The 257,980-nt window shown below is 38.2% G+C and overlaps 3 protein-coding genes and 1 long non-coding RNA gene across 6 annotated transcripts; all 4 read right to left on the bottom strand.

Moving 5' to 3' along the window:
• Window positions 1-47,952: 47,952 nt before the first annotated feature.
• Window positions 47,953-50,607, bottom strand: LOC126819096 (uncharacterized). Its single transcript, XM_050546948.2, has 2 exons — window positions 48,559-50,607; window positions 47,953-48,268 (listed from the first exon to the last, which is right to left on the bottom strand). Exon 1 carries the CDS (start codon window positions 50,596-50,598, stop codon window positions 49,051-49,053), a length of 1,548 nt encoding a protein of 515 aa, XP_050402905.1. The 5' UTR covers window positions 50,599-50,607; the 3' UTR covers window positions 47,953-48,268; window positions 48,559-49,050.
• Window position 50,608: 1 nt separating this feature from the next.
• On the bottom strand, window positions 50,609-54,559 carry LOC126817782 (uncharacterized). Its single transcript, XM_050544927.2, has 3 exons — window positions 54,224-54,559; window positions 50,690-53,933; window positions 50,609-50,621 (listed from the first exon to the last, which is right to left on the bottom strand). Exons 2-3 carry the CDS (start codon window positions 53,380-53,382, stop codon window positions 50,609-50,611), a joined length of 2,706 nt encoding a protein of 901 aa, XP_050400884.1. The 5' UTR covers window positions 53,383-53,933; window positions 54,224-54,559.
• Window positions 54,560-59,115: 4,556 nt separating this feature from the next.
• LOC126819156 (uncharacterized) lies at window positions 59,116-81,684 on the bottom strand. Its single transcript, XR_007679530.2, has 3 exons — window positions 81,586-81,684; window positions 60,516-60,707; window positions 59,116-59,283 (listed from the first exon to the last, which is right to left on the bottom strand). It is a non-coding gene; the product is annotated as an uncharacterized LOC126819156 (long non-coding RNA).
• Window positions 81,685-114,105: 32,421 nt separating this feature from the next.
• LOC126819105 (orexin receptor type 2) lies at window positions 114,106-231,791 on the bottom strand. Of its 3 annotated transcripts, none has more exons than XM_050546975.2 (8): window positions 231,486-231,791; window positions 152,255-152,704; window positions 144,062-144,440; window positions 141,645-141,777; window positions 140,269-140,393; window positions 137,655-137,735; window positions 129,223-129,274; window positions 114,106-119,657 (listed from the first exon to the last, which is right to left on the bottom strand). In XM_050546975.2, the coding sequence occupies exons 2-7, from the start codon at window positions 152,654-152,656 to the stop codon at window positions 129,243-129,245; spliced, it is 1,152 nt and encodes a 383-aa protein (XP_050402932.1). In that variant the 5' UTR covers window positions 152,657-152,704; window positions 231,486-231,791; the 3' UTR covers window positions 114,106-119,657; window positions 129,223-129,242. The 3 variants fall into 3 exon arrangements, with proteins under 3 accessions (XP_050402932.1, XP_050402927.1, XP_050402928.1); XM_050546970.2 differs by having other exon boundaries at window positions 129,247-129,274; XM_050546971.1 differs by lacking the exon at window positions 231,486-231,791 and adding an exon at window positions 182,706-182,810 and having other exon boundaries at window positions 129,247-129,274.
• Window positions 231,792-257,980: the final 26,189 nt, after the last annotated feature.

The following is a 257,980-nucleotide window of genomic DNA, read 5'->3' as shown; positions in this document are numbered from 1 at the left end:
AGGTAATAAAAATATTACCCGTAACAAATGCCCGATTACCTTTATTGAAAGGTAATAACAGCATTACCATGTAACACATGCCCGATTACCTTTATTGAAAGGTAATAACACATTACCATGTAACACATGCTCAATTACCTTTATTGAAAGGTAATAACAGCATTACCATGTAACACATGCCCGATTACCTTTATTGAAAGGTAATAATACATTACCATGTAACACATGCCCAATTACCTTTATTGAAAGGTAATAACAACATTGCCATGTAACACATGCCCGATTACTTCTATTGAAAGGTAATAACAACATTACCATGTAACACATGCCCGATTATTTCTATTGAAAGGTAATAACAACATTACCATGTAACACATGCCCGATTATTTCTATTGAAAGGTAATAACAACATTACCATGTAACACATGCCCGATTATTTCTATTGAAAGGTAATAACAACATTACCATGTAACACATGCCCGATTATTTATTAGGTGTTTTCATTATAGATACATTATGGGAGATTAGATAAAGAGCTGACAGTTCTCACTATTATTGTTGAAAACTAGATAATGTAAAGGGAATTTGCTGAAAATTTCAGTCAAATTGATCCACTCTGAACCGAGAATTTAGCGATTGAATTTTCGGCCTAGCCTCGATCATCATTACTAACGTCGGTACGATAAAAACATAGTCTCGATTATCCATTTCATGATTCAATCCTGAATGGAAGTCGAACAGCAAATCGGAACCTAATCCAATAAACATCGTAAGCTAGCGATGCCATCGCGAGTTGATTATGGTCTGGATAAGTTAATTAATGTCTAATTAATAGTTTAGATAACATTTCAGGCCTAAAGAAAGACATGCAATAAGCAGATTTAGCTCTTGCATAATGTATGTTTAAGTAATTTTATTAAAACTAATCCTTGTCAAAATATTATTCTATTTGGTCGTTTTATTGAAGTTATGGCCATTTAAAGTTTTCATTCATTCACACCCCCATTTCAATATCTTTAAGCAAATAAAGTAATAATAATTCTGCTTCCGTGCATGAAAGGTCAATGGTGATTAATTACCTAATATGAACAGTCTTGAAATAAAATTAGTATTTTGGTTCAACACGGCTAGATCTATTTGTTAAGGTCAACTCAATTTTCGTCAAGGTCGCTGAGATGTAAATAAGGTTAGGACACGTGATTGTTGGCGAGATTGTAGGTTAGGTTTAGGGTAAGCGTTAGGGCTAGGTTCAGTGTTAGGGTTAGGGTTGGGATTAGCGTTAGCTCTGCTTACATCTCCTGACCTTTGACCAAACTTGAAGTTGGGCTTATCAAATAGATCTAACCGTTTAATATGTAAAGGGTTGGGGGTGGGGTGGGATGATCTAACGCGCAAGTCTTAGATCATAAGGTCTACCATAGAGCTGGCTTGGTTTCGATTTCTCGCTTGTACGTAACAAGGAGTAGGGGTCGCCTGTTTTACCCCGAGGGTTATCGGCGGCTGCTACGAGTTTCCTACCACTCTATGTGATTATAAACTGCTGTTAAAACCCACTGGAATACAACTACAGAATTTAATAGAAGGAACTTTTCAGCAAAGATTCTCTTGTTGGATGGCCGAATGGTCTGTCATTGAGTCAACTTGCAGGTTTCGATTCCCCAACTGTACGTGACAAGTAGGGTTGCCTGGTCAACCTCGTGAGTATTCACCGGGTCCTCCAGTTTCCTCCCACTGCTAAAGACCCCTGCGTGCAAACGACTATTGAAATAAAAAATTTAACGATATGTGAATCCCGAAATAACCTTAGTTTGAGTGGAGTGGAAGTTAAACCTCATTTCCCTCTCTCTATAAGCTGCGGCTTTAAGTATGCTGTTTTGTTTTTGTTTTTGTTTTTGTATTTTGATTGAACAGTGCAGATATTTGTTTACTGTAATGTTTAAAGGGCCATATCATTTTTCCTGTTGTGAAATATTGGGAAATGGTTAAGGTTACAGAGTGGGTCGTAACAACAAACCATTATGGTGTGATGACGTAACTGCGAGTTCATGTTTAACTTATTGAACCAGTGACACCAGTACGGCATTCTCAATTCTTCGGGAAATACTGCTTAGATTTTTTTTTAAAAGGTTTAGGTGTTTGCTCTAGATGATAAGGCCTGTCTCTGGCGTGGTTTCGATCTCCCGCTTGTAGGTACATAAGGTTGTCTTCGTTGGTTGTCCCCGGGTAATAGCTGTGGACCTCTACGATCAAGCGAATTAATGGAATAATATTAAACTATATGTTATTCCCGAAACGACCTAGTTTGAATCGAGTGAACGTTCCCCCACCCCCCCTCTCTCCCTCGATTTTGTTCAGGAGAACTAGGAATTATGAAAATCATAGAAGTTATGACCCTTCTTCCAGTGAATATAATGATATGCTTAATCCAGACTAGAACGTTCTCTTCATTCATTTGGTAATTCAAGCACATTCATTTGGTAATTGAAGCACGGAGAGCCTGACAAGGAACAGCCTCGCATAATCCTTCGGATGGAACAAAAAATAGAAGGTCCCACGTACACTTGGCTTACTTATTTGAATTCGACAAAGAGAAGGCCGAAAAGCCGCTGTCCTTTATTAAGATAGTGTTGTTAGGTATTTGGCAGATAGTAACACGTCCCTGTCACCATATAGGGGATGCCAGCCAACACCAATGTAATGGAACAAACAGATTTATCAGTTATTGTGTACAGATACAGGTAAATAAAGTTCATTAGATTATGAGATAAGTAATAAAGATGTCAGAGAGATAACATTATCGGTGTTATCTACTAGTTAAATAGCTTTTTATCACGCAGATTAATATACAGTATATTTAGAATTAGAAAACACGACAGGGATACATGATTGGAAGGTCTGTTAACTTATCTAATATTACAATGAAATTACGCAAATGTTCAAGTGATATTCATAAACATCCTTTAGACTGTACAATTGTATGAACACATGTAATTATATTGAATAATATATTGTTTAAACCAAATGTTCAAATAAAGAAGGTGTGTACATGATTGGCTTTTTGACTTTATCAAAGAAAACCTTGAATATAATCATCTTCTATTATAGTCCTTGTATCCAACCTGGCATGGCAATTTTTGTTGATTCCAAGGAAAATCATTGAGAATATACGTTTTCTGTCCGGTTTATGCTTTTGAGGCGGAAGGATTAAAGAGTCCGGAGGTTGATTGCATTGAATTGGGCGGACAGATATATGTTTACTAGTAGGCTTCCATGATGAACTTTAAGACATGCGTTTTACCCATACTGCGCCATCTGTGGTAGAAAGCGATCAACCCAAACAAGCGACAGCCGTTTACAGACATGTGATTTAACATTAAAGCAAATGAAATGAAACGGGATTTAACGTCCTACTGTTCTGCTCCGACACGGCTAATAAAGACGGGCATACGCCGTACTATGAGGGAAATTTCGCCCGGACAGCGGTGCTACGGCCTACTCTTTACGTGCACGCCAATGTATAAACGGTACCTTGGATTTTCGTCCTATCCTATACGTTGCACTACACCACTGATAAGGGGGAACTACGTTGGAAAATCCCGATGAGCTTCCTCGGCCAATTGCCCAATGCAGGGATCGATCACGGGACCTCCAGGTTAGCGAGTCAACGTCTTACTGACTTAGCCGCCGTGACTCCGCTTAGAGTAAATGAAGAACTAGCTCAGGAGTGTGGACGGAGAATGAGCCTTTGAATACATAGGCGTCGGGATCTCTAAAGAATGTAACGGTTTTATCCAGTTTGGGAGAACGTTTTTAGTTCTTAATATTGGTAACATGAAATATCAGGATATACTCCATACAGCAGCATTTACAGTCGTTGTTTTCTTTCCGATATTCCCAGACCCGCGGGGGAGACCCCCACCCCCTCCAGGCCACACGAAAGAAGAGTACTAATATCGGGTTTCAACGGTCGTCACGTTTCATTTTGTGCGATGAATTTAAACTAGGATCTATCTTCTATTTCACTAGTTTCATGTGACCCTCGCGCTTTACAGAGAGAGAGAGAGAGAGAGAGAGAGAGAGAGAGAGAAATGGGGTTTAACGTCCACTCGACACAAACTGGGTCATTTCGGGACTAACACATGGTTCAATTTTATTTCAATAATTTGCTTGCGCGTTGGGGTCTTTAGCAGTGGGAGGAAACCGGCGAATCGAAACCCCGCTAGTTGACTGAGTGACAGACCTTATGATATAGCGTGCATGCACGCTAACCATTCGCCCCCCCCCCTCGTACTTTACAACATGACTCATATGAACGTCATAAACATATCCATATTTTTGTAGATTACACGCTAACCATTCAGCCATCCAACCCCCAAAACGGAGTAGAGAGAGAGAGAGAAATGGGGTTTAACGTCCACTCGACACAAACTAGGTCAAGGGTGTGTCAAGGGGGAAGGGTGGCCGAATGGTTAGCACGTGCGTACTGTATCATAAAGTCTGTCATTGAGTCGACTGGCGTGGTTTCGAATCCCCGGTTGTACGTGGCAAGGAGTAGGGTCGCCTGTCCAACCTCGTGGGTTTTCTCCGGGTCCTCCGGTTTTCTCCCACTGCTAAAGACCCCTACGCGCAAGCGAATTAATGAAATAAAATTAAACCATATGTTAGTCCCGAAATGACCTAGTTTGTGTCGAGTGGACGTTTAAACCCCATCTCTCTCTCTCTCTCTCTATCTCAATGTGCTCTGGCCCGTTTAGAACAAAACTGGTGGTTTGACGGCGATTGTTTTCCTTTGATTTAAAGTAGCTAAGTCTCTAACTCAATATCATCCAAAACCTTCGACATTGAAAACTCAAATTATTTGTCAATTGTAATCAACATTAATGTTGTAATCTTACCGGGAAAAGATGGGCTTCTGATATCCAATATTTAAGACAAAATAAACATTTTACGATTGGTACACGAATCGTGTACCATAATGCGTTTCAGCGCAATTTATAGCAAGCGACACGAAGAACGAGGTTAGACATATTCCACAAGTCATGTCAAACGGTGACCCTATATTATTATCTGGAGAACATGCGCAATAAATACTATCGGTGTAAACTGGAATAACCAGACGCAGAGATTGCCATTCGATTGAGACTTCTGGCGTATTTCGCCGAACATAACTGATTTGAAATTAGAGTAAAAACGGAAACGATTGAATGTAAATCAGTTTATTTACATTCATATTATTATATACGTTGCTACCCCTTTGTGTCAATTTCTAGGTCCCAAATATTAGCGATTTAGCTCCTTTAAACAATAAGATCAAATAATAAGATATAATACTGTGGTTCCTTCCTTCACATTTTAATTTTCATATAGATTAGTAAGTGCTGGAGAACCGCACTACACGCAAAACCGACATGCCAAACCCACGGACAAGACACGGGTATATGGACATTGCATGAATAAACGATAAACCCGCGGACAAGAGAAACCCAGCTATATAAACACAGCTATATATACATTGCAAGAATAAACGACAAACCCGCGGACACGACAAACCCACGGAAAAGACACAGCTATATAGACGTTGCAAGAATAAACGACAAACCCGCGGACACGGCTATGACATTTACAAGAATGAACGACAAACCCGCGGACAAGACACACACAGAGATATAACCCTTTATAAAACTTTTAGTGTTTTAATGTATCAATTTGAGTAAAGTCTGAGAATGTTTTGTGAAACCAGGGTCAGGTTATCGAACCAGTGCCTTACTCAATGAGCCACCGTGGCTCCATACTAATTGGGATTTTAGTAAGGGTAATGTTTGAGGTCAGAATAGGGCGAAGGGTGATCGAATGGTTCAAGGACTGCGCGTTAGATCAGAAGGTCTGTCATTGAGTCAAGTGGCGCTTGTTTCAATTCACCGCTTGTACGTGACAAGGAGTAGAGTCGCCCGTCCTACGGTTTCCTCACACTGCTAAAGACCCCTACACGCAAGCGAATTATTGAAATAAAATATATTAGCCCAGCCCAGAATTGACCTAGGTTGTGTCGAGTGGCCGTTAACAACCCCCTACCCAACCCCCCCTCTCTCTCTCTCTCTCTCTCTCTCTCCATCTCTCCCCCCCCCACCCTTGAGGTCAGGATGAGCTTCAGGTCAAAGACACCCCATCCTATATTGATCGAATTCAGATGTCAAATTCCTAGGTGTGAAAATGGTTATAACCTATTTGTATAATCAATCTTGTTTCTGTTAAATATGTTTGACCTATATGATTATATTCAAACTGATAATAATACTTAATATTATCCACCAATCAAAGTAGGACAATTAGTCATTTAAAGTATTTGATTTAATACTTCATCTCATCTGAACAAGTTCTAAATGACCCACAAGAACCCTTGAAACTAATACATGGTAGTATCAGAGATACACGTGTAAAAATATATATACGTATATATAAAAGTACAGGTGTCCTTCAAATAATCATAACACCCGTCAATAATAATAAAAAATCCATCAATCAATCAATCAATCAAGCATCGAAGAGTCAAAATAATTTAACCCAATTTGGTTAAAATAAAGAAATAAAACAGCCCGAACCGTTGGAGATCAAGCGTTTATTTAATAAATAAAATAAAAATAAAATAAATAAATAAAAACAAGTAGAATAAAATTTAAAAAATATAAAATAAAATAAATAAATAAATAAATAACGGGGTGTAAATAAAGCAGATCAATGAAGCGTTTATTACAATAAATAAAATGTTTATTTATTGTTAAATCTAGTTTATTTCAAATATAATTATTTTGAGAAGATCATGGAATCTTCAGAGGTGAGATAATAATTAGTCACGTGTCAGTGTCACTCATTAATAAACAGTAATTGTATTTCATAGAATTACATATGTACTTCTAATTCAAATATGGTTTCCCCTTGTCAGTGGTGTAGAACGGAGGGCAAGGACAGCTGTCTAGTCCTTCGGATGAGACGAAAAACCGAGGTCCCGTGTATACATTAGAATGCACGTAAAAGATCCCTTGGCAGTTGGAATTCGATATAAGAGTAGGCGATAGTGCCGCTGCCCGAGCAAAATTTCCCTCATAGCACACTGTATGGCGTATGCCCGTCTTCATTAGCCCAGTATAGGAGCAGAACAGTAGTACGTTAAACCCCATTTCCTTTCATTTCATTTCTAATTCAAATAAAATGAAAAAAAAAAGTGAAGTCAATTTCAAGGGAAGTAACCCCATTTAAAGAAAATGAATAACGACTAAATTAATTCGTCTAATTTTAGAAACCAGAAGGTGTCGTGTATGTGTTGGCCGAGAGAGTGGGTATTCGATTGAAGGAACAGAAGGCCCTAGTACCGTTGTTCGGACAAAAATCCCCTCATATGCTCGTCTTCATAAGCCCAATCGATGCACAACAGTAAAACATTATACCTCATTTAATTTCATTTGTCTTAACGGATGGCTGGATTAGCCATAAAGTAAAAAAATAAAACAAAAAAAAAAAAACCCAAAAAACCCCCACGTGCTCAGGGCATCATGGGGAATTCGGGCACAACAGAATGTCTGTTTTGTTATATGCTAAATTAAAAATATTAAATTAAAAAATTAATGAAGAACTTTTAATTAGTTTTTCATTTTCTTTTTTGTTTTGTCTTTTCTTACTTTTTACCAGTTTTGTCGCAATTAATGAATGTCGAGTATTATACTCCAGAAAACCTTTAACCACGTGCTTGGAGTTTATTATGCTTTAATATTGTGTATGTTTTAAATTATATAAATATGGGGGCAACAAATTCGTTTAAGTGCCCTGACCTAATGACAGTGTCGGATCTACCCAATGTACTTATACGCCCACTCAACACAAAACTAAGTCATCTTGGGACTAAAATATGGTTTAATTTTTATTACAATAATTCGCTTACGCGTAGGTGTCTTTAGTTGTTGTCTGTCTCTTTCTTCAAAAGTCATTTCCTCTTGTCAGTGGTGCAGGACGTAGAGCCTGACAAGGACAGCTGTCTAGTCATTCGGATGGGACGAAATACCGAGATCCCGTGTATACATTCGCGTGCACGTAAAAGATCTCTTGGCAGTTGGAATTCGATATAAGAGTAGGCCATAGTGCAGCTTCCCGGGCAAAGAAAAACATTCCCTCATAGCACACTGTATGGCGTATGCCCGTCTTGATTAGCCCGGTAAAGGAGCAGAACAGTAGGACGTTAAACCCCATTTCATATCTTCTCTCTCTCTGGGGTGAGGGGAGGGGGCTAGGTTGGATGGCTGAATGGTTAGCGTGCGCGCGCTGTATCATAATGCCTGTCATTGAGTCGACTGGCGTGGTTTCGAATCCCCGGTTGTACGTGACAACCAGTAGGGTCGCCTGTCCAACCTCGTAGGTTTTCTCCGGGTCCTCCGGTTTCCTCCCACTGCTAAAGACCCCTGCGCGCAAGCGAATTATGTAAATAAAATTAAACCATATGTTAGTCCCGAAATGACCTAGTTTGTGTCGAGTGGACGTTAAACCCCATTTCTCTCACTCTCTCTCTCTCAAACCGGATATCCCGGGAAACCGGTATTCTTCTAGAACATCTGTTATCATATGGGAAAAAAGATGATGCATTGATTTGAAATATGTAATGAAGGTTAATGAGAATGGGTTATCATCTCGTATCAGATTAGTTCAATCTTTAATAATCACGTGTTAACCAGAGCACTAACAGGCACGTACAAACCTACCTTGATTTATAATTAAACATAATTCAATATATATACATTGCCTAATCACATCGGGAATGTGACCTTTTGACCTTACAGGCGCCAGGTTTTCCAAGTAGCTTATCTGTATAATCTTAGGTTGATCCATTATCTAACAGCTGATTTGAACTGGGTTAATTTTAAAGGCCTGAATATTTTTAAAACTATAACAGTTTAGAATTTGGGCAACCAAAATACACAATCCTTCACGGTGGCTAAGTGGGTAAGACGCTGGTTCGCTAGCCTGGGGGTCGGGTGTTCGATCCCTGCATTGGCCGAGAAAGTTCATCCAGGTTCCCCCTTGTCAGTGATGCAGGAACGAGGGCCTGTGAAGGAAAGTTGTCTAGTCGTTCGGAAGGGACGAAAAGTCTCGCTAGACTGGAGGTCGGGTGTTCGATCCCTGCATTGGCCGAGAAAGTTCATTCAAATATTCAGGCGTGGTTTCCCCTTGTCAGTGATGCAGGATGGAGGACCTGACAAGGACAATGTCTAGTCGTTCGGATGGTACGAAAAACCGAGGTCCCGTGAACACATTGGCATGCACGTAAAAGATCCCTTGACAGTTGAAATTCGATATAAGAGTAGGCCGTAGTGCCGCTGTCCGGGCAAAATTTTCCTCAAAGCACACTGTATGGCGTTTGCCCGTCTTCATTAGCCCAGTCCCGAGCAGAACAGTAGGACGTTAAACCCCATTTCGTTTCATTTCCATTTAATACAATAAACAATCTCCCATTTACTATTCAAAACGCTGCGATTTTACTGAACGGATTTGAAGACACTGAAACTGTTGTAAACATTTTCGATCTGTCCATTCATATTTCGACACCTCGCCACAACGTTCCAGGAACAACTATAAAACTACAGTTCATAATTGGTGCAAATGAAGTACCAGGGTCGTAACTAGCTCAGAGCAACGAGGGGGAGCGGGAAGTGTTCTCAGGCGTACTGTAATATTGACGAACAATGTATATGTAGTATGTAGGGGGGGGGGTCTTGAGAAAAGTTTTCAAAATTGGACTACCGGAAACGCTAATTCCTGCACTCTGAGCAGCCTCATCTCAAAAGACCCCTCATTTGAAGAAACTTTTACCAGAAAATCTCAAAATACCCCTCATTTGAAGATCTGAAAAAGGTAAAAAATCCAGAAATCTGGATAAAATCAGTACAAGTGGAAACACTTCGAATCTGATATCAACTACCGATGATTTATTTTTCGCAGGGTCGTATTGTTTTCATGGTCGACAGTTTTTTCACAGTGAGGGGGGGGGGGGAGGTTGGGGTGGGGGGTACACACTCGTTGTACCCGAAGGCTAACTATCATAGTATATTACATAATTGATGCAAATGAAGTACACACTCGCTGTAATTATATTTACACTTGTACATTGTTTATTTATAAATGTAAATACATGTATCTATATCTGATAGGGAGAGGAGTTTAATGTGAGAGGGAGCGAAATAGGGTTTAACGCCCACTCGACACAAACTAGGTCATTTCGGGACTAACATACGGTTCAGTAGAAGTCGTTAGCAATGGAAGGTAACTGGAGAAAACCCACGAGATTGGACACTCGACCCTAGTCCTTGTCACGTACAACCGGGGAATCGAAAACCACGCCAATGACAGATCTTATGATACAATGCGCACGCCCTAACCATTCGGCCATACAGCCACCACAAAAAAATGGAGCATATTGACATTTCAGTTACAGTTTTTTAGCTTCCCAATATTATAGACATGTAATAGGGATTAACGTACAACTGGGTGCATGAAGACGAACATGCACCATACAATATGCAATAACGGCATTTTGCCCCAGCAGCGGGACTACGGCCTACTCAGATATATAAGTCCAACTATCCAGTGTTCTCTTACGTTCACGTTTTGAAGATTTCCGAAGATAAGCCTAACCAGCCTAGATTATTTCTATTTCTTAAAAAAGGAATATGGTAAATGTAAATGATTGTTCCCGAGTGGGTGGTTTGATTATTTGCATTGATTATACTAGGACGAAGTGGGTGATCAGTTTTTCGTCACACGCGATTCTTGGCAGAACGATGAAAATAGCGGATAATCGATTGAACATTCCGGAATTGAATTCTCTCAATCCCAAAAATAGTGACAATCCCGTGGATTTCGGGCTACAACGCATGCGTCGACTGAATAAGTAAATATCTCAACCAACCATGACAGCTGAAACATATTCGTTGTGTTTAAATACGTCACGTTTCTACTCACGCCACCTCCGTTGTTGGGTCTGGCAGAACTGTGACATGACATGTCTTAAATTCAGTGGTATTAGTGAGAGGGCTGGTGAAAATACTATTAATCTCATACTTGATATTATAAATAACCATGTTTTAAATGATCGAGATGCCCGTCTAACAATTAATCAAATAGGTCGTACTCATAGAGTTGGATCTCGCAATAAAGATTACCACAGAGATATAATTGTTAGATTTATCAGCTACAGGGATCGTGCTGCAGTATATGGCAATAAAAAGAGACTAAAACAATTCAACATAGCAAATAAAACAAAAATCTTTATTAATGAAGCCTTGACACATAGAAAATCTCAGCTGTATAAAAAGACACGCGAACTCTTCAAACTGAATAAAATCAAAAACTGCTGGACATATGACGGTCGAATATTTGTCAGAAATCTAAATGATGACAAAAATATATTAAACAATTGTGAAGATGACATCAATCAGTTTTATGATACGCCAAATGTTGAACAGCAAATGAACACTGATCAGCCCGATCACCTGACATTGAATAGTGCATCAGCCATGTTAAACCAACAAACAGCTAGATCAACTTCATCTGTATCCACAGCTCAACCCGTTAATATAGCTGAATTAAATCAAACAAGCCCCTTGTTACGACAACAGTCCTTGTTAGATTTAGGTTTATTTACTTCTACACCCAATCCAAAACTGAATGAAAATGTTAAATAAGGTTGATTATAAAGGATCATACAAGTAAATACTAACACTAACATGTTAACATGCTATGTGCGCCACCGAACTTCCAAATGTATTTCAAATAACAAAAATGCATGCTGCTTACATTATACCCCTAACTTTAGTCGTTTCTAACTTGATTACTATATATAAAAATATTGATTGATTTACCAAAATGACATAGCATTATACAAAGAGTTAATAATTACCCAGCACTAACAAAATGAAAGTAGCGTTGAATGAAAGATGATATATCAAATAATACTATATCCTGATGAAAGTTCACTAACTTAAATTATTGAAGTTAAACACAAAAAAAAACCCAACAACCTTATTTGTACTAATACAAAGATAATATTGTAGTTATTGACACAACCTATTATAGGTATATTGAATATCTTTTTACGAACTAGAATCAATTAAATTATACAGAAATCTTGTACTCAACAGTATTCTACATAGAAAAGTACTCTGACATTGAAAATATTTTGAGATATTGATCGAATAGCACACTTTCATCCAAATGTCCTTGTTACTGTAGATGTAATATTAAAGATCATTTAGATCACTATCAACGAACTTTACCTACTTGCATCTTGCATATATGATTAGCCCCCCCCCCCCCCATACACTAATATTACTCGACTCCAAAACTTGAAATACAATTTAAGTACAATGTAAGTAATTTAACTGTTGGAGATGTAAACTCATACCTCGATATAAGTATGAATTTGTTTGTAATTGTGATTGTAAATACTGTTCTGATGTTTTCATTATTGTCATGTAGTATATTGTATATTTGTTTGTCTCATTTTCGTTATTCCATGTATCTAACTTCTAGGAGTGTAAAATGTATTAACTACATATTTAAAGAAATCTCTAATATGAAGCCATATCTCATTATGCATACGTACCTAAATATATATAAATATATTTCTGATTGTTCCGATCTTACATGTGAACGTAAAATATTACTTAATGACAGCCACGATTAAAACTAATACTATTTGGCCTCTCAAACGGAACGATCAACATGCCTTATATGTGATCTTACATCCTATCTCGTGTTATGGTATAAATATGCATCTATTGCTGGTAATTAAAACTTTGTTAATTGTCGGTTGCATAGAACAAAACCCTGGTCCGTTTAATACATTAAATACAGGGAACATTTCCATTGTCCACAATAATGTATGTAGTTTTTTGCCAAAACTAGATATAATTGAAGCTGAATTCTCCAACTGTGATATAATATGTGTTACTGAATCTCATTTAGACAACACTATTAATGATTCAATGATTTTACTGCCCGGTTATAGAAGTCCAGTTAGATTAGATAGAAACAGGCATGGGGGTGGGGTTGTTGTTTATATAAAAAATAATCTACACTTTCAGATTAGGCATGATCTCATAAACTCTGATATTGAATTAATTTTTATAGACATATTTACTGATTACACCAAATTCCTACTCGGGGTAATATATAGACACCCAAATAAAAAGGTTGCCTTTTGGGACACATTTTACGATACGTTATCTAATGCATTAGATAGTGGTTCCTCTTTTATCCTAAAGGGGGATTTTAATATCAACATTTTAAGTAATTCAAGTAATTGTGCTAAATTTAAAAAACTATTACAAAGATTAAATCTTGAAAATCTGATAAAAGAACCGACTAATTTCACAACGCTCCCAGGTTCATGCATTGATCTTTTTATTACCAATAGGAAATCCCTTATATCAGATACTAATGTTAATGCTCCTATATGCAGTACACATTCACCAATAACCTTATCTTTAAATATAAAAACATACAAACAATTACATACAAAAGAACTATTAGAAATTATAAACTTGCAGATTATGAAGGTTTAAATAACGAATTATTAACTGTCGATTGGTCAAAAAATGTTTTTAAAAATGAGGATATTAATAAAATTTATCAAAGCTTTTTAGATGTTTTAAATACAGCATTAGTACAATATATCCCAACAAAAGTAGTAACTATAAGACCAAATGATAAGCCATTTATGAATAACGCCATACGTATAAAAATTCGAAAACGAAATAGAGCACACAGACGCGCCAAAAAAACAAATAGTCCTAATCATTGGCTATTATTTAGAAAAATAAGAAATGAAGTAATAACATTAATTAGGGAAGCTAAAAATAGTTTTAAAGAGGAATTAGAACAACAAATAAATAATAAAAACTTGCAACCAAATAAATGGTGGAAAATAGCTAAATCTATTACAAATTATGATAATGTAAAGGTACAAACCTCCCCATTATTATTTGAAAACTGTGTTTACACACACCCACTTGATAAGGCAAACATCCTAAACTCTTATTTTGCTTCGATTTCAAAATTAAATGATGTACCTGACCTTCCATACTTTGCTTCTCGCAGTAACAACGAACTACAAAATTTTATTGTAAGTGAGCAAGAAGTGAAAGACCAGTTACTAATTCTTAACTGTTCAAAACCTTCTGGTCCCGATAATATCAGTCCAGCTGTATGGAAAAAGATAACTCCATCAATCACAAGCCCTCTCACTAAACTTTTTAATCTTTCATTAGAACTCCAATTATTACCTGATATCTGGAGGACTTCACATGTCATTGCAGCGTATAAAGGAAAGGGTGATCCGCAGTTCCCTGAAAACTATAGACCAATTTCATTAACATGTTCATTGTGTAAAATACTAGAGAAAATCTTATTCAAAAATCTTTATAATTTTATAAAAGAAAATAACCTGTTATATAAGTATCAGTCTGGTTTTCAACCTAACGATTCTACAATAAACCAACTTTTAGAAATTTATGATGTTATAATTAGTAATCTTGATAAAGGAAAGCAAATTCGATTTATATTTTGTGATGTATCAAAAGCGTTTGACAAAGTTTGGCATATAGGCTTATTGTCTAAATTAAAACAATATGGAGTTAATGAAATATTATGTAAATGGATTGAACACTATTTAAGTAATAGACAACAATGCGTAGTTTTAGAAGGTTTCAAATCAAACTATTTGTATACTGATTCTGGGGTCCCCCAGGGAAGTGTGCTGGGTCCTTTCCTATTTTTAATTTATTTAAATGATATCTCCGATAATATTACTAACAACATAAGGCTATTCGCCGATGATACTTCACTTTTTACCATTATTCATAATGATCCTCTAAGTAGCGCGAACTCTATGACTGAAGATCTGAATATTATCTCATCGTGGGCTAAACAATGGTGTGTAATTTTAACCCTAATAAAACTAAAGATATTATTTTTACTAGGAAAAATACAATCCATCCACACGTTATTTTTGAAAATACAAAAGTTGAAAACGTAACTACTCATTGTCATTTGGGAATAACATTTCAGTCTCATGCATTATGGTCAAAACACATTTCAAATATATATCAGAAAGCTTGTGGTCGACTAAATATTTTGCGTATACTGAAATACAAAATTAACAGAATTTCACTTGCTTTTATTCGTCCGATTTTAGAATATGCCGATATTGTATGGGATAACTGTTCAAAGAAGGATTCTGATCTATTAGAAAGTGTTCAAACTGAAGCAGGTAGAATAATAACTGGCCTTAGAAGAAATTCATCTAAAAACAATTTATACAAAGAGCTTGGTTGGGAATCATTGTCTAATCGCAGAATAAAACACAAATTAATTTACTTATACAAAATAAAGAATAACCTAAGTCCCACTTATCTATCTGAAGCCTTTAAAAAATTTGAACCGTCTGTATCAAATTATAACCTTCGAAATGAAAATCTGAACCTCAATCTACCATTTTGTAAAACGAGTTCATATTCTAATAGTTTCTTTCCCTGCACAATTAAACTTTGGAACAACTTACCTGAAAATATTAAAACTTCACAAACGTTAAGTACATTCAAATTGGGCCTTTCACGCGTGTATCCTTTAATTAGACCACTACTATATTGTAATACTGGAAATAGGAAAGAGAATATTATCCATTGCCAATTACGAAATAAAGCTAGTAACTTAAATAATCACTTATTCTACCATTTTATTAGTGACACAAAGGTGTGCCCTAGGTGTAATTCTGCAGACGAAGATAATTACCATTATTTTTTCATATGTCCAGCCTACTCTGCCCCAAGAAAAATTCTAAAAAATAATCTACACCACCTTAATCAAAATGTTACAATTGACCTGATCCTATATGGCAACCCCTCTCTTTCAGATAATACCAATTCCAACATATTTGAAATAGTGCAAAAATACATAAAAGACAGCAAGAGATTTTAAAACTTTAACATTTAAAACTTAAAATTACACTTCAAAATGTATATATGTTTGTTACTCACTGTCTGTACATATGTCACCACTGTATTGTAAACATAAGATTTAACTATTTTATATGTTTGGAGAGAACTTATATAGGCCTTGTCTGTTGTTCAATCCAATTCAGTTTATTGAATAAAATATTGTTTAAACTAACTGTGACAGGACTGAATTCCGCGTTACTCGATTGCAATTCTGTCAATTCGGGGCGTTCCCGGCTGTGAATCGAGCATCCCCACAGTTTCTCTACCAGCCAAGAATAATTAAAAGGAGTTTATACTTTACGGGTTTTCTTACTGGAAAGGGGCATTATGGGAAGACTAGAATTATGAAAGGAATTCGGTAGCAGTAGCGGCGGGTTGGATGGCTTAATGGTTAGCAGGTGCGCGCTGTATCATTGAGTCGACTGGCGTAGTTTCGATTCCCCGGTTGTACGTGACAAGGAGTAGGGTCGCCTGTCCAATCTCGTTGGTTTTCTCCGGGTCCTCCGGTTTCCCCCCACCGCTAAAGACCCCTACGCCCAAGCGAATTATGGAAATAAAATTGAACCATATTGTAGTCCCGAAATGACCAAGTTTGTGTCGAGTAGACGTTAAACCCCATTTCTCTCTGGTAGCAGTAGATAGAGTACACTGGCCTAGACTAAAGAAAAGGAGTGTTACCGATTTTTGAACAGGACAAGGGCATTCAGGGAACACCAGAATTTTCAAGCAATTTGGCAGCAGTGGACATAGAACGTACTGCCAAATCTTCATCAGAAATAAATAAAAAGGGCACTGATACCCAAAACGATATGGTCAGTAAATAATCTCTACTCTAACCTAAGTCTGTTGTGCGGGGATTCTTAAATTTATAAATAAATAAAAACGAAATGGCAAATAAAGCGACAAATGCGCATGGAAATTTCGGAAAATATCCAATTTTATTCAAGCAAGGAGTTACTTTTACGAAACAACACAGATGAAATGTTAGATTGGTTAAAGATAAAATCTGATAAATATATATCTCACGATATTAAAAATGAGCTAATTAATATTTTAAAAATTGAAAAAAAAAAAAAAAATCAAATAAGAATAATGAATTATTCTCATGAAAACTATAAGCAGTGTTAATTAAGTGTAAACTTGACACCACAGCTAGCGTTTTTTTTTAATGTAATACCTTTCCAGGGGTAACTAACTAAAAGAACTACACCTAACAAGTGCAACTGATATTCATGACTACAGAACACCTGAATAGGTTTATGGATACACTATACCACTACCAATGTTATACTGCATTTACACCAAAGGGAGTAACTATTATTGGGGAATAATTCATAGAACAGCGTTAATTTTACAGCGTTTATTGGATTGCAAAAGTGTAATCGATATTCACGAGTACTGAACACCAGGATGGGTGTAATTGTAGCCGCTATAGGGTGCTTGTAGACCAGAGGCTCGGTGCGTTGGGGGTCCATCAAATTGGGCACAAAACCCGACCAAGCTTTTCTAAAGTAAAATTTTGCGTAAAATACGATGCCGAGTGGTACTCAGTCCGCCGTTGGGGTGTCTTCGAGATATTTGCGGTCAAATGAGGTCATTTGCACTGAAAGTGAATGCGCAGCCATTCTTGTATCATGAAAACATACTGAAAATGATCGAAAGTAATCAACCTTTCAATAAAAATGTTAACTTTCTAAATTCACCTTAGTTCTTTGTGACTCCGGAGGCCAAAAGGTCAAATTTTCCGTTTTTGCACAAAGAAGATTTAAAGCAATAAAATGTCAGCGTAAAATATAAAAAAATTAAAGCTAAACCTGTTCTAATTAATAAAAGGAACATTTAAAACTTATCTTTAGGTGGTTTTAGCACCGTACATTTACTTAGGAACGTCGAAAAAGATCTTGCACGTATTAGTTTTATATTATAATGAAAATGCAAATGACACATCGAGCCTTTTAAGTTCACCAAGGAACAATTTCAACCTGATATAAATGAAGAAAATTAGTTGGTTGATTAATAAAAACATATCGTGCATCAAACTGTGTGTTTGGTTCAGAGCAGTTGTTGATTGTGTAGATATTCAGTTCTGTACTACTTGTATCTTTGTAACACAGTGTTGATGCCGTGAAACCTGCCTCAGTACAGCCACCGCTTGCTGCTAGCCATATCTGAAATCCCCCAATTCTACCTGCCTTGGCTGGACCTACAAGAAAATAAAAATAACCAGCAGCTGCTAGGCAGGGTACGGCCACATTTTCGAGAGATGGATAGAGAACACAAACACTTGGGCATTACCCTTTCAAATGACGCCAAATGGACCATCCATATAGAAACTATTATCTCGTCCACCTCAAAATTATTAAACATTTTGCGTAAATTAAAATTCACCTTTAATAGACAAACTCTAAATAATGTATATTTGATATTCATAAGGCCAAAATTGGAATACGCATGTGAAGTGTGTAACGTTTCCAATACCGAAAAACTTGAAAAGGTACAGCTAGAAGCTGCCAGGATTGTCACTGGACTAACTAAAATTTGTTCTCGTGAAGCGCTTTATTTTGAAACCGGATGAAATAAATTGTCAGACAGACGTACACAAAAGCGACTAACTACATTTTTTCAAATTAAAAATCAGAGAAACCCAGCATATGTATACGACATTCTAGAATATTATCAACAAACACCACAACAATACAATTTAAGAAACATTAGGGAATATAGAAATCCTTATTGTAGAACAACATTACACCAAACTGCGTACTTCCCCACAACTATTCGAGATTGGGAATTATTAGAGGACCCCATAAAGCAATCAACCAACTTTAAATCCTTCAAATATCTATACAAACAAAAATTACGATCCTTAATACATAAAGCGCCAATCTACTACAGTAAAGGTAATAGACATGAAAATATTATTCACACTAGAATACGGCATGGGTGTAGTTCGTTGCAAAATGATTTGTATGAAATAAACGTTGTGAATGATCCCACATGTTCTTGTGGCAAATTTATAGAAAATGCTGAACACTATTTTCTGCAATGTTACTTATATGATGTAATTCGTGCCGAGCTATTAAATACATTGTCAAATTATTCTGTGATAAATATAGATATCCTATTGTGCGGCAATTCAGAATTGTCAACTGAGATGAATACAAACCTTTTCCTTGAAGTTCACAAATATATCAAAGTTTCAAAACGATTTAAATAAAAGTTAATGATATTAGTTACATCTTAGTATATATTATTAGCAATCGCTTTTTTGGTGGATAAGATCTTGTTTGTATTAAATTTTGTCTATTATTTGTATGTATGGAAAGGGCTTTTCTAAGTTTTTGAAAATTGTGCTCAATCCTTTTGATATTTGTCAATAAAATATGTTTAAACTAAACTAGAACAAGCTAAAAAGAAAGTGATTTTTCCTACAATCAAGGGCCATAATTCAGGAAATTATAATTCGATATGCGCAAATATCGAAAGGAATTACATTTCAAGATTCAACAAAATCGGATAAAAATTATGACCTCTATAGGGTCCACAACCTTGATATACCATATTTTTACGCTATTTGAGAACGAAGGGCGGACATTTTAAAATCGGATAAAAATTATGATCTCTATAGGGTCCACAAGCTAAAAACGCGATTTTTCGTACAATCAGGGGCCATAATTCAGGAAGTTACGGACCGATATGCACGAATATCGAAAGGAACAGAGATCTTTGGGTTATAAACTTACATTTCAAGTTTCAACAAAATTGTGACCTCTATAGGGTCCACAACCTTGATATACCATATTTTTACGCTATTTGAGAACGAAGGGCGGCCATTTTGTCTGTCAGTTTTGTGCCGATTTTCACGAAATTCGAACTCAGTCGTCCTTAGGGTGTAACGGTGATATAATAATACGTTTTTTTTTAAATCGGATAAAAATTGTGACCTCTATAGGGTCCACAAGCTAAAAACGCGATTTTTCGTACAATCAGGGGCCATAATTCAGGAAGTTTAATTCCGATAGGCGTGAATATCGAAAGGAACCGAGATCGTTGGGTTATAAACTTACATTTCAAGTTTCAACAAAATCGGATAAAAATTGTGACCTCTATAGGTTCCACAACCTTGATATACCATATTTTTACGCTATTTGAGAACGAAGGGTGGCCATCTTGTCTGTCAGTTTTGGGCCGATTTTCACGAAATTCGAACTCAGCCGTCCTTAGGGTGTAACGGTGATATAATAATACGTTTTGTTAAATCGGATAAAAATGATGACATTTATAGGGCCCACAAGCTAAAAACGTGATTTTTCGTACAATCAAGGGCCATAATTCAGGAGTTACGGTCCGATATGCCCGAATATCGAAGGGAACCGAGATCTTTGGGTTATAAACTTATATTTCAAGTTTCAACAAAATTGGATAAAAATTGTGACCTCTTTAGGGTCCACAAGCTGAAAACGTGATTTTTCGTACAAACAGGGGCCATAATCCATGAAGTTTCGATCCGATACATGCCAATATCGAAAACAGCCGAGATCTTTTGGGGATAAACCTATATTTAAAGTTTCGTCAAAATCGGATAAGAATTGTGACCTGTAGAGACGTACGTCCAGACAGGGGCGACAATATACGTCCACATGAAAATGTGGGCGTATAACAATACAAATACGTCAAGTTGGAAAAATCAACCACCCTTACTTCTTTATTCTGGTATTTAGAAATCCGTAAAAAGTCACGTTTGAAGTATGCTGGAATTATGCCCCCCCCCCCCAAGTTGTATAAGAGTTAAACAGGATTTCATATAGAATGGTGTAGAAGATTTACGGAGCTATCTAAAATTCAAAAGAAACAGAATGATGAAGTACAAGAAAATGACAATCCAAATTCCAATCCAAAATTGATGAGATCATGTTTAACATTGACTTCTGCATCCAGTTCCGGTGTGTTCGAGAAGGTCTGCCGGTTTTGCAGAAAATAAACAGAAAACATCAAGGTCACAAACAGACATTAATAACCTGTGTCACAAAGACAATCGAAATAAAATATTCAAGAATATGCAACAATTCTTCAAGATGAAAATATGCTTAAGATCACCCAAGATATAGATTTCATTGGCAAAGACATCCATTATCATGCAATGTGCAGAATAGAATATCAACACAGAGCTGAAAAGATGCGAGAAGTAAGCGGGTTATATGATAAAAGTGAATGACATGATGCTAGAAATATACATACCAAAGCATTTGATGCTTTATGTAGTATTGTGACTGACATTATTCGGGAAAAACAAGAGGTCTACCTGTTAAATAACTTACTGCAATACTATCAGTCATGTTTATTATAATTTGGTGGCGGAAACTATACCGAGTTAGGTATTTTGCCCAGCGATTTGCAGAACAAGCTGGTTAAATTCTTTGGTGAGAATATTTCAATTGACAGTGGGAATAAAAGATGTGGTAATATTGTCGTCAGTAAAGGTTTAAATTTTGATGACGTTGTTCGCAAGGCATCTGACAACGCCAGAGAAACTGAACATACAGTTCAGAACTTCAGGGTGTCACTTTCTTACTCCGATGAGAAATGTTCAGTACGAAGAAAATGAAACTGCCGGAAAATTTAACCATACAACATATCATAAATGGTGAAATAGCAGTACCAGGCATGGTCTCCGCTTTCTTTAAACATCTACTAGTTGGCCCATACTCTAATTCTGGATAAAACAAAGTCAAGAGAATTAATTCCATTAGTCAGCATGTCATTTATTCTTTAACCAGGGATAGGACTAAGCCATCAAAACACCTACAACTGGGTCTTGCAATGAAAGCCTTACAGGCAGTAAAAACGTTATTGAGATTCTTAATCGTTCGGGACATACATTATAAAGTTACAATAGCATTGAGGAATTCAAAACTGGTGACATTTACATCCAGTGAGCGCAACTAAGAAACACCCATTGGCGTGATGGTGTCACCACACCTATCAACTGGGGTTGCTTTTAAAAACTACGATAGATTTGTTGAAATTCTTTCTGGTAAAGACACTCTTCATGATACAGTAGGCATTCGGGATTTCGTTGAGACGGACAACCAATCACCAATAATTGCCTTGTTTTCTCTCGGTAAAAGTGAATCCATTCCTTCTGGAGCAAATAGTTATTGAAGGATTTGTTTGTAGTATCTACGGGATGCCTAAAAATGGATGTCTTTCTGGTATTAAAGGCATAGACGCAAGCCCTTTGCAGCCGTGCTCACGGGTATTAACTTTGAAAATCAAGAGAGCGAATTATATTTGTAGTGTCTGGATAAATGCGTCAAAGAATAATCTCCCCAATTTCCATCAAAAGAATAGAGGGTGGGTTTGAAATGATGATGGGGTGTATGAATTAAAGTGCGTTGATGGTGATGTTACTTCCGTGTCAGTTGAGGGTATTTGCATAGATGAAGATAGTGACCAAGAAGGCAAGGACTCCGATAACGAATCAAACAATTCTTGTAGTGACGATGAAAGTGTGACATATTAACTATTGGCATCACCCAGCCACACTTACTCACTTATTTTAATTCATTAAAATGTTGTGCGGAACAAATATTTACCAATGATGAGGAAGGATAACAAAAGTTATTATATGTATTAGAACTATAAATAGATTTCATAATTTCAGTAATTCATCACTAACATTTTTTAAAATCCATTAGGTTGTTATTTATTATCGAAGATCGGGAAAAGCAAAAACTATCGAATTCAAACCAAAGCAACTTATTAAAGGACAATATTGGTGTCAGTCATTATCACATATGTGATATAACTAATTAAACACGTTCCAAATATAATTTTAACACAGAGATCATTGCTACGATAGCTGAGTAATACAGGTTTCCTGAATCGGAAGTGACGAACGCCAAAGGGAAACACGAATCATACCTCTATATAACTGATTGATGTGACGAGTGATAACAGATACACGGCTGAATTTCTGCTCACTAATAATTCCTTCCAAGACCAAAAGTTGTTGTGTGAGACTGTGAGAGAATATCTGACAATTCATAAAAAGAATTGACTGCCACTAGATAAGAGAACACGAAAGAAAAACAGAAAAAGTCCGTGCATTACCATGTTTTTATAAGGTATAGAATGAATATAAACAAGGGAATGTACGGACTATTTCTATTTTTCTCGTGTTCTCTTATCTCATGACATTCAATTACTTTATTGAATTGTCAGGTATCCTCTTACAGTCCCATATAACAACTTTTGGTCTTGGAAGGAATTATTAGTGAGCAGAAATTCGGCCGTGTATCTGTTATCACTCGTCACATGACTGGCACCAATACTGTCCTTTAATCCAATAAATACTTTCGAAATATTTGTTTAAATTTTCCACTTTGTTGAATAACATTCTGAATCATTGTTGAATGGGTTGTTGTGATGGAATACAAAACTTTTGAAGACATAAATTTAACATCAGTCCTAACTATCTATTCATAACAGATGTCGTGAATGGGGTATGACATGCTTACTCTTCCTGCAACACTTGATACCATTGCTCATTTTAGGATTTCAAATAGCTAATAAACATTTGTTTTATTTTTGTGCTATAATTTTGAATCTTGATGCGGTTCAACAATGTATTATTGATATTACATTATTATAAGCTTTATATAGAGGGGGTGAGTGGGGCTGCAATTCTGACTTGGGGAAAGCCCCCACATTTATGGTTAGATTTTCGAAAAATACTTAGATTTTCGAAAAGTACATTTTTCATGCATGGAACAATATTTCTGGTAAGTTTCAGCCATGTAACTAATGACCATATAAAAAGTCCCACTTTTAGGGCGTGGCCAGGTGGGCTTTAGGACGATCTGATTTGAGGAAAGCCCAAACATTTTGGTTAGATTTTTGAAAAATGTTTTCCAAGTATGGATCTTTGTTTCCAGTAAGTTTCAGCCATGTAACTTATGACCATATAAAAAGCCCTATTTTTAGGGTGTGGTCGGACATACTTTAGAGCGATCTGACTTGGGGAAAGCCCCCAAAGTTTTGGTTAGATTTTTGAACATTGTGTTTACCAAGTATGGATCTTTGTTTCTGGTAAGTTTCAGCCATGTAACTTATGACCATATAAAAAGCCTCATTTTTAGGGTATGGTCGGACATACTTTAGAGCGATCTGATTTGGGGAAAGCCCCCATATTTTTGGTTAGATTTTTGGAAATTGTATTTACCAAGTGTGGATCTTGTTTCTGGTAAGTTTCAGCCATGTAACTGATGACCATATTATTAGCCCCGTGAGGCGATATTGGGCGTGGTCTGACTTGGGGAAAGCCCCGGAAATTTTGGTTAAATTTGTGAAATATTTACTCCGACTATGGATACCATTGTCCTTACAAAGTTTCAGCCATGTAACTTATGACCTAATTTCAAGTCCCCTGGGGGCTACTTTAAGGTGCTGCTGCGGCTATACGCCCCAGCAGTGCCCGATCTGACCAATTGATTTTTACTCCTACCGACACCTGCTACAAATTTGGGGGATCAAACCGTTTGTAACTGATGACCATATTATTTTGTCATTAGCTCCTGGACTTTATAAGATTATTAAACTACAACAAGCGTACAGCCAGATACTTACTATTGAAAACGTTATACATGACCAGCCACTCAATGTCATGCACGGCCAAAAGATCCACACACCACCAGGAGTTGACTCTGGTATGGAACATACTGGAGTATTTAAGTCCATCCACACCGTTGGATGACTGATGAATATCCCATGTTGAACGTTGTGCAGTAGGCTTATGGAAGGCGATATTCTGTTTACCTGTAATGCAAATTTGTTCTATATAAACATAATTTACTCATTCCATGGACACAGGGGATCTTGCCCCGATTATTACTTTAGCCTTCACTACATACGTAATCGTGCCGACAAAACCCTTTTGCGCAAAATTGAGTAGAATTGGAATCGGGTAGCTTTTTGCGGTACACTCAGGATTCTGCCAAACGCAAATTGAGGCATTTTGTATGTATTACATTTTTGTGAGTATAGTAGGCACTGATGCAGTGGATTGTTGTTCACAACAACAAAGGGAGAGACCATTTGGGATTCAGGGGCCAGAGCCACAGCATCAAATTTCATATGCAAATTAAGGATACCACGTGACTTATTGAAATATACGCAAACCTGGCACACTATAAGCCAGAACAAGAATATTCACGACACTATAACAGGAATTCAGCTTAGCACACAATAAGAAATTTACTTTACCATGATTACGGGCGGGGTGGGGTCCAAATACGAAATTCCAGGTATCATGTTACATATTAGTGAAAAGCACGTTCACCGTCTAATACAACCATTTCGATGCTTTTACCAGTCACAAGTCTGTTTGAACGTTATTACTGACCAAAGTCATACATACATCATGTTAGTTATGATATCGTTTTTGAAAGGTAAGAGTCCACTGGCAAATCCAGCTGTTTTGTCTATACAATTCCTCCCCTAACTGTTTTCGCACCAAAGAGCGAGTTGCTTTAGGTTTTGGCGAGGTCATTACAGTATTACTTTAGTTTGCACACACAATAAGCACAAATGTGAGAATATATACAAACATAGGTGAGTGTATAGACAAATATAGATAAGTATACATAAAAAGTTTTATAGACAAGAAAATGCAACAGTAAAATTTTAAACAGGTCATTACACACTGGGGAAATAGCAACACGTATGGAATTTGTGGAAATATTACCGCCATTTTGGATTTTCAAATCTTAAATTTAACGTCACCAATGAATTCAGTGACCCCAAAAACCCTATTATAGATTCAAGATGAAGTTTATACAGGGAAAAATAATAAAGATTTTTAATAAAATGTAAATTATCCCTCCCAGTTCAATCCCTAACGATCTGTTCGGGGGGGGGGGGGGGGTAGAAAAAAATAACCATAACTTTTGGAGGGGGCCCCGAAAAAATTCATATTGTTGGTTGCAGAATGGTTTGATCACATTGAGCCAAGTGGCTTGGTTTTGCCTGTCCAACCTCCGACTGCTAAAGACCCCAACACGCTAGCGAATTAGTGATATAAAAAATTATCGTAAACCAGGCATTAGTCCTGAAATGATCGAGTTTGTGTCGAGTGTATGTTACACCCCATTTCTCTCTCTCTCTGTGTGCCTAGATCTACTAGTATTAGATAATGATTTATCATCTTCGTCTTTCCATTTTTTATTTACCTAAGGTAACTTATTGTAGCAGTCTTTTGTAATGAATGCCTTACATTTACTTTTTTATATTTGAAGGCTCACAGCTGAAGATGGAAATAGTGATAATGCTATTGTTGAGGAAGTTTTGGTGCAGTGCAATAATGTCAGGTCAAGGCGTCAATCAGCATTCAAACGTTCTTATGCAGAAGATTCTGTGGAAGAAAATTCACCACTGAAGAACAGAAAGCCCTCTGCATTCCAGCCTTGTATTCGTCAGCATTTTTGTTGATAACTTCTACACAAGTGCTAAATTATTTTAACATATTTTTGTTAATAAAACATTAGCATGTGGAACAGTTCGGGAAAGTAGGAAAGGTTTTCCAAAGACAAACCTCAATGGATCTCTAAAAGGGATGCCACGAGGATCAATTAGATGGTTACGAGACACCGATCTACTCTTTGTCAGATTGAAGGATACTCGTGATGTGACGATGTGTTCATCTTTTCACAAAGCCATTGGTAATGACATTGTTTTGAGAAAATCAAAAGAATCAACAAACTGGTACTTTGGAGCATGTTGAAATCCCCCCCCCCCCCCCTGCAGTAAAAGAGTACAATAAGTTTATGGGTGGTATTGATTTGTCCGGCGAGTTTATTCAGTATTATCAAGTTATACGCAAACAACAAAATGGTACGAGACTTTATTTTTTTCATTTTATAGATATTCCTATTGTAAATAGTTTTATTTTTATTCTTTTATAGATATTCCTATTGTAAATAGTTTTATTCTTTAAGAGGAAATATGTAAAATTTCAATTCAACCAACTTTACCACAGCGTGAGTTTAGACAGTCCATAGTATTGGAAATGAAATGAAATGGAGTTTAACGTCCTACTGTTCTGCTCCTAACCTGGGCTAATGAAGACGGGCATGCGCCATACAGTGTGCTGTGAGGGAAATTTTGCCCGGACAGCGGCCTACTCTTATATCGAATTCCAACTGCCAAGGGATCTTTTACGTGCACGCCAATGTGTACACGGGACCTCGGTTTTTCGTCCTATCCGAACGACTAGACAGCTTTCCTTGTCAGCCCCTCCGTCCTGCATCACTGACAAGGGAGAACCACGCCGGACCATAGTATTGGAACTTGTTGGTGATAATGAACTTATTGGTGATAATATCTCACAACCTGTTGTTCCTCGCCCATTGCACTCTGTCCCCAATGGTCACTTCCCTACAGAAATTGCAGAAAATAATGACGAGATTTCAGGGTAGAAAAAACTGTAAAATGTGCTGGGAATATCTAAAGAAAGAGTCTAAAACCCCATGCAAAAGTTCATCCTGTGGTGTTCCTCTGTGTATAATTACCGGGAGAAATTGGCACAATGAAGCTATATCAAATCTAATTAAAACACAGATCCTATTACGTTCCGATTATTATAGTTCAAAATTTTGTTTTACTTGTCTTTATTACATTAGGGTCTGGAAGAATTGTTATATAACCCTCGTTTTGTCTGTTTGAAAAGTGAAAACTGGATATCAGATTTTTCTCAATGCTGTAACAGGGTGAGTAATCATCACCATCCCGCGCCCTTGAACTTGTTTGGAAGGCATAAGGAAAAACAACTTCTTGGAATATCAATGGGACTAGTCAGAAGATTCATACTCTGATCATAGTTGCTTGGCAAGGCACAGTCGTTACTCCCTGTAAGGTTTGCACAACAACCTTTGCCTACCTCATTCAGATGTTAAACATTAAACTTATACATCAGAAAATAAAATACTTTAATGGTTTGAGAATATTAAGAATATATATATTCTGAGCACAGCAGTTCAGCATGTCGGGGTTGCACAATCAGTTGTGCCTAGAGTAAATCTTTAGACAAATCTCATATTCCGACATATGGAATATCAATTCACAGAATTTCATACTCGGATCACAGTAGCTCGGCAAGGCAGGGTCGCTACTCCCTGTAAGGTTTGCACAACAACCTTTGCCTACCTCAATCAGCTGCTGTTTGTTAAACAATAAACTTATACATCAAAAAATAAAATACTATAATAGGTTAATGTTTGTACAAAGTTTCAAAAAGATTTCTTGAACAGATAATAAAATATGCTCCAGAAACAAAATCAGGACGGAAGGCTGGATTTCAGAAAATAAAATAATGGGTTGATGAATGTAAAATTGTTTTAAAGGTATCTTGAACAGTCAAATGTGTTTCCATGGAAACACAAAATTATCAAATCTGAGAAATTCAAAATAAGTGCCAAGAAGATATCTTGAACGATTTATGAGATATGCTCCGGAAACAAAATTGTACACCAAATTTGTTTCCATGGAAACTCAAAAAATATCAATCCCAGAAATTCCTAAATAGCAAAAGGCACAACTACTGTATTGGGTAGATGTCTGAACGGTTTATGAGATATGCTCCGGAAACAAAATAATACACCAAAAACTAAGTCAAATTTGTTTCCATGGAAACACAAAAATATATAAATCCCAGAAATTCCTAAATAGCAAAAGGCACAACTACTGTAATAGGTTGATGTGTGTGCAAAGTTTCAGAAAGATATCTTGAACGGTTTATGAGATATGCTCCGGAAACAAAATTGTACACCACCAAAAACTAAGTCAAATTTGTTTCCATGGAAACACAAAAAATATAAATCCCAGAAATTCCTAAATAGCAAAAGGCACAACTACTGTAATGGGTAGATGTTTGTTCAAAGTTTCACAAAGATATCTCGAACGGTTTATGAGATATGCTCCGGAAACAAAATTATACACCAAAAACTAAGTCAAATTTGTTTCCATGGAAACACAAAAAATATAAATCCCAGAAATTCCTAAATAGCAAAAGGCACAACTACTGTAATGGGTAGATGTCTGTACAAAGTTTCAAAAAGATATCTTAAACGGTTTATGAGATATGCTCCGGAAACAAAATTATACACCAAAAACTGTCAAATTTGTTTCCATGGAAACACAAAAAATATAAATTCCAGAAATTCCTAAATAGCAAAAGGAACAACTACTGTAATAGGTTGATATGTGTGCAAAGTTTCAGAAAGATATCTTGAACGGTTTATGAGATATGCTCCGGAAACGAAATCAGACGGACCCCATTTCAATATCCCTGCCTAACTTCGTTCGGCGCGGGATAATAATTATTGATTGTTACTTGATTGTTGTGACACGGTGATTTATACCTTTCTTCAAATTGAACGATCATTTAGGTGCTTAGAACTTCATGACCTCTGCTGGTTTTGATAATGTATGATATTGACGTTTCAACTCTGTATGTACTGTTCTTTAAGTCACGATTGTCTGTGTTGTAGTTAAACATGTATGGCTGATGTCCCCCCGCCGAAATCCCAAACTAAATAATTACACATTAATTAATCGCATAATTATTTTTTTTTCAAAAGTATCAATCAAACAACTACCAATGAAATTGATTAGCTCAAAGGAGCTAAATCGCTAATATACTGAGCGCCATGGAAAACGCATCACTTTTTTCCCCAAATATTTTATTACTAGGTGGTTTTGTATGTATAATATTATGCAATACTATGAACTATTGTTTCACACAATGCTCCCAAACGCAAAAAAAAATCGGCCCGTGTGCAAAAAAAAAAAAAAAAAATAAAATTGCACGAGATGCACATGAAAAACCCAATATTCACGTGCATGTTTTCAACTTAATGTGCAGTACATGAACTGTGAAACGTCAATCTGTCGTAATTTGTTGTTGGACGTGTGAAGGAATCGAGCTAGAGATGCCGAGACTTACTGAAAATCAACGGAATGAAGCCATAAGAATGTCCTGGGCTGGCATGTCTACACGTGCTATTGCCAGACACTTCAATTGTCATCAGTCCACTATTGTAAGGTTGGTGGAACGTGTTCGAGTTACTGGATCAACACGTGACCGTCAACGTCCTGGTCCACAACGCGTTACAACCCAGACTCAAGACCGCTACATCCGGGTCACTCATCTGCGTGACAGAATCCGCCCAGCGACTCGAACAGGTGCAGCAGTCGTCGGAAGACAAGGACCAGTAAGTGCCAACACCGTAAGACGTCGTCTAAGAGAAGTAGGACTCCGTGCACGACGACCTTATGTTGGAGCTATCCTCAGGGATTATCACCGTCAGCGGCGTTTGATATGGGCTCAAGGACACAAGACATGGAGAAGAGTAGACTGACAAAGTGTGCTCTTCAGTGATGAGAGTCGCTTTCATCTTTATCACGCTGATGGCCGTCAACGTCTTGCAGACTGCTGCGTCTTCGAAACGAATCGATGGGGTGGGGGAAGTGTAATGGTGTGGGGAGGCTTCACTTGTCATCACCGGACCGCCCTACACATTTGCAGGGGTCGCGTTAATGCTGTAGCCTACCGTGATGATGTCTTGCAACCAATTGATGTTCCGATGTTTCGAGCGCACCCACAACTTCAGCACTTCCAACAGGATAATGCACGTCCGCATACCGCCCGTTTTAGTATGGACTACCTGGCTGCTAACAACATCAATGTCTTGGACTGGTCAGTCATGTCTCCGGACATGGCACCGATAGAACATGTCTGGTATGAGATTGGACGCCGTCTGTATCGGAGACCACAGATGCACACCATTGCTGCTTTAGAAGCTGCTCTTGTCCAAGAATGGAACAATTTACCCCAGGCCTTCTTTCAAACATTGGTAAATTCCATGCGACGTCGCTGCACAGCGTGCGTAAGAGCCCGTGGAGGACACATGCGCTACTGACATCTGTGTCGTACTTTTGGTTTTGACCCCTCTGACTTTGTACCGTTGATTACAGATTAAACATCCATAAGTGTACAAATGTGTTGTTATTGTTGTGTTCCCATTTGAATAAGAAGCAAAATAAATAAGTTATGTTTACAGGATCATTTTGTTATACGAAAAACTAAGTGATGCGTTTTCAGTGGCGCTCAGTATATTTGGGACCTAGAAATTGACACAAATGGGTCGCAATGCATATAATAATGTAATATGAATGTATATAAACTGATTTACATTCAATCGTTTCTGTTTTACTGTAATTTCTAATCAATTATGTTCTGCGAAATGCGCCAAAGTCGCAATGAAATGACAATCTTTAGATATTGGATATCTGAAGCCCATCTTTTCCCTGTAAGATCACAAGACCAATGTTGATTTGAATTGACAAATAATTCGTGTTTTCAATGTCGAAGATTTTTGATGATATTGAGTTAGAGACTTTAAGCTCACAATGTCATTGAAGTCAGTCAAGACATTTACCTGATGAACATTCTACATCAAGTTTAAACATTCTACCTCAATTAAAAGGAGAGTTGTTACGTTCCGACGTCTTGAACAATCAAATTGCTTATCGATCCTTAGCCTAAGCAGAAAATTCTCATCATCGAACTTAGTCAAGGTAATGATATAATGAATCTATACTCCAGCGTTTTATCACCCTCGCATAATTAAAACCATAACATCGACCTAATGAATGCCTACACCAAGTCTGGACATTCTACCTCAATTAAAAAGAGAGTTATTGTGTTCCAAAGTCACGACCAATAAAACGGCTTATCGCTCTACTTCCCCTGAACAGAAAATGTTCAAGGTATTGATGTGATTAAACTATACACCAAGTGTCCTAACTCCCACTTAATTAGAACTAAAGTTATCGTGCCCCAAAGCATAAACTAATCGAATTATTTATCTCTGCTTACCTTAAGCAGAAAAAATTCCCACCTACTCACTTAATTAGAACTAAAGTTATCGTGTCCCAGAGCATCAACCAATCAAATTGCTTATCTCTGCTTACCCTAAACAGAAAATGCTCATCTTCGAACTGCATCAGGGCATTGGCCTAATAAACACCTATACCAAGTTTGAACATTCTAGCTCAACTGTTGGCTTGTATTATCTTTAAATCCATTCATTAAATCATTCATTAAATCACAATTGCTACTATGTGCATACTTCAACTTTCGTTGCTGTAATTTCTCGCATTGTTTATCATCTTTGATATCTCATAACTTTTTTGAATTTAAAGCCACAATTATGAATAATACACAGATTTGTGGCCAAATAGTTGTTTTCTTTGAATCTACCTAAAAACCCCTACCAGCTTATAATCCCCGTGACCTGTTGGAGGTCAAATGGAAAAGTTAACCTTATCTTGGTGTCAACGGAATGATCCCATTTAGAAAGCCCTGCCAATGCCCTAATCAGAAACATAACATGGGTTTCTTCTAAGATTTATGTTCTTTACCATTTGCGTAAATCTCTGAAAATCCAGCTTGCAATTGTGGTCACCATTTCGAGGATAGCGAACACTATCTTTTACACTGTCCAAACATCTATACTTTTCGACGACAAACCATTTCTACATTACCTGATGAGTATAAGAACGCCTTTCCGGGCCCGTCCGAAGACCGGCCCAGTCTAACGGCCTCGCTTAGCCACTCTACTCTACGGCTTGCATGACTCCACAAACGAAATTAATAACCTTATCTTTACAACAGTTCAATCATATTTCAATTTAACTAAACGATTTTAAACTATTATTTTTGTTGTTATTATTATTACATACTATAACACTTCAGGTGTATTCAACTAAGTAAGGGTTGTGTATATATTGCTTTTCATTATTAGTATATCATTTGTATTGTGGATAGGGGTCTGATACAGGCATTTTACCCATTCCCCATTCATTTATAGTGAAAAAATTATGTTTAAAAACAAAAAAACAAAAAGTTTGCATTTGAAAGTTGAGGCTGTGCGAAAGATGCTATGTAGAAAGCGTGAAGGGCAAATGAGATGTCACTGATGTGCAAATGTGAAATGTAATGTAAGAGATGTAAAATGTAGACACGTAAATAAAAGCATTTTCTAACAAAACATTTGTCATTAGACACTTAACATTAGAGGTTTTACATTTAACTCTTACCTTAGAGGTATCTTGACATTATCAGTATTAGGACTTTATGAGGATGTATCTGGGTACTAACCCATCCCACAGAAAAAATTTGGTCCAAATCCCTGACCCAAGGTCTGTCACCCCCTGCATGGTGCACTCGCGGACATGCTCTTAATATTGGCGGCGATACCCTTCCATATCGTATAGCACGTACGGCGGGTTTTGATGTAGGCTTTATGTAGCCTATTTGCGTACAAGGAGCGACCATTTTGTCGTTCAGTTTCGGTCCGATTTTCAAGAAAGTCGAACTCAACCTTTACGTGCACACAGGACCTCGATTGTTCGTACCATCCGAACGACCAGACAGCTGGCCTTATCAGGCCATCCCTCCTGCACGACTGACAAGGGAAATCCACGCCGGAAAATCTCGATGAAATATCTCGGCCAGGCTAGCGAGGCAGCATCTTACAAAACTTAGCCACGGTCCGATACAAGCCAAAAACGAATGGAGCCGAGATAGTGATAACAAAACTTTAACACAAAAGACAATTCCTGAATAAACCTACAAATACGGGTCAGCAAGTTGTAGGGGTGTGTAGAACTTACCAAAATCAAAAGTATATGTCTGGATGCCTTCATCAACATTTGTGGTGTCTGCCGGATGAATAACTCGATCGTAAAGGTAGCAGTGAGCTCTTCCTGGGTGGTAGGCGTACGAAACACAGGGGTGGTTTTTTCGACATACTAGAGCACACTCTATTGAGCTCCTTGACTCTGACGTGGTAGTTGCAGCAAATTTAACAATCTTATCTGTATAAAGCTGTACGTAGTTTGTTGAAACTATCCGGAAAATACACACTACAAAAATCAAAATCACTACAAGTTTATTCATATTTAACTTTTGTTTTGTTCTATGATAGTCCAAGAAACACATGTAATTGTACACTTTATACCTTCATGGTTTAGTCAATGCCTAAGTATGTCTCGCCATGAAACTAGACGCATATCAGATGATTGTCTCCGCAAACGTTCTAATAAACAGTGGTGTGCAAACTAAATTTCATGTTATTGTGACACCATGTAACAAGAAGTTACCAACAATGATATGTAAACCCAGTGGCCGTGTACACAAACCAATGCTACCATGTACAAAACGTCAATATTCATTGAACAACAACTGGCAATCTAGTCCCAAAGATCATTGTTTATGCATTATGCGGTCTTTATGCCTAACCACCTTAGCGTGAAGCAGATAGGTATATTATAATCATCCGGTCTTAAAAGAAATCATTATAGTGTTTTGGAATATTCGTTGTTGTTTCTATGAACACTCTTCGAGTTCATGTCTATCAAACGATGCAATAACGAGCCCATCACATTGTTTGAATTCCTTAATAATTGTTTGTAATAAAAACTAGAAATGCGATGCAGTAATGACAGGTTTCACTCGTGCCACGTTCCCCCTGAACTTACGTCACTTCCGGAACCACGTTACCAAACTTACGTCACTTCCGGAACCACGTTACCAATGAACTTATGTCACTTCCGGTACGAATGAAACTCCTAAACAGATTTCCCCATAACATTGCGTGTTTTAAAATGGACGCAGAGCCAACGTGATCTAGCAATACCAATTCCATTATACATTACCATGTGTTACGTCAATAAAGAGATACTAATAATAATAATGATATTTGTATCGCGCAACTATTCAATCCACTACGGAATGCACTAGGCGCTAGAAAATGTTCTCACTTTGGAGTGTCAATGATGGTTAATAAACAACCAAGTTTTCACTTTGGATTTAAAAACCGACACAGATTCACACTGTCGGATATTTTCTGGAATTGTATTCCAAGCAATTGATGCGCTGTATCGAAAAGTTCTGGATCCAAAAGATTTCAAATTATAGTCAGGTACATCCAATAACAGTTTCCCTTCTGATCTTAATGATCGTTTAGATTGATGAAGTGATGCTAGATTTTAAAGGTAACGTGGCGCGGATTTGTTTATCGATTGATAGGTTAACGATAAGATTTTAAAGTTGATCCTTTCTCGAACACGGAGCCAATGTAATTTGTTCAAGATTGGGGTATGTGTGATCTTGATTTAGTTTTTGTGACAATGTAAGCAGCGCGGTTTTGTAATCTTTGGAGTTTTGAAATCTGTTCGTTCGTAATACAAGTTAGTACTGAATTACAATAGTCTGTTCTGGACAGGACGAAGGATCGAGCTAAGGTTGCAGCAGAGATCCTGACAAAATTTGGTTATTTCTCGACAAGGGAAGATGCTAAAAACAATTTTTAGACATCTATATGATCGTATTGATCCAATCTATATACCATTGGAATCAAATATAATAAACGAATAATAAATACAACTATAGTTTATACCAAAATGACATTACTTCCGCTGATAATGAAAATGTTAGGTGAGTTCTATGAAATCATAAATGACATCAGGCATGGTGAAAATGTTATGAAAATCGAATATTAATTGACACTTTTATAGACCAAAAACCTTGAAACGTGACTTGTAGAAAATCGTATATTTCGCTGCAACCGTACAAGTTAGAAACCATTTTATGTATCTGTATGATCATATGGGGTAATTCAATTTGTTAATTGGAATAAAATAAAACCAAGTACGAACAATCCAAACCATTAGACAAAATTCGAAGTCCTAAAAAAACGGTATAGGCAAAATAGTGTAATAAGGCAAAATAGTGTAATCAGCATATGGACTAATTTTAAAAACATTACATATCAGACTCATTTGAATAAAATATATGTTTTGAAGGTTAAAAATACAATTTTTGCCCAAATGACGTCATTTCCGGTGACAGCGAAAATGTTGAATTGGTTTGACCTAGGCAAAATTGGCATTAGGCATCAATTTAAAAAAATATATTGAAAATCGAATGACAATTGACTCTCTTACAGGTAAAATGACGTGGAAAGTGACACATGCAAACTTTTTATTTCTCGGCAACTGCGCATATTACAAATTTTCACATATATTCTCTTCGCATGGATTATTGCAACGAGTGTATGAAAGTTACGAAGAAATATTTTAAAATATAAAGACGCTGAATGGGTTGTAAATAGCTTAATTTTACACCTTTATTTCACCTTTTAATCCAAATAGCCCGAAAACGAAATTTAAAAAAAAACTGAGCCCGATGTTTTGTGAGCCTTTAAAGTGCGCGCCCTGTCAGTTGTACAAGATTTGAAAAAAAAAACAATATCAAAAAGTGGCACCGAACTGTCAAAATTGTAGTTTTTGGTAAAATGTCACTTCCGGTGCCGACAGGAATCTCTATCCGAAACAAAAAAAATGACATGAACATTCTTTTATACAAATTAGGCAATAGACAATCAACAAGAACCCATAAACTGGAATTAAAATGCGAAAAATCTTAAAAAGTGATCCTTACAAAATCGGTTATTTCTCAACAAGGGAAGATGTTAGAAACAATTTTCTGATATCTACATGATCGTTGTGGAACCACCAATGAAGCGCGTTAAAAGAAAATAATCTTTTTAAAAATATGCATGTAGATCGGAGCCGTCCGGTGGATTAAAGAGTTGATTATATGCTTATGTTAATGAATAATTAAATATAGTTTATGCATTATTGTCCTTCGCCTTTCGATCTGTCCGTCACACTTTTTGGGACACAATAACTCTCCTTCTAATTGAGCTAGAATGTTCAAACTTGGTGCAAGTGTCCAATGGGTGAATTCCTTGACCGAGTTCGATCATGCGCATTTTCCACTTATGCTAAGCAGAGATAAGCAATTTGATTGGTTGAGACCATTGGACAAGTATAGATTAATCAATACGTTGACTAAGTTCGATGATGAGAATTAAACTATACAGGAACTGGGCTACGACAGGAACACATGTAACTGTATTAAATCCACCATTCTGCCCCTCTGCCAAGGAAGCGGCTGAACTTGGATGAATCTCTGCCTCCGCTCGTCTCTAGTCGTCTGCCTAATTGTCCGTAAACTCCTGATTGTATAGCGCCGGGGAATAGATAAGACTCCGGATCATACATGCAATTGTCTCTTATCACGTCATGGTACGCTTACTGGCCAGTGCATATTCCTTTGAAGTCATGTGGATCTTGTACACAGAGCATAATAATTTGTAGTTTGTAAATGACATGGGATTAATTACACGATTAATTAGATCATAGCCAGTTCGTGCCTTAACAGAAGTTTATACAGAGTTGAAATAATATATTATTAAAAAACAGCTGAGGTCATAAAGTTCTAAACACCTAAATGATCGTTTAATTTGATGAAAGTTATAGAGTACTTTGTTACACTGATCGAACATGTCTCGCCTGGCAGTTAGAGCAATACGCTTTCTCCGATGACAATACATTTTTCTACCTTGATTTGTAAAATTGTAAAATTTAATTCTGCTTGTTGGTTTGGGGAATAAACGACCCCAGGACTGCAAGGACGTTGTTTGGGGGAATTAATCACTTTTTGAAGGGTAAATTGTCATGTCGATAACTTCCAAAGCCATAGGTGGATTCGGTGGGTTTTCAGTATGATGTACAGGGAAAGGTTATCTAACCGTCTAATGGAATTTGTTGTGGGTATCTCAGTATTTTGACTAGTTCCTTTAGGAACGGTCTCGGATCGGACGATGTCAGCTGACAGTTCACATCCGTCCCTATATAGTTGCAATATGAAAAATACCGCTCTTCCCCACCTCTGTTCTCGTGCTATTTTGGAACCCTTACCTTCTATTTTTCACCGTGATTCTTTATTTTTCGCTAAAAGAATCATTTTTTACAATATCGACACAAATTTATAATACTTCAACACTAGTTTCAAGTAGAATTTCAAGTAATATTTAGCGATTAAATAAACATCTGGTCTGCGCATGTTTTTAATCGAAAATTCTACTTGAAAATAGTGTTGAATTATTATAAATGTGTGTCAGCTGTGGCAAGAAATGATTCCTTTGGCGTACACAAAAGAATCGCGGTGAAAAATAGTCGGTAAGGATTCCAAAATAGCCTTAGAACAGAGGTGGGAAGAGCGGCATTTTAACATTGCAACTATATAGGGACGGATAGCAACTGTCAGCGGACATCGTCCGATCAGAGACAGTTCCTAAAGGAACTATATTTTGAATAGACTATTATGGTCTTACTCTTCAGTGGTATGATATTAGACTGTCTATTTCGGAATCTATAACCGAATGGACACTGCACATGTCCCAAAAAAGCATTTGGGCAAATTTACACACGAGTAAATATTTTGGATGCGAACAGGGCTTAAGTGACTCGTATGGTTTATTGTTATATACACCGGTGTTAACCTCTTACGCCATTATATAGGGAATATATTACCTTTTTCAATACCCTGAGGCAGTATGCTTAACATATTTAATATAGATAAAAAATATAACAATGCTGGCATATAGTTACTTTACGTTTCGACATAGCAACAACAGAAAATCAAACTATTAAATATTCACACAAGCTTGATTTGTGAAATGAAATGAAATGAAATGGGGTTTAACGTCCTACTGTTCTGCTCCTAACCTGGGCTAATGAAGACGGAGCTTGATTTGTATCCGTATTGTAGCAACAATATAAATTAAGTCATAAAATATTCATATCAGCGCGTTTTGTATTGTGAACCACATGAAATCAACCTTATCTTGCATTTAAAAAAAAACGAAAACAATTTCTATTGTAGCTGTAAAAATACCTTTCTTTAATTCAAACAAAATTTATCTTTCTTTAATTCAAACAAAATATATAAATTATTATTTTGTGCGACTGAACGGTTTGAAAGAATTTCTATTGTAGCTGTAAAAATACATTTCTTTTAAACAAAATGTATAAATTATTATTTTGTGCTACTGTTCCGTTTGAAAGAATTTCTAGTGAAACGTATTGGGGTTTTATCGCTAAAGTTTAAACATACATTATGCAAGAGCTAAATCTGCCTATTGCAGGTCTTTCTTCTCCCGTCAAAAGTCAACACCTAGTAACTCACATTCTCGTGTGGGCGTATATTGTCGTCGCCCCTGTCCGTCCGTCCTTCCTCAATTGTTTGTGAACACTCTACAGGTCACAATTTTTATCCGATTTCAATGAAACTTGAAATATAGGTTTATCACCATAATATCTCGGTTCCTTTCGATATTGGCATGTATCGGACTGTAACGTCATGGATTATGGCCCTTGATTGTACGACAAATCACGTCTTTAGCTTTTGAACACTGCAGAGGTCTCAATTTTTATCAAATTCATTTTAAACTTGAAATATATGTTTATAACCCACAGACCTCGGTTCCTTTAGATATCGTTCCATCACTTCCTGAATTATGGCCCCTGATTGTACGAAAAATCGCGTTTTTAGCTTGTGAACCCTACAGAGGTCACAATTTTTATCCGATTTAAAAAACCGTGTGAATATATTACCGTTACGCCCTAAGGATGGTTGAGTCCGAATTTCGTAAAAATCGGACCGAAACTTATGGAAGGGTATCGCTGCCAATATTAAATGTTCTGCTACAATGTCTTTTCTATTGATTATATGTAAAAAATACAATATACAAAGTCATAATACCGGTAATGATAAAGTCAAAATACCTTTAAGGCAAGAGTTAAATGTAAAACGTCAAATGTTAAGTGTTAAATGACAAATGTTTTGTGGGAAAATGCTTTTTTTGACGTGTCTACATTTCTCTCATTACATTTTACATTTGCTCTCTGCCACATCCCATTTGTCCTTCACACATTCTACATAGCATGTTTCGCACAGCATAAACTTGCATATGCAAATGTAGGATATCACGTGACTTATTAACAAATTCGGAAACCTGGCACACTATAAGCCAGAGCAAGGATATTCACGACACTATAACAGGAAATCAGCCTAGCACACAATAAAAATTTACTCACCTTGACACTTTGGATGGCACTTTATAATGATTACGGGCGGGCGGGGGCGGGGGGGGGGGGCTGTGCAATGTCCAAATACGAAATTTCAGGTATCAGTTACATATTGAATTAGTGAAAATCACATTCATTTCTGTTTGTAAATATGTAACTAGTTTTCTGGTACAATCGTTATTTCATAATTTAAATCCAATGAATATCACACTATTAAAGGGGTATTCAAGTAAAAATACTGGTCTAAATACGAAATTCCAGATACTGTGTTAAGTATCACTGATTGCTCTTTTCAAATATGCAAATAATTTTCTGGCACATTCATATTTGCTTAACTTTACAAAATAAGATTAAAGTTGAAGTGAAGGAAGGGGGGGGGGGGACTAAACTAAAATAAAGGTACAGGGCTTAATCAAAAATTCTCTGTGTCCATACTAAAAGATGTATAGTCATTCCTCTCTTTAAATATATTATTTATTTGTTCGGCACAATGCTTATACATTGTTGTTTTTTTTAATGGATCAAAGTTGGCTACTCAACTCTGTTTATAGAGACCGGAAAGAGTGGGGGTGTTTAAAATATAAAAATACAGGTGTTAATACGAAATTCCAGTTATTGTGTTATAAATTACTGGAAAGTATGTTTCTTTGGCTGCTTGGGTCTATCAATTATTTCCTGGCACATTCAAAATTACGCAGGATCGTCTAGATAGTTCCTTATGGTGTGCCGGCTTGATTTCTTATGTCGCGCGGTGAATATCCTTATACAATGTAGTGTGCTTGTGCCGGGTTTCCATATATGATAATAAGTCACGTGCTATTCTACATTTGCATATGCAAGTTGATGCTGTGCGAAAGTTGCTATGTAGAAACCGTGAAGGCCAAATGGGATGTGGCAGAGCGCAAATGTAAAATGTAATGAGTAAAATGTAGACACGTCAAAAAAAGCATTTTCCCACAAAACATTTGTCATTTAACACTTAACATTTGACGTTTTACATTTAACTCCTGCCTTAGAGGTATTTTGACTTTATCAATATCGGTATTAGGACTTTGTACATTGTACTTTTTACATATAATCAATGGAAACGACATTGTCGCAGAGCATTTAATATTGGCAGCGATACCCTTCCATAGAAACTGACGGACAAAATGGCCGTCCCTCGTTCGCAAATAGTGTCAAAATAATGTGTATCCGGGTTGTCGACCCTCTGGGGGTCACAATTTTCTTCTGATTTTGATGAAACTTGAAATGCATGTTGATAACCCAAATATCTTGGTTCCTTTTCATTTTCGTACATATTGAATCGTAACTTCCTGAATTATGGCCCCTCTAGAGGTCACAATTATTATCCGATTTAAAAAAAAACATTTCAATATATCACCGTTACACCGTAATGTTGTCTGAAATTAAATAGAGAACAAGCTAAAAACAAACGCGATTTTTGTACAATCAGGGGCAAAAATCCAGAAAGTTATGGCCCGAAATGTGCCAATATCAAAAGGGACAGATCTTTGGGATATGACATTTTGTCGGGCAGTTTCATTTCGATTTGGGGATCACGGTGGCTAAGTGGGTTAGACGCTTGCTCGCTAGCCTGGAGGTCGGGTGTTCGATCCCTGCATTGGCCGAGAAAGTTCATCCAGATTTTCCGGCGTGGTTTCCCCTTGTCAGTGATGCAGGACGGAGGGCCTGACAAGGAAAGCTGTCTAGTCCTTCGGATGAGACGAAAAACCGAGGTCCCGTGTATACATTGGAATGCACGTAAAAGATCCCTTGGCAGTTGGAATTCGATACAAGAGTAGGCGATAGTGCCGCTGCCCGGGCAAAATTTCCCTCATAGCACACTGTATGGCGTATGCCCGTCTTCATTAGACCAGGATAGGAGCAGAACAGTAGGACGTTAAACCCCATTTCATTTCATTTTCATTTTTCCGAAATACGACTTAATCTTTATTATGGTGGAATGGTGGTGTACTTAAACGATTTTTAAAATCGGAAAAAAAATTGTGACCTCCGCAAGCTAAAAATGCGATTTTTCGAACAATCAGGGGCCATAATCTAGGAAGTTAAGTTCGGTATCCGCGATTATCAAAAGAAACAAAGATCTTAGTGTGTAATGGTGATATATTCACACGGTTTTTTTTTAAATCGGATAAAAATTGTGACCTCTACAGGGGACCACAAGATAAAAACGTGATTTTTTGTTCAATCAAGGACTATAATTCAGGAGGTTACGAATATCGACAGGAACCAATATCTTTGGGTTATAAACATGTATTTTAAGATTCATCGAAATCAGATCAAAATTGTGACCTCTAGAGGGTCCACAACCTTGACTTACTAGCTGTTTACTCTATTTGCGTACGAGGGCGGCCATTTTGTCCAGCAGTTTAAGGCCTTTAGAGGGTCCACAACTTTGATATATCAAATTACACTATTTGCGTACGAGGGGCGGCCATTTTGGTCCGATTTTCATGAAATTCAACCTCAGACAAAATTACGGTGTAACGGTGATATATTCGAACGGTTTTTTTTTAAATCGGATAATAATTGTGACCTCTAGAGGAACGACAAGCTAAAAACGCGATTTTTCGTAAAATCGGGGGCCATAATTCGAGAAGTTACAATTCGATATGCACGAAAATAGAAAGAAACCAAGATATTTGGGTTATAAACATGCATTTCAAATATCGATAGGAACCGAAATCTGTGGGTTATTAACATGCATTTCAGGTTTCATTAAAATCAGGTGAAAATTGTGACCTCCAGAGGGTCCACAAGCCTGATACACAATATTTTGACACTATTTGCGAACTCAACCATCCTTGGGGTGTAACGGTGATATATTCACACGGCTTTTTTAAATCGGCTTTAACTTTTACTGATTGCTCACCATGTCGTGCTATATAAATAACACCATCATATGTTATGCATCTGTAGTGGGACAGGGTTCGAGTAGTGAATGCAGCGGAAGCTAATGTCATGAAACAAACAATAAACAAGATATCATTTGATACTTTTTATTATAAACTAAACAACAATGGAATCTGGAAATGTGAATTGTGCCCTTAATTTCTCAAATGATTGATTTGCCCAAAATACTAAATAGAAATCATGAAATTTATACACCAATGTCTATTTCGCAAACAACGGAATGAATTAAAACACTGGTGAATCGATTCATCGATCCTGTACAGTACGTTGACCTACAATTAAAAACGAAATCACCGAATTCTTCCTCACCAATCAAGTGACCAAATTCAGCGCTCCCCACAGCTAAGCGACAAGTAGATATTGATTATACTAATTTCCCCCCGAATCCAAATCGGAACTTTACTAAACAACATTCTAGAAAACGACTTAAACATGCATTATGCAAGAGCTAAATCTGATTATTGCAAGTCTTAATTTAGGCTTCAGATGTTATAGAAATTATAAATTAGATCTTTATTTAAATGAAATGAAATGAAATGTTGTTTAATGGCACGTCAGCTCCAACCGGGGTATATTGCGCCAAACATATGGTGAATCTAACAAGACAAATTAAAACAATATCACATAATTGAATTTATATATGTAAATAAAAACAAATATCACAGAAAATATATAATTAAAAATAAATATAACAAATCTTTTACATATATAAATATTTAAAACAATATACATGATTAAATAGATCTTTATTTAAACAACAAGACCAAAATCAACTCTGTAGACCCACGGATGGCTCGGCTACAGCTCGGATTTAAATAGGATTTCACTAATTGATTAAATCAGATAAGGGGTAACCTGATGAAAATACGTCAGTTAGATCGAGGCTAAATGATAGAGTGTACTTAGCGAGGCCGCTGTAAAGCGTTTCCGTATGCCATTGAAAACTTGACTTAATAATCGAGATATGTAGGTGGAGTTAACGCCTGTCAATCAAACGTTCGTCGAAGGTGAAGACACATTTCGCTACCATTCTAGGCAAATATTACAACGATGATAACTATGTTCAGAATAAAGTAATTTGACTGAATTTTTCAATATATTCTTCTTTCATCATCTACTTTTGAACTGTTATAGCAAGAATGGCCAACTCTCTATAAATATCTCCCATAATGTATCTTTAATGAATGGATCAAAACAATTTTTTGTGAACATTTATAATGTGGAGGTACATTGCCGTCGCCCGTGTGTGTGTATGTCGGTATTTGTGTGTCTGTGGGTCGCCTACAGGGCACAATTCTTAATGGATTGACTTGAAACTTTGCATACTTGCGAGGGGTGATTGATAAGTAGTGAATCTAACACAGAAAGAAACAAGAAATTCAAATCAAATGCATTTATTTTTCAACATAGTCCACCTTCAATGTAATACACTTCTGCCATCGGTGTTGCAGAGCCTTTATTCCAGTTCTGTGGAAGTCTTTGTCTTGGGTGTGTAACAAAATTATCCATAGCGCCAATGACGTCAGTGTCAGACGGGAAATGCCTACTGGAAGGAAAGACATTTCTTCAGAACAGGAAACAGATAGAAGTCCGAGGGAGCTAAATCAGGAGAGTAGGGTGGATGCTGAAGAAGTTGAAAACCACAGTCATAGATTGCTGACTTGGAAACAGCTGATTTGTGCACTGGCGGATTGTCCTGCTGGAAAATCACACCTTTGTTTAGCTTTAATCGTTTTTTGGTCTTAATTTCTTGCCTCAACTGCCTTATAAGTGTTGCATAGTATCTACCGTTAATTGTTTGACCCTTTTGGAGGTAATCCACCATGAAAACACCATCAGAATCCCAGAATACTGAGTCCGTCATCTTTCCTGCCGATGAAACGCTCTTTGCCTTCTTTGGGGTAGGCGACGTCACATGTTTCCACTGTTTTGGCTGCTCTTTTGTTTCTGCCTGAAAGTGGTGGACCTAAGTTTCATCCATAGTAACAATTTGTTTTAGGAAGCGGTCAGGATCGGTTTCAAATAAGGCTAGATTCTCTTCTGACATGATGTGTCTTGAACGCTTTTGATCAGGCGTCAAAAGCTTTGGCACCCATCGTGCTGAAACCTTTGTCATTTCCAAAGTTTCAGTGATAATAGAATGAACTCTCTCCTTGCTAATACCAATTACTCCAGCTATGAATCGTTCAGTAACTCGCCGGTCATTCATTATCAGATCATGGATTTTTCGTACCATTTCAGGTGTTGACACAAATTTGGTTGACCAGGGCGTGGTTCGTCTTCAATGCTGTCTCGGCCACGCTTGGATTCAACTGACGACCTTTGAAGTGTGGCATATGAAGGAGCATCATCTCCTAATGTCTCAACCATATCATCATGTATGGCTTTCGATGTTAGACCCTTTTTTATGCAGATACTTAATCACAGTTCTCGCCTCGATATGGTCCATTTTCTGATAACAACAGACCCTACCTGATTGTTATGACCTGTCACAACCAAACAGTTTAACCGAATGTGATGAAAGTTTGTGACAGAGCCCGAGGAACATAATAGTGCACGTGCAAAACGTGGTATCATTGTGTTGCACGGTTTTCTAATCGAGGTTCACTACTTATCAATCACCCCTCGTATTCCTTATACCACAAGGATGGCCCCTATTGTTTATGGTGCATACCACGCTCAGGCAATTATGGATTTTGGCTCTAAAAAGCATAATGTAAGATCCACAGCCTTCCGTTCCTGGGTTATCCTTTTTTGCCGGAAACTGTGTGAACACAATAGGGGGGGGGGGGAGATTTTAACAGATTAGCTTTCTTCAGGGAGCCTACATCCTTATCAAATTTGCTCTCTTCAGGGAGCCTACATCCTTATCAAATTTGCTCAACATCCAAGTTGTCCTTTCGGATAGGTTGCAGCTGCTGTGTGGGCGTATTCCACGTTTTACGTGGCTATCATTTAAAGGCTCAATACCACTCTTGTTGTAACTGAATAATATGTCCCAATCTTTATTCTGGTCAACAAATTGTACTATTTTACAATATTCCAATTAATTGATGATACAAATTTCATCATAAAACACCTAATTCAAAAAATTGGAAAAATTCAACTATATGATTTAGAAAAAGCCTGACGTAAAGCTTTTCAAATGTGACTTGGATTTAAAAATATTTTCGAACCCTCTGGACAAGTAAAATAGGATGTAATGGATAATTTACACAACAGGTAGAACACTAACACATCTAGTACTTAGAATAAGGGTATTTTTTTATTTTCTGGAGCTGTCAAGCTAGCAAGAGTGTTATTAGCTCTTTAATTACATTATTAAATGGCGGTCGTGTAGACGTATAAAAATGTAATCCTTTAGTGGCATTTAGCAATTGGAAACATAACAAAACTATACAGTTATATGGGACAACAATCACTGGTTTATTATACACAAGCACGACGTTTCGATAAGTATTCTCTTATCGTTATCAAGCACAATGACATTTAGTAAACTTGAGGGTCTATGAGGCAGTTAAGTGTGTACGCCAGCTTAGTAAACTAGAAGGGAAATATATTCGTACATATATATAGACCCTCAAGTTTACTAAATGTCATTGTGCTTGATAACGATAAGAGAATACTTATCGAAACGTCGTGCTTGTGTATAATAAACCAGTGATTGTTGTCCCATATAACTGTATAGTTTTGGTATAAAAATGTGATTCTCAGATGCAACAAAATTGAAATCCAGGTATGTTTTAATCCTCTGGTAGCCCTGATTTAACAATATGGCCTTTTACTTACTTTGTTGAGTTGATAGTGCAAAGGGTCGCCAGTTTGGTCATTGAATCACCTATAATATGTTGACTGAAATAGACAAGGACTGTGCAATCTCTTACCATTTGCTGCCCCGTGGAATGGAAATCGTCTAAATGTGAAAAACAATATAAAAAGAATGAAATGGGGTTTAACGTCCTACTCCTATACTGGGCTAATGAAGACGGGCATACGCCATACAGTGTGCTATGAGGGAAATTTTGCCCGGGCAGCGGCACTATCGCCTACTCTTATATCGAATTCCAACTGCCAAGGGATTTTTTACGTGCATTCCAATATATACACGGGACCTCGGTTTTTCGTCTCATCCGAAGGACTAGACAGCTGTCCTTGTCAGGCCCTCCGTTCTGCACAAACAAAGGCTCTAGCTGAAACGTGAATGATTTGATTTGATCCCATTATTAGATAGACTCCGTCTGCTCTTGAGAAAAATAACGAATGAGAAAGTATTAATGTCTGGTTCATACGCTGGATTTGTGAAAATTCATTCGGACAAATCGCACTTGGTTTCCACGGTGAAAATTGTGTGGCGTCATATAAGCCTGTGACGCATCCTGGCGAAAGTTTTGGTGGTAATTTATTGCATTTCGAATGGTATCGCGTAACGTCGATAACTTTCAAACCCCTAGGTCAGCGATTCTCAACTAGTGTGCCGTGGAATTTTAAACGGCACACTTGGAAAATGCCTAAAACCATGTGATTCAATTGAGTCTACTGGGAAGTTCATAGCTATGTTTTTCTTTATTTAGTTTTAGTCATTCTGTGTGTCTATGGTTGTATGCCATCTATGACTTGCCAAGTTTTTATTTCGCAAAATTCAAATATTTTTCATATATTTTTAGCCAGGTGTGCCGCTAATGTGTTTCATGTGAACCATTGTCCTAGGTAGATTTGGAATATGATCCACAGGGGCAGTTCCTTTACAGTTTGGTACCAAAACACTTCTAAATGAATAAGTGGTGTGTGTAACAGCATGCCTCTATCGCTGAAGCAGCCAAATAATATTGACAGAGGAATGATGCTCTGCGGACGAATACTCTGAAGTCAATGCTTTCTACACTGAAACATTTAGCGAAATATAAACAATGACGTGTAGTTCTTCAATGTAATAAACTTTATATATTAAATAACAGCTACAAATATAAACAGTTCACACATCAGCTTACACAAATCAGGTCGCATACGCATGGGCCTACATAGCCTAATGAGAGAATTCGAATACGGATGAATTCCTCTTTTAATTCTGATTATAATCAACGTGCTACATATTATACTGAAGACACCATGGCTGAATATTACTCATTACTGACGATGCTGAATAATACTTGATTACATGCTGAATATTATATTCTGAAGCTTTCACTGAATATTACATGTACATTCTGAAGATTTCACTAAACATTACGTGAAAACTGAAATAAGAAAAATACATCGGATTACCATGCAGTACTGATTGACTAACTTTAATGACAACAATGAACACAACGTAAACAATACGTAGCCCTGTTCAAAGGCCAAGGACGATGACACTGACAGACGACAGCGGACGACAGCGCTGTCTCCACGAATTATAAACCTGACTTAATATGACTAAAACATTGCCTGGCAAAGCACACAATAATACTGACATGTACTTAAACATACAATAAACATATTAGCATACTATAAATATATAAATTATGTGTTTATAAAACGTAATAACCTTTTTGACTTCACCCCTTTCCCGATTTCATGCATTTGGCTGCCATGATGATCTACGAAAGACCACGTATTTTGAGGGAAGCTTATTAGGTAAACATAATAAACTTAACTAAATGCCTATAATCATAATTTGATTCCCTGAATAAATATCTACATATTTAATACTCAAACTAATAATATATAAACTATGATATTATACAAGCTTAAGACGTAAAGGCAAAATTAAAGAGAAACAACAAACAACATCAATTAATTCTCCCTTTAATAGGAAATTAGCCGACAAACAGCCAGTAGACAAAGTTAGCAATCGGAACACTTCGTCTATCGCACGACTACCGTTACATGGCTCCCCAAAATTAGGAACTAATTTTCAATTAATCTACGAACAAAGAAAAAGCAGAGATATAAAAGTAAACCAAATAACTAAACGGTTAAGCATAACAGTTTGATAGTTCTACTGAAAGTCTGTGGCTCCTCGATGGGGAATCCCGGTTTACTCATGTTCCAAAATTAATATCAGTTTCTGAATAGGACGTTCAAGAACACTTCTCGGATAGACACGTTTCCCTTTCGCATTAAGCTTCTTATCACCAACTAAAAGTTTGACAGTTCGCACATGATTATCTTTATCTTTACTGAGCAATATTGCTTTAAATCTTAAACATAAGGCTATCACTCGTTTGGCTTTAAACCAGTCTGAAATGTGATTCAAACGAGAAAGTTCAAAACATGGTTTTGCATTTGTAGCTAAACTCTGTACCTTCTTAAGTTCAGGATCATCAGAAGATATATTTACATGCATTTCTTCAGGATTGTCAGATGTACTAGGTAATTGTGATTTCCATAAAAAGTCTGGTCCGATGAACCATTTAGTCGCATTGAGCTCTTCTGCAGTAACGCCCCTTGATGCTAGATCTGCTAAATTATCTTTCGATTTAATGTACCTCCACTGAGTAGGATTACTTGACTCTCGTATCTGCTGTATACGATTCGCAACGAACATTTGAAATCTTCTTGCATCATTGTTAATATAACCTAACACTACTTTACTATCTGACCAAAATACTTCAGTTAAATTACTATAGTTCAATTCACGTCTTAACTGCAAACTAACTCTTACCGACACTAAAGCTGCAGCTAATTCTAAACGGGGAATTGTTATTGGTTTAAGAGGTGTCACTCGAGATTTACTCATTACTAATGAACAAGATACATTGCTATTATTGTCAATCAATCTCAAATACGAACATTGTCCGTAACCGAACGTTGACGCGTCTGAAAAATGATGTAATTCATTTACCACAATATCACCAAAGTCTTTGGGTTTATAACAACGTTCTATTTTCACGTCTGCAAGTTGAGATAAGCTAGATCTCCATTTTTCCCATTGGAATCTCAATATATCCGGAATGTCACTGTCCCAATCGTTATGAGCTCTACAGAGTTCCTGCAAGATTTGTTTACCAACTAAAATAACTGGCGAAATAAGTCCTAACGGATCATAGATCGAGGAAACAGTTGACAAAATTCCACGTCTGGTGAGTGGCTGATCTTTGAGACATATACGAAACTGAAAAGTGTCGGATTCAATGCACCACTGTAAACCAAGACATCTCTCAACAGGTGAATCTTCGAAGAAAAGGTCATGATTCTGAAGAACCTTTGCACGATCCACAACCGGAACTGATTCGATCACTGTGTTAGAATTTGACAAAAATTTATGAAGTCTCAATCCGCACTTGGCTAACAGTTTTTTGGTATTTTCAATCAGCGAAATTGCTTCTTCGTCAGTTTTGACTGACAACAAACCATCATCAACATAGAAATTATTTCGCACGAAATTAGCAGCTTCTGATCCAAATTCCATTTCAAAATCATTTGCAGCTTGCTTTAGCCCAAAGTTCGCACAACCTGGTGACGAGGTAGCACCAAATAAATGCACAGTCATTCTGAAATCGGCAGGCTTATCATCTCCCTTATTCCACCATAAAAATCTGAGAAAATCACGATCTTGTTTTTCCACATTAAACTGGTAGAACATTTGCTCAATATCACAGATAATGGCTACATTCTCCATTCTAAATCGACATAATACACCGAACAAACTATTGGTTAGATCGGACCCATTTAACAAATGATCATTAAGCGAAACATCCTTAAATTTCGAATTACAGTCGAAAACGACTCGAATTTTACCAGGCTTTTTTGCATGATAAACTGCATGATGTGGTATATACCAAATCTGTCCAATATTACAAAGTTCATGCGCAGAAATCGGTTCGGCGTAATTCTTTTCGATAATCTCATTCATGAATTTACTGTAATCTTGCTTAAAATTTATGTCTTTTGTAAAACGATTTACCAAAGGTGTCAAACGATTTTCTGCCACAATGCGATTATTCGGAAGCGTTGGTTTAGATCCACGGAAAGGTAAAGGCATTTCATAATGACTGTTTTCATTTAAGCGAATTGATGAGTTCATCTTAAGTACAAATTGATTATCTTCATGAGAACAACCAGAGTCATTATTATTACGATCACTGAAGTCTATCTCCATCATTTTCAGTATGTCAACAGGATTAATAATTTCTCGGATGTGTGTTTTAAAGGAAACAACAATATCACTTGAAGTTAGTGATTGTTCTGATTTATTATTACATGATGTTCGAACTTGAAATGTCTGACTACTACAGCCTATTGAATCCAAATTTTCTGACGCACATTGATCTATAATGCCAACTACACCCCATCCTAAGTCAGTTCTCTGGGCGTAAGGACCATTTCCCGAATGAGGTATTACTTCTCTAGGTGTAAGAGCTTTAGGACAATTATAACCTATTAAAAGGGCAATCTCGCAATTCAGAATAGGAGGAAGTTGATCTGCTATACAGTGTAAGTGAGGCCAACGTCTAGCCATGTCGGAATTAGGAATATGACTTCTATTCGCCGGCATTATTCTTCTGGAATAAACTGGAGGTAGATTGATGATTATATTACTGTCATATCCTCGAACACACAAACCCGGAACTTTACGACTATTTATTATCTGATTTTCAGCAGTCATTGTTGAAAGTGAAAGCTGGATTTGTTGTCCATCAACACCAAGAGAATCTAACAAAGTGTCTAAAACAAAAGTATTGTCCGACTGAGTATCAAGCAATGCATAAACTAAACGTTCTCTGTCTTCAAAGGATATCCACACAGGTACAATCATTGCGCTTTTATTACCAACGTCGTACCAGTCAACTTTAATACTATGCGCAACGGAAGACCTTGCAACTGGATCGTTTCTTTCCGGAACATCACCATGAAGAGAAGTTGGGTGCCTTTTATGACAGATATTACACCACAATCTGCTTCGACAAAATACTGACATGTGACCCGAGCTTAAACAGCCAAAACACAGGCGATTATTTGCAATGTACTCCTTTCTATCTTTCAAATTCTTCTTTAAAAATTCAGAACATGTGTCCAAGTGATGCTGACCTTTACAAACGGTACACGGTTTTCGTTCGGAGCGATTAAACTGACGATTTTCACGAGTTTCCAAAGCATGAGCCGTTGCAGCTCTCCTAGGTTCATATGGATTACTTCGATTTGAGTTTGACTTATAACTACAGGACGTAACTGGATCGCAAGCGATATCTGCCTCTCTTGATAAATATTTTACAAATTCCCTAAAGGGAGGAAACTGCTGATATTTCTGCTTATAGTCGTGCACGATACGAGCCCAACAATTGACTAAATAATCTGGTAACTTAATCAAAAGTTTCTTATTTTCTCGTGGATCATCGAGAACTTTAAGACTATCAATAGAGTTCATACCAGATTCACACTGTCTGAGAAAGTCTGCAAATTTTCGAAGTGCCAAACCATCGCGAGGATATATCTTCGGCCAACTTTCTAGCTTGTCGCGAAAAGCTTGCGAAATAATAAAGGGATTACCGAATCTTTCTTCTAATAAGGACTTTGCATCTTCAAAGGCGTTATCAGTTTGTAATAAAAAGTAACTCTCAACGGATTCACGTGCAACACCACTTAAATATTTTTTAAGATAAAACATTTTTTCGACCGGTTGAATATTCTTGTGTTCTATCAAAGAACGAAACCCAGATTTCCATGTTGGATACTTCAATGGATCGCCAGAAAATATTATAGGTTCAGGAGCTGGCAATTTACTTAAATTAACTTGTTCTGCAAACATTTTAGCAATTGATGATAAAGTTTCATTGTTACTAATGTTACCACCACAATTTTCCACTGAAACTTCAGTTGGCGAATATCTTGAGTCAGGAATGTTATTAATGTAACTTTGAACATATTGATTTACATCTTGATTAGCAGTAGGTAGAGGTACATGTACAAAATTACGTTGACGATCTTGACGCGCATTAATTTCAGGAGCATTGTGACTACATGTATTATGACGGCTTTTATCAGATTCACTACTGTCAGTCAAGACACAACTGTCTTCTCTTTCAACTTGATCTAAGGCTTGAAGTTTAGCTTCCGCCATATCCAAATCTCGTATCATCTGAATACGTGTAAGTTCTGACTGTTTCCTGGTTTCTTCCTCTAGATATTTGAGTTTTACTTTAAGTGCAGCAGCTTCAATAGCTATGTCAGCTTTTACAGAGTGCGACCGCGATGCAGCACTTCGTGTTTGAAGAGATCTCTTTGATGAAGAATGATGAGATGATTTTATCTTGTAGGTATCATTACCACCGGATGCCATTGTACTTGTATATAATTTATCCGAAATCGAAATCACCGATAATATACTGCTTATTAGAAATATTGTCAATGGTAAAGTTGCTGAATACATAACACCAGTCTCTTCTCAGTATGCGATATGAAGTGTCTACTCATATAACGCAAATGAATTAAAAGTTCGCCTACTTATAAACGAATGTGAATAAAGTTTTCACTGTAACAGCATGCCTCTATCGCTGAAGCAGCCAAATAATATTGACAGAGGAATGATGCTCTGCGGACGAATACTCTGAAGTCAATGCTTTCTACACTGAAACATTTAGCGAAATATAAACAACGACGTGTAGTTCTTCAATGTAATAAACTTTATATATTAAATAACAGCTACAAATATAAACAGTTCACACATCAGCTTACACAAATCAGGTCGCATACGCATGGGCCTACATAGCCTAATGAGAGAATTCGAATACGGATGAATTCCTCTTTTAATTCTGATTATAATCAACGTGCTACATATTATACTGAAGACACCATGGCTGAATATTACTCATTACTGACGATGCTGAATAATACTTGATTACATGCTGAATATTATATTCTGAAGCTTTCACTGAATATTACATGTACATTCTGAAGATTTCACTAAACATTACGTGAAAACTGAAATAAGAAAAATACATCGGATTACCATGCAGTACTGATTGACTAACTTTAATGACAACAATGAACACAACGTAAACAATACGTAGCCCTGTTCAAAGGCCAAGGACGATGACACTGACAGACGACAGCGGACGACAGCGCTGTCTCCACGAATTATAAACCTGACTTAATATGACTAAAACATTGCCTGGCAAAGCACACAATAATACTGACATGTACTTAAACATACAATAAACATATTAGCATACTATAAATATATAAATTATGTGTTTATAAAACGTAATAACCTTTTTGACTTCACCCCTTTCCCGATTTCATGCATTTGGCTGCCATGATGATCTACGAAAGACCACGTATTTTGAGGGAAGCTTATTAGGTAAACATAATAAACTTAACTAAATGCCTATAATCATAATTTGATTCCCTGAATAAATATCTACATATTTAATACTCAAACTAATAATATATAAACTATGATATTATACAAGCTTAAGACGTAAAGGCAAAATTAAAGAGAAACAACAAACAACATCAATTAATTCTCCCTTTAATAGGAAATTAGCCGACAAACAGCCAGTAGACAAAGTTAGCAATCGGAACACTTCGTCTATCGCACGACTACCGTTACAGTGTGAGTATTTTGCCTAGACTACAACGAATTAATTAAGTTGAAGTTCATTATCGTGCATAGGCAGAAAGGAATTGCTTTAGCCGAACTACTTCTGGCTAGTGGAGAATAAAATCTCACAAACTCAACGTTTCGAAATTTGATGGCAATAACAATATAAAAGTGACGCCTAAATTCCTTTAGGGTTTCTCTATGTGGCTCGCCACTTGAATAAATCCAATGATTATTACAGCATTAATGTTAAAGGGGCAATAACTCAGCATAGAATTGGTGTGCTACTGGAAGCAGACCACATAAATTTATCCATTGACTTAAATGTTAATTCTTGCCTCTTTGGCCACCTTCAAGTTTTCCCAAAATATTCGTTTGGCTGAATGCTTTTCACTACAGACAGAGGAACAAATGGTCATATCTTTGCACTAAAATTTGTATGAGACTGACCACCAAAATATTGAGATACACAAACTTGAAGAAGCATACTAAAAACATGTAACTAGTTGCCGTACATATCACGTAACCAACCTCTGTTATCCTTCCGCCTCAAAATCATGAATATTTACCAAAACCTGGCAGAAAATTTTAATTCTAGACCAAAAAATCAACAAAAATGGGCATGCAAAAAGGGAAAAAGAAGATAGAGAGAGAATTGCTATAAATAGACGAACTACACCGAGATGGTGAAATTTAATGGTGGTCTGCCTCCAATTGGTGTAATGAAATGAAATGAAATGGGGTTTAACGTCCTACTCCTATGCTGGGCTAATGAAGACGGGCATACGCCATACAGTGTGCTATGAGGGAAATTTTGCCCGGGCAGCGGCACTATCGCCTACTCTTATATCGAATTCCAACTGCCAAGGGATCTTTTATGTGCATTGCAATGTATACACGGGACCTCGGTTTTTTGTCTCATTCGAAGGACTAGACAGCTGTCCTTGTCAGGTTATCATCTCCTATCAGATTAGTTCAATCTTTAATAATCACGTGTTAACCAGAGCACTAACAGGCACGTACAAACCTACCTTGATTTATAATTAAACATAATTCAATATATATAATATTATATACATTGCCTAATCACATCGGGAATGTGACCTTTTGACCTTACAGGCGCCAGGTTTTCCAAGTACGACATCGTACGGTATCGTTACAATATGTCGGATTACACAGAGTGTCGGAATACTTAGTTTTCTCAAAACCGGAAATATTGTAACTTCGAAAACCGGAAGTATTATTAAAATGTAGCTTCTTACATAGAACTTCGAATCACCAGAATGTTATTCCCTTTAAAAATGATAAACCTTTCTGTACATTCAAAATTTTATTACATTAATTTTTATTTCATTTAACATGCGTAGGCATTTTGAATAGGTCAAGTATGTCGTTAATTTATCTTCTTCGCCGTCTTCAGTTGATCGTACTCTTGTCTTTGCTATCACGTGTTCATTGATAATGGGCGTTCTCGATTGAACGTTCCGGAACTGAATTCTCTCAATCCCAAAAATAGTTACAATCGAAACCTGTTCGTCGTGTTTTATTACGTCACAATTCTACTCACGCCACCTCCGTCGTCGAGACTGACAGAAATGTTACAGGACTGAATTCCGGGTCACTCGATTGCAATTCTGTTAATGCGGGACGTTCCGGACTGTGACTCGAGCATCCCCAGGTCGTCGTCACACGGTTTGAAGAGATCCGTAGGGTGACCAAACGTAGAAGTCTTTAGCAATAGGAGGAAACCGGAGAAAACCCACAAGATTGGACAGGCGACCCTACTTCTTGTCACGTAAACTGGGGAATCGAAAACCACGCCAGTTGACTCAATGACAGATCTTATGATACAATGCGCACGCCCTAACCATTGGCCCATGCAGCCACCACAAAAAAGGGAGCATATTGACATTTCAGTTACAGTTTCTTAGTTTTCCAATATTATAGACATGTAATAGGGATTAACGTACAACTGGGTGCATGAAGACGAACATACGCCATACAAGGTACAATAACGGCAATTTTGCCCCAGCAGCGGGACCACGACTTACTCAAATATAGAAGTCCAACTATCAAGGGTTCTCTTACGTTCACATTTTGAAGATTTCCAAAGATAAGCCTAACCAGCCTAGATTATTTCTATTTCTTAAGAAGGAATATGGTAAATTTAAAAGATTGTTCCCAAGTGGGTGGTTTGATTATTTCCATTGACTATACTAGGACGAAGTAGGTGATCAGTTTTCCTTCACACGCGTGTCTTGGCAGAACGATGAAAATAGCGGGTAATCGATTGAACGTTCCGGAATTGAATCCTAAAAATAGTGACAATCGAGTGAAAAGGTGGATTTCGGGCTACAACGCATGCGTCGACTGAATAAGTAAATATCTCAACCAACCATGCCAGCTGAAACATATGCGTTGTGTTTAATTACGTCACGGTTCTACTCACGCCACCTCCGTTGTTGGGTCTGGCAGAACTGTGACAGGACTGAATTCCGCGTTACTCGATTGCAATTCTGTCAATTCGGGACGTTCTGGGCTGTGAATCGAGCATCCCCATAGTTCCTCTACCAGCCAAGAATAAAATAAATACTTTACGGGTTTTCTTACTGGAAAGGGGCATTATGGGAAGACTAGAATTGTGAAAGGAATTCGGTAGCAGTAGAGGCGGGTTGGGTGGCTTAATGGTTAGCACGTGCGCGCTGTTTCATAAAGTCTGTCATTGAGTTGACTGGCGTAGTTTCGATTCCCAGGTTGTACGTGACAAAAAGTAGGGTCGCCTGTCTAATCTCGTTGGTTTTCTCCGGGTCCTCCGGTTTCCTCCCACCGCTAAAGACCCCTACGCCCAAGCGAATTATGGAAATAAAATTGAACCATATGTTAGTCCCGAAATGACCAAGTTTGTGTCGAGTAGACGTTAAACCCCATTTCTCTCTGGTAGCAGTAGATAGAGTACACTGGCCTAGACTAAAGAAAAGGAGTGTTACCGATTTTTGAACAGGACAAGGGCATTCAGGGAACACCAGAATTTTCAAGCAATTTGGCAGCAGTGGACATAGAACGTACTGCCAAATCTTTATCAGAAATAAATAAAAAGGGTACTGATACCCGAAACGATATGGTCATTAAATAATCTCTACTCTCACCTAAGTCTGTTGTACTTTTGTTGTGCGGGGATTCTTAAAGATACATTATGGGAGATAAGATAAAGAGATGGCAGTTCTCGCTATAATTGTTAAAAACTAGATAGTGTAAAGGTAATTTGCTGAAAATTTCAGTCAAATTGATCCACTATGAGCCGAGAAAGAAGACGGTGAAATGTTTGCATAGTCTCGGTTATCATTACTAAAATCATTAATATAAACAGCATAGTCTCGATTATCCACTTTTTCTGATTTAATTATCTTTGGCCGTTAGCGGCATATAGGAATCTATCCAGCCTACATCGAAGGCTAGCCTTGACATCGAGAGTTTATTATGGTCTGGATAAGTTAATTAATGTCTAATTGATAATTTAGATAACATTTCAGGCCTAAAGAAAGACTTGTAATAAGCAGATTTTGCTCTTGCATAATGCATGTTTAAATTTATGAATAAAAAAACCGAAATGGCAAATAAAGCTACAAATGCGTATGGAAATTTCGAAAAATATCAAATTTTATTCAAGCAAGGAGTTTCTTTTACGAAGCAACAAAGATGTACGTTTTTTTAATGTAATACCTTTCCATGGGTAACTAACTAAAAGAACTACACCTAACAAGTGTAACTGATATTCATGACTACAGAACACCTGAATAGATTTATGGATACACTATACCACTACCAGTGTTATACTGCATTTACACCAAAGGGAGTAACTATTATTGGGGAATAATTCATAGAACAGCGTTTATTGGATTGCAAAAGTGTAATCGATATCCATGAGTACTGAACACCAGGATGGGTGTAATTGTAGCCGCTAAAGGGTGCTTGTAGGCCAGAAGCTCGGTGCGTTGGGGGGGTCCATCAAATGGGGCACAAAACCCGACCAAGCTTTTCTAGAGTAAGATTTTGCGTAAAATACGATGCCGAGTGGTACTCAGTCCGCCGTTGGGGTGTCTTCGAGATGTTCGCGGTCAAAGGTTATCATTTGCACTGAAAGTGAATGCGCAGCCATTCTTGTATCATGAAAACATACTGAAAATGATCGAATGTAATCAACATTTTAATAAAAATGTTAACTTTCTAAATTCACCTTAGTTCTTTGTGACTCTGGAGGCCAAAAGGTCAAATTTTCCGTTTTTGCACTAAGAAGATTTAAAGCAATAAAATGTTAGCGTAAAATATAAAAAAACTAAAGCTAAACCTGTTCTAATTAATAAAAGGAACATTTAAAACTTATCTTTAGGTGGTTTTAGCACCGTACATTTACTTTGGAACGTCGAAAAAGATCTTGCACGTATTAGTTTTATATTATAATGCAAATGACAGATCGAGCCTTTTAAGTACACCAAGGAACAATTTCAACCTGATATAAATGAAGAAAATTAGTTGGTTGATTAATAAAAACATATCGTGCATCAAACTGTGTGTTTGGTTCAGAGCAGCTGTTGATTGTGTAGATATTTAGTTCTGTACTACTTGTATCTTTGTAACACAGCGTTGATGCCGTGAAACCTGCCTGAGTACAGCCACCGCTTGCCGCTAGCATAATCTCAAATCCCCCAATTCTACCAGCCTTGTCTGGACCTAGAAGAAAAAAAAATATAAAAATATGGCTAACACATCTTGGGTCCTACTGATCCCAGGACGTGTCTATTGCACAATAACACCCATCCAAATGCGAAACAGAAGTGTTTATCTCCTAAGTGAACACTTTTTAAACTATTACCGGCATGTACCTAATGCACTCGAAATGAAATGGGGATTAACGTCCTACTGTTCTGCTTTAACTGGGCTAATGAAGACGGACATACGCCATACATTGTACCATGAGGGAAATTTCTTTTATCGAATTCCAACTGCCAAGGAATCTTTTACGTGCAAGCCAGTGCATACACGGGACCTCAGTTTTTCGCAAAACCCGAACGACTAGACAGCTAACCTTCTAAGGCCCTCCGCCACTAACAAGGGGAAATCACGCCGGAATATCCCGATGAACCCAATGCACTCGAGCGTTACATATAATGCGGCGTCTTCGTGCACACGGACAGCTAAACGTCAATGAATGCCAAACCGTACCTCCGATGTAGAAGGGACTGACATTGAATATGCACCGCTCACGTATTTCAACGAACAAAGCTGATTAGAAATAACAATAAATTTAATAATTAAAAAAATGAATGTAAATCAGTTCACATGCATTCATATTACAGGTGCTGTTTGATCCATTTTAGGCTACAAGATTATAGATTTAGCTCATCTAAATCCAATATTCTACTGTCCAAGTCCCCGATCAATAGTTTCGATTGTGCCAAAGACGTTGGCATTTCGCAAAACGAACCCACCTACTTAAATTTCAAATATTATTGTGTGTTTCCGCTCTATGTAAGCCGCGATCATCATTATGATTAGATCCTTTGACTTTATTACATTATGCAAGAGCTTAATCTGCCTATTGCAGGTCTTTCGTTAGGCCTGAAATGTTATCTAAACTATTAATTAGACATTAATTAATTTATCCAGACCATAATCAACTCTTGATGGCATCGCTAGCTTCCGATGTTTATTGGATTAGGTTCCGATTTGCTGTTCGACTTCCATTCAGGATTGAATCATGAAATGGATAATCCAGACTATGGGTTTTTTTTATCTTACCAGAGTGGAGCAATTTGACCGAAATTTTCAGGAAATCCCCTTGACATTATAGAGAGAACCGTCAGCTCTTTATCTAATCTCGCATGATGTATCTTTAATACATTATGAGTTATTAAATGGCGTAAGATTATTAAACTACAACAAACGTCCAGCCAGCTACTTACTATCGAAAACAACGTTATACATAACCAGCCACTCAATGTCATGCACGGCCAGAAGATCCACGCACCACCAGGCGCTGGTATTAGTATGGAACATACTGGAGTATTTAAGTCCATCCACACCGTTGGATGACTGATGAATATCCCATGTTGAACGTTGTGCAGTAGGCTTATGGAAGGCGATATTCTGTTCACCTGTAATGCAAAATTGTTCTATATAAACATAAAATTTACTCATTCCATGGACACAGGGGATCTTACCCCGATTATTACTTTAGCCTTCACTACATACGTAATCGTGCCGACGAAATCCTTTTGCGCAAAATTGAGTAGAATTGGAATCGGGTAGCTTTTTGGGGTACACTCAGGATTCTGCCAAACGCAAAATGAGGCAATTTGTATGTATTACATTTTTGTGAGTCTAGTAGGCACTGATGCAGTGGATTGATGTTCACAAAAACAAAGTTACAGACCATTTGGGACTCAGGGGCCAGAGCAAAGAAAATATAATAAATACATAAGTGAATTTCTGCGAGGGAAATGTTTGCCCGGATAGCCGCACCATGGCCTACACTTATATCCAATTCCAATTGCCAAGGGATCTTCTGCGTGCACACAGGACCTTGGGTTTTCGTCCCATCCAATCGACTAGACAGCTGTACTTAAAATCCCCTCTGTCCTGCACCACTGAAAGGAAAAGCACGCCGGAAAATACCGATGAACTTATTCGGCCAACACCGGGGGAGAACCCGCGACCTCCAGACTAGCGAACCAGTGCCTTAGTCAGTTAGTCACCCTGTGTCCTGAAAGGCGAAAATCTGGCGTGCTGGGTACGTGTAACGTAAAAGTAACCAATTTCGTGCAAGCGATTCACGACCCGCACTTGATGTGCACATGACAAATACACCTGACGAACGTGAAACGCAAGCCAGTAATGCGTATTAATGTTTTGATTCGGGATATCTATTCAAAGGTATTAAACAGTTTTATTTAGTTAAAAAATGGGACCAAAGAAGGGCTCAAGGAGTTAAGTCGACTGCTGCTTCAGAGAGGGAACAGGCAGTGTCGTCAGTAGGTATCCCCAAAGGTGTGCGAGAATGTCAAAGGCATTCACAACAGCACCTGATGTTATCCCACGAAAGCTGTAGGGCTTCCATCAACTAAGTTCGCAAGGGAAAGCGTCATCTGCCAGGGTATGTCCCTGTCATCTCCGGACAATGGTTCTCTGGGGGAACAAGGTGTGTTGAAGTTCCCACATTGGCATCAACACTTGCCCATACGAACTGGCATTGGGCACATACAAGACGCAAGAGTATTATGGAAACGAATCCTTTGTAATTGTCGTACTTTGACCCACTCTTCTTAATACGGATGTGTTTTCCGTCAATTGCTGATACACAATGGTGATAATTCCAGCGAGTAGCAAACTTAGCTGAGACCACGAGCCATATGTCTGCAGTGCAAGGAACGGTAAATAGCTTATCTCTTAAATAGCACGACACACCTCAGGCGTACAACATGAGTACAATTGCAGGATAAAAAGTCTCTATGCTCAGCCGGCGACCGTCCTCGGTGCCGAACATACAAAAGTCTCACGCAAGGGTTTTACTATCCCCCCCCCCCTCCGTAATATGGAAGGTTATCGCTGCCAATATTAAATGCTCTGCTACAACGTCTTTTCTATTGATTGTATGTAAAAAGTACAATGTATAAAGTCCTAATACCGCTAATGATGAAGTCAAAATACCTCTAAGACAAGAGTTAAATGTAAAACGTCAAATGTTAAAGATACATTATGGGAGATTTTTATAGAGAGTTGGACATTCTTGCTATAATAGTTCAAAAGTAGATGATGAAAGAAGAATATATTGAAAAATTCAGTCAAATTGCTTTATTCTGAACATAGTTATCATCGTTGTAATATTTGCCTAGAAATGGTAGCGAATTGTGTCGTCACCTTCGCTGATCGTTTGATTGACAGGCGTTAACTCCACCTACATATCTCGATTATCATGTAAAGTTTTCAATGGCATACGGAAACGCTTTACAGCGGCCCCGCTAAGTACACTCTATCATTTAGCCGCGATCTAACTGACGTATTTTCATCAGGTTACCGCTTATTTGATTTAATGAATTAGTGAAATCCTATTTAAATCCGAGCTGTAGCCGAGCCATCCGTGGGTCTACAGAGTTGATTTTGGTCTTGTTGTTTAAATAAAGATCTAATTTATAATTTCTATAACATCTGAAACCTAAATTAAGACTTGCAATAATCAGATTTAGCTCTTGCATAATGCATGTTTAAGTGTCAAATGACAACTGTTTTGTCGGAAAATGCTTTTTTTTACGTGTCCGCATTGTACATTTCTCTCATTACATTTTACATTCTGCCACATCCCATTTCTCCTTCATGCTTTCTACATAGCATCTTTCGCACAGCATCAAATTTAATATGCAAATTAAGGATATCACGTGACTTATTAAAATATACGCAAACCTGGCACACTATAAGCCAGAACAAGAATATTCAAGACACTCACTATAACAGGAATTCAGCTTAGCACACAATAAGAAATTTACTTACCTTGATACTTTGGATGGTACTTTACCATGATTACGGGCGGGGCGGGGGGACAAATACGAAATTCCAGGTATCATGTTACATATTAGTGAAAAGCACGTTCACTTCTATTTGTAAATATGTAAATCGTCTAATACAACCATTTCGATGCTTTTACCAGTCACAAGTCTGTTTGAACGTTATTACTGACCAAACTCATCAGATACATCATGTTAGTTATGATATCGTTTTTGAAAGGAAAGAGTCCACTGGCAAATCCAGCTGTTTTGTCTATACAATTCCTCCCCTAACTGTCTTGTGGCACCAAAGGGCGAGGTCATTACAGTATTACTTTAGTTTGCACACACAATAAGCACAAATGTGAGAATATATACAAACATAGGTGAGTGTATAGACAAATATAGATAAGTATACATAAAAAGTTTTATAGACAAGAAAATGCAACAGTAAAATTTTAGACAGGTCATTACACACTGAGAAAATAGCAACACGTATGGAATTTGTGGAAATATTACCGCCATATTGGATTTTTAAGTCTTAAATTTAACGTCACCAATGAACTTAGTGACCCCCAAAACAGATTCAAGATGAAGTTTATACAGTAAAAAATAATGATGATTTTTAATGAAATCTAATGGTTTGTTCACATTGAGCCAAGTGGCGTGGTTTTGCTTGTCCAACCTCGGAGGTCCCTCCCACTGCTAAAGACCCCAACACGCTAGCGAATTATTGAGATAAAAAATTGAACCAGGCATTAGTCCTGAAATGACCGAGTTTGTGTCGAGTGTATGTTACACCCCATTTCTCTCTCTCTTTCTCTGTGTGCCTAGATCTACTAGTATTAGATAATGATTTATCATCTTCCTCTTTCCATTTTTTATTTACCTAAGGTAACTTATTGTAGAAGTCTTTTAAAATGAATGCCTTACATTTACTTTTTTATATTTGAACGCTCACAGCTGAAGATGGAAATAGTGATAATGCTATTGTTGAGGAAGTTTTGGTGCAGTGCAATAATGTCAGGTCAAGGCGTCAATCAGCATTCAAACGTTCTTATGCAAAAGATTCTGTGGAAGAAAATTCACCACTGAAGAACAGAGAGCCATCTGCATTCCAGCCTTGTCTTCGTCAGCCTTTTTGTTTATAACTTCTACACAAGTTCTACATTATTTCAACATCTTTTTGTTGATAAGACATTAGCATGTGGAACAATTCGGGAAAGTAGGAAAGGTTTTCCAAAGACAAACCTCAATGGATCTCTAAAAGGGCTGCCATGAGGTTCAATTAGATGGTTACGAGACACTGATCTACTTTGTCAGATGGAAGGATACTCGTGATGTGACGATGTGTTCATCTTTTCACAAAGCCATTGGTATTGATACTGTTTTGAGAAAATCAAACAAAAACTGGTACTTTGGAGCATGTTGAAATTCCTATTCCCCCTGCAGTAAAGGAGTACAATATGTTTATGGGTGGGGTTGATTTGTCCGACCAGTTTATTCAGTATTATCAAGTTTTACGCAAACAACAAAATGGTACAAAATTTTATTTTTTCATTTTATAGATATTGCTATTGCAAATAGTTTTATTCTTTATAAGGAAATGTGTAAAATTTCAAATCAACCAACTTTATCACAGCGTGCGTTTAGACAGTTCCTAGTGTTGGAACTTGTTGGTGATAATATCTCAGAAGCTGTTGTTCCTCGTCCATTGCACTCTGTCCCCAATGGTCACCTCCCTACAGAAATTGCAGAAAATAATGACGAGATTTCAGGGTAGACAAAACTGTTAAATGTGCTGGGAATATCTAAAGAAAGGGTCTAAAACTACATGGAAAAGTTCTTCCTGTGGTGTGTCTGTGTGTACAATTCCCGGGAGAAATAGGCACAATGAAGCTATATCAAATCTAATTTTAAAAAACACAGATCCTATTACGTTTCGTTTTTTTTATAGTTCAAAATAATCATCGACCCACAATTGTAAATATCCTGTATATAATATATATTTTCATAAACTATATTAAATCCCTGCATGTCAATTATTATAGGCAACTTTGTGGCTAACATTTACAAATAAACACACATTATTTCATAATTTTAATTGATCATATTTCATAACTGGGTCTAATCCCAATGCCCTGTGGTTATTAGTCCATTTACAAAATTTTATGATTACCCGGTAAAACAAAAAACAAAAAAAAAAGGATCACCGCTTGTTAATGATTTCCATATTTAATTCACGTTCCGAATGTTCATGTCAATAATATTCCTGATTAAATTACTCTTTTTTGTTTATTCGACAAATACTGAAATCGAAACATTCTTGAAAAGAACAGTTCCGGGTGTCTAAATATCGTTTGTCGTCTTTATAAAAATGTATTTAAAACAAAAAAAAAATCACTCGTCAAAAGAGGCATCGCAGATTGCGTGTATTATTGTGTGTAAATTGTGCAGACCGTGGGAAAAAGTCGTGAAAGTTTCGCGCCAAATTTAACCGTTTTCACTGCATCTGTGTAGCATACAATAACTCATATGGCATGGTATCTTTTACGGTAATAGAATTCAAAGCGTTGATTGGCTGAGGCATGATCGCGAACTACAAAATGACATCAGGAAATAGTAAAGATATTTAAGGGTGAGATTCAAGACCCGTAAAACGAATGCCATTCCTTTTTTTACTGCACCTGTGTTCAAAAGAAATAATCCCACCCAACTCTCTAACCAAATAATTAATACATGTCGAAAACAAAATAACGGACTACGGGCGTATTTATTGTTGTAAACGCCCAAACTCATGGGTCCGAGAGCAATTGTGTATTCATACACAAATTTGAATTGGCGGAAGAGAGCCAATAATATAAAAAAGTCTTGCTGCGACCCCCTTGATTTATCCCGATAAGTGACGTAATTAGCTTCCATGTTTGTATTTCTCGATGTCCAAGTGTGGGTTTACAAGAGAGAACTTTTTTATTCGCTGGGATATTTAGTTGTGCAATGGAATTTATTTAACGGGAGTTGATTTCAAACACACAGGTAAGTTTATAGTAACCAAAGTTAAGTAGTTTGTTCATAATCGAAGAAATCCGTTTATAAAATAGGAAGGTTCATACAGTAGTATTAATTTACAAACTATGAATAATTCTAATAGTATTCCTACTATTGTATTAAGTAATATCAAAGTTTTAGGTATGATATGTCAGATTCTATTGTTATTAAGAATTGTTACACTGTTGATCAAATTCCTGTGACAAAGAGTGATGTCCCTTTAGTTAGTGACATCTCAAAGTATCCACATCTTAAAGATATTGACATCCCAGATTTAAACTGTGGTGTAGGTTTGTTAATAGGTAATAATGTTGTCGAAGCTTATACTCCTCAAGAGTACAGGATACCCGTACCGAAATGAAGATAGTCTTTATACAACTACATGCCATTAACACTTCTGGGAGATAGTGAAAATAGATGATCATTTCATCATATAGATGATCATTTCATCGTCACTTCTGAAAGATAGTCTATATACAACTGCATGTCATTAACACTTCTGGGAGATGGTGAAAATAGATGATCATTTCATCGTCACTTCTAAAAGACTATTAAAAAACGATCATTTCATTCACACTTTCAAAAATTGATGAAATAAAATGTCGCGCAGCAGTGTTAACCCCCGCCCGCTCGCCGCCCGGCTCATTTACAAAAAAGGAATAATGTATATATACCGCCTGAACTGTTTTAAAATCCATATTCATTAGCCTACTCGATTTAAACAAATAAGTGAATGTATTGAAATATGGCGTCTGTCTAAAAATAGGTCATTAGCGGGGTTCGTTCTTCACAGAGTCCAAGTACTAGATACGCAGCTTATTATATATCCCCCCTTTCTGTGTCGGGGAAATGTAATCCTGTATTCATTATTTACACATAATAATTAATCAAATTGGTGGTTATTCACTGTTTCGCTTCGTCTAAAGTCCAGTGGTACGGAACTCGTATTATTTGACGGGGATATGGCCGGGTATTTAAATTAAAAATGTGTGACTTAATACAAAATTCCAGATGTCATATTACGTATCACTGAAAAGCACGTTCTTTGCTCTTTTCAAATATGTAAATTATTTTCTGGCGCATTTTTATTTATTTACTTTGAAAAACAATCAATGTTGGATGGTCTAAAATCTATTACCATGTTTACGGAGAGGTGGTGTGTTGTTGTCCACCAACATGGCGGCGTCCTGTATCTAGGTCATGTATCGGATACCGGTACGCTCTAATAGGCATAGACCATAATCAAAATGGCCGACGAGAATTGAATGTTATGATAGTTGAATTTCATTAGGACCTAATGTGGCTTTGAACACACGGCATGCAAGCATGCCTGCCTTATTTGACATTATACTGCCACCATGGGTCGTAGGCGTTATATAGCGATTAGCGACGATTCCCGAATGATCGAGATTTTCGGTCGGCATTTCTTTTATCAGGCTACCGCTTCAAAATGTACACAAGTGAATGACGAGTCTTATGTAAAACTCATCTTACAAATAAACTTGCTGTTTCTATCAATGATTCAGGTACCTAAATATAATAACAGACCATCATACATGTGTAGGCTACACGGTAAAAGTAAAAGTAAATTTGCTGGAAATTTGGTAATCCTTTAAGATTTGATGTGTTGTGTAGGCTGCACGGTGCCCGTACATATTTAAAATATTTCATTCAAATCGGTATTTTAAAAGACCAAAGCCACCAATAACACTCAATAGGCAAACATGTTTGATATATTCGCCCGAATTATAATTAATCACCAATCCGATCATATCGAGAAGTAACGTAATTGTTTGAAGACATGGTCGCTGCCATGTTTAATTATGCGAGGTCAAAGGTGATGCAATCAACTAGTGAATCGGGTGGGAGTATGCCCACTTATTTGACCGAAGCCGAATGATTCGGCTAGTGTGTCCACAACAGACCTTATGATTTCACGCGCACACATTAAGCACAAGACCATTCAACCCCCACATTGAAAAGAAAAGACGCAAGCAAAGAACTAAATGTTAGCCACCTTGACAGCTGCCATATGACCTATTCTTATATCAAATTACAACTTTTTTTACATGTTGGTTTTGATTTCCTGGTTGTACGTGACAAGGAGTAGGGTCGCCTGTCCAACCTCATGGGTTTCCTCCGGCTCCTCCATTTTCCTCCCACTGCGAAAAACCCCAACGCGAAAGCGAATTATTGAAATAAAATTGAACCATATGTTAGTCCTGACATGACCTAGTTTGTGTCGAGTGGAGGTTAAACCCCATTTCTCTCTCTCTCTCTCTTTTACATGCACACACACACAAGACCTCGGGCTCTTTTACGTGCACACCAATGTCCTAACTACTCCAAACAACTATGGATACTTTCTTGACCGGCCCTACACCACTGACAATGAGAAACCTTTGGTCAGAAAATCCTAATGAACTGTCTAGGCCAACAGCGGGATCCTGGATAGTGGACCTGTTTTAAGCAACTGATATGAAATGAAATGGAGTTTAACGTCCTGCTGTTCTTCTCTGACTGAGCAAATGAAAACAGTAATACGCCATTCAGAGTGCTATAAGGGAAATTTTGCCCTGACACATTGAATTCCAACTACCAAGTGTTCTTTTATGTGCACTCCATTACTTTGTCTCTTACCAGACCTTCCGTCCTGCACTGCTAACAATGGGGAACCACACCAGACAATCCTGATAAACTTGGGATTTCTAAGTTAGCGAGCCAATGTCTTACTCACAGAGCCACTATAGTTAGTAAAACAAATGTCTTACCCACCGAGCCACTGTGGCTCCCCTATATTAGCAAGTGACAAATTGAATGATTGGTTATAATGCCCTGTTTTTCTGCTCCATCTGATGAAACAATTTTGGAGAATGCACAGACAGCGGTGCTATATAAACAGTATGAACGACTAGATGCTGTTTCTTGCCAGGACCTCCGTCTGACACCACGGTCAATGGTCAATTAATCCGAAAATACTGAGTAATTATGTTGACATGCCGGGATCCAACCTGGGATAATTGAAGCATTTATTCTTAACAAAAAAGAATTACTCATGCTCTTATTATCAAAAAACGTTCAAAAAAGACACCCATTACATACGCCATACAGTGTGCAATGAGGCACTAAGGCCTTATCTTATTTCAAAATCCAACTGTCCAACTTTTACATACACGACAATGTGCATGTGTGATCTAGTTTTTTTTGTTGTTGTGCCATCCGCACGACTGTACAACTGTTTCCTCCTGGTCCCCATGGTTTTCTCCCACTGCAAAAGACCCCAACAGCCAAATAATTGAAATAAAATTGATCCATGTGTTAGTCCTGCTATGGCGTAGTTTGTGTAGAGTGAACATTAAACTTCATTTCTCTCTCTTCTTGCCAGGCCCTATGTCCTGCACCACTGGAAGGGGGAACCAAGGCGTAAAATCTAGAAGAGCTTTCCTGGGCAATGACAGGATCGAACACGGGACGACTCGGCTAGTGTGCCAACGTCTCACTCACTGAGGGGGGTCGGATGGCCGAATGGTTAGCACGTGCGCGCTGTATCATAAAGTCTGTCATTTAGTCAACTGGCGTGGTTTCGATTCCCCAGTTGTACGTGACAAGGAGTAGGGTCACCTGTTCAACCACGTGGGTTTTCTCCGGGTCTCCGATTTCCCCCACTGCTTAAGAGCCCTACGTGCATGCACAAATTATTGAAATAAAATTGAACAATATGTTAGTCTCAAAAAGACATTAAGTAGGTCTATATTAAATTTAATTTAATCCAATCGTAGCCTTCGTCTCATGTTATGGCCGCCATCTTTTTCTTTTCGCTAATTTGATTGATACTGATGAAAACAATTTAAGGAAAGTTATTGTAATATTTCTCTAAGTTTTAATTGTTGTAAAGACCAGGGTTTTGTTATAGCTAGCCAATTTAATGATTAGTTACAATTTATCACTAACAAAATGTCTAAGTTGCTGAAAATCGCGTAAAAATAAGTTTAGTGTGATTATGACTCGCACACAATTTGGATTTGGTGTCATGCATTATGCATGGCGTCGAAATGCCAATTTCATTGATTGATGAAGTACACCTAGGGTGACCACCCTTCCTGCATTTTGCAGGACAGTCCCGCAAAATGTTTCCAAGTCCCGCGTCCCGAAACCAGACAAAATTTACCGCAACTGTTCACATGGAAGATTTCTATTACAGTAATATGCGTGAATCTAGTCTCGCGAAAGTCTATTTGAGTATTAGGCTAGTCACAATACTGAAAGATCCACCACAAAATCCTTTAGAAGGCCTTTTGGTAACAACATGTAATTGACCTTTCCCTGTACATCATTTTGAAAATCCACCGAAATCCACCAGCGTGGTTCCCCCTTGTCACTGGTGCAGGACAGAGGGTCTTGGTCAATGTATACTCATTCGGATGAGACGCAAAAGAATCCATGGCCGTTGGAATTCTATATAAGAGTAGGCCGTAACACCGGTCCAGGGCACAATTTCCCTCATAGGACACTATTGCGTATGGCCGTCTTCATTAGCCCAGTCGGGCGTTAAATCCCATTTCAATTACGTTTAACTCAAAGAAATATATATTTTAATGTAATAAACATATAAATTGGAAAATATTGACAAAAATTATCGAATATAATTGATATAACATTGACACCCCACCCCTCTCTTGCACTACAACTACATCCACTATCAGCAGCGCAACAGACAACACCATTCACATTTTATATTTAAAAAATATTGTAAAGACTGCACTGCCAGTATAAATCTCAGTTCAAATCTCAGTTCTCAGACAGTACATCTTTGAAAATCTCCAAATATTAACTTAAAACTTAGAAAACGTGCTTTGTCCTATGCCAGACGTTTTCTATAGAATAAACTACCAAAGTCAATTATTGTCAAAACAATCGAGGGAGAGAGAAAAAGATAAATGGGATTTTACGCCCACTCGACACAAACTATAATTCGCTTGCACACAAGGTCTTTAGCTTTGGGAGGAAACCAGTGGACGAGGTTAGCTGTCGACCCCATTCCTTGTCACGTACAAGCGGGGAATGGAAACCACGCCACTTGACTCAGTGACAGAAGAACTTATGATCTAAAATGCATGCGTTAACCAATGGGCCACCCAACCCCCCTCTTACCCAAAGAATAATAAAATTAAATAAATACTAGTATTAAAATTTGTTACATGGTGAATCACATAAACAAAAAACATTAGCTGACTACTGGGGCATTTGCCGTGACCGAAGACTAATATGTATTTCTATAAAATATAATACAAAAACTACTGGAAGACAAGGGATGTATCGTATTGCTTGTTCCTTTTGATATGTATACTTGGTTTAATGAAGTATCAATTACATTCGCTTTCACTTTGTCGTCTCTGAATTATTAAAATTCAAATATATCTATTGATGTATAACAGAATATGATTGTGTAAAGGTATCTTGTATTATTAATATAGCATGACATGGTGATCAACCAGGGAAAGTTAAAGATGCATTACGTAAGATTTAGATAAAGAGCTGACAGTTCTTGCAATAATAGTTTAAACATACATCATGCAAGAGCTAAATCTGCCTTTTGCAGGTCTTTCTTTCGGCTTGAAATTTAATTAGACATTTACTAACAAAACAAGGTCATAATCAATTCTCGATGACATTGGATACTCGAGATTTCAACTAGATTAGAACAGTTCGTCATTTAAAAATTTAATTTAAAAATGGGAAAGCGAGGCTAAGTCTCGAATATTCCAAAGAGAGAGAGAGAGTCCACTGACACAAACTAGGTCATTTTGGGACAAACACATGATTTTATTTTATTTTAATCCTCCGCTTGCGTGTACGGGTCTTTAGCAGTGGGAGGAAACCAGAAGACCCGGAGAAAACGCACGAGGTTGGACAGGTGACCGCGACCCTACTCCTTGTCCCGTACAACCGGGGAATCGAAACCACAACAGTTGACTCAATGACAGACCTTATGATACAGCCATTAAACCCACCCAGCTCTTAAATTATGCATCTTTAACCAGCATAACATCCTTTATACTAAGTTATTATAACGCCATGATATATATTTACACGCAGCCTTTCAAACAGTTCTGTCGCACAAATTAATAATTTATATATTTTGTTTAAATGAAAGAAAGGTATTATTACAGCTACAAAAGAAATTGTGTTCGTTTTTTTTAAATGCAAGATGATGCTGGAATACGAATACAAAACACGCTGATATGAATACTATATATGACTTGAAATTATATTGTTGCTATGTATTATTATCCTTACGAATACAAACCCAGCTTGTGTGAATATTTCATAGTTTGATTTTCTATTGTTGCTATGACAAAATGTGAAGTGACTATATATCAACATTGTTATGCATACTGCCTCGTTTTTTTTTAAAAAAAAGAAAAAAGATAATGTCCCGCAATATGATCAAGCAAAGGTGGCCACCCTAAGTATACCGAATTATTTATAATTTGGCGGTTTGTCCCAGAAAATTCTTCAGTTTAATTTGAACTAGATCTATGCAGAAAATTGATTTATTCATTTTATTTTCATGGCATATCATTGCCATTGTGATTGTCGAATTGAGGCGCCATGGGTGTTAGGTCTTTAGCTTTGGGAGGAAACCAGTGGACGAGGTTAGCTGTCGACCCCATTCCTTGTCACGTACAAGCGGGGAATGGAAACCACGCCACTTGACTCAGTGACAGAAGAACTTATGATCTAAAATGCATGCGTTAACCAATGGGCCACCCAACCCCCCTCTTACCCAAAGAATAATAAAATTAAATAAATACTAGTATTAAAATTTGTTACATGGTGAATCACATAAACAAAAAACATTAGCTGACTACTGGGGCATTTGCCGTGACCGAAGACTAATATGTATTTCTATAAAATATAATACAAAAACTACTGGAAGACAAGGGATGTATCGTATTGCTTGTTCCTTTTGATATGTATACTTGGTTTAATGAAGTATCAATTACATTCGCTTTCACTTTGTCGTCTCTGAATTATTAAAATTCAAATATATCTATTGATGTATAACAGAATATGATTGTGTAAAGGTATCTTGTATTATTAATATAGCATGACATGGTGATCAACCAGGGAAAGTTAAAGATGCATTACGTAAGATTTAGATAAAGAGCTGACAGTTCTTGCAATAATAGTTTAAACATACATCATGCAAGAGCTAAATCTGCCTTTTGCAGGTCTTTCTTTCGGCTTGAAATTTAATTAGACATTTACTAACAAAACAAGGTCATAATCAATTCTCGATGACATTGGATACTCGAGATTTCAACTAGATTAGAACAGTTCGTCATTTAAAAATTTAATTTAAAAATGGGAAAGCGAGGCTAAGTCTCGAATATTCCAAAGAGAGAGAGAGAGTCCACTGACACAAACTAGGTCATTTTGGGACAAACACATGATTTTATTTTATTTTAATCCTCCGCTTGCGTGTACGGGTCTTTAGCAGTGGGAGGAAACCAGAAGACCCGGAGAAAACGCACGAGGTTGGACAGGTGACCGCGACCCTACTCCTTGTCCCGTACAACCGGGGAATCGAAACCACAACAGTTGACTCAATGACAGACCTTATGATACAGCCATTAAACCCACCCAGCTCTTAAATTATGCATCTTTAACCAGCATAACATCCTTTATACTAAGTTATTATAACGCCATGATATATATTTACACGCAGCCTTTCAAACAGTTCTGTCGCACAAATTAATAATTTATATATTTTGTTTAAATGAAAGAAAGGTATTATTACAGCTACAAAAGAAATTGTGTTCGTTTTTTTTAAATGCAAGATGATGCTGGAATACGAATACAAAACACGCTGATATGAATACTATATATGACTTGAAATTATATTGTTGCTATGTATTATTATCCTTACGAATACAAACCCAGCTTGTGTGAATATTTCATAGTTTGATTTTCTATTGTTGCTATGACAAAATGTGAAGTGACTATATATCAACATTGTTATGCATACTGCCTCGTTTTTTTTAAAAAAAAGAAAAAAGATAATGTCCCGCAATATGATCAAGCAAAGGTGGCCACCCTAAGTATACCGAATTATTTATAATTTGGCGGTTTGTCCCAGAAAATTCTTCAGTTTAATTTGAACTAGATCTATGCAGAAAATTGATTTATTCATTTTATTTTCATGGCATATCATTGCCATTGTGATTGTCGAATTGAGGCGCCATGGGTGTTAGGACGAGTTGACCAATGCCGTGTCAACGACTAACCAGTGTACATGTATTTTGATATTTGTGGACGACATAACTAGACTGTTTGTGTGGACGAGTTAACTGGCATTCATTTTGAATGATTAAAGTTGTTTTCGGTAAATTTAAACTGCAGTACACTGTACCGGTACTTGAAAAAAGGTGAATTTATTTTTTTTCAGAGGTTGTAAATTAATAATCCACCAGCGCCGGTATCTTAAAAATGTGTCTAGACAAGATGGTAAATTGAAGTAAACTTATTCTGTCACCCTACATGTCTGTTATTCCATACATGGGCCGATGATCAGAAATCCGTTAGTTCAATGGTTCTTGAGGTTGATACATGGTTGGGCGGCCTGAGAATCTGAAAGTCAGTTATAGAGATTACCCCTCAGTACTGCTGTCCAATAATCATACTTCCCTAATTCCTTGTAGTTTAAAGCCAGCTAATGGCCCGTAAATTTAAATCTTTCAACCTTTTATTCCGATGGTCCCAATATTGAATAATTTCTCAAGTAGAAATCACATGGAATCCACCCTCGTCACTGTTACAGTTCAGGGTTCGATCCCAGTGTTGCCAAGTAAGTTCCTCAGAATTTCGTGGCATGATTTCTCCTTATCAGATTCAGATAGGAAGAAAACCAGGGTCTCTTGGACATGATGGAGGACACATAAAAGAACCCTTAGCAGTTGGAATTTGTTATAAAAGGCTGCAACTCTGCTGTTCAAACAAAACTTCCCTCAAACCAACAGAAACCCTCATGGTCATAGGCCACTGCTTAGCATATGTTCATCTTCATTCAACCTCATTTCCCTTTTTTTTTCAGAAAAATTCCAATTTTAAAGTAAAGAATTCAAAGACGTGTATGGCATGATGCGAAACACTCATTACCTTATACATGTGTAGGTAATATTTAAATTGAATTTTAGGAAAACTTTCTTCACAGGTCAAAATTTAGCCTAGAACACTGTAAATGATTAGGCTTAGTAAGACGCAGGCACCCTAACCAAGAGGTCTTTGGTTTGCCAAGAAAGTTCGCTTGTCAGCGTGGTGGGACTGGGAGTTCCTGGCAAAGACAGTATCCAGTTCAGAATCAGATGGTACAAAAAACACAAGGTCCAGTGTAAACATTGGTGTAAAAGAATGCTTGACAGAATTCAATATAGTAGGCTTTAGCGGAGTGGTTCCGGGCAAAATTCCCCTTATAGGTCTCTGTATGGCATATATCTGTATTCATTAGTCCGGTGGGTGCATAAAAGTAGACATTAAATTATTATGCTTGGGATTGTTGCTGGAAAATAAAACATGACACATTCCTAACTCAACATTAACTTCTTAGGGCAAGTAGTTCAATGATTTCACTTGCCCAAATGTACAAATTGCATCAATTTTGCTTTGTGGGATAATTAAGTCATATAGGTTGGATTGTTTATGTAGTCTGATAAAAAATCTCCAGTTTAACTTTTAATGTCGCTCCCCGATCCTTTTTATACGCCCACATTTTCATGTGGACGTATATTGTCGTCGTCCCTGTCCGTCCACAATTGCTTGTGAACACTCTACAGGTCACAATTCTTATCCGATTTCAACGAAACTTGAAATATAGGTTTATCTCCCCAAGATCTCGGTTCCTTTCGATATTAGCATTATCGGATCGTAACTTCATGGATTATGGCCCATGATTATACGTAAAATCGCGTTTTTAACTTGTGAACACTGTCGAGGTCACAATTTTTATCCGAATTGGTTTAAACATTAAATGTATGTTTATAACCCAAAGATCTCGGTTCCTTACGATATTTGCGCATATCAGACCGTAACTTCCTGAATTATGGCCCCTGATTGTAAGAAAAATCGCGTTTTTAGCTTGTGTACCCTATAGAGGTCATAATTTTTATCCGATTTAAAAAACCGTATTATTATATCACTGTTACACCCTAAGGTCGGCTGAGTTCGAATTTCGTGAAAATCAGCCCAAATTGACAGACAAAATGGCCGCCATTCGTTCTCAAATAGCGTAAAAATATGGTATATCAAGGTTATGGACACTATAGAGGTCACAATTTTAATACGATTTTGTTGAAACTTGAAATGTAAGTTTATAACCCAAAGATCTTGGTTCCTTGCGACATTCGCACATATCGGACCGTAACTTCCTGAATTATGGCCCCTGATTGTATGAAAAATCGTGTTTTTAGCTTGTGGACCCTATAGAGGTCATAATTTTTTATCCGATTTAAAAAACCGTATTATTATATCACCATTACACCCTAAGGACGACTGAGTTCGAATTTCGTGAAAATCGGCCCAAAACTGACAGATAAAATGGCCGCCCTTCGTTCTCAAATAGCGTAAAAATAGGGTATATCAAAGTTGTGGACCCTATAGAAGTCACAATTTTTATCCGATTTTGTTGGATAGAGAACAAGCTAAGAAGAAAGTGATTTTTCCTACAATCAAGGGCCATAATTCAGGAAATTACAATTCGATATGCGCAAATATCGAAAGGAACCGAGATCTTTGTGTTATAAACTTACATTTCTTTTTAGCTTGTGGACCCCATAGAGGTCACAATTTTTATCCGATTTAAAAAAACGTTTAAATATATCACCTTTACACCCTAAGGATGGTTGGGTTCAAATTTTGTAAAAATCACACCGAAACTGACGGACAAAATGGCCGCCCCTCGTTCACAAATAGTGTCAAAATATTGCGTATCAGGGTTGACCCTCTGGAGGTCACAAGTCTTGACCAATCAAATTGCTTATCGTTCCTCAGCCGAGGCAGAAAATTCTCATCATCGAACTTAGTCAAGGTAATGATATAATGAATCTTTACTCGGTTTCATCACTTTCGCTTAATTATAACCAACACATCGACCAATCAGATTGCTTAGCTCTGCTTACAGTAAGCAGACAATGTTTATCGTCGAACTCTATCAAGGCGGTCACCTAATGAATGCCTACACCAAGTTTGAACATTCTACCTCAATTGGAAAGCGAGTTATTGTGTTCCAAGGTCATGACCAATCAAATTGCTTATCGTTCTGCTTGCCCTGAACAGAAAATGTTCATTATTAAACTTAGTCAAGGAAATGATGTGATAAAACTATACACCAAGTGTCCCCACTCCCACTTAATTAGAACTAAAGTTATCGTGTCCCAAAGCATCAACCAATCAAATTACTTACCTCTGCTTACCCTAAGCAGAAAATTCTCATCTTCGAACTCCTTCAAGGCATTGCCTGTCTACACCAAGTTCTAGCTCAATTAGAAGGAGAGTTATTGTGTTCCAAAGTCTCGGCCAATCAAATTGCTTATCGCTCTGCTTACCCTGGGGGGGTTGGGTCGCCAAATGGTTAGCACGTGCGTGCTGTATCATAAAGCCTGTCATTGAGTCAACTGGCGTGGTTTCAAATCCCCGGTTGTACGTGACAAGGAGTAGGATCGCCTGTCCAACCTCGTGGGTTTTCTCCTGGTCCTCCGGTTTCCTCCCACTGCTAAAGATCCCTACGCGCAAGCGAATTATTGAAATAAAATTAAACCATATGTTAGTCCCGAAATGACCCCGTCTGTGTCGAGTGGACGTTAAACCCCATTTCTCTCTCTCTCTCTCTGCTTACCCTGAGCAGGAAATGCTTATTATCGACCTTAGTCAACTTATTATTGTAATGAAACTACACACCAGGTTTCATCACTCACTTAATTAGAACTAAAGTTATCGTGTCCTAGAGCATCAACCAATCAAATTGCTTATCTCTGCTTACCCTAAGCAGAAAATGCTCATCTTCGAACTGCATCAAGGCATTGACCCAATAACCACCTATCCTAAGTTTGAAAATTCTAGCTCAACTGTTGGCTTGTATTATCTTTAAATCCATTCATTAAATCACAATTGCTACTGTGTGCATACTTCAACTTTCGTTGCTGTATTTTCTCGTAATGTTTATCATCTTTGATGTCTCATAACTTTTTTGAATTTAATGCCACATTTATGAATAATACACAGATTTGTGGCAAACTAGTTGTTTTCTTTGAATCTACCTAAAAACCCTACCAGCTTATAATCCCAGTGAACTGTTTGAGGTCAAATGGAAAAGTTAACCTGATTTTGGGGTCAACGAAATGATCCCTTATAGAAAGCCCTGCCAATGCCCTAATCAGAAACATATAACATATGTTTCTTCTAAGAATTATTTTGTTTACCATTTGCCCAGTAAAGCTCTGAAAATCCAGCTTGCAATTGTGGTCAGTCACCCTTTCGAGGATAGCGAACACTATCTTTTACACTGTCCAAAATTCAATACTTTTCGACGAAATAACATTTCTACATTATCTGATGAATATAAGAACAGCAAAACTCTACTGTACGGGTTGCATGCATTCACAAACGGAATTAATAACCTTATCTTTACAACAGTTCAATCATATTTCAATTTAACTAAACGATTTTAAACTATTATAGTTGTTATTATTAATATTATTATTATTATTACATACTATAATACTTTAGGTGTATTCAACTAAGTAAGGGTTGTATATATTGTATATACTGCTTTCCATTATTAGTATATATTGTATGTACTGCTTTTCATTATTAGTATATAATTTGTATTTTAAATAGGGATAGGGGTCTGACAGGCATTTTGCCTGTTCCCCAATTTCCCATTTATTTATAGTGAAAAAAAAATTGCATTTGAAAATTGATGCTGTGCAGAAAGCGTGAAGGACAAATGAGATGTCACTGATGTGCCAGAGCGCAAATGTGAAATGTAATGTAAGAGATGTAAAATGTAGACACGTCATTTTCTAACAAAACATTTGTCATTAGACACTTAACATTAGAGGTTTTACATTTAACTCTTGCCTTAGAGGTATCTTGACTTTATTAGGACTTTGTACATTGTATTTTTTACATATTATCAATGGAAACGACATTGTCGCAGACCATTTGATATTGGCAGCGATACCCTTCCATATCGTTTCGAGTTAGGCTTTATGTAGCCCTTGCAATCCGATGCGACTGCGTGCAATTTGGTTTGGCGAAAGCAATAGCTGCACAACAAGCGGAATCGTGAACCAATGCGACTGTGAGAAAGCCAATTGCAGATACTTAATGTAGTGGCACAGGTTTTACCTTCCCGCAATCGATTGCAATTAGTGGCATCGACATTTTAAGCGGTTTTGTGACTGAAAGCAACAAGTTTTGAGGGAATTATGTATACTTTATTTTTGATACGAGAAATTAATTAGGATTCGATATTTGTAATAAATAGTAAACGATTAAAGACAACATCGTCTTATGTATGGAATGAATTCTCCTCTGACTTCCAAGAGAGGTAAGTCACGTGACGTAAACATGACCTGGTTTGATCGAATTTTTATAGCAGGACATTCCTTCGCAATTACAGTGTTTGAGAAGGATTTGAAGCAAAATTATGACACATTAATTAGTTTGAATATGTTTTTAGTCCATATATATCACCACAGTTTGTACGCGGGAACCCATCTTTAAAATATGGGTTTATATCCCAAAGATCTCAGTTCCGTTCGATATAGGCATTATCGGGGTGTAACTTCACCAATAATCGCCCCTGATTGTACTAAAAAGCAAGTTGTTTTTTTTAATCTTGTGGACACTCGAGGTCACATTTGGTATCCGATTTTGACGAAACTTGAAATATGTTTACCATCCAAAGGCCTCGATTCCTTTTGATATTCGCGCATATCGGGACGTAACTTCCTAGATTATGACCACTAATCGTACGAGAAATCGTGTTTTAGCTTGTGTTCGTACTAGAAGTTACAATTTTGATCCGATTTTAAAACCGCTCAAATATATGCATACGCGAATGGCCTCAATGACTGTTGCTGAGGGAGGGGGTCAGACCTCGAAATAATTTTGGGTTATTTATAGATGGCGGCGCCAGTCTTCTGCGGGAGACGGAGGAGCGGAGCTTACCATGTAGCCCCGCCCTGCCAACGAAAGATAAATTGGAAAATTTGACGGCCGCAAACGCGTTTGCCAGCTATTCAAGTTTGTGAATACAGCAACTTCAAAGCTTAATTTAGGTGTCAAACCCCAATTCCAATCAAGCAACTAATGTCCACTGGTTAACCACTCATTCAACCACCGCGTTGGGATATAAACATATATGTTTCATCAAAATCGGACCTCTAGAGTATTACATACTTTTGCACTATTTGCGTACAAGGAGCGACCATTTCGTTGTGTAGTTTCGGTCCGATTTTCAATAAAATCAAACTCGACCATCATTAGAATGCAAGAGTAATATACTTAAAACAGTTTTTACAATTGGATAAAAAAAATGAGGCTTCTAGAGTGTCAACAAGCTAAAAACTTCATCAAAATCGGATAAAAATTGTGACTAATAGAGTCTACAACTTCCATAATTTTACACTATTTGTGTACAAGGAGCGAGCGGCCACTTTGTCGGGACAGTTTCCGTCCGATTTTCACGGTATTTGAAATTAGGTAAAAATTGTGACCTCTAGAGGGACCTCGAACTAAAGACGTGATTTTTGGTACAAGCAGGTGCCATAACCCAGGAAGTTACTGCCAGATATGCGCTAATATGGTAAGGAACCAAGACATTTGGGCTATGCCTATAAACATACATTTAATCCAAATCGGATACAAAATTGTGACCTCTATAGAGTGTCAACAAGCCCAAACTGAAATTTCGTACAATCATGGGCCATACTCCGTGAAATAAAGTTACGGAAATGGTGTTTAACATCCCACTGTTTTGCCCCGACTGTGCTAATGAAGACGGGTATACGCTAAACAGTGTGCTATGATGAACATTTTGCCTGGTCAGCGGCGCTACGGCCTACTCTTGGATCAAATTCCGACTGCCAAAGGATCTTTACGTGCACACAGGACCTCGATTTTTCGTCCCATTCGAACAACAAGACAGGTGGCATTGTCAGGCCATCCGTCCTGCACCGGAAAATCTCGATGAACTATGTCGGTCAACACCGAGAGCAAACCCGCGACACCCAGACTAGCATCTTACAAAACTTAGCCTGGGACCGATACAAGCCAATACCGAACGGAGCCGAAATAGTGATGACAAAACTATAAAACCAAAGACAATTCCTGAATAAAGCTATAAATACGGGTCAGCAAGTTGTAGGGGGTGTGTGGAACTTACCAAAATCAGAAGTATATGTTTGGATGCCTTCATCAACATTTGTGGTGTCTGCCGGATGAATAACTCGATCGTAAAGGTAGCAGTGAGCTCTTCCTGGATGGTAGGCGTACGAAACACAGGGGTGGTTTATTCGACATACTAGAGCACACTCTATTGAGCTGCTTGACTCTGACGTGGTAGTTGCAGCAAATTTAACAATCTTATCTGTATAAAGCTGTACGTAGTTTGTTGAAACTATCCGGAAAATACACACTACAAAAATCAAAATCACTACAAGTTTATTCATATTTAACTTTTGTTTTGATCTATGATAGTCCAAGAAACACATGTAATTGTACACTTCATATCTTCATGGTTTAGTCAATGCCTAAGTATGTCTCGCCATGAAACTAGACGCATATCAGATAAACAGTGGTGTGCAAACTAAATTTCATTTATTGTGACACCATGTAACAAGAAGTTACCAACAATGATCTGTAAACCAAGTGGTCGCGGTGTACACAAACCAGTACTACCATGTACAAGAAATGTTGCAATGGTTGTGTCATTTATTGTGACAACATGTAACAAGAAGTTATCACAAAAACTCAATATTTATTGAATAACAACTGACAATTTGGTCCCAAATATCATTATTTATGCATTATGCGGTCTTTATGCCCAACCAGGTTAGCGTGTATATTTTAATCAGCCGTTCTTAATAGAAATCATTATAGTGGTTTGGAATATTCAATAACGGCCCCATCACAATGTTTGAATTTCTCAATAAAGACAATAAAAAACTAGAACTGCGATGCAATAATGACGGGTTTCACCGGTGCCACGTTACCCCTGAACATATAGTTTATGCATTATTGTCCTTCGTCTTTCAATCTGTCCGTCACACTTTTTGGGATAATAACTCTCCTTCTAATTGAGCTAGAATGTTCAAACTTGGTGCAAGAGTCCAATATGTGAATGCCTTGACAAGAGTTCGATCATGCGCATTTTCCAGTTATGCTAAGCAGAGATAAGCAATTTGATTGGTTGAGAGCATGGGACAGGATAACTTTGGTTCTAATTGGGCGAGAGCGATAAATGACCGAGTATAGATTAATCAAAGTTGATTACTTGATGTTCAATGACTATTTCAATGTCAATACATATAATAAAGATATGTACTACAAATTATTCTTTTGCGGCTCTCGATAAATGTACCAAATGTAGCGGAGACCACGTCAATGCTTCTAGGGTGACTTGTTTGATCCCTGCGTTGACCGAGAAAGTTCTTGGGACTTTCCGGTATGGTTTCTCCTTGTCAGTGGGGGAGGACGTACAGTCGTTCGGGTGTGGCGGAAAACCGAGGTCTCGTGTATACATTGTACACGTAAACGTACACGTTAGCACAATTTCAAAATCAGAGAGGCACTTTAATCAAATCATTCTAAAAAACGACTTACTAAATGGATCAAAGCAATTTTTTGTGAACAGTATTAGGGATTAATTCACCACAATTCCAAGACATTACGAGAAGGGTTAGAGTCTATACACCAGTATCTGGAGTGTTCACCGCGAGTGTCAGTAAACAGCAGCGCAGCGCCTGTACATTGAGTGGGCCAGACAATTGATGAACGCCATGGCACCTGGAACCACACTCTCAGAAAAGCCTAGCACAATCCACCTGCTGTGTTTAGTCTCGGTACGACTTTTTTAAGTCTCCTCTGAATTTCATCCCAAAGATGTTCAATCTGGTTTAACGTCGACACCGTTCTGCTGTGCGAAATGTGGTATGAAGCTGGGTCTGAGAGCTAGATCGATCTAGCGCACTGCTGTAATGCCGTCTCTCTCCCTCTACCAAGATTTTTGAACACCACAAGACCCACTCTCTGTTTCAGACCAATTCCACCCCCAAAGCGTTATGTTTGGACCTCCCCATGAGTCCCGTTCCATGACACATTGGTCAGAATGACGCTGGCCACGTCGACGCCTTATTCTGGTCCTGCCATCTGCAGTTGATACGCAATACCGACTCTCATCTGAACAGAACAGGTCTTGTGTTGTTGGGCAAACTGTAGACGTTCATGGCGAGGGGTGAGGATCGGCGTACTGTATCGGTACTGATGGGTCTTTCGTGTGTTCCCACTGTCTGACGTGCTGTCTCAGATGCCTGTGTGAAGGGATTCTACACGTGCTGTCGCACAATGGCGGTCTTGTGGTTACCCTTGGTCTACCAGTTTGGGGGCAATCATCCGTGGTGTTGGTGGCCCGAAAGCGTTGCTGAAGCCTGTAGATGGTCGGAACATTGACCTGGAAGTGAATGGTAACGGTTTGGGCAGTGTGGCTAGCGTCGATTCTTCCAAGCGCCTGTTTCCTCTGAGCTGTTGTGGCATGTTGCTGATGTTGTAATGTGAATGATTCAACCAGGTATGGGGTGCATTTTCTTGGGCTGGACCCGGAAAACAGCACGTGCAACATGAGTTACATGAAAATCATGGAGAACACATTACCATCTCAGAAGCCAGGTTGCGTTTTGGAGAACGTTTCCTGAGTTCAGTTCTGTGTTTAGGAAGGAGCCTTATTGCTCAGGTAAAGTTGAAGATGTCACAAATATACAATAAAAACATTTCACAAGTGTTATGCAATGCGTCTATTCAGAGTAGCATACCAACCCGACGTTTCTTATGCTGCTTAGTATAATATATATATATATCTCTCACGCAACGATCCGGCTTTTGTCTCATCTTTTTCTTTCACATTTAGTTCCAGGTGTGTATTTTCACTGACTTTTTATACGTCCACCTATTGCCGTCGCCCGTCTGTATGGGTATGTGGGTCGCCTACAGGGCACAATTCTTGATTGTCTTGAAACTTTGCATACTTATTCCTTATACCCCAAGGATTGTTCCCTATTGTTCATGGCGCATGCCACGCTCAAGCAATAAATATTTGGATTTACAGTTTATTGTTTTGATAATAGCTAAGTGATTAAAGATACATTATGTAAGATGTAGATAAAGAGCTAGCCATTCTTGCTATAATAATTCGAAAATAGATAATGTAAAATTTCATTCAAATTACGCTATTGCAAGCGAAGATATTAGCCTTTGAAGGTTCGACAGGCGTGTGCAATAATTTCAACCACCGTTCTACGGTTGATCGAAGCTAAGTCTTGGTCCTCCATATTTGATTAAATCAAAGTATCGCTGAACCATTCTAATCGAAAGATGATTAAGGCCTGGATCAGTTAATTAATGTCTAATTAATACTTTGGAAAACATTTCAGGCCTAGAGAAAGACCTGCAATAGGCAGATTTAGCTCTTGCATAATTAACTGTAATTATTTTTCGTAATTATGGATTTTGGCTTTAAAACGCATAATGTAAGATATAGATACAATAGATAATGAAAAGGGAATATATTGAAGTTTTGACAGAAGAATAGCGCAGTCTCGATTTTCATCGCTGTTACCCTGTCGGTCTATCTATTAACAATTGGCCTGTGAATGCGACAACTGCTATAATAATAATTTTTCATCTTCAACTGAATTATCAGTGAAATGAAATTCGATCGCGTGTTCATCGCTCGTTAATTCAATCAGTTATATGGAAGGATAACTCGTGTTTGTCATGTTTGGCGTCACTTCTCGTGTCTTCCCGTGCTTGTTACACATCTCCCGTAGCAATGATCTCTGTGTTAAAATTATATTTGGGATGTATTTAACCAGTTCTATCACATATTGTCCTTTAATGGATGGAAGCCGCTTTTGATGAATGAGCAATACATTGGCTCGCTAACCTGGAGGTCCCGTGATCGATCTCCATCATTGCCCCCCCCCCTCTTCATCCACAGAACAATGTATGGCGCATTTGTATCCCGCGCCGAACGAAGTAAGGGAGGGATATTGAAATGGGGTCCGTCCGTCCGATTTCGTTTCCAGAGCATGGTCATAAACCGTTCAAGGTATCTTTCTGAAACTTTGCACACACATCAACAGTATTTGTGCCTTTTGTTATTTAGGAATTTCTGGGATTTATATTTTTTGTGTTTTCATGGAAACAAATTTGACTTTTGGCGTATAATTTTGTTTCCTGAGCATATCTCATAAACCGTTCAAGATATCTTCAGGGAGCCTACATCCTCATCAAATTTGCTTAACATCTAAGTTGTCCTTTCGGATTAGCTGCAGCTGCTGTGTGGGCGTATTCGATGTTTTACGTGGCTATCTTTTAATTAAATTATTAAACGAGGGTTGTGCAGACGTATAAAAAATGTGATTCTTAGATGTAACAAAATTGAAATCCAGATGTGTTTTAAATCCTCCGGTAACTCTGATTAATCAATATGGTCTTTTACTTAATTTGTTGAGTTGATAGTGCAAAGGATCGCTAGTTTGCTCATTGAATCACCTTGTTGACTGAACAAGGACTGTGCAATCTCTTTATCACTTGCTGTGCCGTGGAATCGATTTGGTTGCCAGAAAATGATGCTGAAAATACCGATTGAACCTCTAAATTAAAAAAACAAAACAACAAAGGCTCTAGCTGAAACGTGAATGATTTGATTCGATCCCATTATAAGATAGACCTCGCCTGCTCTTGAGAAAAATAACGAATGGGAAAGAAACAATGTCACACTATAAACCTCAGAATGTCTCGTTCGGCATTTCTTTCCAAACGAGACAAAAATGTGTTAAAATTTTTGCCTCCATTTTGCCACGTTGTAACGAGGTAAAAAAAATGCCTCATTTGTCTGGAGTTCCGAAACGTGGATTTTTAAATTGCTGTTTTTGGAACGAGGTATTTTGTTCAGAATGAGGCTGGGTAAAATTGCCTCGTTTACTAAGCGAAGTTTTTTTCCATGACAAATTATTAGCGGTATCAACAAATAGAGCCATACAAATAATGTTCGGACCATCACGTGACAAATTGCAGATCTACAAAATAGATTATTTATTTGGGACATGATATTGTTCATAGTTATGGCTTACTATACTAGAGTTCTATCGTGTATAATAAACGCTTCCCAAGCGAAACAAAACATAACAATGTCAGGTGACAATATTACATATGGCGGATAAAAGCATTCTTTGAATACATTAAATAATACGGCAATTTGTATTTATGGGGAAAAGAGAATGAATTTCCTTTAATCCAAAAATAGATGACTGTAATATTTATTGAATGGAAAGTAAATTTTTTTTATAAACAAAGATCTTCGGATTTGCAGTTTTCTAGCTTGGGCGGATTTGTGATTTGAATCCATGTCACGAGGACAGTAAACAATTCGATTACGGTATACTATTGTAAACTTTTATAGGGTATAGACCCTATTTATATTAGCTTCTCGTCACATCTGTATTATGATACTGCTTGTGAACTATCGTATTTTCCATAACTTCAGTTGGCATTTGCTAGACAAAACTCGAACTCAGTGTTTTATACATTTTATTATAAAACTGTAATAAATGTTTTACATGAATGAATAAAATAAAAAAAATAAAATCTACAATTTAAAACAGTACGATGACATTGTGATTTGGCAAACTACAAATCACTAAAAGTATAACAATTGCTTGTTGAAAAAGCGTTACTAATATGTTTTTTCCAATGCGGCAAAACTTACTGGGCTGTTGTATTAAAAGTTATTTTTTTTTAAAAATATATTCAAAAAGAATGCGTCTTTTACAGTAAATTTACAGTGAGTGTAACATAACTTTGAGGTAATTTACAACAGTGAATATAAATTTACTTCACTTTCTATTTACAAGAACAATGTAAATTTACATCGAAGTTATTTTACACTCACTCAATTTACATGCTGTTTGTAAATTCAAATCTACCGCTAGGGTGTAAATTTACAAGTCAGTGTTAAAATACAGTCATTTTACTGGTAACTTTCTGCCAGTCAATTTACAGTAAAAATACACAAAAATTATTTACAGTGTAGGAAGTTTCTAGATTTTTCAAAAATCGTTTAATGTTGTTCTTTTTAGTCTTCGTATGTACATCACACTGCGATGCTGTAACGGCAAGTTTATTTTAAGGAATACACTGAAGCCTTTTCTTGGTCACATCCAAATGATCAGTGAACCTGTGTGCGAAGTCGGGGATCACGTGGCTAAGTGGGTAAGACGCTGGCTCGCTAGCCTGGAGGTCGGGTGTTCGATCCCTGCATTGGCCGAGAAAGTTCATCCAGATTTTCCGGCGTGGTGTCCCCTTGTCAGTGATGCAGGACGGAGGGCCTGAAAAGGAAAGCTGTCTAGGCGTTCGGATGGGACGAAAAAACGAAGTCCCATGTACATATTGGCGTGCACGTAAAAGATCCCTTGGCAGTTGGAATTCGATATAAGAGTAGGCCGTAGCGCTGCTGCCCGGGCAAAATTTCCCTCATAGCACACTGTATGGCGTATGCCCGTCTTCATTAGCCCAGTTTAGGAGCAGAACAGTAGGACGTTGAACCCCATTTCATTTCATTTTGGGTACGAAGTCGAGGGAGCGAGAATATTATAAGGTGAGAAAGGGAGAAATCATGTATTTTGTCGGCTTGCGAGGCGACTAGTCTCGGCACAGCAAGACGAAATAATTATATTTTGTCGATTTGTCGGTTGTGAATAAGTTGACAGAATCGATTCGAGAACACGACAAAATGAACTCGACGATTGTCAGATTTTTTGTCGCGTTGTCGGGTTGATTTTCTCGACTTCACAACCCAACAACTAGAGAATAAAGAAATGAAATGAAAATGAAATGTTGTTTAATGGCACGTCAGCTCCAACCGGGATATATTGCGCCAAACATATGGTGAATTTAACAAGACAAATTAAAACAATATCACAGGAATGTATTCATATATGTAAATAAAAACAAATATCACAGAAAATATACTTCAAAATAAATATATCAATTCCTTTACATATATAAATATTTAAAAAACAATATATGATAAATATATACAATTAAAATTTTGAATAAAAGTTTGTCTCTTTTAAAAATGCTAGCAATTCATCATAAAGCTCCGGTTGAGCAAATAGCTGACGTGCTGACTGGCAACGGTAATATTTAGATCTAATATGTTTGAGATGATTGCACTCAATCAAGATGTGTTTCACTGTCAAAGGTACATGACAGTGAACACATTGTGGTTGAGGCTCTCGCTTTAAGATGAAAATGTGTGTTAAAAAAGTATGACCAATTTCTCCTGCTGGTTCTATAGGAGCTTGGTCAGTCTCCTAAGAGAGGCTTAATGTGATGAAATTTGTTTGTGTCTGCAAGATCCCAAGACCGTTGCCAGCGGTCATATATAAATAATTTAATGGACGATTTAAAATCGGTGAAAGGTAAAAGAAATTGTGATATGGGAAGATCTAAAGCAGATTTGGCAGCTAAGTTTGCTTGATCATTTCCTTTAATATCAACATGACTGGGGACCCAGCAAAGGACAATGTCCTTGCCGTTAAACTCTTGTGATAGTAGCAGACGATAAATGTCTGCTACTAAAGGGTGTACAAGCTGCTTATTGTTTATTGCCCTTAAAGAGGACAAAGAATCAGTAAATATAATGTGTTTTAAGGCTGAAGAGGATTTAATATACTCCAAAGCCCGAAAGATGGCCTGGAGTTCAGCAGTAAATATGGAAGCAGCAGGAGGAAGACAAACAGAAATAGTCTCAGATGGCGTGACAGTAGCTGAAGCTACCCGATCGCCATCTTTGGAACCATCTGTATAAATTGGAGCATAATCACCATATTTAGACCTTAACTCCCTGAAGAGAGACTGAAACACTGTGGAACTAGTATCTTTCTTTTTGTATTTTGTAAGATTGAGATCGATCTTGGGAGGAGATATAGACCACGGTGGTGTCTCAAAAAAGGGGTATTAGCAATACTGTCTTGACTGATACCAGCCTGAGACAAAAGGGGTTGAATGCGAATACCGAATGATGGAATAACATTAGTCTTCAGTAAATATAGATGTTCATGAAAGGGTCTAAATATGGTGTTAAATGAAATATGATGAGGCAGAGATGTAATTTTTGTAGCATATTGCAGTGCAAGTTTATCACGTCTGTCCTGCAATGAGGGCTCGTGCGCCTCAACGTATAAACTCTGCACTGGAGATGTTCGGAATGCTCCTAAACTGATTCTAAGACCTTGGTTGTGTATGGTGTCAAGCTCTTTGAGATAAGACTCACGGGCTGATCCATACAAAATGCACCCATAATCGAGTTTTGATCTTATCAGTGCTCGATATAATCTGAGCAAGACCTTACGGTCTGCTCCCCAGTCAGTGTTTGATAGAACTCTCAATATATTGAGGGCTTTCAGACATTTCTTCTTGAGGGTTTTAATATGAGGGATAAATGATAATTTCTAATCAAATATCAAACCCATGAATTTCGTTTCATCTACAACTGGAATGGGACTACCATCCAGTGTAAGTTCCGGATCAGGATGTAAACCTCTTCTTTGACAGAAGTGCATGCACACAGTCTTGGATTTCGAAAATCGAAACCCATTGTCAGTTGCCCATCGTTGAATAGAATTCAAACAAAGCTGCAACTGTCGTTCGATTGTCTGCATACTTGTCGATCCGTAACACATCTGAAAGTCATCAACATAAAGGGAGCCGTCGACCCCACGTTTAAGGCACGTCGGTATTGAATTTATTTTGATTGAAAACAGTGTGGGAGATAAAATACTTCCCTGGGGAACTCCCATTTCCTGGGGAAATGGGTCAGAGAATATTGATCCCAAGCGGGTCAGAGAATATTGATCCCAAGCGTACCTTAAACGACCTATCTTCTAAGAAGTTTTTAATGAAGATAGGTAAGCGACCCCGCAGACCGAGGTTATGCAGGTCGCGCATGATACCATATTTCCATGTGGTATCATAAGCTTTCTCCAGATCAAAAAATATAGCAACTAAATGTTGTTTCTGGATGAAAGCATCCCTGACAAACGTTTCAAATCTAACGAGATGATCAAGAGTGCTCCTTTGGGACCGAAATCCACATTGAAGATCTGTACTGAGGTTGTTGGACTCAAGGTACCAAACAAGCCTTCGATTGATCAATCTCTCCATGGTTTTGCAAATGCAGCTAGTTAAAGCGATCGGATCGGACGATAATTGGTAGGATTCGTAGGATCTTTACCCGGTTTTGGGATGGGAATAAATGTGGCTTCATGCCACGAAAGAAGGGAAATTCCCATCAACCCAAATCCGGTTGTAAATATCTAATAATATTAAGAGTGTAGAAAAAGGTAAATGTTTTAAAATCTGGTAGTGAATTTCATCCGGACCAGTTGCAGTACCCCGAGCTCGTTTAAGAGAATCACGGAGTTCAGCAATAGAAAACTTGTCATTATAACATTCATCATTACGGGACTTGAAGTTAAGTCGCCTTTTCTCCTGTTGATGTTTAATACTCCGAAAAGCATCCGAGGAGAAATTGGATGATACTGGCCAGAGAATTAGCAATATCAGGAAATGTTGTTAGGGTGGAATTATCAACATTTAGATGGTTAACTGATAATGCACTACTTTTACCTTTTATTCTACGAATCCTATCCCATACCGATTTGGAAGTGGTACAGGAATTTATCCTTGAGACATAACCCTGCCATGAAGACTTCTTTGCTTGGCGTATGGTTCGACGGGCCTTCGCCCGGACCATTTGATATGCTGCAATATTCTCCATGGAAGGGTGATTCTCAAGGCGTCTTAAAATACAATCACGCTCTTTAAGAGCGGATTTGCAATCGTTATTATACCATGGTTTATTGAAACGTTTGGGCTTAGTCGTGGTCTTTGGAATCGCCTGCTCAGCTACATCTTGAAGAATTGAAGTGAATAAGGCCATGGGCTCATCTGTATCTTCTAACTCTTTTGCATCAAACGAGAAAAGACACAAAGATTAAAAAAGAACCCAATCAGCCTTATGCAACTTCCACCTCTGCGGCCTTTCAACCGGAGAGGGTCCATTATTTTCTATCAAGATTGGAAAGTGGTCACTGCCACAGAGATCTTCATTTACTCTCCATGTAAAATCCTGAAACAGGACCGGAGAGCAAATGGTTAGATCAAGGGAAGAAAAAGAAGCTGTGGCAGGATGTAGATAAGTAGGCGAGTCATCATTTAATAAACACAAATTATTAATGTTAATGAAGTCCGCTATTTGTTTACCTCTGTTATTATCATCTGGGCTACCCCAGAGTGAATGATGGCCATTGAAATCTCCCGTAATTATAAACGGAAGGGGAAGTTGTGCAACAAGGTCATCAAGATCTCTGGGGTTCAGATGTAAACTAGGTGGTAAATATACAGAGCAGAGTGTGATAGGAATATGTAGAGTCACCCTCACTGCAACTGCCTGTAAAGGCGAGTTGAGGGTGACTTTACTCTGCGGAATATTTCCATTAAGGAAAATGGAAACACCACCGTGTGCTCTACCATCATTGTTAGGAAAATGATGATAGGCAACAAAATGCCTAAGTGTTAAGATATCTGTATTCTTTAAAAAAGTTTCTTGTAAACAAATAGCTAATGGATTAAATTTTTGAATTAAGATTTGAACTTCATTAAAATTTGGTTTAAGACCACGACAATTCCATTGAATTATGGAATTTGCCATTTTCAGGGAGGTTTAACAGGACTTCTATGATGTTGTTTGGGGTCATGTATTTCTACAACAACATCCATTAGAGTGTCCTGTATCCTGAACCTGTTAAAGGTTTGGTCAGGATCCTCATCACCCTTCAGACTTCGGAAGGAATTTAATTTTAAATTTTGAGGAACGCCTTTACCAGAATGTTCCTTGGTGCTTTTTGGTGGATTTCCACCTTTTGCTGGAGGAGTAGGGGGCACAATCTCCTCTATCTCAGACTCATCAGGCTTTTTACCCGTCTGAGTGCTGAGAGAATTATTCGCGGGTTTTGGAGGTATTGGCGGTTTCTCTTTTGATGAGGATTCTGTCTCAGCTGGCCAGACAACAGGTGTTTGGCAAGCAATGGAAGCGGTCTTCGGCTTGACTGCGTTTGCAAAGGAAATTGCAAACGTTGGGGTTGCAGCCTCAACCAACTTCCTTGCTTCAGGATACGAAATATTTTTCACCTGTTGCACTTGTTTTTCTTTTTTCCATATCGGGCACTCTCGGGAATATGCAAAATGAGGCCCTTTGCAGTTAATGCAATGGTGATCGAGCTGACAAGATGTACTTTCGTGACCATCCTGTCCGCATCGAGCACACATCGCTTTCCCCTTACACACGTTTTTACTATGTCCAAAGCGTTGACAATTAAACAACGCAATGGATTTGGAATATAAGGGGTAACTGGAATGGAAAGAAAACCAGCTTTGATTACCCTAGGAAGATCTGGCTTATCAAAGTTCAGGATATAGGTGTTGGTTTGGATAATATTACCATTACGTCTGATAGAAATACGTTTGACGTAAGTAACACCTTGTGAGGAGAGATTTTCAAGCATCTCTTCCTCACTGCTGCCTTCCAAATCCTGAGACCGAATAACACCTCTTGAAGAATTAAGAGAGTTATGCGGTGTAACTTTGATTGGAAGCATGTGTTTCTTTAGCACGTTCCACTAACAGAGTACCATTTCTCATTTTCTTGACGCTTTTGGGCTCCCCGGCCAAGCCAGCAAGACCTTTAGCAATCAAGAAAGGAGAGGTTTTACTTAATTTAATATCGTTGGTACTCTGTATAACCAGAAACCTAGGCCAGGTTCGGGATGTTTTTTTCCAAATCCTCGGTCGACATTCTTTTTAATGTACGAGTCTTCTTAATTTGGGAAGCCATGAATTATGATAAAAGGTTCATCCCTGCCTGCTCTCCAACCACCAACGCTGCAATCTCTATGCGGGCTGCTACGCGGATATCCAGCGTATACGCCTTGCGAGGACAGGCAGGGATATACCCAGACAAAGTAAAGATTTAATTAATTACTCTACCTGGTTGACCCAAGCCGCTGCTTTAGAGTAGGCACTCAGGACACAAAGGTAGAACTGCAACAAATAATATATTACAGATTTATGGGACAAATGCGCCTACTCGTCAGCTAAACACGACCAAAGCCGATTGATCAGAGTGGGCGACTCTGATCTCCTTTCTGGGTGAATTGTGGGCCGAAGTAATGTGTTGCAAAGAAAGAGCCCGCAGGCCAAATCCCCACTCAATTACCAGGATTCCACTCTCCACCGACACAACGCACGGCAAACACGTTGCCCCATTACAGGGATCCTTTTAGTCGCCTTTTACGACACGCAGAACATACGAAGGGTATATTCTTATCACCCCCTACACCCCAGGGGGGAGAGAATAAAGAATGGCCGCTAAAAGTCACCATACGTATGTCATATGGCCTTACATTTTACTAAACTAACACATTGTCTTTTGCAGCTGTAAAACTACCTTGCTTTTAAACAAAATTTATAAATTGTTAAAGGAGTTAAATCGCTAATATTTTGACACAAATGGGGCGTAACGCATATAATAATGTAATTGGAATATATATATAAACTGATTTACATTCAATCGTTTCCATTTTTACTCTAATTTCAAATCAGTGACGTTCGGCGAAATATGTCAGAAGTCTCAATCAAATGAAATTTTCTAGCGTCTAGTTATTCTAGTCTACATAATATTTATTCCCGATAGGAATATGCCGTCACCGTTTGACATGACTCGTTCTTCGAGTCCCTTGTTACAATGGGCCTGAAACGCATTATGGTAAAATGTTTATTTTGTCTTAAATATTGGATATCAGAAGCCCATCTTTTCCCGGTAAGATCACAAGACCAATGTTGATTTGAATTGACAAATAATTCGTGTTTTCAATGTCGAAGATTTTGGATGATATTGAGTTAGAGACTTAGCTACTTTAATTTATGCGACAAAACCGCTTGAAAGGGTGCGTGTATCATGACGTTGAATAAAAATTTAAGTTACAATCAAATGGCTGCCAAATTATCATTTTATTGGTAAAATTAAATCATGCCGAAGGTAGTGATTTTATGATAACTGAGTATAAAGGGTGTTATATCGATTAACCTTCCCTGGTTGATAACAATATCTTATGCATCAATAGATGTTTTTGAATTTGAATAATACGGAGACCACAAATGCGAATCTGATTGCATAGAGAAGAAAGATTCAAACAAAAGATTAAAACAAAAGATTAATCAATTCGATACATCCACCGTCTACCAATAGATTTGTTTTATAAAATAGCAACGTATTACGTTCGGTTTAACCACCGCTGCTCCCTAAAGACATACGAATCAAGAAAATATGATAGAAGATGCGAATACAAAAGACGCTGATGTGAATATTTTATAACTTGATTTTATAGTGTTGATACAGACGATTGAAAAGCTTTTTACCCCTCCCTCTCTCTCTGTTGAAGATACCGTAATCCGATCCTATCATATTGGAAGATAACCCCCTCAAAGCTTTGAATGTAATATACTGGGTAGCACCATGGGTCTTTTGTCAGACGTGGAGAGCGGACCACGCCAAACAGGTCACCACATTTCTTAGTAGCCTTGTGATCGTTTAGTATTTTCGCTTGTCGTCTTTGCTTCCCCTTTACGTTGTGTATTTACTTCTTACTGTTTTCTCAGTTAGTTAAGACGTTTGTCTTGGGCAGATAGTTGACCTCGACCCCACTGACCCATTTTTGCCTAATATAGTTTTACATATATACCAAGAAACTTACCTAGTATATACCTCCCCGGCATTATGCAACAGCTTCCCTCTATACCCAAATTAATATGAAAAATAAATACTGTGGTCTTCCCTGATTGTACAAAAACATATTGGGTACATATTATGAATACCTTTCATAAACCTTTAAAAATACAGGGTACATACTCAGAACTCCTTATATACCCGAAAAATATATATGTTCGAGCAACTTCCGCCTATATACCCCGAAACACTTTGTCCGTTATAAAATTTGAACTTCGGTCTATATATCAACAAAAGTGCCGAGTACATACGAGCAATTTCCGTCTATATACCCCGAAAAAAACCTGCCTGTTATATAATCGGAACTTCGGTCTATATATCCGAAAAAAACTGCCCGTTATGTATTCAAAAGTTCCATCTACATACCTAAAAAAAACTACCTACAGGATATATACCAGCAACTTTATTTACATAACAATAAATACTGGCAACACCCTCTCTACTTCAAAACGTTTTCGGTAAATAAAATCAACTTCCCTTCCCAGACAGATATGCCCGGTGTATAATTAAAACAGCCCGGACCGATATACGGTCGTGTCAAGCTACCCATATCAACTGTTTCTGGTTTAATAACATTTAGTGTTATTTCACAGCTGAATTGTATGGTAAGAAACGTAGAACCACCTTGTACGGAAAAACTTTTAATCTTTAACCCGAATACACAGTCTGCCAGCGGCATCTTTGACCTACACTCACTTAACCTTAATCCAAATCTTTCAACAGTTTAACAAGAAGATGCTAAATAAATGATTAAAACCACAAATTGCATTGTTGTGTAGGCCTCTAAGACCTGTTATGACTGAGCAAATCAGGTATAACGAAAAAAAAATATAGAATATTACCATTTAAACTTTTAATCTCTGTAAATAAATACAAAAAGCAATTCGAAAAATATACCAGAAGTAAAGGAACCATCTCAGTGAATAAAGCTATTAATATGCCGTTAAGCCGTGACGCGAACCGAATGGTGTTTTGACGTGTTATGTAAAATCCTTTTTACAGATAAACATATACAAGACATTGGATTGAATAGAATCTTTAAGAGACCGATCAGTAATTAAATCTATACGAGATACTCTTCTTAAAATTTCACCTACAGTCGTATACAAATTTTTACCTCCAATTCGTAATAAATTATTTGACTACCATCAAACAGTTGAAAATCTTAACCTACAAGAATTTATTAACAATGACGATAATACTACATGTCAATGCGCCAACTCTCCCTTTAAAGAAATGAAATGAAATGAAATGGAGTTTAACGTCCTACTCCTAACCTGGGCTAATGAAGACGGGCATACGCCATACAGTGTGCTATGAGGGAAATTTTGCCCGGACAGCGGCACTACGGCCTACTCTTATATCGAATTCCAACTGCCAAGGGATCTTTTACGTGCACGCCAATGTGTACACGGGACCTCGGTTTTTCGTCCCATCCGAACGACTAGACAGCTTTCCTTGTCAGCCCCTCCGTCCTGCATCACTGACAAGGGAGAACCACGCCGGTAAATCTGGATGAACTTTCTCGGCCAATGCAGGGATCGAACACCCGACCTCCAGGCTAGCAAGCTAGCGTCTTACCTCCCTTTAAAGACAAGTTTCATGACCATATATTGTTGAAGATAAAAATCATAAATAAAAATTTCGCTTTGGACCACAATTTCGAGAAAACCAAGTAAAACTAATTTCAAAAAGTTACATAATAAACTAAAATCTCAAATCAGGAAATGCATAGTAGCTTGGTCTGATAAATTTCTTGCACCATTAGAATCTTTTGGAGAATGGAAAAACACTGTTTTTGATCTCTTGTCAAACAGAATCAAATATATAAAACTTAACCCAAGATGCCCGCCCACCCGAAGTCCTAAAAAATACATCCGCAGTTGAATGTCTTGCTTCTCTTCAAGACAGATTTGTTCTAACGCCTGTCGATAAGGCCAGCAATAATATTGCCTTTATCTGTAAAAAATACTATATTAGAAATATTCTTACTGAAGGTGGACTTTGGCCCAATACCCATAATGCGTTTATATAAATGCATTACGGATTTAACCAAACTAGATATTTTAAATAACCAATATACATTTAACAGGAGTAATGGTATTACAGACAATGTGAAAATAGATGCACTACTTTACATTTATTCTATACCTAAATTCCATAAAAACCCAGTAAAATTCAGATATATAATATCCTCCAGTATCTGCCAAACGAAACCATGGAGCTAAGACTATCACCAAAGGACTTAAATTATGCCAAATTCAACATGCCATTTGGTGAAGAACACTTCGTAGCTATACTGGAATTAATAGTTTTTTTCATAATTGATAAAAATAAACCTATAGTAGACACTATAGCAAAAATCAATAAAACAAATTAATCGAAAAACTATAGAAACGTTCGATTTTTCTAATTTGTATACTATGCTTCAACATGCAGATCTGAAAGATAATTTAGATTGGTTTGTAGATAAAGCCTTTAATGGAGCTTTCGGGAAAGGCAGAAACTTGATGGCCATGTATGCAGAAGATACTAAATGGATTATAAAACGTCGCAATGCCGACACCGTAGTTTTTGATAAAGAAAAATTTCAAAACATCATACATTTCCTCATTGACAATGCCATATTGGGGAGGTTGGGGATCAGATAATACAGCAAACCATTGGTTTACCAATGGGAACTGACCCCGCCCCATTTATGACAAATGCACATTTATATAAATACGAATTCGACTGTCAAGACCATAAAAGAAAAACAGATTACAAAGTAACTAAAAGTCTAAACTATACCTTCAGGTACATTGATGACATAACACCTATCAATGATGACGAGAATTTCAACAAATATAAAAGTGAAATACATCCTCCTGAACTAATTTTAAATAAAGAAAATTCCGGTACTATAAATGCAGCTGTTCTTGACCTTGACATCAATATAATTAACAATAAATTTAATGTCGGTAGTTTCGACAAAACGGACAAATTTGGTTTTGAAGTAGTAAAATACCCGTCAATCTATAGTAACATACCAGATACCACGCTATATAGTGTTTTCTATTCACAGGCATTTTTGACAATATGTAACAATAAAGAACTTTTTCTCTCCCGAATAAAATCTCTTTGCTTTAAATGCATTAGAAAAGGCGGCACACAATTACGCATTTTAAAAGAAATTTCAAAACTTCCATTAATTCAACATACCAAGTTTGACATTTCTTGTAAGTATATAACCGACTACATACTGGATAATGATCCAATTTAAATTTTATTTTAGATTTTCTGTAGTTACCTAACCCTGTCTGAATTCCCTCCCTTAATTGTATGGCTTTACGATTTCTACAGCATACCTGTTTTGCATTTCTTGTGTGGGGTATTATATTAATATATTATAAATTGAAAAATTACATAACTTAATAATTCCGATTAGTCGCTAAAACTTATAGTTTTATTGTTATTTTTCATCACCTTCTAAGATATGACGTCCTTCCCACACTCAGTCAGAAGACAGTCTACATTTCCTATTTGCTTCTTTGTATATGAGTTTTGTTTTTGTGACGAATGGAACATGTAACCTATATGTATTGAATACTGAAACGTTTCTTGATTGATTTTAGAGCATTTAGGTAACTGTGGTTACTTGTATAGTTGAATTTTTTACTACATGTGCTTACATTCGTATTTCGTGTAGCATATAACAGATCATGACTTGTGCTTGCAATGCACAATGGGTTCTTTGGGTTGTATTCCTAATTGTTTTCAATTTTGAGTGAAGTCTGTGTCACTACAGACCCTTGACTGTACAGCGCTGTGGACGCTTACGGCTAGCCCCCGGAGTATGATGTCTTGTCCGTGTATTTGTTTTTGTGTAAATTTTGTGTGATGCAGTCCCCCTGCACTTACTATTATAGTAAATTAGATTTTTTGTTTCTTTTATTTAAAGTTAAAAATAAAATCGATGCTTATCTCATCATTTACCCCGGGAGACTTAATAAATTTTAAAATAAAATCTTTAGCACTCTTATTCTTTTTGTATTGTACACATAATAATATTACATAACTCTATTGGTGGGGTTTTACTTGACCGCTGGAGACCAAATAAAATGACAGTGCCTAATTCATTACTACTTATATTTATTTTGATTATATTCTTAATTAGAAGTTTAAAATCTGTTTAATGTTGACATCTACAAACCAGGCAATATTCGTCACTTACTTTACCTATCTTAAACATACATTATGCAAGAGCAAAATCTGATTATTGCAAGTCTTAATTTAGGCTTCAGATGTTATAGAAATTATAAATTAGATCTTTATTTAAACAACAAGCCCAAAATCAACTCCGTAGACCCACGGATGGCTCGGCTACAGCTCGGATTTAAATAGGATTTCACTTATTAATTAATTCAAATATGGCGCATCCTGATCAGAATACGTCAGTTAGATCGAGGCTAAATGATAGAGTGTACTTAGCGGGGCCGCTGTAAAGCGTTTCCGCATGCCATTGAAAACTTTACTTGATAATCGAGATATGTAGGTGGAGTTAACGCCTGTCAATCAAACGATCAGCGAAGGTGACGACACAATTCGCTATCATTTCTAGTCAAATATTACAACGATGATAACTATGTTCAGAATAAAGTAATTTGACTGAAATTTTCAATATATTCTTCTTTCATCATCTACTTTTGAACTGTTATAGCAAGAATGGCCAATTCTCTATAAAAAAATCTCCCATAATGTATCTTTAAATAGCTTTTCCGTTGACCATAATATATTATGTAAAATTTTATAATCTAAGTCAATACATCAAGGGTTTTTAAAAATACAAAAACGGTTTTCCATATTATAGGAAAATTAAACAAGAAACCATTCTTTTCCCAATAATTTGAACAAATAAGTTTTACAAATTTAGAGCTGATACATTTTTGATAACAACACTTAGATGTTAATTGATTCGGTGTCACAAATTCATTCATCATCTATCACGTGGCTCGTGTTGGTGGAAGACGTTGTTATATTCAAGTTGGTTTGATTTGTATTACCCATGATTGGGGAATGCTCGACTTAATTAATTCGTATTATCTAATAATCGTGCTATATCTGCGTTTAGGATAGTAGGCTTGAATTAAATTGATAATATGTTTTGAAAATGTTAACCTAGGCTTAGTATTATCTACAATATCAGCCATTAGTCTAATGCCCGAAATAGTGAACGTATCAATGTTTAAGGGTTTCTTATACTTGCTATGTATTATAAAATTAAGTAAATTTTTCAGTACCCTTTCTGGTAGGTCGTCAATACGCTTAGATGATGCATACATCGCAACACCCTGGTTAAGACAAATCGGATTACTAAATATACTTTGTGCTCATTGCTATATTTTAATACTGAAGACAGGGCCGGGCTATAAATGGGCAAGGCGGATCCTTTGGTTTATATTGAGTAATTAATGCAACGTGTTACAGTTGAAAGTTCCAAAGCATTTTCACATTCCATGTCCGATAAATTTAATCATCATGCAACTACTGATTGGTGGGTCGTCAAACACTTAGATGCATACATCACAAGACAACTTGCAATTGAACTAATTTTATTGTTGTACAAATAATGAAATAAATTGTGTTATTTCACAGCTGAATTGTATGGTAAAAACCGTAGAACCACCTTGTATCGAATAACTTTTAATCTTATACACCCTAATACACACACTGCCAGCGACATCTTTGACCTGCACTCATTTAACCTTAATCCAAACTTCAAATCGTTTAAACCTTAACTGAGCAAATCAGCTATAACAAATAATTTTTTTTTTAGAATATTTCCATTTAAACTTTTAACCTCTGTAAATAAATACAAAAAGCAATTCGAAAAATAAACAATAAGTAAAGGAACTATCTCAGTGAATTAAGCTATTAATATACCGTGAACCCGTGACGCGAACCGAATGGTGTTTTATAGTAAATTAGACGAATAAAAGATATAACGTTGCCATCTCGACCCTGATGCCCATGAACACAAATGACGAGATTAAGACAAACCAATGGCGGAATGGAATTGATTAATATAATGGAATATAAATTTTATTCTGTATGGACAATAAGTTTTCTGGTTAGACTTTAACATAAAAAACAAGCGTGCTGATGACAATTTTGGCAGTCATATCTGAATGACTCAAAAACTGGTTATACTTCTTTAACTTTTGGTATACTTAAATTCGGGCTATTAATTATGGCAGACTGATATAATATAATGACCTTAAGCTTTAAAGCGTATTTTGAAATATGTTGATGCACCCTAAGAACCAAATTGAGTTTGAAGCACCAAGGATAAATAAATAAAAATAGCTATAATGCATGATTATATTGTAATTAGTGAACTGACTAATATTATACAATTTATCTAAACAGTACTTTAGTCGTCAGAAAATTTATAAAAACGTTGTACTTTTCTGGTATCAAGTTAAATAAACACTTACCCACATCTTGGCATAAGCATGATTTAAAATGATCACGGCTAAAACAATTCCGTGCGGATCAAGAATTCTTTATGTAAGAATAAAGCTTTATAAGACCGTAAATGCACCACACATTAGCTAAGATGGTAGCTATAATTCTTCAATCCAATCCCCTAATTAATTATACCCCCCCCCCCCACCGCATCATAAAAAGAAATTCTAACATAGCAAAACGGTGTTTAATGCTGATCATCTAAATTATCAAATGATATTCGCCGAAGTAATAACTGAGAAGGGCGATGTTTTAAGATATATTGAAAGTTGTAAAAGACGCATTCTTTTTGAATATATTTTTAAAGACTTCAATGTATTCCTTAAAATAAAATCGCATTGTGATGTAAATAGAAAGACTAAAAAGAACAACATTTTTACCGTAAATTGACTGGCAGAAAGTTGCCAGTAAAATGACTGTATTTTAACACTGACTTGTAAATTTACACCCAAGCGGTAAATTTGAATTTACAAACAGCATGTAAATTTAGAGTGTGTGTAAAATAACTTGATGTAAATAAAAAGTGAAGTAAATTTACATTCACTGTTGTAAATTTACCGAGAAAGTTCATCCAGATTTACCGGAGTGGTTTCCCCTAGTCAGTGATGCAGGACGGAGGGCCTGAAAATCACAGCTGTCTAGTCGTTCTGATGGGACAAAAAAACGAGGTCCCGAGTACATATTGGCGTGCACGTAAAAGATCCCTTGACAGTTGGAATTCGATATAAGAGTAGGCCATAGTGCCACTGTCCGGGCAAAATTTCCCTCATAGAACACCGTATGGCGTATGCCCGTCTTTATTCATGTAAAACATTTATTACAATTTTATAATAAAATGTATAAAACACGGAGTTCGAGTTTTGTGTAGCAAATGCCAACTGGAATTATGGAAAATACGATAGTTCACAAGCAGTATCATAATATAGATGTGACGAGAAGCTAATATAAATAGGGCCTATACCCTATAAAAGTTTACAATAGTGTACCGCAATCGAATTGTTTACTGTATTCGTGACATGGATTCAAATCACAAATCCGCCCAAGCTAGAAAACTGCAAATCCGTAGATCGTTGTTTAAAAAAACAAAAAAACTTTCCATTCAATAAATATTCCAGTCATCTATTTTTGGATTTGGGGAAATTCATTCTTTTTTTCCCATAAATACAAATTGCCGTATTATTTAATAATCAAACCAAAAGCATGTAATCAAAGAACGCTTTTATCCGTCATATGTAATATTGTCACGTGACATTGTTATGTTTTGTTTCGCTTGGGAAACGTTTATTATACACGATAGAAGTCCAGTATAGTAAGCCATAACTATGAACAATATCATGTCCCAAATAAATAATCTATTTTGTAGATCTGCAATTTGTCACGTGATACCGCTAATAATTATCTTGGAAAAAAACCTCGTTTAGTAAACAAGGCAATTTTACCCAGCCTCGTTCTGAACAAAATACCTCGTTCAAAAATGAGGGCAATTTAAAAAAAACACGTTTTGGAACTCCAGACAAACGAGATATTTTTTTTTACCTCGTTACGACGTGGCAAAATCGAGGCAAAAATTTTAACACATTTTTGCCTGGTTTGGACAGAAATGCCGAACGAGGCATTTTGAGTTTTATAGTGTCATGTTCACACGCTTGATTTGTGAAAATTCATTCGGACAAAACGAACCGAGGACATCCGTAGGAATCGCACATGGTTTCACTGGTGAGAAACATGTGGCGTCATATAAGCCTGTGACACAATAGTGTTCATAAATATACGCATCCTGGCATAGAGAGAGAGAAATGGGATTTAACATCCTCTCGACAAAAACTAGGTCATCTGGGGACTAACACATGGATCAATTTTATTTCAATAATTCTCTTTCGCGTAGGGGTCTTTAGCAGTGGGAGGACCCGGATAAAACCCACCAGGCTGGACAAGCGACCCTACTCCTTGTCACGTACAACTGGGGAATCGAAGTTGGCATCCTTGCAAAATTTTGGTGGTAATTTATTGCATTTCGAATGGTATCGTGTAACGTCGATAACTTCCAAACCCCTAGGTAGATTTGGAGTATGATGCATAGGGTGGTACCAAAACCATCTAAATTAATTAGTGGTGAGTCTTTCAGTTGAAGACTGTTAAAAGAGACAAAGGATGTATTATCGTGTATGGGTAGAAAGGAATTTCTTTTGCCGAACTAATTGCGGCTAGTGGAGAATAACATCTCACAAACTCAACGTTTCGAAATTTTGTGACAATAATAATATAAAATTGACGCCTAATTCCGTTAGGGTTTCTCTATGTGGCTCGCCACTTGAATAAATCCAATAACTATTACACCATTTATGTTAAAGGGGCAATAACGTCGCATATAATTGGTGTGCTACTCTGTCGTTATAGCCCTGATGATATTCAAAACAATATGTGATAGTTTAAAAAGAACAACACCACAAGACTGGTGTGCAAAACATTTTACCTGTTTTCTTACAGGGGAAGCAACTCTACATTTCAACCGGACAACAAATCCTACAAAAATACGTTTCAAAAGTATACATTTAAAATATATATAAAATAAAATTAATATTTAACCTAATATTTTTTGCACTTTTAGTTTATTCAAATCAAAATTCACAAACTTTTTCAGGCCGAAATTTCTTTATTGACTTTACAATTTCACTCATAGCACCGTGTATAACGTATGCCCGTCTTTATTAGCCGAGTTTCTTCAGAATAGTAAAACGTTAAACTTAAAATCCATTTCAATTCATTTGTCATTTGTTTGCTTACAGATTTTACGAATGAAATGAAGTGGGGTTTAACGCTCTACTGTTCTCCAGCTTGCCTAATGAATACGGGCATACGCCATGCAGTGTGCTATGAGGGGAAATCTTGCCCGGACAGCAGTGCTGCGGCTTACCCTTATATCGAATTCTAACTACCAAGGGATCTTTTACGCACACGTTAATGTGTACACGGGACCTCGGCTTTTTCGTCCCATCCGAACGACTAGACAGACGTCATTGTCGGGCCCTCCGTCCTGCACCACTAACAAGGGTGAACCACGCCGGAGAATCCCGATGGAGTTTATCGGTCATCTCCGGGAGCGAACCGACGATCTCCAGGTTAGCGAGCCAGCCTTGTACTCAATTAGCTACCTTGGCTCCCAGATTTGACAAAAACAGGTTTATACTACGTCCTTTCCCTGCAAAGCAAGTACAGAATGCTGTGTATATCCCGTATTTTTTGTTTAACTCTTTATATGCATAAAGACCTTCTATTTATTTGTGTTTATATTAATAATATTCTTGTCTCTGCTTTTATTTATCAATATTTATGCAATATTGGTTTAAATCTATCTCATCAAAAATCACCATATGATTGGCACCGTAAAGCCAGCGTCTTACCCACTTAGCTACTGTGGTCCCCCGCCAATTTTATTCATACATCGATGCCGCGGTGGCCCGGTGTGTGAGGTTTTGGCTCACTAACCTGGAATTCCTTGGTTTGATCCCGGTGTCGTTCGAGAAAGTTCCCCGGGATTTTTCCAGCAGAACAAGTCTACTGGCAGGGAGTGTCCAGTCCTTCTGGTGGTACAAAAAATCACGTATACATTGGTGTACACGTGAAATACCCCTTGACAGTTGAAATTTGATATAAGAGTAGGTCGTAGCGCCGCTGTTCGGGCTTACGCGTAGGGGTCTTTCGCAGTGGGGGGAACCGGAGGACCCGAAGAAAACCCACGAGTTTGGACAGGCGACCCTACTCCTTGTCACGTACAATCGGGGAATCGAAACCACGCCAGTTGTCTCAATGACAGACCTTATGATACAACGCACACGTATTAACCATTCGGCCATCCAGCCCCGAACTTGGCTTGAGCGTAGAGGTCTATAGCAGACTCGACTCCTTGTCAAGCACAAGCGGAGAATCGAAATCACGTCACTTAACCAAGACTAAAAAGCAAAGCGGTGCGTCTGTCAACGCCTAGAAGCTACTCTTTATGATGTAGTTCTCCTTCAAACATTCATTCCCAGGATCCAATAAAATGAAATGGGGTTTAACGTCCTACTGTTTTGCTCCTAAACTGGGCTAATGAGAGAGAGAGAGAGAGAGAAAAGGGGTTTAACGTCCACTCGACACAAACTAGGTCATTTCGGGACTAACATATGGTTTAATTTTATTTACATAATTCGCTTGCGCGTGGGGGTCTTTAGCAGTGGGAGGGACCCGGAGAAAACCCACGAGGTTGGACAGGCGACCCTACTCCTTGCCACGAACAACCGGGGATTCGAAACCACGCCAGTCGACTAAATGACAGACTTTATGATACAGCGCGCGCACGCTAACCATTCAGCCATCCAACCCCCCTCTGGGCTAATGAAGACGGGCATACGCCATAGTGTGCTAGGAGGAAAATTTTCTCTGGATATCGGCACAACGGTCCACTTTTCTCTGGAATTCCAACTGTCAAGGGTTCATTTACGTGCTCACCAATGTGTACACGGGCCCTCTATTTTCCTCCCATCTGAACGTCCGGCGTTGTCCTTTGCTGGGCGGGGATCACGGTGGCTAAGTGGGTAAGGCGCTGGCTCGCTAGCCTGGAGGTCGGGTGTTCGATCCCTGCATTGGCCGAGAAAGTTCATCCCTGGTTCTCCCTTGTCAGTGATGCAGTACGGAGGGGCTGACAAGGACAGCTGTCTAGTCGTTCGGATGGGACGAAAAACCGAGATCCCGTGTACTCATTGGCGTGCACGTTAAAGATCCCTTGACAGTTGGAATTCGATATAAGAGTAGGCCGTAGTGCCGCTGTCCGGGCAAAATTTCCCTCATAGCACACTGTATGGCGTATGCCCGTCTTCATTAGCCCAGTTCGGAGCAAAACAGTAGGACGTTAAACCCCATTTCATTTTATTTCATTTCCTTTGCTGGGCCCTCCGTCCTACACCACTGACAGGGAGAGGAAGCCGAAGGACCCGTGGAAAACCCACGCGGTTAGACAGGCAACCATACTCCCTGTCTTATACAAGCTTGGGCACGAAATCACTGAACTTGACTCAATGCCAGATCTTGTGAACTGAAGTGCACATGTAACACTAGTCAATCCTATCGGGGATATCAGACTTTTTAAAGAGTTAACAGGCATAACGCATACTTAATGATTCTAAAATAGATTGTTAAAGCTTGTTATTCTCTCTCTCTCTCTCTCTCTCTCTCTCTCTCTCTCTCTCACTTAATAATGAACCATGTCTAATTTCGACCAGACAACCCCTTCAAGCAATTTACCAATTTATTCGGAACAAAGAGGAATTTTTAAACCGACATTCATCTATATGGGTATGAAATTCAATATCATGTTAAACTTGAAAACTCGGCTGATTCCATTTCGTTTTGGCTAAGTATTGGCAATCTGTTTGATAGCGGTAATGGGAAAACCCCCTTTTAACTCTGTAAAAGATGGCTTACCTTTAGGCTCACCTGCATTATAGGTCTACGTGTCATGTCACATCATACGCCCTCCACATGCGTTGTTAGATCGGACGCAGTAACACATTCATGAGCCAGTTTGTTCTGAAAAGTAGCGTATTCAACCGTATTTTAAAAAAAAAAAAAAAAAAAAAAAATCTTTTCGTCGGAACAATACAAAAGTGTGCTTATTTTGAAATCACATCTCCGGATTATTAAACTGGATTTGTGAATTCCGACATTTGTCCTGTCCAATCTCTGGTTTGATGATTCGTCAGTTCGGTTTGGTGGATGAATGGTTTTAATTACGGTCTTTCATTGAGTCAAGTGGTGTGGTTTCGACTCAACTCTTTTAAGGTCCCATGTCCAACCTTGTGGGTTTTCTGTGGGACCCCGGGTTTCCTCACAATGCTAACCACATGTTAGTCCCGAAATGAGTTTATTTCTCTGCCTTTTCAATATCTGCGATTTATTGTTCTTAAATAGATGCACAATAGATCAATATGTTCCTACTTCTGTAAGTATGATATAAAATGGGATTTTACGTCCTACTGTTCTGTGCCGACTGGGTTAAGGGGTGTGGTGGATGGCTGAATGGTTAGCGCGTGAGCGGTATATCATATGGTCTGTCACTGAGTCAACTGGCGTGGTATTGATTCCCCGGCTATACGTGACAAGCCGTAGGGTCGCCTGGCCAACCTTGTGGGTTTTCTCCAGGTCCCCCGGTTTCCTCCCACTGCTACCGACCCCTACGCAAACGAATTATTGAAATAAAATTGAACCCTATGTTAGTACCGAAATGACCTAGTTTGTGTCGAGTGGACGTTAAACTCTCTCTCTTTCTCTCTCTCTCCCTCTCTCTATCGCCTATTTTATATCGAATTCCAACTGCCAAAGGTTCTTTTACGTGCACGCCGATGTATACACAAGACCTCGGTATTTCGTCCCATCTGAACAACTATACGTTATAATGGCAAACACATACGTATTATATAGGTATAATCAAATATAATGGGTGAAAATGTACAGTATATATAGTAGTTAATAATTATACATATACAACCATGGTAAGAGAGAGGGAGAGAGAGAGAAATGGGGTTTAACGTCCACTCGACACAAACTAGGTCATTTCGGGACTAACACATGGTTCAATTTTATTTACATAATTCGCTTGCGCGTAGGGGTCTTTAGCAGTGGGAGGAAACAGGAGGACCCGGAGAAAACCCACGAGGTTGGACAGGCGACCCTACTCCTTGTCACGTACAACCGGGGATTCGAAACCCCGCCAGTTGAATCAATGACAGACCGTATGATACAGCGCAGCGCGCACGTGCTAACCATTCGGCCATCCAATCCCCCCCAAACCATAGTAAGATTTTTTTAATAATAGGCAACATTAGAGAGACTAGCCAAAATATACATAAAATAGACGATAAAATATTATTGATCGAGATTAAAATCTGTTTGACATATCTATAAACTTATGGACTGGATTAAAAATATTAGTGTTAACGTCAAGACTGTAGGTTGTGGAACCGAATAAAAGACTTCTTATTTTTTTTAAAATCATTTTGTAATTTGTCTATGGTTTCTGTTCGTGCATTTGAATGTATGGAACATCGCAGGGGGGTAATGGTCGGGATCTTGAAATATATGCCCACAGAGGCATGCATGGCTAGTACCCTTAACTGCCCCGAAAATAGTACGTAGTGCGTCAAGCTGAAGGTATTCGAGATTATTACATAAATAGTCAGTGCACCCGTCCCAGATAACATCGGCATGGTCAAAGTGCCGCAGAATGAAGGCAGAATATAGGGTATGTAGCGATTTTCTATTGAAACGATATTTCAAGGAACGAAGATTGTTTACTAATTTTGATACTTGGCTAATTATACCATCAATGTGGCTGTTCCATTTACAATTGCTTTGAAAGATAAGACCGGGGTGTTTATGTTCAGTTACTTCCGTTATTCCTATTGAGTTCATTAAAAGTGGTGGTTTCACAACATTGCGTTTAGTGGAGAGGGTTAAAGTTTCTGTCTTGAGGGGGTTAAATGTCACCAGCCATGTTTCCGCCCACGAATTGATTGCTTGCCAGGCCCCCTATCCTACATCACTGACAAAGAGGACTCACGCAAGAAAATCCCGGTGAACATTCTAGGTCAACACCCGAATCGAACCTGAGACCTCGCTGAGTCACTGCGGCACCCTCAATACAATAATCATGTTAAACTCCCCACAGACTCCCAATTTCAGGGCAAATCAGAAGAATAAATCTCTCTGTATATATGTAAAACAGGTTTTGCAGTAATCTTGTATTATCACGTATTTTGTCAAACAAGTTCGTCAATAATTACACTGTATTGATACGGCAGTAGAAAAATGACATGAAACTGAAAACCAGATGTTATTAGCTTTTCAGATGCAACGTATAATGGGTTCCTTTAAACATTTTACAAAATCAATTTATGCTGAAAAAAGTAAAACTGTTATTAAAGTAATGATGCGTCATGGGCATTTTTCGCTAAAACATCAGACTTCTCACCAACGTAATCTACCGTAATGTGTACACAGATTGATTAATTAACATTTCATCTATAAAACAAAATTCACCTACTACAAGAACAACAAGATTAATAGCAGTTGGAGGCCATTACAAGAACAACAAGACACAGCAAGAAAAACAAGAATAGTAGAGACTGGGAACTACTACAAGAACAAACAGATGAATAGCGGTTGGGAACCACAGCTAAAAAAACAAGATGTTAACTTTGTTGTACAAGCTGCCCTGCTTAATTTGAATTTTATAGTTCTATACCATGTACTTGAATCTAGGGGGTGAGGACATACAACCAAGGACTTGACACTGGGGGCATCGCCAAACCTCTGCAAGCCACTGCTCCGACAATAACATCACTCCAGTCTCATTAATAACAATAATGTAAACTCGTAAATGAGTATTAGACATATACTTAAAGTAATCTAATAATTTATGGGATAATATCAGTAGGAAAGGTCCATTCAAGTTAATTGCTGTCTGGAAGCCGGGGCCATTATCATCATAAACATTTACATATTTCACAACTTTGTCTTGTCTAGTTGGTTATATGAAAATCGGTTGATAATACGTTAAAGAAGCAAAATATGTAAAAGCTTTAACACAATATTTTCCATATTGCTACAATTTTAACCGATTTTCCGAGATGTGAACACGACAGAGATAATGATCATATTAATCAAAGCTAGTCAAGTTTTCCTTTTCCGATAGTTGTTGGATGAGCATATTTCCACGCTTTGTGTGGCTATCTTTTTTGTTAATTTCTCCGTAGACAAACGACTGTTCTTTCTTATTCTTGTGTATTTAAAATGGTTTGAATATTGACATTTATTTATTATAGGAACACTTCTTCTAGGACAAGGGGGTTGGATGGCCGAATGGTTAGCACGCGCGCGCTGTATCATACGGTCTGTCATTGAGTCAACTGGTGGGGTTTCGATAATCCCAGGTTGTACGTGGCAAGGAGTAGGGTTGCCTGTCCAACCCCGTGGGTTTTCTCCGGGTACTCCGGTTTCCTCCCACTGCTAAAGACCCCTACGCGCAAGCGAATTATTGAAATAAAATTGAACCATGTGTTAGTCCCGAAATGATCTAGTTTGTGTCGACTGGACGTTAAACCTCTCTCTCTCTCTCTCTCTTTAAATAATCAAGATATTATCTGCAATACATGGCGTCACTCATGGAGACGTTCGTTTATTGTCGTGCTTATGGTAACTTGACAATCGAGAATATGAACCATTGATGGAGTTTCTGTCTGCATCCGATAGGCTATTTATTTCTATTTCTTGTCAAAACTTCAGAGATTCATAACTTCACCCAATATACATTTTTATTTGCATGTAATAGCCCAATGATTGTATATGAAAAAATTTGTATTTAAAAAAAATATCGAATATGCTGTAGTGTCTTCCGTTGCCAACGGGCTAGACAGTCAATCGATTGGTAGAACATCAAAATAAATTGAATGAAATGGAAAATGGCGTTTTAAACCGTAATCTTTCACATTAAATTACAATCAAACCCCGTTATTTCTCGACTACAACAAAACAAAATTAAAGAGAATATAAATCGCGAGAAGAACGAAAACAAACGTTTGTAGATTTTGATAAAGTGAAATGAAATGAAATGGGGTTTAACGTCCTGTTGTTCTGCTCCGACTGGGTTAATGAAGACGGGCAAACGCTATACAGTGTGCTATGAGGGAAATTGTGCCCGGACAGCGGCACTACGGCTTACTCTTACTGTCAAGGGATCTTTTACGTGCACGCCAATGTATACACGGGACCTCAGTTTTTCGTCCCATCTGAACGACTAGACAACAGTCCTTGTAAGGCCCTCCGTCCTGCAACACTGACAAGGGGGAACCACGCCGGAATATCCAGATGAACATTCTCCGTCAATGCAGGGTTCGAACACCCAACCTCCAGGCTAGCGAGCCAGCGTCTTAACCTCTAAGCCACCGTGATCCCTGATTTTAATAAACGTCTTCAAAATAACAGTTCAAGTGAAATTTGTGATATCTTTTATTCTGATGGATTGGTATGGTCGAGTGGTTAGTGCGTGCGCGTTGCATCATAAGGTTTGTCATTAAGTCAACTGACGTGGTTTCGATTCCCCGGTTGTACGTGGCAAGGAGTAGGGTTTTCTCCGGGTCCTCTGGTTTCCTCCTACTGCTAAAGACCCTTATGCGCAAGCCAATAATTGAAATTAAAAAGAACCATATGTTAGTCCCGAAATGATCTAACAAAACAAAATTAAAGAGAATGTAAATCGCGAGAAGTACGAAAACAAAAGTTTGTGGATTTTAATAAACGGCTTCTAAATAACAATTTAAGTGAAATTCATGATATCTTTTATTCTGGGGGGTTGGTATGATCGAGTGGTTAGCGCGTGCGCATTGCATCATAAGGTCTGTCATTGAGTAAACTGGCGTGGTTTCGATTCCCCGTTGTACGAGGCAGGGAGTAGGGTCGCCTGTCCCAACCTTGAGGGTTTTCTCCGGGTCCTCCGGTTTCCTCCCAATGCTAAAGATGCCTACACGCAAACCAATTATTGAATCATAGAACCATATGTTAGTCCCGAAATGATCTAATTTGTGTCGAGTGGACGTTAAACCCCATTTCTCTCGCTCATCTTTTATTCTAAATCGATGTAATTTATATCATTACCCTTTTGTCATCTACACTCATAGACCTGTCCATAGTATTGAATAAAATCAAAACCCAAACGACTTGATACATAAAATAAGTTATTGTCTGGTATCAACACACTTGTTCTCTAATTGGACAATGGATTCTACTACGCACATTTAATAAGTTGTTGCCATGCAACAGATGCACGGAGACTCGCTAGGGTGTGTCCTCTCATTCTCCCAGTGTTTCATATCAATTTTGAAACAAGTCTGTTCAAAACCGTGGCCACTATCGCGTTTACAAGGTCTTCTAAAAACATTTGAAGTTTCATCTTAATCGGACAAAAGTTAAAGGCTTTAGACTGTCCACAAACTTTGTAAATATTTTACATTTTGCGCAATGGACAGGGATTATAACCCTAGAAAATAATTGCAAAAAGATAGAACAGGTCAAAGGGAAGAGATTGAACAGTGAAGTCAATAGGGCAATCCATGATGACCTGTGGTCAACTGGTCAGCTATTTAAAGGGGCATTATGGGAGACCAGATAAGGAGTTGACCGTTCTCGCTGTAAGAGTTAAAAAATAGATAATTTATGCTGACAATTTCATTCAAATTATTCCTCTCCGAACCGAGATATTAGCTTCTGAATTTTAGGCTAGCCCCGATCATCATTACTAAAGTCTGTACGATAAAAAAAAAAGTCTCGATTATCTATTTTTACGTTTAATTATCTTTTAGTCGTACAGAAGTTTCAGTTTATAAACATTCTGCTCGTGTCCTACCCACACTGATTGTAGGAAATGACAATGAAATGAAATGAGATGGGGTTTAACGTCCTACTGTTCTGCTCCGACTGGGCTAATGAAGACAGCCATACGCCATACAGTGTGCTATGAGGGACGTTTGGCCCGGACAGCGGCACTATGGCCTACTCTTATATCAAATCCCAACTGCCAAGAGATCTTGTAGAGGGTCTGGAGGTACGTCTTAAGATACTGTAGTACCGTGATCAATATGTTTCACCTTAGTTTGAATGCACCTGTTCGATGCAGGTGTTGACCGAGAAAGTTCATCGGGATTTTCTTCCGAGGTTTCCCGTTATCAGTGACAGGCCTAAGTATGGACAACGTATAGTTACTCAGATGGGACGAAAAATCGAGGTTGCGTGTGCACATTGGCGTGCACGTAAAAGATCCATTGGCAGTTGGAATTCGATATTTAAGTAGGCCGTAGTGCCGCTGTCTGGGCCAAATCCCACGCATAGCCCACTTAGCCTGCTTAGTTTTTCTCCCAATTCTCCGATTTCCATCCAAATACACGCAGGTCAATTAATGAAATGACCAAATTTGTGTTAAGGACATTAAGTTTGTTCCCCCTACGTGGAGTGTCCTAAACGAATCAGAATTATTGTTGGTAAATTTGATAATCTGTGTTAATCTGCGGGACACAATAAAGAAAAGGAAGTCATCGACGCATGTGTTCCAACGCCAGTCGACTTAGTGACAGACTTTATGATACAGCGCGCGCACGCTAACCATTCAGCCATCCAACCCCCCGGGGCATCAGTGGAATAGCCAAGGGTCTTCTTTTATCTAAATCCGACAGTGATTGAAGATATTAAAACTGTTATATCTTTATTTTATTAAACAAATCTTTAATTGACAGAACAACATGTTATTACATTATGATGATCAGCATGAGATAAACAATATAATAACTAACCGTGAACATGAAATGAAATGAGGTTTAACGTCCTACTTTTCTGATAATGAAGACGGACAATTGTCATGCTGTTGCTATGAGGGAAATTTTGCAGGACAGTGGTGCTACATCATTACTCTTTATTTCGCACAGCAATGTGTACACAGAGACTCGGGTTATCGTCCCATCCGAACGACTATACGCCGTTCCTTGCATGGCGCTCCGCCCTGCTCCACTGACAACGGGTAACCAGGCTGGAAAATTCCGGAAAATCTTTTCGGCCAACACAAAGATAGCGAACAAGCGCCCTATTCACTGAGTCGCCGCGACTTGCATCTAACCATGCACATGCTTACTTACTGTTTGCCATGCACGTACTGTGGCTTTCGTCATAAATGTAGCCAAAAGGGCTGACACGTGCGCTTAATATTATACAATGAATCCAATGCCGTGGTTTCTATTCAGAGGATGTACGTGACATAGCGTAGGGTTGCCTGCCTACCTTCGTGGGTTTACTCCTCGTCCTTCAGGTTTCTCCCACATGTGTTGTGTTGATTGAACGTTAAACCCTATTTCTCGCTATCTCTCCCTGTCTTGCGTTACATACGTCAAACAGAAGCCAGAACATTAGATAATAAACTATACATAATATGATCAATCTTTAAACGAAAATTTAAACAATTTTAAACAATTAAATCAATTCTGCTAATTAAACAAAGTTTATATCGGTACCTATAACAACAGGATGGCAGTTAAAGATGCATTATGTAAGATTTAGATAAAGAGCTGGCAGTTTTTTGGGGGTTTGGAACTGAAATGAACTGAATTGAAATGGGGTTTAACGTCCTACTGTTCTGCTCCTATACTGGGCTAATGAAGACGGCCATACGCCATACAGTGTGCTATGAGGGAAATTTTGCCCGGGCAGCGGCACTATCGCCTACTCTTATATCGAATTCCAACTGCCAAGGGATCTTTTACGTGCATTCCAATGTTTACACGGGACCTCGGTTTTTCGTCTCATCCGAAGGACTAGACAGCTGTCCTTGTCAGGCCCTCTTACCTGCATCACTGACAAGGGGAAACCACTTGGGGTTTGGAGTGCAGCGCTTCGACCTCTAGCTGGCAGTTCACCCTTGACATGTGGTAGCGGTTTCGATCCCTGGTGTGAGCGTTTGTGGCTTGGAGATAGTGGTACTCCGACTTTCTCCCACAAGAAAGACCACTGCGCGTGCGCCAAGATAATAAATATATGACATCTTGTACCATGACCTAGAATTTTGATAATGGGCTTGTCATGTAAATAAATGTCTAATCAATGATTTATATAACATTTGGGGCCAAACGAAAGATACGCAATAGCCGTATTGAGCTCTTACATAATGCATCCTTAATTCAATTCTGCTAATTAAACAAGGTATGTTCAGGTATAATTAAGAATAACAACCTGCGTGGCAGTGTAACTCGACACCTAGTTTGGCTCGGTAAGTTATTTGGTTTTGTTTAGTTCCAAACTTAACCTTGACATTTTTGCAAGTAAAATGACAGTCATACAATGTGATACTGCATGCAGCTAATAATAATACGTAAGCTAACAAATATTTAAGAAGGCAAACGAAATCATTAGATTTATACATCACATATAACAAATATTTGTTTATTGGAAAGCTCATTAGCTTCTTAAAAACAATGAAATCAAAATGAAATCAACACATGCATAACATATACAAATATTTGTTTATTGGAAAGCTCATTAGCTTCTTAAAAACAATGAAATCAAAACGAAATCAACACATGCATAACATATACAAATATTTGTTTTTTGGAAAGCTCTGTAGCTTCTTAAAAACAATGAAATCAAAACGAAATCAACAGATTTCTATATATATATATGCATACCATATAACAAATACTTGTTTATTGGACAGCTTTGTAGCAATGGTTTCTTAAAAAAAACAATGAAAATGTGAATACTGCCAATTTTCATTCAATTGAAAGGCGATTTCTTACTTACATGAATTGGCAAAAACCAGGTGCTTTCAAGGTGGTCTAAAACGTTATGATCAGAAGGCCCAACCCGTATCAAACATTTTTTTTTGCCAATGCCAATTGCTCTATACAGCCGCTATGGGGTTTCATGTTCCCTTACAATTACAACATCCATTGAATCAAGCTATCAAAATATTGTATATTTAGGGAAGCTTCAATGGAAACGTTTTTGACAATCTAGCTAATGTGTTTTAATCAGATTGGCTTTTAATTAAAATAAATTATACCATTAGTAGGTGCTGATCAATCATCTGGCAAATGGTGATAGCTGTATCTTAATGTTCCACTTTGAGGAATTGAATACAAGGTCACTGTTTCAGCTTGTCAAACTTTCATGATGTAAGCCATTGATCATTTTCATTTAAACGCCTGTTAATTTACAGAAACTTATAAGATTGGCGCCACTATAGTTAAACGATATTACACTGGGGGAAACATTCAGGCGTCTTATGGCCGTCTTTGGTCTAATAACTGATGCCTTAAATAGCAAAATTACGAATTAAACATCAAATATTGAACGAAACACAGATATCAATAAATACATACACTAGCGTGACGTGTTTCGTAGAACAAGCCATAGGAAAATAAAAGCCTGATCATGTATGATCATCAATATTACAATTCAGATACGATTTTAAGGCATAATTTCTCGAGTGCGATAATTAAAAATTAAAATAACAAAACCGATGTTATAAAACATTGGGATTTAATGTTATTTCGTCGAAAAAGAAGCTAAGTTTGTTATAGGAGCGTGTCCAGGAATTTCAGCAGAGGGTAGCGGATGGGGTCCCAAGGTGGATCCAACTTTAAGTTTGGGGTAAGGTCGTGGGGGTGGGGGGGGGCTTAATATAATCAGAAGCTTTGAGGCAATATTTCTGCTCATTTGGGTACATACATGTATAAGATAATAAGACTACATGGGGGGGGGGGGGGGGTCACCCACTCCCGCTCTGGACACGCGCCTGTGTTGAAATTGACATCCAATCAGTTATTTGAAATTAAACCCAAAACCGACGATTAAACGGATATGTTAAAGTCGCTAATCGTAATTGTTTTCAAGGTTTAATAAAAAAAAGGTGACCATTATGCCATTTAAACCTAAACTTATACTCGTGTATTTAATACAACTTTATTTAACATCCGCTTTCAACGAAGCGATATCGCCGACAATTACGTATTATAGGTTGATATACTTAGTGTTTAACGTTCGCTTCTATCTTAGGTGATATCGCAGACATGTTTTCTTATTTTTAATATCTTAGTGCACGCGCATAGCGTCTTTCTGAGTGAGGAAACCGGAGTACCCGGAGTAAACCCACGAGGATAAGAAGGCGCCCCTATGTCACACCAGGTACCGAAAGCACAACCGCATCCCAGAGGTGACGGGCTAGCTAGAGCTCAAAGCGTGACACTCTAGGTCAGTGATTCTCAACCAGTGTGCTTCCTAAGTGTGCCGCGAAATTTTGAATGGCACACTAAGGAAATGCCAAAAAATACATGGGATCCCAATTGAGTATTCACTGGTGTTCATAGATGTTTTTTTCTTTATTTAGTTTTGAGTCTTTCTATGTGTCTATGACTAGCCTCTGTCTACAGTTGTATGTCTCTGACATGGCCTACCATGGTTTTTTTTGTGCAAAATTCAAATATTTTTCATATATATTAAGCCAGGTGTGCCGCTATTTTTTTCATGTGTTCCAAGGTGTGCCGTTGGCAAAAATAGATTGAGAATCACTGCTCTAGGTCATCCCAACTGGCTTGTTTATAACATTTGAAGAGAATGATGACGAATGTCGTCAATTAATCACATCATTGTAAATACAGAATGAAACTAATATTCCTTTTCAGAGATTCATCTTTCACAATATTGTAGTTTGGAACGGATTCAAAATCTTTCAAATGACGATCGCCGTATTCATTTCTGACATAAGTACTCCAGTTTTACTGCCACTTAAGATTTTATGCTAGATTCCCACGCAATCTGATAAAAATACAGATTTATATTTCGTTTCTTTTTTTATACTTTCGATTAGTCTCTACTACATGAAGATCTGACCAGTTGTAATGGGAGGTCGCGTCAGGGGCTATACGAGCGGCTTTTGACCTATGACGTCAGACATTGATTAATCAATCCGCGTTGACGTTTCTAGTGGTTTATCCAGAGTTCCGTGCACAACACGCCAGGAACTCACATCAAGCAGAACGCCTGTTTTAAACAGATTGGGTTCCCATGGTAACTGTTATTCCATAAATAGTTCTTGGGGGAGAGAGAGAGAGACAGAGAGAGAGAAATGGGGTGTAATGTCCACTCGACACAAACTAGGTCATTTCGGGACGAACATATGGTTTAATTTTATTTCAATAATTCGCTTGCGCAAAGGGTCTTTAGTAGAGGGGGGAAACCGGAGGACCCGGAGAAACACCACGAGGCTGGACAGGCGACCCTACTCCTTGTCACGTACAACCGGGGATTCGAAACCACGCCAGTCGACTCAATGACAGACTTTATGATACAGCGCGCGCACGCTAACCATTCAGACATCCAACCCCCCAATAGTTCTTGGTATGTTATCATCAATATAAACTGACAATTAACAACCTCGTGCCATCTGATAACACCGATATATTTAGGAAGCCAGTTAGGTATACGTAACATTTTAAAATATATATAGTTGTACCCAAGTACAGTAACTTGTCTGCGATATCACCTCGGTGGAAGCGGAGTTAAATAAAGCTATTTCACACAGTACAGTAATATCAATATAAGAATATATTCAATGGTTGTTTTAATGTCATTAAGTAATTGTTATGTTAATAAACCAGTAATTGTTATTCCATAAATGAAATGAAATGGGGTTTAACGTCCTACTGTTCAGCTCCTATTGGGCTAATGAAGACGGGCACACGCCATACACCCACCCAAGAGGAAAAAGAAATGAAATGAAATGGGTTTAACGTCCTACTGTTCAGCTCCTATTAGGCTAATGAAGACGGGCACACGCCATACACCCACCCAGGAGGAAAGAGAAATGAAATGGGTTTAACGTCCTACTGTTCAGCCCCTATTAGGCTAATGAAGACGAGCACACGCCATACACCCACCCAGGAGGAAAGAGAAATGAAATGGGTTTAACGTCCTATTGGCTAATGAAGACGGGCACACGCCATACACCCACCCAGGAGGAAAGAGAAATGAAATGGGTTTAACGTCCTATTGGGTAATGAAGACGGGTTATTCCATAAATAGTTGTTAGTGTGTTACTGTTCAATTACTAAATGCCACTTAAAAAAGTACACATCCCACAATTGGATTATTTCCTTTATCACACATCTGACGTACAATACGTCATTTCCGTTCCATCCGTCAGCACACATTTCGCAGCGGTAATCCTCGAGTTGTTTCCATCAGCGTGTGATGCTCCGCTGAAAAATAGAAATGAAATCTCGTTAATAAATGAAATATTACCTACGGTTATAATAAAAAAATTCGACAACTAAATTTCAACATCTTTTATTTTTAAGTCACTATTTTCTCTTAAGGACATTTATCTCAGAACACTGTTTATAATCCGGGGACTGTTTCACGAAATTCTAACTAAGTTTAAATCCAAATTTTAGCAATTTGATTGGATAATATTAGATTTATTTTAGTGCTTAGCCAATCAAAATTGAAGTATCTATTAAAATATGGATTTTATCTTTAGTCAAGATTTCGAGAAACAGGGCCCTGGTCACGTTCACTTGTACCTGTTTTTAATAGGAGGATCATAAAGGCCATACAATCTGCTATGAGGGAATTGTACCTCCCCCACCCCACCCCCGTACAGCAATTAAATTTCAACATTCAAGCCAACGTGTACAACGGGTGTCGGGTTTTCGTCCTATCCATACGACTTCTAGGCTTCCAAAAATAGGGGGGGGGGGGGTCGAACGGTTAACCCGTGCGCGCTGTATCATAAGGCCTGTAATTGAGTCAACTGGCGTGGTTTCGAATCCCCGGTTGTACGTGACAAGTAGTAGGGTCGCCTGTCGAAACTCGTGAGTTTTCTCCGGATACTCCGGTTTCCCCCCACTGCTAAAGACCCCTACGCGCAAACGAATTATTAAAATAAAATTAAACCATATGTTAGTCCCGAAATGACCTAGTCTGTGTCGAGTGGACGTTAAACTCCATTTCTCTCTCGCTCCATTCCAAATATAAAACTTGGTCAAATATTACTAAATACAAAAGTACGTGACCAGATTTCGGGTGATGTTCTTCGATGTGATATAATTTGCCGCGGAATATTAATTGGATTCCACTACCTCGATCATTTAATCTCCCTAGAAGAATAAATACAGCAAAAAAAAATAAATAAATGAAATGGGGTTTAACGTCCTACTGTTCTGCGGCGACTGGGCTAAGGAAGACGAACATACGCCATATAGTGTGCTATGAGGGCAGCGGCACTATAGTCTACTCTTATATCGAATTCCAACTGCCAGGGGATCTTTTACGTGCACGCCAATGTATAGACGGGACCGCGGTTTTGTCAGATCCTCCGTCCTGCATCACTGACAAGGGGGAACCACGTCGAAAAACCCGATGAACTTTCTCGGCCAATGCAGCGTACTAACCACATGGCCACCGCGGCTCGCCAACAAACAATAAATATGTTGGTATAAGTACACGTCGGGTAATTGGGGGCGTACCATAAACATTTTGACCTGGAGGAGCGAAATGGATGATCTTTTACAAGAGAGATAGAGATATGGGTTTAACGTCCACTCGACACAAACCAGGTAATTTCGGGAACTAACATATGTTTTTTTCAATAATTCGCTTGCGCGTCTTTAGCATCGGAAGGAAACTGGAGGACCCGGAGAAAACCTACAAGGTTGGGCAACTGGCGTAGTTTTGATTCCCCGGTTGTACGTGACAAGGAGTAGGGTCGCCTGTCTAACCTCGTGGGTTTTCTCCCCCCGGGTCGTCCGGTTTCCTCCCACTGCTAAAGACCCCTACGCGCAAGCGAATTATTGAAATAAAAAAATTAAACCATATGTTAGTCCCGAAATGACCTAGTTTGTGTCGAGTGGACGTTAAACCCCATTTCTCTCTCTCTCTCTCTCTCTATTTACTATAACAGAATTTCTATTTTACTAAAACAATTACACGTTATGCTAAGTTTCCGCTGTCGTGCGATCTGGTACGTCCAGATACGTTCGGATACGTTTCGTTACGATTAACACGATTGCTACGACTGAACTCAATATATGATACGATCTGATAGGATCCCTAAGATTAACCCACGATTAAAGGACAATATTGGTGTCAGTCATTATTACATATGAGATAGAACTGGTTAAATACATTCCAAATATAATTTTATCTACTGACAGCCAATTCTTTTTTTGAATTGTCAGATATCCCCTCTTCGTCTCATATAACAACTTTTCAACTTCAACTGAATTATCAGTGAAATGAAATTCGATCGTTTGTCTGTTATCGCTCTTTACTTCAGTCAGTTATATAGAAGGACAACTCGTGTTTGTCATGTTTGACGTCACTTCAGGTTTCTTCACGTGCTTGTTACACACCTCCCGTAGCAATGATCTCTGTGTTAAAATTATATTTGGGATGTGTTTAACGAGCTCTATCACATATCTATATATATATATTTGTGACTGTCGTTTGTCTGTCTGTCCGTCTGTCTGTTCGTCTGTCTGTTCGGGGTTGGCGGCTACACTAGGTCTGCCCCGAGTCTGAAATTTGGGGTATAGGGGTAGCTCGGACCGGGGAGTAACATAGACCAGGTGGCGTCTACCACTTCCGGTTTCGGAGTTATGACCCCCGAGCGAAGCCGGGTATCCTGCTAGTTTTATAATAACTGAGACCAATATTGTCCTTTAAAACCAAGATTTCAATCGAAGCACAAAGTATGATAGTGGGAACCTAGCACTAAGGGAACTTATTGTTTATTATTCACAAAAAGGGTTGTTTTGGGCCACGATCGGAGCTTATTTTGTTTATCAATGCTTGTATAAGCTTTTAAATAAGACCATATGGCACTATTAACACTAATTAGGAATACACGGCCTAATGTGGCGACTCAGTGTTTGTGTAAGTGCAGACATTATCCTTTAACCGGTCCTGACAGTTCAAGGTTGTAAACTTTGCATTACTCATGCGTTGACCATAGTTGTATGTCTACGCACGTCTTCCGTTTTGAACTTTAAACAGCTTGACAGCTTCGATTGAAAAGAGGTGATTTGTCTCCGTGTCAAGAAGGATTATCAACTGCTTAAAAATCAGTGGGTGTTGCGAGAATGGAATGAATAACAATCAGTAATCGGTGGTCAAGTTATTGTCAGATAGAACTATGTAGCTTCAAACTGCTTCTCTATACATAGAGGGTGAGACAGAGAGAGAGAGAGAGCGAGAGAGAGAGAGAGAGGGGGAGAGCTTTTCAAAGTATTATCATCACTTGTCAGTGGTGGTGGGGCCGGCACGGAGATTGTCCCTAGTAGAGAGAGAGAGAGAGAGAGAGAGAGAGAGATGAAATCAAATGGGCTAATGAAGACGGGCATACGCCATACTGTGTGCTATGAGGGAAATTTTGCCCGGACAGCGGCACTACGGCCTACTCTCATATCGAATTCCAACTATCAAGGGATCTTTTACGTGCACGCAATGTTTACACGGGACCTCGACTTTTTGTCCCATCCGAATGACTAGACAACTGTCCTTGTCAGGCCTAACATCACTGACAAAGGGGAACCACGCCGGAAAATTTGGATGAACTTTCTCGGCTAATGCAGGGATCGAACACCCGATCTCCCGGCTAGCGAGCCAGCGTCTTACCCACTTCGCCACCGTGATCCCCTTAATTTAAATAAAACAGTTTATTTCATCTGGTATGACATATTTAAAATGTCTTCCTGTCTCACATTTCTGAGTACTATGGTCTACACTCGAGTCGGTGGGGAGGGGGCGGTGGCTCAGCGAGTAGGACGTTAGATCGCTAACCTGAAGGTCTCGTGTTTGATCCCTGTGTTGACCGAGAAAGTTAATCGGGATTTTCCGGCGTGGTTTCACCTTGTTAGTGATGTAGGACGGAGAGTCTAACAAGGGACAGCGTACAGTCGTTCGGATGGGACGAAAAACCGAGGTCCTGTGTTCTAATTGGCGTGCACGTAAAAGATCTCCTGGCAGTTGGAATCCAAAATTTCCCTCATAGCACACTGTATGGCGTATGCCTGTCTTCATTAGCCCAATCGGAGCAGAACTGTAGGACGTTAAACCCCCGTTTCATTTCATTTCGAGTCTTAGGATAATACAGTCAAGGAGTTGGTCGCGGTCATTACCAAACCTTTTCACATATCAAATTAACCATTTCTGAGAACTTAGCCCTTATACTTTAGTCTTTTGGGGTATACAATTGAAGGGTTTATCCTGGACATCACCAAACATGTCACATCTTACATTATAAATAACCTTTACCAAGTTCGTTGTATATCTCTCTATCTCTCTCTCTCTCGTTTTATATCAAGTAGAATCAAGCGCTTCTGTTTCTATCTGATGGTCATTCAAGTGAGTTAATCTATAATTGGTAAACTAGGCGACGAATGAATCAGGCTGTCGTGGACAATATGGCGTCCACCCACCTTTAGATCGCTAGCATACTATAATTAACGGGTAATGTTCCACAGCTTAGCCAGATATTATTGGATTTGCCGCTGAATCTTGATAAACATGTAGATGTAGACGGCACCATTAACCTCAGACGGCTATTATTCCTCGGTGATAATTGGTCTTGTAGCCACTCGAATACAAAGGACCGCTCATTGAGAAAATTACTCAAATTATATCCGCTGGCTAATCGCTCTGCTGCCAGATTACTGATGCAAATACTCATTACACTGACCGCACTTATATTAGAGTTTCATCACACTCAAGGCATCGTGTCAACACAACACGAATGCACTTGGTGAGATTTTCTTATCTTGTAAGTTCTTTATTTCATTGACTAGATTAAGTTAAATGATTGGTTTTATTAATGGCAATGATTATACATGTACATAGTTAGCTACTTCAGGCTGTTTGACCCAAAAAAGACGATGATTTACCTAACTATTCTACTGTTTCTGAGATGACACGAAAAAACTGGAACCGAATTGCTTTACTTGGAAATGAAATGAAATAGAGTTTAGGGTTCCTACTTTTCTGCACCTACCGGGATAATGAAGATGAGTATACGCCATATGGGGCCACTGTGGCTCAGTGAGTAAGTCGTTGGTTCGCTGACCTGGAGGTTCTGTATTCGATCCCTGTGTTCATCGGGATTTTCCGGCGAGGTTCCCCTCTGTGTGCAGGACAGAGGGACTGGCAAAGACCAATGTATAGTTGTTCATGTGAGACGAAACAAATCGAGGTCGTGTGCACGTGAAACAACCCTTGGCAGTTGGAATTTGATACATAGTAGTCCGCAGTGCCGCTGTACGGGCAAAATTTCCCTCATAGTACACTGTATGACGTATGCCCGTCTTAATTAGCCCATGCAGTGGGAGCAGAACAGCAGAACGTTAAACCCCATTTCATTTCATTTCCTGCTCTATGCCAATAAGGGGGATTGGATGGCCGAATGGTTAGCGCCTGTGCGCTGCATCATAAGGTCTGTTATTGAGTCAACTCGCGTGATTTCGATTGCCCGGTTGTACGCGACAAGGAGTAGGGTCGCTTGTCCAACCTCGTGGGTTATCTCCGGTCCTCCGGTTTCCTCCCACTGCTAAAGACCCCTACGCACAAGCGAATTATTGAAATAAAATTGAACCATATGTTAGTCCCGAAATGACCTATTTTGTGTCGAGTGGACGTTACTCTCTCTCTCTCTCTCTCTCTCTCTCTCTCTCTCTCTCTCTCTCTCTCCTCTTTCTCCCAATAAACTCTGCCGAATAGCGCACTATTATAAATGACATTATTATTACTATTCTTTATCATTTATACAGACGACTATAATTGGCAGCATGGAAGCCATTCTTTCTATTCATTAATTAACCAGTTCTGACCGTATACGCCTACCTTCAATGATCGTGATTAGTTACGATACTGTGCGTCACTTTCATATCAATTTAATTGGGTGTTGGATGGCCGAATTGTTAGCACGTGCGCGTTGTATCATAAGGTCTGTCATTGAGTCAACTGGCGGGGTTTCGATTTCCCGATCGTACGTGACAAGGAGCAGGGTCGCCTGTCCAACCTCGTGGGTTTTCTCCGGTTTCTTCCCACTGCTACAGACCCCTACCCGCAAGCGAATTATCGAAATAAAATTGAACAATATGTTAGTCTCGAAATGACCTAGTTTGTGTCGAGTGGACGTTAAACCCCTATTTCTCTCTCTCCATCTCTTCCCCCGTCTCCCCCTCTCTCTCCATCTCTCTCCCTCTCTCTTTAATCCGCGCTAAATTGTAACCAAATTAATTATATAACCGTACTATCAACGGTAAAAATTATTCTATTTTGTGAATACTGAACGGAATTGAATCATTTTGGGCTGATGATATTTCTTTCGGAGATGATCTAACTGTAATATTTTAATTATGTAGATGCATGTGCCTAACCAACAAGACAAACAAAACCAGCAAACGCATATGAACAAAGAACACCACATGCACAACAAACTAAAGTAGGGTGGCCCATGCACCTACAGAAATACAGTCAACCGCTGATAGTTCGAGACTACCACTGAAAATGCACATTCACCGTGTCGAGGCCAACTTTCTGACAGTATGATACTATAAATAGCCATGGCACGTGCAATTCTCTACAAATCTATCAACTATTACAGCCGTAAAAAATTTATTGTTGACGATTTTGAATAGCAGTAAAATTAAGCTTCTTGGTTATTACAGCAGATTTAGAAATTACGTTCGTTTCATTTTTTAAATCGCTTTATCATTAACTGTACCGTTAAGAGCGGCATCTTTTGGTTTAGTACAAATACTATCTCTGAAACACTCGGGTTAGACAGGAACATGATACTAGCAGTAGTTTCATTTTACTTTTACAAGCTTCTTAAAACAATTGTTGAGCTAGCTAACGTGCTCATTTCTTAATTCAATTTCTTGTTCTAGCTTTCTGTTATGTTTCATAAAAAAGTAGTCTTGATTATCCCGACCTGTCAATCAGCCTTAGAATGGTCGATAGACTGGTTAAGCGACTCTAATTTCAAAACAAGGGCACGTAACCTATCTTTTACTCAAAAGTGTCTGGATGTTATGGACGACACATGGAACCAGTTTTCAGTCTATTATTTATAGATGATTAATGGTCATAGCTTATTAAGTACAACATGATCGTTTATTTAGTGACTATAATTGTGTGAAACTGATTTGAGGATTGGCATATATATAAATATTGTGGCGAAATTGTCGAGATATATGGAGATATTTATTTATGGTGGGTCACCCTAACTAAAGCTGAAATTCAAAATGCGCAAAACAAAAAAGCCCCGAAATCCAAAATGTGCAATACTAAAAAGCTAAACTCGAAAATGCGCATTATAAAAAAAAAAAAAAGCTGAAATCGAAAATGCACAAAAAAAAAAAAAAAAAAGTGCAAGGCTGTAGTTGTAATCACAACACAATTGTTAGGGGATATCAATCACCGGCACGACATTTCGACAAGTATCCCCGTATCGTTATGAATCACTGGCACGACCATTTCGACAAGTATACTATGGTTATAATAGTTAGCGGTTCGCAACGTGGGTAGGGGTGTATTAAGTATAGATACTATGGTTATATGGTTAGTGAATTAACGCCTACGTGGGCGGGAGTGCAGTAAATATAGATGAATATAATATGGTTATATGGTTAGTGAATTAACGCCTACGTGGGCGGGAGTGTATTAATTATAGATACGGTTCTAGATGAATATACTATGGTTAGGGGATATCAATCACCGGCACGACATTTCGACAAGTATCCCCGTATCGTTATCAATCACTGGCACGACCATTTCGACAAGTATACTATGGTTATAATAGTTAGCGGTTCGCAACGTGGGTAGGGGTGTATTAAGTATAGATACTATGGTTATATGGTTAGTGAATTAACGCCTACGTGGGCGGGAGTGTAATAAATATAGATGAATATAATATGGTTATATGGTTAGTGAATTAACGCCTACGTGGGCGGGAGTGTATTAATTATAGATACGGTTCTAGATGAATATACTATGGTTAGGGGATATCAATCACCGGCACGACATTTCGACAAGTATCCCCGTATCGTTATCAATCACTGGCACGACCATTTCGACAAGTATACTATGGTTATAATAGTTAGCGGTTCGCAACGTGGGTAGGGGTGTATTAAGTATAGATACTATGGTTATATGGTTAGTGAATTAACGCCTACGTGGGCGGGAGTGCAGTAAATATAGATGAATATAATATTGTTATATGGTTAGTGAATTAACGCCTACGTGGGCGGGAGTGTATAAATTATAGATACGGTTCTAGATGAATATACTATGGTTAGGGGATATCAATCACCGGCACGACATTTCGACAAGTATCCCCGTATCGTTATCAATCACTGGCACGACCATTTCGACAAGTATACTATGGTTATAATAGTTAGCGGTTCGCAACGTGGGTAGGGGTGTATTAAGTATAGATACTATGGTTATATGGTTAGTGAATTAACGCCTACGTGGGCGGGAGTGCAGTAAATATAGATGAATATAATATTGTTATATGGTTAGTGAATTAACGCCTACGTGGGCGGGAGTGTATAAATTATAGATACGGTTCTAGATGAATATACTATGGTTATATGGTTAATGAATTAACGTCTACGTGGGCGGGGGTGTACTAATTATAGATACAGTTCTAGACGAATATACTATGGTTATATGGTTAGTGAATTAACGCCTACGTGGGCGGGAGTGTATTAATTATAGATACGGTGAATATACTATGGTTATATGGCTAGCGAATTAACGCCTACGTGGGCGGGGTGTATTAATTATAGATACGGTTCTCGTAGAATATACTATGTTTATATGGTAAGTGAATTAACGCCTACGTGGGCGGGGGTGTATTAATTATAGATACAGTTCTAGATGAATATACTATGTTTATATGGTTAGTGAATTAACGCCTACGTAGGCGGAGTGAATTAATTATGGATACGATTCTTGATGAATATACTATGGTAATATGGTTAGTGAATTAACGCCTACGTGGGCGGGGGTGTATTAATTATACAGTTCTCGAAGAACATACTATGGTTATATAGTTAATGAACTAAGTGGGCGGTGTGCATTAATTATAGATAAGGTTCTCGTAGAATATACTATGTTTATATGGTTAGTGAATTAACGCCTACGTGGGCGGGGGTGTATTAATTATAGATACAGTTCTAGATGAATATACTATGTTTATATGGTTAGTGAATTAACGCCTACGTGGGCGGGAGTGTATTAATTATAGATACGGTTCTAGATGAATATAGTATGGTTATATGGTTAGTGAATGCCTACGTCGGCGGGAGTTCATTAATTATGGATTACGGTGAATATAATATGGTTATATGGTTAGTGAATTAACGCCTACGTGGGCGGGGTTGTATTAATTATAGATACGGTTCTAGAAAAATATACTATGATTATATCGTTAGCGAATTAACGCCTACGTGGGCGGGGTGTATGGATATGGTTCTACAAAGAATATAGTATAGTTAGTGAATTAACGCCTACGTGGGCGGAAGTGTATTAATTATAGATGCGGTTTTCGAAGAATATACTATGGTTATATGGTTAGTGAATTAACGCATACGTGGGTGGGAGTGCAGTAAATATAGATGCGGTTCTAGAAAACAAATACTATGGTTATATGGTTAGTGGTATAAGCAGTACTCACTCTACGCCTACAGTTTAGTTCCTCTATAGTGGAACAAATCAAACGGGTCTGGAAGGAATAAAAACCGTGTATTAAATGCTTACAATTAAAGATAAATCTGTATTTACCTTTTGTTGGGGAAGGGTTCCAATTCATCTGCAAAAAAAACAAAAATTTGAAATAAAGAACCAAAACAACATTCCAACCCAAACATAATTAAACTGTCTAAAAGATCAACATAAAAAAAACATCGTGATAAAAATGGTGCAAGCTTAATAATATCTAAACTAAAATTAAAATATACTTGTGTTTGACCAGGCGTGGCACAGGTTATAGCTATGAATCAAAAGTAGCATAATTCCGAAACCGGAAGTGGTAGTCCTTTGCCATTAGGCCTATGATACTTTCAGGTCCGAGCTACAGCTATACACCAAATTTCAGCCTCGGGACAGCCCTAGTGTAGCCGCCAATCTTGAACAGACAGACAAACAGAAAAATGACAGTCACAAATAATCGTATAGATTTATAACCAAGGTTTCATCCCCTTCATCAAGAATGAAATCACATCAATATCATCTTCAAAATAATCTAAATAACATGTGGTTTAACATTCTGCTTTTCTCCACCAAATGGGCTAATGAAAACGGACATGCGCCATACAGTGAGCTATATGAGTGACGGAAGCCACGGTGGCTAAGTGGGTAGGCTAAGACGCTTGAGGTCGCTGGTTCGCTTCCGGTGTTGGCCGAGAAAGTTCATTGGCATTTGGAATTCGATATAAGAATAGGTCTTAGCACCGATATCCGGGCAAAATTTCCCTCATAGCACACTGTACGGCGTATGCCCATAGTCCAGTCGGAGCAGAACTGAAGGACGTTAAACCCCATTTTATATCATTTTATTTCATTCCATTGCTATGGGAGACATTTTGTCTGAACAGCAACTTTTCCGCTTATTTTTACTTCACGTGCTCGCCGACGTGTAAATGGTATATAGGTTGTTTTCTTTTTGTTTCAGTCGTACACTACTGACAACGTATACATAGTACATAGTTGTTTTGCATCAGTCGCACAGTACTAACAACGTGTACATAGTACATAGTTGTTTTGCATCAGTCGCACAGTACTAACAACGTGTACATAGTACATAGTTGTTTTGTCTCAGTCGTACACTACTGACAACGTGTACATGGTACATACGGTAGTTGTTTTTGTTTCAGTCGTACACTACTGACAACGTGTACATAGTACATAGTTGTTTTGTCTCAGTCGTACACTACTGACAACGTGTATATGGTACATAGTGTTGTTTTTGTCTCAGTCATGCACTACTGACAACGGGAACACACTGGAAACATGATAATCTAAAGCTGAACCAATAGAAACTATCGTTTGTTAAGCTTCATTGTCTCGTTGGTGTTATAGATATAGATAAGCAACAAAACATCACCCAAATCCTGCTTTGTCTGTGTTGGGTTCACATGATTCTACAAAATGTAACAAGGACAAGAACTCTGGCAGTAATTAACAGAAGTTGTTGCCTGGATCAATTCACTTAATTGGGTGGTACTTTTGGTGTTTAGTGCTTGCACTGTCCGTGCGCTGGGTGTCGATTGTCTTATTGGATTCCATCTTCAGTATCCCGCTCGGTGCGGAAGAGTAGGACGATAAACTCCGTTTCTTTTCTTATTGGTTTCTTTTCGTTTATGTGTGAAGCGGTTCTCATGCACTTACTATTAGAAATGAAATACAATGGGGTTTAACGTCCAACTCTTCTGCGTGTACTATAAGGGAAATTTTCGCCCAGACAGCTGCACTTTGGCCTACTCTCTTACCGAATTGCAACTGCCAAGACATCTTTTGTATACGGAACCTCGGTTTTTCGTTCCATCCGAACGACTGACTATACGCTGTCCTTTGCCAGTCCCTTCTTCCTGTACCAATGACAAGCGGGGTCACGCCCTTACTGTTACATATCTGATTTATTGATCCACAGACGGACGGTAAGATGCGAGCACATTTAATGTCGGCGTATCAAAATAATTACCTTCTTTTGCGCGAACTTGGGTTAACCCACGACCTGAATAATAGATTTTCTAGATTTTATGTAAGCTATTTATTAGTTGAAGAGCGTTCGAGTGATCGCTTAAGTCCTTATAATGACATTAATGTCGAGGTTAAGACTAATAAGAGAACTATTTTCGGATAATAAGTCGGAGGTATTCAGCGCGGGACTATAATCTTGTCCATCTTAGACGAACAGTAAGCCGTTAATCAATTTGCGTCAGATCTGCTACGGTGGATTCTTCGTTCAATACGTTATTGTAATGTTACATGAGTTCATTACATTGTAAATCTATACACGTGTCAACTATTCACTTGACGCCCATGCGTCCCGAAGGGCGGCCATGTTTATTTTTGCTGCGGGATTAGTATTCGTAATATTGTCATTCGTTATAATCAATGTCGACTTCAGGTAGATAAATATTAAGAAGATAAACATTAGCCCCGTAAGCGAATACGTCACTTGGTGTCAATTACGATTTGCATTCGATTTTCTATAATCAGCATGACTTCCCTAAGATCGTCACCTACATTTTTATTATAAACAAAATTATTTTAGAGAAAAGAAATGCTGAGCATGCTATTGCTAGACCTATATTACGACTTCCGGTTATTCGAAGAACAGGACTGAAGAACAGTCGAGGCTTATTTATAAACAATGTTTGGTTGGGCTATACTACATACCGGAAAACACCGAAAAACACCGGAAAAAACTAACCCTAACCCTAACACCCCGCAAACAGAGGACAAGGCTCTGGGTTACCTATTTAGGATGTTTTCCAGTATTTAGTGTGTTTTCCGGTGTTTAGTATTTTTCCGGTGTTTTCCGGTATTCAGTATAACATGGTGTTTTCCGGTATATAGTATTGCCGGTTTGATTCAGTGAAAAGAGACCGACTAGGCCTATGTTCCCACTGCTAAAAACCCCTACGCGCAAGCGAATTATAGAAATAAAATTGAACCATATGTTAGTCCCGAAATGACCTAGTTTGTGTCGAGTGGACGTTAAACCCCATTTCTCTCTCTCTCTTTCTTTCTTCCCCCCCCCTCTCTCTCTCTCGTTCTCACGACCCGCTACGTAGCACACCGCTGTGAATAATGAACAAAATAAACAATTTCATGTTTGAAAAATTCATAATCTGATTTAATTGTAATTGAACTTTCGATTGAACCTTCCGGAGATGTCTGACTTGTCTGGAAACCTATTGACTTGTTGAAACATCTTAATGGAAACAGTGTCATCGCCTATAGCGTTTAATAATGTGTGTGTGTTAAAACTAAGTCTGGGGGTAAACTAAGAATTGACCTTTTACGTGATACTGGATGTACGGGACAGCTTAAATGGTAATGATTGGCATCTTCAAAATCACGACCGCGAGCACATGTACAGCTGGCATGGATGTGTATGCTTTAATGTATGATCAAGACTATGTCAAAATTCCTCTTTTTCTTCTCTTAGTGTTTAACGTCCGCTTCCACCGAGGGTGATATCGCAGACAAATTGTCTTATTTTCATTTTTCCGTTTTTCCATTTGCGTTAGGATGATAAGCTGACGTAAGAATATGGCAGACAAATTGTCTTATTTTCATTTTTATTATCTTAGCGCATGCCCAGGGGTATTTCTTGTGGGAGGAAACCGGACTTCCCGGAGTAAACCCACGAGGTTGAGAAGGCGCCCTTATCTCCAAGTCACATACGCTGAAACCAAAACCACAAGTCAGAAGTGGACCGGCAAGCTTAAGCTCGAAGCGCTATACTTTGGACCAACAGACCACACACACCCCTCCCCGAATGATAGCTTTCGCAATTTATAGAACATTGTGCAAGCTATAATTGAAATGCCTGGGCTCACATTACAAATACTAAAATCTGTGTGAGGCATTTACTCGCTAAGCAGAGTGTCCTGGGTTTGACACAGGTGTGGGTCGAGAAAGTTTAGCTTTGTTTCACCTTATGTATGCAGAGCCTGGTAGTGGGCAGCTTCCAGTCGTTCGGGTGGAACAAACACGAGATCCCGTAATAGGGTCTTCCGGGTTCGATCCAGGAGTTAGCCGAGAAAGTTTAGCTTGGTTTCACCTTGTTATGTATGCAGAGCGGAGTTCCTGGCAGTGGACAGAGTCTAGTCGTTCGGATGGGACAAACACGAAGTCCCGTGAGAGGGTCTTCCGGGTTCGATTCAGGTGTTGGTCGAGAACGTTTAGCTTGATTCCATCTTGTTATGTATGCAGACCGGAGTTCCTGGCATGAGATGGGACAAACACTAGGACCCGAAATAGAACCCATAACAGTTGAAATTCGATAAAAAGTAAGCAGTAACGTCACATTCTTCCTTAGCCCAGAAAAGCGGACGGTAAAACCTCATTGTATTTCATTTCTGTATATTAATTAACCACCGAAGTATACGTGTACAAGACACGTAGTCGGGTGTTTAAAAACGAATCAGCTCACCCAGGATCACCGACAAAGACCTTAAACAATCAACACTATCACATAATAAAGTTTTTAGAATCAATTTATAAACGTTATTGATATTTGCGTGACAAACGGAAGAACGCAGACAATGGGTTTATACAAGTGTCAGATTGTCTTGTCTGTTGGTGAGCCGTTTGGGTATTAAGATACCCCCCCCCCCCCCTCCGACGACATCAAATTGTAATAAAACAAGTAACAAGTAAGAACGTAGTGTATCAATCACAAACAGAGCATGGTGTCATCGCAGACATCTAGGAATTGCAAAATCATGTCAACAATTCAAGCCTGTCAATCAAACTGTCGTGTCAATTTAATGTCGAATTGGGGGTTACTTGAAAGATCAGTGGTCGATGAAATGATTTCTTCTGGTACGTAATATTTTCCATCAGAAGCATTAAGTTTCTTCGATATTAGCTGTCCAAGTTTGCGAACACTATTAGCTGTCAAAGTTTGTGAACACTATTAGCTGTCAAAGTTTGCGAACAATAACATAATAACCCATTTCTAAAACTAATCATTGGTTACATATAATAGTTTTTTTAACAACAATATCCATTACTTATCCATTCAAGGTTTCTGTTAATTTACCCTTAGAATCCATGTTCTAAAAGCGAGAATCAGTACAATAGAGATGTCACTACCAATTAATTTATGTTCCTACGCGCGCTCCATACAACGTTGATTTATTATCCTCGGTTCAAGACGACATCGTCTGGACACCATTAGGTTTATTAAATAACAATGGTTATGATGATATATTAATCTCTATGGACATGCGTGATACACCGTCTAGGTGTGTCATATGTTATGAAAAGTATTACCGCAGGGAAAAGTCGTTATTTACAAACATATCTCAGATTCCCGCTTGTCAGCGATATCACTTCGGTGGGTGCGGACGTTAAACATACCTTATGCAAGAGCTAAATCTGCCAATTGCATGTCTTTCTTTAGGCCTGAAATGTTATCTAAATTATTAATTAGACATTAATTAGCTTATCCAGGCCCTAATCAACTCTCGATGGCATCGCTAGCCTGCGATATTTACTGGGTTACAACCAGGTCTGTTGCTTCTGATTAAATAAAAGAAAATGGATAATCGAGACTATGTTTTTTTTATCGTAACGACTTTAGTAATGATGATCGAGGCTAGGCCAAAAAATTTCAGCAAATTCCCTTTAGTTTTTAAACTATTATAGTGAGAACTGCCAGCTCTTTATCTAATCTCCCATAATGTATCTTTAAATCAAGTTATTTCAAATACAGATCTCATGTTAGGGATTGCTGCTATATAATAGGTGCCACATAACGTATTATGAATATGCATGACCTAAAAGTTGGTAATTTGATTTCAAACTATGATTCTGTTTTCACAATTTTATAGACGCACCTGTCACCAACAGATATCGTAAATGTCATCCCAGAATATCAGGGGATATATGAGACCAGACATCGCTCCAGGTGTGCAGACCCATTAGTATTCTTAGTCAGAGACGATGTATCTCATTAACTATTATTACAGCAAGAACGACCAGCTCTCTATCTAAACCTACATAGTGTATCTATAAACTATTATAGCAAGAACGACCAGCTCTTTATCTAAATCTTACATAATGTATCTTTAAACTATTATAGCATGAAACGACCAGCTCTTTATCTAAATCTTACATAATGTATCTTTAAACTATTATAGCTGAACGATCAGCTCTTTATCTAAATCTTACATAATGTAACTATTATAGCAAGAACGACCAGCTCTTTATCTAAATCTTACATAATGTATCTTTAAACTATTATAGCATGAAACGACCAGCTCTTTATCTAAATCTTACATAATGTATCTTTAAACTATTATAGCTGAACGATCAGCTCTTTATCTAAATCTTACGTATCATTAAACTATTATAGCAAGAACGACCAGCTCTTTATCTAAATCTTACATAATGTATCTTTAAACTATTATAGCAAGAACGACCAGCTCTTTATCTAAATCTTACATAATGTATCTTTAAACTATAATAGCAATAACAACCAGCTCTTTATCTAAATTTTACATATTGTATCTTTAAACTATTATAGCAAGAACGACCAGCTCTTTATCTAAATCTTACATAATGTATCTTTAAACTATTATAGCAAGAACGACCAGCTCTTTATCTAAATCTTACATAATGTATCTTTAAACTATAATAGCAATAACAACCAGCTCTTTATCTAAATTTTACATATTGTATCTTTAAACTATTATAGCAAGAACGACCAGCTCTTTATCTAAATCTTACACAATGTATCTTTAAACTATTATAGCATGAAACGACCAGCTCTTTATCTAAATCTTACATAATGTATCTTTAAACTATTATAGCAATAACAACCAGCTCTTTATCTAAATTTTACATATTGTATCTTTAAACTATTATAGCAAGAACGACCAGCTCTTTATCTAAATCTTACATAATGTATCTTTAAACTATTATAGCAAGAACGACCAGCTCTTTATTCAAATCTTACATAATGTATCTTTAAACTATTATAGCAAGAACGACCAGCTCTTTATCTAAATCTTACATAATGTATCTTTAAACTATTATAGAAGGAACGACCAGCTCTTTATTTAAATCTTACATAATGTATCTATAAACTATTATAGCAAGAACGACCAGCTCTTTATTTAAATCTTACATAATGTATCTTTAAACTATTATAGCAAGAACGACCAGCTCATCTGAATCTTACATAATGTATCTTTAAACTATTATAGCAAGAACCATCAGCTCTTTATCTAAATCTTACATAATGTATCTTTAAACTATTATAGCAAGAACGACCAGCTCTTTATCTAAATCTTACATAATGTATCTTTAAACTATTATAGCAAGAACGATCAGCTCTTTATCTAAATCTTACATAATGTATATTAAATATCCTATTTTATAAAATACTCCAATTACCAGCTTCCAGTGTGTTTGCCTCCCGGCTTATCGGATATGCCAGAGCATGTTCATCTACTATGAATGGGCCTTAACTTCTGATCTTTTACGTGCACGGTTGACTGCGATATTTCGTCCCACCCGAACGACAAGACACTGTTCGTTTTAGCCTCTCGGTCCTGCACCACTGATGTAGTACTATCGGACTTCTGTCCTTGTTGTGTTTGTTTTCTTCGTGATCACAATATATAACACTACAGGTTAATGGTTCTTAAAACTTTATTGTTAAGCTGTAATGGCTTTGAAGGTTCCTCGTTCTCAATAATAATAGCTGCTTGGAATATCTGGGTGAGCTCTGACCAATCTCGCTCAACAACCTGTTTTATAACCCCCTAATTTCTGCACGTCTTAGATAGCCTTAACGTTAATTTCCAACCCAAATATGGAATAAGCCTCTTTATTTCACAAGACCAGAGGAGGACACATTACCTTATTTGGTCTACCAACCATAGGAAAATAAATAGACAGAGTTTGATGGATATTTTGACATTGGTTATGATTTTACCAAAATATCACTGTTTTTTTATGTATAAATATATATTCCCGTTCATTAAGTACGTGTGATTGACTCTATAGACAGAGTAACAACAATATTTCAAAGAACCAATACGACGCTGGAAAGTCCCGAGGAACCAGCCGACACCTAGATGTCGAACCCAGGACATCCTGGTTAGTAGGCCAGCGCCTTAGACGCTGAACCCTCGCAGCTCCAAAGAAGAAGAGAACGCACAGATTGGAATTCATCTATTAACTTTCTGACCCAACATTAACTTGTGTGTATTTTTATGTTCATATATCAGGACTTTAATAATTAATGTGCTATCCAACAATCAGATATTTTGAGTTATTACCCTGCTGTCAGGCGTATAGTTACAAAATAAATTACTATAACTCTGGTTTTATCATGGTAATCCAATTTTTCTAATTAAAAGGAACAAGTTAATTAGTGGCTCGAGAAAATAATGCCAATTATTGCTGCCAATAAACATGTAGAAATATAAATGTATACTTACGGCTACCGTAATGACCTCTTTCTGTACGCCGCCGTCGGAAGCAACAGAAAAACGCTGTCTGAAATTCTTTCCTGAACTTTCCTGAAATGACAGTCAAATAATTAGTTATTTGCCATACACGCTCTTAGTGTGTGGTTTAAATTTGAAATAAATAATGACCCTTCTTCACAAAAGCGGTAAAAAATCTACCTTTCCTAATACCTATGACCCATTTGTAAATAGAACTTAGCAATTCTGCCCCCCCCCCCCATACACACACTTTGTGAAATGGAAAGTTTTTGAATTTTGGGTCTAGAATCGAGGAATGTCCCTTTTTTGGGGTAGTATTGGTAAATATTAACGATTTTTTCGGGCAGAATGATCAGTAAGTAAACCAACACGAATTGGGGTTTAGGGTGATCGCCTACTAAAAATGACGTCACTGCCTATATATTTCATTGGACCAGTCAAAGAAAAACACTTTTATGGAATAACAATTACTATGGTTTATTTCACTGCGACATATCAACAACAGTTCACAAGTCGTTATCAAGCATATACACAAATAGATAAACAATCAGTAAAATACATGTACAAACACCAGTGCGTACTATCTAATGGTATTTAAGGAAAGTGAATCTGAGTAGCTATCACAAGCTATAGATGAAACAAAGGTGCATAATCGTATATACTATAGGATTAGCTTGTTATACAATTAAAAGATGAAACAGAGGATTATCGAGATGTATTGAAACCATACACATTATACCAATATTGAAACCAGTATATACTATGATTAACTCAATAAACATTGGACCAGACCTATAATGATGAACCCCTTTCGATATTTTCATCAGATAATTGTAATATATTGGACTCTCTTTGGTTATAAAGATTCAGACCAGCGGAATGTTCATAAAAATAATATATGCCTAAAACAGTCAGGGATTTAACAATGAAATTAATGTGGAGAAAGAGAGAGTTAGTGGTCTGACCCCATTAAGTAAGTAACCGGAAATGATTTATTTCCTACGCTTCAATTATATTTATACCCATCTGACCTCCACACGAGGTTTTAATGGAATACCAAATTTGTCAGTACATTAGGAATTACAGGAATTAATTCTTATCATCCTGGGGGAAGTCTTGTGTGTAATTTTCCTGTAGATATATTATCCCAAGGCAAGGCCATGTCTAGGAAGATTAACTACATATTATGTATTTGTTAATTTGCTAGAATTAAAACCCCATCGACTGATTGGAAATTGCTGGCCCTATATTTACGGATTTTACAATATTTGCATCTTTCCGCAATATTTACTTGTTAGATTGTTGGGGTTACATTAGGATTAAGACTCCATCGACCGGGTGAATATGTTTGGTCCAATATTTCCGGATTTACAATATTTATAACTTTGAAAATGAAATGAAATGAAATGAGGTTTAACGTCCTACTGTTCTGCTCCTAAACTGAGCTAATGAAGACGGACATACATCATACAGTGTGCTATGAGGGAAATTTTGCCCGGGCAGCTGGGCTAAGGCCTACTCTTATATCGAGATCCAACTACCAAGGGATCTTTTACGTACACGCCAATATGTACACGGGACCTCGGTTTGTCGTCCCATCTGAACGACAAGACAGCTGTCCTTGTCAGGCCCTCCGTCCTGCATCACTGACAAGGGGAAACCACGCCGGAAAATCTGGATGAACTTTCTCGGCCAATGCAGGGATCGAACACCCGACCTCCAGGCTAGCGAGCCAGCGCCTAACCCACTTAGCCACGTGATCCCCCTTACAACAATGCTCATAACATTTATTTGTTATGGATGCGTTAACTTTAAAACCGCATGGAATATATGAAAATGGTCCGTGGATTTGCAATATTTACAAGTCTGAAAACCCAATTTCCATAGCATTTTACTGTCCACTGAACATAAACTAGGCCATTTCGTGATTAACATATGGTTCAATTTTATTTCCATAATTCGAAATAAAAACAAATAACATTTATCTAAACCAGATTTCTTTCCTTTTCGTTAAAATTAATAATAAAATTAAATAATACCACTGATAAAATTATAACGTTAAAATTAATAATAAAATTAAATAATGCCACTAATAAAAATTATATATAACGTTAAAATTAACAATAAAATTAAATAATACCACTTATAAAATTATATATAACGTTAAAATTAATAATAAATCATAAAATTATATATATATAACGTTAAAATTAAGAATAAAACTTGATATAAACCAACGTTAAACGTTACCACTGATAAAATTATATATAACGTTAAAATTAACAATAAAATTAAATAATACCACTGATAAAATTAAATTATATATAACGTTAAAATTAACAATAAATTAAATAATACCACTTATAAAATTATATATAACGTTAAAATTAATAATAAATCATAAAATTATATATATATAACGTTAAAATTAAGAATAAAACTTGATATAAACCAACGTTAAACGTTACCACTGATAAAATTATATATAACGTTAAGATTAATAATAAATCATAAAATTATATATAACGTTAAAATTAATGATAAAAGTTGATACATACTTCTCATATAATTAAAGTTAAAATTAATGATAAAAGTTGATACATACCACTCATAAAATTATATATAACAGGATTAATGGAACTGTTGAGATATATAAGCAGATGAGCTGTGTAACCGATTCCTGAAACTTTCTTGTCGGGTATTCGGTTTATTAGGTCCAGATTCGTCATTCTGAAACGAAATGAAATGAGAAATATTGTCAAAGGTGCTATGGTTTAACGATGCTTGAGGAGAAAAATTGCCCGGGCAGTGGTGCTACGGTTTAACGGTGCTTGAGGGGAAATAGTGCCCGGACAGCGGCGCTACGGGCTAGGTTTTTTTTTAGAATTCCAATTGGCAAGAGTTATTCTACAAGGATGCTAATGTGTATACATTATAATTATACATTATAATTAACCATTCCCTCATTCTCATAATTCTTTGTAATAGAATACCAACGAAATTTGATCTGTTTTTATTGTGATTTTATGACAAATCTGTAATGGAACGCTTGTAAAGTAGATAATGAGAAGTAATAAAGCGTCTAGATGCACCTGGTCGGGCCATATATTATCAATAGACACTATATATAAAGCCCAAGGTCACACCTTCACGTTATTGTCCACCCTTTACCCAAGTTCTCCCTGACTATCAAACCAGAACCATTTGGTCGGAAAAAGCGGACCAATGCCTTATTACTCACTTAACCCCTGCTACCCAAATACCTCTTGACTCAATAACAGACAGCCCCCCCTCCCCAAGCCAAACACATACAAACACACGCACTTTTACCAAAAACAATATCTATGACAGGATATGGTGCGGTTATTATCATGTATGACTCAGGAACATAAGTTAATTAAGTCTAGACAATATCAATTTGAAAATAGGTATAATATTACTTATCTTCACTTGTCGATCATCAAACCGGGGATACGCATTTTTATATGTAATTTTGTGGTAAACGTTACTTCCAAGTGGATGAATTACGAGACCTAGTTACACGAGTTAGGAAACCGAGGACGGAAATCGTACCACAAATAGAATCTCCGATGTTAAAGTACTCGCTTCAAGCAAGTGAGAAAATAGGGTTTTACGTCCACTCAGAGAGAAAAGGAGAGATTAATGGTGCCGTCTACTTTATCATCAAGATTCAGCGGCAGATCCAGTCATATCTGGCTAAGCTGTGGAACATTACCCGTTAATTACAGTATGCTAGCGATCTAAAGGTGGGTGGACGCCAAGAATTGTTGTCCACGACAGCCTGATTTATTTGTCGCCTAGTTTACCAATCATAGATTAACTCACTTGAATGACCATCAGATAAAGACAGAAACGAATAATAATACATCTGCTTGATTCTACTTGATATAAAACGAGAGAGAGAGAGGGAGAGAGAGAGAGATGGAGATGGAGAGAGAGAGAGAGAGAGCGTCTACCTACCTCAAAATATTCCAGATATAAACTGGTAAATAACACAATATAAATACGATGACAACAACAATCAACATCTTAGCTGCTCGTCGTCTTGATCGTAGTTGATGCGATACCTTATCCTGCATACCCTGCATACCCTCTGAAATCATCAATTATAGGGATTATAATAACACAATATCTTATCCTGTTTAACCTCTGATATAATCAATTATAGGGATTATAATAACACAATACCTTATCCCGTATACCCTCTGATATAATCAAATGTCGTCAAAATAATAACGTAGCACCTTATCCTGTATACCCTCTGAAATAATCAAATGTCGTCATAATAATAACGCAGCACCTTATCCTGTATAGCCCCTAAAATAATCAAGTGTAGGGTTTATAATAACACGGCACCTTATCCTGCATATCCTCTGAAATAATCAAATAATCTAGATTCTGAAAACACAGAAACAATCAAACGCATACGGCCGGACCCTGGATCCATTCACTTGATTTGATGTGTTTATTTCTTACAATGTCTGTGTATCTCTTCCTGTCCGCGGGTTTGTCTTATCGATTTTGTTTTTCGTGCATCGCCTGCACTTACTATTAAGGGCCATTTGTGTCCGGCGAATAAGTAATCATACGAGACAAACTATGTCTGTTCTTTAAGACTTCCGGAGAAATGTTTATACCCGGGTGTCGAGTGGATGTTAAACCCCATCTCTCTCTCTCTCTCTCTCTCTCTCTCTCTCTCTCTCTCTCTTGTCTGATCGATCTTGTTTTGCGTGTATCGCGGTTCGCCTGTACTTATTATTAAGGGTACTTGTGTCCGAAGAATAGGTACGGATATGCGACAAATAGTGTCTGTTCTTCAAGAGGGGATCACGTGGCTAAGTGTGTAAGGCGCTAGCTCGCTAGCCTGGAGGTCGGGTGTTCAATCCCTGCATTGGCCGAGAAAGTTCATCCGGATTTTCCGGCGTGGTTCTCCCTTGTCAGTGATGCAGGACGGAGGGGCTGAGAAGGAAAGCTGTCTAGTCGTTCGGATGAGACGAAAAACCGAGGTCCCGTGTACACATTGGCGTGCACGTAAAAGATCCCTTGGCAGTTGGAATTCGATATAAGAGTAGACCGTAGTGCCGCTGTCCGGGCCCGTCTTCATTAGCCCAGGTTAGGAGCAGAACAGTAGGACGTTAAACTCCATTTCATTTCATTTCATTTGTTCTTCAAGACTTCCGAGAAATATTTATACCCGGGGTTATTATCCATAATTATACTAATTATATTAATTAACCATCCGACAAAATGAAATGAAATGAAATGTGGTTTAACGTCCTACTGTTCTGCTCCTAACCTGGTCTAATGACGGGCATACGCCATACAGTGTGCTATGAGGGAAATTTTGCCCGGGCAGCGGCACTACCGCCTACTCTTATATCGAATTCCAACTGCCAAGGGATCTTTTACGTGCACGGCAATGTGTACACGGGACCTCGGTGTTTCGTCCCATCCGAACGACTAGACAGCTGTCCTTGTCAGGCCCTCCATCCTGCATCACTGACAAGGGGAAACCGCGCCGGAAAATCTGAATGAACTTTCTCGGCCAATGCAGGGATCGAACAACCGATCTCCAGGCTAGCGAATCCATCTGACACTCTATAATATTTTAACGACATGTGTTATAAAGACACGTGTTTAGACGTGAGATTGAGTTGGGCTGACAAGGCGGAAGTTTTGCATTATCCCGGAAACAAGGTCCTGTTGGTCTGACAAAGATTTGTACGTTCTTCAGGAAATGAGTTTCCACAGGACGAACTAAATGTCGTAAAACTCATCCTTGTTAAAGATATTTTTTAATACGGATGTTTTACTGTGTTTCTGAACAGCATGTTGTGTAGGATTTCTAGTTCTGTGCATGTAATATTTACAAATAAATGAAATGGGGTTTAACGTCCTACTGTTGTTCTGCACCGACTGGGTTAAAGGACAATATTGGTGCCAGTCATGATCACATATGTGATAGAACTGGTTAAACACGTTCCAAATATTATTTTATCACAGAGATCATTGCTACGATAGATGCGTAATCAATGCTTGAACATTCGGAAGTGACGAACGCAAAAGGAAAACACGAGTTATCCCTCTATATAACTGGCTGAAGTGACGAATGATAACAGATATATGGGCGAATTACTGCTCACTAATAATTCTTTCGAAGACCGAAAATTCAGGAGCTATATTTACAGTTCGTATGGGCCGAAAAAGGGGTCTCGTGTGCACGTGAAGGAACCCTTGACAGATGGAATTCTTCGATATAAGGGTAGGTCCGAGTGCCGTTGTCCGGCAAATTCTCCCGCATAACACACGGTATGATGTATGCCCAGCCGGTGCAGCAGACTAGGACGTTAAACCCTATTTTATTTCTGATTGATTACCTGTCAGTGCTTTGCCCTTTTTAATACTGGACCACAAACAGGAAGCTATAGAGAAATAGGCAAACGTCATCACTATCACTGGAATCACATAAAACACTACTAAATGGATTATTTCCTTGTATAACGTCGTCTGTTCGTATCCAGAAGGTCGACACGTCGTTAATAATACAGTCAAATTATCCGGAACCATTGCGTCGGGTACGGTGGAGAAGATAATGAGGGATGGTACGGAAAACACATTTGCTGCTACCCATATAACGATGAGAGTTATTATCACGTGACGTCGAGTTTCTTTAAAGGATAATGGATGACAAATGGCGAACCATCTCTCTATTGATATCGCTGTTAATGTTAATACAGATACTATCACCGATATATTCTGAAAAATATTAAAGCAATAAAATATATAACAATAAGTTTTCATACAGGAGATGTTTTAAATAAAATGGATTGAAATCAAATGGGGGTTTTAACGTTATACTTTTCTGCACCGAGTCTAAGGAAGGCGGACATACGCCATGTGTACCCGACGGAAATTTGCGCGTATGACCCCCCCCCCCCCCCCACTAGCACGTGAATTTTAGATTATAAAGTCTGCCATTCAGTCAGCTACGGGACAAAGAGTTGGGTACCTGTTTAACATCGTGCCCCCCCCCCCCCCCTCCTTCTATCTCTCTCTCTCTCTCTCTTGATCGACAACTTATCCCTGGAATACTGCCAGACTGCATTTCCGGTAATTTATTTTTCAAACAGCTTGTGACTCGCACCTTTGGTCCTCTCGAGGGGGCTTCAAACCCCTCAACCGTAGGCTTTGACCCAGCTTTGCCCCTTTATCCACCGGGGATCGACGCTGCCACTGTAACCGAGTTAATAGGCCGGTTATAATGCTACGATGATATGTAAGTCGGATAGTTACATGCTTATTAGTATTCTACTTTCGGTTTGTGTATCGCAAGATTTCCATGGTGAACCTGAAACATTCCACATGTCGTTCAACCCAACGAAAGAAAATTTGTGAAATAGGTAGATACAGACAAGAACGAATTAACAGTAAAGTCAATGGGGAAATCAGTTGTTATCTATGACCAAATATGTAACAGTCTCGATCATTAAAGTCGATTTGGGAAATCTATGGTGATCCGTAGCCTATACGACGTCTAGTCGCGATCATTCCGGCCAATATTGTTTCGTGTTCGACCACAACGGATATTAGTTGGTGACTATGTTTGTTTCTAAGTAAAAATTGTTAAATTGCTTCGAGATCATAATTTAACTATTCCGGATCTTACTGCAATTACAGACGTTAAACATAAATATTTAATAACCATTGATGAAAACTCCACAAATTTCCTTTCCAAAATAACTCCTGGCATCTTCAGACGACGGTAACATTTCCGTTCATCAATTATGTATGGCGGATGATATTCCTGATGTCCGTGGGCAACAATAATAAAGTACATAAAAATCACTTCTCACTTTAAGTACAACTATTATATACACATTTGTCATGTACAAAAGTACTCATTGCTTTACTTTAGTCATGACAGGTGCCATGGACGCTACTTGAGTTTTGGTTAAAGCCAGACACGACAACCTCGGACAGTATGAAAGAGAGGGAGAGAGAGAGAGAGAGAGAGATGAAATGTAATGGGGTTTAACGTCCTACTGTTTTGCTCCGACTGGGCTAATGAAGACGGGTATACGCCATACAGTGTGCTTTGAGGGACATTTTGCCCGGGCAGCAGAACTATGGCCTACTCTAACATCGAAGTCCAACTGCCAGGGGATTTTTTTACGATACACGGGTCCTCGGTTTATCGTCAAATTGGAAAATCCCGATGAACTTTCTCGGTCAATGCAGGGATCGCACACGTGACCCCCAGGCTAGCGAATCAGCGTTTTACCCACTTAGCCATCGTGACCCCCAAAAGAGAGAGAGAGAGAGAGAGAGAGAGAGAGAGAGAGAGATGATAAATCTTGTTTCATAATTTACTTGCTCGTGGGGGTCTTCTACCGTCAGAAGAAAAAGCAGGACGCGGTAAAACCCCTCGAGATTGGACAGGCGAACCGCGTGCAAAGTGGGAAATAAAAATCACGCCATTTGACAAAGCGTATGATCTAATGCGCATGCGTTAAACCATTCGGCCATCCCCGATAAGATATTAAACCAAAGAAATATAAATCATGTTTGTGTTGAATGACCGATAACATTAAACGACATTCTCCGACTTCTTAAGAGTTTTATGTCTCAAGGACAAGACTTAGACTCTGTATTTTCTCAAAATTTTACTCGCTTCCGTTACGTAATAGATCTACATGTTGCCAAAACACTGATAAGGTTGGATCTATTGTGATTTGTATTAATAACATGTTGTGAAGGAAATGCTTCAACTCGTAAAGAGCTATTTATCTAAATAGTGTCTATTTTCGAACTCATGACATTTCCTGTCAAAAAAAAGAAGAATAAAAACCAGAAGATATTATTTATCTGGTGAAATTATCTTTTATTTCCAGCCAAATGGGGGGGGGGGGTGGCAGAATGGTTAGCACGTGCGCGCTGTATCATAAGGCCTGTCATTGAGTCAAATGGAATGGTTTCGATTCCCCGGTCGTACGTGGTGACAAGGAGTAGGGTCCTCCTGTTTCCTTCCACTACTAAAGACCCCTACGCGCAAGCGAATTATTGAAATAAATTTCAACCATGTGTTAGTCCCGAAATGACCTAGTTTGTGTCGAGTGGACGTTAAACTACATCTCTCTCTCTCTCCAGCCATATTCGTTTGGTGTTGTTTTAGAAAAAGGAAGAAACTCCCCCATAGACAATTATTATTTTGGTAAAAAAAAAAAAAAATAGATACCAGCGGTTGTTGAAGATGCATTATGTAAGATTTAGAAAAGGAGTTGCTCTAACAGTTTTAAATTAGATAATGAGATATGAATATATTGAAAGTTTCATTTAAAGTTATCAGTCTTCGAAATATAGTCTGGATTGTTAAGTGCCATTTTTGCGACGATAAACAAAGTCTCGATTATCCATTTTTGAATTAAATTATTAAATGGCGGCCGTGTTTTAATCCACTGAAAACCGCTACCATCCAATGTTTTAGAGAGTTGATTATGGATTTGCATGTTAATAAATATCCGAATAATCATTTTATAAATCGATAATGGTAAATCTCTTTGATCTGTTAGGTATATTCTATGCCCGGAATAACTTGCGGTCTGACAGTGGGGCGGCTTTGGACATACATATACAGGGGAATGTGGAGTTATTCTTCTGAAAGTTTTTCTGTAACGGGTTATTCTTCCAGGGTAGGTTTTTTCCATGAGATATAAGGGTTTTCTTACTGGAATTCTTGGATATTCTCATTTTACGTACATATAAACATAGACGGTTTATAAGCAAGATAAAGTCCTCGACTCCGGTTCTGCTGCGGAAGACAGACTTCAGAAAAAAAAAAACTCGATTTTTCTTTTTCTCGCGTTATTTTCGTCAGTCTTTCTTTCCCCAGCATAACCAAAGTCGAATGCTTTATCTTATAAATTTAACATTTGAAGCGAACAGAAAGACCTGCACGAGACAGATTTAGCCCCGGAAATAATGTATCTTTAAAAATCCTACGTGACAATAACTAATGATCCTATTTTTGTTCGGAATAGATCTATAACTTTTTTTAAGAGCTAGAAATATCTAATTACTTCGGTAAAAAAATGAAACAAATTCATTGTTAAATTCTGAATGTATTCTAATATTATTAGTTTTTTAAAAAGTATTTCAGCTCTACATAAAGCAATAAACTTTATAAGAAAAATCAAATTTTTTTCTTTTTGTTTTCAGCTTTTGCTATTTAAATCTGTAAAACGTTTTCAAATGCAACACATTCATTGCTAAATCCAGAATGGTTTTAGTGTTGTTAGTTATTCTAAACTGTTTCAGTGGCATTTAGTATTTAGTTATTCTAGTCGATCGGATGGGATGAAAAAAACGAGGTCCTATGTACACATTGGCGTGCACTTAAAAGAAACAATTTACGTCAAAATGCTTTTTTATTATAAATAAAAAAACTATATGCAATTTCTTATCAAATAATAGTTTATGCTTTTAAGATGTATTATTTAAGAGTTAAATCCTTCCATTGCAAGTCTTTTTTCTAGCTTTAATAAATGTTATATAAATCATTATTTACATGACAAGCCCATAATCATCTCGGGGGGTTGGGTGGCCGAGTGGTAAGCACGTGCGCGCTGTATCATAAGGTCTGTCATTGAGTCAACTGGCGTGATTTCGATTCCCCGGTTGTATGTGAGAAGAAGTAGGGTCGCCCGTCCAACCTCCCACTGCTAAAGACCCCTATTGAAATAAAACTGAACCATATGTTAGTCCCGAAATGACCTAGTTTGTGTCGAGTGGACGTTAAACTCTCTCTCTCTCTTTCTCTCGATAATCAACTCTCAAGATCCTCGGGTGACTGAGATAAACTGGATAACAGAGACTTTGTTTATTAACGTAACAATGGTTGGTACTGGACAATCTACACTATTCAGACCACATCTTTTCAAAACATCACACATTCATAATTTCCCGTCAAATTAAAGAGTAATTTGACTGAAATTTCTATATATTCCCTTGTATATATCATCTATTTTTGAACTCGTATAGCAAGAACGACCAGCTCTATATCAACATTTTAATTATAAACTACATCTTTAACAATAGAACAATAGAAATAACTATTAAGTAGATGTATTTCTTTGATAGCAATTTTCTAATAAACACGGGCAGAATGAATGACTTTGTAATTACTTGGATAATTCATTCTTTGAAATCGTTTCCTTTGTACAACACCCACATAACGTATTTAACAGAAGCTAAATAAATGATAAAAAAAACATTTGATGATATAATCACTAGGGGCTATTTGATGTGCACATCGTCCCATATCGTGCTTTTCTATCTATTATATAAAAGAGGCGCATTAACTAATGATCTCGGATGACTAATTAATTACACACCGTGGTTTTATGATCTGTTATACTAGTCCTTTCTATTAACGTATTAAACAATAAAGATAGTTTTACAAACCATTATAGGCTACAGACTATATTATCTGATACTACAATGTATTCTATTTATTCTCTTTAATAACCCCAAAAGACACGATAAAACTCATAACATCACTACCTAAATCCATATCATCACTTCAGATTGTAAAATCCATACCACACATTATGAGAGAGAGAGAGAGAGAGGAGGGGGTGGAGAGAGAGAGAGAGCAGCACGATGTTAGGCAGGCACCCAACGCCTTGTAACGTACTATACTGAATGGCAGACTGACTTTATAATCTAACGTCCACGTGCTAGACCAGTCCATCCTCTTTCCGTCCTCCTCCCAGTTGTACAGGGCACCCTAAAAGTGAAGGGTGGCTGTTGTAGTAAAGTCCCCTCCCCCTAATAGTGAAGAGTACATGACGTAGTAATACTCATTACTTCACTTATCTGGTATAAACAATTAATACCAATTGTTATAAATGGTGAAACCTTATCGACAACGATATAAGTATAATCCTTGAGTGTTATTTAGTATCAAAACCATTTATATATGAAATACAATGGTTAATGATACAGATGGTATTTGTATTTAATCATATAAGTGACTGTATATTTATTAATCGTCGTAATTATTTACTGAAAATAATAATATAAAATTCTATAATTTTATTGTCAGTAGCATGCAGATGTTTTGTGAAGCCCCTGGGCCAACTCCTTATGATCCTAAGATTCAAATACAGGTCCCATAACAGTGAGATAGGAAGACATTTTGAAACTAAAAAACAGATGCAATAAACTTTCTATTCAAATTAATTAGGAAAATGTGTATAGGGAAGTTTTAGATTTTATTTTCATTATTCGATTGGATACGCTCTTGAAATGGGTTTTAGGGCCATCGCCCACTCTGCTACCCCTTCCCCTACCCCCACTTCGCCCCACCCCCTACACTCAACTATTGAGAGTATCACGACATATCATTAAATAATCTTTCCTTGTCAACCGATTGTATGATGACATTTACAAAATCTCTCCTTTCAACTGGACATTGTTTATGATAAATTGATAAATACAAGCTTAACATTGGCCATTTTATATATCAATGGATAAAACGCACTGACAGATATTGATGGATGTTGCCGGGTCATTTCTGTTAAAGTGATCAAATATGTCAGAATATTTTAATAGTTCTGTCACCATTTAATGATAGAGTAGGCACCATGTTGAAATGTTGATTACTATACGTGTCTATTAATAATTATCAATGGTAAACAGAAACCGTTGACTATTGAAGCTAGGCATGTTAGTAATGATAAAAACTGTCATTACTAAAACACCTAGCTTCATTAGTCTGTGGTCAGATTTCTAAACTAATGTTTAGTATGTATAGAAAGTGGTTAGAAATTATACAGTTGTCATTAATTAGCAGGTGTGCAAGTAGCTGTAAAATATGTCACTACCGGTGTAAAAGCGTGACTATTTATAACACCCATCACTATTGAATACACAAACCTGGACAATGGTGGTGTATATCATTCAATAGTTACAGTTTTAACACCTTAGTGACAAAACACCTACTTAATGACTACTGCCTGATTACTAACAATTTTAACTAACTAATACACATTATGTATATAAATTGACGACTTTGATCTATTAGTGTCGTATATTTTCATTTATAACAGTTATTTGTTGCTTAGTCAACGTTACAGTGTATATCATTGCTATGCCACTGTTACCATATTTAACAATAAGTCTCGATTATTCATTTTTAAATTAAATCATTAAATGACGATCGCGTTTCAATTCGTTCAAAATCAAAACCACTCGATGACCTAGAGAGAGTCGATTATGGGCTTTCCATGCAATAAAGGTCTAAGGGAGAGAGAGAGAGAGAGAGAGAGAGAGAGAGAGAGAGAGAGAAATGGGTTTAACGTGTACTCGACACAAACTAGGTCATTTCGGGACTAACACATGGTTCGATTTTATTTCAATAATTCACTTGCGCGTAGGGGTCTTTATCAGTGGGAGGAAACCGGGGGACCCGGCGGAAGCCCACGAGGTTGGACGTACAACCGGGGAATCAAAACCACGCCAGTTGACTCAATGACAGACCTTATGATACAATGCGCACGTTCTAACCATTCCATTCGGCCATCCAACCCCCCTAAAGGTCTAAGAAATAATTTATATACTCTTAAAAAAAAGTAGGGGATATTGAAATGCAAATACCTATGCAGGTTGTGATATGATAAATAGTCATGAACACTTGACATGCTTTGAGAGTATGTTCACAGATGAAGAACTTATCGCCCCAACAGAACCACTGAGCTGCATATGTGCGACACGCAATAGCGCCATACACGTGGGAGGGGTTCATTGTCAAATTTGACACTTCAAGGAAGGGTTGAGGAAAACTGCCGCTTGCTGGTTTATTCTATCCATGTTTGCTTTCCTATCGGTTCTTGCATACGATTTATTGTTTAGTGTATCTTTGCTTTAGGAGTCAGATTGCCCCAAATCGTGATTGGACGGTTGATTAGGAGCATGCCACGACGAATTGCTGAATGTCTGAGGATTGCTGGAGCAATTACTCATTATTAAGACAAAAATCAAAAACGTCCATTTTCACTTTTGACAGTGTATCTCTTTGCGAGTGAAATGGGGCCGTCGGATAAGCCGACCATATGAACTGTTTATGTTCATGTGTAGGCAATTGGCCTGTTATTAACATACACTGGTTACTTCTAATAAAAACAGCAGTGCATTTCCGCAGTTTTGTATTGTTTCTGAATATTCCCTACATTTTTTGAAGAGTATATAACATTTGGAGGAAAAATGAAAGACCCGAAATAGGCAGATTTAGCTCTGACATAATGCATTCTTTAAAGCAGTGGTTTTAATCTAAAAGTATCATAAGTCCTCAGTTTATTGCATCTAGTTCAGAAGATATAGAATCGTTATGACGTATGGGGCTGGCTCTTGATAAAGGATTTCCAGGTTTGGGGGTGATGGCGGAGCGGGAATAAAATCTGAATAATATTACCAGACTGTGAAACAAAGATGGCTGGCTTCTGATATTATATTTAGAGTTGTGTTGTAATATTGGGAGCGATGATTGGAAAAATAAATCTGAATCTCTTTACCTGAAGGAATTCAACAATTTTACACATGGCGTCTCCTAGAAACCATGTTTCCCAAAATGTCTGAGCAAACGTTGGCGGCAAACAAATAACTATGACCAAAAGATCAGCGACTGCCAGATTAACGAGAAAAAAGTTGGTTATCGTTCTTAGTTGAACATTTCTCCAGACGGCAAAACACACGAGAGAATTCCCAGTTACACCGAATATAAACACGATAATAAACAAGACACAGAAAATCCATTCGTGTGGTTCCGGTTCAAGATGTTTGTTAATACTCCACATCAGATGTTCGTCGGAATAATAACATTGTTCACCTTCAGCGTATTTACACTTTCGTATTTCTGTTAAATTGGTCAGTGTTGATGAGTTGCCTGAACTGTTGATGACACTGTACGCCGCCATTTTGGTTGTTGTTTTCCCGCCCTTTTTATACTAACCAACTACCATAATCTGAAATGAAACGAAAATGAAATGAAATGGGGTTTAACATCCTACTATTCTGCAACCACTGGTATAATGAAGACGGACATACGCCATACAGTGTGATACTGGTCAGGATATATATGTTCGTCCATCATGTTTTCCAGGACTGTCATATAATAAAGATTGGTGCGTTAAATTCATTTGTAAAATTTTACATTGTGATGACATTTAACTGTAAATTTCAGCAAATGTTTATACAACCACGAGAAGCGAGGCATGATTTATTTTTTTACAATTTCTTACACATATCTGAAGTTAGTTGCGGATGGGCGGTAGTAGCCAATTTCATTGATTGCAACATGTTCTTGTCTTCGTTTGTATATAATTTTACAGATATATAAAGTTGACTTTAAAGGGACTACCCCGATTAGAACAGAGTCTCAAAAATTAAAGTCCGAGTACATATGACATTTAAGCACCAAAATATATAGGAATGGTGTATTGACCTTGTCTCAAAATGTCATCTCAAAATATTGAGTCGTTTGGACGTGAAGGTCAAAACTGCTTATCCGGACACGTAACCCTTTTAAGGTTTCAGGTCAATTTTTTCGTTGGGTGACCTTATAATCGATTCCCGTTTCTTGAGAGGTCTATACAGTGAACGACCCATGTCCTGTACTTGATAAAGAACGGTAAATTTCACCTACACATTATTTTTATGAAAAAAGGTCTGGTTTTATCCAGACACCGTTATAATACAGTTTGGGACACCGGTCTCCATTTCCAGATGAAGACAGGCGGGTTTAAGTTGTTTGCAAACGTATCACAAATATTGAGTTACTTGCTCGGCCATTAGGTAGAGGGTGTTAAGACATTGTAACACAAAATTAAGCAGTTTTTTCTCCCAAAAATTATCGGGATTGGCCCTTTAAGCAGTACATGTTATTCCATAAGTTAGAAATTCACGCTTTTGGGCTGATGTGTTTGGGTATTCCATTATTTAAGAGCGCAATTAAATATTTCACACAGCCAAGGATATGTAAAAAAACGTCTTTGAATACCGATTTAAGGTAATACACTTAGTTAAACTGGAAACAAAAAGTATTTTTACTTAAACCATCGAATACGGCTCAGATATTAAAGAAACATTATGGGAGATTAGGTAAAGAGCTGGCAGTTCTTATTATGATAGTTAAAAACTAGTTAATGTAAAGGGAATTGGCTGAAAATTTCAGTCAAATTGATCCACTCAAATTGGAAATTAAAGGACAATATTGGTGTCAGTCATAATTACATATGTGATAGAACTGGTTAAATACATTCCAAATATAATTTTAACACACAGATTATTGCTACGGGAGATGTGTAACAAGCACGTGAAGAAACGGGAAGTGACGCCAAACATGACAAACACGAGTTATCCTTCTATATATCTGACTGAAGTAACGAGCGATAACAGACAAACGATCAAATTTCATTTCACTGATAATTCCGTTGAAGTTGAAAAGTTATTATATGGAACGGTGAGAGGGTGTCTCACAATTCAAAAATAGAATTAGCCTCGTTCATCGAGTCGCTTCATACAAATGGCGCTCGAAAGCATTCTAGCACGGGATTCGCGTGCCAATTTTAAATATTGGATATCAGAAGCCCATCGGTAAGATTACATCTATGTTGATTTAAATTGACCAATAAGGCGTGTTTGCAATATCGAAGACTGTGGGCGATATTAAACCCACATCATCGTGGTCCTAAGAGAGACAGAGATAGAAATGGGGTTTAACGTCCAATCGACACAAACTAGGTCATTTCGGGACTATCATATGGTTTTTAATTTATTTCAATAATTCGCTTGCGCATAGAGGTCTTTAGCAGTGGGAGGAAACCGGAGGACCCGAAAAAAAAACCCACGAGGCTGGACAGGCGACCCAACTCCTTGTCAACCGGGGATTCGAAACCACGCCAGTCGATTCAATGACAGACTTTATGATACAGCGCGCGAACACTAACCATTAAGCCATCCAACCCCCATCATTGTGGCCTTAACACGACAGGGATAAATTCCATATTGTCTTAAATAACAAATATTTCAAATGCTAAAAACTGACATTTTCCGAGAAGACACCCAAGAGTGCTAGACGCTCTAAATATAAATTACGTGATTTATAATATAGGTGTCAGTTTGAGCACTTAGCAAATTAGAATTTCCAATCGTAAAAGCAGATTGGTCAGGAGTTAATGTTATATAATAACCATTTTGCATTTTAGAATTTGTGATACGATTTGTAATTTGTGGTACGATGTGTAATGTTCTATGAGTAAATATCTTCGGAATGCAAACAGAACAATAAATTAAAGATTAATGAAATATTAACGTGTGGAATCAATAAATCAACAGTAAGAGAGAGAGAGACCGAGAGATGTTTTACGAGTTTTATCTTTAGCAGTTCGGGGGGTCACGGTGGCTGAATGGGTAAGACGCTGGCTCGCTAACCTGGAGGTCGGGTGTTCGATCCCTGTTGTTCAGGTGGAATACAATCAAGAAATTTACCCCGGGCTTAGACCCCTGCGTATCGATCTGGAATATGGCGTCATATTTCCAAGATGGCTTGTTTTTTTCCTGGTCCATATAGCCCAACTGCTGATCAGGTGGAACAATGTATAACATTATCTAATGTCAATGTCACATGGATTTCTCAGCGCCAGTCACAATTTATTTAAAGCATGAGTGATGGACCGGAAGTCGAATACAGGGCAGGTAATTTACATCTAGCCACCATGAAGTTTAATTCCAAAATAATATCGAAATAAAAACGTAATAAAAATGACGTGCGTGTTTTTATTGTTTTGTTTTTGTAGCTAGTCTAATAGATTCTCTTCAATTTAGTTTATGTTATTGTTCCATACTAATTGGAAACTGGGATTGACTGCAATGAGATTATTACATGTTCATCTCAATAGAACTCCAGGCTATACACAATACAAATACGTATGCAGCGTGTATCTTGAAATTAATGAATCTAAAGTTATTGTCAGTACCTATCTGATGAGAATCTCATATCTATTCATGGACATGGGTGTTAAAGTGGTGCTCACCCTTGGTCACTTGTGTCATTTGGCGTGATTAAGTATTACAACTGGGAATCTGGTTTACAACAGAAAAAGTCCATTAAGATTTTTCGGCGTGGTCCCCTCTTGACAGTTTGTATTACAAGGACAGGTTTGTGTTGTCAAGACATTAAACGGAATACTCTACAGAAAGTCTTGATTTCTTAAAGATGCGATGCATTATTCAAGACCTACATCTGCCTAATGCAGATCTTTCATTAGGCCTCAAATGTTCTATAAATCATGAAACATACATTATGCAAGAGCTAACTCTGCCTATTGCAGGTCTTTCTTTAGACTTGAAATGTTATCTAAATTATTAATTAGACATTAATTAACACGAAAAGGCCTTAATCTACTCGCTATGTCATCGTATATGTCGTATTTTCACTGGATTTGAATCCGATCTGCTGCTCAACGCTCAATTATGATTAAATCCTGAAAATGGATAATTGGGATTCTATTTTTTATCGTAACGACTTTAGTAATGATGATCGAGGCTAGGCCAAAATTCAATCGCAAATATTTCGGTTAAGCGTGGATCAATTTGATTGAAAATTTGCAGCATATTCCCTTTACATTATCTAGTTTTTAACTATTATTACATCTCTTTATCTAATCTACCATAAATGCCCCTTTAATTAGAGAGAGAGAGAGAGAAATGGGGTTTAACGTCCACTCGACACAAACTAGGTCATTTCGGGACTAACATATGGTTTAATTTTATTTCATTAATTCGCTTGCGCGTAGGGTCCTTTAGCAGTGGGAGGAAACCGGAGGACCCGGAGAAAACACAAGAGGAAACCGGAGGACCCGGAGAAAACCCACGAGATTGGACAGGCGACCCTACTCCTTGTCACGTACAACTGGGGATTCGAAACCACGCCAGTTGACTCAATGACAGGCCTTATGATACAGCGCGCACGTGCTAACCATTCGGCCATCCACCCCCCCCCCTTTAATTAGACATGACAAACCTATAATCAACTCTCTAAAACATCAGATAGCGCAAATGTCAACAGAATAAAATATGATTGCCATCTAATGATTTAATTTAAAACTAGAGACGCGAGGCTGAGTTTTGATTAACAAGTAACGTTAATAAGTAATCTGTGTCAAAACTTCAAACGGTGATAAATGCGCTCAGAATAAAGTAATTTGATTGGAATTTTCAATAACTTTGAACTATCTAGTTTGGAACTATTATAGCAAGAACTGTCAGCTCTTTATCTAAATCTTACATAATGTATCTTTAAACTATTATAGCAAGAACTGTCAGCTCTTTATCTAAATCTTACATAATGTATCTTTAAGGTTTTAAGTTCTCATTGGCAAACAGACACCCTTTGTGCCAAAACATCAGACGCTTCCGTTACTTTATAGATTTCGTTTATAACGATATGTGTCTGTAGTCTGCTGTAATTGATACCCATAAAATAGAAATATCAGATTATTTTATGTTTCTTGTATTAAAAAAAGATAGGGAATCAGGATGAAAAGCTGGAATGTTTCATTATTTGTATTTATTGGCGTTTATGTGATAATATTAACCTTCATTTCAAGCCATATTGCGTTGACAAACTTGGACAGCGTTGCCTATAGTCGTTAGGATGGAATGAAAACCTTGTGCACATTGGCGTGCACGTAAAAGATCCCTTGATAGTTGAAATTCAATATAATAGTAGACCGTAATGCTGCCGCTTGGGCAAAAATGTGTACACGGGAACTCGGTTTTTCGTCCCATCCGGACGACGAGACAGCTGTCCTTGTTGGGCCGCCATCCTGCACCACTGGCGGAGTGAAACCACGCCGGAAAATACCGATGAACTTTCTCGGCCAACACCGAGTGCGAACCAACGACATTCACAGAACAATAGGACGTTAAACCCCATTTCATTTACAAAAAGTACAACAAACCTAGCTAACAGGGTTAATTAAGTGAGTGGTTATTTATAGACAGTGAAAATACATCTCGATTGTTCCCGATCCCATGGTGAAAACAAAGAAAGGCAAAGTATCAATAGTTTCAGATAATAGTTCACAAAGTGATTCCCTCGAACGCTGATTATCAAATAAAAGAGACGGGCCATCCTCGTGGGGATACATCAATAAACAAAGATATGACGTAGTATTGCACTGATAAGGACTGATAAGCATGTAGATTTTTGACTGTAGGTTAATTCCCTTGGGTGATATAATAACTTGTCGATGTGTATAACAATATATTTGTTGTAATATAATTCGGCATTGCACTAATCTTAGGGGTTGGATGACCGAATGGTTAGCACGTGCGCGCTGTATCATAAAGTCTGTCATTGAGTCAACTGGCAGGGTTTCCATTCCCCGGTTGTATGTGACAAGGATTAGGGTCGCCTGTCCAACCTCGTGGGTTTTCTCCGGGTCCTCCGGTTTCCCCCCACTGCTAAACACCCCTACGCGCAAGCGAATTCTGGAAGTAAAAGTGAACCATATGTTAGTCCGGAAATGACCTAGTTTGTGTCGAGTGGACGTTGAACCCCATTTCTCTCTCTCTACATTAGTCTAATGAATGCATTGACATTTCAGGCAAATTCGATGATAATTTTCGTCGAGGGCGTTCACAAGCCTCTGAAAAGTTAGCAAGGGCAATAACTCTATCAGTATTTTATGACAATGTTTAAAAGGAGTATCCCTATATGAATATATAAACATCCTTCTCAACGTTGTGGGTTTACTCAGCTAACTTGAACTAAACCTCATAAAATAAGACAACATGTCTGCGATGTCACCATCGGTGGAAGCGGACGTTAAACAACAATAGAAAAACAATTTAATTTTGATATGAGAAATTTAAAAGAATTGCCAAAGTGGTTTAAAACAAACGTCTTCTTGTAGCGAATGTAACTACTTCACTAAGCCAGTTGTCTGCAGATGTTATATGGGAATATATCGTGAGATCAAAGCTGAAATTCATTATCTGGTGATTTGCCAAATCAAATGTTGCTTGAGGTAGTGAGTCAGTCACTCAGCATTTTAAAAAGCTAAGATGAAGCAATAACACTACGTACACAGGGGCTTGAGGTAGTGAGTCAGTCACTCGGCATTTTAGAAAGCTAAGATGAAGCAATTACACTACGAACACAAGGGCTTAAGGGTAGTGAGTCAGTCACTCGGCATTTTAGAAAGCTAAGATGAAGCAATAACACTACGAACACAGGGGCTTAAAGGTAGTGAGTCAGTCACTCGGCATGTTAGAAAGCTAAGATGACACTACGACCACAGGGGCTTAAAGGTAGTGAGTCAGTTATTCGGCACTTTAGAAAGCTAAGATGGAGCAATAACACTACGACCACAGGGGCTTAGAGGTAGCTAGTGAGTCAGTAACTCAGAATTTTAGAAAGCTAAGATGAAGCAATTACACTACGACCACAGGGGCTTGAGAACAGGTACCGCAAAGTAAGGAGGTAAGGACATTTACCAAACAGGTCCTAACTCAAGTTTTGTCATTCTCGGTTGTACCTTTAGACTGAATGACGATTTTACGAAATTAGGTGCTGACGTGCCATTAAACATCATTTCATTCATTCATTACAAATATTCATAAAATATGGTTTCCGTCATCGAACCTGGTACTTCCTGGGCCCTTATTCACGAAAACTTAAACTAAGATACAATCGAAATTTTAAGAAATACTACAATTCGATTGGCTGACCAGTAAAATCAATTTGCATATATCCAATGAAGTTGCAGTATTTCTTAAAATTTCGGTTGTAACTTAGTTTAAGTTTTCGTAAATAAGGGCCCAGGGGCCTGTTTCACGAAATCTTAACTAAAGATAAAATCCAAATTTTAGTAGATACTTCAATTTTGATTGGCTAAGCACTAAAACCAATCTAATATTATCCAATCAAATTACTAAAATTTGGATTTATTTTAGTTAAAATTTCGTGAAACAGGCCCCTGGTTCGTAGACCCGAGTCTAGCTCACTGACCCACCGTGACTACCTCCCACCACAGCCTCGCGGATACTTTATATTATCCACAAGAGGATCTTGAGATATCTGATGGTGTGTGAACCCGCATTCATTCCGGGATCGAACCTGGTACTTCCTGGTTCGTAGGCCCGAGTCTAGCACACTGACCCACCGTGACTCCCTCCCACCACAGCTTCACGAAGACTCTATATTACCCACCAGAGCCTCGCGGATACTTTATATTACCCACCAGAGGGATCTTGAGATATGTAAGGACACAAGATGGTGTTTCAACCAACATTCATTCCGGGATCGAACTTGCGACTGCCTGCTCACTGACCCACCGTGGCCCCCTCGAGGATACCATTACATTATTCACCAGATGATCTAAAGAAATTGATTGCAAAACATCGTTTAGATTCACCTACTAAAGGATCACGCGTGTCAATATGACACAAAGGTGTTGCAACAAGATATATGGATAGAGGTAGAAAAATAAATAATGTTCATCCTGTTTTCGATTTAAAATTTACAAGAAAAACAAGCTGCGAAAGACAGTAAGTCATTTGTTAACCCATTTTGTTATTGGCTAAAGTCTAGATAAATTATTTGATGCAATATATAAGTAACAGATGGGTTTTCCACCTCTGTAATACGTGACTACTGTGTATTAATATAGCCAACCTATTATTTATCAATTTGCTTAATAAACTTTTAGATACCACAGTGCTTCTATTAGCATACAGTTACATAAATACGTAAATAATTGATGCTGTGTTTAATGGAGATATCACAGACAGTCCTCGCTTTCTAGGACTAAATATATTTGTTAAGACTAGCTCAATTTTCGTCAAGCTCGCTGAGATGTAAATAAGGTTAGGGCAAGTGATTGTTGGCGAGGTTGTAGGTTAGGGTTAGGGTTTGGATTAGCGCTAGCCCTGTTTACAATCCCGTGACCTATGACGAAAAACTGAGCTGGCCTTATTATTTAGGGTTAACTGCTTTCTAGGTCGATCGCCAAGTTTACCAATTGCGATAAAAGTATAAATTTAGTAGGAGGCTTTCTAACAAAGGGTTTTCTGAAATGGAAAAACCTGAAATGGGGGTTACAGTTCTTCTCTTTAGCACCTTATCGGGTTAATGGCAATCAGTGGCGATACAGTCTATATTCTTATTTCGAATTCCAACTGTCAAGGGTTTCATTACGTGCACGCAAACGTGTATACGGGACCTCGGTTCTTCATGCGATTCGCACGACAAACACTGTTCCATGTTAGTCGTCCCTTCGTCCTGCACTATTGACTGGAAAATACCTGGACCTTCTCGACCAACACGGGGATTGAACCCGGCTCTCCTGGTTAGTGTGACAGCACCTTACTGACTGAGCCACCGCGGCCAATAAAGGGTTTTCTAAACAATATAACGAGTGTTATATACATAAGTGAGCAAAACTGGCAATTCCCTCTTTATGACTCTATGGCGGCGTTTACAATGTAATACGCACTGTTACATTAAATCGGAAGTCGATGTATAAAATGAAATGAAATGAAATGGGGTTTAACGTCCTACTGTTCTGCTCCTAACCTGGGCTAATGAAGACGGGCATACGCCATACAGTGTGCTATGAGAGAAATTTTGCCCGTGTAGCGGCGCTACGGCCTACTCTTATATCGAATTCCAACTGCCAAGGGATCTTTTACGTGCACGCCAATGTGTACAAGAGACCTCGGTTTTTCGTCCCATCCGAACGACTAGACAGCTGTCCTTCCTTGTCAGGCCCTCCGTCCTGTATCACTGAACAAGGGGAAACCACGCCGGAAAATCGGGATGAACTTTCTCGGCCAATGCAGGGATCGAACACCCGACCTCCAGGCTAGCGAGCCACCGCCTTACCCACTTAGCCACGTGATCCCCCTGCTTATTTAGAGTGCCGCCCTTCGAGCTATAACTGGTCGGTTACATCTGGCTACGGTCGTGGTTTCGATCTCTGCTGAGAACGTATTCTCGGATGAATATATTAAGATAAGTCAGCTTGACTGTGATATCACCTTCGGTGGAACGGACGTTAAAAGCTCAATACCATTCTTGTTGTAACTGAATAATATGTCCCAGTCTTTATTCTGGTCAACAACTTGTACTATTTTACAATATTCCAATTAATTGATGAAACAAATTTCATCTTAACACACCTAATTTAAAAAGTTGGAAAAATTCAACTACATGATTTGAAAAGCCTAACGTAAACCTTTTCAAATGTGACATGGATTTAAAAATATTTTTGAACACTCTTGACAAGTAAAGTAGGATGTAATGGATAATTTACACAACAGGTAGGACACTTAAACATCTATTTTTTTAGTACTTAGAATTAGGCCATTATTTATTTTCTGCAGCTGTCAAGCCAGCAAGAGTGTTATTGTCCCTTTAAGCCCTACAAACTACAACACCATACCAGACGAAGAAGAAACGGCGAACGAAGATTAAAAAACATACTGCAAATAACTGATAACCGACCAGAAATAAGAATTGTCCACACTCGGGTAACAAGGAAGAGTGGCGCCGTCTTGATATTCGAACAACTAATTACAGTCCGTAAGGCACTGAATCACTGACCAGGAGATAGTGGGTTCGATCCCATTAATCGACATCTAGTTGTTAGGATGGGACTAAAACATTGGCCCAGTAAAGGCGTGGGCGTATACGTAAAAAACCCATTAACTGTTAGAATTCATTGCATCAGCAAATAATCATTAATATATAAGCTTGTGTAATTTGATTAGACCCTCGTGAATAGGGAATAATATCAACTTTATTGTAATGCATACTGTGGATGTTCACCACTCTCCCAAACGTCGTTAAAAGATTTAATCAAGCGGTTGATGATTTTGTAGGAAATTTAATCTCAGTCGCCACGTCACGTAAACAGCTCGTTAGATATATAAAGTCCACAAATGAGAGAATAAAATGAAATAAAACGACAGGACAGGAAGATAGGCGGGTGGTTAACGTCCTACTATCCTGCATCAAATGATAGAGAGAGAGAGAGAGAGAGGGAGAGATAGAGAGAGAGAGAGAGAGTAGTTTGTGCGTAGTGATCTTTAGCAGTGGGAGGAAACCGGAGGACCTGGAGAAAACCCACGAGGTTGGACAGGCGACCCTACTCCTTGTCACGTACAACCGGGGAATCGAAACCACACCAGCTGACTCAATGACAGGCCTGACCATCCGCACCCCCCCCCCCCCCCCACACCAAAATCCCCAAAAAACAACACGACACAACCCGGTGACACAATATCTTGTGCCCCGCTCAGGACTTCTGAACTTCACGTTGTGTTTTCTTTTACAACTATAATCAATTAAAACTCTTGAACTCTCTGTTGTTCTAAAATTCTTGTTCATAAAATAAAGACAGGAAAACTACATAAGTTACGATATTATACCCTCCATTATACCCTATATACAGCTTTACATATTAAAGCATTAGTTCTACTATCTAAATAATGTATTTCTACAGTCTAAGTTTCACAATAATTATTTTTAAAGTTATTGTCATTGATAACGTCATAGAATTCATGCCAATGATACTATGCGGTATAAAGATTGTACTCTACTTAGATTCACAATACGACAAGATTTATGGACTGATCGAGCAACTTCGCGCATGTAGGTGTACGGCTTCGCTGGCAACCATTCTTTAGAATTTACAGCCTTCCATAGTCCACAGTTTTACTAGTGTTCGTAGTGTTCTAAAGTGTAAGTTTAGTATGTTTTAGTCTTAGCAATATCAAATGAGAACATCATCATCTGGAGAACGTTAAAATAATTATAGGTAATTAATAGGTGTTACGTTTTGAAGTTTAAATTCAGTAAACATGTTTGTCTTAATGCATATTATTTAATAAAAATATTACAATGAGAACAACATTTTCTGACATCTTAAAACCATTACAGGTAATTACTCTTCAGTGACGAATCCATCAATAGATATAAGTTATAATATCTTCATCTTAATAATCAAGGCCGGCGGAAGCAATTCTTGATTGGGGGTGGGGGGGGGCCACCATCTTGGGTCTTAGGGGTCTAGATCGTCGGAGACGCTTTCTGAACAATTTCTGGCTAGTTAAAATACTCAGCAAAGAAGTGAAATTTTATTTCTTTTCTAATTCCCTTACCATGAAAACACAATCTATGGTGGTTTAATCCTGTGATGCAGAACTTGGCAAATATATGCATCAAACCTTACATTCTAGAGCTATAGCCCCTGCTTTTCACGGAAAATTTGAAATATGTATCGATTTTGTGGAGGGCTATACCAATGGTTTCCCATGCTGATGAAACTTAACAAATATGTTAAGGATCAAAAGATCTTGAATGAGAGGATAAGCCTCCTCTTCCCCATACATTTCTTGCAAAATGTGGGTGTATGTTGCATGGTAACCGCTTGTTTCAACTGGTCATAACTGATAGCATTGAATTATTTGATGGGTAAGGGACAGAAGGAAAGAGTATAATTACTTAACGTGCCATAGAAATGAAATGACATGAAATAGGGTTTAACGTCCTACGGTTCTGCTCCGACAACCGGGGAATCGAAACCACGCCAGTTCACTAAATGATAGATCTTATGATACAACGCGCACGCACTAACCATACGGCCATCAACCCCCACTCCCTCTCCCAAATGAGAACAACATTATCTGACATCTTGAAATAATCACAGGTAATTACTCTTCACATAAGTATCCCTCAGTAGATATAAGTAATACATATTATTTAAAGATACATTATGTAAGATTTAGATAAAGAGCTAGCCATTCCTGCTATAATAGTTCGAAAATAGATAATGTAAAATGAATAATTTGAAAATTTCATTCAAATTACTCTATTGCGAGCGAAGATATTAGCCTTTGAAGGTTTGACAAGACGTGTCGATAATTTCAACCACTCGCTCGTTCATTTTTAGCTTAAATCAAAATATGGCTGAACTGTTCTAATCTATTTAACATCGGAAAAATACTATGCCATCGAGAGTTGGTTAAGGCCTGGATAAGTTAATTAATGTCTAATTAATAATTTAGAAAACATTTCAAGCCTAAAGAAAGACCTGCAATAGGCAGATTTAGCTCTTGTATAATGTATGTTTAATGAAATTGCTTAGTTCTGCTTAGCTTCAGAGAAAAACTTTAATCATTAACCCAGTCAAGACGTTCACCTAATGAACATCTACATCAGACAAACAGACGAACGGACCCATTTTAACAGCCCCCTGCTTTCTGCGAAAGGCTGGGGACAAGAAGACTAGTGCATGAAAGCAGAAATGTTACTGATCTTCAAAATATAACACAACAGAATGAATACGACATATGTGACGATATTAAGAAATGAGATGGGGTTTAACGTCCTACTGTCCTGCTCCGAACTGGGCTAATGAAGACGGGCCTTCGCTATGAGGGAAATTTTGTCCGGACAAAGGCACTACGGTCTACTCTTATATCGAATTCCAACTGTCAAGGGATCTTTTACGTGCACGGGACCTTGGTTTTTCGTCCCATCTGAACGACTAGACAGCTACCCTTTCAAGGCCATCCGTCCTGCATCACTGACAAGGGGGGACCACGCCGGAAATTCCGGATGAACTTTCTCGGCCAATGCCGGGGTCGAACACCGGACCCCCAGCGTCCTACCGACTTTGCCAATGTGACACCCGTGATGAAAGTAAGATAATGTGACCTGCACTAAAAACTAATTATTAAATAAAATGGAAACACTTTACTTAGTAAAATGGTCCGCAGCCAATAGTTATTTTCTATAAATGAGATTTACAATAGTATACCTAATCAGATTAGCTGCTATCATCAGTGTTTAAACCATTATCTGTATAAATACCTTTTAGCACCAACTTACATCATAACACAGAGGCAGCAGTACATCAACACATTTTGTTTACATTCATTCAGCGTCACATGTACATCTGACATATATCTAACGTCAGATGCACGTCTTAAAAGAGCGAACTCTATCCCCATCGCCCACACTTGTCACGATGCGACCCACGCATTGTAACTAAGTGTCGCAATAGGGAATTCAAATAAACTTTAAAATTTTTATTTTTCCTGATTCACTAACTGATCGGATATGTCGTAAACAGATTTTTTCATCAAGCTTTGTCAATGACAACACCTGACGATTTAAGACTAGTAAGTATGTTCCCTGATGACATTAAATGGCATTTAACATCATTTTAATCTTATATTTTATACCAACAAAGGACCCGAATATCTGTCAATCTGCAAGAAACTATATGACTTTTCATTTCTGGAAAGGATTAGGCAATTCCTTTTTTTTAAAGGTATGTGTTGGATTAATTGTTTGTATAGGAAGGCAAAATGTGATTTTAAACTCCCTACTGACACAGTTCAAGTGCTATATCTATGTGTTACGCAATGTCTTGCACAAAACGATTAAACTACTTGGGAGCTACAGTGGCTAAGTGGGTAAGATGCTGACCTTCTAGTCTGGAGGTCGCGGGTTCGCTCCCGGTGTTGGTCGCGAACTTCATCGAATTTTTACGCCGTGGTTTCACATTGTCAGTGTTGAAGGACGGATGGCATGACAAGGACAGCTGCCTAGTCGTTCGGATGGGACGAAAATGGTTCCGTGTACACACTGGCGTCCACGTAAAAGATCCCTTGCCAGTTGGAATTTGAAATAAGAGCACACTGTGTGGAGTATGCCCGTCTTTATTATCCCAGTCGGAGCAGAACAGTGGGACGTTAAATCCCATTTCATTTCATTTCATTAAACAACTTAAAATGCAGACACTACCAGACACGTGCATTTCAATGACATCGTCACGCGCGTCCAATATTTCGTCTAGTATATATAATGCTCGCTTGGCAAGTAACCCGTACATTGTTTAAAATAATGGTACGCCAACATCAAAGGATGACGTCACATCTGTAGTTTAAATCTATATATTACGCAATATCTTGAATATCAATAAAATCGTCACGCGAGTCCAATATTTCATCTAGTATAAATAATGTACGGTTGGCACCATTTGAAATAATGGTACGCCAGCATGAAAGGATGAAATCATGTCTGTATTTTAATGGTTGTTATATTTTAAAGTTTAAATTCAGTAAACATATAAATTTAATCAAAAACGTCAAAGGAGAATTTTATGATCTTGCGTAAGCTAAAACTAGAACAGCATCATCCGGAAATTAAGGGTCTTTGTGTTTTAAAGTTTTAATTAAAGATACATGATGTAAGACTTAGATAAAGCACTAGCCATTCTTGCTATAATAGTTCGAAAGTAGATGATGTAAAATGAATAATTTGAAAATTTCATTCAAATTACTCTATTACAAGCGAAGATATTAGCCTTTGAAGGTTTGACCGACGTGAACAATAATTTGAACCACCGTACTGGTTGATCGAAGCTAACTCTCGGTCCTCCATATTTGATTAAATCAAAGTATCGCTGAACCGTTCTAATCTATTTAATATCGGAGAAACATGATGCCATCGAGAGTTGATTAAGGCCTGGATCAGTTAATTAATGTCTAATTAATACTTTAGAAAACATTTCAGGCCTAAAGAAAGACCTGCAATAGGCAGATTTAGCTCTTGCATAATGCATGTTTAAATAAGTATTTTCGCCTTAATAATACATCTTTATTTTACAAAATATCAAAAGAGAACTTCCTCCTGCCGTATCTTAAAATGAGGACAGCATTCTCTGGAGAAAGTTAAAATAATTAAAGGTAAGTAGCTTAGTCTCTAACTTAATATCATCCAAAGTCTTCAACATTGAAAACACCAATTATTTGTCAATTTAAATCAGGGGGGTTGGATGGCCGAATGGTTAGCACGTGCGCGCTGTATAATAAGACCTGTCATTGAGTCAACTGGCGTGGTTTCGAATCCCCGGTTGTACGTGACAAGGAGTAGGGTCGCCTGTCCAACCTCGTGGGTTTTCTCCGGGTCCCCCGGTTTCCTCCCACTGCTAAAGACCCCTTCGCGCAAGCGAATTATTGAAATAAGATTAAACCATGTGTTGGTCCCGAAATGACCTAGTTTGTGTCGAGTGGACGTTAAACCCCATTTCTCTCTATCTCTTTTGTTTCACCAGTTGAGCATCAATTTAAAACTAATTAATGACAATGAACAGCCCGATATCTTATAGTAAGGTATTCCTTCTTCAAACTTCATGAAAACTTCTAATTAAATCTCATGACTTGGAAAGTTAAACATATATATATGCAAGAACTAAATCTGCCTATTGCAGGTCTTTCTTTAGGCCTGAAATGTTATCTAAATTATTAATTAGACAATAATTACTTTATCCAGACCACAATCAACTAGCCTGCGATATTTAGCTGATTGAAATACATTTTGTGAAGGATGATTAAACATAAAAATGGATAATCGAGACTACGTTTGTTTTTATCGTACCGACTTTAGTAATGTTGATTTACCCCCCCCCCCCACCCACCCATTAAAGAGGCATTATGGGAGATTAGATAAAGAGCTGGCAGTTCTCACTATAATACATGTAGTTAGAACTAGATAATGTAAAGGGAATTTGCCGAAAATTTCAGTCAAATTGATCCACTCTGAACCGAGATTTTAGCTTTTGAATTTTAGGCCTAGCCTCGATCATCATTACTAAAGTCGGTACGATAAAAGAACATAGTCTCAATTATCCATGTTTGGATTAAATCATCAATGAGCGTTGAGTAGCAAATCGGATTCAAATCCAGTAAATATAGCAGGCTAGAGTTGATTATGGTCTAGAGAGGTTAATTAATGTATAATTAATAATTTAGAAAACATTTCAGCCCTAAAGACAAACCTGCAATAGGCAGATTTAGCTCTTACATAATGGATGTTTAATGTCTGAAAATAGACCATGAACATGTCTATAACAATTGGTAGCCACGGGAGGATTAGATGCATTAAAATACAATTAATAACAAAACATTAGATTAGCAAACATTTGATTCCTGCACAATTTTCATATTAAATTATTAAACTAAATGATATTTCAATTTAACAATGTCATATCATTGTATAAACACCACACTGTGATCTTTCCGTACGTTACAGCACATTCAATTCCTGAACAATGGATGCTTTTTCATATTAGATAATTAAAGGAGCTAAATCGCTAATATTTGGCACATGAGATTGACACATATGGTTTCGTATAATAATGTAATATGAATGTATATAAACTGATTTACATTCAACCTTTTCTGTTTTTAGAGCAGTTTCTCATCTCTAGCGTCTGGTTATCCCAGTCTACACCAGCATTATGGTACACGATTCGTGTACCAATAGTAAAATGTTTGTCTTAATATTGGATATCAGAAGCCTATCGTTTCCCGGTTGATGAAGACTTTGGATGATATTGAGTTAGAGACTTTGCTACTTTAAATCCCAATTCTCTCTTAGATAATTAAGCTAAATGATATTTCAAGTGTCATTGTAAAAACATCAAACACTTTTACCATATGCAAACACACATTGTCGATACACAGACGTAATAAAAGTATTTATCATTTAGAAATTATTAATCAATCGGACTGGTCCCAATTGAGACGTTTTTCATAGTTTTATAAAAACTCGTAACGATTTTTCAGTTAAATCCCGACGATGAAATGATCTGAAATGCAAATAGGTTGAACGTACTATTGTTCTGCAGTGTGCTATGGGAGATATTGTCCCCGCTAAACGACGCTATTAGACGATGTTCCTTGTTAATATTGGGGGCGGGGGGCTAAAGGGAGGGGGGGGGTCTTGGGTGGCCGAATGGTTAGCGCGTGCGCGTTGTATCACAAAGTCTGTTATTGAGTCAACTAGCGTGGTTTCGATTCCCCTGTTGAACATGACAAGGATTAGGTTCGCCTGTCCAACCCCGTGGGTTTTCTCCGGGTCCTCCGTTTTCCTCCCACTGCTAACACCCCTACGCGCAAGCTTTTTATTGAAATAAAATTGAACCATATGTTAGTCCCGTAATGGCCTAGTTTATGTCGAGTGGGCGTTAAACCCCATTTCTCTCTCCTTTTTCCAAGATTATGTGCGTGTTTTCATCATCCGCTCTTTTATAAAGGCAGGGATTGCCATCGCCACAGAAACATATTTATTGCTAAATGCATAGCGTAGAGCATGTCCGTTGGGACGTCTCAAATACATAATGTCGCATATCATTTCTGATTAACCATTATTGTTTCAACAAAACCAGTAAATAAAATGTTAGTTGTGAACACGTGAAGGATTTTCCCAGGAGATGGTTGATGTGTGTGGTAGAATATCAATTAAGAATAATGGATAAGGACTTATATTACATACAAGGTGAGAATATAGAGAGAGTAATGGAGATTGAATCTCTACAGTAAAAAAATAGGCAATGAAATCAATATATGCAAGGTTGCGCAGTTTCAATATGCGGTAACAAAAGGATAAGCGCAGTAGGGTCGATTCAAGCATCGGAAAAACGAAATGAAATGGAGTGTAACATCCTACTGTTCTGTTCCGAATGACTAATGAAGACGGACATACGCTATACAGCGTGATATAAGGGGAATTTTGCCCGGGCAGCGGCACTATGGCCTACCCTTATATCGAATTCCAACAGCCAAGGGATCTTTTACGTGCATGGCAAGACTAGACAGTTGTTCTTGTAAGGCCTTCCATTCTGCACCACTGACAAGGAGAAACCACGTCGGAAAATCCCGTTGAACTTTCTCGGCCAATGCAGAGATCAAACACCCGATCTCCGGGCAGGTTAGCGAGCGAGCATCTTACCCACTCAGCCACTGTGGCTCCCGTCATCGGAAAAACGGGAAGTACAAAATGAAATGTTCTACTTCATAGCGATTTTCAGGCGTCGGTTCCTCCTTATCAACGGTGCAGGAGGAACGGGGAGGGGGACGCAAAGAAAGAGGTATATTTGTTTGGAAGATACGAAAACTGAGGTTCCGTGTACACATTGGCGTGGACGTAAAGTACCATTGACAGTTGGAACTCGAAATAAGAGTAGGCCGTAGCGCCGCTGTCCGGGCAAAATTACCCTAATAGAAAACTACATGATGTACGTCTGTCGTCATCAGTCCTGTCGGTGAAGAAAAGTTCGACGTTAAAATTCGAAACAAAAAACTCGAATTAAAATTCGATGTTTGTACATGTCATTTAATATTGATGTTCTTATCTTACCGTGGAGAGTCTGACAAGGACAGCTGTCTAGTCGTTCGGATGGGATGAAAAACCGAGGTTCCGTGTACACATTGGCGTGCACGTAAAAGATCCCTTGACAGTTGGAATTCGATATAAGAGTAGGCCGTAGTGCTGCTGTCCGGGCAAAATTTCCCTCATAGCACACTGTATGGCGTATGCCCGTCTTCATTAGCCCAGTTCGGAGCAGAACAGTAGGACGTTAAACCCCATTTCATATCTTACCGTGAAAATATCCAATATTAAGACATATTATAATTAACATTTTAAAATCAGTAGACAAGTTGTGTATTCTATTATGACGTGTAGGAGGACAGCACTACATGGAAAACAAAAATCTACCAGATAAACCTGTGGACAAGATAAAATGGTTTCGGACACCATTTGTAATGAAAAAAGAAAAACATAGTCTACAGGATATGAATTAGTAATAGTTTAGAGGAGAAAGGAAACCGGAGGACCAGAAAAAAACCATGACCCTACTCCTTGTCACGTACAACCGGGGAATCGAAATCACGCCAGTTGACTCAATGACAGACCTTATGATACAACGCACACAAGCTAACCATTCGGCCATCCCATCCCATCCCATGAACATGTCTATAACAATTGGTAGCCACGGGAGGATTAGATGCATTAAAATACAATTAATAACAATACATTAGATTAGCAAACATTTGATTCCTGCACAATTTTCATATTAAATAATTAAACTAAATGATATTTCAATTTAACAATGTCATATCATTGTATAAACACCACACTGTGATAATTAAACTAAATGATATTTCAATTTAACAATGTCATATCATTGTATAAAAACCACACTGTGATCTTTCCGTACGTTACAACACATTCAATTGCTGAACAATGGATGCTTTTTCATATTAGATAATTGAAGGAGCTAAATCGCTAATATTTGGCACATGAGATTGACGCATATGGTTTCGTATAATAATGTAATATGAATGTTTATAAACTGATTTACATTCAACTTTTTCTGTTTCTAGAGCAGTTTCTCATTAGTTATGTTCAGCAATCTCTAGCGTCTGGTTATCCCAGTCTACACCAACAGTATTTATTGCGCATGCTCTTCAGATAAAAAAAATATGGCTTCACCGGTTGACATGACTTGTGAAATATGTCTAGCCTCGTTCTTCGAGTCCCTTGTTACAAATGGCGCTGAAACGCATTATGGTACACGATTCGTGTACCAATAGTAAAATGTTTGTCTTAATATTGGATATCAGAAGCCTATCGTTTCCCGGTTGATGAAGACTTTGGATGATATTGAGTTAGAGACTTGGCTACTTTAAATCCCAATTCTCTCTTAGATAATTAAGCTAAATGATATTTCAAGTGTCATTGTAAAAACATCAAACACTTTTAATCTTCCCGTGTATCAAAAGAAAAAAACGAGTACCATATGGAAACACACATTGTCGATACACAGATGTAATAAAAGTATTTATCATTTAGAAATTATTAATCAATCGGACTGGTCCCAATTGAGACGTTTTTCATAGTTTTATAAAACTCGTAACGATTTTTCAGTTAAATCCCGACGATGAAATGATCTGAAATGCAAATAGGTTGAACGTACTATTGTTCTGCAGTGTGCTATGGGAGATATTGTCCCCACTAAACGACGCTATTAGACGATGTTCCTTGTTAATATTGGGGGCGGGGGGCTAAAGGGAGGGGGGGGGTCTTGGGTGGCCGAATGGTTAGCGCATGCGCGTTGTATCACAAAGTCTGTTATTGAGCCAACTAGCGTGGTTTCGATTCCCCTGTTGAACATGACAAGGATTAGGTTCGCCTGTCCAACCCCGTGGGTTTTCTCCGGGTCCTCCGTTTTCCTCCCACTGCTAACACCCCTACGCGCAAGCTTTTTATTGAAATAAAATTGAACCATATGTTAGTCCCGTAATGGCCTAGTTTATGTCGAGTGGACGTTAAACCCCATTTCTCTCTCCTTTTTCCAAGATTATGTGCGTGTTTTCATCATCCGCTCTTTTATAAAGGCAGGGATTGCCATCGCCACAGAAACATATTTATTGCTAAATGCATAGCGTAGAGCATGTCCGTTGGGACGTCTCAAATACATAATGTCGCATATCATTTCTGATTAACCATTCTTGTTTCAATAAAACCAGTAAATAAAATGTTAGTTGTGAACACGTGAAGGATTTTCCCGGGAGATGGTTGATGTGTGTGGTAGACTATCAATTAAGAATAATGGATAAGGACTTATATTACATACAAGGTGAGAATATAGAGAGAGTAATGGAGATTGAATCTCTACAGTAAAAAAATAGGCAATGAAATCAATATATGCAAGGTTGCGCAGTTTCAATATGCGGTAACAAAAGGATAAGCGCAGTAGGGTCGATTCAAGCATCGGAAAAACGAAATGAAATGGAGTGTAACATCCTACTGTTCTGTTCCGAATGACTAATGAAGACGGACATACGCTATACAGCGTGATATAAGGGGAATTTTGCCCGGGCAGCGGCACTATGGCCTACCCTTATATCGAATTCCAACAGCCAAGGGATCTTTTACGTGCATGGCAAGACTAGACAGTTGTTCTTGTAAGGCCTTCCATTCTGCACCACTGACAAGGAGAAACCACGTCGGAAAATCCCGTTGAACTTTCTCGGCCAATGCAGAGATCAAACACCCGATCTCCGGGCAGGTTAGCGAGCGAGCATCTTACCCACTCAGCCACTGTGGCTCCCGTCATCGGAAAAACGGGAAGTACAAAATGAAATGTTCTACTTCATAGCGATTTTCAGGCGTCGGTTCCTCCTTATCAACGGTGCAGGAGGAACGGGGAGGGGGACGCAAAGAAAGAGGTATATTTGTTTGGAAGATACGAAAACTGAGGTTCCGTGTACACATTGGCGTGGACGTAAAGTACCATTGACAGTTGGAACTCGAAATAAGAGTAGGCCGTAGCGCCGCTGTCCGGGCAAAATTACCCTAATAGAAAACTACATGATGTACGTCTGTCGTCATCAGTCCTGTCGGTGAAGAAAAGTTCGACGTTAAAATTCGAAACAAAAAACTCGAATTAAAATTCGATGTTTGTACATGTCATTTAATATTGATGTTCTTATCTTACCGTGGAGAGTCTGACAAGGACAGCTGTCTAGTCGTTCGGATGGGATGAAAAACCGAGGTTCCGTGTACACATTGGCGTGCACGTAAAAGATCCCTTGACAGTTGGAATTCGATATAAGAGTAGGCCGTAGTGCTGCTGTCCGGGCAAAATTTCCCTCATAGCACACTGTATGGCGTATGCCCGTCTTCATTAGCCCAGTTCGGAGCAGAACAGTAGGACGTTAAACCCCATTTCATATCTTACCGTGAAAATATCCAATATTAAGACATATTATAATTAACATTTTAAAATCAGTAGACAAGTTGTGTATTCTATTATGACGTGTAGGAGGACAGCACTACATGGAAAACAAAAATCTACCAGATAAACCTGTGGACAAGATAAAATGGTTTCGGACACCATTTGTAATGAAAAAAGAAAAACATAGTCTACAGGATATGAATTAGTAATAGTTTAGAGGAGAAAGGAAACCGGAGGACCAGAAAAAAACCATGACCCTACTCCTTGTCACGTACAACCGGGGAATCGAAATCACGCCAGTTGACTCAATGACAGACCTTATGATACAACGCACACAAGCTAACCATTCGGCCATCCCATCCCATCCCATGAACATGTCTATAACAATTGGTAGCCACGGGAGGATTAGATGCATTAAAATACAATTAATAACAATACATTAGATTAGCAAACATTTGATTCCTGCACAATTTTCATATTAAATAATTAAACTAAATGATATTTCAATTTAACAATGTCATATCATTGTATAAACACCACACTGTGATAATTAAACTAAATGATATTTCAATTTAACAATGTCATATCATTGTATAAAAACCACACTGTGATCTTTCCGTACGTTACAACACATTCAATTGCTGAACAATGGATGCTTTTTCATATTAGATAATTGAAGGAGCTAAATCGCTAATATTTGGCACATGAGATTGACGCATATGGTTTCGTATAATAATGTAATATGAATGTTTATAAACTGATTTACATTCAACTTTTTCTGTTTCTAGAGCAGTTTCTCATTAGTTATGTTCAGCAATCTCTAGCGTCTGGTTATCCCAGTCTACACCAACAGTATTTATTGCGCATGCTCTTCAGATAAAAAAAATATGGCTTCACCGGTTGACATGACTTGTGAAATATGTCTAGCCTCGTTCTTCGAGTCCCTTGTTACAAATGGCGCTGAAACGCATTATGGTACACGATTCGTGTACCAATAGTAAAATGTTTGTCTTAATATTGGATATCAGAAGCCTATCGTTTCCCGGTTGATGAAGACTTTGGATGATATTGAGTTAGAGACTTGGCTACTTTAAATCCCAATTCTCTTTAGATAATTAAGCTAAATGATATTTCAAGTGTCATTGTAAAAACATCAAACACTTTTAATCTTCCCGTGTATCAAAAGAAAAAAACGAGTACCATATGGAAACACACATTGTCGATACACAGATGTAATAAAAGTATTTATCATTTAGAAATTATTAATCAATCGGACTGGTCCCAATTGAGACGTTTTTCATAGTTTTATAAAAACTCGTAACGATTTTTCAGTTAAATCCCGACGATGAAATGATCTGAAATGCAAATAGGTTGAACGTCCTATTGTTCTGCAGTGTGCTATGGGAGATATTGTCCCCGCTAAACGACGCTATTAGACGATGTTCCTTGTTAATATTGGGGGCGGGAGGCTAAAGGGGAGGGGGGGTGGTCTTGGGTGGCCGAATGGTTAGCGCATGCGCGTTGTATCACAAAGTCTGTTATTGAGCCAACTAGCGTGGTTTCGATTCCCCTGTTGAACATGACAAGGATTAGGTTCGCCTGTCCAACCCCGTGGGTTTTCTCCGGGTCCTCCGTTTTCCTCCCACTGCTAACACCCCTACGCGCAAGCTTTTTATTGAAATAAAATTGAACCATATGTTAGTCCCGTAATGGCCTAGTTTATGTCGAGTGGTTAAACCCCATTTCTCTCTCCTTTTTCCAAGATTATGTGCGTGTTTTCATCATCCGCTCTTTTATAAAGGCAGGGATTGCCGTCGCCACAGAAACATATTTATTGCTAAATGCATAGCGTAGAGCATGTCCGTTGGGACGTCTCAAATACATAATGTCGCATATCATTTCTGATTAACCATTATTGTTTCAATAAAACCAGTAAATAAAATGTTAGTTGTGAACACGTGAAGGATTTTCCCGGGAGATGGTTGATGTGTGTGGTAGAATATCAATTAAGAATAATGGACTTATATTACATACAAGGTGAGAATATAGAGTGAGTAATGGAGATTGAATCTCTACAGTAACAAAATAGGCAATGAAATCAATATATGCAAGGTTGCGCAGTTTCAATATGCGGTAACAAATAGATAAGCGCAGAAGGGTCGATTCAAGCATCGGAAAAACGAAATGAAATGGAGTGTAACGTCCTACTGTTCTGTTCCGAATGACTAATGAAGACGGACATACGCTATACAGCGTGATATAAGGGGAATTTTGCCCGGGCAGCGGCACTATGGCCTACCCTTATATCGAATTCCAACAGCCAAGGGATCTTTTACGTGCATGGCAAGACTAGACAGTTGTTCTTGTAAGGCCTTCCATTCTGCACCACTGACAAGGAGAAACCACGTCGGAAAATCCCGTTGAACTTTCTCGGCCAATGCAGAGATCAAACACCCGACCTCCGGGCAGGTTAGCGAGCGAGCATCTTACCCACTCAGCCACTGTGGCTCCCGTCATCGGAAAAACGGGAAGTACAAAATGAAATGTTCTACTTCATAGCGATTTTCAGGCGTCGGTTCCTCCTTATCAACGGTGCAGGAGGAACGGGGGGGGGGGGGGCGCAAAGAAAGAGGTATATTTGTTTGGAAGATACGAAAACTGAGGTTCCGTGTACACATTGGCGTGGACGTAAAGTACCCTTGACAGTTGGAACTCGAAATAAGAGTAGGCCGTAGCGCCGCTGTCCGGGCAAAATTACCCTAATAGAAAACTACATGATGTACGTCTGTCGTCATCAGTCCTGTCGGTGAAGAAAAGTTCGACGTTAAAATTCGAAACAAAAAACTCGAATTAAAATTCGATGTTTGTACATGTCATTTAATATTGATGTTCTTATCTTACCGTGGAGAGTCTGACAAGGACAGCTGTCTAGTCGTTCGGATGGGATGAAAAACCGAGGTTCCGTGTACACATTGGCGTGCACGTAAAAGATCCCTTGACAGTTGGAATTCGATATAAGAGTAGGCCGTAGTGCTGCTGTCCGGGCAAAATTTCCCTCATAGCACACTGTATGGCGTATGCCCGTCTTCATTAGCCCAGTTCGGAGCAGAACAGTAGGACGTTAAACCCCATTTCATATCTTACCGTGAAAATATCCAATATTAAGACATATTATAATTAACATTTTAAAATCAGTAGACAAGTTGTGTATTCTATTATGACGTGTAGGAGGACAGCACTACATGGAAAACAAAAATCTACCAGATAAACCTGTGGACAAGATAAAATGGTTTCGGACACCATTTGTAATGAAAAAAGAAAAACATAGTCTACAGGATATGAATTAGTAATAGTTTAGAGGAGAAAGGAAACCGGAGGACCAGAAAAAAACCATGACCCTACTCCTTGTCACGTACAACCGGGGAATCGAAATCACGCCAGTTGACTCAATGACAGACCTTATGATACAACGCACACAAGCTAACCATTCGGCCATCCCATCCCATCCCATGAACATGTCTATAACAATTGGTAGCCACGGGAGGATTAGATGCATTAAAATACAATTAATAACAATACATTAGATTAGCAAACATTTGATTCCTGCACAATTTTCATATTAAATAATTAAACTAAATGATATTTCAATTTAACAATGTCATATCATTGTATAAACACCACACTGTGATAATTAAACTAAATGATATTTCAATTTAACAATGTCATATCATTGTATAAAAACCACACTGTGATCTTTCCGTACGTTACAACACATTCAATTGCTGAACAATGGATGCTTTTTCATATTAGATAATTGAAGGAGCTAAATCGCTAATATTTGGCACATGAGATTGACGCATATGGTTTCGTATAATAATGTAATATGAATGTTTATAAACTGATTTACATTCAACCTTTTCTGTTTCTAGAGCAGTTTCTCATTAGTTATGTTCAGCAATCTCTAGCGTCTGGTTATCCCAGTCTACACCAACAGTATTTATTGCGCATGCTCTTCAGATAAAAAAAATATGGCTTCACCGGTTGACATGACTTGTGAAATATGTCTAGCCTCGTTCTTCGAGTCCCTTGTTACAAATGGCGCTGAAACGCATTATGGTACACGATTCGTGTACCAATAGTAAAATGTTTGTCTTAATATTGGATATCAGAAGCCTATCGTTTCCCGGTTGATGAAGACTTTGGATGATATTGAGTTAGAGACTTGGCTACTTTAAATCCCAATTCTCTCTTAGATAATTAAGCTAAATGATATTTCAAGTGTCATTGTAAAAACATCAAACACTTTTAATCTTCCCGTGTATCAAAAGAAAAAAACGAGTACCATATGCAAACACACATTGTCGATACACAGATGTAATAAAAGTATTTATCATTTAGAAATTATTAATCAATCGGACTGGTCCCAATTGAGACGTTTTTCATAGTTTTATAAAAACTCGTAACGATTTTTCAGTTAAATCCCGACGATGAAATGATCTGAAATGCAAATAGGTTGAACGTCCTATTGTTCTGCAGTGTGCTATGGGAGATATTGTCCCCACTAAACGACGCTATTAGACGATGTTCCTTGTTAATATTGGGGGCGGGGGGCTAAAGGGAGGGGGGGGGGGCTTGGGTGGCCGAATGGTTAGCGCGTGCGCGTTGTATCACAAAGTCTGTTATTGAGCAAACTAGCGTGGTTTCGATTCCCCTGTTGAACATGACAAGGATTAGGTTCGCCTGTCCAACCCCGTGGGTTTTCTCCGGGTCCTCCGTTTTCCTCCCACTGCTAACACCCCTACGCGCAAGCTTTTTATTGAAATAAAATTGAACCATATGTTAGTCCCGTAATGGCCTAGTTTATGTCGAGTGGACGTTAAACCCCATTTCTCTCTCCTTTTTCCAAGATGATGTGCGTGTTTTCATCATCCGCTCTTTTATAAAGGCAGGGATTGCCGTCGCCACAGAAACATATTTATTGCTAAATGCATAGCGTAGAGCATGTCCGTTGGGACGTCTCAAATAAATAATGTCGCATATCATTTCTGATTAACCATTATTGTTTCAATAAAACCAGTAAATAAAATTTTAGTTGTGAACACGTGAAGGATTTTCCCGGGAGATGGTTGATGTGTGTGGTAGAATATCAATTAAGAATAATGGACTTATATTACATACAAGGTGAGAATATAGAGTGAGTAATGGAGATTGAATCTCTACAGTAACAAAATAGGCAATGAAATCAATATATGCAAGGTTGCGCAGTTTCAATATGCGGTAACAAATAGATAAGCGCAGAAGGGTCGATTCAAGCATCGGAAAAACGAAATGAAATGGAGTGTAACGTCCTACTGTTCTGTTCCGAATGACTAATGAAGACGGACATACGCTATACAGCGTGATATAAGGGAAATTTTGCCCGGGCAGCGGCACTATGGCCTACCCTTATATCGAATTCCAACAGCCATGGCATCTTTTACGTGCATGGCAAGACTAGACAGTTGTTCTTGTAAGGCCTTCCATTCTGCACCACTGACAAGGAGAAACCACGTCGGAAAATCCCGTTGAATTTTCTCGGCCAATGCAGAGATCAAACACCCGACCTCCGGGCAGGTTAGCGAGCGAGCATCTTACCCACTCAGCCACTGTGGCTCCCGTCATCGGAAAAACGGGAAGTACAAAATGAAATGTTCTACTTCATAGCGATTTTCAGGCGTCGGTTCCTCCTTATCAACGGTGCAGAAGGAACGGGGGGGGGGGGGGGGCGCAAAAAAAGAGGTATATTTGTTTGGAAGATACGAAAACTAAGGTTCCGTGTACACATTGGCGTGGACGTAAAGTACCCTTGACAGTTGGAACTCGAAATAAGAGTAGGCCGTAGCGCCGCTGTCCGGGCAAAATTACCCTAATAGAAAACTACATGATGTACGTCTGTCGTCATCAGTCCTGTCGGTGAAGAAAAGTTCGACGTTAAAATTCGAAACAAAAAACACGAATTAAAATTCGATGTTTGTACATGTCATTTAATATTGATGTTCTTATCTTACCGTGGAGAGTCTGACAAGGACAGCTGTCTAGTCGTTCGGATGGGACGAAAAACCGAGGTTCCGTGTACACATTGGCGTGCACGTAAAAGATCCCTTGACAGTTGGAATTCGATATAAGAGTAGGCCGTAGTGCTGCTGTCCGGGCAAAATTTCCCTCATAGCACACTGTATGGCGTATGCCCGTCTTCATTAGCCCAGTTCGGAGCAGAACAGTAGGACGTTAAACCCCATTTCATATCTTACCGTGAAAATATCCAATATTAAGACATATTATAATTAACATTTTAAAATCAGTAGACAAGTTGTGTATTCTATTAGGACGTGTAGGAGGACAGCACTACATGGAAAACAAAAATCTACAAGATAAACCTGTGGACAAGATAAAATGGTTTCGGACACCATTTGTAATGAAAAAAGAAAAACATAGTCTACACGATATGAATTAGTAATAGTTTAGAGGAGAAAGGAAACCGGGGGACCAGAAAAAAACCATGACCCTACTCCTTGTCACGTACAACCGGGGAATCGAAATCACGCCAGTTGACTCAATGACAGACCTTATGATACAACGCGCACAAGCTAACCATACGGCCATCCCATCCCCTGCAAACGACTGTAGTTCAATTCGGACTGTTCATGTATTTCACCGAACATAATTGATTAGAAATTACTATACTTTAAAAACTCAATATAAATCACTTTACATACATTATATACATTTAGGCCTATTTTCGTCTATTTTAAGTTACCAAAGAATAGAGTCACATGCCCTTTAAACCCCATTTCATTTCATCTGTACATCACAGAATCATATGGCAGTAATTACGTCAATTATAAGTTACATTAAGTAAGATAAATACTTGCACTGTAATCATGTTAATTGGATAATTATGCAACTCGACCAAATACAAAATACATGTTTAATAGCAAGCCATTCTCAAACACTACCAGGAAATCGACTCCTGTGGTATATTGAAGAAGTTAACCAACCAAGGTGCCTCAGCGTGAATAAAACAGTAGTCGGGTTCAGGCGTGAAATCCCATTTACTGTGTTCTGTTATATGATAGTATAAATCACGCCATACATTACATCGTTTCAACAGCATTTTGTAATGGAGTAAAGGTCCCTTCACACATAACGAAGACCTGACTACGCGATTACTATAGATTGTGGTGAGGTTCGCGGTGAAATGCGGAAAACACCTTCAAGTGTGAAAGCGGCAACTACGTTTTCAGTACGCGCAAAATGTTTTCACTACGCGTACACCACACCCCATACGCTCCCCGCATAGCTCTTGTCACGCTTCCCCACAGCTGCGCGACGCCCAGCCACGTCACCACCACTCTCAACCACGATGCCTACGACGTTTTTGTTACGCTGTTAGAACGACCTTGCCTTGATTGGCGGATAGGGAAGATATTGAATCTCGTCCATCAGTTCCAGCCCTGAATCAAACCACAACTTCAGCACGACCTACAAAATCCGCCAGTTGGTGGTGAGAGCTTTGTGGGCGTAGTAATAGCGTGGTGTTGTCATTGTAGGAACGCGGAAAGCGGGATGGTACGTGTGTTTGAAACATGTTGTACGCGACAAGGAGTAGGTTCGCATGTCCAACCTCGTGAGATTCCCCCCACTCCCCAAGGAGTAGGGTCGCATGTCCAACCTCGTGAGATTCCCCCCACTCCCCAAGGAGTAGGGTCGCATGTCCAACCTCGTGGGTTTTCTCAGGTTTCCTCCCACAGCTAAAGACCCCTACGCGCAAGCGAATTATTGAAATAAAATTGAACCATGTTTTAGTCCTGAAATGACATAGTTTGTGTCGAGTGGACGTTAAACCCCATTTCGCCCCCCCACTCCCACTGCTAAATAGGATTGCACCATATGTTAGTCCCGAAATGACTAAGTTTGTGTCGATTGGACGTTAAAACCCTCTCCCCGTCCCCTCTCTATTGTATGCATTGCTTGGCTATGTCATAGCTGTGATATTCAAACATTTATTGTCCATATACAAACCATGCAACCCAAACATAACAATTCAAGCCATTGGGACACGATTATTAATGCGTGTCGAACGGGGGCAATAGATTATCACATACAAAGCCTACAACCCATACAGAGAAAGGGAAATAAGGTTTAACATATCCATTTCAATAATTCGCTTGTACGTCGGGGGTCTTTAGCAGTGGAACAGTGTCAAATAGACAGCTAGTAGACTGAAATGGGACATGACATACCACATTAGTAGTCTGTGCCATTGATCAAAACGGGAATATCTGAACATTTGAAATATACTGCATAATAATATACATACCCTCAATAAACACGTGTTCACCTGTATCAAATGCGCATGCCCTAAAATGTTCAACATGGATGATGCGGAAGCCTTCTTTAAACACTGTGCATTATGACGCTTGAGCTCGGAGTCAAGTCGAGTTTTGTTTTATTTAGACTACATTTAACTGTTTAGACCACTAGTAAAATCATACAATATGACTGTAATTTTATTAGAAATAAATGTAAGTTACGATGGGTTATAACACAAGTTAAGTTATTCTCTTAAAAATCATGGATTAATTTGTTTACATGGACGTATGAATACAAATAAATAGTCCGGTTGAATTACACTTTTTACGCAATAAATGCTTGTTTTACCATTTACAGTAAATACAATGCAATATATATATCTCCTTCAAACCCACTTAAAATATTCTTTAGTCATTCTTTGAATAATTTCAAAAATAGTTTGGAGTTTTATCGGATAAGAAATTGCAGTTTACGACTCATTGCCTCATTTCACCCCTCTCGGTGATAGGAGTGTCTGAGAGATAATTCAAGGTAATAAAAAAAGATGTAAATGTTATCGTGAAAGGAGTCTATATGCATGAGTTACTATCAATAAGCAAACCTTTATACACCTTTGTAATACAGTACAACACTTATAACGTGAGCTGTATTTGATTACTAAAAATATAGGGTTTCTACTGTAAACAAATTTAAACGAGCGTAAATGTATATCGTTTCTGAATATAATTACTGTAAATTGAGGTAAATTTAGAACAATTAACCGAGGCGTCTCTTTTATCGTGAACCGCGGGTGTTCAGACTTCGTGAACTTGATGAAACTGATAGGTATTGGTAATAGCGCGAATTTCAGTTAATTGTAATTAAAATGCAGATGTGACGTCACCCTTTGATGTTGGCGTACCATTATTTCAAATAATCGTACGGGCAACTTGCCAATCGTACCTTGTCAAATATTAGACTCGAGTGACATGTTTTCCACAAAGTGTTTTCTTAGTTAGAAATGGTTACAACGTGTGCGCTGTATCATAAGGTCTGTCAATGAGTCAACTGACGTGGTTTCCAATCCCCAGTTGCAGGTACGTGACAAGGAGTAGGGTCGCATGTTCAACCTCGTGAATTTTCTCTAGGTCCTCCAGTTTCCTTCCACTGCTAAAGTCCCCTACGCGCAAGCGAATTATTGAAATTATGACCTAGTTTGTGTCGAGTGGACGTTAACCTCTCTCTCTCTCTCTCTCCCCGTTCCCTCTCTCTCTCTCTCTCTCTCTCTGTAATCCCCGTTGATTAATTGTTATCCAAAGAATATAGAAATATTAACTATTAACAGGATTCCTGTTTTAATTATCCAAAAACGAGCATTCAAGAAATTATACAAGAACACCACTTGTACAAATGTCTAAAACAGTGGTTCTCAACCTTTTTTTTGCCAACGGCACAACTTGGGACATATGAAAAAATAGCGGCACACTAGCTAAATATATATGAAAAATATTTGAATTTTGCAAAATAAAAACATGTTAAGTCATAGACGGCATACAACCGTAGGCACAGACTTGTCATGGACACAAAGAATGACTCAAGCTAAATAAAGAAAAACACAGCTATGAACTTACCAGTAGACACCAGTGAATACTCAACTGAGGTTACGTGGTTTTACCCATTTTCTTAGTGTGTCGTTCTAAATTTCGCGGCACACTTAGGAAGATCTCGCGGCACACTGGTTGAGAATCACTGGTCTAAAACAACGGCACGTGTTCACCTTATTGCACTAACATCCCTAATTACTATTTATTAATAAACGGCGTTTTGACTAGGACTGTCTAATCATTATCAAATAAACTAGACATTATTCTATCGAATACATTTACTGTTTATGAAACATACATTATGCAAGAGCTAAATCTGTCTATTGAAGGTCTTTGTTTAGGCCTAAAATGTTATCTAAATTATTAATTAGACATTAAACATGCATTATGCAAGAGCAAAATCTGCTTATTACAAGTCTTTCTTTAGGCCTGAAATGTTATCTAAATTATCAATTAGACATTAATTAACTTATCCAGACCATAATAAACTTTCGATGTCAAGGCTAGCCTTCGATGTAGGCTGGATTAGATTCCTATATGTCGCTAACGATCAAAGATAATTAAATCAGAAAAAGTGGATAATCGAGACTATGCTCTTTATATTAATGATTTTAGTAATGATGACCGAGACTATGCAAAAATTTCAGCCGCTTCTTTCTCGGCTCATAGTGGATCAATTTGACTGAAATTTTCAGCAAATTACCTTTACACTATCTAGTTTTTAACTATTATAGCGAGAACTGCCATCTCTTTATCTTATCTCCCATAATGTATCTTTAATTAACTTATCCAGACCATAATCAACTCTAGATGGCATCGCTAGCCTGTGATCTTAAGTTGATTGTGAGCCGATTTACTGCATAACTTTCCTTCTCGATTAAACGATTACATGGATAATCGAGATTATGCTGTTTATCGTACTGACATTAGTAATGATGATCGAAGCTAGGCAGAAATTTCATTCGCTTTGTTCTCAGTTCATAGTGGATCAATTTGAATGAAATTTTCAGCAAATTGCCTTTACGTTATCTAGTTTTTAATTATTATAGTGAGAACTGCCAACTCGTTATCGAATCTCCCATAATGTATCTTTAATAAACAACGTTTTGACTAGGGCTGTCTAGTTTTTATCAAATATACAATATGGAATACAATTACTGTAAATTACTAAGTGACAATTTGCCCTGGATTTCTCCGTCATCAAGCCATCCTTGTCGATACGTCGCTTATTAAAACAATACATGTACTTGAATTCTATAGAATTGTACCCAGTGGCTTATAGCCAATCTATATCCATGACATCTCCAGAGAGTTGGACTTTGAAAGTAATTCATCTATTATTAGTATATTTATTGACAGAGCATGTATTGTCATAGAAATGTTATGAAATTAGCTGCTTAATTGGCCTGATTAAAAAACTGAAGACGATGCGTGATGTCCTAAATATGTTGGAATTCAAACGTCATTCATCAATTATTGGTGTTTTAATTACATAGTTGGCACTGATTTACTCATAGCAATTAAAATTCCTTTCCTTCATGAGTTAAATCTTTCGGCTATTTGTCTGCGATATCACTCTTGGTGATTGCGAATGATAATCTACATAATACTTCTACTAATGTCATGTGCCTTTCACACGCTCGATATTCTTAAACATAGCGCGTGCGCGTTGTATCGTAAGGTCTGTCATTGAGTCAACCGGCGCGGATTCATGACAAAGGGTAGGGTCGCCTGTCCAACCTCTTGCGTTTTCTCCGGGTCTCCCGGTTTCCTCCCACTGCTTAAGACCGCTACGCGCGAGCGAATTATTGAAATAAAATTTATGTTAGTCCCGAAATGACCTGGTTTGTGTCGAATGAACCTCATTTCTCTCCCTCTCTCTCTCTCTCTCTCTAAAAAAAACTACTGGACGAAGCGTCGTTGATCCCTACCGACCTTGACTGCTATTCAACATGAACGAGTAATTAGTATTAGCCCTAAAGCTGTCAAGGATGGAGCAACCAGTAACCAGTAACCAGTAACGGGCAACTAAACTATAGAATGCATTTGGTAGATGCCTCCAGACTGGTAATGCACCACAATGGATTTGCAGGAACTGTGATTTCCGTTCGTCGCTTCTAGCTTAACAATTTAAGTCAGAGACGCATTGGTATGTCCGATATCTATAATCGCAGAAAGTCAGTCAACTAAACTACCGATCGTGACGTGGTTAGGTCGAGTGAAATCAATTGAAATGGAGTTTAACGTTCAATTGGGCTAATGGCGATGAACAAACGCCATTGGCTGCGTTATACGGGAAATATTTCCTGGGTAGCGTCACTATGGCCTACTCTTTTGTAGAATTCCAGCTGTCAAAGGCTAGAACGTTAGCATTTATTTCATAGTATATGGTTGCCAGGTAACGATGCACACGTCCACGTCGTCCGATGCGTCCTTGTAACAGCTGCATCAGGACACAGATCACCAAATATTCCTGGGCCGTCTCTCTCTCTCCTTTTAACCTTTTCCCCCTTTTGCATGGCGATTTTATTTTTGTTGACTTTTTGGTGTAGAATCGAAAAAAAGGGTTTGAAAATACATTTTATGCCAGGTTTTGGTGAATATTCATGATTTTGAGACGGAAGGATACAAGAGTTGTGAGGTTGGTTACGTTGAAATGTAGGGCCGGAAATTGCATGTTTACTTGTCTCTACTTCCAGCTTGTGTATCTCAAGTTTTTCATGGTGAACCTCATACATGCCTTTGGGCAAGAGTTTGCCACATGTTGCTCCATCTGTGGCAGAAAGCGTTCTACCCAACGAGCATTTGGGAAAAAGTTAGAGCCGGTCTAAGAGACGAGAATTAACATTAAAGTCAATGGGGAAATAATTAGTGATCTGTGGCCATCAACACAATTATATGACAAAAAAGGACAATAACTCTATAAGTAATTATCAGAAACTGTTGTAATTGTTATTCATCGAAAATATTAAAATTAGATAATAAATGTGCTGTCTTTATTGTTTCGTTTTGGTTTTCTTAACTATGACTGTACTGTTAGCTTTAATAATTTTTTTATCTTTTTTTACAATGACCCTAAAGTTAGCTTTAATATTTTTTTATCTTTTTTACAATGGCGCTAAAGTTAGTTTTATTTGTTATTTATTTATCTTTTTACAATGGCGCTAAAGTTAGTTTTATATGTTATTTTTTTTAAAGGGGGGTTGGATGGCTGAATGGTTAGCGTGCGCGCGCTGTATCATAAAGTCTGTCATTGAGTCGACTGGCGTGGTTTCGAATCCCCGGTTGTACGTGACAAGGAGTAGGGTCGCCTGTCCAACCTCGTGGGTTTTCTCCGGGTCCTCCGGTTTCCTCCCACTGCTAAAGACCCCTACGCGCAAGCGAATTATTGAAATAAAATTAAACCATATGTTAGTCCCGAAATGACCTAGTTTGTGTCGAGTGGACGTTAAACCCCATTTCTCTCTCTCTCTCTATTTTTTTTAAAAATTTACTGTGGAGGTAACGTTAGCTTTATTTGTTATTTATTTATCTTTTTAATATGGCGCTAAAGTTAGTTTTATTTGTTATTGGTTTTTTTTATCTTTTTACTATGGCGCTAAAATTAGCTTTATTTGTTAGTTTATCTGTAACGGTAACACTAACTGATTTTTTTTTCTGTAAAAGGCAACACTAACTTTATTTTTCTGTAAGAGTAACACTAACTTTATTTGTTTTTCTGTAAAAGTAACACTAACTTTATTTGTTTTTTTTTTGTAAGAGTAACACTAACTGTATTTGGTTTTATTGTTGTCATTACGTTTATGGATAAATTATAATTGAAACATGAACGAAAAACACATATGTATCTAAATAGTGATTAGTGTCATCTAGATAAAGTCTGTTTTTGTGTCAAACAAAACAGTTTGTACGTACAAGGTGGGGTTTATCTTCATTGAGCACATCGTACAACAGAAAATTATCAATATTTGTTCTAGTATGTACTTCATCGTAGGCGAAATTGTGCAGGGTGGGGGGCGGGGGTAGTAAGATAAGATAAGATTGTATTGTATCATTTCATCCAGCAAAGACAGCATACACAGTTTAAACAAACATGATACAGGGAAATTTTGCATAGACAGCGGCACTTTGGCCTGCTCTTATTTCGAATTTCAACTGCAAAGGGTTCTTTTACGTGCACGCAAGTGTGTACACGAGACCTCGGTTTTTTCGTCAAATCCGAACGACTATATACGTTGTCCCTTGCCAGGTTCCCCGTCTTACACCACTGACAAGGGGGCAACACGCCGGAAAATCCCGATTAACTTCCTACTCACTGAGCCATTATTTGTCTTATTGTAAATAACGAGTACTAACCCTAACCGTAAGATGGTACTGGTCGCATTACTAAATGTCATCAATAACTATCCTGTACCACTCCAACGAACTCAATATACAACGTGTGCTTCGAAAGAAACAAATCCTTCTTGTCCAGTAAAGAATTGAACAGGCAATGGTTTTAAGATTTGCAATCGAACATATAATCTCGACGGGATTTGGGTTGTGACCAAATGAATAATGATATACCAACGTCCAGAAGCTCTGAAATTAAAAACGTAAATAGGAATGTAAATTCGCTGGTTGCAAATGAAAAACTCAGCTTTTTGATAATAGATGTACGACAAAACAGAGCTACCAATGCAGTTAAAGCCACCGAGAGTATGCAATGAAATGAAATGAAATGAAATGGGGTTTAACGTCCTAGTGTTTTGCTCCGAACTGGGCTAATGAAGACGGGCATACGCCATACAGTGGGCTATGAGGGAAATTTTGCCCGGACAGCGGCACTACGGCCTACTCTTATATCGAATTCCAACTGTCAAGGGATCTTTTACGTGCACGCCAAAGTGTACACGGGACCTCAGTTCTTCGTCCCATCCGAACGACTAGTCAGCTTTCCTTGTCAGCCCCCCCCCCCCCGTCCTGCACCACTGACAAGGGAGAACCACGCCGGAAAATATGGATGAACTTTCTCAGCCAATGCAGGGGGATCGAACACCCGACCTCCAGGCTAGCGAGCCAACGTCTTACCCACTTAGCCACCGTGACCCCCCCCCCCCCCGAGGGTATGCATTGCAATCCACAATATAGAGGATATCTACAATACTGAGATGAAATTGGATCTATCCTGAACGATATTGGTTGAATTTCATTCAGGATTTAAAAAAACACTGATGAATTGAAAATTTGATTCCATTCGACATTTTCTGTGGGACGATACTAACAGGTCATTAATAAGTATTGGATAAAATCCTTCGATGGACTTCTGGGGAGTCACAGTGACTGAGTGGGTAAGACTCTGCTAGCTAGCCTGGAGGTCGCGTGTTCGATCTCTGCATTGGTCGAGAAGTTTCAACGGGAATTTCCGACGTGGTTCCCCTTGTCAGTGTTGCAGGACGGAGGGCTTGACAAGAGCAGCTGTCTAGTCGTTCGCCTGGGACGAAAAAACGGAGGCCCCGTGTATACATTGGCGTGCACGTAAAAGATCCCTTGGCAGTTGGAATTCGATATAAGAGTGGGTGCCATAGTGCCGCTGCCCTGGAAAAAATTCCCTCATAGCACACTGTATGGCGTATACCCGTCTTCATTAGCCCAGTAGGAGCAGAACAGTAGGACGTTAAACCCCATTTCATTTCATTCCATTAGATGGACCTTCTTTATAACCGGAAGACCCCCTGTTGATATTTTGGTTTAGGTTTCTTAACTAAATAATTAAAAGTCTGATTTTATTTTGACGAAGATTAATCTGTTGTCCAACAAATGCATGATCGGGCCCAGCGACGTTTATTAACTTTAATCTGATATTTACGTCTCCGATTTCCTCCAACTCATTGACCTCACCTACTGAACTCAAAAGACGATTAGTTATCATTCCCGACACTTCTTAAATACATCATTCGTTTTATCTAATAACAAAATTAACGACATCAGCCGTCACCGGGAAGGGATTAAGACTCGTGACTTGAAATGTAAATAAAAATATCCGAATCGTCTATCCAATCTTCTGTCCAGAATTCCAATAAAAAAGACCTCAATCAACCAGGAAGGAAACCAGCTCAGTAGTTTGGACAACCCATCCCGGATATCTTTTGTGAAAGGTTTACGCTACAGGAATAGTAAGTTGTGGTACTAATCAGTATGATTCTGTTCACGAATTAACACGAGGAAGTAATTACTTATATACTGTTAAGATAAACAGGACCATAGAAAAATGAAATGGGGTTTAACGTCCTACTGTTCTACTCCGAACTGGGCTAACGAAGACGGGCATACGCCATATAGTGTGCTATGAGGGAAATTTTGCCCGGACAGAGGCATTACGGCCTACTCTTATATCGAATTCCAACTGTCAAGGGATCTTTTACGTGCACGCCAATGTTTACACGAGACCTTAGTTTTTTGTCCCATCCGAACGACTAGACCGCTGTCCTTGTCCGACCCTCCGTCCTGCATCACTGACAAGGGGAAATCACGTCGGAAAATCTGGATGGTGGACCGACCTCCAGGCTAGCGAGCCAGCGCCAAACTCATTTCGATTCAGGGGTCACACGAATTAAAATTTTACATCAAGTTGGCCGGAGATATACAAAAATATCAAGATAAAGAAAATTTTATTGATTTATTTTACTAAATGGGGTTTAACGTCCACTCGACACAAACTAGGTCATTTCGGGACTAACATATAGTTTAATTTTATTTACATAATTCGCTTGCGCATAGGGGTCTTTAGCAGTGGGAGGAAACCGGAGGACCCGGAGAAAAACCCACGAGGTTGGACAGGCGACCCTACTCCTTGTCACGTACAACCGGGGATTCGAAACCACGCCAGTCGACTCAATGACAGACTTTATGATACAGCGCGCGCACGCTAACCATTCAGCCATACAACCCCCCAGTGTATTAAGGAGGCAGTAGGTAAGGTTTAGATAAAGCGCCGACAGTTCTTGCTATAATAGTTAAACATACATTTATTAATGAAAGGGGAATATGTTGAAAATCTAAGTCAAATTTCTAAGCAGAGTTATCGTCGTTACAAGAACAATATAGCATCGATTGTCATTACTACCGTTCAAATTTCTAAGCAGAGTTATCGTCGTTACAAGAACAATATAGCATCGATTGTCATTACTACCGTTGTTACGATAATAAACAAAGTCTGTTGAAAATATAGAGTATCCCATGGCAACGAGAGGTGAATAAGATCTTGGTAAGTTAATTAATGTCTAATTAATCATTTATATAACAGTTAAGGCATAAAGAAAGAACTGCAAAAGGCAGATTTAGCCTTAAATTTGGCTTCTGGTGTGGCTGGGTGGCAGAATGGTTTACCGCACACGTTAGATCGCAAGGTCTGTCATTGAGTCAACTGGAGTGGTTTCGATACCCCGTTCGTTCGTTACAAGGAGTATGATCGCCTGTCCAGCCTCCGGTGTCCTTCCACAGCTAACCATGAACCCAAATACTTCTGTTGACAATTATTTCACACATTGAAGGTGTTAATAAGAGCTCGCTCTTATGCGTTTCAATTGTTTAAATGCCATCTAGAAGCACGGTTTAACTATTCATAACAAAACACAACACAAGGTATATATGGATATAACTACTTCTCTAGATATAACACAAGGTATATATGGATATAACTACTTCTCTAGATATAACACAGGGTATATATGGATATAACTACTTCTCTATTATTTAATAACCACGTTTCGTAACACATACAGGTCACGTTTTCAAGTTATGCGTTGTTCTCGTTTATTACATCCCACTTCTACTCGTTGCCACTGGCAACCTTTGATAAAACTGTCCTGTTTATTTGCTATACATGCACAAAAGTATCCGTGTATCAGAAATGTACGGAAAGAGTACTCTGTTCATTTCTGATACACGGATACTTTTATACCGTTTAGATACCTACCAAGCATTAAGTAGCGGACGTTTAGTCCGACCCAGATCGCAATTGATGACGTTGGCTCTATACAATGTACATGTAACAATTAGTCCAAATCATAGTAACAAAACAAAATGGGGGGAACTACATGGCAGTTCAAAAACATATACAATGACATTAAATTAACATAACAAAAATCAATTATTATACATATCAATTGGCATCTATTTCATAATTTGGTTTGATTTATATTAATATGCAAAATATATAAATTAGAATATTGAATAATTATTTTAATTAATTGTGATGATAGATGGCGCAGTTCTCTTGCTGGACACTTCACAGGCATTGAAAATAAGCAGGATGAAAAAAACGCCCAGAAAGTCATAAACTTTATTACAAATAAATTTCAACTGAAGAACCATCCGTCGATGCATACTTTCACCAGGAATGACCCACGTTTCGCATTTCCTTTACATTACATTTAATAATATCGCAGTCCTCTACGCCATAGACAAGTTGTTTTGACGATGTGGTCTAAACAAACACGTGATTGTTTTACGCTCAGAGTATCATAGCAAGACGCACGTGTAAATACTACTCAGGTCGTCTCTTCACTGCGAAATCATTCTACCATGAAATGTAACGTGAGGCTCAGAAAGGGATAAATAATGAAAGAGCAGAAAGTATTTGTCACTTTTCGGTTGAAACGACTCGATAATAAATACTATTTTTCACATTTTGCTTCGCAATACTCGATAGAAATGTGATGTAAGTAACTTATTAGCACCTTTCCTCGGTGTATATCAGGACAGTTTTGGTCGGGAGCCGCCTCGGCTGGGCCCCTCGACCAAAACTGTCCTGATATTCACGATACACCTCGGAAAGTGTGCTAATAACTACTACTTACACATCTAACTTGATAAACAACATAAAAACTAAGCCTTTAATAATTACCCTGTTTATACTAATTACCGTTAATTAATGAGTCAACACCCTAGCTGTATTTACGAAATTACTCAATAATCACATTAATAAAATGTAATAAGTACCACACGAGTCAAAAGTTTCAAATCCTGAAGCCTGATGGCGACAATGGTAAGGATGATCAAAACATATTCAGCGTATCCCGTCCATAATCATATCTGAAAATGTAAGGAAGCCACGACATACATAATTAATCCGTTTTGAGATCCCAAGGGCTTTTCCGTTTGCCAACAACAGACTTTATAATATGAATAATATTTGTATTATTAAATATGTTTATATTTTCCGCTCAATGCTAAAATGATAGGAGGGAGGTGGGGAGGTGTTGAATGGCATAACGCGTGCGCGTTAAATCATAAGGTCTTCCAATCCCCGCTTGTACGTGACAAGAGATGGGATCACCTGTCCAAACTCGTGGGATTTCGCCGGGTCCTCCGCGTTCCCCCCACTGCTAAAGACCCCTGCGCGCAAGAGAATTATTGAAATAAAATTTCCTGAAATCCTGAAATGGCCTAGTTTGTGTCGAGTGGACGTTAAACTCTCTCTCTCTCTCTCTCTCTCTCTCTCTCTCTCTCCCTCTCTCTCCTTTCCTTCCCAATGCGGGGTGGAGTGCATAGGGAATGTGCGGCAAATGTATATTTGTAATGTGCTTAATAATCCATCCATATACGCATGCTCAAAGCGTAACATTTAAGGAGTCTCTTGTCAATAAAACACACACAAACAATCTGTTTCTAATCTGGATAATTGTGACTTAAAGGTTGTGAAAGTTTGAGATTCTCTAATATTTAATGGTAACCAATTCCAAAGGCGAGGTGCAGCAGCGCTGAAACTTTTATCGTCAAACTATTTTAGTTTTGGTTTAGGAACAGCAAGTATATTTTTATTATGCGCCCTTAGAATACGTTTAAAAGGTTTAATTGCGCATTGAATGATGGACTTCGTTTTGATATGATGTCACAATTCCAAGAATGCTGCGAGAGAGAGGGAGAGAGAGAGAGATAGAGAGAGATGACCGAATGGTTAGCGCGTGCGCGTTGTATCATAAGGTAAGGTCTGTCATTGAGTCAACTGGCGTGGCTTCGATTGCCCGATTGTACGTGACAAGAAGTAGGCTCGCCTGTCCAGCCTCGTGGGTTTTCTCTGGGTCCTCCGGTTTCCTCCCACTGCTAAAGACCCCTACGCGCAAGCGAATTGTTGAAATAAAATTGAATCATATGTTAATCCTGAAATGACCTAGTTTGTGCCGAGTGAACGTTGAACCCCATCTCTCTCTCCCTCTCTCTCTCTCTGTAAGATATGTTATTTTCAGAAGTTTTATTGCCAGAAGTCTCTGATCTGTAATTAAACAATGGAGAGGGTCGGACGCCTACGTAATATCATCACTCTCCGCTTTGCTAAAAATCTTGCCCATAAGACATTTCTTTGATGTGCTAAGTAATACGAAATAGATTAACGCGACACACACACACATGGGATCCGTGGATCAATCTGGAGATCATGCGATCAATGACGCACAGATTCAATATTATAACGTTTTTAATTTCAATCTCCTTTGATGTCTATTATAGCCCAATTGATTCAATTACTGTCAATGTATAAATATATTAACCTATTATATCATCTTAAGAGCTCTTGATTGAAGTCAATAATTTGCAAGGAAAACCACCCAAAATACCAAACCAAATAGAATCAACAAAAGATAATCAAATTGGGGTCTTTATTGAAGTCGGTAATTTGCAAAGAACAAACCCGAAATATTGTTTTGAAGCCGAGGATCGGGGTTGGGAGATGCTGTCAGATCAGAAGGTCTGTCATTTAGTCGAGTGGCGTGGTTTCGACTCCCCGCTTGTATGTGACGAGGAGTAGGATCGACTGTCCAACCTCGTAGGTTTTCTCCAACAAAACCAGCTAATAATAAATAATATTAGCATTACTAGAAGAATGCCCGGCTTCGCTCGGGGGTCATAACCCCGAAACCGGAAGTGGTAGACTAACGCCACCTGGCCTATGTTACTCCCCGGTCCGAGCTACCCCTATACCCCAAATTTCAGACTCGGAGCAGACCTAGTGTAGCCGCCAACCCCGAACAGACAGACAAACAGACAGACAGACAAACGACAGTCACAAATATTAGTATAGATTAACATTCATGTCAGAAGTCTAAGACTGTGCTGATCGCTTTATCGTCTGATTATACGATTAATAATAAACAAAGTCTCGATTAAATGGCGCGGTTGTTCTAACCCTCTTAATACCCAAACCACCTGGGGCCTGTTTCACGAAATTTTAACTAAGATAAAATCCAAATTTTACTAATTTGATTGGATAATATTAGATTGATTTTAGCGCTTAGCTAATAAAAATTGAAGTATCTACTAAAATTTAGATTTTATCTTTAGTTAAGATTTCGAGAAACAGGGCCCAGATGCTCTACAGAGTTGTTTAAATATCTATTTAATAATTCAAATAACATTTGAAGCCAGAAAAAGACCTACAATAGGCAGATTTAGCTCTTACATAATGCACATGAAACTACCGCCAAAATTCGTGTCAAACATCTTAGACCAGATCAGTGATGTGGCGCGAGATAATCCTAAGTGTGCCGCGGAATGTTGAACGGCACACTAAGAAAATGCGAAAAACCAAATGATCATGTTGAGTATTCGGCAGATAAGTTCCTAGTTGTGTTTTTGTTTAGTTCGAGCCAGTCTATGTATCTATGACTTGTCTCTGTCTACGTCTGTATGCCGTTAGACTGGCCATGTTTCTATTTTGCAAAATATATATTTTTCATATATATTTAGCCAGGTGTGCCGCTATGTTTTCACGTGTTCCAAGGTGTGCTATTGGCAAAATAAGCTTGAGAACCACTGGACCAGATTAATAATCGTTCCTGGGGTTTAACGCCCAATTTCACCAACTTAAATTGCCAGAGGAAGCTACGAATTAGGCTTGATCCATCTTCAATAGAAGTCGTGATCTCGCCTTAACTACGTACATCTTATCAAGCCCTTCACGTAATACCCGCATATTTTAGCACTAATTTCGATTGGGTATAAGCCCAGCTTGTGATCCTATCAGATTCCTTCGTTAAAAATATGGTTACGATTATCAAGTCTCGCGCTTCTAGCTAAAATGTCTACATGTGACAATCGAGTTGCAAAGTTCAAGGTTCGATCAATGTCAAGGTTGCTGGAAGTCATGGTTGATCAACAAAGGCTGTAAACTTGTCTATTTCTTTTTCTATGGAGGCCGCCATATCCTCTGATTGGACAATGGTAATTAGTCACGTGTAAACACAACGAGCGCAAAAATTCGGGAATTGTTGAGTATTGAAGCAACGGCTAGATGTTTTAAAACTCGCGGTCGTTGCTTCAAGAACATGGGCTTTGCAAGGAAGCGCCCAAGGTGAATTTCATCCAAAGGAGAAGCTCCGAGACATTAGTGAATCAAATAATCCGTTAAAGGATCCACTATGGGATATACCGTGGTCACTGTATTCAACCACAACATCAACAAATATAATTTACTAATTAGCTTGCAAAATAGGAAGAGCAATTGGTTCATAAACAACTCCGATAGAAAGAAGAAATATATTAAATAATAAGTCGACAATTTTTCTGTATGCAGTGCGCTATGAGAACCGGTTTTTCGTTTCATTCGAAGTACTTTTTTTCCAATAAACGTCATAATACAACCCTAATTTCGGTATAGTTTAAGATATATTATGTAAGATTTCGATAAAGAGGTGACCAGTCTGGCTGTAATAGCTCAAAAATAGATAATGTAAAATGAAAATATTAAAAATTTCATTCAAATTACTACAGTACTTCATTCTGAGCCAAGATATCACTGTTTGTTGTTTTGACAAGATGTGTGCATTGTGGTAACCAGGGCATTGGTTTATTCGAGACTTAGCCTCGGTTTCCCATTTTTAAATTAAATTTTAAAATGGCAAACCGTTCTAATCTAGATTTTAAAAATCTGTCTTGTTAATATTGTGTCATGTCCGTAGATCTGTCTTGTGTATATTGTGTCATGTCCGTAGATCTGTGTGTGTATATTGTGTTATGTCCGTAGATCTGTCTTGTGGATATTGTGTCCTGTCCGTGTATATTGTACCCTGTCCGTAGATATGTCTTATGTATATTGTGTCCTGTCCGTAGATCTGTCTTGTGTATATTGTGTCCTGTCCGTAGATCTGTCTTGTGTATATTGAATATTGTGTTCTTTCTGTAGATCTATCTTGTGTATATTGTGTCCTGCCTATAGACCTGTCTTGTGTAATTCTTTATGTGGTGCAGGGGTTGGATGGCCGAATGGTTAGCGCGTGCGCGTTGCATCATAAGGTCTACCAATTGAGTCAACTGGCGTGGTTTCAATTCTATGGTTGTACGTGACAAGGAGTAGGGTCGCCTGTCCAACCTCGTGGGTTTTCTCCGGGTCCTCCGGTTTCCTCCCACTGCTAAAGACCCCTACGCGCATGCGAATTATGGAAATAAAATTGAACCATATGACAGTCCCGAAATGACCTAGTTTGTGTCGAGTCGACGTTAAACTCTCTCTCTCTCTCTCTGGTGTGGTCCTCCTGCACTTACTACTAGGAAATGGGCCCAATCAGCTAGTGCCATCTATAATTGTCTCTGCAATCCTGTCATTGGTCTCAATATAATCGGATTTAGTCCATACCGTGAAATGATCTACATCTGATACTTGAATCCATTTTCTTAATTAAATGTTAAATTATCAATAAGCAAATGACGACCATATACTTTAACTTAGTTAGGTTCGCGATAATTGTATATGGCGTGGCTTGGTAGATGACGACAGTTCCTGCATCTAGCTTTCAATCAATTAAGAAACATTAGCGATCTACAGTCAATTATGTTATTCCCCCATCAGTCTGTTACACTCGTTCTTAAATAACCTGATGTGCCTCTGAGATAAATTCTTGGCACAGTAGTCAGTATTAAGAAAAGAAAACCTTGGTTCATCAGGGTTTACACTACACACGGAAGTAATTATAGAGATAAAGACATTGGATGAAACCTAGATCAGAAATCAAAGGAAAGTTATCAAAAGGTTAAGAATGGGTACAAATAAACACAGGTCGTTTCATTTAGGTTTAAAGCGAGGAGATTTGCTCAATTAACATTGCTGGGGATTAACTTCGAATGATAAAGAGTGATAATACATACCGCGGATTAGCTGCTCAATGTTTAATATTAAATACAGGAGGGAGAGAGGGGGGGTGGCAATTCTTTTTGGGTTTATCGACTAACATCATACGGAACATTTTCATTCAACAATTCGGGCTTTGGTGTCATCAGTTTCTCCTTGTCAAATACAAGCGTGGTATAAACACTGCACCCAAGCAACGAAACATACGCCCATTCTATAATATATTTCCTGAAATACAGCGAAACAAGTGTCATAACTTTTAATAGTAATTAACGGAAACTGTTGAAATTCGACGTTGGCGCAGAAAAAAACCTGATCAAATAACTTCCCTTTACCTTTAATAAAAACACAATTCATTAATACAACCAACAGCTGTCTGTCAGACGCACGTAACTTGAGAAACATTATTTTTTTATTTTTTGTTGTCTTTTTGCAGGCGTCTCCATTACCCTGGTTGGCACGAAAACGTAAGCCAGCCGTTAAATCCCATGTTCTGTGTGAAACGAACGTTAGCATGCAAGTCTAGCTTGACATTCTGTAATAAGAACATGTGATCAATTAGACCTTGAAATTGAAATGGGATTTAACGTCCTACTCCAACTGGGCTAATGAAGAAGACGGACATACGCCATGCAATGTTCTATGTGCCCGGGCAGCGGCAGTATGGCCTATTTTATATCGAATTCCACAAGGGGAAACCACGTCGGAAAATCCCAATGAACTTTCTCGTCTAATGCAGAGATCGAATACGCGATCTCCAGGCTAGCGAGCCAGCGCCTTACCCACCGTGGCCCCCGACCTTGAAATCATGGTATATGAAGACATGAGAGTGTAATATAGAGCTGCGGTAACATGGAGGTACCATATTCTATCCCGGTGTCGACCGAGAATGGTCATCGTGATTTTCTGGCGTGGTTCCACCTTGTCACTGCAGCAGGACAGAGAGTCTTGTAAGGGGCACCGTATAGTCGTTCGGATGGGACGAAAAACCAAGGTACCGTGTACATATTGACCTGCACGCAAAAGAACCCTTGGTAGTTGGGATTCGATGTAAGAGTAGGCCGTAACCCAGATGTCCGGGCACAGTTACCCTCATAGCACACTGCATGGCATATGTCCGTCTTTATTACCCCAGTAAGGGCAGAACAGTCGGACATTAACCCCTACTTGATTTCATTTCAGAATGTAATATATTTCTTGGTATCTTTAAAGAGTTATTGTATACACTTCACAGATTAGACCTTCTGTTGAGTTGATTAGAAACGACGTACAAGCTTACGGTTATAGACTTTGACTGCGTAATACAGATTCCTCATTGATTTGAACTACGTACTACTAAGTACACCTGCATGCGGTAAGATCAATCCGTGCTATTCATTATAAAAGTCATGCTGTAGTCTTGTACATCTTCATTAAGGTACTCAAAGATGGATGATTATACGAGAAAATTACAGGTTTAGAACGGGACAGAAATGTAGTGGAGCTTAAAGGAGCTAAACCTCCAACTCAATATTTTGCAATAAATATTGGTCCTTTCCGATCAATATCCAATATTTAAGACATAATGAATATTTTGTAATCCAATAAATAATGGTCCATTTCAATCAAAATTTATGTTGTTATTTTGTCGTGAAAACATGGGATCATAAGGTCCAATATTCAAGACACAATGAACACTTTATAATCAGTGCTTTCGGTGACATTTGTAATGGACAAGGAAAAACAAACTCTACAAGACCATGTGGAATATGGAATACTAATATCCAATATTTAAGGCACAATGAACATTTTGTAATCAGTGCACGAGTCGTGTATTATATGGTTTCGGTGACATTTGTAATGAACAAAGAATAACATATCCTACAAGACAGTGTGGAAGTAATTAGTAATGGCTGATTCACAAACCACAAAATTATAAGAAAACACCATGTAGTGTGAACTAAGCAAGCGTAAACGACTGCTGTTTAATTTCGACTGTTCACGTATTTCACCGGAAATCATTGATTAGAGATTATGATAAAGTTTTTTACAAGTTGAATATAAATCACTTTGTATACATTCATATTACATTGATATGTACTTTTAGAACCATTTTCGTCTATTTTAGGTTCCACGGAATAGAACTATACTACCTTTAACATACGTGCATGCCAATGTGCACACTGATATAAGTCGTGTTTGTTCTTTCATTTCCTTCGTGGGAATCCGGGTTTGATAGCTCGCCGACCAGCCGCCGCATGAAACCAAAAGTCTCTACGGCCAGTACGATATCTTCTACGGTCTCACTTACGGGTTTACTAAATTTTCTCGGTTTGTGAGCTAGACTTAAAGGACAATATTGGTGCCAGTCATTATCACATATGTGTTAGAGCTGGTTAAACACATTCCAAATATACTTTTAACACAGAGATCATTGCAACGATAGCTGAGTAAAACAGGTTTCCTGTATCGGAAGTGACGAACGCCAAAGGAAAATACTAGTAATCCCTCTATATAACTGACTGAGGTGACGAGTGATAACAGATACACGGCCGAATTTCTGCTCACTAATAATTCCTTCGAAGACCAAAAGTTGCTATATGGGACTGTAAAGTAATTGAATGTCATTAGATAAGAGAACACGAGAAAAATAGAAATAGTCCGTACATTCTCTTGTTTATATTCTTTCTATGCCTTATAAAAGCATGATAATGCACGGACTTTTTCTGTTTTTCTTTCGTGTTCTCTTATCTAGTAGTAGTCAATTCTTTTTATGAATTGTCAGATATCCTCTCACAGTCTCACACAACAACTTTTGGTCTTCGAAGGAATTATTCGTCACTTCCTATTCAGGAAACCTGTATTACTCAGCTATCGTTGCAATGATCTCTGTGTTAAAATTATATTTGGAATGTGTTTAACCAGCTCTATCGAATATGTGATGATGATTGGCACCAATATTGTCCTTTTTTCTCACGCCAATAGTCGTGTGTCGTTACAGCTGGACTACCGATCCCGTCTCCTAAAGTAACGACAGATTTCGATATTCGCTAATATTAATATAAGTAATAGAGAGAGAGAAATGGGGTTTAACGTCCACTCGAAACAAACTAGGTCATTTCGGGACTAACATATGGTTCAATAATTCGCTTGCGAGTAGGGCTCTTTAGCAGTAGGGGAAAAGCCGGAGAAAACCCACGAGGTTGGACAGGCAACTCCGTGTCACTTACAACCGGGGAATCGAAACCGCGCCAGTTGACTCAATGACAGACATTATGATACAGCACGCACGCGCTAACAATTTGCCCATCCCCTCCAATATAAATAATACACGTGTTTACATACTGTATGTAACGAATGGTCTGTTATAAATAATACATATGTTTACAAACTGTATGTAACGCATGGTCTCTTATAAATGGGTTGTTAGATTGTATTACCACGCAATGAGTTAATTACGTCTTGTCCCGGAGGACCACAATGGCTTTTTGAATATGACGCCAATGCGCTTACCAACATAGAGTTCGCGTGTTCCTGGCAAGGAAAACTGTTTTGTCGTTCTGATGGGGGCGGGGGGACGAAAACCCAAGTTGAAAATCAAAAAATCAATAAATGCCTGATAGCACACTGTGCGAAGTGACGTGGCGTATGTCCATCTTCGTTTATCCTGGTTGGTGAAGTCATTGAGTCAACTGGCGTGGTTTCGATTCCCCGGTTGAACGTGACAAGGAGAAGGGTCGCCTGTCCAATCTCGTGGGTCCTCCGGTTTGCTCCCACTGCTAAAGACCCCTACGCGCAAGCGAATTATTGAAATAAAATTGAACCATGTTACTCCCGAAATGACCTAGTTTGTGTCGGGTAGACGTTAAACCCAATCTCTCTCTCTCTCTCTCTCTCTGGAAATCAAAATAACAAAATATGCCTGATAGCACACTGTTTGGTGTGACGTGGCGTATGTCCATCTTCGTTTAGTCCGATTGTTGAAGTCACATACGACGTTAAACCCCATTTCTTTTACGCATTGTCTCCTACTGGGGTCATTTGTTAAGCCGCGTGTGGGTTTTGTTTAAAAGCCTTTCTGAAATTTTCTCAATAATTAACAAACATCACGAGGATATGTGTCGGTTTTCATTCGTCCAAATGTCTGATCTTGGGCTTTATTTATTCTACTAGTCTAAGTGATTTCCCTTGTGAATCCAGAACTTCCTCCAGATGGCGCTGAGGGGATACGGTCAGATTAGACTAATCTGGCATTTCATATCATTTTTGACTTTAAAAAGCCCAATGAATGTCATCCACGTTTCAACATGTCGTTCTATAATCGCCAAGAGCATTTTCATATTTAAAGTTATAATGCTAAGTCGTCATCGTGATACAAATACGTCAGGTATACCGTAACCCCAACTGGATTTGGGATGATCGCCTAGCCTAATTGTCTATGAGTGCCACGCTTCGGAGCTCTAATTAGCCGGTCACCTCTGGCATCCAGACCTGGTGTCAATCGCTAGTGTGCGCGCATGTGGCTTGCGGGGGGGGGGGGGATGGCGTACGCTTTAAATAATAAGTTCTGTCATTGAGTCAGCTGGGGTGGTTTCGATTCCCCGTGACTAGGTGTACGGTCGCCTGTCCAACCTCATGGGTTTTCTCCTCCCACTGCTAAAGACCCCTGCTCAAACGAATTATTGAAATAAAATTGAACCATATGTTAGTCCCGAAATGACCTTGTTCTGTGTTTCCTCCCACATGAAAGTCCCCTGCGCTTGCGCTGTATATACTAAAATAAGACCTGTCTACGATATCACCCTCGGTGGAAGTATAATAATAATAATAATAAAAACTTTGTTTAATGAGGCAACGTATTTAGTTTGCAAGAAAGGAGGTCGGGTGTTCGACCCCTGTATTGGCCGAGAAAGTTCATTCAGATTTTCCGGCGTGGTTTCCCCTTGTCAGTGATGCAGGATGGAGGACCTGACAAGGACAGCTGTCTAGTCCTTCGGATGGGACGAAAAACCGAGGTCCTGTGTACACGTAAAAGATCCCTTGGCAGTTAGAATTCGATATAAGAGTAGGCCGTAGCGCCGCTGCCCGGGCAAAATTTCCTTCATAGCACTCTGTATGGCGTATGCCCGTCTTCATTAGCCCAGTTTAGGAGCAGAACAGTAGGACGTTAAACCCCATTTCATTTCATTTCATTTCGTTTGCAAGAAAAACTAATCTTCCATAGGTCCCTCCTAAGCTACAAAGACATTTATACATGTAATATCAGGATAAATTCAAAATCATTTGAAATGCAATAGAATTTAAAATGGGAAGTTTGGGAAATCACTCCCAAACTACAAAACATATACATTATACAAGTAGAATATAGGAAGAGCACTATAATTACACACAAAATAAGATAGAATGCAGTTGCAAGTTAAAAATATTAAGTATTATATGTCATCAGTTGAATATTATGGTTCCTTCAGTGCGCAATATAAATGAGTTTTCAGTTTAATCTTAAAATTTTCAACATTTTTACAGATCTTTATATCAAAAGGCAGATTGTTCCATAAAAGACATGCAGAATAATAAAAAGTACGTTTCATGGATTCTGTTTTGCATTTTTCAAGAAAAAGAGATTTGCTGGTCTGTGAACGGAGCAAGATATCCGTTTTGGAAACAAGAGATTTGAATGATAAGACAATTTTATTATAAAGAATCCTCTGTGTAAGGGTAAGCCAACCGAGTTTAGTAAATAAAGAGGTGGACGGGGTTTCAATTGGTGCATCAAGAATAATTCTTGCTGCCCTGTTTTGTAATTTTAAGAGAATGTCTAATCTACTTTTGGTAGCAGTTCCCCAAATAATAGAGCAATAATCAAATATTGGTAGTATGTAACTGTTATAAAACAAAATTCTTATCTCGTAAGGTAAATGATCTTTTATCTTATTTAGGAGAAATACTTTTGATACAAGTTTTTTTAGACATATCTGCTATCTGTGCTTCCCAATTAAGGTCTTGGTCAATTTGAATTCCAAGTAATTTTGCGATAGTAACCGTCTCAATTTTCTCACCACGTAGTGATAAAGTTAAGTTTTTCTGATTTCTTTTGTGTTTTGATAAAATCAGCATTGCATAGTTTATATAAGACTTAAAGGAGCTAAATCGCTAACATTTTGGACCTAGAAATTCACAAAAGTGGGTCGCAACGCATATTATACTGTAGTATGAATGTATATAAACTGATTTATATTCAATTGTTTCCGTTTTTACTCCAATTTCAAATCAGTTATGTTCGGAGAAATAAGCCAGCAGTCTCAAGCGAGTGCAAATTTCTAGCGTCTGGTTATTCCTGTCTACATACGCCGTTTGATTTGGTGCAATGTGTCTAGCCTCGTCCCTCGAGTCTCTTGATACAACTGGGGCTGAAGCGCATTATGGTACACGATTCGTGTACTAATGGTAAAATGTTTATTTTGTCTTAAATATTGGATATCAAAAGCCCATCTTTTTCCTGTAAGATCACAACATGAATGTTGATTATATATGACAAATAATTCGTGTTTTCAATGTTGAAGATTTTGGATGATATTGAGTTAGACTTAGCTACTTTAAAGTAAAAAAAAAGACCTGCGGTAGGCATCTTTAAAATCTTATCATAACCCAGTCGTAACCAGTTAGCTCTTGACATTCGAAGCCTGCTAACTTTCGGGCAGAGAAAGGCTTCGGTCTGTCCCAAACTTATGAGGTTTTGTAGTTTGAAGACCTTAAAATAAATATCACACTATTCACACAGTGGTAACATGTTTTCCCACATCACGTGTTTCATTGTCTAACAGCCTATTAATAACTAATCAAACCAGATACCCAATAGATTAGGTCGATGATTTTTAAACTGCCTTTGAGAGAGAGAGAGAGAGAGAGAGAGAGAGAGGGGGAGAGAGAGAGAAATGGGGTTTAACGTCCACTCGACACAAACTAGGTTATTTCGGGACTAACATATGGTTTAATTTTATTTCCATAATTCGCTTGCGCGTAGGGGCCTTTAGCAGTGAGAGGAAACCAGAGGACCCAGAAGAAAACCCACGAGGTTGGACAGGCGACCCTACTCCTTGTCACATACAATCGGGGAATTGAAACCATGCAAGGTGACTCAATGACAGACTTTATGATGCAGCGCGCGCACGCTAACCATTCAGCCACCCAACCCTCCGAGAGAGAGAGAGAGAGAGAGGGAGAGAGAGAGAGACTTTATGATGCAGCGCGCGCACGCTAACCATTCAGCCATCCAACCCTCCGAGAGAGAGAGAGAGAGAGGGAGGGAGAGAGAAATGGGTTTAACGTCCACTCGACACAAACTAGGTAATTTCGGGACTAACATATGGTTTAATTTTATTTCCATAATTCGCTTGCGCGTAGGGGCCTTTATCAGTGGGAGGAAACCGGAGGACCCAGAAAAAACCCACGAGGTTGGACAGGCGACCCTACTCCTTGTCACATACAATCGGGGAATCGAAACCACGCCAGTTGACTCAATGACAGACTTTATGATACAGCGCGCACATGCTTACCATTCAGCCCCCCCCCCCCCCAACTGCTTTTGAACAGCTTCTTCCAGCTAATATAACATATTTTTTCTGAAATAAATGGTTGAATTCTCAATGATTTTCATCATTTCAAACCTCAGTATTCGAATTTAATAGACGTGGTTTCCCCTTGTCGGTGGAACAGTAAGGGGGGGCTGGCAATGACAGTGTCTAGTCGATAGGATGGGGCGAAAAACCGAGCTCCCATGTAGACATTCGCGTGCACGTAAAAGAACCCTTGAAAGTTGGAATTCGAAATAAGAGAATGTCGTAGCGCCACAGTCCGGCGAAATTGCCCTCATAGCACGCTGTTGGCGTATGCTCGTCTTCATTAGCCCAGTCGGAGCAGAACAGTAGGACGTTAAAATCCATTTTATTTCATATTATGTTATTTATTGAAACTTTTGTAATCCAATTAAATATACCGAGCAGAAAGTTACATACAATATATAAAATTTAAAATAAAGACGACTGGCAAGCATGAATTGTATTAACATTTTTAAAAATAGAGAGGAAATTAGGCTTGGATTATTTCGTCATCTAGAGAAATAACAGGCTCCAATAAAAGCTAAAACTGTAAGCCATATCTTTGATCTCTATACGTAACCAGGAATGATAACCTTTAACTAATCTCTGAAGTTAAATATCAATAAAACATCGTTTATAACTGTATATACTTTTAAAGTTACAATTTCATATCTTTAAGTTATATTTTTAAAATGTATTAAAATAAGGCCCTAAAATAGATGGTATCTATAAACAGTCCTACCTTGTTAAAGAATAATCCTATTAATCCTATAATTCACTATTGCCAGTTGGGAAATTGGCAAAAATATCATTTTCAACTTCAAATTCAAACATTTGAAGATAGCTATTCCATGGTGGGGAATAGGAAAACAAGGGAGGTAATTGTGTTAATATTTCCGGTGTGAAGATTTTTAAGTGTAATAGTGAGTTGACAACCTATTGAGCAAAAGACATAGAAATAATTATGTTTTGACTTTCTTAGAAAATATGAAATTGTAACTTTAATCAGCTTGTATGTTCAAAATGATATAGACGATGCAATTTTTGTTTAGCATTGGAATGGAGATACGACAGGTATTTGGTTTGGCATCGGAATACCGTTAGGTCTATTCGATAAGGTTAACTTTAAGTTTGGTCAAAGCTCACGAGATGTAAACAGAGCTAACGCTAATCCCAACCCTAACCCTAACCCTGGACCTAGCCCTAATGCTTACCCTAACATTCAATCTCACCAACAATCACGTGCCCTAACCTTAGTGACCTTGAGGAAAATAGAGCTGGCCTTAACAAATAGATTTAGCCATCGGAATACGGCTTATTTTTGTTTGGCATTAGAGTAGAAATACCGCTGATATTCGAATAACGTATATAATTATTTGTATGTTAGGATTACGCTATCTTTTTTTTTGTCTGTAATTTATTTCTATTAGCACTGTGAAGAAACGTTCTATTTTATATTAAGACATCTAAACGAATTAACAGTTTGTTAGTGAAAATAACAGGCTTGTTTTCATGATTTAGACGGTGTGTTTTTTTTCTAAAAGTCTGGCTTATATCTTGTTAAGTTAAAGAATTTTTATATCGTTCGTTCTTGTAAATTTACTAATCTAACACATGACTCTATTCGTTGGAATCGAATCCCCGGTTGTACGTGACAAGGAGAAGGGGCGCCTGTCCAACCTCGTGGGTTTTCTCCGGGTCCTCCGGTTTCCTCCCACTGCTAAAGACCCCTACGCGCAAGCGAATTATTGAAATAAAATTAAACCATATGTTAGTCCCGAAATGACCTAGTTTGTGTCGTGTGGACCTTTAAACCCTCTCTCTCTCTCTCTCTCTCTCTCTCTCTATTCGTTGGAACCCTAAAACAGATGATAATGTGTCTAAAAGCACATATTAATGTAATATGAATGTTTATATTCAATTAGTGAAAAATATTGTAATTTCTAATCAATATTGTTCGGTGAAATATGTGAACAGTCCAAATTGAACAGCAGTTGTTTACGCCTGATTAGTCCGTTCTACGCGATTTGTTTATTATGATTTTATCGTTTGTGAACCAACCATTACTAATATGGTTTTCTTTGTTCATTACAAATGGCGCCCGAAACCCTAGAATACACGACTTGTATACTGATTTTAACATGTTTATTATATCTTAATTAATTATTGAATATTAGGATCCCATATTTTCATGACAAGATTTTAATTTCGAATTTTATGGAAATATTGAGTTACAGATTTAGTTCCTTTAACTATAGGGGAGCCACGTTGGCTAAGTGGGTAAGGCGGTGACTCGCTACTCTGAAGGTCGTGGGTTTGCTCTCGGTGTTGGCCGGGAAAGTTCGTCGAGATTGTCCGGCGTGGTTTCCCCTTGTCAGTGGTGCAGGACGGAGGGCCTGACAAGAACAGCTGTCTAGTCTTTCAGATGGGACAAAAACAGAGGCCATGTCTACATATTGGAGTGCTAGTAAAAGATACCTTGGCAGTCGGAATTCGATATAAAAGCAGGTCGTGGCGCCTCCAATCTGATTAAAACACAGATCCTATTTCGTTTCGTTTTTTATAGTTCAAAATTTTGTTTTACTTGTCTTTACTACACTAGGATCTGGAAGAGTTGTTATATAACCCGCGTTCCGGATGATGTAAGGGATAAACCAATAAAACAGTCTGTTACGGCGAGATTTTGGCGTGAGTTTCACTAGAAACATCAACGCTGATTGGTTAATCAATGTCTAACGTGATAGGGTCAAAAACCGCTCGTATGACCTCTGACGCGACCTTCCACTACAACTGGTCAGATCTTCATTAGAAGAGGACATCGAAAGTATAATAAAGAACGAAACTGAACAGTAGGACGTTAACCCCCATTTCATTTCCTTTAACTGTATACGCCTGTAAGCTTGTTTTTATATATACATGTAATGCGATCTACTCGCGTTTATTTTTGTGATTAATGTTTGTGATTAATGTATGTTTTTTTCTAAATGTCTGTTTGTATATAAAAGACATGATATGTGTTCCAGTGAGGTAAATAAGCACCTGTTTTGATTTTATTTGATATATTTGTTAATCTTAAAATACAAATCATGTGCAATCATACCGTTTCAATACAGCTGTCTGGTTTGACGATTGGTTTTCGGGATGAAAGATTAATCCCAGGCAGCCAATTAAATCCCAGACAAGTTTTAATTAAATGAACATCCGTTAGCAAATACGAATTAAAGTAGCTATGTCTCTAACTCGATATCTTCCAAAGTCTTTGACATCGAAAACACGAATTATTTGTCAATTTAAATCAACATTGATGTTGTGATCTTATCGGGAAAAGATGGGCGTCTGATATCCAATATTTAAGACAAAATGAACAGTTTACCATTGGTACATGAATCGTGTACCATAACGCGTCCCGGCGCCATTTGTAACAAGGGGCTCGAACAACGAGGCTCGACATATTCCACAAGTCATGTCAAACGGTGACCGCCTTTTTCTTATCTTGAGAGCATGCGCAATAAGTACTATCGGTGTAGATGGAATAACCAGACGCTAGAGATTACCATGCGATTGAGATTTCTGACCTACTTCGCCGAACATAACTGATTAGAAATTAGAGTAAAAACAGAAGCGATTGAATGTAAATCAGTTTATATACATTCACATTACATTATCATATGCGTTGTGACCCATTTGTGTCAATTTCTAATCCCAAATATCAGCGATTTAGCTCCTTTAACATTTTTATAAATAAACAGGGAATATTGGTGAGGTCATCCCACTGTCTACAAATATAAACCAAACTATATTAAAAAGCTAAAATTGGATCTGAATGTCGAAAGTCAAGACGTGTCATTGATCTCTATAAAACCAGCAATAATGAAATCTAACTAATTTTAATCTGGAAAATTATCTAGCGATAAGACATCGTCTATATCTGTGAATACCACTATGGTTGTAACTGAATAATATGTCCCAATCTTTATTCTGGTCAACAAATTGTACTATTTTACAATATTCCAATTAATTGATGATACAAATTTCATAATTAACACACCTAATTTAACAAAAATGGAAAAATTCAACTAAATGATTTGAAAAGCCTAACGTAAGCCTTTTCAAATGTGACTTGGATTTAAAAATATTTTCGAACCCTCTGGACAAGTAAAATAGGATGTAATGGATAATTTACACAACAGGTAGGGCACTTAAACATCTAATACTTAGAATAAGGCTATTATTTATTTTCTGGAGCTGTCAAGCCAGCAAGAGTGTTATTGTCCCTTTAACGCTATGCTTTACAACTAGAATGTATATATACCGTCTTCATTAGCCCATTCAGAGCAGAATAGTAGGACGCTAAACCCCATTTCATGTCATTTTCGTTTAAGTTTAGGGGGGTTGGATGGCTGATTGGTTAGCATGGGGTCGCTGTATCATATGGCCTGTCATTGAGTCAACTGGTGTGGTTTCGATTTCCTTGTTGTATGTGTCAAGGAGTAGGGTCGCCTGTCCAACCTCGTGGGTTTTCTCCGGATCCCCAGGTTTCCTCCTACTGCTAAAGACGCCTACGCGCAAGCGAATCATTGAAATAAAATTGAAGCATATTTTAATCCCGAAATGACCTGCTTTGTGTCAAGTTGACATTAAACTCTTTCTCTCTCCCCTAAAAGGCATGCTAATTATTGAAATAACGATGCACCATATGTTAGTCCCAAAATAACCTAGTCTGTGATTAGTGGACGTTAAACTCTATCTCTCTCTCTCTCTCTCTCTCTCTCTCTCTCTCTCTCTCTCCCATATTTCAGTTTACGCGTGAAAACAAATGAAATGAAATGAAATGGGGTTTAACGTCCTACTGTTTTGCTCCTATACTGGGCTAATGAAGACGGGCATACAGTGTGCTATGAGGGAAATTTTGCCCGCCCGGGCAGCGGCACTATCGCCTACTCTTATATCGAATTCCAAATGCCAGGGGATCTTTTACGTGCATTCCAATATATACACGTGACCTCGTTTTTTCGTCTCATCCGAGGGACTAGACAGCTTTCCTTGTCAGGCCCTCCGTCCTGCATCACTGACAAGGGGGTACCACGCCGGAAAATCTGGATGAACTTTCTCGGCCAATGCAAGGATCGAACACCCGACCTCCAGGCTAGCGAGCCAGCGTCTTACCTACTTAGCCACTTGATCCCCACGCGTGAAAGCAATAAACTAGTTGTAACACTACTAATGTACTTAACGATATGTTCTGTAAAAAGCAAGACATTGTTAATAGATAAAATCAACTAAAGAAGGTGAGACCAAACAGTCGTATACATAATGACAGTTAATCTGATTCTGTGCCTATTAAACTGTCTGATGAATTTATATCAACTTTGGCTTGTGTTCAAATGTGTTATATCACTAATTATGTCGTGATTGGAAATAAAATATTGTTTCAACCTTCATCAGCTGCTGAAACGGTGGTTTACCGTATACCACCACACCTGTTATGAATAACGAAGCAAGGGAGAGAGAGAGAGAGAGAAATGAAATGGGAGTTTAACGTCCTACTGTTCTGCTCCTAAGCTGGGCTAATAAAGACGGACATACGGCAAACAGTGTGCACACTGTATGGCGTATGCCCGTCTTCATTAGTCCAGTTCGGAGCAGAACAGTAGGACGTTAAACCCCATTTCATTTCATTTCATTTCCCACTCATGATGGATATTTATATATCTACGTCCATCCTCTTTGAAATGTTATAGAATCCAATTTTTGTTTGGCATCGGAATAGAAATACGACTCGTTCCATTTATATGATTATTTGTATCTTAGAATATTTTAACCTTGGAGTCAGACAGGATAAAGTAGGGTTAAACTATTCAGGTGTTTATTTGTTTACCTATCTATCTATCTATATATACTAGTGTTACTATTGTTTATTATTACAGAATAAGATACATCGGTTTTATGTTTAACAGATGACGGTGTACTCACTCATCACGCGTCTTGTATATCTCACAGAACCACGGTGGCTAGGTGATTAAGTGGGTAAGACGCTGGCTCGCTAGTCTGGAGGTCGGGTGTTCGATCCCTGCATTGGCCGAGAAAGTACATCGGGATTTTCCGACGTGGTTTACCCTTGTCAGTGGTGCGGGGCGGAGGGTCTGACAAGAACAGCTGTCTAATGGTTCAGATGAGACGTAAAACTGAGGCACCGTGTATACATTGGCGTGTACGTAAAAGATCCAGTGGCAGTTGAAATTCGATATAAGAGTAGGCCATAGTTCCGCTGCCCGGGCAAAATTTCCCTTATAACACCCTGTATGGCGTATGCCCGTCTTCATTAGTCCAGTTTAGGAGCAGGACAGTAGGACGTTAAACCCTATTTCATTTCTTTTCATTTGTATATCAATTCAAGAATACAATACACCGGTTTTATGCATAACAGATAATCGTACTCACCACTCTTCTTGTATATCAATGGATGAAGACAAATTGTGGTTTGACTGCCTCTTATGTCCTCCTATACCCAACAAATGATTTTGTATTTTAATCTGTCCTTATATATAGTCAAGAATATTAAATATTTCATTATTGTAAGTTCGTGAAATGCTATGCTACTGTTTTCAAGTTCTCCATAATCTAATCCCATAGCTCGATTGTAATTGTAGAAAAGTGAGATGTTAAATCTAAATTCATTAATAATTAATTATAGTATTTTCGTGAAATGCTATGCTACTGTTTTCAAGTTCTCCATAATCTAATCTCATAACTAATTTGTAATTGTAGAAAAGTAGGATGTTAAACCCAATATCATTAATAAATATTTAAAGTAGCTAAGTTTCTAACTCAATATCATCCAAAGTCTTACACGTTGAAAACACGAATTATTTGTCAATTCAAATCAACATTGATGCTGTTATCTTACCGGAAAAAAGTAGACTTCTGATATCCAATATTTAAAACAAAATAAACATTTTACCATTGGTACACGAATCGTGTACCATAGTGCGTTTCAACGTCATTTGTAACAAGTGACAAGAATGAACGAGGCTAGATATATTCCACAACTCCTGTCAAATGGTGACGCCATATCTTATCTTGAGAGCATCCGCAATAGACTGGGATAACCAGACGCTAGAAATTGCCATTCGGCTGAGTCCCATTCCGTATTTCGCTGGACCTAACTGATTTGAAATTAGAGTCAAAACGGAAACAATTGAATGTAAATCAGTTTATATACAATCAGATTACATTATTATATGCGTTGCGACCCATTAGGGTCAATTTCTAGGTCCTAAATATTGGCGATTTAGCTCCTTTAATTATAGTAATTTCGTGAAATGCTATACAACTGTTTTCAAGTTGTCAAATATCTAATCTCATTAGAAAAATAAAACGTTAAAACCAATTTCATTAATAAGTATTTAATTTCGGGAATGAATTTCATTAATAAATATTTAATTTCGGGAAATGCTATACAACCGTTTTTAAGTTGTCAGATATCTAATCTCATTAAAAAAGTAGGACGTTAAACCCAATTTCTTTGATGAATATTTAATTATAGTAATTTCGTTAAATGCTACACAACTGTTTGCAAGTTCTACAATATCTGACCTAACAGTCCGTCTTCATTATCCCGGTTGATGCAAAAAAAGTAGGACGTTAAAGTCCATTTCATTCTTAAATATTGCGTTATTGTAATCTTGTGAAATGCTATATTACTATTATCAAGTTCTCCAAAATCTAATCTCTTAACCCGTCTTCATTATACCGGTTGGCGCAGAACGGTAGGACGTTAAACCCCATCAAGGGACAATGTATAGTCGTTCGGATGGTACAAAAACGAAGGCTCCATGTACACATTGGTGTGCACGTAAAAGAACCCACAACAGTTGGAATTCGACATAAGACTAGGCCTTTTATATGCCCGTCTTCATTAGCCGAAACGATGTACATTCATTTGATAGGAATTGAAATGGAGTTTAGCGGTCTACTGATCTTCATCAACCGGGAAGTGTGTTATAAGTGCTACGGCCTACTATAATGTCAAGGGAACAAGCACACAAATAAAACAGGGTGACGACATAATACGCCCACATAGAAATGTGAGCGTGTAAACATGTTTGATAACTCTAAGAGGCTACTTAGCGTCGTGTCTGTGTATAATAAACAAGTGCTTGTTATGTTTCCAATCGTTAAATGCTACTTAAAGCGGGATGATGGAAGGTTAGACAAACAGCTGACAGTTCTCGATATAATAGGAAAACAACAACAGATAATAAAAAGATAATATGTTGAAAATTTCAGTCATATTACTACACTCTGAGCCGAGAAAACCCGAATTTAAAAACCAATGTTGTCTCCATTGTCATTGTTATCGTTGTTACGCTAATAAACAAAGTCTCGATTATCCATTTTTACGGTTAATCATCAACAGCCGTGGAACAGCAGATCGGATGCAAATCGGCTTAAAATCGGAGCCATCCGATGACATCGAGAGTTGATTATAGTCTTGTCATTTTAATAAGTGTCTAAATAATAGTTTATATAAAATTAAAGGCCCAAAGAAAGACCTGTAATATCCATATTTAAAATACAGATGTGACGTCATCCTTTAATGTTGGCGTACCATTATTTCAAATAATGGTACGGGTAATGTGCCAAGTGTAACTTTATAGTTGAAATTTTGGACGCGAGTGACGTAGTTCATTGCAAAGCACGTGCAAGTGTCTGTATTTTAAGTTGTTTAATGACCACAATTAAAATACAGATGTGACGTCATACGAGCAATGTGCCACGCGTACATTATTTATACTTGTGACGTATTTCATCGCAAAGCACGTGCGAGTGTCTGTATTTTAAGTTTTTTAATGGTCTCGAGCTTAAGACATTGTATAATATATTGACACAACAACTCAGGGTTGATGTCCCTCGTGTTGTGGGGATCACGTGGCTAAGTGGGTAAGACGCTAGCTCGCTAGCCTGGAGGTCGGGTGTTCGATCCCTGCATTGGCTGAGAAAGTTCATCCAGATTTTCCGGCGTGGTTCTCCCTTGTCAGTGATGCAGGACGGAGGGGCTGACAAGGAAAGCTGTCTAGTCGTTCGGATGGGACGAAAAACCGAGGTCCCGTGTACACATTGGAGTGCACGTAAAAGATCCCTTGGCAGTTGGAATTCGATATAAGAGTAGGCTGTAGTGCCGCTGTCCGTGCAAAATTTCCCTCATAGCACACTGTATGGCGTTTGCCCGTCTTCATTAGCCCAGGTTAGGAGCAGAACAGTAGGACGTTAAACTCCATTTCATTTCATTTCATTTCATTTCCCTCGTGTTGTTTCAATATATTACTTAATGTCTCGCTCTCCACCATTAAACCACACTTAGCTCTTGAAAAATGTATCCTTAAGGATTAATAAAACTTTATAAAGAATATCTTAATTGTTTTCCTGTTCTATCAATTATTGACGATGGTTTTTTATAGACTGGGGAATCCAGTCATTATGAATGTCATTAAATGTAATGGAAGATGCACGTTTTCTGCATCAAGTTTTCAACACATACAGATAATTAGGGTGGAGAACGCAACTTCATTAAAGATACATTATAGGAGATAAGATAAAGAGCTGGGAGTTCTCACTATAATAGTTAACAACTAGATAATGTAAAGGGAATTTGCTAAAAATTTCAGTTCAATTGATCCACTATGAACCGAGAATTAAGCGATTGAAATTTCGACCTAGCCTCGATCATCCTAACTAAAGTCTGTACGATAAAACACATAGTCTCGATCATCCTTTTCATGATTAAATTATGAATGGAAGTCGATCAGCAAATGGGATCATAATCCAGTAAATATCGCAGGCTAGCGATGCCATCGAGAGTTGATTATGGTCTGGATAAGTTAATTAATGTCTAATTAATAATTTAGATAACATTTCAGGCCTAAAGAAAGACCAGCAATTGGCAGATTTAGCTCTTGCATAATGTATGTTTAATTTCCCTAATGATGAACACCGATTTGAAATTTGTTCATATTACAGTTAAGCTTCAAATTGAAATATACAATGTGAGAGTCATTAGCCCCGGTTGGTGCTCAAAAGATAAGCATTTTAAGAAAGATGAGTTTAACGTCCATATGACACAAACTAGGTCATTTCGGGACTAACATATGGTTCAATTTTATTTCAATAATTCGCTTGTGCATAGGAGTCTTTAGCAGTGGGAGGAAACCGAAGGACACGGAGAAAATCCACGAAGTTGGACAGACGATCTTACTCCTTGTCACGTACAAGCAGGGAATCGATTCCACAGATCCTCTGATCTAACGCGCACGCCAACCCCCGCAAGATGTTAAACTTCATTCCTTCAGATTTTCCAGCTTGATTTCCCCTAGTCTGTGATGCAGGACGGGGACAACCAAAACTATTTAACCGACATGTTGTGGTGCAGGACGGGGGCGACGGAAACTATTAACCGACATGTTGTGGTGCTGGACGGGGGCGACGGAAACTATTTGGCCGACATGTTGTGGTGTAGGACGGGGGCGACGGAAACTATTTGGCCGACATGTTGATTTGCAAAACACGTGTTAACGAATCAAGCTGTGTTTTTTGGAGTTGTCTGGGGATGAACGACTTGGTTTTCTCAATAAAATCCAATCCGGACAGCAACAATGCCACTAACTATCCAATTAGTCACGAACATCATTACAATATTATCAACGTTGTCGCTGTCTGTTATTGAAAGTTGCTGTATATAATAAGAAATTAGCCTTTACTTTTTAGCAAGTTTTTTAATAACATCTGGACTGGGATTTATAAAATAATTTTAACGGTTATTCTTCCCGCTGTGCTTCAAGACAATAAATCAAGATTGAGTTGCTTGCATACGAATAAGCCATGTTATATGGGCATCAAATCAAAGAGTGATTTGGGTTTTTCTCCGAGCCCTCTGGTTTCCTTCCACTGCTAAAGACCCCTACGCGCAAGCGAATTATTGGAATAAAATCGAACCATACGTTAGTCACGAAACGATCTAGTTTGTGTCAAGCGGACGTTAACACCCTCTCTCTCTCTCTCTCTCTCTCTCTTTATCTTTCTCTCTCTCTCTCACCCCTCTTCTCTATCTCTCTCTCTCTCCCCTCTTCTCTATCTCTCTCTCTCCCCTCTTCTCTCTCTCACTCTCTCCCCTCTTCTCTATCTCTCTCTCCCCTCTTCTCTATCTCTCTCTCTCTCTCCCCTCTTCTCTATCTCTCTCTCTCTCTCCCCCTCTTCTCTATCTCTCTCTCTCTCCCCCTCTTCTCTATCTCTCTCTCTCTCTCTCCCCTCTTCTCTATCTCTCTCTCTCCCCCTCTTCTCTATCTCTCTCTCCCCCACTTCTCTATTTCTCTCCCCCTCTTCTCTATCTCTCTCTCTCCCCCCTCTTCTCTATCTCTCTCTCCCCTCTTCTCTATCTCTCTCTCTCCCCCTCTTCTCTATCTCTCTCTCTCCCCCTCTTCTCTATCTCTCTCTCTCTCTCTCCCCTCTTCTCTATCTCTCTCTCTCTCTCTCCCCCTCTTCTCTATCTCTCTCTCTCCCCCTCTTCTCTATCTCTCTCTCTCCCCCTCTTCTCTATCTCTCTCTCTCTCCCCTCTTCTCTCTCTCTCTCTCTCCCCTCTTCTCTATCTCTCTCTCTCTCTCTCCCCTCTTCTCTATCTCTCTCTCTCCCCCTCTTCTCTATCTCTCTCTCTCCCCCTCTTCTCTATCTCTCTCTCTCCCCTCTTCTCTATCTCTCTCTCTCCCCCTCTTCTCTATCTCTCTCTCTCTCCCCCTCTTCTCTATCTCTCTCTCTCCCCCTCTTCTCTATCTCTCTCTCTCCCCTCTTCTCTATCTCTCTCTCCCCCCCCTCTTCTCTATCTCTCTCGATCACACACACCCACACCCACCCACACACGTTTTGACTAGGCTTCTCTTGTCATTATCTTGTCTGGACAAAGATTAGAGAAGCCTAGTCGAAACGTCTCAGTAATCAATAGTAATTGTATTCCATAGAAATATGACCCGTCTAGAGCTTTTTCTAGTTAACGGGTTGGGGTCAATTACCTCCTATAGCCGTAATTTTATAAATCGAGTGGCCCATCCAGTATATGATGCTGGCTCAAGAACTAGGCTGTTCAGGGTAAGATGATCTCGGCATTGGCTAGGACGGTTCCTCGGAAACCCCGCGAGGTTGAACAAGCGATCCTACTACTCCTTCTCACGTAAAAGCGGGGAATCAAAACCATGCCCATTGATTCAATGACAGACCTTATGATCTAATGCATAGACCATAGACCATTCGCCCACCTCCCCTGACCAATCCAAACCCAATATAACAAATGACATTGTCGTCTTAAGATTATAGGAAACTCTCTTAACAGAAAGAAAAATAAATTGCAATGGGGTTTAACGTCCTACTGTTCTGCACCGACTGGGCTAATGAAGATGAGTATACGGTATAAAAGGTTAGCGTGGAGATGGGGTTATTCACAATCACAGTATTTAGGGTTAGGTTATTGGAAGAAAGGATCTGTATAATAAACAAACACAACGATTGGTAGCTTCAATAAAAGTATTTACGAAATAATCGCAATATTCACATAAGTTTAATAACAGCCAATTGGCCAAGTATGTGATATGATAATCTGGTTGTTAGCGATAAAATAAGTTATGGTGACCGAGTGATATCTCATTGTAACCTGGAGTAATTTAATAATGACTGTAAAACAACAAACTCTAAGGACGGTCCGAGCCTCATAAACCTAGCAACCAGGAAACACTGGTCAGAAATATCAGCAAATTGGATATATTTGAAGTCAAGTGCGTGTAGTTTGCAATAAAATCTTGTGTACAATAGAGTCATTTATTGGTTGGCACGAAAACGTTTATTAACCAGATTGAGTCGGAGCTTGAATCTAATTAATACCTGTCGAGAAATAAAATGAGGCTAATATTAGATGCATTAAGAAAAGTCAAGAATACACCCAACTGTTAAATACGGTATTTAGGGCTGCAACTTTTAATTGGGACACTGTATAATAAACAAGCATAACTATGAGGTGCCTGGATCCATTAATGAGTTCGGGGTTGGTGGGAAATGATTCAGAAGTATGTACGTGCTATTCGCAACCATTCATTTAGGATTAGGGCAATTCTTTTATGGCGAAACTCTGTATAATAAACAAACACAATGATGTTTTAAAAGGTAATCGTAAATCATAAATACAGCATTTAGGGTTAGGGTAACCTTTTATTAGGACACTTTACATAATAAACAAAGAGAGAGAGAGAGAGAGAGAGAGAGAGAGAGAAAGAGAGAGAGAGAGATGGGGTTTAACGTCCACTCAACACAAACTAGGTCATTTCGAGACTAACACATGGTTCAGATTTATTTCAATAATTCGCCTGCGCGTAGGGGTCTTTAGCAGTGGGAGGAAACCGGAGATTGTACAGGTGATCCTACTCCTACAGCCGGGGAATCGAAACCACGCCAGTTGACTCAATGACAGACCTTATGATACAGCGCGCACGTGCTAACCATTTGTCCATACCCCCCCCCCCACCACGCTCTATAATAAACAATTACAATGAAATCTTGGTAGCTAATGTTGGCATTTAGTAATTGGAACATAATCAAATAACACACTTTTATGGAATGAAACGTCGCAGTGAAATAAACCATAGTAATTGTTATTCCATAAAGGTGTGTTATTTGATTAGGTCAATAATGCTTATGAATCATCAATATACTATTGATGATTTATCTCGCTCTTACAATTAGCATCATCACGGGACAGGTGTGTCTATTTTAAATATATCGATTCTACATTAAAGGGACATCATGCGGGAGTAGATAAAGAGCTGACAGTTCTCAATATACTAGTTAAAAACAAGATAATGTAAAGGGAATTTGCGGAAAATTTCAGTCAAATTGATCCACTCTGAACCGAGATTTTAGCTTTTGAATTTTAGGCCTAGTCTCGATCATCATTACTAAAGTCGGTACGATAAAAAAAACATAGCCTCGATTATCCATTTTTGGAATAAATCATCAATGAGCGTTGAGCAGCAAATCGGATTCAAATCCAGTAAATATCGCAGGCTAGCGATGACATTGAGAGTTGATTATGGTCTGGATAAGTTAATCAATGTCTAATTAATAATTTAGATAACATTTCAGGCCCAAATAAAGACCTGCAATAGGCAGATTTAGCTCTTGCATAGTGTATGTTTAAGTTACAAAAGACCTCCCTAGAAAGAAAGGCCTGCAATAGGCAGATGTTTAAGAGCAAGAAGATGCCTGAAACGTGACTAGTTAGGATAACATTTCATTTCTTCGATCTGTCTTTTATTAAAACCATTAGTTCATTAGTGTTATGCAAGGGTCGTAATTGATAATATATCGTCGATAAATAATGACGGACAACTCCTTTTAACATCCAAGTATTGGATTCTAATCGATTTCTCACCATCTTGTATACTAGTGTTTCCAAACTATTTATGTCTTAAACATACATTATGCAAGAGCTAAATCTACCTATTGCAGGTCTTTCTTTAGGCCTGAAATGTTATCTAAATTATTAATTAGACATTAATTAACCTATCCAGGCCATTATCAACTCTAGATGGCAGCGCTAGCCTGCGATCTTTAGTGGATTGTAAGCCGATTTACTGCATAACTTTCCTTCTCGATTAAACGATTAATTGGATAATCGAGACTATGCTGTTTATCGTACTGAATTTAGTAATGATGACCAAGGCTTATGGGAATTTCAGTCGCTTAGTTCTCGGTTCATCGTGGATCGATTTGAATGGAATTTTCACCAAATTGCCTTTACATTATCTAGTTTGTAACTATGATAGTGAGAACTGCCAACTCATTACCGAATCTCCCATAATGTATCTTTAAACTAGCGGTTGACCCGGTATATGAATGATATAGCCATAAAGGGGAAGTAGCATAACTCTGAAACCGGAATTGGTGGGCCAATGCCACCTAACCTATGTTACTTTCCGGTCCGAGCTACCCCTACACACCAAATGTCAGCCTCGGATAGGCCCTAGTGTAGCCGCCAAACCTGAACAGAGAGACGAACAAACGACATTCACAAATATTAGTATTTCAAATACAGATGTGGCGTCATCCTTTGATGTTGGCGTTCAATATGGCGTTTATTGTTGCTATACAAAAAACAAAAGTTTCTATATGAATCTAATCAATTTCTTTCTTTTTTGTTGTTTTGTTGGGGGTATTTTTTTCTAAAATGCTGGCGGGGGGGGGGGGGTAGCACTTGCGCGCTGTATCATCAGGTCTGTCATTGACTACTGGCGTTCTTTCGACTCTCCGGTTGTACGTGAGAAGGAGTAGGGTCGCCTGTCCAACGTCGTGGGTTTTCTCTGGGTCCTCCGGTTTCCTTCCACTGCTATAGACCCCTACGCACAAGCGTATTGTTGAAATAAAATTGAACCATATGTTAGTGCCGAAATGACCTAGTTTGTGTCGAGTGGACGTTAAATACATTCTAACGAAACTATTTATAGGGTAGTTATTTCCAATACAAGTATGACACGAGGCAAGTACTGAGCAAAACCGCTTATTGTCTGCCAGCTTGACTTAGGGGAGGGGGAACATTGAGGTGTTTAAGCGTACAACAGACTCTGTACTTATAGGGCGGAAAAGGAAGTTGGCAGACGATAATTCACGAATTGACTTCGCCTTCAATATGCATGGCAAATAGACAGTACGTAACGAAAATAAATTCTGAAAATGGGCCCTCCCTCAATGAAGTTACATGACAAACGTGGTTTCTAAAAAAAAAAGCTTTTTTTACACATCTTGGGGTATTTCCTCGCGAATACAATGTTTTAAGAGGGACTTGAAGCAAATTTTTGACAGATTAATTAGTCCAAATATATCATCAAATCAACCAGTTTGTACGCGGGGAGGCATCTTTAATAAAAAATATTAACAGCCCATTTGCCAAGCATGTGATATGATAATCTGGTTGTTAGCGATAAAATAGGTTATGGTGACCGATTGATATCCCATTTTAACCTGGAGTTATTTGAGAGCTATTGAAAAACAAATGTAAAATAACATTAGCTAATTATGCTATGAAGTCCTTCAAGCTGTCGCACAGAAAGCGCGGTCCATTCAACAAGGACATTCCTCCCGGTTGGACCAAAAACCGAGGTTCAGTGTCCTGTCAGCTGGAATTCAATGAACCGTTGTTGGAGTTGGTGCCGACAAATAGGACCTTAAACCCCATTTCGTTTCATATGTATGTCGCACAGAAAAGGTAGCCCAATTTCAGAATCAACACAATAAACGGTTCTTATAAACAAATTAAACCTGATAACGTGAATAAATAAAGATAGGTTGTCGTACAATGAAATATGCACCTAGATTAGCCAATTCTCGAAGGGGGTCTTTAACGGTTGCCGCAATAGACAACGCAGTCCAACTCAAACTGTCGCAACTTCGTGGGTTTCCTCCTCCAGTATCATCCTGCTCTAAAAGGCCCCTACGTGCAACCTGATTGTTTAAATAAAATTGTCCCGAAAAGACCTGGTCTCTCGCTCTCTCCCCCCCCCTCTCTCTCTCTCTCCAAATACAAGCGGAATCTCAGAGTAAATATGAATCCGTTCGCACCGGGTATGCAGGCAGATATGCACATCAGACAACTTGACAGTGGGAATGTGAAAATGCGTAGGCTGAAACACAATCTGATTAAAATAGATCTATATTTCGTTTCGTTTTTTTATATACTTTCGATGGCCTCTGGTACATGAAGATCTGATCGGTTGTAGTGGAAGGTCGCATCAGAGATCATACGAACTTTGAATTCCTATGACGTCAGACATTTGATTAACCAATTAATGTTGGTGTTTCTAGTGGTTTACCCAAAGTTCCGCGCACGTAACGCCAAAAAACTCGCCGTAACAGACCATTTCATTGACTTAATCCCTCACATCAATGGGTTATATAACGACTCTCCCAGATATTAGTGTAATAAAGACAAGTAAAACAAAATTTTGAACTATAATAATACGAAACGAAATAGGATATGTGTTTTAACAAGATTGAAACAAGATTGAAACACAAAAAATGTCCCACATAATACGCTTCATTATCCCAGGGTTATATAACGACTCTTCCAGATCCTAGTGTAGTAAAGACAAGTTAAACAAAATTTTTAACTATAATAATACGAAACGAAATAGGATCTGTGTTTTAACAAGATTGAAACACAGAAAAATTTCCCACATAATACGCTTCATTATCCCAGTTTGTGCAGACATGTAGGACGTTAAACCACGATTAATGTTAAGAGCGCATTTGTCTCCTTTTGCATGGTGGTAGGGTATTTTGTGAGGGGAGTCACGATGGCCCCCGTGAGTAAGCGACTGGCTCACAAATCCGGAAGTTCCGAGTGGAGAAACCTTGCAACCGTGTGTTCCAAAAAGGGTACGCCTACACAATCTGGAAGCGTATGGAAAGCAAGTACGTGCGGTTTGAAATATTATCCTTTATTGGTTGGCACGAAAACGTTAATTAACCAGATTGAATGGAAGCTTGAATCTAATTAATACCTGTCGAGAAATAAAACGAGGCTAATATTAGATGCATTAAGAAAATAGCCAAGAATACAAGAATAACTGTTAAGGTAAACATTGGTCCGTGAATCCTGGTAATTGAAGAAATATGTTGAAAAGAGCAAAGCGTGGTATACTAACAGTTATCTCATCCAGTAATTAGTGCTTCTAGATAAAGGAATGAGATTTAATGTGTAATTATTTTGAGGGTAAAAACAATACACGTTTATACTCGTACAAAAATTATGCATCGAGTAAAGTTTCCGGCTTGTGAAGAGAGGAGAGAGAGAGAGAGGGGGGGGGGGTAACATCCACTCGGCATAACGTCCAGGTAACGTCCACTCCGCAAACACTCGGTCTTCTCGGGACTAAAATGAGGTTCACTTTTATTTCAGTAATCTACTTACGGGTTGGGTTGTTTAGTAGTGCGGGAGGGGACGCCGCAGAACCCGTAGCAAACCCACGGGGTTAAACAGGCGACCTCATTTCTTGTCATGTACAAGCCTGGGTGTTGACATACATTATAATCACATGTTAGACCACTTAACAAGGAAGGCGGCGCCTACTTCCAACTATCAATTTTCTTTTATAAACCCAAATCTAGGTTTTGTACCATTTTAAAGTTTATACAATTTATTTGGTTTTTATTTCATTTCCATCCTTCATAAACTTCCATAAACTTAAACGTGACAAGGAGTGAGAAACCCACGTCGTTGGACAGGCGACCCTACTCCTTGTCGAAACCATGCCAGTTGACTCAATGACAGACTTTATGATACAGCGCGCACGTGCTAACCATTCAGCCCCCCCCCCTCCCCGGAGCAGAACAATAGGACGTTATACCCCATTTCATTTCATTTCATTTATATATATGTACAGTATATGGATACGACATTCACGTTTTTTGGCGGATATATCACACTATGGGTATCATTAGTTGACGACTCTGTTGATGTAAATTGTTTTATATACACTAAGCCGCTTTGACAAGGCGTAAATGTCAATCTCATCTGTGCAGCAATTATACGCATTTGGATAAATGGTAAGTTAATAGCTAGAGGAACACACACAGCGATTGTGGAGGTACAAAAAGAAACGCTACAAAATATGCGGGATGACATTTAACGCAATATAGTGTTTTAAAGCTGCAATTTCATATTTTTAAGTTATATTTTTAAAATTTATTAAAATAAAGCCTTAAAATAGATGGTATCCATAAACCGTCCTACCTTGTTAAAGAATAATCCTATTAATCCTATAAGTCACTATTGCCAGCTGAGAAATTGACAAAAATATCATTTTCAACTTCAAATTCCAACGTTTGAAGGTAGCTAATGCATGGAGGCAATAGGAAAACAAGGGAGGTAATTCTGTTATTATTTCCTGTGTCAATGATTTTTAAGAGTGGGAAATAATGCCCATGGTCGTAAAATAGTGAGTTGATAACCTATTGAGCAAAAGACATAGAAATAATTATGTTTTGACTTTCTTAGAAAATATGAAATTATCGCTTTAAAGGATTCAACAAAGGATTCAACCCTCTAGTGTTTGGAACCTAAAGCATATATGAAAGATACATTAAAGTACTTGCAGATCTCACTATAATAGTTAAAAACTAGTTAAAGTAAAGGGAATTTGCTGAAAATTTCAGTCAAGTTGATCCACTCTGAACCGAGAATTTTGCGATTGAATTTTGGGCCTAGCCTCGATCATCATTACTAAAGTTGGTACGATAAAATACATCGTCTCGATTATCCCGTTCTTGATTTAATCTTGAAGGAGCGTAGAGCAGCAGATCGGATCCTAATCCAGTTAATATTTCAGACTAGCGATGACATCGAGAATTGATTATGGTCTGGATAAGTTAATTAATGTCTAATTAATAATTTAGACAACATTTCAGTTCTAAAGAAAGACCTGCAATAGGCAGATTTAGCTCTTGCATAATGTATGTTTTATAAACGGTAAATGTATTCGATAGAATTATGTCTAGTTTATTTGATAATGACTAGACAGTCCTAGTCCAAACGCCGTAATTAGGGATGTTAGTGCAATAGGGTGAACACGTGCCGTTGTTTTAGACCAGTGATTCTCAACCAGTGTGCCGCTAGATCTTCCTAAGTGTGCCGCGAAATTTAGAACGACACACTTAAGAAAATGGGTAAAACCACGTAACCACAGTTGAGTATTCACCTGTGTCTACTGGTAAGTTCATAGCTGTGTTTTTCTTTATTTAGTTTGAGTCATTCTATGTGTCTATGACTAGTCTGTGCCTACGGCTGTATGCCGTCTATGACTTGCCGTGTTTTTATTTTGCAAAATTCAAATATTTTCCACATATATTTAGCCAGGTGTGCCGCTATTTTTTTTATTGTAATTTCTAATCTATTATATCCGGCGAAATGCGCGAAGTGTCCAAATTGAATGACAGTCGCTTGAGTCTTATTAGTCCAGTCTATATCGGGAGTACGGTTCGACCATAGGCATTTGACACTTCATTTCTGGTTAGATGTAAACAGGATTAGCGTTAATTCCAACCCTAACCCTAACCATGGACCTAGCCCTAAGGCTTACTCTAAGCTAAATCTCGCCAACAATCACGTGCCCTAACCTTATTTACATTTCAGCGACCATGACGAAAACTGAGATGGCCTTAACAAATAGATATAGCACTTCACTTCTGTACTCACGTTTTGCCTTGTTCTTGTTAAAACGATGGCAAACACTAAATTTATAATTGTTCAACGTGTCTTTCATATAGCCCATATGTCACGGTAAAACAGCAAGCTCCATATTTATTGATTTAAATTGACCAATATTAAATTCTGATTCGTGTTTTGAATCATGAAATTATAAGAAATATTAAGTTGGAGGTCTGGCTACTTTAACAACACCAGAATGCTGTGATGCATGATTACCAGTTAAGTGATCGTACACAAAGGTCGTAACATTTTAAATGTTATTAAACACTATTATCCTAAATATTTCTCTTTGTGTTTGAACCTTGTTGAACCACGATGGATTAATCAATTTGACTTTGGCTCGCTAACATCGAGGTCCGTGTTTGATACCAAAGTTCCTCGGATTCCGGCATGATTTCCCCTTGTCCAAGACACATTGATGTCCTCGGGTTCCGGCGTGATTCCCCCTTGTCCGAGAGACACAGGAGGTATAGGCGCTGGCTTGCTAACATGGAAGTCCGTGTTTGATAACGAGGTTGGCCGAGATTGTCCCTTGGATTCCGGCGTCAGACACAAGAGGGAGAAGGGGCTGGTCATGAACGGTGTGTAGATAAACCGAGGTCCCGTAGACACGTAACAGAAATTTTGCATAGACGTAATGAACCCATAACCGCCCTGGCAAATGTAGCAAGTTCTAATTTTAATTGGGCTTGTCTCCAAAGAGAATGTGAATTATATTAAAATGATCAGCTTTGAAGCAAGGCATGGATAGACGTTGCTCCATTGCTCCTCTCTATACAGAACAGTCCAAATTCTGCAATTTTCAAAAGACGTCTCTAGGTTTTATTTTTTTGCAACCTAATGTCATGATATTTTATCATGTAATTCACCTACTCGTATCTAATACTGTAGACTCAGTGGTGTAGAGGGGTTTCGTGATGTCCTGGCACTATTGATTGTATTCCCCAATACTCAAGTATAGGGCTTAGGGAATATTATATGCCCCAATACTCAAGTATAAGGCTTAGTACTCACAAATGTGAGATAGGAGATATTGTATGCTCCAAGACTCAAATATGGGGCTTAGGGAATATTGTATGCCCCAAGACTCAAGTATAGGGCTTGGTACCCACAAATGTGAGATAGGGGATGTTGTGTGCCCCAAGACTCAAGTATTACGCGAGGATTACGTTCCTAATCCTCCGTCATTTAAACATACATTATGTAAGAGCTAAAACTGCCTATTACAGGTCTTTCTTTAGGTCTTTAATGTTATATAAATTATTCATTAAACATTAATCAACTCTCGATACCATCGTTATCCGTCGATATTTAGTGGATTTGAATACGTTTTGTGATGATGAAATAACCGTAAAAATGGATAATCGAGACTTTGCTTATTATCGTAACAATAATTGTGGTAATGATGATGGAGGCTGGCCTAAAATTGACTCGCTAATATCTCGGTTTAGAGCCATGCAATTTGACTATTTTTTTAATTATTATAGCGAGAACTGTCAGCTCTCTATCTAATCTTACGGAATGCCCGTTTAACATTGATACGAGCGTAATTTCAAATTATTTCAGTCTTTGCTTGGATAACCCACCTTGTTTGGGTGGATTCCCAGGAAACCACTCCATTTGTCACTGTATAGACTATGTTCAGCATTATCTGTTTTGTACTTTTATTAAACCCGCCTATTTTATTTATCACAATTATTATTGCAAATAACCACAGAGGCGTTAAAAATGAATGAATCATTATTGTAATGTGCCTCAGAAGAGTTAAAATGGAAAGAATGTTCAGCGATACAGAAAATAAAATGGTTATTATTATTTTATGTGGCGTTTATTTAGAATACAACGTCATGCCAGCTCTTCTCAATATTACAGTACAGGCGTGGGAAAAATACATATTTCTGCTTTTAGTCTTTCAGCTGGTGGCTCGGTTAAACCAGCAATAAGTCTATGTTATTTAATACACCTATCGCTACTGTAAGACGTCACACGGTGGTTATCTCGTCTTTATTATCACCGTCAGTGCTCAGAACTAAGAGAGAGATAGAGGAGAGAGGGGGGGGGGGTAGGGTTTAACGTCCACTCGACACAAGCCAGGTCATATCGGGATTAACACACGGTTCAATTTTATTTCAATAATTCGCTTGCGCTTAATGGTCTTTTGCAGTGGGAGAAAACCAGAGGACCCGAAGAAAACCCAAGAGGTTGGACAGGCGACCCTACTTATTGTCACATACAACCGGGGAATCGAAACCACGCCAGTTGACTCAATGACAGACCTTATAATACAGCGCGCACGTGCTAACCATTCGTCTACCCCCCCCCCCCACACACACCCGAATTAAGTAACGAAATGAAATGAAATGGAGTTTAACGTCCTACTGTTCTGCTCCAAGTGGGCTAATGAAGACAGACATCCGGCATGCAGTATGTCCGGGCAGTGGCGCTACGGTCTACTGTTATATCGAAGTCCAACTGGCAGGTGATCTTTTACGTGTATGCTAATGTGTATACGGGTCCTTGTACCCCTCCCCCGTCCTGCACCACTGACAAGGGGAAACCACAAGCGTGTTCGTGACTCCTGTTCGTGACTAGCATTCGTTTTCTCTAGAAACTTCGGGGTTCTCCTAGTTCTAAAGACCTTATAACTTATAATTATATACGTGTTTAATTATATAAAGCACAAACGGATTGGGATTATCGTAACGAAATGTACCATTTGTCCCACAATGGCCTAGTCAGTGTTAAATGAACCTAGTATCTTAATGTATCGGGGCCCTTGGTACCAAGCTGTCAAGGCACAAGGGTCTCGAATAAAATGTCTAGGGTTCGAACCGCAGCTTTAGTTTTTACTTATCAGTTGTAGCCCTAGAGGGTAGTCGTTCGGATTGGACGAAAAATCGAGTGTCCGGCACTTTGCGCACATGTGAAGAATCCTTTACAGCTCAGACAAATCTCTCTCTCTCCCGCTCTCTCTCTCGCTCTCGGGGGGTTGGATGTCCGAATTGTCAGCACGTGCCCGCTGTATCATGCGGTCTGTCATTGAGTCAACGGTTGTACGTGACAAGGATTAGGGTCGCCTGTCCAACCTTGTGGGGTATCTCCCGGTCCTCCGGTCTCCTCCCACTGTGCTAAAGACCCCTACAAGCAAGCGAATTACTGAAATAAAAATGAACCATGTGTTAGTCCCGAAATGACCTAGTGTGTGTCAAGTGGACGTTAAAACCCACTCTCTCTCTCTCTCTCTCTCTCTCTCTCTCTCTCCGACTTTCCCTTACAATTAAAATTTAAAGTGGACTCCCTTGGAGTGGGAGTAACCTGGCAAACATTTATCTTGCTTTATTTTAAAATTACTTTATTTATGACAGTGAAAATATAAAATAATACTGAATGATAACATCAACAACTGTTATTGTGCCTTGTTATGGTCAACAGGATCAGCTTATTATAGATTATAGATCATTAATCAACTTAGTGATTCACCACCTGAACATTTCACTAATCCTCAATTTTGTGATCTGTTCTTGTTACCAAGATAAGATACTTACTTATAGAACATGACAATAAATACCTCACAGAGTTTAATTAGCTGATTTTTGGTCAATAAATAGCTTAAAGGATCATCGACTGCCCAGGATTTGTATTAAACCTTTGCCAAATAAACTATCGCCAAGTCAGAATTCGTGTTTATTTCATGTATATATGTGTGAATATCAATTATTCATGCACAACGCCATTGAATACATAATGAGCGTTAAATTATATTCAATGATCATTAAACATAATGCGTTCCAATGGACAGTCCAGTCAACAATAAACATTCAACATAATTCAAACGTACGAAATGAATAATGGACAGTCCAGTCAACAATAACAAAACGTTTATACAGAGCGTGAACGCATTATATTCAATAAACATTGAACATAAACGTAAGGAATGAACGCATTATATTCAATTACATTCGACATAAACGTACAAAATGAATAATGGACAGTCCAATCAACAAATAAAGACTGTTTATACAGAGCGCGAACAATATTCAATAAACATCCAACATAATTCGTTCCAACGTACGGAATGAATAATGGACAGTTTAATTAACAATAAAAGGCTGTTTAAACAGAGCGCGAACGCATTTCACTGATTAACTATTGAATTTGCCCGGGTTTTGGCCGAAATAACACAGTTATACAGTTCGATAGGAATATGATACAAGAAAATGGAGAAGTGGTTTGCCTGGTGATTATAAATCCCTAATGTTTACCATTGCAGGGCCTTAACTAGCTCAGAGCAACGGGGAAGGGGGGTGGGGGTCTCAGGGGTGCTGTAAAATTGACGGACACTGTATATCTAGTTTTTTTATAGTCGCCAAATTGTTTTATTTTTGATCGCAAGGAGTACGGATCGCCTCCTTAATTTCTTGAGTTTTCTCCGAGCCCTACTGCACCCACCCACCCCACTTCACCCCAGAAGACCCCTACACATGCTAATTATGAAAATAACGATACATGATATGTTAGTCCCAAAATAACCAAGCGTGTGTTTAGTGGACGTTAAACACTCCCCCTCTCCCCCGGCTCGCTGTACTTTCTAACAAGATCGTTTCCACCAGAATAATACGACGAGGTGTAATCTTTGAATGGCATTTAGCGATTGAACATAATATAACACAACACAGTTCTATGGATAACAATTTGTATGCTTGATAACGACCAGTAAATTCATGTCGAAACGTCGTGTGTGTATAATATAGTGATTGTTATCCATAGAACTGTGTCGTGTTATACAACCAGGTGATGAGACAATTACATAGTTATGACTAACATGTGTATTTTGCACCTTTTGACGGAGAGCGGTGAAATGAAGCATAGCGACCTGTGCATAGAAAAATATTGTTATCGTGATCTCACTTACCTGAACAACCAGTTATTAAAAATGAATTGAATTAGTCCCCAAATAACCTAGTTTGTATTCAGTGGACGTTACACACACACTCTCTCTCTCTCTCCCGAGCGACCTGCACATCGACATTTTAAATATTATTATTGTAATATCTCACTTACCTGAACAACCAGTTATTAAAAATGAATCAAATTAAAAAGCATCTGTTAACAGCCACTTGATAAAGGTAACAACCAATAAATCGTGGACGTTACACCCTCTCTCTCTCTCTCTCTCTCTCTCGAACGACCTGCACATCGTCATGTTAAATATTGTTATTGTAATATATCACTTACCTGAACAACAATTTATTAAAAATGAATTGAATTAAAAAGCATCTGCTAACAACCACTTGATAAAGGTAACAATCAATAAATCGTCATCGATGTTTACAAATTGTCCACAGAAGAAATACAAAGTTCACAACAATATCCGTTCCGTAAAAAGCCTACGCAATAAAAAATCAATTCACAAAAAAAATCGTCTATAACTTAATTAACAATGTTTTAACACCCTGTTTGGTAAATAAACAACTAAATGTCACCAATCCACAAAACAAACTTTTAACTATTGGTGCGTTGAGACAGGATGTAGCATCGGTCTCTACTAACTGTTAACTAAAGACTACTGTGTATAGAGTGTCTGGGCGCGATTGTATTATAAAAATAGCTAACTCTGAACCAATGTGGTGCCACCTCTACAACTGCAGGCATACATGAAATCGTATACATAGAATAGATATGTATATACATGTATTAAGTTCATTGGGATAGCATATTAACTAGTGTTTCAGCGTGTCAATCCGTTAACAGGAGGCGGAGTCAAAGACGCCTGTTGGAATCTTCGCTTGTCTTTTATTCAGCAGGGAGTCACGGTGGCTAAGTGTGGGTAAGACACTGCCTCGCTAGCCTGTTGATCGCGTGTTCGATCCCTGCATTGACCTAGAATGTTTATCGGGATTTTCAGACGTGGTTTCCCCTTGTTGGTGGTGCAGAACGGAAGGCCTGACAAGGACAGCTGTCTAGTCGTTCGGATGAGACGAAAAACCGAGGTCCCGTGTATACATTGGCGTGTACGTAAAAGATCCCTTGGCTGAGGGAATTCGATATAAGAGTAGGCCATAGTGCACTGTATCGCGTATGCCCGTCTTCATTAGCCCAGTCGAAGCCGAACAGTAGGACGTTAAACCCCATTTCAATTAATTTCTTTATTCAGCATCAATATATACGTTTATCAAATGACGATAAAGTAAGAAGAAGAATCGTACACGTTTATTATTTCGATCCTATCAAAAAATATTGGTCAATTGGTCATTTTTCCCCACGCCTACAGTTTTACAAATTGCTCTATTATTAACTTTGACCGTCTTCATTAGCCCAGTTCGAAGCAGAACAGTTGGACGTTAAACCCCATTTCATTTCATTTCTATTAACTTTGATCATCACATTTCTTGTTATTAGATCTATTTTTTGCTTCTTTTCTTTTAAAAATAAAGTGTTGTACCTTTTGATAATAGAATGTTTAGTTCGATCAATTATCAAGAGACTTTGAACACAACGCGTTGAGTCAACTATCAATATCAGATAACCGTTTCGCTAACCACACTGCATTCTACTAACATGGTGTGTGTGTGTGTGTGTGTGTGTGTGTGTGTGTGTGTGAGAGAGAGAGAGAGAGAGAGAGAGAGGGCGAGAGAGAGAGAGAGGGGGTTTAACGTCCACTCGGCACAAACTAGATCATTTCGGGACTAACATATGGTTCAATTTTATTTCAATAATTCGTATAGTTGTCTCTAGCAGTGGCGGGGGTGGGGGGATCCGGAGGACCCGGAGAAAATCCACGAGGTTGGACAGGCGATCCTGCTCCTTGTTACGTACAATCGGGGAATCGAAACCACGCCAGTTGACTCAATGATAGACTTATGATACAACGCGCACTAATAAAGACCCCTACGTGCAAGCGAATTATTGAAAAAAAATTAAACAATATGTTAGCTCTGGCTTGTTTTCAAATCCCATAATTACTTTATAATATGTAAATAATAATAATAGTAATAACAATAATAATAATAGTAATAACAATAATAATAATAGTAATAACAATAATAAATGTGCATTTCTTGAGCGCCAAATCCATCCATAAACATGCCCAAAGCGCTTTTAAGAGCAATAAACTATATACAACATAAGATTGTTTGGACAAGTAGGTTTTTAATTGGGATTTGAAACTTTGAATATTTTGCGGTAAAGTGTTCCACAGTTTTGGAGCAGCAGTACTAAAGCTTCTATTTCCGAGTTGTTTTAATTTTAATGATCGAATGCACAAAATGTTTTGATGCGGGGATCTCAAAGTAGAAGTTGGCTGGCATACAGTTAATAGTTCTGAAAGATACGAGAGTGGTGTACCCTGTTGAAACTGGTACGTCAAATATAGAATCACGAAGTTTATACGCAAATGAATCGGAAGCCAATGTAGGCATTTCAAGACAAGGGTAATGTGTGATGACTTGCCTGTTCTGGATATGATCCTGGCAGCTGTATTCCATACCAGCTAGTAAACTGTTACAATAGTCAATTTTTAAAAGGACAAGTGATTGAACTAATAATTTTGTGTTAACTGTGGTCATGATCTTTCTAATACCGCTAATACGTCGCAACCGGAGGTAACACGATCTACACAGATGATCGACCTGAGTCTCTAAGGTAAGACACGAATCAAGAACCAAACCAAGATCATTTAACAGTACTAGAAACTTGAATGTTGGAATCTCCAATGGTTACACTTGTTTCAGATAGTTCCCTTAATCGTTAGTTTGTTCCAAACATGATTGCTTCTGTCTTATCATCATTTAATTTTAGTTTGTTTGGGGTCATCCAGGATTTTATATCCCGAGGATATAAGGTTACGGTGTTAAGAGCAGGGGTAATCTGATTTATCTTGAAGGATGACACAAGTTGTGTATCATCACCGTATGAAAGGTGATTGATGCCCTGTTGGGATATAACGTTAGCCACACATGACGAGTAGAGCAAGAACAACACTAGACCTAGAACCGATCCCTGGGGTATTCCACATTTAAGGATAGCTGTGTCAGACTTAACATCATTTATTATAACCTGTTGACAGCGGTTTTCAAAATAGGAATTCATTTCTGAGACGACTGGAGAGGATGTGATGATCCACAGATCCAATAGAATTACTGCCGTTATAGCCCCTATCCACAGAAGATCTGGTGTCGTTTAAGACTCTTAGAAGTGTGGTCTCTATGCTATGTGATGGTTGGTAGCCTGACTGAAACTTGTCTCAAAGATTGTTTATGATCACAATCTATTGTTAACAGATTTCTCAACAAATCTAGATAAAAAAGACAGGTTTAACACAGACTGAAATTTTCAGTATGTTTCTATCCAAGGTTTATCTTTTTAGTGGTGGTCGCAAAATGGCTTGTTTAAAGATACTTGGGAACACACCATTTGAAAGATTGTTATTGATGATACATGCGGGGCAAGAATCTCCGAATAATCAAAAAAAAACCCAAAAAACAAAAAAAAACATTGGTGGTTGGAATGGGATAGAATAAACAGGTGATCCTCTTCGACGATACCATCAGCTTTCTGACCTCATCCCCAGTAAAGGATTAAAAACTGGCAAGTGGTTCCCAGCACATTACATGTCTAACTGGGTCGACAGCAGCAGACGATAGAGTCGGATCTAAAACACGTCGGATGTTGTAAATTTTGGTTACAACGAAGTCATTTGCCAGCACAAGATCATTAGCACAATCAGGTAGTTTAGATTTAGACTTTAAGACCCAGGAGCGATTCCGTGAAACTCTAGAATTTCCTTGAATCTTTGTTTAAGGCAGATAATTTTTTAATACAGCATTGAATAAATAGTGTTAATAAAATACACGTGGCATGCTGACTACTTATTTCCGGCACGCGATACCCATAGAGTGGGTGCTTGACTTGGAGTAGGGTTAGATTTAAACAATATGTTATTTATAAACGAATGAGATTGAGCAACAGCTCTTTCCATAGATACAAAGAGAGAGAGAGAGAGAAATGGGGTTTAACGTCCACTCGACACAAACTAGGTCATTTCGGGACTAACACATGGTTCAATATTATTTCCATAATGCGCTTGCGCGTAGGGGTCTTTAGCAGTGGGAGGAAACCGGAGGACCCGGTAAAAACCCACGAAGTTGGACATGCGACCCTACTCCTTGTCACGTACAACCGGGGATTCGAAACTACGCCAGTTGACTCAATGACAGACTTTATAATACAGCACGCACGTGCTAACCATTCAGCCATCCACCCCACCAACCATAGATACAAAGGTAATAAAGAGGAATTAATGAAATGGGGTTTAACGTCCTACTGTTTTGCTCCGAACTGGGCTAATGAAGACGGGCATACGCCATACAGTGTGCTATGAGGGAAATTTTGCCCGGACAGCGGCACTATGGCCTACTCTTACATCGAATTCCAACTGTCAACAGATCTTTTACGTGTACGTCTCATCCGAATGACTAGACAGCTGTCCTTGTCAGGCCCTCCGTCCTGCATCAATGACAACGGGGAACCACGCCGGAAAATCTGGATGAACTTTCTCGGCCAATGCAGGGATCGAACACCCGACCTCCAGGCTAGCGAGCCTGCGTCTAACCCACTTAGCCACCCCGATCCCCTAAAGAGGAATATAAAATATGTTTAAAGATTATACAAACATTAGATTTGATGAACATGTATACAGAAATATTTTGCACAGATTTTGAAATGAATATCTGTGACTTTGTTTGATAAAACGGGAACAGCTTTAGTTAATTGTATATTTGATTCCAATAATACGCTTTCATCTCCCTGTAAAATAATTTTGATCATTAATAATTTTGCTAATAATTTTGAAACAAATGAAGACTAATTTGATTATAATACGGCCATATAAAGAAATAATGATATGAATCTTTTTCTTCATTCGGGCAATTAGAAGAATTATATTCTTGTCAGACAAGAATTGTTCTTTGAGGTGGCTTTTTAGATTACTACTATTGTTTCTTATTTGGCATTGTAAAATATTATCCTTTCTCTTACCAACGTTATGATAGGGTTTGATGTTTTTAAAAAGATATAACTTAGAGATATTAGTTTTAAACTGATTAAGATTATTTGAATTTCTGACGTAAGTAGACAGATCATTCCATAGTCGTTTAGTTCTCGGGAAGAAACTGGTAAAATAAGACATTGTTTTACATGAAGGAATTAGGAAGTTGAGATTTGGAAAACGCAGGTTGTAACTCAGAAATGAAAAATCATTTAAGATATCTTAATTGGCACACAGCCATAAATTTTTTTATAAAACATAATCAGTTTCTGTTTTTCTCTCCGTTGAAACAGTGGCTACCATCCAAGTTCTGGGTGGAGTACGCTATGATTTTTGATTATTTAAAAAGTTCCTACGAGTACTTAACGACATCAAATATTTCGGTTTCCGTGTGAGTATATGTTTTATATTTGGGGCATTACACAAAATCAAATATTTCCATGTGAGTATATTTTATGGATTTGAGGCGTTACACAAAATCAAATACTGTTCTTTTTTAACTTTTGTGATTGCTTTAACCAGATTTCCAGTCATTACAGAGCAGTTATTTCTGAAAAGATGTGCGGTGAGTTTAATTTTTAGACCTTTTGCTGCACCCCAATAGCTACTCACATTGGTCTTGTTCTTCTTGGTGACGACGCTAATCAAGTACGATCGTCATGAAACTGGGCATCCGTGTTCCTGGTACAACTGCGCGTCCATTGACTTCGAAATTCCAATTTGGCGGCGATGGCGTCATTCTCGGTTCCTGGTCTATAAAGTAAATGAAATGAAATGGGGTTTAACGTCCTACTGTCCTGCTCCTATACCGGGTCTATAAAGTACTATCGTGTTGCTTAGTGGTTCGTAGTTGATAAAAAGTTGATGGTACGCCTGTGTGCGTGAATGAACCGGACAATTAGAGTTCGGAGAACACTTTACGTAAATATAAAATTAACCACATGTTAGTCTCACAATTACTCGTGTAAAGTCACGTGAAATGAAATGGGTTTAACGTCCTACTATTTTGCTCCGATCTGGGCTAATGAAGACGGGCATACGCCATATAGTGTGCTATGAGGGAAATTTCGCCCGGACAGCGGCACTACTGACTACTCTTATATCGAATTCCAACTGTCAAGGGATCTTTTACGTGCACGCCAATGTGTACACTGGACCTCGGTTTTCCGTCCCATTCGAACGACTAGACAGCTGTACTTGTCAAGCCATCCGTCCTGCATCACTGACAAGGGGGAACCTCACAGGAAAATCTGGATGAATGCAGGGATCGAACACCCGACCTCCAGGCTAGCGAGCCAGCGTCTTACTCACTTAGCCACCGTGACCACAATGGCTCAACAAACAGAAGGACCAGGTTTTGATCACAGGAACCTGGCAATGCATGACGTACAGTTATTGGGACAGGACTATCCGTCAGACACCGTGTACAGGTTATCGTGCACGGAAAAATCCTTGACAGTTCGAATATGACGAAACGTAGGTGGACGCGTCGCTGTCTGGAAAAAATTGTCTACTTAGCACACTGGCGTATTCCCGTCGTCATTAGTTGGGCTGAACTACTTTATTATCCAGACATTAAACCTCATTCCTTCGCGCCAGATTGACTGGATAAGGATCTTGAAGTGCGAAAACTATTAACTAGTTGTAACACATGTTCCGGAAGCAACGACAGTGAGTTTTACAAGACGTACGTAGTTAAAGCGAGATCAAGCCTTCTATTGAAGATGGTTGTAACACAGCTGATCTACTTTGTCGGTATGTGTAAAATCTTAGACACTGTTAAGAGATGCAATCAACATGAGATAAAACATTCGTATACAATGACAGTTAATCTGATTCTTAGTACTAATCCCTAAGATTTAATCTTTTTGTAATGGTATATGAACTAAACGTTCTCCATTGTTGTCACTATTAATCAAAACAGTCGTACACAAGCCGTAATGGTTCCTCCAGGCGCAATATTATTTACTTGGGCTTTTGTTGTGAAAAAATGGTCATAGTAACCATTCTCAGACCAGCATTGAAATGAAAATACACTCACTAAGTTGTCCCATGAATTTTAGAGGACTGGGCCCTTATTCACGAAAACTTAAACTAAGATACAATCGGAATTTTAAGAAATACTGCAATTCGATTGGCTGACCAATATGCAAATTGGATATATGCAAATTGATTTTACTGGTCAGCCAATCGAATTGCAGTATTTCTTAAAAGTTCGATTGTATCTTAGTTTAAGTTTTCGTGAATAAGGGCCCTGTTATACTCATTTGACCCAACTGTTTGATCAATCAGAAACACGACATTTCAAACAAACAAACGGTTTATTTATAACTATAAGGCAACAGCCTGTATTACATACAATAAAGCTAAAAGATAATACTATAAATAATATCAAATGGTCACATGTGTTTAACGAAAATAAAACGTATTTTAACATCATTGAAACTTATTTGAAATATTAGATATATTATTAAAATACGATAATTACAATGTGGGTCGTACTATTATAGAAATGAAATGAAATGGGGTTTAACGTCCTACTGTTCTGCTCCTATACTAGGCTAATGAAGACGGGCATACGCCATACAGTGGGATCTTTTACGTGCATTCCAATGTATACACGGGACCTCGGTTTTTCGTATCATCCGAAGGACTAGACAGCTGTCCTTGTCAGGCCCTCCGTTCTGCACCACTGACAAGGGGGTACTATTATAGTTAAATATATTCCTCGAGAAGAACAGTTAACATTTAAAGTTTACTAATACAAATCTCAGCTTATGTGGATTATTGCTGTTTAATTATGATTCGCAATATACATGTATACTAGATTTAAGTAAACTGTAAAATAAACATTTTGGGGAATTGATAATTAAAAATCATGCCATTCCCGAAGACTTACATCTCTAACACGTTGTTTAAAGCACAACATAAACTGTGCAATAATAACATCCCCTTGATTAAAGATACATTATGGGAGATAAGATAAAGACATGGCAGTTCTCGCTATAATAGTTAAAAACTAGATAGTGTAAAGGTAATTTGCTGAAAATTTCAGTCAAAGTGATCCACTATGAGCCGAGAAAGAAGCGGGTGAAATTTTTGCATTGTCTCGGTCATCATTACTAAAATCATTAATATAAACAGCATCGTCTCGATTATCCACTTTTATTGATTTAATTATCAATAGTCGTTAGCGGCATATTGGAATCTAATCCAGCCAACATCGAAGGCTATCCTCGACATCGAGAGTTTATTATGGTCTGGATAAGTTAATTAATGTCTAATTGATAATTTAGATAACATTTCAGGCCTAAAGAAAGACTTGTAATAAGCAGATTTTGCTCTTGCATAATGCATGTTTAATTTAAACGTGATCAAATCCGTATTTGAACAAAACCATACTTTTCCGACGTGGTTTCCTCTTGTCAGTGGTGCAGGACGGTAAGTCTGACAAGGACAGCTGTCTAGTCATTCGGATGGAACGAAAAACCGAGGTCTCGTGTATACATTGGCATGCACGTAAAAGATCCCTTGGCAGTTAAAATTCGATATAAGAGTAGGCCATAGTGCCGCTGCCCGGACAAAATGTCCCTCTTAGCACAATGTATGGCGTATGCCCGTCTTCATTTGCCCAGTTGAAGCAGAACAGTACGACGTTAAACCCCATTTCATTTCATTTACAAAATTTTACTTACATTTATGCACCAATTTATTCGACTATGTACATCCTGATCACAGGGCATAATATCAGTAATCTGGAGTTATCCATGCACAATAATTTAAACCAATACTTGATAGGTTTATAATTAAAGGAGCTAAATCGCTAATATTTTGGACCTAGAAATTGGCACAAATGGGACGCAAGTCGCAACACATATAATAATGTAATATGAATTCATATAAACTGTTTACATTCAATCGTGTCCGTTTTACTGTGAATTGTCATCAGTTATATTCGGCGAAATACGCCAGAAGTCACAACCGCAAGTCAGTTTCTAGCGTCTGGGTATTCCAGTCAACACCGATATCTCCAAATAAGAACATATCACCGTTTGACATGACTTGTGGAATATGTCTAGCCTCATTCTTTGAGCACCTTGTTACAAATGGCGCTGAAACGCATTATGGTACACGATTCGTGTACCAATGGTAACATGTGTATTTTGTCTTAAATATTGGATATCAGAAGCCCATCTTTTCCAGGCAAGATCACAACACCTATGCTGATTTAAATTGCAAAAAAATTAGTGTTTTCAATGTCGAAGATTTTGGATGATATTGAGTTACGGACTTAGCTACTTTAAGGTCAGATCTATTTACAAAGGTCACCTGCAGATTTCCTCAAGGTTTAAAGCAAGTGATATATAGCTGCCGTGGATTGTGTTTTAGTGTAAGGCCTAGGTCTTGGGTAAGGGTAGGGGTTAGGGCTAGGTCTTGGGTTAGAGTTAGCGCTAGCCCTGTGTACATCTCGTGACCTTAAGGAAATCTGCAGGAGGCCTACGTAAATAGATCTATCAATATAACTTGTGTATAAATCATATCTATCACATTCGACTCTTGCCAAAACATTTGTTGTTTTAACATCAGCACATAACAACCACTTACAAAATCTATTTTGGACTTGCTCGATATCTATTCTTAATTCAGTTCCCCCACACTTCGAGTCCAATTATACAACATAGGAGAAACCTTTGAATTAATTAGTTTGAATACGATTTTAACATTTTTATGACCTTATAGTTTGGAAATACATAGTTTGATAAGATTTAATGCTTTAGTATGGAGCGGAATTTCCTAGTAATGCGTATTCTAATACGTTTACTTCTATACATGTAAGTTCTTACTAACACATGTTAAATTGGCTATTTACACATGTAAAAATGCTAATTTATATAACTTATTTTTTAAATATTGCTGTTAGAATTTGTATTTTGTTCTATTTCCATTATTACATTTAATTTATTGTAATCTGTATAGTTTCGTTAACATTTTGACATTTCACAAATGTTTCGCGGTAAAGCCGTCATAATTCTATGCCCATTTTGGTAACAGATGGCGCTATTTATTGTATGGTGGCTGAAGGTCATGTAAAATCTCGCCTTTTTCATAACCCGACAGATAAAAATCATAAAATATTTTATGTACAAAAGCAAACTGTTGTAGATATTTTTAAAATAAATAAATAGGCTTCCCTATTGATTTGGCATATTTTGTTTCTAAAAGAACAATAAAATATATAGAAAGAACTCATTACGTCATGCAGTGAATAAATGAATATATAGGTAATGATAAGCTTAGCACGTATCTTTTCCCCTCAAATTTATGAAATATTTTTCGCACACAAGTAAAGTATTTTTGATATTATTTTAGCTTTCTATCGGATCAAGCCTCCAAATCATCGTGAGCCGCGGTGGCTCGGTCAGTATGTCCCTGACTCGGTCTCGGGTTCGCTCCCGGTATTGGACGACGGAGATCCTGACAAGGAAGACTGTCTAGTCGTTCTAATAGCGTGCGCGTAAAAGAACCATGGACGTTGGGATTTGAAATAAGAGTTGGCCGTAGCGCCGCTGTCCGTGCAAAATCACCCCACACTGCACACTTAATGGCGTATCCCCGTCTTGATTAGCACAGTTGATGCTGAACGACGGGACGTTAAACTCGATTTCATTTAATTTAAAGATAAATTATATGAGAATAGATAGGCCCAAAGATCTGACTTATGTAAAGAGAATTTGCTGAAAATTTCAGTTCCCCTCTGAACCGAGAATTTAGCGATTGAATTTGGGCCTAGCTTCGATCATCATTACTAAAGTCGGTACGGAAAAAAAACATAATCTCGATTATCCATTTTTTGATTTAATCATGACTGAGCGTTGAGCAGCAGATCAGATCATAATCCAGTAAGCATCGCAGGCTAGCGATGACATCGACGTTGATTATGGTCTGGATAAGTTAATTAATGTCTAATTAATAATTTAGATAAGATTTCAGGCCTAAAGAAAGACCTGCAATAGGCAGATTCAGCTTTTGCATAATGTATGTTAAATTTTCAAATCATCGGATTAGTCGCTTGAATTGATCTTATTAATCTCATTCCAAAGTTTGATGTCATAACTAATTGGATAAAGGCCGAACGAATTTGGGTTGGAGTGCTTTAATTTTATATCTGAATTATCATTTCCTGTTTCTCAATTCAATCTAAAATAAAATAAGATATTGTTTATAAACCAAAACAAACACACAAAATAACTTTGTTCTTCTGGTGTATTTCTATATTACTTAAATATTAACAGAATAATTTACTTTTGTACGTAATATATTCTGTTTATCTTTAGAGAAAAAAAATAGCCTATTACTTCTCTCAAAAATATCGAAAACGAATATTGCAAAAAAAAAAGAAATCTAAATCAATCGATAAGGCCGTATTAGGGCAAATGCACGAAAAAGTAGCCCATTGTACGTAAAATATTTTAGTATTTTTGACAGAAAATGTCGTCATGTCTGACGTGTAACGAAAAGGGCGAGATTTTACATGTCCCCAATGAGCCACCATATAATAAACAGCGGCATCTGTTAGCATAATCTGCGTTAAAATTATGACTACCTTTTAACCCGTTATGAGAAGTCATAATTCTAAGTCATAATTCGGATGGAACGAAAAACCGAGGTCCCGTGTACACATTGGAGTGCACGTAAAAGATCCCTTGACAGTTGAAATTCGATATAAGAGTAGTCGTAGTGCCGCTGTCCGAGCAAAATTTCCCTCATAGCACACTGTATGGCGTATGCCCGCCTTCATTAGCTCAGTTCGGAGCAGAACAGTAGGACGTTAAGCGTCATTTCATTTCATTTGGAAACAGTAAATTATAAGAGGGGAGGGGTGGTGACAATTACCCAGAAACGGGAACATAATATGGGACTTTGATGAGAGAGTGTAAACAATGTAGAACTATACCAACTTTATATTCGTTTAATTATGACCCTATAGAATGGGGTCAATAAGGGCGGTGAATCGTTCGCCCAATCCCTAACGTCCTGTTGTTACGCACCGACTGTGCTAATGAAGACGGGCATACGTCATGAAGTGTGCAATTTCTGGGGATTTTGTACGGACAGGGCCGCGATGGCCTACTCTTGGTGCACGCCATCGTGTTTTCGTCCCCTCGCGATGATTTGGAAGCCTGGCCCGGTATAGATTACTTCGAAGCGTGCGAGCGGTTTGTTTTATCTCGGCATCTAGTTTGCCTATAGTATATTCTCTTATTAAGCTTAATTAGTCGTCTGTTTGTTTTAGTGGCCCCTGGGGGTTTAGTGGCTCGATTAACGAGAAAAATGACCATATCCTGGTAGTTGGGGGAACTGTCAAAATTGTCATTTCTTTTTTTTTTCCTTCGCGGCGTCTGCCCACGGGAAAAAATGGCTACCTTTAGACCAGCGGGACGTCACTTCCAAGGTTTTGTTTTGGGTCATTCTTTTATCACAAGACTGTCGCAATATTTTTTAATTTTTCCACAGACAATGTTCATATTGTTGGACAACCAGGGGCTACTTTGGACAAATTGACTAAATCCCTCCCTCGGTTATTGGGAGAGTTTTCACCGCCCTATCATTGCATTATATTGCAAATAGCAGGAAATGATTTGAGCCTGCCTCACCTTACACCCCTTGATGTATATCAAAAGCTGTTGTCGCTCATTTCTGAGTTGCAAAATCTTTACAAGGTTGAAGTGATAGGGGTCTGTGAAACATTCCACAGAGCACTTACTAGACCACAGGATATTCCTGTAGATGCATATAATGCAAGAGTTATTGAATACAATTCTTGTCTGTCTAATATTGAGCTAGATTGTCCAGGGACATTTTACTGGAGTCATAAAGCTCACATTTGGAATGTATATGAATTGCGTCGTCCAGATAGGGTTCATTTAGATAATAATAAACCATTCTATAAATCTTTAAGGGTCTGTATACTACAAGCTATTCGTGTTTGTGAGTATGCAGGCCGTTCATGAGTGGCAGTATGAATTCCCGTAATATATTATTGTTTATATCGCGTGTGTCTAGTTAATTGAGTTTATTCGTTAATTCACGCGTGTGTCCAATTGAACAAAAATAGTAACACACGATAAAAAGCAGACGAAATTGTTTTCTAACGAAGATTTCCAATGCAACGAAGAATTAACAATTAAAATGATTGGGGCTTCGAAAGCGACTGCCAACAGTTGGCTTCAGACATTAGCCATTGATTGTTTTGAATTCGAGCAAGGCCGTGTTTTATTATTATTTGTAAACTTTGCCGGGCACATGTCATTGACCTCAAAATACATCGTAATTTTTCTGAAGCATTCGTTCATTGTGTCAGAGGGAAACAGTTCCAAAAAGACGCCCTTGCCAATGATTGGGGCTTCGGAAGCTACTGCCAACAGTTGGCTTCAGACATTAGCCACTGATAGGGTGACCCACCATAAATAAATATCTCCAAATATCTCGACAATTACGCCACAATATTTATATATATGCCAAGCCTCAAATCAGTTTCACACAATTATAGTCACTAAACAAACGATCATGTTGTACTTAATAAGCTATGACCATTAATCATCTATAAATAATAGACTGAAACTGGTTCCAAGTGTCGTCCATAACATCCAGACACTTTTGAGTAAAAGGTAGGTTACGTGCCCTTGTTTTGAAATTAGTCTCGCTTAACCAGTCTATCGACCATTCTACGTCTGATTGACAGGTCGGGATAATCAAGACTACTTTTTTACGAAACATAACAGAAAGCTAGAACAAGAAATTGAATTTAGAAATAAGCACTTTAGACAACTCAACAATTATTTTAAGAAACTTGTAAAAGTAAAATGAAACTACTGCTATTATCATGTTCTTGTCTAACCTGAGTGTTTCAGAGATATTATTTGTACTAAACCAAAAGATGCGGCTCTTAACGGTACAGTTAATGATAAAGCAATTTAAAAAATAAAACAAACGTAATTTCTAAAGCTGCTGTAATAACCAAGAAGCTACATTTTACTGCTATTCAAAATCGTCAACAATAGATTTTTTACGGCTGTAATAGTTGATATATTTGTAGAGAATTGCACGTGCCATGGCTATTTAACGACTCAAAGAGAGTGCGGGGTAGTCAGAAATCAGTTCGAGACACGCAACTGAAGCGTGCACATTTAGCCGTGTCGAGACCAACTTTCTGTAGAGTGCAACGGTAACCCTACCACTGACTGTTTTGAATTTGAATTCGGGCATGACCTTGTTCTAAGTATTATATGTAAACTTGGCCGAGCACATGTCAATGACCTCAAAATCTGTCGTAATATTTGTGAAGCATTCGTTCCAATCTGTTTCACAGAGAATATGAGTCTAGAGTAATATCTCTGTCAAAGATGACTGCCTTAACACGTGCCGTCAAAGCACGCGGCGTCAATGATTGGCTGAATGGCGCGTGCATTGTTTACATAAGACATCACTGCTGCCTTTTAGTCATTTTAATACCCATTTACACTAAATAGGAAATAATTTTTACCAACAAATACGTCAAACGCCTTTCATTATTTTTCCAATACATAAACAAAAATGCTTTAGAATTTAATTTGTCGCAGGAAAAAAGTTAATATTTCTGGCTCATTAAGTCGCGGCCTAGCGAAAAATTCACTGCTGATCAGTGTGCATTCATTCATGGTGTCAGAGTTTAAAAAACATGCCCTTGCCAAACACTTAAAATCAGAAATGAAATGAAATGGGGTTTAACATCCTACTGTTCTGCTCCTATGCTGGGCTAATGAAGACGGGCATACGCCATACAGTGTGCTATGAGGGAAATTTTGCCCGGGCAGCGGCACTATCGCCTACTCTTATATCGAATTCCAACTGCCAAGGGATCTTTTACGTGCAGTCCAATGTACACACGGGACCTCGGTTTTTCGTCTCATCTGAAGGACTAGACAGCTGTCCTTGTCAGGCCCTCCGTCCTGCATCACTGACAAGGGGGAACCACGCCGGAAAATCTGGATGAACTCTCGGCCAATGCAGGGATCGAACACCCGACATCCAGGCTAGCGAGCCAGCGTCTTACCCACTCAGGCACGTGATCCCCACTTAAAATCAGAACAACACAAAAGAGCTTTACGTATTAAAAATGGCCCATTGACTGTAGATTACGAATTAAAGTAATATCTTGTTATTTAGGTGTTTTATGTTGAAACTGAAAAACAGCTAATCAATTTTTAAATTTGCTAATCAAATTTGGCAAAATTGGACTTTTTGATTAGCAGATCAACTGTGAAAAATTATCGACAGCTCCGGGGAAGAACGATCTAAGTCATTTTTTCAAAGGACCCCAGTTAATGGCACCATCTGGTAGCAAATTGCATAATCTTTCTGCGCAACAATCATTCTCAGGTAAAAACGATCGGAGTTACATTGAACCAAGGCCCTTCTGAAATGGCCTCCCGGACAAATACAAGTCCATCGTACCCTTATTTGACCTTAAGTTGGCTGAAAAGTGGAAGTCAGTTGTTGTACTGGTAATTATGATTCATATTAAACATCATTTTGAAGTTGTAATTAAACCCACCCGTAGTTCTGTTCGCGTCAAGCATTTGCGAAAAGACAAAAATGTGACATAGATCGTTCTTCCCCTGGACTCTTCATCTGTATCAAATATTTCCATGTGGGCCATATTGCTAATTTGGGTCATGTTGTGAATTTGGGCATGTTGCGAATTTGGGCCCCGTGCGAAGCCGGCTTTCCTGCTAGTATCTATTCAACAGATAAATAGACTAAGAACCAACAATATATGAGGTCATACCACCACGGGAGCCTGTGTCATATCATTCATAATCATCATATCCTCATGTGTAATAATATTTCACTCAATAAACAGTTTCTTGGCAGTGGCTGCTGTGATTTTAATAGTGCTGCTGGCAACGGAATCTAGCTTGCTACTTCCAGGTAGACCGATACACTTTATGTTTTGTGAATCCTGTGGCTCTATGTAAACCAAGTCTTAGGGTGTTTTTATGCTTTGGCGTTGATTTACAATCACTGGTAATGTCTTTAGTAGAAAAGTTCGAAAACATCAAATCATTTTAACGTTACTCAAACGATCTACACCACACAATCCATTAATCAAAATGGTTGAAATACGCATGTGGATTGGAGAAAGAGAGAGAAATGGGTTTCAACGTCCACTCGACACAAACTAGGTCATTTCGGGACTTCGGGACTAACATATGGTTTTTAATTTTATTTACATATTTCGCTTGCGCGTAGGGGTCTTTAGCAGTGGGAGGACCCGGAGAAAACCCACGAGGTCGGACAGGCGACCCTACTCCTTGCCACGTACAACCGGGGATTCGAAACCACGCCAGTCGACTCAATGACAGACTGTATGATACAGCGCGCGCACGCTAACCATTCAGCCATCCAACCCCCCGTGGATTGGAGAAATCTTACCTATTCGGCTGTTGGCTTTAAAAAAAACCTATGGCGTAATCGCAGCCATCTTAGAATTGAGCGGTCTTTCAATCGATAGCTTAGGCCTGTGTTTCGAAATCAGTCGACATATACGGCAATTATGAAAGTGTCATCATATGTAACATCTATAGATACTACACTATTGTGTAGTTAAACATACATTATGCAAGAGCTAAATCTGCCTATTGCACGTCCTTCGTTAGGCCTCAAATGTTATATAAACTATTAATTAGACATAAATTAACTTATCGAGACCATAATCAACTCTCGATGGCATCGCTAGGCTGCGATGTTAATTGGATTTTTTTCCGATTTGCTGTTCGACTTCCATTCATAATTAAATCATGAAATGGGTAATCGAGACTATGTTTTTTATCCTACCGACTTTAGTAATGATGATCGAGGCTAGGCCGAAAATTCAATCTCTAAAATCTCGGTTCATAGTGGTTCAATTTGATGAAATTTTCAGCAAATTCCCGTTACAGTATCTAGTTTTTAATAATTATAGCGAGAACTGCCAGCTCTTTATCTTATTTCCCATAATGTATCTTTAATTAACTTCCTAAACGTCAGACACAGATCAAACCATAATGGCTTTTCTTTGATAATTTGCAACGAAGGTAACCTTCAGCAATTGATTATAATTTAGTGGCTTTTACATTGTGCAAGGTGTGGTCTTGGCACTGCATTAGAAATTGCATTTTCGGCAAGCTTTAAATATACTTTCAGTGAAATACTGTTTGTAAGGTAACATACCTCTGACGAAGCTTTACAAGACAAAACAAATACTGCGCCTGTCTCATTTACATTCTTCGAGCAGAGAACATACAAGTAATTAAGCCTGTTCTCGCCGATACACCATCAAAACAATAAATAAAATAAAATATGCATTAAGCCTGTGGCAACGCTTAAAATAAAGTACGGATGAGAATGGGTGTGTTTATTGCTCCAAGATAAACAATAAGTCTCGGGTATCCTGTAACCGACTATCTAATGAATCTCCAATATAGCCGCCCGTGGCTATTTCGCTTTTCCAACGCCGATGTCGCTTTAAACATTCCGGGGTTAAAAGGTATACTTGCATGTTGTATATGATTTGCTAATAGAAAATAATTTTGTCTTGTAGATGGCAGTAAATTGTAGGATATTTTGATTAATATAATTCCACTATGTTCACGACAAAGTAAAACAAGCTGTGTCTAGCTTGTATCATGTAGTGTTTGTGTTATTCGCTTCACCAGAAATCCAGTAGTGATTTGTTGGGTTTTTTTTGTATGGTGGTTATTCGCGTTTATAACAGAAGCAACAGTGAAACTTATCTGCATACAGTGGTTTCTGATGATAAACTTTGTGGACACGGGGGTTGGAAGATAAATTATATGTATATTTTGTATTAAATTGTATATGTTTTTGTTTGTTTTGTTACCGGTAATTAAACTCTGTTAATTGTTTGTTTTTGTCTTGCGATAAAAAATATGTGGCTATAGAAGTGGCCGTTCGTCCGTCTTGTAACAGCGTGCGATGCACGGAACTGTAGGTAACCACTAGAAACGTCAACGCTGATTGATTAATCAATGTCAGACGTCATAGGGTCAAAAGCCGTTCGTACGACCTCTGACGCGACCTTTTTCTACAACCGGTCAGATCTTCATCGAAAATATAAAAAAAAAAACGAAAATAAATATTTTGTATTTTAAACATATTGCTTTAAATATATTTACGTTACATTAGATTGCGCCGCCGTGGTTACACCCCACTGACCAAAGCGAATGTAGGCCAGTATACCATGTTCCTGAAGCAACGACTGCGAGTAACATCTGGACGTTGCTAGATTAATTTACAATTCCCGAACTTATAGCTATGTTATCTGCAGACACGTGAACAGTAGCGTCCAATCAGAGGTTGACATAACGACCTCTACGAAAACCTTGACTTTGTACAAAGCTTGAACTTTGCAACTCGATTATCACAGGTAGACATTTTAGCTGGAAAACGCGATGATCGAGGAATCCCATAGGCTCACAATTGCAAGCTGGGTGAATACGTCAAATTTGTGCTGAAATATGCACGGTATTACGTGAAGGCCTTGATAAGATGCACGTAGTTAAAGTGAGATCAAGCTTTCTATTGAAGATCGCCAATATCGGCCTCTTGTCCGTCCACATACCTCTTTAAGATGAGAGATAACAGTTTCTCTGGCAAGTGTATAACTGATTGGTTTATTTTTACTAACGAGACTACATTTCGAGCGAAACATTGGTTTAAAAAAGAAATCATCCGACGTCAAAGATTACAATAATAAATATACCTATTAATTATATTAAGTGGACAAGCGCCGGTGATTACTCTGTCTGTATTGGTCGGTTTTACTCTTTCTGATGTAAAGCGGAATATGTGTAGCATGCAGTGTTATTTCGCTACATTTGAGTGAACTGGCTTCATTACAGCTATGAAACCTATTAAAACATAAAACAATATAGGTCTCTCAATATAAAACAATCATTTTGAATTGTGATATTTTGTACACAAAATCAATTATCTGTTAAGAAGATACTATCGATTTTCTGTTTTTGGACACACTATTAAGTCTCTTCACTTATTCCAAGAGGTTCTTCACATAATTATTTCCAATTGGGTCCGGTTCGTTGCGTGTTGAATGAAGCCACTTAATTGAATTTTTTCAGCAAATTCTTACCATCGTTTAAAACCACTAAAATAACTTTTTTTTACAGTATTCTTGTTCTTAGATTCTACTAAATGATATGAGCTAAACTTCTTGTTATGTAATACTTCCTAGGAAAGGTGCCCTGTTTAATATATTGAAGTGGTTAAACAAATAGGTGACAACGAGAAATGGGTTAAGTAGGTATTTTGCAAGATTCAACCTTCTTAAACTGACTTAACGACAATTACTGCCACCCTCAATTGCTGAAAGTAGGCTGCTGTCGGCCAGTCATCTCGTGCACAGATTAGTCCAATTAAACAGAATAATGGGGATACTCAGTTAAGTGGCCAAATATCAGATAATGTTAAAAGATTAATTGTGACATTACTGATACCCATACAGGGACTACAAGAGTACATTCTTTCAAATTTTCGGTTATTATCTAATGTGCTTGATACTAAATATGGAGATAGAACTAGCCAATTATTTTCTCCGAACTGAGATGTCGAAATAGCATCAACCCCACTAGTATATGGACACCTAAATTAGAACTAAATTTGCAACATTTGCAATATATTCGTTCGGAAACCTGTCAAATGTATGTGGCCCTAACATGTCCAGTTTGTGAAACATAAAATCACCCATTTGTCAACTGGCTCTGACTGTCGACCCAATCTGTCAGCTTTTTGATTAGTTCTTTGCTATCCATACAAGAATAGCCTGATATCTCTCTCATTACAAAATTTGTTTATCTCTAATGATTTACTTTGAAGAATTTCATTACGACTCCCCTGCTCAACAATAAGCACGTTTTCTTTATTTACATCTCGGGGGGGGGGGCAGAAATACATGTCTCTATCGGCTTTTTCACGTATATAGGCCTACATACATACTCACCTTTTTAAAGAGAACAATCCAACATCCCTTTTGGTGGCAATGTTCATTACGAATTAATGATTGTGATTCAATTTCATTGATGCAAAGCATTAAGTGTGATATCACATATATGTCTTTATCATTATCTCACGCTTTCAATGCCCATCCCATCCCACCATCTGACGATGGAGGATAAAGCACACGGCCGTGGCACTTTGCTCATAAAAAGTGTTGTACAAAAATATTTTAGTAGCTGGGCTATGAGAGAGAAAGAGAGAGCAAAATGGGGTTTAACGTCCACTCGAGCTGGGCTATGAGCAAACCTCGTATTAAATCAGATCTTACTATATATAGCTTGCTTACTTTACCAGCCTCGGCAAAATTATTTGTCCCTCCTAAGCCATCATCCAAGAACATGAGTATCTTTAGTCACTTATTTCACCAACAGAAAATCAATTCCCTTAACGTTTTAGTAAATATTTGTATGTATCCTGCTGTAGAAATTCCAAATGGAAGTATATTAAAAACATAGTATTTAACAACACCAAAATCCCAAGGTATTGTCCATGGACAGGATAAATGTCTATGTGATGACAAGCAGAGGATAAATCATATCCAAATACAAAATCACCTTTCTAAAATATTTGCTTTGTCGCAGAAGCATCTTCGTATTTAAATTTATATTTATATAGGTGGGGATCGATGTGTACAATCTATCACCAGGCGAAGCTTTGATTTAAGTTTACCTATAGTTTAAGGCTTCTGGCTTATGCCATACTTCAGAAATGCAACCTTTAAACAGTATATGTTTATATTTCTTTGGTTACGATATGTTTTTAAAGCTACAGAACCGGACGCAGTAATGCAAAGGGAGTTTATATCCCTGGTTAATTATTCCGTGCCGAACGAAGTTATGGAGGGATATTCAAATGGATTCCGCCTGTCCGTCCCGATTTGGTATCCGGAGCATATCTCCTAACCCGTTCAAGATATCTTTCTGGAACTTTGTACACACATCAACCAATTACAGTAGTTGTGCCGTTTGGTTTGCTATTTAGGAATTTCTGGGATTTATAGTTTTTGTATTTCCATTTGACTTAGCTTTAGGTGTTCAATTTTGTTTCCGGAGCATATCTCATAAACCATTTAAAATATCTTTATAAAACTTGTGTACAAACATCAACCAATTAAAGTAGTTGTGCCTTTTGCTAATTTGGAATTTCTCGGATTTAATCATTTTTGGTTTTTTTGTGTTTCCATGGAAACAAATTTTGTTGCGGGAACATTTCTCATATATTGTTTAAAATATCTTTTGGAAACTTTGCACAGACATCATCCTATTACATTAGTTGTGCCTTTTGCTAATAATTTTTGAATATTTTACTACACATTTTGACTTAATAGTTTTATAATTATTAATCTAGAGCATATCTCAGAAACTGTTCAAGATACGTTTATAACACTTTGACATTCATCAACGTATTATTTTATTTTCTGATGACCATCCTTCCGTTCCGATTTCATTTCCGGGGCATATTTCATTATCCGTTCAAGAAATCTTTTCGAAACTTTGTACAAACATTAAACTAGTATAGTGATTAATTTTCTGATGTATAAGCTTAATGTTTAACATACAAAGCTTGTTGTGCAAATCTTACAGGGGGTAGCGACCCTGCCTTGTCGAGCTACAGTAGAGTATGGCATTTCTAAATAAGTCCCATTGATTTTCCAAGAAGTTGTTTTTCCTTATGCCTTCCAAACAAGTGCAAGGGCGCGGGATGGTGATGACTAGCCAAAATGTAGGGATTACAACCTGTTTCCATCCATTTAAAGATTGCTTTTCTTAGAAGTCTAACTGAGCTTCTATTTTCTTTTTGCCAAGTTACCGGCTAATTGTGCAAAATGTAACAGAGATTCGCCCAAAATATCTGGGCTATTACTTATCTTATCTACTCTGTTATTGCTGACTGTTAATTTATAATTTATATACAATCGTCCCGCTAGTGGTCAACTGTAGGTACACGGCGCTGCGTCGCTTTGGCTTTACGGAAAGCAGAAAATTCAGTCTTCTGGGTCATCTTTTCATCGACTGCGATGCTGCTTAGTTCATTTTCTTTTGCAGCCATCCATCCATATTGCGAACTATCAGCTAATTTTATTAATTTCTGAAGGTGACTAATGGGATCCATACCTTCGCTAATCATTGTGTTCAGCTCGTCGGCGATCGCACCAGAAATGGGGAGTCCTCAGAAAAAAAAAATCACAACACCTTTAGTGCCTTTATTTTGGTATCTAAATGTGTTGAGATGATACTGGACAATATAAAATGGACCAAAATCAAAAATAATGTCTTCGGAATTTGTAACTTAAGAAAATATGAAGCAAATTACCATTCGGCACTGCGCAGCTACAGGGTAAACAATACAACATGGGAAGTCCCACACAGATGCCTGTATATATACACTACAACCATCAAGATTTCAAACTTTGAAAACTATCTTTTTTCATATAATCAAACTTTTTTCTTTCAAATATCCTTCATTTTTATACATCCACATATTCTGGCGTCTCCCCTGTCTGTGGGTCGCCTACAGGGCACAATTCTTAATGGATTGTCTTGAAACTTGACATACTTATTCCTTATACCAAAAGGATGACCCATATTTTCATGGTGCATGCCCGACCCAGGGGCAGAGCCACGCCCATTTTTTTGTATTTGGTTGTTTGTCATACAGGACGCATTTCTTAACGGATCATCTTGAAACTTTGGGTACTTATTACTTATACCCTAAGAATCACCAATATTGTTTTTGGTGCATGCCCAACCCACAGTGACAGAGCCACGCCCATTTTCTCTTTGTGTGTCAGTTTGTCGCCTACAAGCCGTAATTCTTAATGAATCGTCTTGAAAACTTTTAATACTTATTCCTTATACCATAAGGATGACCTCTATTATTTTTGGTACATACCCGATTGGATCCAATTCATTATGATCCATCATAGGGTTGTATCTATTTATTTTGGTCCATGTCTAACCCCCATGGGCAGAGCCACGCCCAATTTCTGCGGTGTTTTTTTCTACTGGCTGGAATTCTGAATCTGACTGGATCATCTTGGAACTTTTCATATTATACCGTAAGAATAGCAACTATTTATTTTAGTGCATGTCCCTACCTCCAGGGGCGGTGTCACACCCACTTATTTTTAAAAAGTACCATATGAATCAAAGCAGGAATGTGGACGTATATTGCAGCGATAGCGATCCTCTCGTTTTTCAAGGGACTATCTTCAGACTTTTTTTGTATGGGAATGGGATACCATCATAAAAATCATTTGGATTAAATGTTTCGAGTCTGTATGGCAAATAATAAATACTGCATCACATTTTCCTTGAAACTGCTTTTGTTTTCAGCAATATTTATAACGAATACACATTGTTAACTTTGGGTCTGGAAGCATAAAGGTACACTTACAATTAAACATTGAACGTATTTACTAAGTTTTACAGTAAAATATTTTGTTATAAATTTTACCCAATATCTATTCATAACCATCACATTTTTAAATTTTAGTTTGTACACTAACAGTCCACAACTGAATGTGGAAATGTCCAGCTGAATGATTGATCGGAAAATATGACGTGTTGCAAATGGTACTCCAAAGAAAAGAATTTGTCCCACAAAAATTATATCTAGGTAACAAATTCTATAACAAACCCTCAAAATGATTATTATTCTAAAATAAATGAATAATAATCTATCCAAAATTTAGAAACATTTACCAACACTTGGCAACGGCAACATTGATAGCTTAGACTTAGACAGTTCTGTTTTCATTAATTTATAGAACGGTCCATATGAATAATGATATATTAAAAGATGTGACTGTTCTTGCAAACGAAGCGCAATAGTCTATAATATTACGATTTAACACCGGATTCGTCGATTATGGATAATCGTGATAGATTAAGTCAAAAGGTGTTTGTTGCATCTTTATTTACCATTTTGTTTCGGTTTACCCTGTTCCGGAACTGTTGCTTGCATCAATGTGTTCATGCAGGATATGGCTGCCTGATCCATTGTAAAACTAGAAGTTATTAGTTGACAACAGAAGCTAGAATGACACACCGCACTCTTATAGACAAGTACGCACATACATGCAACATCTAATTAATATTCATGTGTCATGACCTACGAACAGACAACTATTTTCAACTATGCGTTGAGACGCAGAAAATTAAATTAAACAACTAGTGAACCATGACTCGAAACGATACCATGACAAACGGAAGGAGGAATGGACCAGGCCCTAGATTCGCTGAAAATCCCCAAGGGAGAGTTGCGCCGTCCTGCCATTGTTTTAAAATTACCATTAATTGTCATATGTCCATTTTTATACGCCCACATTTTCATGTGGACGTATATTGTCGTCGCCCCTGTCCGTCCGTCTGGAGGTCCGCCCACAATTTGTTTGTGGACACTCTACAGGTCACAATTCTTATCCGATTTTGACGAAACTTGAAATATAGGTTTATCTCCAAAAGATCGCGGCTGCTTTCGATATTGGCATGTATCGGATCGAAACTTCATGGATTATGGCCCCTGTTTATACGAAAAATCACGTTTTTAGCTTGTGGGCCCTATAGAGGTCACAATTTTTATCGGATTTTGTTGAAACTTGAAATGTAGGTTTATAACCCAAAGATCTCAGTTCCTTTCAACATTCGCGCATATCGGACCGTAACTTCCTCAATTATGGCCCCTGATTGTACGAAAAATCGCGTTTTTAGCTGTTGGACCCTATAGAGGTCATAATTTTTATCCGATTTTAAAAACCGTATTATTATTATATCACCGTTACAACCTAAGGCCGACTGAGTTCGAATTTCGTGAAAATCGGCCCAAAATGGCCGCTGTTCGTTCTCAAATAGCGTAAAAATATTGTATATCAAGGATGTGGACCCTAGAGATCACAATTTTTATCCGATTTTGTTGAAACTTGAAATGTAAGTTTATAACCCAAAGATCTTGGTTCCTTACGATATTCGCGCATATCGAATTATAATTTCCTGAATTATGGCCCTTGATTGTAGGAAAAATCACTTTCTTCTTAGCTTGTTCTCTATCCATCTCACGAAAATGTGGGCGTATCCTGCCTGGCAGCCGCTGGTTTGTAGTTGTTTTAAATTGTCATTAATTGTCATCGTCCACATTTATGTGGACTTGTATTGCCTTCGCCCCTGTTTCTGTGTGTGTCTTTGCATCCTGATTCCTAATTTGTCGCCTACAGGTCCCAATTTTAATGGATCGTCTTGAAAAAAACTGTCCATACTTATTTCTTTTACCCTATGGATGTCCTCTATTATATATTGGTGAACGCCCGACACCCTGGGACAGAGCCACACCCACTTTTTGTGTCTGTATGTCGCCTACAGGCCGCAATTCTTGACAGATTCCTTTGAAACGTTGCATGACCCCGATAGTGTTGGGTAAATGCTCGACCCCCAGTTGCAGAACCACACCCATTTTTTCTTGTGTGTCTGTGTTGCCTACAGACCACAATTATTCATGGATCGTCTTGGAACTATGCAGTTGTATTCCGTATAGCCTAAGGATGGCAACTGTTGATTTTGGTGCATGTCCCGACCCCCAGGGGCCGAGCCACGCCCACTTTTTGTGTTAATCGTATACGGGCTGCAGTTCTGAATGGATCATCTTGAAACTAGGGGCAGAGGTACACCCATTTTTTGTGTTTAGCGCCTGAAGGCCACAATCCTAAATGAATTATCTTGTAACTTTTCCTTACACCCCAAGGACGGCAACTATTGATTTTGGTACATGATCCGCCCCCCCCCCCGGGCGGTGCCACACCCACTTATTTTAATACTTTGTCTGTAAATAATCCACAGGTAGCAGTTAATCATAGATTTGGAACAATTCGGCTGTTCCAATTTAAATAATCCCATATCCAGCCCACAGGGGCCGAGCCATGCCCAATTTTTGTGTTTATCGTCTACAGGCTGCAATTCTGAATGGATCTTCTTGGAACTTTGCATTTATTCCTTATACTGTAAAGAGAGCAATTATTTATTTTGGTGTATGCCCCCAACCCCAGAAATGTGGACGTATTTGTTTCTGTATTTTTATGTTTGTGTGTTATTTGGGGCAGTGGTGACTCAGAGAGGAGAAATGGGTTTACCGTCCACTCGACAAAAACTAGGTCATTTCGAGATTAAAATATCGTTCAATTTTATTTCAATTATTTACTTGCGAGCAGGGGTCTCTAAGAGTGGGAGGAAACTGGAAGACCCGGAGAAAACCCACGAGGTTGGACAGGCGATATCCCGAATGGAACGGAAACGTTAAACCTCATTTCATTTCATTTCTTTGTTGATATGTTGTACGGGGGGGACAGGGCGAATGGTTTAGCGCGTGCGCTTTATGTCATAAGGTCTGTAATAGAGCCAAGCGATGTTTCCTAGCTTGTACGTGACACGGGTTTCATGTCCAGCCTCATGGGTGTTGCTTCCGGTTCTACGAAATTATACCATGTGTAAGTCCCAAAAGGATCTTGTTGATGTTAAGTGGACGCTCGCTCCCCCCCCCCTCTCTCACACACACACACACACACCCACACGCACGAAACACC

Source organism: Patella vulgata, chromosome 4 (assembly GCF_932274485.2).
Source record: "Patella vulgata chromosome 4, xgPatVulg1.2, whole genome shotgun sequence".
Lineage (NCBI taxonomy): Eukaryota > Metazoa > Mollusca > Gastropoda > Patellidae > Patella > Patella vulgata.
This window is presented reverse-complemented; position numbering and strand designations above follow the sequence as displayed.

Excerpts from the sequence above, each read along its gene's own strand:
- LOC126819096 (XM_050546948.2), bottom strand. The coding sequence starts at position 50,598 with ATGTTCTACCAGTTTAATGTGGAAAAACAAGATCGTGATTTTCTCAGA.
- LOC126817782 (XM_050544927.2), bottom strand. The coding sequence starts at position 53,382 with ATGTATTCAGCAACTTTACCATTGACAATATTTCTAATAAGCAGTATA.
- LOC126819105 (XM_050546970.2), bottom strand. The coding sequence starts at position 152,656 with ATGGCGGCGTACAGTGTCATCAACAGTTCAGGCAACTCATCAACACTG. Across the intron at positions 144,441-152,254 it reads AAATTGTTGAATTCCTTCAG|AATATATCGGTGATAGTATC; the intron begins GTAAAGAGATTC and ends AATATTTTTCAG. Across the intron at positions 140,394-141,644 it reads TATATCTGGAATATTTTGAG|AATGACGAATCTGGACCTAA; the intron begins GTAGGTAGACGC and ends ATTTCGTTTCAG.